We start from the raw sequence: 288,358 nt of genomic DNA, 5'->3' as shown, positions 1-288,358 counted from the left end.
CTGAAATGAGAAGAAAAAAAAACACAAAAAATAGTTTAGTACATTTTAGTTTAGTACAGTGTTAAAAACTTTTAATAAACACAGAGGAAAGGAGGTGGTGTTTGCCAGTGGTGTTCTGAAGTCATTTATTGGTTTTTGCTTATGTAAGCTAAAAAATAATTGCATTCTAAAGTAATTTATTGTTTTTTGTTTATGTAAGCCAAATTTATCAACCCCCTTTGATAGTATAGTAAATATGTCATACATAAGCAAAACCAAAGCAAAAAAAAAAATGCCTGTACTGTAGCACAGTATAACTGTCAGTACTACACTGACATTCAGCCTGTGTGATCCAGCCTATGGCTGGACCTCACAAGCTGCTGTACTAGACAAAAAGGAGGCAATCAGCTGGCCTCCTACTGTCATGGCAACCAAAGGGATAACACAATCACATTGAGGGATTGCCGCTGATGAACAGGACTGATCTATGTCAGCCCCATAGATTCTGTGAACAGGACTGATCACTGCATCTATGGGGATCGCACAGGTCTTGGCAGCTGCAGCGGGACCCCGGCTGTAATTGACAGTTTGGTCCCACTGGCGATCTCCTACAGCACGTCGTGCTGAGCAGGATATCGCCAGGACGTATGCATACGTCCACTTCCAACTAGCTGGCAACTGGGATGTATGCATATATCCTATGGGGGGAAGGGGTTAAGTAGTAACCTGCAATTTGCTGTGACCCAGAAGTCACCAATAAACCATCCACAATGTGGCACAGTTACCAATATGCAATGCAGCTAGCTCAATATGGTGATGTTGGTTAATGAAATATGTTGCCTAACGTGCATATATATCTGTAATGCATTGAAGGGGTACTCCACTGGAAAAATCAATTGGTGCCAGAAGGTTAAACAGATTTGTAAATTACTTCTCTTAAAAAATCTTAATTTTTCCAGTACTTATCAGCTGTTGTATGATCCACAGGAAGTTCTTTTCTTTTTGAATTTCCTTTCAGCCTGACCACAGTGCTCTCTGCTGACACCACTGTCCATTTTAGGAACTGTCCAGAGCAGGATAAGTTTGCTATGCGAATTTGATTGGACTGTGGACAGTTCCTAAGATTTTTTATAGAAGTAATTTACAAATCTGTTTAACTTTCTGGCACCAGTTGATTTAGAATTTTTTTTTTCCAGTGGAGTACCTATTTAAGTGTCAAGTTAAAGTTTGCTAAATCTGTATCGCAAAACTACACTGCTCAAAAAAATAAAGGAAACACTTAAACAACCCAATGTAACTCCAAGACAATCTTCTGTGAAATCATACTGTCCACTCTGGAAGCAGCACTGATTGACAATCAATTTCACATGCTGTTGTGCAAATGGAACAGACAACAGGTGGAAATTATAGGCAATTAGGAAGACACCCTCAATTAAAGGAGTACTCCGGCACGCACTTTTCTTATTTTATCCGGTCCGGGCTGCAAAAAAGAAGAAAACAAACTTTCTCTTGCCTGCCTACGCACCCCCGGAGCTCCGGTACAGGTGTTCGGTCGCCAGGCTGTTTGCTTCTTACTTCCTGTTAGCCAGGCACGTCACACGGAGCTTCAGCCTATCCCCGGCCGAGGCGGGACATCGCTGCCCGGACAGGATAAAATAAGAAAAGTACATACTGGACTACTCCTTTAAGGAGTGGTTCTGCAGATGGTGACCACAGACCACTTCTCAGTTCCTATGCTTTCTGGCTGATGTTTTGGTCACTTTTGAATGCTGGCGGTGTTTTCACTCTAGTGGTAGCATGAGACGGAGTCTACAACCCACAAAAGTGGCTCAGGTAGTGCAGCTCATCCAGGATGGTACATCAATGCGAGCTGTGGCAATAAAGTTTGCTGTGTCTGTCAGCGTAGTGTCCAGAGCATGGAGGCACTACCAGGAGACAGGCCAGTACATCAGGAGACGCGGAGGAGGCCGTAGGAGGGAAACAACCCAGTAGGACGTTTGGCAATTGCCAGAGAACACCAAGATTGGCAAATTCGCCACTGGCGCCCTGTGCTCTTCACAGATGAAAGCAGGTTCAAACTGAGCACATGTAACATACGTAACAGTCTGGAGACACCGTGGAGAATGTTCTGCTGCCTGCAACATCCTCCAGCATGAACGGTTTGACGGTGGGTCAGTAATGGTGTGGGGTGGCATTTCTTTGGGGGGGGGGGCACACAATGTGCTTGCCAGAGGTAGCCTGACTGCCATTAGGTACCGAGATGAGATCCTCAGACCCCTTATGAGACCATATGCTGGTGCGGTTGGCCCTGGGTTCCTCCTAATGCAAGACAATGCTAGACCTAATGTAGCTGGAATGTGTCAGCAATTCCTGCAAGAGGAAAGCATTGATGCTATGGACCTGCCCGCCCTTTCCCCAGATCTGAATCCGATTGAGCACATCTGGGACATCATGTCTCGCTCCATCCACCGTCACGTTGCACCATAGACCGTCCAGGAGTTGGTGGATACTTTAGTCCAGGTCTGGGAGGACATCCCTCAGGAGACCATCCGCCACCTCATCAGGAGCATGCCCAGGCATTGGAGGAAGGTCATATGGGGATGTGGAGGCCTCACACACTACTGAGCCTCATTTTGACTTGTTTAAAGGACATTACATCAAAGTTTGATCAGCCTGTGGTGTGGTTTTCCACTTTGATTTTCAATGTTACGCCATATCCAGACCTCCATGGGTTGATACATTTATTTTCCATTGATAATTTTGGTGTGATTTTGTTGTCAGCACATTCAACTATGTAAAGACGAAATTATTTCATACAATGAGTTCATTCACTCAGATCTAGGATGTGTTATCTTAGTGTTCCCTTTATTATTTTTGAGCAGTATAATTTATTAAAAAGAATGACATGCCTGCAAAAAAAAAAAAAAAAAGCTCACATACGTCAAAATCAATAGAAAAGTAAAAGAGTCATGGCTATTGAAATGTGGTGGCACAAATTTTTTTTTTAGAATAAAATAGTGCCATTTAATATACAACCTATCCTGCAAAAAACAAGCCTTTATAAAGCAATATACCGTGGCTAAGATAAAGGAATACAATAAGCTTATAGTTATGAGTCTTCTGATTTTTTGGTTTAGTTGAAAGATATTTTTATAATAAAGATATAAGAATATTTCTTAAACTAGCAACTAAAACTCAACCTGTCAACTGAGCAGACAGACAGTGAGAAATGAATCTGAATCTGGGTAAGATAAAGTTCAGTGCTATAATGTTAACAGATGTACACTAAAGGTATTATGTTTCCCAAGTGACTATGGATCATATCATATTCATTTAATTTTAGTAGATTTAAAGGACAAAATAAAAATTTATACTTAAGATTAAAGATAAATCAATGCAGAATACAAAGTTACTTTATTTGCAGACCCTAGCAAAGCCCTGCACATGAATTCCAATTGTAATCATTTAAATGGGTATTCCAGGCAAAACCTTTTTTTATATATATCAACTGGCTCCGGAAAGTTGAACAGATTTGTAAATTACTTCTATTAAAAAAATCTTAATCCTTACAATAGTTATAAGCTTCTGAAGTTTTCTGTCTAACTGCTCAATGATGATGTCACGTCCCGGGAGCTGTGCATGATGGGAGAATATCCCCATAGGAACTGCACAGCTCCCGGAACGTGAGTCATCAGAGAGCAGTTAGACAGAAAACAACTCAACTTCAGAAGCTAATAACTATTGGAAGGATTAAGATTTTTTTAATAGAAGTAATTTACAAATCTGTTTAACTTTCCGGAGCCAGTTGATATATAAAAAAAAGTTTTGGCCTGGAATACCCCTTTAAAGGGGTACTCCGCCCCTAGACATCTTATCCCCTATCCAAAGGATAGGGGATAAGATGTCAGATCGCCGGAGTCCCGCTGCTGGGGACCCCGGGGATCGCTGCTGCAGCACCCCGCTATCATTACTGCGCAGAGCGAGATCGCTCTGCACGTAATGACGGGCAATACAGGGGCCGGAGCATCGTTACGTCACGGCTCCGCCCCTCCTGACGTCACAGCCCGCCCCCGTCAATACAAGTCTATGGGAGGGGGCGTGGCGGTCGTCAAGCCCCCTGCCATAGACTTGCATTAAGGGGACGGGACATGATTTCATGAGGGGCGGAGCCATGACGTCACGCTGCTCCGGCCCCTGTATCACCCGTCATTACGCACAGAACGAACTCTCTCTGTGCAGTAATGATGGTGGGGTGCCGCAGCGGCGATCCCCGGGGTCCCCAGCAGCGGGACCACGGCGATCTAACATCTTATCCCCTATCCTTTGGATAGGGGATAAGATGCCAGGGGCAGAGTACCCCTTTAAAGCAAATCTTTCCTTCAATTCATCCCATGCCTTTTAAAGGGGTACTCCGATGGAAAACCTTTTTTTGTAAATGAAATGGTGCCAGAAAGTTAAACAGATTTGTAAATGACTTAATTTAAAAAATCTTAATCCTTTCAGTACTTTTTAGCAGCTGTTTGCTACAGAGGAAAATCTTTACTTTTTGAGTTTCTATTTTGTGTTGTCTACAGTGCTCTCTGCTGACACCTGATGCCTGTATCAGGAACTGTCCAGAGCAGGAGAAAATCCCCATAGCAAACCTATTCTACTCTGGACAGTTCCTGACATGGAGGTGTCAGCAGAGAGCACTGTGGACAACACAAAAAAGAAATTCAAAAAGTAAAGAATTTCCTCTGTAGCATGCAGCTGCTAAAAAGTACTAAAAGGATTAAGATTTTTTAATAGAAGTAATTTACAAATCTGTGAATTCGGGTAGAAAACAGACATGGTGCACATCTACAATCTTGTATAATGATCTGATTGCTTCTCAGCATAATATCAAAAACTAACAGGTTGTTAGTATACATTTTTGATCAAAAAGTACAAGCCCACTCGCCACGTCAAGGCCACCTATTTAGAGTGGGTCCCTAACGTCCCTAGCATAAAATGGCGTAGCACTGGGCGGCGACCACCACCGCTGCGACACCAGTGCCCACGGGGGGGAAAACGACCCACTGGCAGAGCGGCCCCAATGCCACTCAAACCAGTTTATGGGTCACACCTCCCCGCAGACACGGCAGCATGGCAGCAACGGACGCCGCACAGCACCACACCAGTGTGAACAAGGTGTAATAGCTCACCTACCATGCTCTCCCAGTCAGACTGGGAGGCTGCTAGGAAAGAAATGGCCCTTGTGTAGCTAACTACTACTTATATAGGGTTGGGCTGGTGTGGTGCTGTGCGGCATCCGTTGCTGCCGTGGCGCCGTGTCTGCGGGGAGGTGCGACCCATAGACTGGTTTGAGTGGCATTGGGGCCGCTCTGCCAGTGGGTCGTTTCCCCCCCATGGGCACTGGTGTCGCGGCGGTGGTGGTCGCCGCCCAGTGCTACGCCATTTTATGCTAGGGACGTTAGGGACCCACTCTAAATAGGTGGCCTTGACGTGGCGAGTGGGCTTGTACTTTTTGTTCAAAAATGTATACTAACAACCTGTTAGTTTTTGATATTATGCTGAGAAGCAATCAGATCACTGTACAAGATTGTAGATGTGCGCCATGTCTGTTTTCTACCCGAATTCACACTGTAATTTACAAATCTGTTTAACTTTCTGGCACCAGTTCATTTAAAAATAAAAGTTTCCCACCGGAGTACCCCTTTAATATCAATGTCAGTTTGTTAGCAGAAATGCCCATAGACCCAAGTGTTCATCCCAAACAGTGGTGACTTCCACAGTCTAGGCCATCAACAGAATATTGAGTGCAGAAACAGAGCAATAGCTAGTGAATAGATGCCGATATAAATAAAAATAGCTTGAATCTGTGGCGCAGAGGTTCCACAAGGACAACAACAGTGCTTGTTTTTTTATATAGGCCAATAGTCCTCTTTCAAGTGTCACTGTCATTATACAAGGCTTTTGACATGTCAAAAGTTTTCATCGATCCCAGTGCTCAGACCCCTAATGGTGACTGGATATAGCTGCAATCTCCATCCAGCTGTAGCAGACAGATCCACTGTCTACGGGGTCACCATCTCTTGCAACTGAATGAGGATGGTGGTCAGCTGGAAAGTGAAGCATGCCCGGCTGTATCTAGACATCAGTATGGGTCTGAACACTCAGAACCTGTTCGATTAAAATTTTTGACCTGTCTCTGCGACATATCAAAAGTTTTGAATAAAGACAGGGACACTAAAGGGGTGGTCCGGGACCTAAACTGAGCGAGATGTTACTCCAGCTCGTCTCTGAGGGTAGGGGGAGTGCTGAGGAATTTGATAAGTTCTGCTTGAGAGCCAGGCGACATAAAGGAGATCACTGTGGTTCCCATTGGTAGGGATCAGACACTTATCTCCCTATCCTGTTGATAGGGGGCAAGTTGGGTCCCCAGAATGTTTTGATGGTTTAATGTAATGATAGGGCCATTTATTAATGAATATAAGAATTAAGTTCACTCAAATGTAGATTCAATTAATTACTGTGTTTATTGACAGATCTGCCTTTTCGTTTAACCTTGACCAACTTTATCCTTATGTATATCTGTATAAAAAGCATGATGTGGCTTCAGAAATAAAACCAGTGTGCAATTACTATTGACTACTATAGAATGTGTGTATATATATATATATATATATATATATATATATATATATATATTTGTGCTCGGTGCTACAAATAGCGAGCCTACCTACTTAAAACTAACTCAACTATGGCTTGGCAGTCTGAACTGTGCCATATACTGCCGCGTAAGGGTACACCTTGGAAAATAAGAGGGCATACCTTGGAAGAAGTAAAATTAAAAAAAGGGAGGGCAGGGTGGGACAACGCGAAAGCTGTGGCGCACTGAACACAGGGAGCCGCGGCTTTTAAGCGCAAGTACCGCCCCTCCCACAAACACAGGTTAAGTGACTCAGTCAATTAACCTTCGCACTTGTGCTCGGTGCTACAAATAGCGAGCCTACCTACTTAAAACTAACTCAACTATGGCTAGGCAGTCTGAACTGTGCCATATACTGCCGCGTAAGGGTACACCTTGGAAAATAAGAGGGCAAAACTCAAAACCAAACAGGCAACTCAGAAATCAAAATACAAGCTTTATTAGTAATTACAACACAAGCGATTCAAAAGCACATTGCATCTCCAATTTCGGGTTTGGAACATAACGTATGTACGCACTGGACTTCCAGCGACCTAACTTCCTGATAACATGAGCAGGAAAACCATGACGAAAGGCAGATGCAGCTGCCCCTATCCGTAGAGAATGACCGGATATGACTGAAGCATCATGGCCTAAGGATTTAACTAAAACACGTAAATAACGAACAAAAACTGAGGAAGTAAGAGCAATGTTATTAAACAACAACAAAGGGCATTCTGGACTGTCATGAACACGAAGAGCAAGTAACAAGTTAAAGACCAAGACCGGACACCATTTGTGAGATGTTTTAAAATATTTGACGTGCACCTCCTGACCGGGAAGTGATGTCTTAGTGTCGTGCAGAATGAGAGTGAAATGATCTGTGGCTCGCTGCAATTGTCTCAACTTGAGAAATGGTGTGGTACTAGTTCTACTCGTGAACTCGCCCGGCCTCAGAAAGCCATAGAAACCTAAGAAGAGGGCTGCTTTTAGCGTTAAAATATTACCTAGACCAAACGGGGAGTGATCCAGAGCATCTGCCAGCTCCCTAAACAGCGACCCCGAGATGGGCTGCCTGCCTGGAGGCTTTGGTACTCTACTTTTGGCAACCCCCTTAAGGGCAGCCTTAACTGCATGTGATGTAAACAATGATGCCCGATCCGGGAACTTCAAAGTAACAAAGTGTTGTATGCCTGCCAAATAAATCTTTATGGTGTTATATGCTAGCCGTAAGGAGGAGTGGCAAAACCCTATAAAGGCTAAAATAAAAGATACTGAAAGGACATCGTCATGCGGGTGAGACTGACAGAACTTAGTAAACAGATTAAAGGCCGTACGGTAAACTTTCTGAGTGTTACGGGAAAGTGAACTATTAATCAAGTCCTGACCTACAGACAAATAGGCATTTAGTTCAGAATCAAATCGTGGAACGCTGGAACCATGCATCCTGATGGATCGGCCTCTGGCATTACCTGGAAGAAAAGTGGAAAATTGAGCCTAGACAGTGCATCAGCAGCCGTGTTCCTAACACCATCTATATGAGCACTAGAAAAGTGAAAATTATGTGACAATGATAACCATACTAGTTTACGCATCAAAGACATGACCTGTGGGGACGAGGATCTACCTTTAAGTAGAATATACACCGTAGCTTCATTATCAGAAACGAACAGTACTGACTTCCTAAACCATAGGTGACCCCATACACTGGCAGCTGCAACTATAGGGTACAACTCAAACAATGCTGAGGACCTGCTAAAACCCGGAGACTGAAATACCTCAATTGGCCAAGCACTAGCTAACCAATGATTCTCCCAAATGGCTTCAAAACCCACTGAGGAGGAAGCATCGGAAAAAACTAAAGGAGAGGCATTATCGATACCAGGGGTGAAAAAGGATACCCCATTCCAGTTAGTCAAAAACGTATGCCACATAGCAAAATCGGCAATCGCTTGTCTATCAAATATGACTACGTCGCTTTGGCCAGGCACAGAATTCATAGCGTCTAACAACCTGGAAACAAAACTCCTACCCTGTGGAATTACACGCATGGCAAAGTTCAGCATGCCGAGAATGGATTGCAGCTGCACCTTGGTCACCCGGGGTGAATTGACAAGATCATGCATGGTCTGTCTAATACGTGAGAGCTTGTCGAGCGGTAATCGGGCTTCCATGACCTGTGTGTCTAGAACAATACCTAAGAAAGTCAGTGACTTGCAAGGGCCCTCAACTTTTTTATCTGACACCGGAACCGCCATTTGCTGGAACACTGCTAACAAGGTTGTCAAGTCCCTGGGGCACACGTTACCTGGCTCAATAAACAAAAAGTCATCCAAGTAGTGGATGACATGGGAACAGTCGAACCTGTTTTCCAGGAGCCAGTGTAGGGATTGCGCAAATTAATCAAATAACCAAGGACTACTCCTGGAACCAAAAGTTAACTTAACAGCAAAATAATACTTGTCGCGCCATTTAATACCATGCCACTTCCATAGCTGAGGCATAAAGGGCAGGAGCTTAAAGGCATCGGAAATATCGATCTTGGACAGCCACGTGTTACCGCCCATGCTCAGGATGACCGCTATTGCCTCGTCTATAGAAGCATATTTCAGGGAGAACTCTTCTGCAGGAATAAGAGAGTTTAAACTAGGTGTGTGTGCAGAGTAAGGGGTGGACAAATCATAAATTAAACGAAGTTTATTACTGAATTTCCCAGCCACCAACCCCAATGGGCTTACTCTCCAAACATCAAAGGGGGGGCTCATCAAACGGACCAATAACAAAACCCTTGTCTATTTCAGCTTGTATCAGGGTATCTACAGCCCTAGGGTCCCTTAGAGCAGAACGTAAATTGTCACACTCATACGTAGCAGAGGGTAAAGTAATGAAACCTGTGTGGAAACCTGACCGGAATCCATTAATCAAAAACTGAACAAAACACCTATCTGGATGATCAGCAAGAAAATTTTCTAAACACAACACGTCTATCACTGCTAGTCAGCTTTCGACTTCTGTGGACAACTGGACTTAGGATGGGCCCTGAAACAGACTGCGCAGACATGTAAAAGTCTACACTGGTTATAATTGCAAGACCCAAAATTGAAATTATTGCAAATTTGAGATTTACCAAGATACTTGATGGGTCTACCTAACTTGTCAATCAAGCCCGGGTGTTTCCTAGGCTGAAATGTGGGTGAGGACGTGCCGGGATTTACCTCGGATGGGGAATTAACAGTATTGCACCATTCAGTGGTATGGGCAATGGACTGACACCGAGAGCAAACAGGGGCTTTAAGACCTGCAAAATGATTGCAGAAAATCTCGGTGTCAACCAACGCCCAATTAACTGTATAGTTGTACTGCACTAGAGCTGCCGCCGCCTTAGCTGAAAACGATTTATGATAATCATAAAACGTGAACCCACCATATTTATGAGCTAACTCTGTGACTTTGTACAGATACATGTCAAGCTCTTCACGTCTTTCTGGCTTGACTGAGCATAAAACGTCACGATAAATGGCGAACGCCATACTGAATTCAGCTAGTGTAAGCTTGCGACTTAACCTTACATCTTTAGCTTTCAGAATAACCGACACCTCACCGCAAGCAATAGTCTTGTTCTCGGAAACATCATGAGATGCAATAAGCAAGGAAGCGAGATTAACATCCTTACCATCAAGAATGTCCTTCTTCAGATTAGCCGGGATAAAATGAGCTGGCGCGATATTTGGCACGAGCATATTAAGTCCAATACTGAAGCCTGCGGGGTAGCAGAAACCTGAGGGGGAACGGAAGTGTGCGGAACGGCCGAAGCCGAACCCACCACTGGGGCCGGGGCGGGAGCCTCCGAACTCTTACACTCCAAGGTATCAACTCTAGAGCACAGCGAGTTAATTAACGTATGCAACTGCAAGATGGACGTATTAAGTGTCTGCATGGACACTTCTTCACTGCTAGGGCCTGCTTGATCACATGGTCCCGACTGCTCAGAGACCAATAAGCGATAAAGTTCCGCCTTGCGGGCAGTAGCCGGGAACGGGATGCCTTTGCGGACGAGTTCAGCCGTCAGTTTAGGAATGGTCCAGTTACGAAGAGATGGGACGCTACCCAGATCCGATGTTCTAGCGACATTGTCCAGAACATAAGCTGCATCTTCAATGTCTGAAGCGTGAGACATTTCTGAAAATTAGATATACAACAATCAAATCCTGACCCAAGGAACAAACCAAAACGAAATACACCTGTCAGAGCAAGACTAACCCGGAAACCAAAACCACTGCCACCACAGAATCAGACTAGAAAGTGAAGAGTACCGAGTGGTGACTAAACACATGCTAACAGCGTGACACGTAAAGTTACTCGTGACAAACGAACTCCTTGGCCCAAAGACGTGATGAGCAGGGGATAAAGAGTATACCCAAGGACGTGATGGGTAACGAACTAAGACATGAATACCTGGGCTTCCTGAAGCCTAAAACAGACCGCACCTTGACATCTGGGTTATGACGGTCAATCTCGACACGAACAGGCGCTGGATCAACGTAGAAGCTGAAGCGAGGCGAGACCACCAGGATGAACACTGCGAGCCAAAGGAGAACCGTATGAAGAGAATGTTTACTATAACTAACCCAAAAATAGACTGCACATACCTGTACCGAGGGTGGTAAGCCAACACGACGTTCACGACAGCAGATGTTTAAGCCACAAGAGCGTGCGTGGACAACTGCTGAATAAAACACACAGGCATATAACTTAACTTAAAAGCGACCGGGCCGAGGACAGCGAACTTGCGTAAAGATGAACTTCGAGCCTAGACAGCTACACAGCGTTATTGAGCTAGTAAGACGATGGTCTAATGCAGGAGGTAGATTTCTTGCGAATAAACTGAAAATACGAAAACCAACGTAAATACACCGTTTGACCGAAAATGACAAACGATTGTAAGGCACAATACTACGTAAGGACAAGGAGAAAAAACTAAAATGTAAAAAACAAGAATAATGGCAAAGGTAAACACACCACATAACTGAGTAGGTACAGGCGTGGATCAACACCTACAAGGCGCTTAGTGAGGCTACGACGAAGAATTAGCCAGCAACATAACATAAACACCTGCCATGCGCATCGCAGGAAAGACAGCGGGAGCTTAGGGAGTTAAATGCATGGCTTAAGTCGTGGTGTGAGGGGGAAGGGTTTGTGTTTTTAGAGCACTGGGCTGACTTTTCATTGGGGTACAAACTCTATTCTACGGATAGTTTGCACCTGAATGGAAGGGGGTCTGCTGTGCTGGGGGAGAGAATCCTGGAAGGGGTGGCTGAGTATTTAAACTAGGTGAGTGGGGGGAGGATAATAAAGCAAAGAAAGCAGACAGTGGGATGGATAGGTTAGAGAGGGGTCAGGACATAATGGCGGGTGGAGAGGAGTCCTGTGGGGGGAGGTTAAGAACAGTGGATAAGGAGATTCATGCGTTACAAACCAGCTGTAAAAATAAATGTAGCCCGAAAAATTGTAATCCCAATAATTCAAAAAATTCCATTAGCCCCAATAACTCAATAACTACAATAAGCCCCATTAACTCAAAAAATACCATTAGCCCCAATAACTTAAATAACAACGTTAGACGCAATAACGCAAAAAATCCCATTAGCCCCAATAACTTAAATAATAACGTTAGACCCAATAACTCAAAAAATCCCATTAGCCCCAATAACTTAAATAGTACAATTAGCCCTTATAACTCAAAAAATGACATTAACCCCAATAACTCTGAAAATCCCATTAGTGAGACTATATGTGTAAAACTTAATGGAAATGTAAAGTGTATGTTCACAAATGCCAGAAGCCTAGCAAATAAAATGGGGGAGCTTGAGGCCTTGATACTGGAGGAACATATTGATATAGTTGGGGTCACTGAGACATGGCTGGACTCCTCGCATGACTGGGCTGTTAATCTGCAGGGGTTTACATTGTTTCGCAAGGATAGAATGAACAGAAAAGGTGGTGGAGTCTGTCTGTATGTAAGAAGTGGTATGAAAGTCAATGTGAACGATGCCATAGTGTGTGATGATTCTGAGGAGGTGGAATCACTGTGGGTAGAATTACAAAAGGAGGGAAATACTGAAAAAATAATATTTGGTGTAATTTACAGACCCCCTAATATCACTGAAGAGATAGAAGGTCGGCTGCATAAACAAATAGAGAGGGCCGCCCGGGCAGGTACAGTGGTAATAATGGGAGATTTTAACTATCCAGATATAGATTGGGGCCGGGGGTTGGCTAAAACTACAAAGGGGAGAAAATTCCTAAATTTATTGCAGGATAATTTTATGGGCCAGTTTGTGGAGGACCCAACAAGAAGTGATGCCTTGTTGGATCTGATCATTTCCAACAACGCAGAGCTGGTTGGTAATGTAACTGTGCGGGAAAACCTTGGTAATAGCGACCACAATATAGTTACTTTTGACTTAAAATGTAGAAAACAAAGACAGACGGGGAAAGCAAAAACATATAACTTTAAAAAGGCAAATTTCCCTGGGCTGAGGGCTGCACTACAGGACATAGACTGGGGGGAGGTGTTCTCAAATACTGATACAGAAGGTAAATGGGACATCTTTAAATCAACTCTAAATAACTATACAGCTAAATATATACCAAAGGGGAACAAATATAAACGATTAAAACTAAATCCTACATGGCTGACAAATGAGGTTAAAAGAGCAATAAACAACAAAAAAATAGCCTTCAAAAAATACAAATCTGATGGGTCAGCTATAACATTTAAACAGTACAAGGAGCTTAATAAAATCTGTAAAAATGTAATAAAAACAGCAAAAATTCAAAATGAGAGACAGGTGGCCGAAGAAAGCAAAACTAATCCTAAATATTTTTTTAGATATATAAATACAAAAAAACCAAGGACAGAGCATGTAGGACCCCTTAATAATGATAATGGGGAGGTTGTCACGGGCGATCAAGAGAAGGCGGAGCTACTGAATGGGTTCTTTAGTTCTGTATATACTATGGAAGAAGGAGCTGACATTGGTCAGGTCAGTGCTGGTAACACATCATATAATGTATTGAACTGGCTTAATGTAGAGATGGTACAAGGTAAGTTAAGTAAAGTAAATGTAAGCAAATCTCCAGGGCCGGATGGACTACACCCAAGAGTTCTTAGAGAGGTAAGTTCAGTAATATCTGTACCCTTGTTCATGATATTTAGAGATTCTCTGGTGTCTGGTATTGTGCCAAGGGACTGGCGCAAGGCTAATGTGGTACCAATCTTCAAGAAGGGCTCTAGGTCTTCGCCAGGCAATTATAGACCGGTAAGTCTAACGTGCATTGTGGGTAAATTGTTTGAAGGACTTATAAGGGATTACATACAGGAATACATAGGGGATAATAGTATTATAAGTGATAGCCAGCATGGGTTTACTAAGGATAGAAGTTGTCAAACCAATCTAATTTGCTTTTATGAAGAGGTGAGTAGAAGCCTTGACAGAGGAATGGCTGTGGATATAGTGTTTCTGGATTTTGCCAAAGCATTTGATACTGTCCCTCACAGACATCTGACAGGTAAGTTAAGGTCCTTGGGCTTGGAAACTTTAGTTTGTAACTGGATTGAACACTGGCTCATAGATCGTACCCAGAGAGTGGTGGTAAATGATTCGTACTCTGATTGGTCCCCGGTTATTAGTGGTGTACCCCAAGGTTCAGTACTGGGCCCGCTGCTGTTTAATTTATTTATCAATGATATAGAGGATGGTATTAACAGCTCTGTTTCTATCTTTGCAGATGACACCAAGCTTTGTAGCACAGTACAGTCTATAGAGGATGTGCATAAGTTACAAGATGACTTGGATAGACTAAGTGTCTGGGCATCCACTTGGCAAATGAGGTTCAATGTGGATAAATGTAAAGTTATGCATCTGGGTACTAATAACCTGCATGCGTCGTATGTCTTAGGGGGGATTAAACTGGCAGAGTCACTGGTAGAGAAGGATCTGGGTGTACTTGTAGATCACAGACTACAAAATAGCATGCAATGTCAGGCTGCTGCTTCCAAAGCCGGCAGGATATTGTCATGTATCAAAAGAGGCATGGACTCGAGGGGCAGGGACATAATACTCCCCCTTTATAAAGCATTGGTACGGCCTCACCTGGAATATGCTGTTCAGTTTTGGTCGCCTGTTCATAAAAGGGACACTGCGGAGTTGGAAAGGGTGCAGAGACGCGCGACTAAACTAATATGGGGCATGGAACATCTTAGCTATGAGGAGCGATTAAAGGAGTTACAATTGTTTAGTCTTGAGAAGAGACGTTTAAGGGGGGATATGATAAACGTATATAAGTATATAAATGGCCCATACAAAAAATATGGAGAAAAACTGTTCCAGGTTAAACCCCCCCAAAGGACGAGGGGGCACTCCCTCCGTCTGGAGAAGAAAAGGTTTAGTCTAAAGGGGCGGCACGCCTTCTTTACCGTGAGGACTGTGAATTTATGGAACGGTCTACCTCAATTAACAGCTTTAAAGCAGGGTTAGATACATTCCTGGAACAAAATAACATTAATGCTTATGCAGAATTATAAAACTACATCCCTTTCCCTTATCCCCTTACATCCTTCCCTTCAATCCCCTGGTTGGACTTGATGGACGTATGTCTTTTTTCAACCATACTAACTATGTAACCTAGCCAGCTAATAGAGTAACCATAGGAGCACAGGAACAATAAAACAGCAGCGCACATCGAAGACCATGCTGCTAGCCAGGAAAACTAATTTAGGAACAACCGCCTTATTCACTACCACAACAAGTTAGAGTAAAACAGTACCAAACAACGAGCAAAGTAAATAACTACGACTAGCAATAAATACCATGAAGACAGAGGCGAAACAGCGGAAGGCAAATCGACCATGTGAGAACAGAATTATAGTACCAGACAAATAGCGGAGCATATAGTAGCAGTGTATCAGCAGCATATGCAGAAGGAATGTGAGTTTGGGAAGCTGAGCATACAGTGATCTGTATAGCATGTAACTGGTTAAGCAACGAAGAGAACTAGCAGTAAGTGAAGTAAAGTAGTAGGGAAAAGAAATACCGCATATAGCCAAACACGAAGTGCCCTTATACATATATACATGTATATCTAAACATAGTAAAAAAATGTTTTTCCTTTTTTTTTTCATTTATTTTAATTAATTAATTAATTATATTTATTTTTATTTTTAAATTTTAAAAACAACAACTAATGAACTAACAGACTCATGAGTTAAAACATGACTAATACGGACCAATGTATGCGGCCGAAGTGTAGAAGTGATACGAGGAGCAACAGTGTAAAATACATGGAACATGAAACAGATTAGGTATATGAGAAGCAACTGCGGAATAAACGCGTCAACCAGTGAAATACACAGCAGGAACAGCTGTGACATACTAACGAAGCATCCTGACCAGTAGTCAACGTGTACTGACACTATGACTAACACCTAGAACTACAAGACTACAATACCTACAGTATGGAAACAAGCACCCAGCATGCAGAGCTGAGCAGCAGGAGCTGTGTAACGAACTGGCTGCCGGCTGAGGCTGGTGACCAAATAAGAAAGCCGCCATGCGTAAGGCAGCGGAACGGGACGGGAGAATACCGCGGAGCTCCAAAGGACATATGCTCTGAAGGTAACTCCCGCTGTCACCTCCCCAATCCAGCACCAAACATCTCAAAACAAAAACCCCCGACATGCAGAGCCGAGCAGCCGGAAGCGAGCAACGTTGCTTAGCAGCCCGCTACAGCTGCTGAACCACAACAACACCAACATGCGAAAGGCAGGGCACGGGAGACAACCACAGGGTTCACTAAGACACGAGCCCCCAGACTCCTGCAGTCACCCCCCGGACCCGCTCCGCCGTCGCCCCCTACCTAGCGTCTGAACTAACCTGAAAATGACGTTCAGCACAACCCGGCACAGCAGAGCACAGGAACGAACATGAGGCTGGAGAGACTTCCCCCGGCGTCTGATGTCACGGACTCCAAACAACGCGAAAGCCGTGGTGCACTGAACACAGGGAGCCGCGGCTTTTAAGCGCAAGTACCGCCCCTCCCACAAACACAGGTTAAGTGACTCAGTCAATTAACCTTCGCACACATATTATACCGTGATCGGGTTGTGGACGTTGGCAACCAGTGATATTTATTAAATGGCTTGAGTAGTGCTGCAAAATAAACTTTGGACATACAGGGGTAACAAAAATAATCAGTAGATTGTATTCCATGAACAGGCAAGTGCGACATTTCAGTGTTCTCACAACACCATTCTCAAGCCCCTCGGGGCCTCGAGAATGGTGTTGTGTAAAACACCGAAACGTCGCACTTGTCCGTTCATGGAAATAAATCTACTGATTATTTTTGTTAACCCTGTATGTCCAAAGTTTATTTTGCAGCACTACTCAAGCCGTTTAATAAATATCACTGGTTGCCGACGTCCACAACCCGATCATGGTATATATATATATATATATATATATATATATATATATATACACACACATTCTATAGTATAGGGCCGGAGTATCGTGACATCACGACTCCACCCCCGTTTGACGTCACCCCCCACCCCCGCTATTCAAGTCTATGGGAGGGGACATGACGGCCCCGTGGTCGCCACCAGGCTGTTTGTGAGCTGGCACCGCGGCATGCAGCTCAAACAGGTGGGTGGCGAATACAAGATTGCGGGCGTCACCGGCGGCAGGACCCCCGCAATGAGACCTCTTATCCCCATTCTTTGGATAGGGGATAAGATGTCTCAGGGCCGGAGTACCCCTTTAAATAATGTTCCTACTACATTCTTGCATTAAAGTCATAAAGTAGAAGAAAAATCTGAAAAAGGTAATAATATATTTTTGTTCCTTTTTTTTCTTGAAACTACAGAAAGCCCCAAGACAATGATAAATATGACAAGCTGATGTGAACCTAATTTACAATGCAATACGGACATAGCTATTAATTAAACTCGTGTACATGTAGAATGCTAATGTGGATCCACAGACCTGTTCCTATATTTAACCATCATTTGTAAAATGTAACACGATACAAATGTGAGAAAACCGCTCAGTGATTGACTTGACACTTCTGACCTGTGAGATATCAGTGCTAAACTAGTAAAGGAATGTAGCACCGATATGTCATGTTATTATCATCCCTATTATGAAGGAGACAGTTTTGTGTCAATTCAGATCAGAGAAGAAACTTTCACTTGGCACCTTACCAGCCTTACAAGTGGAACTGTCACAATTCATTATGGTATTATTTATACAATGCAGATTTAATGCATTTATTTCAAAGATCCAAAGATAAATACTGTATTCGAAAATAGAGAAAAAGAGTAAATGGAAGCATAATATTTATTCTCTTTTTTGTATCCAGTACTATTTTTGACCGCAAGGAAATCTTCATTGATACTGCACTATGTGAAACTGACATGTGATAACAAATGCTATCTCTTAAAAGGACAGTACAGTCTTAGAGCAGAAAATACAGCAAGCTTCAGTTTCTAAGGGTGCACACCATGTCAGACTCTGCCCCCTAGCCTCTCCAACATGCACAGTCATCTAGAGATTCCACATTAAGCCTGTTCATCTGGGTTGGCAGAAATGGTGTGGAAGGCCATGTTATCACAATGGAATTTCCGAGCAGAATCCAGCAGAAGAACTCTGATTAGAAATTCCATTGTTTTCAATGTTGTTCTGCTGCACCATGCACCATGGAAATTCCAGTGAAGTCGAAAGAATGAACCAGTTCATTCTTTTCTCAGAATCTGCTCAGAAATGTACAGCCACCAAGAACAGCATTTTCAATCGGTCCTAGTGTCGCAATTGGCAGAATGTCCGCCCATGTTTTCTGGGTGTACATTTCACAAACTTTTTTGCCATGTTATCATATCCTTACATATTTAGAAAGCGCAGAATAAGCAGATGGGGGACACCTTTGGTGCAGCATTTCTTGACAACAGGATAGCGCTTTTTGAAATGTAATATGTTTGATCCCTCTAAATAAGATAAACAATTCTATCATAGCGATAACAAAAACGTTAGCATTAGCCAACAACAATTAAATTAATTCTAAAAAAGAAAGAAAGCAACTGTAACATCATCGCTCCGGCCAGACATGCTGGCCGTGAGCGCTCTCTTCACATGTCCCCGCTGCCAGCGGGGTTGGGATTCGCATCGCGGGACGCGCCCGCATGTGAATCCCAGCCCATCACTCACCTCCCGGGTCTTCCTGTTCTAGTAGCCCTGGTGCGCGTGGCCCAGCCTCTCAGGGCACGTGCGCGCGCGCGCGCACTGGAGCTCTTTCATTTAAAGGGCCAGTCCTTCCCTAATTGGTGTATTCATCTGCCCTGGCACACGTGCATCTGCCTCCAAGGGCGCGCACGCACCGGAGCTCTTTCATTTAAAGAGCCAGAACTTCCCTAATTGGTGTATTCACCTGTGCTCTTGTTCTAAGAGCTCCTCCCTTATATCCCTGCCGGATCTTTGTTGCCTTGTGCCCTAGTGAAAGCATACTGTGTTCCTTTCTTCCTGATATCCATGTTCCTGATCCCTCTTCCATTACCTGACCCTGCACCAGTGCCGCCTTTCCTGACCTACTGCTACCTTGACCTCGTCTTGCCAGTTTCCTATTGTGCCATGTCATATCGCAGCAACCTGTGTGGACGAGTCGTGCCAGGGGTAGCGACCTGGGTGCCGCCTGCCGCAGCAAGACTATCCCACTTTGCAGCGGGCTCTGGTGAAAACCAGCGTCACCTTAGACTCCGCTCCCTGTCTTTAGCAGCGGAATACAGGAAGTGGGGCAGGGCTTAGACAGGGCGCTGTGCAGGGTTTGGACTGTGTAAATGCAAACTGAGCCTGTTTTCCCCCTCCCAAAGGGTTCACACTGTGCCCTAAAGGTAAAGGTGGCAGTTGTTCCCTTTTGAAGCTTGCCATCATTAGCAATAGTTCACTGCTTCAACCAGGGTTGCATTTGTAATATAATTCCTTTCCTGCTGTGATTCTTTCTGCTCACATAGCACTTTGCAGTGCATTGATATCCCCCTCCCATATGGCATCTAGTGTACTGTGTAAATCACCATCATCCCCCAGCACCCCCCACCCAGCACAGTGCCAGCCTGTTCCCTGCAGTACACTTTCTCCAGCTCTATGTGTTCTGGAACAAGGAGCAGTAGAAGCTGTCCTGTAATTGGCCAGAGAAGTATGGAAAATGAAGTCATTGTGTGAGAACTGCTGACAAACAGCCCAGTTCAAGTCCCGTCCCTAGAATTGGAGAGAATGAGAAATATATGTGCACCATGAAGGGAACTTTTAGGGGCTTAATAAAAGCAAAGCAAGACCCAAAATCACTTTGTCACTACACTGAAGGGGTACTAAGACAAATTCATGCAGATTTTTTGGAAAGTACAGGCATTCTTTAATTATGCATAGGTGCCACAATTTATTGTAATCCTGTCTGTGACCTCTACAGAACAGGAAGTTTTAGTCTATTGTCAGTGGCCATTGGGAAAACTGTAGGATTTCAGGATGTGTTTATTTTTTTTAATATATAGATTGTGATATAAAAATTATGGAAACATCAATTTTGTGACAATAAATTCCCTTAACCCCTTAAGGACCGAGGGTTTTTCCGTTTTTGCATTTTCGTTTTTTGCTCCTTGCCTTTAAAAAATCGTAACTCTTTCAATTTTGACCCTAAAAATCCATATGATGGCTTATTTTTTGCGCCACCAATTCTACTTTGTAATGACATCAGTCATTTTGCCCAAAAATCTATGGTGAAACGGAAAAAATAATCATTGTGCGACAAAATTGAAAAAAAACCTCAGTTTTGTAAATTTTGGGGGCCTCCGTTTCTACGTAGTACATTTTTCGGTAAAAATGACACCTTATCTTTATTCTGTAGGTCCATACAATAAAATGATACCCTACTTATATAGGTTTGATTTTGTCGTACTTCTGGAAAAAATCCTAACTACATGCAGGAAAATTAATATGTTTAAAATTGTCATCTTCTGACCCCTATAACTTTTTTATTTTTCCGTGCATGGGGCGGTATGAGGGCTAATTTTTTGCGCCGTGATCTGAAGTTTTCAACGGTACCATTGCATTGCATTGAAAGGACTTATTGATCGCTTTTTATTCATTTTTAAATTATATAAAAAGTGACCAAAAATGAACTATTTTGGACTTTGGAATTTTTTTGCGCGCACACCATTGACCGAGCGGTTTAATTAATGATATATTTTTATAATTCGGACATTTCTGCACGCGGTGATACCATATATGTTTATTTTTATTTACACTGTGTTTTTTTATTGGAAAAGGGGGGTGATTCAAACTTTTAATAGGGGAGGAGTTAAATGATCTTTATTCACTTTTTTTTCACTTTTTTTTTGCAGTGTTATAGGTCCCATAGGGACCTATAACACTGCACACACTGATCTTCATCATTGATCACTGGTTTCTCATAAGAAACCAGTGATCAACGATTTTGCCGCATGACTGCTCATGCCTGGATCTCAGGCACCGAGCAGTCATTCGGCGATCGGACAGCGAGGAGGCAGGTAGGGGCCCTCCCGCTGTCCTGTCAGCTGTTCGGGATGCCGTGATTAGCCGCGGCTATCCTGAACAGCCCGACTTAGCTAGCCGGCAACTTTCACTTTCACTTTTAGCCACGCAGCTCAGCTCTGAGCGTGCGGCTAAAGGGTTAATAGCGTGCGGCGCCACGATCGGCACTGCGCGCTATTAGAGGCGGGCCCGCCGTGATATGACGCGAGGTTACTGTGTAACCCTGCGTCATATCAGGAGAGCAGGACCAAGGACGTACCGGTACGTCCTTGGTCCTTAAGGGGTTAAATGGGCACTCTCATTAAAACTAATTATTGCTATTGCACTCCTTTTGGTAAATAAAAAAAATCTTTCTATTGCACTTTGTTTAAAAAAATGTTTAAAAGTTTTCTATGATTTATTTGTGTTTAAAAAAAGCTGCCACTAGGTGTCTCCTTACTTGTCCAGAGCACATTTCCCCCTATATCTTGCACAGTCTAAAATAAGGAATTGCAGTCTGGAGTGCTGAGGGGTGTGTGTGCAGCCATAGCCAATCATAGCTCATCTCACACATTGAACTGCACTAGGCTGTGTGTAGCAGAGGAAGGGAGGAAGTTCTCCCCTGTATGGCTTCAGATGATGTCACACCTGCTGGGGAATTCCCCTACCCAGTCTGTGAATCTGACTGAGACTGAGCAGAAAATACAGAGCAATATCAAGGTAGAAAACTTAAAAATAATAACAATAAAGGCAGGGGGTAGATTATCATGATGAGGGCAGTGAACTGGGAGGATTATAAAATTTAAGAAGATCATGAGAGGTACTCTTTAACTCCTTAATGACCACGGACATAAATGTACGTCCTGGTGTGGTGGTACTTAGCGCACCAGGATGTACATTTACGTCCTGTATATGACCGCAAGCATCGGAGCGGTGCTCGCGTCATACACTGCTCTGCACTGATAGAAGCCAGGGACCCGCCGGTAATGGCCGACATCCGCGATCGCGCGGATGTACGCCATTAACCCCTCAGATGCCATGATCAATACAGATCACAGCATCTACTGCAATGCGCATGTTAAAATAGATGATCGGATTGCCCGCAGAGCTGCTGTGGGGATCCGATCATCTGTAACGGTTGCTGTAGGTCCCCTCACCTGCCTCCGGCCGTCTCCCGGCATCTTCTGCTCTTGTCTGAGATCGAGCAGACCAGAGCAGAAGATAGCCGATAATACTGATCAGTGCTATGCCCTATGCATAGCACTGAACAGTATTAGCACTCAACTGATTGCTATTGATAGTCCCCTATGGGGACATAAAAAGTGTAAAAAAAAAAAAAGTTGAAAAAGGTAGTAAAATTGAAAAAGGTAAAAAAATAAAAAAAGCAAAAAATCCCCTCCCCCAATAAAAACAAAAACTGTCCCTTTTTCCCATTTTACCCCCAAAAAGCGTAATTTTTTATAAACATATTTAGTATCGCCGCATGTGTAAATGTACAAACTATCAAAATATAATGTTAATGAACCTGTACAGTGAACAGCGTAAACGTAAAAAATAAATAAAAAAGGCCAAAAATGCAGCTTTTTTGTAACATTTTATTCCAAAAAAATTAAGAAAAACTGATCTCAAAGTTTTATATATACAAATGTGGTATCAATAAAAAGTACAGATGATGGCACAAAAAAGGAGCCCTCATAGCACCCCATATACAGAAACATGAAAAAAAGTTATAGGTGGTCAAAATAGGGCGATTTTATATTACTGATTCTGTACAAAAAGTTTGAGATTTTTTTAAGCGGTACAAAAATAGAAAATTATTCTCCGGAATAGGAAAATTGTCGTCCATACTGCCGGCAGTAAAAATAAACAGGTACATACCTTTCTTCGCTCCCCCGGTGCCTCTGGTAACCGGCTCCAGTCTCTGCCGCGGTCGGGGACTCATCCTGCACTCAGCCAATCACCAGCCGCAGTGAAGTCAGTGATGGGCTGAGCGGCAGGGTGACGTGGTCCGAAAACGTCACACTGGCGCTCAGCCTATCACCGGCCAACTCGGGACTTTGCTGTGGCTGGTGAGTGGCTGAGTGCAGTATGAGTCGCCGACCACCGGCAACCAGGAAGAGGACCATGGCGGAGACAGAAACCGGTTACCGGAGGCATCGGGGGAGCGAAGGAAGGTATGTAACTGTTTATTTTTACTGCCGGCAGTATGGACGATAATTTTCCTATTCCGGAGTTCTCCTTTAACGTCAAAATGGGATTGATCCTTAAGGGGTTAAAGCATGGGTTTACACTGGTTATTTTGGTCACAGTTTTGCTGGAAACCGCAGAGACCAGATGTTACTTGTTAGACTTCTTTCTTTTCACAGAACCAGACATATGGAAGAAAGATTATTCTACTAGAATTCAGAGGCCTAATCTGTACGGAAAGTAGGAGTAACCTAATAAACTCTCAAGAATACGAACTTCGAACACAAAATCTCATTCGTGACCAAGCAAGAGCATGACAAGATCCCATATTTCCTTCTAAGAACTCTGTACATGTCCTGAGTCTATTTTTACATTTCCTAATAACATTTGATTATTATCCGGTTAACAAAATGTTACTTTCTTTGTTGTGTAAACATTTTGTCCAATTGAAAATCCTTTGGGACCTAAAATGTGTGGTTCCTGCTGTCCTCAGATATTTTACATGATGAAAAAATGAAACAGCCTGTGCTATTTGCTTCCAACGGAAGTTGTGACTGAAGATATTGCATGGGAACTGCACTTGAAAGTGGAAATGGTCCCAGAGGAAAGATACAGACTGCGTGTAGGTTTAACAGTCTGTTTACATGGATTGTATTATTCTCAAGAAGCCTCTTTGGATGAAGGTGATATTGAATAAATGGGCTCAATTATTCAACACCACAAATAGTCCTCCTGCTTATGCTTCTAAACACAGATGCATGCACGTCCCGTGGTTTACAGATCTCACAGAAATTTTATGGCGCATGAAGTTTTATAAAGGAAAGGCTTGTAAAATAAACAACCACTTAATCTATAATTCTGAAGGCATGTACGGTGTTTATTGCCATTCACCTAGGACACGTTTTAGAAACAATAAAAAGAAGCCCGCTCCATCTTCAGTAATGAGAGCAAACATTTATTTTACACTTGCATTTGTTTTTATTACCAGCTCTCTAGATCCATGATGTACTTCAAGTGGTATTCTTCATGTTTCCAACTAGTGAAGGTGCCTCTAGAAAAAGCATGCCATGTTACATGAAGTTACTGCTACTATCTGAGGTTCAGCTCCACTCAAGTTTATAACTGAGAATTCATCTTAAAGAATCAAGATATAAGGTACAAAACGATGGGGAAATCTTATCAAAAAGTTGTCCCTGGACCCCCAGAGCTGTCAAGTGGGTCACTGATGAAACTCACTGTCTCAACTGGCAGAACTAGAGTAAGGCCCAGCTATGCACGCAGTTGTATTATTATCCAAATGTATCTAAATATGAAAAGAAAGCAGCATTGAAAATAATTTAGGACATTATTTTACAAAGTCCAAATCGGGCTAGCTTTAAGTCATGCGTAAACATTAGCCGGCATATATTAAAAGGTGCGGGCATATCGATAAATGACGACCAGTGTGCTACACGGTCAGAAAAAAAAAGTCCCACATGTTAATAAATTACCCTCTTAGTCTTTACAGCTACTTTAGATATCTACATGTTTCTAATTTAATCAACTACAAACTCTGTATAGTCTTATAATTTATACTCACATGTTCTTAGGTATTAGTATAATTATACTGGTCTTTTTTGAATTGCTTCAACTATTTACCCCAGATGTTTTAGTTAAAATGTTTCTCCTTTTCAGTTATCCATTAGCTGGTGGGTAGAGACTAGCCCCTGTGATGTCTCCCATACACTGCACACACATACAGAAGAGGTAATCCTGCTCCGCTATATCTATATAGGACATCTTCAGTATCAGCAGCAGCATGGAGGACATAATATGGGCAAGTTATAATAGTCACTACAAGCTGCTAGAGATTCTTCCTGTGTGTATTTCCTTTTTGTCCTTGTTTCTCTCCAGCCACTCCCCATCCTTATATGGGCAGCTGCAACCTAATACAAGCTAATCCATCTTGAAATAGATTTGAGCAGTTGTTACAGAGTCATGAGCTTAGGAAGGGTGGAATGTAGAAAAAGAGCCTGATAAGTGCAGAAGCAATTTTTACTGATAAGATGTGTCACAATATAAAGTTTATAAAATTATTTGTGCTATGAATTTATGTATAGTTTAAAGTGTAGTGCCTATTGAGACTCTACTGTGTATATAAATACATTGTTTACCATTATTGAAAACCATTGACCTACAATGTATACAGACCGTTTCACATTTTTTCACATTTTGTTATATTCTGGATTTGAGATAAAATTCTACACTCAATACCTCATAATGGCAAAGTGAAAACAGAATATTAGAAATTTTTGCAAATTCATAACAAAATAAAATACTAAAATTTTGCATGAGTATTCAGCCTTTTTCCTTTGACACTTAAAATTTTGCTCTGGGGGTGTTACGCCGAGCGCTCCGGGTCCCCGCTCCTCCCCGGAGCGCTCGCTTCTCTCTCGCTACCGCAGCGCTCCGGGCAGCTCCACTGACCCGGTGCGCTGCGATACCGTCTCCAGCCGGGATGCGATTCGCGATGCGGGTAGCGCCCGCTCGCGATGCGCATCCCGGCTCCCGTACCTGACTCGCTCTCCGTCTGTCCTGTCCCGGCGCGCGCGGCCCCGCTCCCTAGGGCGCGCGCGCGCCGGGTCTCTGCGATTTAAAGGGCCACTGCGCCGCTGATTGGCGCAGTGGTTCCAATTAGTGTGTTCACCTCACTTCCCCTTCACTCCCTCACCGGATCTTGTTGCCATTGTGCCAGTGAAAGCGTTTCCTTGTGTGTTCCTAGCCTGTGTTCCAGACCTCCTGCCGTTGCCCCCGACTACGATCCTTGCTGCCTGCCCCGACCTTCTGCTACGTCCGACCTTGTTTCTGTCTACTCCCTTGTACCGCGCCTATCTTCAGCAGTCAGAGAGGTTGAGCCGTTGCTAGTGGATACGACCTGGTCACTACCGCCGCAGCAAGACCATCCCGCTTTGCGGCGGGCTCTGGTGAAAACCAGTAGTGACTTAGAACCGATCCACTAGCACGGTCCACGCCAATCCCTCTCTGGCACAGAGGATCCACTACCTGCCAGCCGGCATCGTGACAGTAGATCCGGCCATGGATCCCGCTGAAGTTCCTCTGCCAGTTGTCGCCGACCTCACCACGGTGGTCGCCCAGCAGTCACAACAGATAGCGCAACAAGGCCAACAGCTGTCTCAACTGACCGTGATGCTACAGCAGCTACTACCACAGCTTCAGCAATCATCTCCTCCGCCAGCTCCTGCACCTCCTCTGCAGCGAGTGGCCGCTTCTGGTCTACGACTATCCTTGCCGGATAAATTTGATGGGGACTCTAAATTCTGCCGTGGCTTTCTTTCCCAATGTTCCCTGCACTTGGAGATGATGTCGGACCAGTTTCCTACTGAAAGGTCTAAGGTGGCTTTCGTAGTCAGCCTTCTGTCTGGAAAAGCTCTGTCATGGGCCACACCGCTCTGGGACCGCAATGACCCCGTCACTGCCTCTATACACTCCTTCTTCTCGGAAATTCGAAGTGTCTTTGAGGAACCTGCCCGAGCCTCTTCTGCTGAGACTGCCCTGTTGAACCTGGTCCAGGGTAATTCTTCCGTTGGCGAGTACGCCGTACAATTCCGTACTCTTGCTTCAGAATTATCCTGGAATAATGAGGCCCTCTGCGCGACCTTTAAAAAAGGCCTATCCAGCAACATTAAAGATGTTCTGGCCGCACGAGAAATCCCTGCTAACCTACATGAACTCATCCATCTTGCCACTCGCATTGACATGCGTTTTTCCGAAAGGCGTCAGGAGCTCCGCCAGGATATGGACTTTGTTCGCACAAGGCGTTTTTTCTCCCCGGCTCCTCTCTCCTCTGGTCCCCTGCAATCCGTTCCTGTGCCTCCCGCCGTGGAGGCTATGCAGGTCGACCGGTCTCGCCTGACACCTCAAGAGAGGACACGACGCCGCATGGAGAATCTCTGCCTGTACTGTGCCAGTACCGAACACTTCCTGAAGGATTGTCCTATCCGTCCTCCCCGCCTGGAAAGACGTACGCTGACTCCGCACAAAGGTGAGACAGTCCTTGATGTCTACTCTGCTTCTCCACGTCTTACTGTGCCTGTGCGGATATCTGCCTCTGCCTTCTCCTTCTCTACTATGGCCTTCTTGGATTCCGGATCTGCAGGAAATTTTATTTTGGCCTCCCTCGTCAACAGGTTCAACATCCCAGTGACCAGTCTCGCCAGACCCCTCTACATCAATTGTGTAAACAATGAAAGATTGGACTGTACCATACGTTTCCGCACGGAGCCCCTTCTAATGTGCATCGGACCTCATCACGAGAAGATTGAATTTTTGGTCCTCCCCAATTGCACTTCCGAAATCCTCCTTGGACTACCCTGGCTTCAACTCCATTCCCCAACCCTGGATTGGTCCACTGGGGAGATCAAGAGTTGGGGGCCCTCTTGTTTCAAGGACTGCCTAAAACCGGTTCCCAGTACCCCTTGCCGTGACTCTGTGGTTCCCCCTGTAACCGGTCTCCCTAAGGCCTATATGGACTTTGCGGATGTTTTTTGCAAAAAACAAGCTGAGACTCTACCTCCTCACAGGCCTTATGATTGTCCTATTGACCTCCTCCCGGGCACTACTCCACCCCGGGGCAGAATCTATCCTCTGTCCGCCCCAGAGACTCTTGCTATGTCGGAGTACATCCAGGAAAATTTTAAAAAAGGCTTTATCCGTAAATCCTCCTCTCCTGCCGGAGCCGGATTTTTCTTTGTGTCCAAAAAAGATGGCTCTCTACGTCCTTGCATTGACTACCGCGGTCTTAATAAAATCACGGTAAAGAACCGCTACCCCCTACCCCTCATCTCTGAACTCTTTGATCGCCTCCAAGGTGCCCACATCTTTACCAAACTGGACTTAAGAGGTGCTTATAATCTCATCCGCATCAGAGAGGGGGATGAATGGAAAACGGCATTTAACACTAGAGATGGACACTTTGAGTATCTGGTCATGCCCTTTGGCCTGTGCAACGCCCCTGCCGTCTTCCAAGACTTTGTTAATGAAATTTTTCGTGATCTCTTATACTCCTGTGTTGTTGTATATCTGGACGATATCCTGATTTTTTCTGCCAATCTAGAAGAACACCGCCAGCATGTCCGTATGGTTCTTCAGAGACTTCGTGACAATCAACTTTATGCCAAGATAGAGAAATGTCTGTTTGAATGCCAATCTCTTCCTTTCCTAGGATACTTGGTCTCTGGCCAGGGACTACAAATGGATCCAGACAAACTCTCTGCCGTCTTAGATTGGCCACGCCCCTCCGGACTCCGTGCTATCCAACGTTTTTTGGGGTTCGCCAATTATTACAGGCAATTTATTCCACATTTTTCTACCGTTGTGGCCCCTATCGTGGCTTTAACCAAAAAAAATGCCAATCCCAAGTCTTGGCCTCCTCAAGCGGAAGACGCCTTTAAACGGCTCAAGTCTGCCTTTTCTTCGGCTCCCGTGCTCTCCAGACCTGACCCATCTAAACCCTTCCTATTGGAGGTTGATGCCTCCTCTGTAGGAGCTGGAGCGGTCCTTCTACAAAAAAATTCTTCCGGGCATGCTGTTACTTGTGGTTTTTTTTCTAGGACCTTCTCTCCGGCGGAGAGGAACTACTCCATCGGGGATCGAGAGCTTCTAGCCATTAAATTAGCATTTGAGGAATGGAGGCATCTGCTGGAGGGATCAAGATTTCCAGTTATTATTTACACCGATCACAAGAACCTCTCCTATCTCCAGTCTGCCCAACGGCTGAATCCTCGCCAGGCCAGGTGGTCTCTGTTCTTTGCCCGATTTAATTTTGAAATTCACTTTCGGCCTGCCGATAAGAACATTAGGGCCGATGCTCTCTCTCGTTCCTCGGATGCCTCGGAAGTTGAACTCTCTCCGCAACACATCATTCCTCCTGACTGCCTGATTTCCACTTCTCCAGCCTCCATCAGGCAAACTCCTCCAGGAAAGACCTTCGTCTCTCCACGCCAACGCCTCGGAATCCTCAAATGGGGTCACTCCTCCCATCTCGCAGGTCATGCAGGCATCAAGAAATCTGTGCAACTCATCTCTCGCTTCTATTGGTGGCCGACTCTGGAGACGGATGTCGTGGACTTTGTGCGAGCCTGCACTGTCTGTGCCCGGGATAAGACTCCTCGCCAGAAGCCCGCTGGTTTTCTTCATCCTCTGCCTGTCCCCGAACAGCCTTGGTCTCTGATTGGTATGGATTTTATTACAGACCTACCCCCATCCCGTGGCAACACTGTTGTTTGGGTGGTCGTTGATCGATTCTCCAAGATGGCACATTTCATCCCTCTTCCTGGTCTTCCTTCAGCGCCTCAGTTGGCTAAACAATTTTTTGTACACATTTTTCGTCTTCACGGGTTGCCCACACAGATAGTCTCGGATAGAGGCGTCCAATTCGTGTCAAAATTCTGGAGGGCTCTCTGTAAACAACTCAAGATTAAATTAAACTTTTCTTCTGCATATCATCCTCAATCCAATGGACAAGTAGAAAGAATTAACCAGGTCTTGGGTGATTATTTACGACATTTTGTTTCCTCCCGCCAGGATGATTGGGCAGATCTTCTACCATGGGCCGAATTCTCGTATAACTTTAGAGTCTCTGAATCTTCCTCCAAATCCCCATTTTTCGTGGTGTACGGCCGTCACCCTCTTCCCCCCCTCCCTACTCCCTTGCCCTCTGGTTTGCCCGCTGTAGATGAAGTGACTCGTGATCTTTCCACCATATGGAAAGAGACCCAAGATTCTCTTTTACAGGCTTCATCTCGCATGAAAAAGTTTGCCGATAAGAAAAGAAGAGCTCCCCCCATTTTTGCTCCCGGAGACAAGGTATGGCTCTCCGCTAAATATGTCCGCTTTCGTGTCCCCAGTTACAAACTGGGTCCACGCTATCTTGGTCCTTTCAAAGTCTTGTGCCAAATTAATCCTGTCTCTTACAAACTTCTTCTTCCTCCTTCTCTCCGTATTCCTAATGCCTTTCATGTCTCTCTTCTTAAACCACTCATCATCAACCGTTTCTCTCCCAAATTAGTTTCTCCCACTCCTGTCTCCGGTTCTTCTGACGTCTTCTCAGTGAAAGAGATACTGGCCTCCAAGACGGTCAGAGGAAAAAGGTTCTTTTTGGTGGATTGGGAGGGCTGTGGACCTGAAGAGAGATCCTGGGAACCTGAGGACAACATCCTAGACAAAAGTCTGCTCCTCAGGTTCTCAGGCTCTAAGAAGAGGGGGAGACCCAAGGGGGGGGGGTACTGTTACGTCGAGCGCTCCGGGTCCCCGCTCCTCCCCGGAGCGCTCGCTTCTCTCTCGCTACCGCAGCGCTCCGGGCAGCTCCACTGACCCGGTGCGCTGCGATACCGTCTCCAGCCGGGATGCGATTCGCGATGCGGGTAGCGCCCGCTCGCGATGCGCATCCCGGCTCCCGTACCTGACTCGCTCTCCGTCTGTCCTGTCCCGGCGCGCGCGGCCCCGCTCCCTAGGGCGCGCGCGCGCCGGGTCTCTGCGATTTAAAGGGCCACTGCGCCGCTGATTGGCGCAGTGGTTCCAATTAGTGTGTTCACCTGTGCACTCCCTATTTATACCTCACTTCCCCTTCACTCCCTCGCCGGATCTTGTTGCCATTGTGCCAGTGAAAGCGTTTCCTTGTGTGTTCCTAGCCTGTGTTCCAGACCTCCTGCCGTTGCCCCCGACTACGATCCTTGCTGCCTGCCCCGACCTTCTGCTACGTCCGACCTTGCTTCTGTCTACTCCCTTGTACCGCGCCTATCTTCAGCAGTCAGAGAGGTTGAGCCGTTGCTAGTGGATACGACCTGGTCACTACCGCCGCAGCAAGACCATCCCGCTTTGCGGCGGGCTCTGGTGAAAACCAGTAGTGACTTAGAACCGATCCACTAGCACGGTCCACGCCAATCCCTCTCTGGCACAGAGGATCCACTACCTGCCAGCCGGCATCGTGACAGGGGGGCTCCCACTTATCTTTGAGATTAGAGTCCCGTGTGGTAAATTCGGTTGATCCATTTAGCCAACCTTGTCGAATTAGTGGGACTACAAGGCTTGAATCCTGTTCACTTTTTTTAAAGTCTTTGGACAAACTTTGGAAAGACAATTTGGAAAGACACAGCTCTGTCTATACAAGGTCTCACAGATGGCAAAGAGTATTAGGGCAAAAACCAAGCCATGAGTAGAAAATAACTTCCTGTAGAGGAGAGGATTTTGTAGATCTGAAAAGGGTAAACTGAATGTACCCAAGAGCACAGTGGCCTCCATCATTCTTAAATGGAGGAAGTTTGTAACAAGTAGGACTCTTCCAAGGGCTGGCCCCCACCAAACAAAGTCCAAGGCCCTTCTCCTTCAAGGGAGAAGGAAGGGCTGTCACGATGCCGGCTGGCAGGTAGTGGATCCTCTGTGCCAGAGAGGGATTGGCGTGGACCGTGCTAGTGGACCGGTTCTAAGTCACTACTGGTTTTCACCAGAGCCCGCCTCAAAGCGGGATGGTCTTGTTGCGGCGGTAGTGACCAGGTCGTATCCACTAGCAACGGCTCACCTCTCTGACTGCTGATGATAGGCGAGGTACAAGGGAGTAGACAGAAGCAAGGTCGGACGTAGCAGAAGGTCGGGGGCAGGCGGCAAGGTTCGTAGTCAGGGTGGATAGCAGAAGTTCTGGTACACAGGCTTTAGACACACAAAACGCTTTCACTAGGCACAAGGGCAACAAGATCCGGCAAGGGAGTGCATGGGAGGAGGTCAGATATAGTCAGGGACCAGGTGGAAGCCAATTAAGCTAATTGGGCCAGGCACCAATCATTGGTGCACTGGCCCTTTAAGTCTCAGGGAGCTGGCGCGCGCGCGCCCTAGAGAGCGGAGCCGCGCGCGCCAGCACATGACAGCAGGGGACGGGAACGGGTAAGTGACCTGGGATGCGATTCGCGAGCGGGCGCGTCCCACTGTGCGAATCGCATCCCCAACGGCCATGACAGTGCAGCGCTCCCGGTCAGCGGGACTGACCGGGGAGCTGCAGGGAGAAAGACGCCGTGAGCGCTCCGGGGAGGAGCGGGGACCCGGAGCGCTAGGCGTAACAGTACCCCCCCCCTTAGGTCTCCCCTTTTTTTTGTCCGGTGACTGCCTCCCCTGGGATGAGGACACCGGGAAGGAATGGATGGTTTCCTCAATGGCAGGCAGTACAGCAGGAGTGGGAATGGGGAGGGAGGGCAGAGGGCGAGGCCTGGCACGGGGCAGTGTGACACCAGGACGAGGGCCATGAGGAGGCACCGAGGCTTGCCTGAGTGGACTGGGAGGGGGGGAGAGGCATTTTCTGTGGCAGGCAGAGTCTCTAACGACCTTAGGGGGACCGGATACAGGAGGAACCACAGGGTCACGGCAGGGAGTACTGGGAACCGGTTTAAGGCAGTCCTTGGAACAAGAGGGACCCCAACTCTTGATCTCCCCAGTGGACCAGTCCAGGGTTGGGGAATGGTGTAGAAGCCAGGGTAGTCCAAGGAGAATTTCGGAAGTGCAATTGGGAAGGACCAAAAATTCAATTTTCTCGTGATGAGGTCCGATGCACATTAGGAGGGGCTCCGTGCGGTAACGCACGGTGCAATCCAACCTGGCTCCGTTGACCGCGGAAATGTGGAGTGGCTTGACAAGACGGGTCACCGGAATGCGGAATTTATTCACCAAGGACTCCCGAATAAAATTCCCAGAGGCACCAGAGTCCAGGCAGGCCACGGCTGAGAGGGAAGAGCTGGCTGAAGTAGAAATCCGTACAGGCACCGTGAGACGTGGAGAAGCCGACTTATCATCAAGAGACGCCACACCCACGAGAGCTGGGTGCGAGCGTGCGTTTCCCAGACGTGGAGGACGGATAGGGCAATCCACCAAAAAATGTTCGGTACTGGCACAGTACAGACAAAGATTCTCTTCCTTACGGCGATTCCTCTCTTCCAGGGTCAGGCGAGACCGATCCACTTGCATGGCTTCCTCGGCGGGAGGCCTAGGCGCAGATTGCAGTGGAGACTGTGGGAGAGGTGTCCAGAGATCTAAGTCTTTTTCCTGGCGGAGCTCTTGATGTCTCTCAGAAAAACGCATGTCAATGCGAGTGGCTAGATGAATGAGTTCATGCAGGTTAGCAGGAGTTTCTCGTGCGGCCAGAACATCTTTAATGTTGCTGGATAGGCCTTTTTTAAAGGTCGCGCAGAGGGCCTCATTATTCCAGGATAGTTCAGAAGCAAGAGTACGGAATTGTATGGCGTACTCGCCAACGGAAGAAATACCCTGGACCAGGTTCAGCAGGGCAGTCTCAGCAGAAGAGGCTCGGGCAGGTTCCTCAAAGACACTTCGAATTTCCGAGAAGAAGGAGTGTACAGAGGCAGTGACGGGGTCATTGCGGTCCCAGAGCGGTGTGGCCCATGACAGGGCTTTTCCAGACAGAAGGCTGACTACGAAAGCCACCTTAGACCTTTCAGTAGGAAACTGGTCCGACATCATCTCCATGTGCAGGGAACATTGCGAAAGAAAGCCACGGCAAAACTTAGAGTCCCCATTAAATTTGTCCGGCAAGGACAGGCGGAGGCTAGGAGTGGCCACTCGCTGCGGAAGGGGTGCAGGAGCTGGCGGAGGAGATGATTGCTGCTGAAGTTGCGACTGAAGTTGCTGCACAATGGTGGATACTTCCGACAGCTGGTGGGTTAGATGGGCGATCTGTCGGGATTGCTGGGCGACCACCGTGGTGATATCAGAGATATAAGGCAGAGGGACCTCAGCGGGATCCATGGCCGGATCTACTGTCACGATGCCGGCTGGCAGGTAGTGGATCCTCTGTGCCAGAGAGGGATTGGCGTGGACCGTGCTAGTGGACCGGTTCTAAGTCACTACTGGTTTTCACCAGAGCCCGCCGCAAAGCGGGATGGTCTTGCTGCGGCGGTAGTGACCAGGTCGTATCCACTAGCAACGGCTCACCTCTCTGACTGCTGATGATAGGCGAGGTACAAGGGAGTAGACAGAAGCAAGGTCGGACGTAGCAGAAGGTCGGGGGCAGGCGGCAAGGTTCGTAGTCAGGGTGGATAGCAGAAGTTCTGGTACACAGGCTTTAGACACACAAAACGCTTTCACTAGGCACAAGGGCAACAAGATCCGGCAAGGGAGTGCATGGGAGGAGGTCAGATATAGTCAGGGACCAGGTGGAAGCCAATTAAGCTAATTGGGCCAGGCACCAATCATTGGTGCACTGGCCCTTTAAGTCTCAGGGAGCTGGCGCGCGCGCGCCCTAGAGAGCGGAGCCGCGCGCGCCAGCACATGACAGCAGGGGACGGGAACGGGTAAGTGACCTGGGATGCGATTCGCGAGCGGGCGCGTCCCGCTGTGCGAATCGCATCCCCAACGGCCATGACAGTGCAGCGCTCCCGGTCAGCGGGACTGACCGGGGAGCTGCAGGGAGAAAGACGCCGTGAGCGCTCCGGGGAGGAGCGGGGACCCGGAGCGCTAGGCGTAACAAGGGCTTTGGAAGAGAGGTGACCAAGAAGCCCGTGTTCACTTTGGCTGAACTCCAAAGATCCAGTATGCAGATGGGAGAAACTTCCAGAAGGTCAGTCATCACTGCAACACTGCAAGATATGAATATTCAAATGAAGAGAGAAAAGAGAACCAGGGCAACTCACCATGTACGTATACTTCAAGCTTCTTTATTAATCCATGAAGGGTATAAACAATGCAAGACTCGGGTGGACATAACACAGGGGGACGTTCGTTCGGGGCTACGGTGCCGTTTCGCAAGATATGCTTCAACTGGCCCACCAATTGGACTTTGCTATTACCAGTGAGCACCATCAGACGTGGTTGAGCCAGCAGAGGCAGTGGATGACAGGTGCTAGTGATTAGGCGAGCTGTGCCGAGTTTTTCTCTACTATTGAATACTGCAAGATATGAGCTTTATGGCAAAGTAGCCAGGAAAAAACGCTTCTTAGTAAAAGACATATGGAAATGTACTTGGAGTTTTCAATAAAAGCACCTAAAGGTATTTCAGTCTGTGAGAACAAAGATTCTCTGGTTTGATAAAACCACAACTGAACTTTTTGGCCTTAATTCTAAGTTTCATATCTCGAGGAAACCAGACACTGCTCATCACCTGAATGCAAACAGAAACCACTGAAATTGTTTCTCAAATCCTTAAAGTCCAACCCTAGATACCCAGTTCTATCATACTCAGTCTGCAGCATATAAAATCCACAGATTAGAGCAGGAACTTGTTTTAAGGCAAATTACTACAGAAATGTCTCTATGGTAACATTTACACACCACATGATAAGTCCTTCTTCCATTTATTTTAATATTTTTATTCAAATTAAGGACTATTCCCTGCATATTCCCATCACTGGCTGCAAATAACTGTAATTTCACAACAATCTGTTTGGGCTTAAACCTGGATGGCAGACATTATTTGCCTCTCTGTGACATATACTGTGACATTCTCTTGACTTTGTAAACTGCATATTCCTGTTAGACAAGTTTTTGTATTCTTGATTTAAACATATGGAAGTACAGTGCATAAATCCCCTTTGTGTCAAAACATTCCCAATACATGCTGCCGGAAACCTTTCTGTTGAGAGACTGCAGACCACTGTATTGCTGTGACCAGCTACATGTTGCATATATTGTACAAATAATAGTTAAAATGATTTTTTGTGGCAGGTGCACCTTAGTTTGGCCATGCACTTGTCATTACATATTCTAGATCTAGAACTCATATACAAATAGGTGCCCTGCTCACTGTTTGACTTTCAGGACAATTTGTGAGCAGAGTATTAATTCCTCAGTTTCTTAGGAAATGTAACCACAAGCTATGACTCCGCTCATTAAACTACTGATATTTTACACTGCCATGTTATTTTCTCCATATACAGGAATGTAACAAATACAGTATATTGTAAATTGCTACAGTATCTGTCGTAAGTATCTAGTTCTACTGAAAATCATAGAAGTTTTTGAAAAAAAAAACAGGAGAAACAGATGGTGGTACATAGGAGTATTATGTTCCAAGCAATAATTCAAGCTACAGAAATGGGTATGAGGGGGGTTAAAAAATGCTCACCTTTTACTGTTGTGTTGAAATATGCACGATATTTCAATAGAATACTTTTGTTATTTTCCTTAAATTGTTAGGTGCCAGCTTTGTCAAGAACCAAACATGTTACATAAATGCACAAAGACTAACTCTGAAGTCCAAAATAAACAAACACAAAACTCTTTGCGTGCAGACAGCTACTGTAGGTGAAAGAATAGGTTAGGTTTAAGTAAAAGTATGTCTTGAAAAGTAAAACAAGTTTTGGGGAACCAGGTCATCTTTAGGCATGGTTCCCTAGGCGCTGATTTATGACGTGCGACTTTTAAATACGTTGTACAGTTTTGACCACTCCAGCTAGGACCATGCACTAGCAGCCGAGTCGAGCTGACCGACAAGTGTGCCGACCGGAGTCCCCATTTGACTCTGGTCAGATCATTAAAGTAAATGGAGTCACGGACTGATCCGCCCGGGGTACGGGAGCGCCTGGTTTGCCGTTCCCCCCGCCGAACCGGAACCCGTATGTACAAAATGTGGTGTGAATGCACCCTAACTCTCCATTTTGCTAAGAAACCCCGAAAAAGGGGCGTGGCTGCCGGGAAAAGGGGGCGTGGTCCTGACATTTTCACAGAAACCCAACATATTTACTAAGGTTTCCACATAAAATGTGGTGGATTTCAGCTGAGGAAAACCCTACAGATCAGGACATGTGTAAAAAGCATGTGGAATTAAAACCCACAAAGGAACCTTCACTCCACTCTTAGTAAATAAGGGCCAATGAGTAGGATTCGAACCTTGTAGTCCTAATATGTCTACTAAACTGATTAGTATAGAACTACAGGTGCCACAAACCAAAGTATGTCATATCATACAAAAAACATCTGCTTTGTAAGCCACACAGATTATATGTTTTCAGGATCTGTAATGACTATTCAGAACACCATGGGCCCAGATTTATCAAACTGTGTGAGAGAAAAAGTGTAGTGATGTTCCCACAACAACCAATCACAGCTCAGCTAACGAGCTCTGGTAAAATGAAAGCTGAGCTGTGATTGGTTGTTGTGGGAAAATATCTCCAGTTTTTCTCTCACACAGTTTGATAAATCTGGGCCCATGACTTTTGTGTTTATTTGCAGGGCCAGCCTGAAGAGGATGAATTTGCTGACAGGCAAATTAAGCAATTATGTTAATTTGCCACAACAATAAAATCTGGGGCTCAGAAAAACAATGGGGAGGTATTCAAAAACTCCTGTAATTTCTTTTCCAGCGATATTAATAACTCTTTTTTTTCTCCTCACATTTTCAAAGGTCTTTTGTGCTGCTTTGAAAATATGAAAATATATGAGAGTTCATTTTTGTGCCAAAAAATGCCAAATTTGGTGCCAATTATTTTATTTGTTGTTACGCCGAGCGCTCCGGGTCCCTGCTCCTCCCCGGAGCGCTCACGGCGTCTCTCTCCCTGCAGCGCCCCGGTCGGTCCCACTGACCGGGAGCGCTGCACTGACATGGCCGTCGGGGATGCGATTCGCACAGCGGGACGCGCCCGCTCGCGAATCGCATCCCAAGTCACTTACCCGTCCCGGTCCCCTGCTGTCATGTGCTGGCGCGCGCGGCTCCGCTCTCTAGGGCGCGCGCGCGCCAGCTCTCTGAGACTTAAAGGGCCAGTGCACCAATGATTGGTGCCTGGCCCAATTAGCTTAATTGGCTTCCACCTGCTCCCTGGCTATATCTGCTCACTGCCCCTGCACTCCCTTGCCGGATCTTGTTGCCTTGTGCCAGTGATAGCGTTTAGTGTTGTCCAAAGCCTGTGTTACCTGAACTCCTGCTATCCATCTTGACTACGAACCTTGCCGCCTGCCCCGACCTTCTGCAACGGCTCAACCTCGCTGACTGCTGAGAAGGCGTGGGACAGAAGGACTAGGCAGAGGCAAGGTCAGACGTAGCAGAAGGTCAGCGAGACTTGGCAGCGGCACCTCAGCGGGATCCATGGCCGGATCTACTGTCACGATTCGGCTTACAGGTAGTGGATACAACCTGGTTGCTACTGCCGCAGCAAGATCATCCCGCTTTGCGGCGGGCTCTGGTGAACACCAGTAGCCTCTTAGAACCGGTCCACCAGCACGGTCCACGCCAATCCCTCGCTGACATAGTGGATCCACTACCTGTAAGCCGAATCGTGACATTTGTTACCGCCATCTTGGATTTTGTTGCTCCAAAATTGCTGAGTTTTGTTGCTAAAATTGGCAGTTTTGGTGCAGAAATAGCAGATTTTGGTGCCAAATTTTACATCCCGGAAAATTTTAGTGGAAGCTTCTTATGTAATATTCCATGATTACTAGTGCCCAAATAAGCTATAACTGTATAAATAAAACATTTCTAGGGCTTAAATGAGAAAAGAAAAAAAAAAAATTTTTTATAACATTTTCCAATAATAATTATTTATTTTTCAATAATTGATTAAATAACACATTTTTAAAAATTGACACCCTCCGCCCACTTTAGTCTATGAAGCGTGCTCAGGAGCTGAGTGAGCTTCATAATCAGAGGGATCTGGCTGTTATTTTATATATATATATATATATCAACAGGAGAATACAGCAGCACACTGCTAGCACAAAGATATAGATAAAACATGAGTATATAGATACAACATGAGAAGCTATTCAGCTATGGTGCAGTAATGAAATAGTGAGATACTTAGCTTGCAATTTGGCGGCCAAATAGCTTGGACCATCCCACCACGGTAAGGTGATCTCATTCTGGGACGGACCCTACACTATGAATATGCCTCTGTGTGAATAAATCAGCAGGCATAGCAGGATCTGGAACATCCAAATCACCTTATATACACCTGATAGAGGTGGGTGGGGTGCATATATATATATATATATATATATATATATGGCTAATGCTATGGGTGATGTCCAGCAATAAGTTGATTGCAGCAGTTGAAAGTGGCAAAAATCATTGTTGGTAGCTTAGTGGAGCTGATCAAAATCACTGCAGTGAAATTATGGGTTTCCAATCAGCTGAGAGAACGGGCAGAGGGTCCTTCCCTGCTTCCCTCCCATCCATTCGGTGCTCTATTCAGTGCAAGCGCATTGTTCAGTGTATGCAACTGAAAGATTGCACGTAATAGTCCCCTATGGGATCTAAAAAATAGTGAATCAAAAGTTAATAAAGGTGAATAAACTCCTTTCCTAAAAAAAAAGTTTGAATCACCCCCCCCCTTTTCCCATTTTTCAAATAAAATAATGTAAAGCTGAGTAAATATAAATATATGTGGTATCGCCCATGTAAAAATGTCTATACTAATAAAATATCATGTTAATGAAACCAGGGGGGCAATGGCCTAATTGTAATAAAAAATACTGATGTTCAGAATTGCTAATTGTGGTCACTTCATATACCAGAAAAAAAGTGATCAAAAGATCCCATCAAAACAAAAATGGCACTGTTAAAAACATTAGATCAAAGTGCAAAAAATGAGACCTCATACAGCCAGTGTACAGAAAGATAAAAGTGTTATAGGGCTCAGAAGAGGACCATTTTAAAGAAATGTATCCCTTATCTACAGAATTGGGATGAGTGTCTGATCAAGGGAAGGCCGACCACTGGGACACCCTGCGATCTTCTGTATGGCACTCCGGCTCTCCTCGTACAACGTCTACTGACAATCTAATGTTCATGGGCCTATAAGTTATTCTCTATAGAGTTTGCACTGCAAGCTGCAGATGCTGAAGAAACAAATGGAACATTTTTAATAAATACCTATGGATGTATTTATTTTTGCACCATAATAAGCACAATGCAAGTACAGAAATCCTTTTCCATGGTATTTAGGAGGAGGACTAGTCTAGTAACTAAATAACACAATTTTTATAGACTGATGGAGATGTGCACCATTTTTCATTTGGGTAATAACATAATTCCAAGTGAGAATCAGAAATGTGAGAAATGAAACAAGAATGCTCATCCAATCTCTCGGCTTCTCAGTGTTTCACTCCCAAAACATCTTAATCCTTCCCTATTTCTTGCTGGATAAATCTGCTACCATGAATGGAGATTGTTTCTTTTATCTCCTTGAGAATAGTTTTAATCACAAGATGACGTTCTATTCATTTATTACTCTGCCGTCATTAGTTAATGTGTCTCAGAGGATGCAGCACCTGCTTACTGGAGGTCATTTTCTGAACAATTTAGTAAGGATATGTTCACATCAAGTATAAGTGGATGTCATGGTGACATCCACGTTATGTAGGTTAACTAAACATAAAATTCTGACAGTTTCCTAAAGCAGTTGTATGTAATTTATAGTGGGGTGCAAAAAATGAATATTAGAAATGATGTATTTAAAATAAAATGTATCAGTGGAATTTCTCCTGGCAGCCTATGAGAAGCCTGTCAGTGCTTTCGTACATTATTACACTGTAAATGACCTCTGATGCATTAAGACTGTTCCTAATAGCACTGTTTTTACACTTTAGTCTTTTTTGTTTAATGGACTTTGATGGAATATTTAAAGTGTCCTCAGGGTCGTGGGAATTTCTTCACATATTCAGAAACTAGAGAGACCATTTAAAATGTGAACCGGACATTTAGTAATTGTAGGCAACTACTCTTAGTGGTTAGTGATGAAAGGAAAGAAAAATTATTTTCAACAGTTTTATATTTCCTTTAAAACAAATTGTACCAGGCCTGGGCTGTATTCTGTTAAAAGCTGCAAAAAGCATCTCTATGCATACTTTTATTCACAGGAAGTGAAAAAGATCCTGGTTGCACCCAGTGAAGACTTGCCCCCTTCCTGATTAGTTCTATCAGAAGCGATGCACACCAGTGCTGAAGTCCTGCAGGAACTCATGGGAACGGAGTTCCTGCACTTTTTTCACAGCAGCAATGCAGTTCCCATTAGCAGGAGTCCTGCAGGACCACCCCTTAAAGGGTTACTCCGCCGCTAGACATGTTGTCTGGTCGCGGGGGTCCCGCTGCTGGGGACCCCCACAATCTCAACTGCAGCACCCCAGACATCCGGTGCACGGAGTGAACTTTGCTCCCTGCTGGATGACTGGTGATGCAGGGCAGAGGCTTGTGACATCACAGTAATGCCCCTTGCAGTAATCATGCATTGAGGGGCTGTGACATCATGAGCCTCTGGCGCTTCACCCAATGCTCTAAACAAATTCCGGGAGCAGCAGGGAGAACGTGGGGGTCCCCAGCAGTGGGACCCCCAGGATCAGACATCTTGTCCCCTATCCTTTGAATAGGGTATAAGATGTTTAGTACCCCTTTAAGTGGAAATCTAGGGTGAGTTCCCAAATTTTTTTTTCCAGGACTTGACCCCTGGTACACACACTAGGAAAGAGCACCCAAACAACTGTTAGCTAAGATGATACTTTCTTTATTAAACCAGGAAGAGACTACCGGGGTTTTTTTTATATGGTTATACAATGCTGTGTGCAGGAGGTTACGTGAATTGGGTTTGAAAAACAGCTAATTGGTTAAAACTCCTTCTACGTATTTCTTATCTCTGCCACATTCCAATCCAGGACGCCATCTTCGATACTCGATGGAGAAAGGGAGCAAACAGGTGGAGGAGGAGGAAGCAGTTCAGTGCAGCAAGGACATACAATTCAATTTAGGAAAGTAGACATTATAGTAAGTATATATATATATATATATATATATATATATATACATATACATATAAATATATATATATATATAGATATGTGTTAGTACATATCAATTGTTACACCGAGCGCTCCGGGTCCCTGCTCCTCCCCGGAGCGCTCGCGGCGTTCTCCTCTCTGCAGCGCCCCGGTCAGATCCGCTGACCGGGAGCGCTGCACTGTCTCTGCCGGCGGGGATGCGATCCGCGTAGCGGGACGCGCCCGCCCGCCCGCGGGTCGCATCCCAATCTACTCACCTGTCCCGTTCCCCGGCTGTCACGTCCTGACGCACGCGGCTCCGCTCTAGGGCGCGCACGCGCCGTCTCTCTAAGATTTAAAGGGCCAGTGCACCACTAATTGGTGCCTGGCCCAATCAGTGTCAATTAGCTTCCCTGCTCCATGTGTATAAAAACCCACTTTCCCTTCCTGTCCTGGCCGGATCTTGTTGCCTTAGTGCCTAGTGAAAGAGTTTTGTGAGTGCCTTTACCAGTGTTTCCAGACCTTCTGCCATTGCTCTTGACTACGAACCTTGCCGCCTGCCCTGACCTTCTGCTACGTCTGACCTCGCCTCTGTCTAGTCCTCCTGTACCACACCAGTCTCAACAGTCAGTGAGGTTGAGCCGCTACCGGTGGATACGACCTGGTTGCTACCGTCGCAGCAAGACCATCCCGCTTTGCGGCGGGCTCTGGTGAAAACCAGTAGCAACTTAGAACCGGTCCTCCGGTACGGTCCACGCCAATCCCTCTCTGACACAGAGGATCCACCACCAGTGTCTTCGCTGCATACCAGTCCAGATCCTGACAGTAGATCCGGCCATGGATCCCGGTGAGGTGCCGCTGCCAAGTCTCGCTGACCTCGCCACCGTGGTCGCCCAAAAAGGACAACAGCTGTCGCAGTTGACCGCCATGCTACAGCAGCTTCTGCCTCTACAGCAGCAACCATCTCCTCCCCCAGCTCCTGCTTCTCCTCCGCAGCAAGTTGCCACTTCCAGACTCCGCTTGTCCATACCTGACAAGTTCGATGGGAACTCTAAATTGTGCCGTGGGTTCCTGTCCCAGTGTTCCTTGCACTTGGAGATGATGTCGGACCAATTCCCCACTGAACGGTCTAAGGTGGCTTTTGTGGTCAGTCTCCTGTCTGGAAAGGCCTTGTCATGGGCCACACCGCTCTGGGACCGCAACGATCCTGCCACTGCTACAATCCAGTCCTTCTTCTCAGAAGTACGTAGTGTCTTTGAGGAGCCAGCTCGGGCTTCTTCAGCCGAGACAGCCCTACTGAACCTCGTCCAAGGGAGTTCTTCTGTGGGCGAGTACGCTATCCAGTTCCGCACCCTCGCTTCTGAGCTATCCTGGAATAACGAGGCCCTCTGCGCGACCTTCAAGAAAGGCTTATCCAGTCAAATCAAAGATGTGCTGGCCGCACGAGAAATTCCTGCTACCCTATCTGAACTTATCCAGTTGGCCATCCGCATTGATATGTGTTTTTCTGAAAGACGCCAGGAGCTCCGCCAGGAAAAGGACCTTGATCTCTGGGTACCTCTCTCCCAGAATACTCTGCAATCTACTTCTGTGCCTCCCGCCGAGGAGGCTATGCAAGTGGATCGGTCTCGCCTGACTCAAGAAGAGAGGTCTCGTCGCAGAGATGAAAATTTATGCCTGTACTGCGCTAGTACCGAACATTTCCTAGTGGACTGCCCTATTCATCCTCCGCGTCTGGGAAACGCACGCACGCACCCTGTTCACGTGGGAGTGGCGTCTCTTGGCATAAATTATGCCTCTCTACGTCTGACTGTACCTGTGCGGATTTCTCCTTCCGCCAACTCCTCATTCTCAGCAGTGGCCTTCTTGGACTCTGGTTCTGCAGGAAACTTTATTTTGGCCTCTTTCGTTAATAGGTTCAGTATCCCAGTAACCCGTCTCGTCAAACCACTCTCTATCTCTTCTGTTAACGGAGAAAAATTGGACTGCACTGTGCGCTACCGCACTCAACCCCTGCCCATGAGCATTGGACTTCACCGTGAAAAAATAGAATTTTTCGTTCTGCCTAACTGCACCTCTGAAGTTCTTCTCGGCCTGCCGTGGCTCCAACGTCATGCTCCTACCCTCGACTGGATCACTGGGGAGATCAAAAATTGGGGTCCTTCTTGTCACAAACGATGCCTCACATCTGCTCCCACTTGTCTAACTCCTGAGGTTCCACCTTTACCGGGCCCTCCCAAGGCTTACCAGGACTTTTCTGATGTTTTCTGCAAAAAGCAAGCAGAGATCTTACCTCCTCATAGCCTCCTTCCTGGTACCACTCTGCCCCGTGGCAAGATTCACCCTCTGCCCCCCCTCCCCATTCCCACTTCTTCTGGAGTTCCTGCCGGAGAGGAAGTAACCCGGGAAGGAGACTCAAGAGTCGCTCCCACTGGCCTCATTTCGCATGAAGGGACATGCAGATAAAAAGAGGGGGAGACCTAAGGGGGGGGTACTGTTACGCCGAGCGCTCCGGCCCCCTGCTCCTCCCTGGAGCACTCGCGCCGTTCTCCTCTCTGCAGCGCCCCGGTCAGACCCGCTGACCGGGAGCGCTGCACTGTCTCTGCCGGCGGGGATGCGATCCGCGTAGCGGGACGCGCCCGCCCACGGGTCGCATCCCAATCTACTCACCTGTCCCGTTCCCCGGCTGTCACGTCCTGACGCGCGCGGCTCCGCTCTCTAGGGCGCGCGCGCGCCGTCTCTCTAAGATTTAAAGGGCCAGTGCTACCGCCGCAGCAAGACCATCCCGCTTTGTGGCGGGCTCTGGTGAAAACCAGTAGCAACTTAGAACCGGTCCTCTGGTACGGTCCACGCCAATCCCTCTCTGACACAGAGGATCCACCACCAGTGTCCTCGCTGCATACCAGTCCGGATCCTGACATCAATCAACTACAGTTTATATTAGAAAATAAGAAAAAAATTAAAAAATGCAACTCAGCTCACTCTCCACATGGACCACAGGTTAGAGGAGGTTGCTTTGTATTCTGTAGCGCTGGAGCTCGGACGAAGCGGGCCACCTGCCCGTGTAGACGAACAATGGAAAAATGATATGTCCAGCTTCTCAGCAAATACTGTTTAAATCCAAAACTTTAATAAAAGTCAATAAAACATGGAAAAATAATGTTAACAGACACGCCGACACGTTTCGGGCTGTTAGAAAGGGCCATGATTAAGGGCTTCTAACAGCCCGAAACGCGTTGGCGTGTCTGTTTTAAACATTATTTTTCCATGTTTTATTGACCTTTATTACATTTTTGGATTTTTAACAGTATTTGCTGAGAAGCTGGACATACCATTTTTCCATTGTTAGTTTATATTAGTACATATGAGTCCACTACAGTAGCATTGTCTGAAAAGAAGTCTCCATACACCAACTAGGTCTCTGTAATAAAAAAAAGATTACCCCCCCCCCCTAAAATGCATCAATGAATGCCGATGGTTGGTGGTGGATTAGCAGACGTATTGAGTTCAATGTCTGACTAGGGCAACAAATGGATTGCATTTGCATGTTCTTATCGTGTTTATGTAGATTTTTTTCCAGGTAGTCCTTACTATTTTACTGTAATGTTTAGTTTTTTGGTGGCACTGAATGCACAGACAGATATTTCCACAAATAACAGATTATTGTTGAGTATCTCAACAGGGGGACAGTTTCTGGACAGTTTATGGTCAAGAAATCCTTCTAATAAGCTGGAATTTTCCAAAATAGCGAACTGTATTATGTACCATATATGACTAATTTAAAGAATAATACTGAACATGTGCATTGCTATAATGGGGGAGTGGACTGAATGTAGAATAGCCACAGGGAACAATAATTCATCCTGGCTGCAGTTTGAAGAATAATGCACATATGTGTCAAGCAAAAATAAGATCCAGACTATGTTTTACTCCTAGTGTCACAAATAAGCCATACAACAGATAATCCTCTTTAGGTAATTAAACTGAAAAATGTACTTCTATAGCTTAACAGGAACAAAACTGTACATCACTTAGATGTACGTATGTGGTATGCAATTATGAGCGGAGGACAGTGAGGACAATGCGCTCCAGTATGCTTAAAAAAGTATTTGTCTACAACACCAGCAGTACACACCAGTGCTGCAGCACACAGGTGCTGTGTACTACTCCCAAAATTGCACTCTCTCTCTCAATCTCACTCCCTTCCCTATCAGTGCTTCTAGGCAGGATTTGTGCTTGCGCTGCTCTTCTGTGCAACACACTGTGCAACACACAGCTCTCTGTCCCTCTCTAATTGAACGCTGTAGTGACTGGGAGGTGAATCTCTGCAGTAAGAATGCTTTTCTGTGCACCACACACTGCTCTCTGTCCCTCTATCTGTGAAACAGAACGCTGGTGTGACTAGGAGGTGAATCGCTGCTGGAAAAAAGCTTTTCTGGCCAACACACAGTGCTGTCTGTCCCTCTCTTTCTCTGCAATGAAAGGCTGAAGTGACTGGCCGCAATATGGCTGCCGATTTTATAGGGCTGTGACATCACAGGGGTGACTGGCTGCTGATAGGCTGCATGCGATTCAGAGTCATCCCGCCTACCCTTGTTCCCGCCTTCCCAGGATTCCTTGCCCCATGTCCTCACATGTGGATCCGCCATTACCGGAGTTTAATGAAGCGATTTGCGCAAACGAATCACACCAATATTCACATTCGTTGCTAATTGAATTTTTCCTGAAATTCGTAACAAATTCGGATTCGGCAAATTTGATTCGCTCATCCCTAGTCCCTATTAATACCCTATTAATATCCATTATTAGAAAAACGTTATGTATATAGTACCTTAAAGCATACCTATCATCTCCCGCAAATAATAAAAAACTGTTATGTGTTACTCAGTACCTCACCCTGATCATATCATCTAAGTTTTATGTGTTTAGCCCCTTTATTCCTAATAAAAACAGCTTACATCAGTTGCAGTCTGGATTCTCATCTTCTCTCAGGCAGGAGGCGTGTCCCTCTTCTGCCCTCACTCTACATGACTGAACTTCCTCCCTCACTGTGTGTCACTGAGTCTGGGAGGGAGCCTGGCAGTCAGCCAATCACTGCAGGCTGATATGTAACCCTTTCCTCTCTGGATCTCTTCATCCTCTGATCCTCTTACATATTGCAGGACTAGCTGGGATTTATAGTCCCCTACACACAATGTCTTATGCAATATGAAAGGGGAGCAGATAATTATATATATAGATATATATATATATATATATATATATATATATATATATATATACACCGCTATCCCAGTCTGAGTCAATGTACGACTGGCTGGGATTTGTAGTCCCCAACACACATTATCTTATGCAATATGTAAGGGGATAGAGGATAATATATATAATCTTCTGCTCCTCTTTCATATTGCATAAGATAATGGGTGTTGGGGACTACAAATCCCAGCCAATCGTACATTGACTCTGACTGGGATAGAGGTGTATATATATATATGTGTGTATATATACAGTGACCCCCCGACCTACGATGGCCCCGACATATGATGAAATCGACATACGATGGCCTCTTAGAGGCCATCGCATGTCGATGTCAGCATCGACATACGATGCTTTTTTATGTCGGGGCCATCGCATTAAGTGCTATCCGGCAGCGCCAAATGCTTAAGCTGCTGCCGGATAGCAGCTTAATGTTCCCCGTGTGGTGCGGTATTACTTACCCCTCTACGATGCTGCGGCGTGCCCTCCGGGTCCAGCGGTGTCTTCTCGGCCCTCTCCGATGACGTCAATACGCTGCTGCGCACGTCATCCAATAGGAATGGTGTACGCAGCGGCATAATGACATCGCTACGCCGGCCCAGTAAGGCCTTGCGGAAGAAAGCAGAGGACCGGAGAAGACAGCAGAGGACCGGAGAAGACAGCGGAGGACAGGAGAAGACAGCGGAGAGCCCAGCGGAGGCCCGGGGACACCATCTCGAGCGGCGGGGACAGGTGAGTAAAGCTTCCTATACTTTACATTGCACGAATCCCTCAACATACGATGGATTCGACAAACGATGGCTCGTTTGGAACGAATTACCATCGTATGTTGAGGGACCACTGTATATAATTCTCTGCTCCCCTTTCATATTGCATAAGATATTGTGTGTAGGAGACTATAAATCAAAGCCAGTCGTGCATTATGTAGGAGGAGCTGAGGATAAATATATATATATATATATATATATATATATATATATATATATATATATATAGCAGCAAACAAAATATAGAGCAGCGCCCAAGTAGATAGTAGATGGTGCAAGCAGCGATGAAAGATCCTAGGTCAAGGCAGGTAACGCATCCAAGAAGAAGCTGCAGCACTCAAAGTTATGAGTGTAGAAAAGGTGTTTATTCCATATCAATACAAAAAGCGCTTTATGAGTGTAGAAAAGATGTTTATTCCATATCAATACAAAAAGCGCAAAGTTTCTGCTGCCAGTGCAGCCTTTTTCAAGCAACAAACAGTGATCACATGGGTGCTATATATATGTAAATACACAAACAAATCAACAAAGTAACCAATCCAAAAATTAAGAGGTATATACCATGTAAAGTGCTATAAGATATAGGGTATAAATTGCCACTATAATGATAAAGTGCATGGTGGACAGTGTATGGTAAAAACACAATAAAACTTTACAAAGGCTACGTTTTACAGCCGAAAATATCATAATACAGTAATTACATCATTAAGTTCAAACATGTGTTGCATAATTAATGACAATACGGGAGGCGGGATGGTTCAGTTGCACTCACCCTATATGTTATATTCAAATCATACGTACAGTGTAACCAGCGATGCAGCATGGGCGTCCGCGCGCGCGGCCACATGACACGCCAAGTCACATGATCCTCCTCCATCGCGTCACGTGTCCGCGCGCACTTCCGGCCATGCGCACCGACACATAAACAATGAACAGCCCTATTGGAACAAATGCGCATGTGCGCATGTCCAACGATGTGACTCTAGATGCGGTTCGCAACGGCCGCAAAAGGGGTCAGAATAGAGTCTGAGAAATAGCAAGTATAAGAGAAAAATATAAATAAAGTGAAATAAGATAAATTAAACAGAGAAAGATGAGTAGAGTAATAGAACGAAGAATGAAAATAAAATATAAGTGGAATAAAATAAAATAAATAAAATAAAATAAAAGAATAAAAATATAAATAAATATAAATAAAAATAAATGAAAAAAATAATAATAATAAATAAAAATAAAAAAATAAAAAAATTAAAATGAATAATAAAAATAAAAATAAAAAATAAAAATCAAATAGAAATAAATAAGAATAAATAAAGATATTAAACAAAATGGACAAAGATGCACATTTCTGTCTGTTAACCAGGCATGTATATCAATCACTCAGGGCCAATTTTTTATATTGTTATACCTCTGTGCCTATTATAGGGCCACCCAGGAAGGTGGTGTATCCTCACCCAGGTGAGCCCTACCACAGGAGACGCGAAGGCGTAATTAAACGCCATCTAGCCAACTATGGAAGGCCAAATCATGAGGTTGGGTCACCCCCTTTAATGGCCACTGCATCCATAGAGTCATCCGTACTTTATCAGACTAGTGCTCTATATGTCCAAAAGAAAATATAAATAAATGAATAAAATGAAAAAATAAAGAATATTTATATATAAATAAATAAATGAAATAAAATAAAAATGAGAAAAAAATCGAGAAATAAAATAAACCAGAAAAAGAAGATAAAATGAAGAATCATTTATTGAAAGAAAGAGTCACCATGATAATGGCATAATGAAATTAAATATAGGTCACACTGAACTAAATAATAATGTGGCAAGATAACAAAATTTATAGGGTGGCTGCAACGTCCTCCTCTCGCCAACCTGAAAAACATAAGAGAAAAATTGAGATCAATACAAAGTATTATAATATTTGGTAAGTGATCACATTTCTTATACATTTGTGATGTTTATGTCCTCAGTGAAGTGGGGTTTATGCACTATATATTTGGGGTGTTAAAGTAAAATCAACGTTGAGACCCTTTGGGCGAAGTGACTGTAGCTCAAAGATCCATTTCAGTTCTAATTTTTTCAATTTACTAATCCGGTCACCTCACCTGCGCTTTTTGTATTGATATGGAATAAACACCTTTTCTACACTCATAACTTTGAGTGCTGCAGCTTCTTCTTGGATATATATATTGCAATACACAACTGACTGGGATTTGTAGTCTCATTATGCATTATGAAAGAGGAGCAGAGGATATATATATATATATAATCCTCTGCTCCTCCTTCATATTGCATAAGGAGACTACAAATCCCAGCCAGTCGTGTACTCTGACTTGGATAGAGCTATAGCCCCAGGTAGTACCTATGATGGATGGACGCGCAGCTGCAGCGCGGCGTGCGAATAAATGCCTCCTTCTGTTTCTCCTTGTGCTGAGTGACTGGCCGGGAATGCGCACAGAGCCTTCCAAAGCCAGCCCTCACTTCCTGTATTCCGACAGGCCAGAGTGTTGCCACCGTTGGTTTATACATAGCGACCGGCAGAGATCGGCGTGGGACTCTATTGTGAAGACCCCTAGTGGGCAGTTTTATACAGAAGATTTTTAAGTTAAGTCAATGAAAAAAATGAATGTATTTACAAATAATCATATTTTATAGTGCTCTATTGGATTTAACAAAAAAACATTTTGTGATAGTGGCCATTTAAGGAGAATATGTGACAAAAAATAAGTAAGTGACAAAAGTACAGGAGTATGTAACAGAAATAGTATTATAAGTCATAATCAGCATTATTTTACTAAGAACAAAAGTTGTCAAACCAATCTGATTTGTTCATGAAGAGATGAGTAGAAGCCTGGACAGCTATGGAACTAAGTATGCCAGTGTTTTGCTATCAAAAAGTCAGCTATGTTTTGCTCAAAAATTTTGAAAGTGTTCCCAGCTCTGCATCACACCTCTTAATAAATCTGACAAATAGGGATAAGCGTTATAGGCCATATTCGAATTTGCGAAATTTCGAGAATATACGGATGAATATTTATCCTATATTCCTGAATTTTGCATATTCGTTAATTTTTTTTCCATGCACAATTTGTAATGAAATTTGCAACATGCGCATTTTCCCATTGGTTGCTAGGGATGTTGCTAACCTCTGACAACTGTATTTGCATCCTTGGCCCACAAGCTAAAAGAAGGAAGGGATCAGTGTCCTCTGGAAGTGCCGATATTTGCAAATTTTTGCATATTCTCATATTCCCCATCTTTATACCAGAAGCTTGAAGCAGGGAGGGATGATCACTTTTTATTTACACAGTACACATCATTGTGAACTGTACTGTGAAAAAAAATGAATATTCATCATTAGGAATATAATGAGCTATATTCTAAATATTCGCGAAATCACGAAGTGCGGATATTCGCAAAAAGAATTCACTATTTGAATATTCGCGATCAGCACTACTGACATATCTAAAGCCAATTGGATTTTTAAGACTGGTGAACAAATAGTGTTTTTGGATTTAGTGTTTGACACTGTCCCTCAGTGCCGCCTCATGGTAAAATAAGGTCTATAGGTTTAAGAAGTTTTACCTTTAGTTTTTTTTTTAAACTGGGTCAAGAACCAAGTGAGGTTTGGCCAATGGTTCAGTCTCAAAATGGTCCCAGGTTATTGGTGGTCTTTTTCTATCTTAGTAGATGACACCAGTAGATTCTATGGAAGATAGGCATAAGTTACAAGCTGACTTGGATACATTGGGGGAGATTTATTAAAACCTGCCCAGTGGAAAAGTTGCTGAGTTTCCCATAGCAACCAATTAGATCACTTCTTTCATTTTTCAGAGGCCTTTCCAAAAATTAAAGAAGAGATCTGATTGGTTGCTATGGGCAACTCAGCAACTTTTCCTCTGGACAGGTTTTGATAAATTTCCCTTATTGAGTGTTTGGACATCCACTTGGCAAATGAGGTTCAATGCAAACAATATAAATTTGTGGTATGATGTTATGGTATTAATAACCTGCATCCATCATATGTCCTAGTGCGAGAGAAACTGGGGGGGTTCTTGTAAAGAAGGATCTTGGTGTACTTGTAGATCATCCAATAAATAAATAAATAACAGCATGCAATGTCAAGCAGCTGCTTCTAAGACCAGCAGGATACGGTCTTGTATTAAAAGAGGCATGGACTCGCGGGACATAATATTATTATTGCTTTACAAAGCATTATCTACTTCAGTTGAAATATGCAGTTCAGTTCCGGGCACCAGTTCATAGAAATGAAGCCCTGGAGTTATATAAAATACAAAGAAGAAGGAAAACTTAGTTATAAAGATTGATTAAAAGAATTACATTTATATAGTCTTCAATAAAGACATCTAAGGGCATGATTAAATTGTAAAAGTAAATAAATGGCCCATATAAACAATAAGACAAAAAAAATGGTAAATACCCTCTAAAAGCTAATCAAAAGTTTAGTCTCCAGATAAAACAAGCTCTAGTTACAGAAGTTTTACAGAAAAAAAAAATATTCCCCAGATTTATCAAAAATGTGTCTTCTTTACCCATAGCAACTAATCACAGCTCAGCTTGCCCAGGCTGCCTGTCAAAAGGTTGAAAAATACTGTTACTTACAGACGTGGACAAAATCATTGGTACTTTTCCATTTAAGACAGAAAAACACACAATTCTCCCTGAATTAACTTAAAAACTTACAAAAGTAATAAAAACTACTGATGAATCTGACATTGAATCATTTTGAAAAATGAAATAATGAAAGTGGCCTGGACAAACATGATGGTCACCCTGGAAGATGTATAATAAATCCACGGACTAACCTCTTCTTTTGCAGAGTGGAGTTGCACTCTGCAGAGGCTTAGCATTAAAAGTAATGTCTGATTTTCATCAGTTAATTTTCAGTAAATAAGGAAAAAAAGGGGCGGTACCAAATGCCTCTAGACTAATACCATAAAATGGTACATGATGATGGAATTACAGAAAAAATAAATAAATCGGACTGTGCTTCACTTTAAACCGTGACCGGTGACTTCTCTTCGGCCTGCGGCAACCGGGCCCGTCACCGCAAGCGCATGCCAGCGCTGGACACAGCCTCCACTACATCTGCCATCGAGCCTGCAATTACTCCGTGACCGGTGACCTTTTTGGCCTGTGGCATCCGGGCCCGTCACCGTATGCGCACGCTAGCGCTGGACACAGCCCTCACATATCCATCTCTCGGACGTCCAGCCACAACTACCCTTAGGAGTTGGTAACTATATCACTTTGTGAACTGTTCTAAATCACATGAGAACGGAGTGTACCGCACAAAAGTACACTATGTCGGTTTGCAATATATTGGGATAGCGGTAGAACTTAATTCACATGCTATATTTTAAAAATTTTTAATATATGCTTTGTATTCAAATATCATACCTCCCCACAAGGGCCCTGTGGTAGGAGGCATTTATGTATTAGATTTGCATTATTTATTTTATGTCTTATTTGTAATATTTTTTATATTAAATTTGTACATCATTTAAAGTGAAGCACAGTCCGATTTATTTATTTTTTCTGTAATTCCATCATCATGTACCATTTTATGGTATAAGTCTAGAGGCATTTGGTACCCCCCCCTTTTTTTCCTTATATATTATTTTGTACTAGTATTTTTTTGGGTGTAAATACTTTCCATTTAGCCTCGATTAATTTATATTGTGAGCTGCACATACCCCAATTTTTTTCGATTTAATTTTCAGTAAATACTTATCCATTATTACTTTTGTCAGTTTTAAGTTATTTCAGGGAGCATCATGAGTTTTTCTGTCTGTAACAGAATGGTTACAATTTTGGTTACAATGGTTACAATTTTGTCCACGTCTGTATCGCCTTCGATTCCCGCAGCCTCATCATGGCCCCATTCTCTGCTGTGCTTCACCTTTTGGTGATGGGGTCAGCAAGACATTGCCATTCTGTGGTTGAGGTTAAAGGGGAGTGAGGGAGGTAAGTACATTTTTATGTCTTTTTGTATACAGTCTGGATATATATATATAAATATAATTTTGCTGAACAATTCCTTTAAACAATGTATTCAGTACGGCACTGCATAGTGTGACTTCGCGAGCCGTACATTTACAGCGTGGCTGTGCCGCGAGGGCAGGAGCTGCACTTGCTTCATTCACGGTGGGTCCCGGTGGCTGTCAGGGTAATAGCCGGTAATAGCAGACATCAGCGATCGCGCTGATGTCTGCCATTAACCCCTGTGGCACTGTGGCAAGGAAAGGGAGTATTTCCCTTGCTAACTCTGGAGAATGATCCACCTGTGGCCTGATTAATGAGGTATCAGGAAGGGGAAGTGTGTTTAAAAGGAGAGGAAACACAATAGTTGGGGCTCTCCCTGGGAAACAGCATGTCGCTGTAGGGGGAGACACTCGGACCCTGTTGAGGAAGCACACAGCTGGAGTTGTGAGTGGTCCAAGAAGTGGTGTGAACTGTGAGTAGCAGTTTGCAGGCGTTTTAACTGGCTTTGGGTAGCTCACCAGTTAGTACCGTATTTTTCGCCGTATAAGACGCACTTTTTCTTCCCCAAAACTGGGGGGAAAAAGTCGGTGCGTCTTATACGGCGAATACACCCCTATCGCGGCAGTCCCTGCGGCCATCAACGGCCGGGACCCGCGGCTAATACAGGACATCACCGATCGCGGTGATGCCCTGTATTAACCCTTCAGACGCGGCGATCAAAGCTGACCGCCGCGTCTGAAGGGAAAGTGACACTAACCCGGCTGTTCAGTCGGGCTGTTCGGGACCGCCGCGATTTCACCGCGGCGGTCCCGAACAGCCCGACTGAATAGCCGGGTTAGTGCTTACAGGACACCGGGGGGGACCTTACCTGCCTCCTCGGTGTCTTCTCCATTCAGGGATCCCCTGCATGGCCAGCACTCTCCTTCCTCGTCATCACGTCGTCGCGTACATGCGTCGGCGTGCGTAACGACGTGATGACGGCGACGGAAGCGAGGATACCCGGCCGGCAGCAGAGACGTTCTGGAGCGACAGGGACACGGCGACAGCGATGGAGTGACATCCAGGGCAGCGGTGACGGGTCCGGAGCGGCGGGGACACGTGAGTATTACCTCCTCCTGCAGTGGTCTTCAATCTGCGGACCTCCAGATGTTGCAAAACTACAACTCCCAGCATGCCCGGACAGCCAACGGCTGTCCGGGCATGCTGGGAGTTGTAGTTTTGCAACATCTGGAGGTCCGCAGGTTGAAGACCACTATTGGGTTCAAAATCTTAATTTTGTTAGATTTTGCCCCTAAAAAATGGGTGCGTCTTATACGCCGGTGCGTCATATAGGACGAAAAATACGGTAGTCAGGGCATGCTAATATGTCTAGTCAGTGACCAGACGGTCTAGGTTCCTGCGTTATGCTTGTTTTTCCCCTGCAATCTGTCTAAATAAAGCTGGCAAGGTGGCAGACTTGCATGAATAGCCATTGTCTGCGGATTTATTGAGAGGAAACGTGTCCCGTGGCAAGTGACCAGGACGATCCCAGAGCTAATCCCTGAGACGGAATGTCAGATGTGGTGGAGAATGCAGGCACACGTTGATAAGGATAGCACATTGACAAGGAGCAACCCCCTGCAAGATTGCAAGTCGAATGAGCCCAGCAGAGGAGTTCAAGCACAGGATGATATCTGTGGAGGAGCGTGGCTAGGGGCAATGGATCAAGATTTTTTTTTTTGGGGGGGGGGGAAAGGACGACACCGGCAGGCTGTTGCTGGGGGCAACTGGCGTGGGCCACAACCGGTTTGCACCAGGATGAAGCCAAGGTCCCGTGAGTTGTTGGTGGCCGGAATCTCACTGTGGGTGGACTAGGATTGTTGCCAGAGTGAATCTCGGATTATGCCGGAAATAATTCTCTTTGTGACGTCCCACCCGGAGCCCAGTAAGACTGTTCAGATTACCTTTGACACATGTTTTGGGGCAGTAAGCCATGTGATGGAGGTATGTGCGGAACTTACTGTTGAAATAGTACTGGGCTGAGGCTTTCCGTATTTCTGGCAGCTGTGGGATGCCGAGAGTGAACCTTAGAGTTCGCACACAAAGGTTCCGGAAGTAGTGAGGACTGGGGGGGGTCTCTACTGGACTGTGTGAATTGTGCTGTATATTGTGAACCCATGCAGGCTGATAATGTTTTTCTTGAAACACTTATGTTAATGTGTTCTAATGTAAAGAGTACTGTTGCCACCTCTCGCAGGACAAAAGAAAACCTGTGTGAGCTGGAAATAGAAGGTAAAAAGATGATGGTTTTGCTAGATCCAAAATGTGTAATAAGTCTGGTAAAGACCAGCTGCAGAAAGCCAGACCCTGCTGTAATGTCTATACAAGCCTGTATTTGGGGTTATAAAACAGTTAATATGTGTATTTCTACTCCCTATGGTACCATAAGTCATAAGGTTGCAATAGAGCCTACATTAGAATATGAAGTAGTGCTGGGGAAGGATTTTCCGTTTTTTCAGCAGTTGTGGGAAGATAGTCAGGTGAATAGAGCAAGAACACCTGATAGGCTCACAACACTTGGTTTTCCCCACATAGCAGGGGACAGTAACTCAGCAGAGGCTGAGGACGGGGAGTGTCAGCAGACCCTAGGTATATCTCAGGTGGGAGTGTGTCAGACCACTAGGGGAGCTGAAGAACAGTCCGCGAGTCAAGTTAAAGAGGTGACCGGAATAGAAGCTACGGAGATGGCTGTGAAAAAAACAAAACTCTGGAAGAGAGTACCGGTGAAGCTCGGGGCTGCGCTTACGGTCACAAACAGAGTCCTAAGTGAAGGAGATGTGGTGTCTGGACCAGAGAGAGGTCGTAACCAGGAAGGTCGAACTGCTGGACCAGATACTGTTGCAGACTCAGGTGCCCTAGTCATTTTTGCCAGACCATGGAGAGGCTGTGACAAAACAAAAGAAAAGTCTGCCAAGGAGCCGAGAGACAATTCGGAGGAAGTGGTCGGGAATCACCCGGATTTACTGGTGCCAAGAGCCATTGAAATTGTTGATGGAGGCAACGAACTTGCCACCAAGGGATTGCCGGTCCGACGGGGGTGTTTAGCTAGAGGCTCCAGAGTTGCCAACGTGGTGGGAAAGCAAGAGTGCCAGGTGTCTGTGACACCTGTTATTGATGATAATGACGAGGCTCAAGTGGCCACAACCCCGAAAAAGGGGGAGTCTTCATCTAGAGATGGAGAAGAGCTGGGTCGAGTGCCTGACAGAGGACCAGAGGAGGTCTCAAGGTCTAACAGCGAGAGTGAGGAGACCACTGTCAGTAAACAGTCTCAGAAAAGACAAACTGGCCTTGGAAAAAAACTGAAGCAGATCCAAAATCTGGAAGAAACCCTGCAGTTGGTTTCTGTGAAGTTGACGGAGAAAGAAAAAGAGGTACATCGCTTGACAGAGGAGAGGGACAAATGGTTTGCTGACTTTAAGAAAGAGCAAGAAGCGGGGCTTCAGCTGGAAAAAGTCATGGAGCACCACAGAAGTGAGTTTGTGGCTCTGCAGGATGAACTGTCCCGCTTCCAGAATCTGGTGACCTGCCAGAAGAATGAAGTCGAGAGACTGGCCAAGCAGGTTACCTTTCTGACGGAAGAAGTGGGACTTCTGCATAGTGCATATCATACTCTACTGTGTGACTACAAGGCACGGCTGGTTGCCATAGAGGATCTGGAGCGAAAGAAAGTGCTGTTAGTGCACAACGTGCAGAGTCTGGAAGCGCAGAACGAAACGCGCAGAAGGTCCCACGTAGCTGCCTTGGTTTTGCTGGGAGCGCCACTCTACGAGCAGGAGGCTGTGCTGGCAGACAATGAACAGTTGAGGAAACAATTGCTGTCTTCGGAAGATACTGTCAGGGACTTGACAGAGTTGCTTGACGCGACAATACTTCAATATGATCTTTTACTGTATTTATTTATAGGTATATCATATTTTCACTTTTTTCTGCACTGGGGGGCCCCCCATTTTAATTGCACATGCACTTCATTATTTTTTCACGAGTTGTATATATATATATTCTTTATTACTTTATTACATTATTATGAATTGTTAATATATTTTTTTATGTACTTTTTGGTTTTTTGTATATGTTGCATAATCATTCTTTACAACTATTATGAATTTATAATATATATATATATATATTTTCTTTATGTATTGGTTGTATTTCTCATAACACTTTTCTTTTTTATCGTCACATTATTACTATATATTTAATACTATATCAATTTTTTAATACAACAATCGGATATTTCAATCATTCACTTATTCACTCCAACTTTTCACACCACACTTACCAGTACACACTTCTAAGACTCATACGTATTTGTACATATATGCATGTATGTGCATACCCATATCTGTATATCTAATCACTTTTTTCACTTATTTATTTTTTATTATTATTTTTTCTGTACACTTATCATTGATTGCACATGTATTATATTTATGCACACTGTTGTACAGAATAATTTCTTATAATTTAATAATCCCTTATTCATTTACTATTCACTCCATTATTAACCTCTCATTAATTATTTATTATTCGTATATTAATATATATTGTTCTTTATTTTTATAAATACATTGGTATGGAGTTTTTCCCTATGTGGTTTTTACATGTGTGTATATAGACTTTTGTATTTACTGTATTTTTTATGCCTATTATATGCACTCCTGCACCTTAGTCTTCCTTACAAGTACCGCTGGTATTTTCCGTCTATATGGTAATTATATCAGTGCACCTTTATGGATGCGTCCATATTTATGTGGCCCCTTCCTGTTGCATGGGTGCGGCCATGTTTTTGTGGCCCACTTTATAGATACGGAATCTTACTTCTGCCCATGCGCGGCGGCCATATTTCTGGAGCCGCCGAGCATTATGCTCTGTTGCTCTAGGGTCTACAACCGGCCATTTTACCTTAGCCTTTTCAACACATTACATAATATGCCCGGAAGTGGCGCAGTGCGGCGGCGCTGGAGGATAGCAATGGCGCCGGAGTGTATAATGGCGTTTAGGTGAGATCTTTTTACAAATGACTGTGATTGGCCGGCCGTCTGCATATAATGTACCCCACCCCAGTTGCCCACCACTCCTGGATAAAGCCCCGTTTGGTGAAACACGTCGGAGGTTTGGTGGGTAACTGGGGAGTGTGGGGGGGGGGGGGGGTTTACTGTTGTGTACCATCATTGCATGTGGTTCTTTCTTTAGTCCGGTTAGCATGTTTTTCACTTCCTATGGCATTTCAGTTAAATTTTTATATGTTGGTACTCTTGATATGAGACCTGTATAAATATTTACCCTTTTCATTGAGGCGCTTTCTGCCTTTGTACATATCTCATGTTTATACATCTATATAATTACCCTGTGACTTACTTGTTCTTACATGCCATAGGCCAGTGCACCCGGATTATTTCTTTATTTCTGGTCTCCCCCTGCTCCCTAGTTCCCACGTATGTTTGTCCACGCTGTATTTGTTTTATGTATTATTGGAACTTTCCATAAATAAAATGTATTCTTTTTTACAAATGGTCCATCCTTAAGTGGGTTATTTTCTTTTCGGTTCTAGAGTTGCTTGACAGTGAGAGGATGAAGTCCGCTAAGCTCCAGTGTAAGCAGCAGAAATATGGAAAAAAGGAAGAGGACCGGGAAATCCTAAAAGAGAGCAGAGACCAAGCTATGGTGGAATTGGCTCAAGAAAGGCTTCTGGGGCAGAAGTTATGGGATACCGGGATGCTTTCTCTGAATGCCAAAAAGTCTTATAAGGTTGAGGTGAAGCCCGGTGAAAAGTCCCCTGAAGCTGAGACTGAGGTGAAACCATATGGTAAGTTGTTACGCCGAGCGCTCCGGGTCCCTGCTCCTCCCCGGAGCGCTCGCGGCGTTCCTCTCTCTGCAGCTCCCCGGTCAGACCCGCTGACCGGGAGCGCTGCACTGACTCTGCCGGCGGGGATGCGATTCGCATAGCGGGACGCGCCCGCTCGCGAATCGCATCCCAAGTCACTCACCTGTCCCGGTCCCCGGCTGTCATGTTCTGGCGCGCGCGGCTCCGCTCTCTAGGGCGCGCGTGCACCAGCTCTCTGAGATTTAAAGGGCCAGTGCACCAATGATTGGTGCCTGGCCCAATCAGCCTAATTAGCTTCCACCTGCTTCCTGGCTATATTACCTCACTTCCCCTGCACTTCCTTGCCGGATCTTGTTGCCCTTGTGCCAGTGAAAGCCTTCCTTGTGTGTTCCTAGCTTGTGTTCCAGACCTCCTGCCGTTGCCCCTGACTACGATCCTTGCTGCCTGCCCTGACCTTCTGCTACGTCCGACCTTGCTCTTGCCTTATCCCTTGTACCATGCCTATCTCAGCAGTCAGAGAGGTTGAGCCGTTGCTGGTGGATACGACCTGGTTGCTACCGCCGCTGCAAGACCATCCCGCTTTGCGGCGGGCTCTGGTGAAAACCAGTAGCAACTTACAACCGGTCCACCGACACGGTCCACGCAAATCCCTCTCTGACACAGAGGATCAACCTCCAGCCAGCCGAATCCTAACATAAGTCCTCTGAAGCTGCAGAGATATTGACATTGGATGGTGAAAATGCTGAGGCAGAGAAGTTCTCTGAGGCAGAAGTTAAACCAGAGATAAATGCAGAAGCTGCAAATAAAGTAAGTGACACATGTGAAGGTGCAGGTGAAAAAAGGAATAAAGGAGCCAAGAGTTCTCAGCCTAAAGATGAGCCTGTGAAGATTGGTGTCCCTAAAGAAAGGGCTAATACGAAAGCAGAGTCATTAAAAAGAGGTCACTGTGATAGAAGACTGGGTCATGGTAGAAACCCTGAGAGGCGCTGGATTAGTTCCAGAAAACACCGGAAGAAAGTCCGCAGAAGTAAAATTTGGATAAATCCTGAAAATGGGTTATACAGGCTCGGTTGGCCACTAGCAAAGTTCGGGCGATGGTCATACCGTTGACAGAAGACAAAGGCCTGGAGCATCTGCCTTGTCCACACCTAGTGTCCAGAACACTGCATAGACCAAGATTAAGAACCTGGTGTTGGAAAGGTGTGACCTGAATGGAGCTTTTTACAAGGAATTTGTCAAAGGTGACCAAAAGTCTTGTGCTCGGTGGCTGAGGAAAGTGCGAATTGAAGTGGTGCAGAGTGGTGCAGATAAAATCTGCTGATGAAGGAAGCAAAGTGCCTCAAAACCTGTTGGACGGAGTTGTTCAAGGAAAAGGAAAGACAGTTGGCTCCTTCCCGGTGGTCTGAGCAGAGGGGGGGGGATATGTGGCACTGTGGTAAGGAAAGGGTGCATTTCCCTTGCTAACTCTGGAGAATGCTCCACCTGTGGCCTGATTAATGAGGTATCAGGAAGGGGAAGTGTGTTTAAAAGGAAAGGAAACACAATAGTTGGGGCTCTACCTGGAAAACAGCATGTCACTGTAGGGGGAGACACTCGGACCCTGTTCAGGAAGCACACAGCTGGAGTTGAGAGTGGTCAAAGAAGTGGTGTGAACTGTGAGCAGCAGGTTGCAGGAGTCACATGTTTAGCTGGCTGAGGGTAGCTCACCAGTTAGTAGTAAGGGCATGCTGATATGTGTAATCAGTGACCAGACGGTCTAGGATTTTATTTTGTTCCTGCGTTATGTTTGTTTTTCCCCTGCAACCTGTCTAAATAAAGCTGGCAATGTGCCAGACTTGTATGAATAACCGTTGTCTGAGGGTTTATTGAGAGGAAACGTGTCCCGTGGCAAGTGACCAGGACGATCCCAGAGCTAATCCCTGAGACGGAATGTCACACCCCTCAGATGCCGTGATCAATATAGATCACGGCATCTGCGGCAGTTCCGCACTTAAAATGGTTGATCTGATCGCCCGTGGCGGACGGAGGTTCCCTCACCTGCCTCTGTACGTCTCCCGGGGTCTTCTGCACTGATCTGCCTTCCAGAAGAGCGCCGATAATACTGATCAGAGCTATGCCTTATGCATATCACTGAAAAGTATTAGCAATCTAATAATTGCTATAAATAGTGCCCTATGGGGACTAAAAAAGTGTAAAATAAATGTAAAAAAAAGTTTTTAGAAAAGTGAAAAATTTTTTGAAAAAGCCCTTCCCCCAATAAAGTTTTAAATCACCCCTTTTCCCCATATTAATGCAAAAAAGCGTAAAAAAAAGATAAATAATGAACATATTTGATATTGTCATGTGCATAAATGTCCAAACTATGAAAATATAATAATAATGATCACCTACAGTGAAAACGTAAAAAAAAAGTCCAAAAAGTCCAAAATTGAATAAAAAGCTATCAAAAAGTCGCATATGCGCAATTGTGGGACTAAAACAAACTACAGATCATAGAGCAAAAAATTAGCCCTCGCACATCCCTGAATACAGAAAAATAAGAAAATTAGAGATGGTCAAAATAGGGCAATATTAAACGTACTGATTTTGTTAAAAAAAAATGAGATTGTTTAACCCCTTAAGCACCAGGCCAATTTTCACTGTAGGATCAGAGCGTTTTTTGCACATCTGACCACTTTCACTTTAAGCATTAATAACTCTGGGGTGCTTTTACCTTTCATTCTGATTCCGAGATAGTTTTGTGATGTTAGTGGTAAAATTTTGTCGATACTTGCATCATTTCTTGGTGAAAAATTCCAAAATTTTATGAAAAAATTTAAAATTTTGCATTTTTCTAACTTTGAAGCTCTCTGCTTGTAAGGAAAATAGATATTCCAAATAAATTATATTTTGATTCACAAACACAATATGTCTTCTTTATTTTTGCATAATAAAGTTGACATGTTTTTACTTTTGGAAGACATCAGAGGGCTTCAAAGTATAGCAGCAATTTTCCAATTTTTCACAAAATTTTCAAAATCAGGACCAGTTCAGGTTTGAAGTGGATTTGAAGGGCATTCTTATTAGAAATACCCCATAAATGACCCCATTATAAAAACTGCACCCCTCAAAGTATTCAAAATGACATTCAGTAAGTGTGTTAACCCTTTAGGTGTTTCACAGGAATAGCAGCAAAGTGAAGGAGAAAATTCAAAATCTAATTTTTTTTACACTCGCATGTTTTTGTAGACCCAGTTTTTGAATATTTACAAGGGATAAAAGGAAAAAATTGTCACAAAATTTGTAACCCAATTTCTCTCGGATAAGGAAATACCTCATATGTGTATGTCAAGTGCTCGGCGGGCGCAGTAGAGGGCTCAGAAGGGAAGGAGCAACAATGGGATTTTGGAGAGTGAGTTTTTCTGAATTGGTTTTTGGGGGGCATGTCACATTTAGGAAGCCCCCTATGGTGCCAGGGCAGCAAAAACCTCCCCACATGGCATACTATTTTGGAAACTACACCCCTTAAGGAACGGAACAAGGGGTCCAGTGAGCCTTAACACCCCACAGGTGTTTGACGACTTTTCGTTAAAGTTGGATGTGTAAATTAAAAAATTTTTGCCTAAAATGCTGGTTTTCCCCCAAATTTAATTTTTTTACAAGGGGTAATAGGTGAAAATGCCCCCCAATATTTGTAACCCCATCTCTTCTGAGTATGGAAATACCCCATATGTGGACATCAAATGCACTGCGGGCGCACTACAGGGCTCAGAAAAGAAGGAGTCACATTTGGATTTTGGAAAGCAAATTTTGCTGAAATGGTTTTTGGGGGGCATGTCACATTTAGGAAGCCCCTATGGTGCCAGGACAGCAACCACCCCCCCCCCCCCACATGGCATACTATTTTGGAAACTACACCCCTTAAGTAACGTAACAAGGGGTACAGTGAGCTTTAACGCCCCACAGGTGTTTAATGACTTTCGTTAAAGTTGGATGTGTAAATGATATTTTTTCCCACTAAAATGCTGGTTTTCCCCCAAATTTTACATCTTTACAAGAGGTAATAGGAGAAAATGCCCCCCAAAATGTGTAACCCCATCTCTTCTGAGTATGGAAATACCCCATGTGTGGACCTCAAGTGCACTGCGTGCGCACTACGGGGCTCAGAAGAGAAGGAGTCACATTTGGATTTTGGAAAGCAAATTTTGCTGAAATGGTTTTTGGGGGGCATGTCACATTTAGGAAGCCCCTATGGTGCGAGGACAGCAAAAAAAAAACAACAACATGGCATACTATTTTGGAAACTACACACCTTAAGGAACATAACAAGGGGTACAGTGAGCTTTAACGCCCCACAGGTGGTTGACGACTTTTCGTTAAAGTTGGATGTGTAAATTTATTTATTTTTTCACTAAAATGCTGGTTTGCCTCCAAATTTTACTTTTTTACAAGGTGTAATAGGAGAAAATGCCCCCCAAAATTTGTAACCCCATCTCTTCTGAGTATGGAAATACCCCATGTGTGGACGTCAAGTGCACAGCGGGCGCACTACAATGCTCAGAAGAGAAGGAGTCACATTTGCAAATGTTGCTGAAATGGGGGGGGGCATGTCGCATTTAGGAAGCCCCTATGGTGCCAGAACAGCAAAAAAAAACACATGGCATACTATTTTGGAACCTACACCCCTCAAGGAACATAACAAGGGGTACAGTGAGTCTTAACACCCCACAGGTGTTTGATAAATGTTTATTGACCTCTTCAGGACGCCGGGTGTATGCATATGCCCTGCATCCCGAGTCCTTAAGGACGTGGGGCATATGCATACACCTGTGGGAATCCCGGTCCCCACCGCTAGCCGGTTGGGGACCGGGCCGTGATGCCTGCTGAAATCATTCCCCCCATGTCGGCGATCGCAGAAAATCGCATGTCAATTCAGACATGCAATTTTCTGCTATTCCGGGCTTATCGGGTCTCTGGTGACCCAATCACCCGGAAAATAGGGATGATTGGAGCTGTCAGTGACAGCCCCGATCATCCTAAGGGCTAGGAGCGAGGTCGCAGTGCTGCGATCTCCTCCTATCCCCTGCCATTGGTCAAAACTGACACTTGCGATTTTCTGCGATCGCCAACATGGGGGGGTCTGATGACCCCCCCTGGGCATTTGCGTGGGATGACTGCTGATCGATATCAGCAGTCACCCCCGTTCGGTCCCCGCCCGGCGCGCTGCAGGGACCGAAATTCCCACAGACATATGCATGCGTCCTTGGTCCTTAACTACCGAGATGCTTAGACGTACGCGAACGTCCATGGTACATAAGGGGTTAAAAGCAGTACAATAATAGAGATGTCTGTAACCATGGGTATCATTTTAATTGTATAATTGTATTGAGCCAGAGAATAAGGAAAATGTAATTTTTATGTGTACAGCGTCAAAACGAACCCCCCCCCCCCCCCCCAAATTTGCTAAATTATGATTGTTGTTAAAATTTCCTAACACAAAAAAATGTGGTGTTTACCATACATTTGATGAGTAATGTCATTACAAAGTGCAACTGGCCATGCAAAAAACAAGCCCTCAAATGGGTCTGTGAATGGAAATATAAAAGAGTTATGGATTTTAAAAGGCGAGGAGGAAAAAACGAAAATGCAAAAATAAAATTGGCTGTGTCCTTAAGGTCAAAATGGGCTGTGTCCTTAAGCGGTTAAAGGGGTACTCTGGAGGGAATTTTTTTTTTCAAATAAATGCATTCTCCACAGGTAAGTGTGTAGTTCTTTCCAGTCTGACCACAGTGCTCTCTGCCGCCACCTCTGTCTGTGCCAGGAACTGTCCAAAGCATGAAGAAATACCCATAGCAAACCACTCTTGCTCCGGACAGTTCCTGATATGGACAGAGGTGGCAGCAGAGAGCACAGTGGTCAGATGGAAAGAACTACACAATTACCTGTGGAGAATACAACAGCTGATACAAGTACTGGAAGGCTTAAGATTTTTTAAATAGAAGTAATTTACAAATATCTGGCCCCAGTTAATTTGAAAACATTTTTTTTTCAGGGCATATCTGCAAAAAAAACAAAAAAAAAACATAAAAAGCAGCCCTTAATTGGACTGCTTAAAATAAGCATTGACAATATTAAGGTTATTATACAGTTTATACAATTTACACAAATCAGACAATGTAACTTGTATATGACATTGTTAGCAGTTGCACAGATTGTCGAAGATTACGTCTCCAGTTCAAATATATAGTAAATTACATTTTGGTGAAATGTGGCCATATTGTAGAAAAAGTAATTAGCAATCATACTGAATAGTCGCACAATGTGGCAGATTGCGGAGCTCCACACAGCAGATTGTGCGTAAGATCAGAATACGAAGTTTCACTCTGTATTGTGTTCAATAAGTGCAATAGAGTGTGGAAGCAAGAAAAGGATAATATTATATATAGTGAACCTATTTATGAGGATATCATACAGCAAGAAGGAACAAAGGGATATGTTTAGAAAGTACTGTTGATGCTTAACACTTTTATAAGACAAGATATGAATGTGGTGACCTAGGAGCCCTAATAATTCTGGGACTGCATAGGTTACCATTATATATTCTCAGGGTCTATTGTAGTCCCAGCTGTCACAACGTCTCTGTAGTGACGCAGATAACAAATTTAAATATCATGTCAGATGTGTTCTTTTCAGAGTTGCTCTTAAAAAAAAGCAATGAATTTCGGTTCAGTTTTTTTTTTATTTAACAAGCAAATCTTTCTGCCGCTTTGCAACTTGAAAAGTAACTTGTGGCTGTACCTTTTGTAGGCAAAAAAAAAAATTATAATAAAAAACCTTTAAATTATGATTTATTTATTTAATAATACTTTATGGTGCCCCACTATAATACAATACTTGTTATGGTTCCGGCAGGTGGTGGATCCTCTGGGCCTGTGTGGATGATGATTTGAGCCGTGCCAGGTAGCGGAGTCTAAGGTGCTGCTGGTTTTCACCCAGGTCACTACCCCTGGCACGACTCGTCCACACAGTTAGCTGGGAGGCGGCATGGCACAGAAGGAGACTGGCAGGACGTGGCAAGATGGCAGTAGGTAAGGGCAGGAACACAGGTGCTAGGTGGGAAGGTAGCAAGGAACAGGTACACAGTAACAGAGACTTTCACTATGGCAATAGACAACCAAAGATCCGGCAGGGAACCAAGGGAGGAGCTGATATTTAAGGACCAGGGTGCAGGTGTAGACACTTGACTAAATGAGCACTGCCCCTTAAAGAGTGAGAGCTCCAGCGCGTGTGCCATAGGAGGCGGCATCACGCGCAACGGGGCTGCGAGGACAGGGAGGTGAGAGATGGGCTGGGATTCGCATGCAGGCGTGTCCCGCGATGCAAATCCCAGCCCCGCCGGCATCCGGGGACATGACAGAGCGTTCACGGCCAGCGTCGCGGATGTTACAATACTACAATACTGCTGTTATTATATTCTGACATTTTGAGAATTTCCTAACCAGACTTTTCTATTTTATGTGCCTCAAAGTTTGTTGCTATACAGAAAGACATATTTAGCAACTCTCACTATGTCAGCTCTATTAGTTTCCTATATGTTGCAGTCTGGATTCTAATGTGTTATAAGAAAAACAACCTTTAGAGCATATATTTTTATTGTTTTAGTTTGTCATTTCACCCATATTAGCACGATTTTTGTTTGAAGTGTAAAATTTACCAAAAATTTGGTATAATTCAATATTACAAGTAAGTATAGGAAAGACTGTAATATATTTTCTAAAAGGAAAATGCTTAATTTACAACATATCTGACTCTTCCCTTTTAGTCTGTTTACTCACTCAGAAATCATTTGGTGAATGTGTAGAGCAGAGAGTATTCTGAATATTAGCTTTACTGAGAGATTGGTTATACTACCTGTAGAAGTCTAGAGAGTGGAGGGAGTAAGGAAAGAGTAAGGACGTGAAGTGAAAAGGGAACTGCTGTCTTACAATCCCACCACAGTGCTGGATTCACAAATTACACTGCTCAGTACTTCTCTAGAATGCCCTACATGATGCTGCTATTCTGTGAGTTTGATACATAGAGGTAGGGAAGCAGGATCTCCTGTTATTTGTGTATTCTGTCTATGGAAAAGATTTTAGTCTCCACCCACTCTGGAGCTGAGCACAGGGAAAGCTGACAGAGATGGTATGTGCGAGGGGGTAAAACTACAAAAAAAAAAATAATACAAAATACTTAATATAGAGCCAGAAATAGTGTTACTACTCATGTACACACAAGATGAAGTAGGTGTATGTCTATTTGACTGCCTGACATTGCATTTCACTTCCTGCAGCCTGGAATGAGGCCCCTGACATTTTTAAAATTGGGAAGAATACAATTAATATGACAATTTAAAGAATCAGGGGGCTCAACCATGCAAATATTATAGAGAAATGGTGCATCCAAGTGTTTAGTACAACATACTATAGCAAAAGAAAAAGAAAAAACACACATCCACAGTACAAAAGTATCTTTAATACAATTTAAAAACACTTACACACATATTGAAGGAGGCTCACCCTCAAATAGTCACATGCCCAAACAATACATATATCCTGCTAAACCACAAAATACATCTCCTTTGTGTAGATAGAACACTTAACATGCTTACATATTACTTACTTTAGCAGACTACTCCATATTCAGGGAGTGTCTTTAGCTACATATACCACTTATATATACACTTATGTTGTATCTACACAGAGGATATGTATTGTGCAGTTTAGTAGGATATATGTATTGTTTGGCCATGCGACTCCTTGAGGTTGAGGCTCTTTGTGCTCCCTCAATATGGGGGGAGGTTTATCAAAACCTGTGCAAAGGAAAAGTTGCCCAGTTGCCCATAGCAACCAATCAGATTGCTTCTTTCATTTTGCAGAGGTCTTGTTAAAAATGAAAGATGCAAGCTGATTGGTTGCTGTGGGCAACTGGGCAACTTTTCCCCTGGACAGGATTTGATAAATCTCCCCCTATGTTAAGTGTTTTTTTTTTTTTTTTTATTGACATCAGCCTCGTAGGGGGTTTTGGCCTTCCTCTAGATCAACACACTAGGGATTCAGGTTGAACTTGATGGTCTCTTGTCTTTTATCAACTTTATAAACTAGATATGTCACTTAGATATTTATTTTACATTTTACCCAAAGATAACACAGCAAGTCCACAGCCATTGACTGCTACTATTAAATTGGTGCTGTTCAATATTGCTGTGGGATCAATGCCCACAGCTTACCCGCCCTACTCACTAGCTAAAAAGGCTTTAAACAGTTGTCTCAAACTGTGGCCCTCCAGATGTAGCAAAACTTCAACTCTGAGCTTGCTCGGACAGCCGTTGGCTCGTTGGCTTGTATCATGCTTGTATTATATGAATCTATGATAAGGATATATGTTTAAAGCCATTGCTTGTTTTTGCTTCCGTTTGATAGAGGAAGTATCTTGCTACTTGAAATTTAGTATGACATCATTCTTCCTGACCCCACTACCCAAGAGACTGTGCTTACAATAAGTAAAAGAGTGAGGGAGATTAGACATTGATGGATGGGTCCTTTAAAAGCAACACACAATATTCTGCATTCAAAAATTGTGTTAAAAGATGTTGAACCCCAGGTCCTGACATTGTACACTGCTTTATAGTCAATTCCTATGTTTCTGTATCAAGCACATTGCATGAACCGATTCAGTGTTAGACTGGATTCATACAGTGTAAAATGAAAATAAAAAATGGCAGTACATTAGGCATTAAAAGTAGCAGTGTTTTTATGTAATAATTTTGTGTTTCATTAAACATGTACTCCAGTTTGGTAAAATGTATCCCCTAGTCAAAAAAACACAGAGCTGTCGAACAAAGTGCGAAGTAGTGGCCGAGACGCCCCCTACATACATTTCTATGGGAGAGCTGGAGATATAACGTATATATGTATCTCTAGCTTTCCTATAGAGATGAATAGAAGTGGTGTTTTGGCCACCACTTTGTGCTGTGGTCAACACAGCTCCTTTCATGTATAGAGCTGTGCCCTAGACAGGAGAGCGTGGGAGGTCCTTTGGATCGGGGATACATTTTACTAAACTGGAGTACTCCTTTAATGTGCAATCGGGACATTTTGTTCTGAATACTTGGAGTGGGTGTCAAGGTCGTGACATCACGGCCATGCCCCTCGTGGCCATCATGGCCCCTCCCATAGACTTGCATTGATGGAGCATGGCTGACATCACGAGGGGATGAGGCAGTGACGTCAAAACCCCCACTGCCCGCACCCAGTGTTCTAAACAAATGCTGGGTGCTGCACAGAGGTCTCAGGGGTCCCTTTGGATAGAGGATAAGATGTCTAGGGGCAGAGGATCCCTTTAAAGTCTATAGAAAAGTGCACTAATTTTGTAAAAAAATAAAAAAAAGCTGTAATTGGAATAGAACACATTGTTAGAGTTAAAAAAATAAATACCTATTATACAGTTTTTTTTTTTCATTTTCTACTATTATTTTCTACTATTTTCTACTATGTGAACCCAGCTTTAGAAACCATCAGTTAAACTTATCAGCAAAATGCAATAACTGGTTTTCACATTGAACAGAGAGAGTTCAAACTTAAATTAGACAGTATGAAAAATGCGTCAAATTTGTCACTATGGCCCAGGCTGTTTGATAAATCTTGATAACTATGTAAATAGAAATTAGACAGCACTCACAGTACTTGCAATCCATTTATTTAATATTGCAGGTCTTTAGGATACAGGTATGGACAACGGGCCATTTCACGCTAAGACATGCTTCCTCATGACCTCTTCACTTTCCCCACCACTTAAATAATACCCATTATCATAGTAAATTACACATACATGATTTTCAAAAACAGTTTAAAAACAATACAAAAATGCAAAACAGGATAGTAAGTATTGCACAGATATACACAAAGCACTACTACAGAAGTAATAGTTGGAATACACTTATGCTAGATGTACTTCTGCTGATTACTGACATATATTAAGAGAACTACTATTAAAAGGGTTATCCACCATAAGGGGATTTTAGTACGTACCTGCCAGACAGTAATGTAATGCTTAGGAAGGATCTGCACTTGTCTTGGGGCTAAATGGCTATGTTGTGAGATTACCATAATACTGTGGCTAGCTTTTTGGGAACTGGTATTTCCTTTTTGAGTGTTATTCTTTGCCTACAAATCCCAAAATCCCATAATTCCATTTTCCTCCCTCCCACACATCAGCCACCCCACCCTATTGCATTAGTGGCAGATTGATCTCTCTCCCACCAAGCGATCCCTCCACCCATTGAAGCAGACAGGCTCCCTGCCATCAGCTGACTAGTGAGTCAGGTCTCGGCCACATTGCAACCTGGGAAAAATCTGAGACATAGTGAAAAAAAATATTCCTGGAATACCCCTTTAATAAATAATATCAAGAATACTCTATTTTTCTATGGGAAATACACTTATGTCTCCACGTTTATTCATGCCCAAAGGGCCCAGCGCTTCTGTTTTAAGGATAACTTCTGTTTCTTTCTGCAGCAGCAATATTTGCCTATCGCCTCCTTTTTCTGGGGTATTTACTATCATCAATCCCAAAAACTTTAATTCATCCTCATTATTATTGTCACGATGCCGGCTGGCAGGTAGTGGATCCTCTGTGCCAGAGAGGGATTGGCGTGGACCGTGCTAGTGGATCGGTTCTAAGTCACTACTGGTTTTCACCAGAGCCCGCCGCAAAGCGGGATGGACTTGCTGCGGCGGTAGTGACCAGGTCGTATCCACTAGCAACGGCTCACCTCTCTGGCTGCTGAAGATAGGCGCGGTACAAGGGAGTAGACAGAAGCAAGGTCGGACGTAGCAGAAGGTCGGGGCAGGCAGCAAGGATCGTAGTCAGGGGCAACGGCAGGAGGTCTGGAACACAGGCTAGGAACACACAAGGAAACGCTTTCACTGGCACGATGGCAACAAGATCCGGCAAGGGAGTGCAGGGGAAGTGAGGTGATATAGGGAAGTGCACAGGTGAACACACTAATTGGAATCACTGCGCCAATCAGCGGCGCAGTGGCCCTTTAAATCGCAAAGACCCGGCGCGCGCGCGCCCTAGGGAGCGGGGCCGCGCGCGCCGGGACAGGACCGAGGGAGAGCGAGTCAGGTACGGGAGCCGGGGTGCGCATCGCGAGCGGGCGCTACCCGCATCGCGAATCGCATCCCGGCTGGAAGCGGAATCGCAGCGCCCCGGGTCAGTGGATCTGACCGGAGCGCTGCAGTGGGGAGAGTGTAGCAAGCGCTCCGGGGAGGAGCGGGGACCCGGAGCGCTCGGCGTAACAGTACCCCCCCCCCTTGGGTCTCCCCCTCTTCTTAGAGCCTGAGAACCTGAGGAGCAGACTTTTGTCTAGGATGTTGTCCTCAGGTTCCCAGGATCTCTCTTCTGGACCACAACCCTCCCAATCCACTAAAAAAAAAGTTTTCCCTCTGACCTTTTTAGAAGCTAAGATCTCTTTGACGGAGAAGATGTCCGAGGAGCCGGAAACAGGAGTGGGAGGAACAGATTTGGGAGAAAAACGGTTGAGGATGAGTGGTTTAAGAAGAGAAACGTGAAAGGCATTAGGGATACGAAGAGAAGGAGGAAGAAGAAGTTTGTAAGAGACAGGATTAATCTGACACAAAATTTTGAAAGGACCAAGATAGCGTGGTCCCAACTTGTAGCTAGGGACACGGAAGCGGACATATTTAGCGGAGAGCCATACCTTGTCTCCAGGGGAAAAAATGGGAGGAGCTCTTCTTTTCTTATCCGCGAACTTCTTCATGCGTGATGAAGCCTGTAAGAGAGAATTTTGGGTCTCTCTCCATATGATGGAAAGGTCACGAGAAATTTCATCCACAGCGGGCAGACCAGAGGGCAAGGGGGTAGGGAGGGGGGGAAGAGGGTGACGGCCGTACACCACGAAAAATGGGGATTTGGAGGAAGATTCCGAGACTCTGAAGTTATACGAAAATTCGGCCCATGGAAGGAGATCTGCCCAGTCATCCTGGCGGGAGGAAACAAAATGTCGTAAATAATCACCCAGGACCTGGTTAATTCTTTCTACTTGTCCATTGGACTGGGGATGATATGCAGAAGAAAAATTTAATTTAATCTTGAGTTGTTTACAGAGAGCCCTCCAGAATTTAGACACGAATTGGACGCCTCTATCCGAGACGATCTGCGTGGGCAACCCGTGAAGACGAAAAATGTGTACAAAAAATTGTTTAGCCAACTGAGGCGCTGAAGGAAGACCAGGAAGAGGGATGAAATGTGCCATTTTGGAGAATCGATCAACGACCACCCAAATAACAGTGTTGCCACGGGAAGGGGGTAAATCAGTAATAAAATCCATACCAATCAGAGACCAAGGCTGTTCGGGGACAGGCAGGGGATGAAGAAAACCAGCGGGCTTCTGGCGAGGAGTCTTATCCCGGGCACAGATAGTGCAGGCTCGCACAAAGTCCACAACATCCGTCTCCAGAGTCGGCCACCAATAGAAGCGGGAGATGAGTTGCACAGATTTCTTGATGCCCACATGACCTGCGAGATGGGAGGAGTGACCCCATTTGAGGATTCCGAGGCGTTGGCGTGGAGAAACAAATGTCTTTCCTGGAGGAGTTTGCCTGATGGAGGCTGGAGAAGTGGAGATCAGGCAGTCAGGTGGAATGATGTGTTGCGGAGAGAGTTCAACTTCTGAGGCATCCGAGGAACGAGAGAGAGCATCGGCCCTAATGTTCTTATCGGCAGGCCGAAAGTGAATCTCAAAATTAAATCGGGCAAAGAACAGAGACCACCGGGCCTGGCGAGGATTCAGCCGTTGGGCAGACTGGAGGTAGGAGAGGTTCTTGTGGTCGGTGTAAATAATAACTGGAAATCTTGATCCCTCCAGCAGATGCCTCCATTCCTCAAGTGCTAATTTGATGGCTAGAAGCTCTCGATCCCCGATGGAGTAGTTCCTCTCCGCCGGAGAGAAGGTCCTAGAAAAAAAACCACAAGTGACAGCATGCCCGGAAGAATTTTTTTGTAGAAGAACAGCTCCAGCTCCCACTGAGGAGGCATCAACCTCCAATAGGAAGGGTTTGGAAGGGTCAGGTCTGGAGAGCACGGGAGCCGAAGAAAAGGCAGACTTGAGTCGTTTAAAGGCGTCTTCCGCTTGAGGAGGCCAAGACTTGGGATCGGCATTTTTTTTGGTTAAAGCCACGATAGGAGCCACAACGGTAGAAAAATGTGGAATAAATTGCCTGTAATAATTGGCGAACCCCAAAAAGCGTTGGATAGCACGGAGTCCGGAGGGGCGTGGCCAATCTAAGACGGCAGAGAGTTTGTCTGGATCCATTTGTAGTCCCTGGCCAGAGACCAAGTATCCTAGAAAAGGAAGAGATTGGCATTCAAACAGACATTTCTCAATTTTGGCATAGAGTTGATTGTCACGAAGTCTCTGAAGAACCATACGGACATGCTGGCGGTGTTCTTCTAGATTGGCAGAAAAAATTAGGATATCGTCCAGATATACAACAACACAGGAGTATAACAGATCACGAAAAATTTCATTAACAAAGTCTTGGAAGACAGCAGGGGCGTTGCACAGGCCAAAGGGCATGACCAGATACTCAAAGTGTCCATCTCTGGTGTTAAATGCCGTTTTCCACTCATCCCCCTCTCTGATGCGGATGAGGTTATAGGCACCTCTTAAGTCCAGTTTAGTAAAGATGTGGGCACCTTGGAGGCGATCAAAGAGTTCAGAGATGAGGGGTAGGGGGTAGCGGTTCTTAACCGTGATTTTATTAAGACCGCGGTAGTCAATGCAAGGACGTAGGGAGCCATCTTTTTTGGACACAAAGAAAAATCCGGCTCCGGCAGGAGAGGAGGATTTACGGATAAAGCCCTTTTTTAAATTTTCCTGGACGTATTCAGACATGGCAAGAGTCTCTGGGGCAGAGAGAGGATAAATTCTGCCCCGGGGTGGAGTAGTGCCCGGGAGGAGGTCGATAGGACAATCATAAGGCCTGTGAGGAGGTAGAGTCTCAGCTTGTTTTTTGCAGAAAACATCCGCGAAGTCCATATAGGCCTTAGGGAGACCGGTTACTGGAGGAACCACAGAGTCACGGCACGGGTTACTGGGAACCGGTTTTAGACAGTCCTTGGAACAAGAGGGCCCCCAACTCTTGATCTCCCCAGTGGACCAATCCAGGGTTGGGGAATGAAGTTGAAGCCAGGGAAGTCCAAGGAGAATTTCCGAGGTGCAATTGGGGAGGACCAAAAGTTCAATCCTCTCGTGATGAGATCCGATGCTCATTAGAAGGGGCTCCGTGCGGAAACGTATGGTACAGTCCAATCTTTCATTGTTTACACAATTGATGTAAAGGGGTCTGGCGAGACTGGTCACTGGGATGTTGAACCTGTTGACGAGAGAGGCCAAAATAAAATTTCCTGCAGATCCAGAGTCCAAGAAGGCCACAGTAGAGAAGGAGAAGGCAGAGGCAGACATCCGCACAGGCACAGTAAGACGTGGAGAAGCAGAGTAGACATCAAGGACTGTCTCACCTTTGTGCGGAGTCAGCGTACGTCTTTCCAGGCGGGGAGGACGGATAGGACAATCCCTCAGGAAGTGTTCGGTACTAGCACAGTACAGGCAGAGGTTCTCCATGCGGCGTTCGTGTCCTCTCTTGAGGTGTCAGGCGAGACCGGTCGACCTGCATAGCCTCCACGGCGGGAGGCACAGGAACGGATTGCAGGGGACCAGAGGAGAGAGGAGCCGAGGAGAAGAAACGCCTCGTGCGAACAGAGTCCATATCTTGGCGGAGCTCCTGACGCCTTTCGGAAAAACGCATGTCAATGCGAGTGGCTAGGTGAATGAGTTCATGTAGATTAGCAGGAATTTCTCGTGCGGCCAGAACATCTTTAATGTTGCTGGATAGGCCTTTTTTAAAGGTCGCGCAGAGGGCCTCATTATTCCAGGATAATTCTGAAGCAAGAGTACGGAATTGTACGGCATACTCGCCAACGGAAGAATTACCCTGGACCAGGTTCAACAGGGCAGTCTCAGCAGAAGAGGCTCGGGCAGGTTCCTCAAAGACACTTCGGATTTCCGAGAAGAAGGAGTGTACAGAGGCAGTGACGGGGTCATTGCGGTCCCAGAGCGGTGTGGCCCAAGACAGGGCTTTTCCAGACAGAAGGCTGACTACGAAAGCCACCTTAGACCTTTCAGTGGGAAACTGGTCCGACATCATCTCCAGATGCAGGGAACATTGGGAAAGAAAGCCACGGCAAAACTTAGAGTCCCCATCAAATTTATCCGTCAAGGATAGGCGTAGACCAGGAGCGGCCACTCGCTGCGGAGGAGGTGCAGGAGCTGGCGGAGGAGATGACTGCTGAAGCTGTGGTAGTAACTGCTGTAGCATAACGGTCAGTTGAGACAGCTGTTGGCCTTGTTGCGCTATCTGTTGTGACTGCTGGGCGACCACCGTGGTAAGGTCAGCGACAACTGGCAGAGGAACTTCAGCGGGATCCATGGCCGGATCTACTGTCACGATGCCGGCTGGCAGGTAGTGGATCCTCTGTGCCAGAGAGGGATTGGCGTGGACCGTGCTAGTGGATCGGTTCTAAGTCACTACTGGTTTTCACCAGAGCCCGCCGCAAAGCGGGATGGACTTGCTGTGGCGGTAGTGACCAGGTCGTATCCACTAGCAACGGCTCACCTCTCTGGCTGCTGAAGATAGGCGCGGTACAAGGGAGTAGACAGAAGCAAGGTCGGACGTAGCAGAAGGTCGGGGCAGGCAGCAAGGATCGTAGTCAGGGGCAACGGCAGGAGGTCTGGAACACAGGCTAGGAACACACAAGGAAACGCTTTCACTGGCACGATGGCAACAAGATCCGGCAAGGGAGTGCAGGGGAAGTGAGGTGATATAGGGAAGTGCACAGGTGAACACACTAATTGGAATCACTGCGCCAATCAGCGGCGCAGTGGCCCTTTAAATCGCAAAGACCCGGCGCGCGCGCGCCCTAGGGAGCGGGGCCGCGCGCGCCGGGACAGGACCGAGGGAGAGCGAGTCAGGTACGGGAGCCGGGGTGCGCATCGCGAGCGGGCGCTACCCGCATCGCGAATCGCATCCCGGCTGGAAGCGGAATCGCAGCGCCCCGGGTCAGTGGATCTGACCGGAGCGCTGCAGTGGGGAGAGTGTAGCGAGCGCTCCGGGGAGGAGCGGGGACCCGGAGCGCTCGGCGTAACAATTATTGTGTACCTCCAACATATGTCTGATCACTTTTGGACATCCTATACCAGTTTTCAACAATCTTTCTCTAACCCTAACATATGGTGACCTAATAGTTTTCAATATATAATACATGCCACAACTGCACACCAAAGCATATACAACAAATTTTGATCTACAAGTATTGAAATCATGAATTTTGATTTTTTTTTCTTTTGAGCCCAACTAAATTTATATGTCCACAAAAATTACAGTAACCACATTTATGGTTGCCCACTGGTAACGCTTGTTCTAGTAAATTTTTTTATCTTGTTTTATTTTCCATTCTATTTTTAATCAGCATATCTCTCAGGTCCTTGCTTCTTTTAAAGGAAACCAACGTATTTTTGTTAGTTACTTCTCTCAATACTTCATCTGCCTGAATGATGTGCCAGTTATTCAGAATGGAAGATTTTATCAATTTATTCATACAATTATAATCAAAAGAAAAAGGAAAAAAAAATCTCTATTTTCCAGTAAATGGGTGAATTTCTTCTTCTTATCAACTAGCAGTGGATTCAAACAAAACCGAAACAGATTGTATGAGTGTGCAATTAGATGAACAGCTATACCTGAGTTCGGCTACAATTATGATAGGTCGGGAGGATGCAGAGACGTTCTTTGCACAGTTTAACTCAAAATATGAGTTGCTAGTGTTAACCTCCCTGGCGGTATGATTCTGTCTGGAAATGTGTACCAAAAGCGGTACAAATTTTTTTAACTGAATTTCACATCTCCCTCCGCCCATTTCACATCTCCCCCGTCACATTCCCCTCTCCCTTGTCACATCCCCCGTCACATTCTCCCCCCTCCTTGTCACATTCTCCCCCCTCCTTGTCACATTCTCCCCCCTCCTTGTCACATTCTCCCCCCTCCTTGTCACATTCTTCCCCCTTGTCACATTCCCCCCCTTGTCACATTCTCCCCCTTCATGTTACATTCCCCTCCCCCTGTCACATCCCCCCCTTGTCACATCCCCCCTTCATGTCACATTCCCCTCCCCCCCTGTCACATCCCCCCTTCATGTCACATTCCCCTCCCCCCCTGTCACATTCCCCCCCAGTCACATTCCCCCCCTTGTCACATTCCCCCCTTGTCACATTCCCCCCTTGTCACATTCCCCCCCAGTCACATTCCCCCCCTGTCACATTCCCCCCTTGTCACATCCCCCCCTGTCACATTCCCCCCCTTGTCACATTCCCCCCTTGTCACATTCCCCCCCCCAGTCACATTCCCCCCCTGTCACATTCCCCCCCTGTCACATTCCCCCCTTGTCCCATTCCCCCCTTTGTCACATTCTTCCACCCCCCCCCCCCCCCCCCCCCCTTCTCACCTTGTCCTGCAGTAACATACACTAGGTTTGCCGGGCAGATTTCAAACCTAGTGTATTTGCTGCAGAACAAGCCCTTTCCCCTTCAGCCAATCACAGGCTTTACACCACTGCGGCCTGTGATTGGCTGAAAAGTGAAAGGTCCTAGAAGATGAATAGTGAAGAGAGGACACCCCGGACCGCACGGAGGGGAACGGCATCTGCAGGGACCGGGACTAGGTGAGCAAAAGGTTTTTTTATTTTACTACTTCTTCCTTTTACACTTAGCTCAGTGTTTTTCTACCAGGGGGCCTCCAGCTGTTGTGAAACTACTACTCCCAGCATGCCCAGACAGCCTTTGGCTTTTCGGGCATGCTGAGAGTTGTAGTTTTGCAACAGCTGGAGGCCCCCTGGTAGGGAAACACTGACTTTTAGTATTTTTCTTTATCTGCTCTGGCCGGCCCCCGCAACGGGAGCCGACCAGAGCAGATAATCGCATGTTTTCCCGGGGGGCCGCATCGCTATATCGCATTGCTTTTGCGATATATCGTGCAGCCCGGCCGGGAACTCTGCAATTCTACCCCGAGCGTGACTCGGGGTTACCGATCCTGGCAGGGAAAATTAACCCCGAGTCACGCTCGGGATTACCGCTCAGGAGGTTAAGCACTAAGATATTAGAATTCAGAATTAGTAATTTAGCTGAGAAGGAAGTAAAATTATTCTGGACAGTCAATTCATTACAATCTTATTGCCAATGTGAACGGGTGCCTAGAGGACTACAGGTGTTTAAAGAGATATCACAATTCCTAAAGGATTCAACCTTCACAGCTGAGTGGGAAAGACTACATCAGGAGCATAGTCTGAAAACAAGAAGACTAATGCTATAGCCACCGAACAGAAGTATGCCATGGTTACGTCTCATTTATTAAAAGCCAAAGTGGAGTACAAAACCAGAGTGTTACACACAATGGTCCTCATTTACTAAAGTCCAACCGACTCTTTTTCTCGGTTATTGCGCCTAAATTTTAGTCGCAACGTCTGTGCAACTATTTATGCGACCAAATTTTAGTCGCACAGCCAACACTTTAGAAACCACTCAGAGTGTTTTTTTTCACTCTGAAATGGTCGTGTTTTATGCAAAAATGGGCGTTTTACCGACAAAAACAAAAAAATACTCGGAGTACTTCCAAAATCACTCGAGAAAAAGTGTGAGTTGGCCTCACACAATAACCCACAGCCAAGAGGCTGAGTGAAATTCCAAAAATGGAGAGATTTCTAACAAGGGACTGTTTGCCATTGTGATTTGTGTGAAAGTAACTTGTTTTATAACCTGAAAACATTTTGTACAGTTAAACACTTTCATGAATAAAATATTGAATGCTTTTGTGATAGATAATGTTTATATATTTTTTTTAACACATTTACAATATTAGGTTTAAATCAATATAACACCCAAGCTGATAAACAAGGATAATTGTTGTAATGTTTGAAAAATTATAATACATGAATACTTTTTATTCATGAAAACATTTTTAAACAAACAAGTCTAAACCATTTTGACTCACTCAACTAATTTATTTAGCTCTGAGTTTGTGCGACACAATTGACTAGTGCGAAACAAAAAAACGTGTGACAGAAAAATAACCGACATGTGCGATAGAATAGTAGATAAGCCTGAAAAAAAAGACGAGTGATAGGTAAATCACTCCAGAATAAACACTCCACTCTTAGTAAATCAGGGCCAATATGCGGCATTTGGGAAAAAACTGGAAGAGAAGTTACTACCAGTACAGTCTGATACAAAAGAAAGAAAGAACAAGTTCCTACGTGACAAGCAGGACTATGATACAAATCATATTTTTTATTGGAATACAAGTCCAGAATAGAACACATACAAGAAATGTGAATAGAGCCCAAGAATATTGGACCACTGATTCAGGATCTGACTCAAGAGTGAATATGGACTCATTACCACCTGTGCGTCCCATCAGTCCAGTGGCTGAAGGAAACGATCTGATGCCCCTTTAGGTCCAAGACCAGAAGGGACAGGTGAAGGAAGCTACAAAAAGAAACCAGGTATCAAGAGAAAGCAGGTCACTTGGAGGTAGGTGGACTTGTGCACAAGAAAAATTTTCGTTTCGTTTTGTTTCGTATTTTCAGTTCGGTAATATTTTGGGTTTAGATTTTTCGGATACATTCGGTATTCGGGTGTTCGGTTAGATTTTTTGGATACATTCGGTATTCAGGTTTTTATTTTCTTTCGGATACATTTGGTATTCGGGTACATTCGGGTAAATCTTTTTTTAAGCAGGGGACCATTATCGGGAGCGTGTGTGTGCAGGAAAAGAGGGCAGCCGCAGAGATTGGAACATTGGAAGACAGGTAAGATAATATAATTTTATGTGATTTATTATTAATACATACTGTAATGTTGAATGAATGAGTAAATGAATGAATGAATGCTGCATGAATGATTGATGTGTTTGATCGATGTGTTTGATTGTCGGGTGATTTATGTATAACATGTCATGTCCCTTGCGCTAACACACTGCTTCTGTTACTGTTACCAGGGTGCCTCCAGCTGTTGCAAAACTACAACACCCACCCAGCATGCCCTGACAGCCAAAGGCTGTCTGGGCATGCTGGGGGTTGCAGTTTTGCAACAGCTGGAGGCACACTTTGGCAAACATGCGCAAAGCTTTTTAATTCATTTTCAAATTCTGCTCGTTTTTTTCAGAAATGGGTTAGTAGGTCAATGACATGCATAGTAATTGCCGTGGGAACATTTTTAATTCATAAAACCGCAGGCTTAATTGGATAATTGCCGTTTAGAACGTTGGGACCCCAAGTCTGCGGTTTTATGAATGAAAAATGTTCCCACGGCAATCACTATGCATGTTATTGACCTACTATAACCCATTTCTGAAAAAAGCTAGCGTAAGTTAAAAATGAAAGAAAAAGCTTAGCGCATGTTTGCCAACATACCAAGTGTTCCTCCAGCTGTTGCAAAACTGCAACTTCCAGCATGCCCAGACAGCCTTTGGCTGTCAGGGCATGCTGGGTGGGTGTTGTAGTTTTGCAACAGCTGGAGGCACCCTGGTAACAGTAACAGAAACAATGCATAGCGCAACAGTGTTAGCACAAAGACCAATAAAAAAATTTGAATGAATTCTTTACTTTCGTTTACAGATAACGAATGCATTCGTTATTTACCGCATGCATTCGGTAAATAACGAATGCATTCTTTATTTTGCTATTCGTATTATCGTGGCTATTCGGGAATGTTTAAAATATGTTTTCGTGCATTTGGATCAGTCCGAATGCCCGAAAACGGTAAAATTCGGTAAATTAGACATTCGTGCCAAAACGAATTGCACAAGTCTAGGTGACAATGCCTCTTTTAATTCCACAAAAGGTATCATAGTCAATCTAACAAAACTCATATTATTTGAAGATTGTTTATCTGTTTTGGGGGAAAGGATTGAATTTTTGTATGCAAACAGAGCTTAATTATGCTAATTTTGTGATTGATCTACATAGGTCAGTGAGAAAGATCAATTTGCATAGATTCTTTATGTCTAAAGCAGAACATACTAACGCAGAATGTAGTAATGATTTGTTGGGTGAACATCCGTTGCAAGTGAGCCCTTTTGGGCTTTATTATCAATCCTAATTTTACAGAACATGATAGAGATGTATGAAAGTTGCTGTTGGATATGCCGGATCTAGAAGTAACTACACTAAATGATGATTTGATACCTTTTACAGGAGGTGTTCCCTCCAGTTTCAATCCCCCTATATATTCATGGTAAAATATCCATATGTTCATGGAATGCATACAACGGGACGTAAAAGCACTAATTTATCCCAAGGAAGCCTCTAACCTCACTATCGGTGAGCAGAAGGTACTAAAATGGCTTTCAACCCAGGATATGTTATAGTACGCCCGCAGATAAAGGGGGAAACATATGTTACTGAGTAAAGAATATTATTTGCGAGAAGCAGAACGACAATTATCTGACATCGCTGTTTATCAAAAACTAAAAGATGACCCCACTAAACATTATCAGGATTTAATGTTGAACTGAACATCTTTTCTAAAAGATTTTCAGAGAAGTTGCTAATAATGTACCCCAAAAAACCTTATTGGTTTCTGATCCTCAAAATACATAATAGGTTAGATTCCCCTACAGGACTTCCGATTGTTGCGCGGAGGCTCAGTCAATGAGCTTCTATTGCAATACTTGCACTGAATTCTACATCCGTTGTTTAAAATGAATCTATCACATTTAAAGGACCCTAAACACCTTCTGAACATTTTACAAGGTTTTGATTGGCAGTCACACTTTGCGTTAGCGAGCGTCGACGTTGAGAACCTGTACACCCGCATCCCTCAGGATGCGGGTGTGCAGGCTGTCCGACGGCGCTTGATGGCACTTCAGAAGTACAATAGCAGTTTTATTGATTACATTTGTGTAATGTTACATTTTGTTTTGATCCAAAATTCTTTTCAGTTTGGGGAGCAGTGGTATAGCCAGTCCGACGGGACAGCGATGGGGACAACAGTCGCCCCAACTTTTGTAAACATTGTTTTGATAGTGTTAGAGGAAGATTTGATTTTTTTCAGGAAATAATCCATATGTTAGATATTTATCTCTATATGTAAGATACAGTATGTGGATGACATTCTAATATCCTGGTCTGGTTCACAACAACAGTTTAATCAGTTTATAACATACATGAATAATAACAACTGTAATATAAAATTTACTTTCACATACAATACTCAACAAATAGAATTTCTAGTTGTCAGATTAAAAGTGAACAACAATGAGTTAACAAATGAGGGTTATAGAAAACCTACAGCTACAAATTACCATTGGCTTTCGACAGCTATCACTAGAGATGAGCAAATTTACAGTAAATTCGATTCGTCCCAAACTTTTCGGCTCGGCAGTTGATGACTTATCCTGCATAAATTAGTTCAGCTTTCAGGAGCTCCGGTGGGCTGGAAAAGATGGATACAGTCCTAGGAAAGAGTCTACTAGGACTGTATCCACCTTTTCCACGGGAGCACCTAAAAGCTGAACTAATTTATGCAGGATAAGTCATCAATTACTGCGCCGAGAAGTTCGTGACGAATCGAATTTACTGTAAGTTCGCTCATCTCTAGCTATCACCCACATCATATCAAAAAATCATTACCATATGGGCAAATGATACTCTTAAGATGAATTAATACTGTTACTGAAATATTTAAATAACAAGCTGCAGAATTATGCATAAGACTAAAAGAGAGGGGATACTTCGATCAACTTTTGAAGGAGGGGTTTGATAGAGCCCTGTTCACACCACGAGAAACACTGCTAGTTGATAAGAAGAAAACTCCACCCATATACAGGAAAATAGAGAATAAAACATTTCTTTTAATTATAATTGTATGAATAAAGTGATAAAATCTTCCATTCTGAATAACTGGCACATCAATCAGGCAGATGAAGTAATGAACTGTTGGTTTCCTTTAACCCCTTAAGGACTCAGCCCATTTGGGCTTTATGGACTCAATTTTATTCTTACGTTTTCGCTTTTTCCTCCTCGCCTTCAAAAAATCATAACTTTTATATTTTTATTTTTGTGCGACCAGTTGTCCGTTGTAATGCCATCACTCACTTTACCATAAAATGTATGGCGCAACCAAAAAAATACTATTTGTGTGGGGAAATTAAAAAGAAAACTGCAATTTTGCAAATTTTGGAAGGTTTCGTTTTCACATCGTACAACGTAAGATAGGAATGACATGTGTTCTTTATTATTTGGGTCAATACGATTAAAATGATACCCCTGATAATATACTTTTCTATTACTGTTGCGCTTAAAAAAAATCGCAAACTGTTTAACCAAAATAGTACGTTTAAAATCCCCCTATTTTGAAGACCTATAACTTTTTTATTTTTCGTATAAGCGGCGGTATGAAGTCTCATTTTTTGCGCTGTGATCTGTACTTTTTATTGATACCATATTTGCTTATATAAAACTTTTAATACTTTTTTTACTCATATTTTTGGAATAAAATGTTATAAAAAAAAGCAGCTATTATGGACTTTTTTTTACATTCACGCCCTTCACCGTACGGTATCATTAACATTTTATTTTAATAGTTGGGATATTTACGCACGTGGCGATACCAAATATGTATATAAAATATTTTTTACACTTTTTGGGGGTGAAATAGGGAAAAGGGGACAATTTACGTTTTTATTGGGGAGGGTTTTTTCAAATTTTTTTACTTTTTTTTTATCATTCGATTGCTAATACTGTTCAGTGCTATGCATAGGACATAGCACTGATCAGTATTATCGCTCATCTTCTGCTCTGGTCTGCTCGATCGCAGACCAGAGCAGAAGACCCATGGAAGGCAGCGGAGGCAGGTGAGGGGACCTCAGTCTGCCGTTCTGGATGATCGGATCGCCACGGCAGCGCTGCGTGTGATCCGATCATCCATTCAAAGTACCGCGATGCTGCAGATGCCGTGATCTGTATTGATCACGGAATCTGAGGGGTTAATGGCGGACATTCGGGTGATCGCGGATGTCCGCCATTACGGGCGGGTCCTTGGCTGCTATCAGCATCCGGGACCTGCCGAGGTTATGCATAGGAGGTAAATGTAAGTCCTGGTGCGTTAAGTACCAGCTCACCAGGACGTACATTTACGTCCTGCGTCGTTAAGGGGTTAAAAGAAACATGGCTGGTTAAAAATAGAATGGAAAATAAAACAAGATTAAAAAAAAATGTCTAGAACAAGCATTACCAGTTTGCAACCATAGATGTGGTCACTGTAATTTTTGTGGATATATAAAGAAATTAAGTTGGGCTCAAAAATAATCCTTATTCATGATTTCATTACTTGTAGTTCTAAATTTGTTGATCAGACATATGTTGGAGGTACACAATAATAATAATAAGGATGAATTCAAGTTTTTGGGATTGATGATAGTAAATACCCCAGAAAAAGGAGGCGATAGGCAAAGATTGCTGCTGCAGAAAGAAACAAAAGTTGTCCTTAATACAGAAGCGCTGGGCCCTTTGGGCATGAATGAACATGGAGACATAAGTGTATTTCCCATCGAAAAATTGAGTATTCTTGATATTATTTATTAATAGTAGTTCTCTTAATAGATAACAGTAATCAGCAGAAGTTCCAACAGTACGTATAGAATAAGTGTATTCCAACTATTACTTCTGCAGAAGTGCTTTGTATATATCTGTGCAATACTTACTATATCCCGTTTTGCATTATTTTTTATTTATTTTTTTAAACTGTTTTTGAAAATCATGTATGTGTAATTTACTATGATAATGAGTATAATTTAAGCGGTGGGGGAAGTGAAGAGGTCATAGGCCATAAGGAAGCACGTCTTAGTGTGAAACGGCTTGTTGGCCATACCTGTATCCTAAAGACTTGCAAGATAAAATAAATGGATTGCAAGTACCGTGAGTGCTGTCTAATTTCTACCTACATCGTTACCAAGCTGTCCGCTATTGACAGAGCCCCATGGGAGCACCAGGGAGCTATTTAAGTACCCATGTTAAGCTGCAGTGCACACTAAGCGTCATCTACGGGCTAGCAGTGTCAGCGTTTTCTACTCTGTTTCTATTGGTTCATGTTTGATAAATCTGTTGCATACTTAGACTGTCAAGAAATAGTTGGCTTAAACTATACCAGGATTTTGCGCCAGAACTTTGGCACATAATTAGTGAACATTGTTGCACCTTAAAGGAAAAATGCGGCAGAAATCTTTTAAGTTCCCCTCTGCACTGGCTGCAAAAACAAAAAAAACAAAGACTCGAAACGTCACACTGCGGTCAGCATATCACTGGTCGCAGCGATGTCCCACCTCGACTGGTGATAGGCTGAGCGCACTGTCATGTAAGGAGCTGGCCCGAGCAGCGCTGGAGAAACGGGATGCCGATACTGGACCAACGGGAGAACGTAGGAAGGTGAGCTAAAGTTTGTTTTTTTAGTTTTTGCAGCCCGGGCACAGGGGAACTTAAAAGATTTTGGCCGCATTTCTCCTTTAAGCCATACCCCTGTTAAGTTAAGAAACACTTCCTTTCACCGGGGCCAAGCCCTTTTTTCAGGCACAGTAAAAGAGTGTTTAGGCACGGTGAAGAAGTAGTGGAATATTGGCCAGAATTCTAATGCATTTGCTATAGTACAGTATATTTGGACCAGTGCATTTTTTTTTACTGCATTTTTATGGCCTTTTATGCACAAAACTACCAAAATCTGCCTGGTGTTCCATGAAAGTGAATATATATTGTGTTTACTGTCATGTAAGGAGCCTAGGCAGCAGGGAGAAGGTGGGGCTTGGGCTCCTCACATGACAGTGCGCTCAGCCTATCACCGGCCGAGGCGGGACATCACTGCGGCTGGTGATACGCTGAGGGCAGTATGAGTCATTGAGCCCAAGAAGCAGAAAGCAGACCAGCCTCGGAGGAACGGGATGCCGATATTGGCGCAACGGTGGAAAGTAGGAAGGTGAGCTAAAGTTTGTTTTTTAGTTTTTGCAGCCCAGGCACGTGAAAAGTGTTGTACCACAGTTCTCCTTTAAAGTATGGATTTTTTTTCCCCACAGACTTTCCTACAGGACTTAAAAAAACAAGAAAAAAAAGCGCATGTAGCAAATGTAATCAACTGAAAAACATGACCAAAAATGTTTGTGAAAAATACAATAAAAACATTGTCACACACAGGTCCCAGCTGTACAAAGTCAGGATGTTTATTTAGCTGTTAGTAATGTCTGATCTGTTTTGCACAATATCTGACCTTTTTGGGGGATTTATCTGTATATTTATTATTGTACAACAAACCTTTGCCTTTTTCTACACAGACCTCACTTTGAAAATTCCAGTTGTGTGATGCCAGGATATGGACAGAAGCAATATTCTCTATAGAGGCCAAACATTTGTTTTAATCCTACTAGTTTAAATAATTCAGTGTTCTCGACAGTAGGTTCCACTTTTATCTTTGTACGTACATTTTATTGCCCTGAGGTAGGACTTTGTGCTTTGATATATGTCAGATATAATGGGTATTGATTCACTATACAAAACAAGAAATGCTAAATTGTGTTACAATGCTGACCATTGCAATGAAAAAAGGCAATGTCTTATTGTCTCTGCTTAACCACAGAATATGGTTTGTGGTATTATTATTAAAGGGGTATTATTACATAAGGGGTTGCCTCATCTTAACCCCTTTTTAAGTGATGCTGGCATGACATCTGTTATCCCTGCAGGGGAAATGTAGTATGACATATCAGTTTCAATAAATAGCGTACCTGTCAGCGTAATACATGGATGTGCCAAGTCTGCAGGATTGAGAGTTGCAGATTACTAGAATCCCTCTATGCCAAACTAACTTTTGCATGTAGACTAGATGGTAGCATAGGTTAGGAATACTTTGTCACAGTATTAGGTTGGGTTCACATGTTGAATATATGAAGTTGTGCTGTGCAGCTGAGAACCACTGGCTAAACTTCACTTGGTTCACCTTAAATCATCTCAGTTTCACCTGCACTTACCAGTGGTAAATCTCATACTATTTGCCGTGTGGCACAATACCGACCGGTGGCCACAACGTGCGAACCTAGTTAGAGGCTTCTTTTACACAGCAGCATTTTAGACAGCCTTTTCCTGAATTCTTCATGAATTCAAATGTGGTATAAAACCCTCCAGCTCAAGCGAACATATAATCCACCATAAAGGGGTATTTCTGGAATTGTTTTTATTTGACTATGCTAAAGGAGCTGCTAAATAAGTGTAGCTCATAATACAGTGTTTGTACTTGTGGTTGATGGTGGTCTCACATTTTTTTGTGATCTTTGCCCCAATGTTTATTTTTAACAGCATACAAAATTAGTGCAGTCTCAGGTTTTCCAAGGTTGCTGTGCATCCAGAGACATTACATCACTAGTCAGGAGATGAAAGGAGTCTGTCTGCTTCAATGAGTGGAGTGACCACTGGGTGGGAGGGAGTTCAATCTGCAGGGAATTGCAGTTTTGCATCTGCTGGAGGCACCCTGGTTAGTAAATACTGATCTATTGCATGGAATGCAGCTCATTTGTGCTTCAATGGGTGGGGCGGCTGATGTGTGGGAGGGAGAAAAGTTACCTCATACTTACAAACAAGGAATCATAGGACTTGCAGTTGAAGGAAGGAAACTACAACAGGAAATAGCCATTTCACAGAAATATAGCCACAGCATTATGGTAATCTCATAATATAGCCATTTAGCCCCAAAACAAGCACAGATCCTTCCTAAGTATATACATTACTGTCTGGCAGGTACGTACTAGAATCACCTTATGCAGGATAACCCCTTTAAGCTTCAGATGAGTATCATCCTGCTGATCTGTAAGGTATCCGTCAATGTGTATATGTGGTGACCCAGTACGGGAGGTGTTACCCCATGCTCCTGCTGTTCTGTCAGGCAGCCTCCTTCAGTATCCCCAAGGCCCCCTGTATTTGTTTCCCCATTGTAAATATGTCCCACTGTATAATGTGTGTTTATCACTTAAAGAGTTGTTGTCACAGGCGATAAAGAGAAAGCGGAGCTACTGAATGGGTTCTTTAGTTCTGTATATACTAGGGAAGAAGGAGGAGCTGACATTGGACAGGTCAGTGCTGGTAACACATCATGTAATGTACTGAACTGGCTTAATGTAGAGATGGTACAAGGTAAGTTAAGTAATATAAATGTAAGCAAATCTCCAGGGCCAGATGGATTGCACCCAAGAGTTCTTAGAGAAGTAAGTTCAGTAATATCTGTACCCCTGTTCATGATATTTAGAGATTCACTGGTGTCTGGTATTGTGCCAAGGGACTGGCGCAAGGCGAATGTGGTGCCAATCTTCAAAAAGGGCTCTAGGTCTTCCCCAGGAAACTATAGACCGGTAAGTTTAACGTGCATTGTGGGTAAATTGTTTAAAGGACTTATAAGGGATTACATACAGGAATACATAGGGGATAATTGTATTATAAGTGATAACCAGCATGGGTTTACTAAGGATAGAAGTTGTCAAACCAATCTAATTTGCTTTTATGAAGAGGTGAGTAGAAGCCTTGACAGAAGAATGGCTGTGGATATAGTGTTTCTGGATTTTGCTAAAGCATTTGATACTGTCCCTCATAGACGTTTGACGGGTAAGTTAAGGTCTTTGGGTTTGGAAATTTTAGTTTGTAACTGGATTGAACACTGGCTCATGGATCGTACCCAGAGAGTGGTGGTCAATGATTCGTACTCTGATTGGTCCCTGGTAATTAGTGGTGTACCCCAAGGTTCTGTACTGGGACTGCTGTTGTTTAATTTATTTATCAATGATATAGAGGATGGCATTAACAACTCTGTTTCTATCTTTGCAGATGACACCAAGCTTTGTAGAATGGTACAGTCTATAGAGGATGTGCATAAGTTACAAGATGACTTGGATAGACTAAGTGTCTGGGCATCCACTTGGCAAATGAGGTTCAATGTGGATAAATGTAAAGTTATGCATCTGGGCACTAATAACCTGCATGCATCGTATGTCTTAGGGGGGATTAAACTGGCAGAGTCACTGGTAGAGAAGGATCTGGGTGTACTTGTAGATGACAGACTTCAGAATAGCATGCAATGTCAGGCTGCTGCTTCCAAAGCCAGCAGGATATTGTCATGTATCAAAAGAGGCATGGACTCAAGGGACAGGGACATAATACTCCCCCTTTATAAAGCATTGGTACGGCCTCACCTGGAATATGCTGTTCAGTTTTGGTCACCTGTCCATAAAAGGGACACTGTGGAGCTGGAAAGGGTGCAGAGACGCACGACTAAACTAATATGGGGCATTGGAACATCTTAGCTATGAGGAGCGATTAAAGGAGTTACAATTGTTTAGTCTTGAGAAGAGAAGTTTAAGAGGGGATATGATAAACGTATATAAGTATATTAATGGCCCATACAAAAAATATGGAGAAAAACTGTTCCAGGTTAAACCCCCCCAAAGGACGAGGGGGCACTCCCTCCGTCTGGAGAAGAAAAAGTTTAGTCTCAAGGGGAGACAGGCCTTCTTTTCCATGAGAACTGTGAACTTATGGAACAGTCTAACTCAGGAACTGGTCACAGCAGGAAAAATTAACAGCTTTAAAACAGGATTAGATACATTCCTGGAACAAAATAACATTAATGCTTATGAAGAAATATAAAATCCCATCCCTTCCCCAATATCGCGCCATACCCCTACCCTTCAATTCCCTGGTTGAACTTGATGGACATATGTCTTTTTTCGACCGTACTAACTATGTAACTAACTATGTAACTATGTAATATGTCATGTGATTGTTACCCAGGAGGTACCAGTGACCAGGTGATCCCAAGAGTGACCTATGGGTTCCCTGCTAGTCTCCCCCATATAAGCCCAGTCGTGCCTAGTATGTGTGTCCAGAGAATTGGAGGCCTCAAGTCAAGTCCTGAAGCCACAGTCAAGTGCAAGTAAGCTAAACCTGCAGCATTGTCCGTCATCAGTCAAGTCAGTCTCTGTCAAATTGTCAAGCAACGTGGCCTGCACCAAACTGTATACACTTTACCAACTGTCTACCCTCAGTAAAGCTACCGTTGTCCGTAACTTGGCGTCAGAGTCTTTATTGCCCCCCCCCCCCCCCGTGCCTAGCCCAGGATCCAGCGTTATATCTTCGGGTGGTTATAGGCTAAACCACGCACTGGCATCGCGAATACAAGGGGTTAACAGTAACACCATCTGTCCCTAGGGTAACAACATCTGCCCTGCACCTCACACCCCGCCATACCACATATATATTCCCAATACAACAGTTCAGATTTTTGTAAATCTATATTTTACCAATAATAAATTTTGCATGGTTAAATCCCCCTTCAAAAATAAAAAGCCAATGGCAGAATTATAAATGTAACCTCACGTTACAGAAAACGTAGGATTAAAAGTGTTCAAATAGTCCCATCTACCCCAAAATGCTACCAATAAAGCTCACCTAACAAAAACAAGCTCTCATACAGATACAGCCCAAGAGGGAAAAATAAATCACCCAGCAATTATTTTTTCTAACTATTTTTTTTTTACATTGCGCATTACATTTCATGGTAAAATTAAGAATGTCATGTCTGTGGTCCAACAGAAACAAATCTTCATATGGTTCTATTAATGAAAAATAAAATGAGTTATTGCTTTTAGAAACTGAGGATTTAAATTAAAGGTTGCTTGATCATTTACAGAGTAAATAGTAACAATTTATAATGTCTATTATTATATATGCTGAGATACAATGTAAGAGATGGTAATGATATCATTCCACAAGTCTGATGGCCAACTGCTTTTATACAGGTCACTGAACTCCTTTGTAAGGTCTAATTTCCTTTTAGATGGGTTTTACAGGGATGTGAGCACCTATTGTTTTAGGTTACTTCTTAAGTTATCTAGGTGCTGGATAGTTTATGCAGGTTTGTCTACCTGTAGAAAACTGCTAGAAGTTGAAAGGACAGCGGGAGGATGTATAAGCATTTGCTTTGTCCACTGTTGATACAATTTATATTAACTGTTCAGATTGTGGTCTTGAAGTGTCACAATGAAAATATATATATGATAAACATGCCGTCTAAATGATATATAAGCTAATCAATAGAACCATCTATGTATAGGTTATTACCAACAGTGTGTGACAATCAATTGCAATAAAGAGAACTGAATATATTGACTAAATGAAAAGTTACCTTTAATAAAGAAACTGTACCAGATATATGTTAAATAGTCACATTTAACATATGTTGCTTTCTGCAAAAACTTTGCAGAAATCAATAGTAAAAGTGGATAAAAAAAAAACTTTATATTAAATCATATGAGAGACAAAAGCTTATTTTCCCTCACCACTGCTAAATGTGCATTCACTCTTTTATATAGCTTCATTCTGTCCTGGATTTACAAGACAGATTAGCAGCTCACCGACAAATCATATTACATGCTGCCAATTCAAGTCTATGGAGAGGGAAGGGGTGAGCAGAGGGGTGGGAGGGGATGTGAGTTGATAAAGCAGAGGCAAGACAGAGAAACACACAGAGATTGAAAAAAGACAACTTTAAATATTAGACCTCACCCCAGGGCTTCATTCACAGCTTAAACTGTTCACTACTGTTTTATAATGTCCTCCATGCTTATACTTCTTCTTAGGGTGTGTATGGAGACAAAGGACAGCAGGCCCCTTCGTCTGTGTTTTTGCAGTGTAAGCAAAGCATTATAGAGATTAGGTTTCCCTCACTAGCCCAGGGACAACTGAAAGTTAGAGATGGGACCTGCAGAGGGTTCTAAAGAAAAAAATTATATACATGTTATTTAGTAGCCAGAAATATTACTACTCCTCATGTATGTACACACACACACACATACACACATGACAGCTTATCCTGAAAAGGTTACATTAAAAAACAACTATGGCTTAGCTTTCTTAAACATGGCATTAAAATTTAGGAGGAAATGAACCTATGTATGACAGCGTTAAAAAAGTTGCAGAAAATTTTCGGCAGTACCTTGTCAAGCTCACTACTTTAAAAAAAAAAAAAAAAAAGTGGTAGGGCTTAGCATAGTGTATAATTCTGACCTATGAATGGTTTGCATAGATTGTCACATAGTTTGTATAGACTTCCAGTTTATTATAGGTACTAATCCAAGAATGCACATAAGAATAACAGGAGGAAGAGGAGGATGGGAAGGTTAGTGACGGGAGTGATTCTCTATATGTCAATCCATGGTCTCCAAAATGTCTATTGTTATTACTTCCTATCGCTAGTTATGGTAAAAAGAGCAGCTCTTTAGCACAAACAGCCAATGAAATAATGGTCAAACAAAGAGTACAGAAACATTCAAGAGTACATGTAAATGTTATTATTTGGGCAAGGATGTGTTTTAATCTGGAAAACTGTGTTTGGATTGTAGGAGAAAAATTGCTTTGAGGTAACAGCAGGAACCCAGCACTTTACAGCTGATAATAACCGTTTTGCCCAACATTTGAGTTACAGAGTTCTGAAATTTTCCGCATTCCTAGTTGTTTAAGTGCACCTACAAAGTTATACAAAAAACTAGTGCTGTGACACAGGGCACAATAGTCATTTTTCTAAATGACATGCATTTGATGGAGCTTCCTTTTCGGACTCATAGGTAAACAAAGCCAGCATGAGACCCAAAACAGTAGAATGTAATGCTGGGGATCGCTGGAAATGACTGCTTTGTCAGTTATTTAGAAGCCGAACTAAAAATGCCTGTAACTTAGAAAAATAGCTATTGTGCACAGTGCCCCAGTTTTCAATTATCTTTGTAGGTACACCTTAAAGTTGCATTTGTTGTAAAGCAGATCTTCAGTTTTACCTTGATAACTTTTAATAAAAGTACTCTTTATTTCAGTTTTCCAGTATTTTCATTACTTTTGTTAGATGTCGGTAAATATTTCTTTACAGCCCAGTGCTTGCTACAGCTGCATCAAGTGTAGGACCAATGTAGACTCTTCACTGATACTGTTCTTCACTGACACAAAGTTACAAACTTTCACTAAAAGATAAGCTTGCAATCTCCAATCTAGTTAATCCCAACGGTGTTGGATGGGGTTGGGGTCAGGGCTTTGTGTAGCCAGTCAGGTTGATCTACACTAACCTAACCCAACCCAACCATGCCTTTATGGACCTTACTTTGTGTGCTGGGGCATAGACATGCTAGAACTGAAAAGGGCCTTCCCCAATCAGTTTCCACAAAGTTAAAAGTAAACAATTGTCAAGAATGATAAATATATACTGTATATATAAAAATATAATGTCTTGGTATACTAAAGCAATAGGATGTCTTTTCACTGGAACTAAGGGGCCTAGACCAATCCCCAAGCATCCTTATAGTGTTAACCAAATTTCACAGTTGGCACAATGCAATCAGGCTGGTGTGTGCATCAGACAGAGAAATAATGTGTGCTCTGTCACTTCACAGAACACGTTTCCACTGCTCTAGAGTCTAGTGGTGGTGTTCCCCACTACATCTGATGCTTTGCATAGTGTTTGGTGAAGCTTTTATGTACTATGTGCCCCAACCCTAGTTAAAGGGGTACTCCACCCATAGACATCTTATCCCCTATCCATAGGATAAGGGATAAGATGTCTGATCGCGGGGCACCCATCATTCGTTTAGAGTGTCGGGTGCAGATGCAATGCAAGTCCATAGGAGGGGGAATGACGGTTGTCACGCCCCCTCCCATAGACTTGCATTGAGGGGGCATGGCTGTGAGGTCATGAGTGGGGCGTGGCCATGATGTTTTGAGCCTCCACCCGGCATCGCCAGTAATCCGGCATGGAGCGAAGTTCTCTCCATGCACCGGATGTCTGGGGAGGCCAAGCCCAGTGGTGGGACCCCCGGGATCAGACATCTTATCCCCTATCCTTTGGATAGGGGATAAGATGTCTAGGGGCAAAGTACCCCTTTATTCCTGCTCTTTAACTTTACATGGCCTCCACTTCTTGGCTCAGTTGCTGTGGTTTCAAAATGATTCCACATTTCAATAATATCACTCACATTTGATCAAGGAAGATGTAGGAGGGAATACATTTCATGAACTGACTTGTTGCAGTGGTGGCATCCTATTACAGTACCATGCTGAAATTTGGTGAGCTCTTTAGAATAACCCATTCTTTCATGAATGTTTGTGCAGGATAACTGCATTGGTAGCTGCTTGATTTTATAGACCTGTGGCAATAGAACTTATTGGAACATTGAATTCAATGATAAAGAGGTGTGTCCAGATACTTTTATCCATATAGTATATTCATATTTACTTCGCAGAGAATTGTCTTGACTTTCTACAATTGTAACAAACGCTTGGTTTTCTAATCTTTAAATATTGCTATTCACTTAATTTAAAAGCTGGATGAGTATAGTGAATATGTTTATCCTATAATTACTGCTTCTTTGTTTATATTGGATTAAAAGAGATGTTAGATTAGAAAAAGCCAAACTCTGCAATTTTAGAAGAATTTAAATGTTATCACCTTGGTCTTAGCTGTACGTGTTAAAATTTGTTCAGCTAATTGCCACCGCTTAGTAGAAACAATTTAGTGCCTACTCGCTGACAGCTACTTGGGAGGTTAAGGGGATTATACAAAAGAATGCTGAGTATTCTGGTAGCACCTGCATATGAGGGTCATGGAACTTGGTGGCAGTCTCAGCACGGATGCTTCTCTGTACTGTAACCACTATGCAGTGTTTGCAGCTTTCACTTCCACTTGCTTGTATTGATGTAAGTCGCATCCCCTGCAAAACTAACCTTGATCCAAATTGTAGAAATGCCAGTTCAGTACTGAATATGTTCTAACATAGAATGCATTGGATCATGCCCCAATTTTATTCTTGTGGATTCTCAAGCAATAAAGCTATGTGACTAATATATTAGAGATCTGTACCGTAGTGGTAATATGGGAATCATAATGTTATGAAATAGAATATCAGTGATAATACCATTACACAAGGGACATATAATTCTGCCACACTGTGACTATTACCATTACATAATGACTGGATAATACCACCAACTGATACAAAAACCAGAATATTCCTCATACAGTGATCAAATAATGGTGATCCCAGCACTACACACACTCTGCAGATTGTGTAAGTGTTTACAGTACAGTTACTGAACAGTACATCTAGTGACATCTTCTTGGAGCTCAAATCTTTCCTTTTCTTCTTTAGTAGTGCCATGAGAACTTCTTCCAAACGTGGCTCATCTACACAGAATTCTTCCACAGATTCCCTTCACCCTCCCCCCCCCCTCTTTTCCTAACCACAGTGCCAAAATAATCGTCCATTAGTGACCTCCATAGTAAACGTGAGTAGGTAAGAAAGGTGGATGGGGGGGGGATAAGGGACACAAAAGAACTACACAAAAGTGGTACCGTTAAAAACAAGAGCTCATGGCGCAAAAAAACTAACTCTAAAACAGCTCCGTAGGTGGAAAAATAAGTTATAGGGGTGAGAACATGGTAATTAACAAAGTTTTTTTTATATATTTTTCAAATTTAAAATTTTTTTAAACCATAAAACTAAACAAAAATTATTAAAGTTTGGTATCATTAGAATCATACTGACCAATAAAATAAAGATGGCATGTTAGATTTACCGTATTGTGAACTCCCCAAAAATTATTGCCCTAAAAAAATGTTTGCAATTCCATATTATTTTTCAATTTTGACCTACATATAATTTTTTTCTGGCTTTGTAATACATTGTATGATAAAAAAAAAAAAAATGGTTATCAGTGGAAAGTACAACTCGCAACGCAGAAAATAAGCCCTAATACAACTTTGTCATTCGAAATATAAAAAAGTTATGGGTCTTGGAAGGTAAGGAGGAAAAAAACGTTAGCCAGAAAACAAAAATTAGCTGGGACATGAAGGGGTTAATAGCAGCAATAATCCAGAGTAATTGCCTATTTACATTGCTGTATAAGAAATCTGTTTTACGCAAATTTATAATAAAGTGCCCACTGACTGCTATATGTAGTTACATAGTTGAAAATGGTGAAAAAAGACCATCAAGGCCAGCCAATAACCCTACTGTGTTAATCCAGAGGAGGGCAAAAAAACTTTTCTGAGACAAATTACTCCATGCCAGAGGGAAAAATTCCTTCCCGACTCCAAATAAATTTCTGGATCAATGTTCTATCCCTATAAATCTATTATCCATAACTAAATAGTACAGTATTATCTTTTTAAGAAAGACATCCTGTCTCTTGGACTTGTTTAAAAAAATTCTCCATCATACCTATGTACGGCAGAGGGTTCCATAGTCTCACTGCTCTTATAGTAAAGAATCCCTGTCTGTGGTAAAACCTACTTTCCTTTAGATTTAGACGATGCCCCCTTATCATAGTTACAGGCCTAGGTTTAAAACGATCACTAGAAAGATCAATGTACTTTCTATTGGCCAATACCGCCTGTTTATTGGATGTGACTGGCTTCTCTGTGTAATATGATGTGCCTGTATGCGTCTAGTTAAGTTCACTAGCAGGATCTCTTAGGCTGCTTTCACACTATGAAGTTCACCCGTTAATAAACGAACATTTATTAATTATTAACGTCCGTTAAACAACCAATGTTTTTTTTTTTGTCTGCCTGTTATCACCTGTTATAGCCCATCATGACTAACGGACGTTAGTTGTGATGGGAGAAATAACGGGACATGCACAAATTTTTCGCCCGTCACAAGAAACGGGTAAATTAACGGACATTATTTTTAACATTGAAGTCTATGACCGAGGGACGTTAGTAAATACACCCGTTAATGCCTGTTATTATAATGGATGTTATTTTTACTTAGCATGCTCAGAAGAGGTGACATCAGCAGACTCCTGCAGTGCTGAGGGACTACTACTACTCCCATCATGGAACAGACTTGTTTCCATGATGGGAGTAGTAATTCCCCACTGCAGGAGTCTGCCGGTGGCTGGGGAGGTTACATTAGTGTTTGTACTACTACCTCCATCATGGAACAGAGTCTGTTCCATGATGGGGTTGCAGTACAGGGGCTGAGGGATTTATCACACCGGGTCTCTCTTCTGACACCCGATGCGATCAGAAGTTATTAAGTAGGGCAGCGGGCGGCATGCTCCGCAACCCTGCGATCACAATGTGTTTTTTACTTTTGTTTTAAAATTCCCCGCTGGGTGCCCTGAATGGCCAGTACTGAGGAGCCAATCAGGGATCCCAGCGGGGTTTTTTAAATGAACATTGTGAGGGGACATATGTATATTAAAAGTGTTGTTGGGGGGGCAAGATATATAGCGCTGCAGGAGGGGGGGCATAGAGCGCTATATATATCTAACCCCCCCCCCCCAGCGCATTTATAATATGCCTCCCACCAGCGCATTTATAAAAATATATACCCCTGTCAGCACATTAATAAAAACATGACTCCTGCCAGCGCATTAATAAAAATATGACCCCCGCCAGCGCATTTATATGTACCCACCAAAACCCCCCGCCAGCGCATAATGTGACCCCGCCGGCGCATTTGTCTTAATTTTTCCATTACAGAGCTATATGTGAATGGTATATCTATTAGGACGCATCCAGCAGCCAGATGATCCTGATAGATATACTATTCATTCATAGCGCTTGGGGCTGTATATCTTTATAGATATGCTGGGGGGGGGCAGACATATAGGATTATCTGCCCCCCACAGCGCTTCTATATACATATGCAGCTGCTGCGCTATAAATGAATAGTATATCTGTCAGCATCATCGGCCGGGCGGCTGCTGGATGCGCTGCTGACAGATATCACATATAGCGCTGCACAAATGCACTATATGTGACAAGTTTATCTGTCAGCAGCGCATCCAGCAGCTGCCAGTCAGATGATCCTGATAGATATACTATTCATTCATAGTGCCATGAATAGCAAACATATAGCGTTAGCTGCCCCCCACAGAGCAACTATATACATATGCAGCCGCCGCGCTATGAATGCATAGTATTTCTATCAGGATCATCTGGCTGGTGGTTATTGGATGCGTTCTGATAGATATACGATTCACATATAGCGCTGCAATGGAAAAGTAAGACAAATGGAAAAGTAAGACAAACACATTATGCACTGCCGGGGGGTATAGATTTATACATATAAATGTGCTGGAGGGGGTCCTATTTTTATTAATGCGCTGGCGGGGGTCATAATTTTATTAATACGCTGGGGGGCTAGATATAGAGCGCTCTATGCCCCCCCCCCACAACACTTTTAATATACATATGTCCCCTCACATTGTCCATTTTAAAAACCCCGCAGGGAGCCCTGAATGGCTCCTCAGTACGAGCCATTCAGGGCTCGCAGCAGGGAATTTAAAAATGAAAGTAAAAAATACATTGTGTACATTGCAGGGTTGCGGAGCATGCCGCCTACTCCCCTTCTTAATAACCTCTGATCGGATCGTGTGTCAGAAGTGAGACCCGGTGCGATGAATCCCTCAGCCCCTGTACTACAACCCCCATCATGGAACATACTCTGTTCCATGATGGGGGTAGTAGCACAAACACTAATGTAACCTCCCCAGCCACCAGCAGACTCTCGCAGCCGGGGAACTACTACTCCCATCATGGAAACAAGTATGTTCCATGATGGGAGTAGCAGTAGTCCTGGCTGTGAGAGTCTGTAGGCAGAGGTGTTAAAATGTCCGTACATGAGGATGTTATAACGGGTCTTAAGAGATCAATATGCCCGTTATTTGGACACACATTATTCAGCCGTTAGCATCCATTAATTCACCCGTTATTAAACGTCCGTTAACAATACATTATAACGCCCATTTATTAACGGGTGAACTTCATAGTGTGAAAGCAGCCTTATAAGATCCTGGTGCCCGAGCCTCACACATGTCCCCACACTGTACAGCCCACCCTCTCTATGTAAATCACATCCCTGCTCTACCCAAACATTATTATAATTAAAGGAGTAGTCTACTGAACAATATATACAGTCCGTTGTACCCGGGCTGCAATAAAAAAAGAAAATAAACTTTAACTCACCTTCCTCTGTTCCCCCGTTGCGCCGCTACAGCTGATTGGTCCTCTGGTCCGGTCTTCTTCCACGGATCGTAACACTGCGCTCAGCCTATCACCGGCCGCAGCCATGTCCCGCCTCAGCCAGTGATAGGCTGAACGCAGTATGATGATCTGTGCACACGGAAGAAGACCAGAGCAGAGGACCGAACAGCTGTAGCGGCGCTACGTGGGAAAAGAGGAAGGTGAGTTAAAGTTTATTTTCAGCACAGCCATCACACCCCTCCCATAGACTTCCATTGAGGGAGCGGGGCGTGACATCATGAGGGGGTGGGGCTATGATGTCACGAGCTCCCGGCGCCGGCTTCAGCGTTTGGAACAGTTTGTTCCAAACGCTGAGCGGCTGAGTACCCCTTTAAGTATCCACCCCTTTAGACAAGCATTAAAACCCTAATATCAAAAAAAGAGGGGAAGGGAGTGTACAAATTAGCATTTTTTAAAATAAACTTCCTGCATTAATTCCTCACATATTTCAAGATCCTTGGGTTCATTCATCAAACATTTTATTTGCTTAGGCTGCTTTCACACTATGAGCATTCATCCGTTATTAAAGGTCCGTTTTCTGTGTAAAAACGTACGTTAAATAACGGATGAAATAAAGGGTGCTGAATAAAAATTAATCCGTTACCGTTATCCCTCATGTATGGCCAAACACCTCTGTCTACAGACTCCCACAGCCGGGACTACTGCTCCCATCATGGAACAGACTTGTTTCCATGATGGGAGTAGAAATTCCCTGGCTGCAGGAGTCTGCAGACAGCTGGGGAGGCTACATTAGTGCTTGTACTACTACCCCCATCATAAAACAGACTCTGTTCCATGATTGGGGTTGTAGTACAGGGGCTGAGGGATTGATCGCACCGGGTTTCACTTCTGAGACCCGATGCGATCAAAAGTTATTAAGCAGGGGAGCGGGTGGTATGCTCTGCAACCCTGCAATGTATCAGTGTGTTTTAACTTTCATTTTTGAATCCCCCGTGGGAAGCCCTGAATGGCCGATCAGGGCTCTCAGCGAGAGATTGAATGAAAAGTATTTCTGTTAGCAGTGCATAGTGTCGGCTCCCGGCTCTATGCGCTGCTAATAGAAATACCTTTCAATCATATGGCAGCAGAGGTATATGTATGTAGAAGCACAGCTCTTCTATATACACATGCCCCTACCGCTGTATGGATGAAAAGTAATTCTATTAGCAGCGCATAGAGCCGGGAGCCGACACTATGCACTGCTAATAGAAATACTTTTCATTCATACGGCGGTAGGGGCATGTGTATATAGAAGAGCTGTGGGGGGCAGACATATAGCGTTATCTGCCCCCCCGCCCCCAGTGCTTCTATATACATATACACCTGCTGCCATATGAAAGAAAGGTATTTCTATTAGCAGCGCATAGTGTCGGTTCCCGGCTCTTTGCACTGCTAATAGAGATACTTTTCATTCATACGGTGGCAGGGGTATATGTATATAGAAGAGCTGTGGGTTGCAGACATATAGGGTTATCTGCCCCCCCCCCAGTGCTTCTACATACATATACCTCTGCTGCCATATGAATGAAAGGTATTTCTATTAGCAGCGCATAGTGCCGGGAGCCGGCACTATGCACTACTAATAGAAATACTTTTCATTCATACGGCGGTAAGAGCTGCGAGGGCACATATACATGAGCTGCGGGGGTATATATTTAATGCGCCGGCGGTGGTATATATTTAATGAGCCAGCGGGTATATATTTAATGTGCCCCCCACAGTGCTCTTTGGCCCCTGCTACTCTCAAAGTTCATTTTTCAATCTCTCGCTGAGAGCCCTGATTGGCCATTCAGGGCTCCCCACAGGGGATTCAAAAATGATAGTTAAAACACACTGATACATCGCAGGGTTGCGGACCATGCCGCTTGCTCCCCTGCTTAATAACTTTTGATCGCATCGGGTCTCAGAAGTGAAACCCGGTGCGATCAATCCCTCAGCCCCTGTACTACAACCCCTATCATGGAACATACTCTGTTCCATGATGGGGGTTGTAGTACAAACACTAATCTAGCCTCCCCAGCTGTCTGCAGACTCCCGCAGCCAGGGAATTACTACTCCCATCATGGAAACAAGTCTGTTCCATGATGTGATAGTAGTCCACCCTCAGCACTGCAGGAGTCTGCTGATGTCACATCTTCTGAGCATGCTCAGAAGTAATAACGGATATAATAAACTGTGTGCAAACAGATGACATAAAGGCTCATCCGTCAGCCATAGACTTCAATGTTAATTTATCCGTTTCTTGTGACGGAAGAAAAATTTGTGCATGTGCCGTTATTTCTTTCGTCACAACTAACGGCCGTTATTCATGATGGACTATAACGGGTCATAAAGGATAATCAAAAAATCCCATAGACTTTAATGGGATTCTTTAACGGCCGTTTACCAGGGCTTTTCTAACGGACATTTGTAAGGGATGAATTTTTATAGTGTGAAAGCAGCCTTACTTCTGGAAAGATACAAATCTGTCCTAGCTATGGACACACTTATAAGACACAGCTCTGATAACTGCACTGTAACCAGCCATGTAACCGATTTGTATATTATGTAAACAATGAAGGTCCCCACTGAATGGATGCAAGCATATAGGAAAAATGGAAGGGATTGATGCAGAAAGCATATCAGAAAATTGTACAACTTTTTATTTTGATTACACTGGTGACAAACTTTTGAGGTACTGTAAAAGGGCAGTTTTAGTCGCTAACCTGTAGATGTTCCTAAAAATGGCTGAAATTTATTAGGAAGAAGAGGACAAGGCTCTGTAATGTAAGACTCTGGGACCTGGATATTTGGCTTAACTGCATAATGGTCAAACATTTCTACGAAGCAGGAAAGATGTCTCTTACAGAAACTATTAACATTGATCTCCTCTCCTAATAACCTTGCTGAAAACCATAAATTCAATTAGATTTAAATTGACAAATGAAAATATGTAAATCTATTAATGGCTTATTTAGCAACATGAACAATTGCATTTATTGGATTTTAACATATATAGTGAATGGCAAATCTTTACTTATCTTTTTTGTACCTTTTGACTTTAACCCTTAACATCCAGCCAAAATCTGGCCTATATGGCCAAGCTCCATTTTTTTTTTTTTGTAACACATTGGGGTAGAGAAAGAGTTGTTGAATTGTCAACGGCAACCAGATTGCTTTATTTTTATGAGGTATATTTAACAATTAAAGAAGCGATCTGGTTGGTTGCTATGTGCAACTGGTGAACTTTTCCTCTGCACAGGTTTAAAAAAAAATCTTCCCTTTTGTACGTTATGTTGGTGATACATTTTGGTTGATACATTCAGCATTGTTGTGAAAAACTTTTGTAAAAAACTATGGTAAAATGTTCCCTTTTTTATTTGCAATGTTTCTAAGTTATGAAGGTCATTAGTATGTTTAAAAGTTTAACGCTGAAGGACATTGGATGTAAATGTACGTCCTGATCCACTGGTACTTAGCGCACCAGGACATACATTTACGCCCTGGACATGACGTGAGCACTGGAATGGTGCTCGCATCAGGCATGGAAGGTCCTGGCTGCTATCAGCAATTAGGGACCCACCAGTAATGGCGGGCATCAGTGATTGCACTGATCTCCACATTAACCAATTGGATGCCGTGATCCATACAGATCACAGCATCTGCAGCAATGCAGTACTTTGATTAGATTATCGGATTGCCCGTGGCTCGGCCGCTGGCATCCGATCATCCAAGATGGTGGACGGAGGTCCCCTCACCTGCCTTCGCTGCTCTTCAGGAGTCTTCTTCTCTGGTCTGACTTCGAGCAGAAAAGTAAAAAACTGTTTAAAAAAATGCGAAAAAGCCCCTCCCCCAATAAAAATGTAAATCACCCCTTTTTCCCATTTTACCCCCAAAAAGTGTAAATATTTTTTTTTTATAAACATATTTGGTATCACCGCATGAGTAAATGTCAGAACAATAAAAATATAATGTTAATGATCCTGTATGGTAAACGGTGTAAACGAAAAAAAAAGTAAGTCCAAAACTGCTATGTTTTGATCACATTACATTCCCCCCAAAAAATTTAGTCTAATAGTCACATATACCCAAAACTTCAGATCACTGAACAAAAAATTAGCCATCATACAGCCCCGTATATGAAAAAATTTGAAATTTAAAGGTAGTCAAAAAAGGGCAATTTGGAACATACTTACTTGACCCACAGAATAAATAAAATGTGTCATTTCTACTGTAAAGTAAACGAAACCCTACAAAATTTGCAAACAGTTTTCTTTCCAATTTCCTCAAACAAATAATAGTTTTTGGGATTTGCAATACATTTTATGGTAAAATGAGTGCTGTCATTACAAAGTACAATTGGTTTGGCAAAAAACAAGCCCTAACATGGGTCTGTGGAAAAAAATATATAAAAGAGTTATGCATTTTAGAAGGCAAGGAGGAAAAAATGAAAAACGCAAAGAAAATTGGCTGTATCCTTAAAGGGGAACATTTTGTATGACTGGAGAATGACTGGAGCGGGTGGTGGGGGTCATGATGCCACAGCCATGCATCCTTGTGTTGTCAGGCCACGTCCCCTCAATGCAAGTCTATGGGAGGGGGCATGACATTCTAGAAAAAGCACTGCTTTAGGTTTTTCACAGAAACTAAAGCATAGCAGAAATAAAAATTATATTTTGGTGTTATTCCACTTTAATCCATTATTTGGTAACACAGCAGATGTTACCAAAGCAATGCAACTCTAGAGCCCCGCCAGAAAACGCATCAGGCGGGGCAGAAAAAGGAAGAACACAAAGACCCAGAAGACAAGTGACCTGGAACAAGAAAACATGAGGACCTCCACAGTACTAAATCTTTCCGACATCCCTTTGGATGATGACTGTTTGACTAAATTACTGTATCCCCGCCCCCTTCAATCCTGTTTCTTTTGAAGTGGACCTGTTCAAAGGAATCAGGAGAATAAATCTATACAAATTCTTTGAGACAGCCACCAATAAAACAAGTAAACCCAATGTTGTAAAAGAAGGAGAAGTACAAGCCAGCATTGGCCCTTTAGGATTTTTCGCACCAGGAACCTTTTCACCATTTGAGCAAGAATGCCTTCTTGATCTGGTGAATATGGACAGAGACAGCAATCCCATATCGCAGGAGGAAATTATAACCCCACCTGACATATTTAAAGGAGGGGTACAGTCCACTTTTACCCCCCAAATACAACCAGGGAGTAGCCTTGATATATTTTCTGCTCAGGTGATGAAGGATGTCAAATCACTCATCTACCCCAGTACTATAAGTAATCTATCCCTGAAAGAACAAAAAGCACTCAAATGGCTCCGCACCAGACAAGACCTGGTCATCAAAAAAGCTGACAAAGGTGGGAGTGTAGTGGTGATGTCTAAAGAGTATTACCTGAAGGAAGCGCACCGTCAACTAAAGAACCAGGAGGTATACCTGCCCCCTGCCGTGGATCCTACAAATAAAATAATTTCCAGGCTGAGAACATATTTGCACAAAAATGTGGAGAAAGGACTTCTAGACAAGAAGAAGGCTGAAAAGCTTATACCAGAATGCGCAAAAAAAACGCACTGGTATTTTTTACCTAAGGTTCACAAAAGCCTGGAATCTCCCTCGGGGAGACCCACTGTAGCAGGAATTGGGGCACCCTTGAAATTCCTCTCCCAGTATCTAGACTGGCTACTGAGACCTTTACTGGAGAGTGTACCTTCTTACCTGAAGGACACAGACAGCTTCCTCAAAACTCTAGTCAGCACCCAATGGTCTAACTCCTACAGACTGGCTACCATTGATGTGGAGAGCCTTTATACCCGGATCCCATAAGAAATGGGGATCCGGGTAATAGGTGAATTCCTGATCATCGCCGGAAAAAGTGAAGCTTACACTAACTTTGTGAAGGAAGGATTGGAGTTAATTCTCACCAACAATTGCTTCACATTTGATGGGGTATGGTACTCCCAGCGTACAGGTACGGCGATGGGAACTCCCTTTGCATGTACCTTCGCAAACCTTTTCTTGGCAGCACTTGAGCAGAGGATTATCTACAGTACACAAAATCCTTATATCAGGCATATAAAATTGTACAGTTGATTTGTGGATGATGTGTTTATTGCATGGGAAGGCGAAGAATCCGAATTCAATGAGTTTGTGCAGTACTTAAATAATCATAACAGGATGAACATGTTCTTCACCAGTAAATTTTCAGCTGAAAAAATTGAATTTCTGGACGTAGAGATCCTCATTGGAGATGGCAACATAACTACTACAGGATACAGAAAAGAAACTCATATCTCCACTACCAAAGTTATCATCCCCAGCACACAAAAAATGCACTACCATACAGCCAATATCTTCGGATAAAAAAGATTAACAGTACAGAAGAAGGCTTCATAAAACAAGCTGATGAACTTACCAGCAGATTCCAGGAGCGAGGATATCCTCCTAGGTTACTAAAAGAAGCTCTGGAGAGAGTGAAAAAGATCCCCCGCAGTGACTTGATCAACAAAAAATACAAGAAAAATAAAAAACATGCCACTTCTGCAAAAACGGATAAAGACATTCAAGAGCAAAGATTTGTTTTTTCCTTTCAATACAACCCTCTTGCCAATATCATCAGAAAAGCTCTTCTCAATAATTGGCACATTCTCGAAAGAGATCCTGTCCTACAAAAAGCTGCAATGAAAAAACCGCTGGTCACCTTCCGCAGGAGCGAAAGTCTGAAAAACCAATTAGTCTCCTCCTCTTTCTCCAGCAAAAAACCTGGTGAGAACTGGATGACGAAAAATGAATTAAAAGGAAACTACAAGTGTGAAACATGTATTCACTGCCCCCAGATGTACAGAGGCGCCTACATCAAATTGGGAAACTGTGACATCTCTATACATGATTTTATTTTCTGCAGATCGGAATGGGTCATATATGCGATCCTATGTCCCTGTAAAAGGTATTACATAGGGTCCACTAAACGCTGCCTTTTTTCTAGATTAAGGGAACACAAACGGTCCCTAAAAACAGGGATCGGCTCAGCCAGACTGATCGAGCATATAAAGGTTCACCACAACAGTGACGAAAAAACACTGATTTTCTGCGGCTTAGAAAAAATAGCCACCGGGGGTACAGCCGGAGAGAAAGTCCTCCGACAGCGAGAGGCACATTGGATCATTAAGACCGATGCTATGGGCATTTTGGGGCTTAATGATCGCAATGAGCTTACAGTATTTCTGTGAGCTCCAGTGTATGATGCCCCGTACACTGACATGAACTGATTCTGCAATCCCCATGTACATAAAATTTCCCCTTTTGTTTGAATTTATCTCACTCCCCCCTTATACACTGCTATATTCATATTGCATCTTCATTGTTTTTATTCACTTAAAAAAAAAAAAAAAAAACTTTTGTGAATGTCAATCACGTACCTGAACAGGTAACACTAGTCTCCTCCTACCGAGGATGACGTCATAGGAGCGCCCAGATAAAGGATGCGCTCGTACAGACACGAGGTGAGGCCCGAAGAAGCGGTTTTAACCGCGAAACGAGCTCGTAGGTGTCACCGCTCAGCTCCGGCTGTAGCGATCTCTCCGAATCCTCTCCCGTACAGCAGCCGGCCGTACATGGACTAACTCAGAGACACAGTGAAGCAGCGCAAGAAGGGTGAGTGCAAAAGCAACCTTTTTCTCCTTTTGCTATTTTGGACATTGTTTATTCCTGCTTTTTTGCACCACCCCGCACCATACCACTGAAATCCCCTGTCACAGTGAACACACTCCCGGACATAGTGGGTGGCCGCGGTGCGGTCCTATCTCTCTATCTACTCTCCGCAACTCTATTTTTGTTCCCCTAAGTTGAAGTTTTTAGAAAAATTCCATATGTTGCCATTGGTTGCTACATGACTCCTACATAGGCATAAGACAAGAAGGAGCATCTAGTCAATTATGGGACCTCCTTTCAGTTAGAATCTTTTTTAGCTATCATATAAAGTTGCAGAAGCCATAAAGGAGTACTCCGCACCTTGACATCTTATCCCCTATCCAAAGGATAAGGGATAAGATGTCTGATCGGGGGGGTCCCGCCGCTGAGGACCCCCGCGATCTCTCCTGCAGTTCATGAGCTGCACGGAGCGAAGATCGCGCTGTTGCTGGTGACAGCCGATACAGGCGCCAGGGTATCGTGACGTCACGGCTCCGCCCCCTCGTAACATCATGCCCCGCCCCCTCAATGCAAGCCTATGATTGACAAGTTAATTCTAATCTGTAGGGCTGTATGATTATGGTGATACCTGATCTATGTTCTTTTTTAAATGGTTTATTACATTTACACTACAGAAACAATTTTTTGTAAGAAAAAAAAAATTCTGTTTGTGCATTGCCATATTCTAAGGGCTGCTTTTTTCGGATTGTTCAATGAGATGATGTTTTCAGTGGTACTGTTTTTGGATACATTTTGAACACATTTTATTTAGTTTTTATGGAGGTAAGATTAACAAAAAACAAAAGTTTGATGAGTTTTCACATACCGTATTTATCGGGGTATACCATGCACCGGCCTATAACACGCACCCTCATTTTACCAAGGATATTTGGGTAAAAAAAGTTTTTTACCCAAATATCCATGGTAAAATGAGGGTGCGTGTGTGCGCGTGTATATCCCGATACATTCCCAGGAAAGGCAGAGAGGCCGTCGCTGCCCGCTTCTCTCCCCCTGCCTTTCCTGGGGTCTAGAGCCCTGCTGCCGGCCCTTCTCTCCCCCTGGCTATCGGCGCCGCTGCCCGTTCTGTCCCCCTGACTATTGGTACCGGCGCCCCATTGCCGGCGCCGATAGCCAGGGGGAGAGAAGCGGCGCCGACAGCCAGGGGGAGAGAAGGGGCAGCGGCACCCATTGCCGGCGCCGCTGCCCCGTTGCCTCCCCCCATCCCCGGTGGCATAATTACCTGGGTCGGGTCCACGCTGCTCCAGGCCTCCAGCGTGCGTCCCCTGCGTCATTGCTATGCACGGCGCGGCGCACTGACGTCATGCGCCGCGCCGTGCAGCGCATAGCAACGACGAAGGGGACGCACGCCGGAGGCCTACAGCAGCGCGGACCCGACCCAGGTAATTATGCCACCGGGGAGGGGGGAGGCAACGGGGCAGCGGCGCCGGCAATGGGTGCCGCTGCCCCTTCTCTCCCCCTGGCTATCGGCACCGGTACCAATAGTCAGGGGGACATAGAACGGGCAGCGGCGCCGATAGCCAGGGGGTGAGAAGGGCCGGCAGCAGGGCTCTAGACCCCAGGGAAGGCAGGGGGAGAGAAGCGGGCAGCGACGGCCTCTCTCCCCCTGCCTTTCCTGGGGCGGTATCGGCGTATAACACGCACATAGACTTTAGGCTAAAAATTTTTGCCTAAAAAGTGTGTGTTATACGCCGATAAATACGGTAATTTTTGTTACTGTGAGCATTACATTTTTTCCCCGTTTTATGGTGCGGATTGGTATAAATGTGATGTCAAATATGTATATATATCTTTTTTTTCTAAAACATCAAGTATAATGGGGGAATAAGGACTTTGTATTATTTAATGTGTTTCTTTGATTTCTACATCATTTTAATTCTTATTTTTTTGTCCCACCTGAGGAGAGTGTGTGATCTCCTGATCATGTATACTGGATAATATACCACAGTACAAATCTGTACTACAGTGTATTATGTCATTAAAGGGGTTCTCCGGTGCTTACACATCTTTTCCCCTATCCAAAGGATAGGGGATAAAATGCCTGATCACTGGAGTCCCGCCGCTGGGGACCCCCGGGATCATGCACGCGGCACCCCGTTTGTAATCAGTCCCTGGAGTGTGTTCGCTCCGGGACTGATTACAGGCGACCACCGGGCCGGCGGCGTCTGACGTCATGCCTCCGCCCCCATGTGACTTCACGCTCCGCCCCTCAATGCAAGGCTACAGGAGGGGGCGTGAGAGCTGTCACGCCCCATCCCGTAGGCTTGCATTGAGGGGCAGAGCGTGACATCACACGAGGGTGGAGGCGTGACGTCACACGCCGACGGCCCGGTGGTCGCCTGTAATCAGTCCCAGAGCGAACACGCTCCGGGGACTGATTACAAACGGGGTGCCGCGTGCAAGATCCCAGGGGTCCACAGCGGCAGGACTCCTGCGATCAGGCATCTTATCAGGGAAAGGATGTGTAAGCACCAGAGAACACCTTTAAAGAGGTTATCCAGGAATAGAAAAACACAGCTAATTTCTTTCAAAAACAGCTCCATATCTGTCTTGGCTGTGGTTTTAAAACTTGGCTTCATTCACTTCAATGGAACTGAGCTGTAGAACTATGCCCAACCTGGAGACAGACAGGGAGTGTTTTTTTTTTAAAGAAAGTAGCTCTGTTTTTCTATTACTGGATAACCCCTTTAAAACACTGACAGACATAGCCAATAAGACTCTGCCTCGGGCACAGCTTGATCGGCCTCTGTAACAGGCAGGATGCTCTCAGGCCCCTGGTTGCCTTGGCTACCATCTGCACCCAAAGCTATTACAGGGTGCAGATGGAGGATTGAGGGAGCTCTTTCTCTCTGTCACCCTGTTGGATGCTGCAGTCTCAGTGACTGAGCATCTAAAGGGTTCTCTGCCAAGATCAGAGCATAGTTTTGTGGTAGGAGCCTGACAATATATGGCAGCCACCTCCCACTACGGATAACTACGGCGCAGGAGCCACTTTCAGTTCAACAGAATGTTGTACATGGACATCATACTCCACCATACTTGTATGAAATTTTGCATTAAACGATTAAAATAACAACTGTAATCTACTAGTGATTATGCTTTTCACATATACTTATTATTTGCTGGATTCAAAAATATAGACTACTATTGAAGTCAATGGGGGAGATTTATCAGAATCTGTTCAGAGAAAAACATACTAGTTGCTCATAGCAACCGTTCAGATTGCTTCTTTTATTTTACAGAGGTCTTTTTTATTTAAATTAAAGAAGTGATCTGATGGGTTGCTATGGGCAACTGGTATATTTTTTCTCTGTACAGCTTCTGATAAATCTCCCCCAATGAGCTCTGCCGGTACACTGCAATATATGTCAGCATATATTTTTGATGGCTTTACAACATATACCAGTGTTATAAATAGCAGGAATCTTTCAGCTTTTTGAGGCAGTTGCTATACATGTGTCTCATTGTCTGTTCCAGAGCAATGGATAAGGCAATCTTGATTAGTATGGCATGGATAATTTAGGTAAAGTTTCATCAGTTTGGCTTTAAGAGGTCCAGGGTCTGTTTACTGTCTGCGGATTATAGCGTATGTTATGTTTAGGTCTGTCTCTGGAATATGTCTAGCTCTATGTTCTTGTCCTAGCCCCTTGTCTAATTGATGATTCCTGTTTGTGTTATTCTGATTTTTGTATTTGACAGTGATTGGATGTGGTTCAGTTTGTTTTCTTGAAAATGTCTATTTTGCTCAAGTTTGTGTTTTTCTGAGTCTTAGTGCCTTCTTATTGTTGATTTGAGCATAGTTTATAGTCTAGGCGTATCAAGGAAGTAAGGTGTTAGTGTAGATCTAGGGAAGATTAAGGCTAGGTTTCCACTTGTTTTTTTTTTCTGGCAGTTTTTGGAATACCGCCACTGCAGTTTTTGAGCCAAATTCAGAAGTGGATCCATAAGGGAGGAGAAGTGTAAGTCATTCCTTTATATGTCCTGTTCCTTTTGAATACATTTCTGGCTTTGGCTCAAAAACTGCCAGAAATAAAAAAACAAGTGGAAACCTAGCCTTAGGGAGAGTTTTTGCCTTTGTTTTGGCACATTCTGTTTCATTTCTGGCTGCCATCTTTAGCTATCATCTAGTCATGAAATGGTAAATTGCCATCTTGTTCTTTTTACCTTCCAATATTGATACATGCTGAGTCCCTGTGACTACCTTCTGGTCCTTCTATTATGCTCTACTGTAAATCCTGGGGGTATCTGAGTACTAGGAGCCACAATTAGGACCCAGGAAAGGCAAGTGATAAACGTAAAGCCTAGTTCAGAAGTCTACATCAGCGATGTGCTCTATAAGCATTATGTGACTGGGGCTTTAGTAAAATCATAATGACAAATAGCAAGCTTTCAAGAATATTTGGTCTCAACATCAGGCAATGATGCAAAATCTTTAAAGGAAATGTAATCAGAAACTGACCTACTGTTGAAATAAGGTTAAAGCATCAGTTGGAAAACTCTTTTGACATTATCCAAGCAGTCTAGACCGCAAGTCTAGACTGCATTTGGTCTTAGGCTAGGTTCACATTACAGAATTTCCACCTGCAATTCCACTTTGAAATTGAAGGCAAAAATTCTGCTTACTAAAATGTATAGTGAAGGGATTTCCATTCACAAATTCACACTTCGCAATTTGTGAAGCAGAATTTGTGAATGGAAAATCCGCTTGAAAATTTCTGCCTGAATAATGGCATTGCTCATTCTTCAGGCGGAAATACTCGCGGAACACATTGAAGTCTATTGGAGACTGCAGTGTCCGCGCAGTCCTAGCGTACTCGGAATCTCGGGGCGGAAATGTTCTGCCCGGAGATTCCGCAGTGTGAACCTAGCCTTAGTCCTGAGGCCCACTGCTATCGTGAATTATAACCTTTTGAAGTGTGTGGCAGGGCTGTTTACTCCCCGGGCCATATAAAGTCTAAGGTAAATGGTGCGAGTGACAGCCAGAGAGTAAGGTGCCTGCTGCGCACACTTCACCCTGCTGTGACTCAGGACTGAGACCCGATGCAATCAAAATTTTTTACATGTTTGAACAGCATAACAATTATAATTTAATGTAAGTATTTATATTTGTTAAGTTGAAGCATATGTTGAGTTCTAATACAAAAAGTCATAAACTAACACCAGTGGGATAGCGTAGGAGTAAAGCCAGAAAGTAATTTTTCATTGAAATAATTAAATGTGATATATCTATATTGAAACAAACAATGATGAAAAAAATATTTTGAAACAATCACTAAAAAAAACCTCAAACATTTAACCCCTTAACGACCATGGATGTGTATACACGTCCATGTGCCATTAAACAGGTATGGCGCGATCAAAAAGTCCCATCAAAACAAAAATGGTACAGATGTAAACTTCAGATTATGGCACGAAAAATGAGCCCTCACACATACCTGTATACAGTAAAATAAAAAAAAGTTATAGGGGTCAGAATAAGACATTTTTAACCTACTAATTTTCATGCATAATGTTGAAAAATTTTAACAGAAGTAAAACAAAATCAAACCTATATAAGTTGGGTATCGTATGGACCTACATAATAAAGATAATGTGTCATTTTTACTGAAAAGTACACTGCATTTTAGCCCCAGTTCCTTTTAGCTTCACAAGTATTTTTTTTCTGGTTTAGACATAGATTTTGTGGTGAAATTATTGATGTCTTAAAAAATAAAGTTGGTGGTGCAAAAAACAAGCCCTCATATGGGTCTGTAGGTGGAAAATTGAAAGCGTTATGATTATTAGAACGGGAGGGGGGGGGGAATGAAAGTGCAAAAACAAAAAAACTGTGGTCCTTAAGGGGTTAACAAAAAATAAAGACTGTGCAAACAGCTTAGTTCTAATAGACATTGAGAGTCTATGTCTACAAAGCCAGGTTACCAAATATTGAAAATCCCTATTGAAAAAGCAAATATATTAAACAAATGCCAGGTGAAATACAGTGAGATAAGGTAAACTACCCAGTACAGGTCACCTGTCTAACCCAGGAAGAAGTACAGTGCCACCTACAAAAAATCTAAATAGACAAATCGCCATGTCCAGATGGCATTCACCCCCGTGTTCTAAAGGATTAAGTCATGAAATAGACAGACCCCTATTTTTAATATTCAGGGACTCTATAGTGACAGGGACTGTTCCTCAGGACTGGCGCATGGCAAATGTGGTGCCAATATTTAAAAAGAGGTCAAAAGGTGACCCTGAGAATTATAGACCTGTTAGTTTAACCTCTGTTGTATAAAAATTGTTTGAGGATTTTCTAAGGGATGCTATTTTGGAATATCTTGATAAAAATAAATGTATGACTCCATATCAGCATGGCTTTATGAGGGATCGGTCCTGTCAAACTAACCTGATGAGCTTTTATGAGGAGGTGAGCTCCAGACTGGACCAGGGGCAATCGCTGGATGTTGTATATCTGGATTTTTCCAAAGCATTTGATGCCAAATGCACCTCCTCATAAAATATGCACCAAACGAAAGGTTAGTACATAAAATGAGAAGGATTGTGCTGGGGGAGAATGTGTGTAAGTAGGTAAGTAACTGGCTCAGTGATAGTAAACTGAGGTTGGTTATTAATGGTACTTTTTCTGATTGGGTGACTGTTTCTAGTGGGGTACCACAGGGGTCCGTCTTGGGTCCTGTCCTATTTAATATATTCATTAATGACCTTGAAAAGGGGTTGTGTAGTAAAGTAACAATCTTTGCAGATGATACTAAACTCTGTATAGTGGTAAACACTATAGAGGACAGTGCACTGTTACAAATGGATCTGGATAGGTTGGAGGTTTGGGCTGAGAAGGGGCAGATGAGGTTCAACACTGATAAATGTAAGGTAATGCACATGGGGAAGAAAAATCCGGGCTGGGATTATGTATTAAATGGAAGAACACTTGGGACGACTGAGGTGGAAAAGGACTTAGGAGTCTTAGTTAATAGTAAATTTAGCTGTAGTGACCAGTGTCGGGCAGCTGCTGCCAAGGCAAATAAAATCATGGGGTGCATCAATAGGGGCATAGATGCCCACGACAAGGAAATAATTCTACCACTGTACAAATCACTAGTCAGACCACACATAGAATACTGTGTACAGTACTGGGCACCAGTGTACAAGAAAGATATAGTGGAGCTGGAGAGGGTTTAAAGACGGGCAACCAGAGTAATACGGGGAATGGGAGGACTACAGTATCCAGAAAGATTATCAGAATTAGGGTTATTTAGTTTAGAAAAAAGAAGGCTTAGGGGAGACCTAATTACTATGTATAAATATATCAGGGGACCTTACAGAAATCTCTCCCATGATCTATTTATACCCAGGACTGTATCTATAACAAAGGGGCATCCTATACGTTTAGAGGAAAGGTTTCTACACCAGCACAGATGGGGGTTGTTTACTGTAAGAGCAGTGAGACTGTGGAATTCTCTGCCTGAGGAGGTGGTCATGGGGAACTCTGTAAAAGAGTTCAAAATGGGTCTGGATGCATTTTTGGAGACTAAGAACATTGCTGGTTATGTATACTAGATTTTTAGGGACAGAACGTTGATCCAGGGATTTATTCTGATGCCATATTTGGAGTCGGGAAGGACTTTTTACCTCTAATATGAGGGTTTTTTGCCTTCCTCTGGATCAGCTCAGTAGGGACTCGTTAGGGATATAGGTTGAACTTGATGGACTCTGGTCTTTTTCAACCTTATGAACTATGTTACTATGACCAACGCATGGCATAGCTAGGTGTTTTGAAGGAAGTTTATAAAGTTCAAAAACACTGTATTGTTTAGCTGTAGAGTAGCTCTATGCTATAGGTATAATAAAGTTGCTTTTTTCTGAATGTTGCTTTTATTCTGCATTTTTAACTAGCATTTAGATAATCTTGACTAGAGACTTTGAATCGTGTAGACACAGGCTAAAAATAAAAATAAATAAAATACTGCCCATAGGACAAATCATCAACAATAATTAACATAAAAAAGCTTAAACGCTATGCTGAAACAGTTGTTTTTCTATATATTTTATGAGTAGTACGGATGTACACCTCAAGCCTTTAAGCTATAACTGTATAAATGGTATAAAAATTTGTGGGTGTTTCCATGCCAAGAAAGCATTAAAATTACATAGGGTGTGGTGTGACTGTAAGCTGCAAAAAGAATCTTGGCTCCAGCAGACACTCTTTCAATGTCTTTGCCAGAAAGGATAGCATTACCTTGGTTGTGGATTTCCATTCAACTTCAAAATAATGTATCATATTAAAATTTGATATTTCTTCAAAGCCCTCCATTACATCTACATAGAGAAAAATCCTAGACATAACAATTAACAGGAAGAATATGTATCCTGATCCAAAATCTTTTCTGCTTGAAGCACCTTCCCTAAATTCTAAAATAATACAATTCAAAAAAATCTTAGGATATAATAAACAGAATTATTATAAAAATGAAGATTCATTGATTTGTCTTTGTATCTTTTTCTATTATTATAACATTCTCATAATATTCTTAGTACAATTTTCATTCGTTGTATAGTTAAGTAATTTCTCAGCCATTAAGGCAAATTACTTTTCATAGTAATAGGACTTGGGGATCATCATGAACACAGTTGTGTCATTGATTCCTGTTGTATGGCATTAATAGTAGGCTGTAGGCTCTCATTGTACCTTTGTATGCCTACAATTTTTTTTACAAAGGTCTACAGAATCTATGAGCAAAAAAAAAAAAAAATTCACATGCTCTTTCATGTGCCATAATACAGAACATACAGTCATGGACGTAAATCTTTGTACCCCTGAAATTTTTCAAGAAAATGAAGTATTTCTCACAGAAAAGGATTGCAATAACACATGTTTTGCTATACACATGTTTATTCCCTTTGGGTGTATTGGAACAAAAGAAAAAAAGGAGGAAAAAAACAAACAAATTGAACATAATGTCACACCAAACTCCAAAAATGGGCTGGACAAAATTGCACACCCTTTAGAAAAAAATAACTGAAATCAGTCGCTTCCTGTAACCATCAATAAGCTTCTTATTCCTCTCAGCCGGAATATTGGACCACTCTTCCTTTGCAACCTGCTCCAGGTCTCTCTTATTGGAAGGGCGCCTTTTCCCAACAGCAATTTTAAGATCTCTCCACATGTGTACAATGGGATTTAGATCTGGACTCATTGCTAACAACTTCAGAACTCTCCAGCGCTTTGTTGCCATCCATTTCTGGGTGTTTTTTCACATGTTTGGGGTCATTGTCCTGCTGTAAGACCCAAGATCTCGATGCAAACCTAGCTTTTTGACACTGGGCTGTACAGTGCGACCCAAAATCAGTTGGTAATCCTCAGATTTCATGATGACTTGCACACATTCAAGACACCCAGTGCCAGAGGCAGCAAAACAACCCCAAAACATCATTGAACCTCCACCATATTTCACTGTAGGTACTGTGTTCTTTTCTTTGTAGGCCTCATTCCATAAACAGTAGAATGATGTGCTTTACCAAAAATCTCTATCTTGGTCTCATCTGTCCACAAGATGTTTTCCCAGAAGGATTTTGGCTTACTCAAGTTCATTTTGGCAAAATGTAGTCTTGCTTTTTTATGTCTCTGTGTCAGCAGTGGGGTCCTCCTGGGTCTCCTGCCATAGCGTTTCATTTCAATCAAATGTCGACGGATAGTTCGCACTGACATTGATGCTCCCTGAGCCTGCAGGACTGTTACGCCGAGCGCTCCGGGTCCCCGCTCCTCCCCGGAGCGCTCGCTACACTCTCTCCGCTGCAGCGCTCCGGTCAGATCCACTGACCCGGGGCGCTGCGATTCTGCTTCCAGCCGGGATGCGATTCGCGATGCGGGTAGCGCCCGCTCGCGATGCGCACCCCGGCTCCCGTACCTGACTCGCTCTCCCTCGGTCCTGTCCCGGCGCGCGCGGCCCCGCTCCCTAGGGCGCGCGCGCGCCGGGTCTTTGCGATTTAAAGGGCCACTGCGCCGCTGATTGGCGCAGTGATTCCAATTAGTGTCTTCACCTGTGCACTTCCCTATATCACCTCACTTCCCCTGCACTTCCCTGCCGGATCTTGTTGCCATTGTGCCAGTGAAAGCGTTCCTTGTATGTTCCTAGCCTGTGTTCCAGACCTCCTGCCGTTGCCCCTGACTACGATCCTTGCTGCCTGCCCCGACCTTCTGCTACGTCCGACCTTGCTTCTGTCTACTCCCTTGTACCGCGCCTATCTTCAGCAGCCAGAGAGGTTGAGCCGTTGCTAGTGGATACGACCTGGTCACTACCGCCGCAGCAAGACCATCCCGCTTTGCGGCGGGCTCTGGTGAAAACCAGTAGTGACTTAGAACCGATCCACTAGCACGGTCCACGCCAATCCCTCTCTGGCACAGAGGATCCACTACCCGCCAGCCGGCATCGCGACAGTAGATCCGGCCATGGATCCCGCTGAAGTTCCTCTGCCAGTTGTCGCTGACCTCACCACGGTGGTCGCCCAGCAGTCACAACAGATAGCGCAACAAGGCCAACAGCTGTCTCAACTGACCGTTATGCTACAACAGTTACTACCACAGCTTCAGCAGTCATCTCCTCCGCCAGCTCCTGCACCTCCTCCGCAGCGAGTGGCCGCTCCTGGGCTACGCCTATCCTTGCCGGATAAATTTGATGGGGACTCTAAGTTTTGCCGTGGCTTTCTTTCCCAATGTTCCCTGCATCTGGAGATGATGTCGGACCTGTTTCCCACTGAAAGGTCTAAGGTGGCTTTCGTAGTCAGCCTTCTGTCCGGAAAAGCCCTGTCATGGGCCACACCGCTCTGGGACCGCAATGACCCCGTCACTGCCTCTGTACACTCCTTCTTCTCGGAAATCCGAAGTGTCTTTGAGGAACCTGCCCGAGCCTCTTCTGCTGAGACTGCCCTGTTGAACCTGGTCCAGGGTAATTCTTCCGTTGGCGAGTATGCCGTACAATTCCGTACTCTTGCTTCAGAATTGTCCTGGAATAATGAGGCCCTCTGCGCGACCTTTAAAAAAGGCCTATCCAGCAACATTAAAGATGTTCTGGCCGCACGAGAAATTCCTGCTAATCTACATGAACTTATTCACCTAGCCACTCGCATTGACATGCGTTTTTCCGAAAGGCGTCAGGAGCTCCGCCAAGATATGGACTCTGTTCGCACGAGGCGTTTCTTCTCCTCGGCTCCTCTCTCCTCTGGTCCCCTGCAATCTGTTCCTGTGCCTCCCGCCGTGGAGGCTATGCAGGTCGACCGGTCTCGCCTGACACCTCAAGAGAGGACACGACGCCGCATGGAGAACCTCTGCCTGTACTGTGCTAGTACCGAACACTTCCTGAGGGATTGTCCTATCCGTCCTCCCCGCCTGGAAAGACGTACGCTGACTCCGCACAAAGGTGAGACAGTCCTTGATGTCTACTCTGCTTCTCCACGTCTTACTGTGCCTGTGCGGATGTCTGCCTCTGCCTTCTCCTTCTCTACCGTGGCCTTCTTGGACTCTGGATCTGCAGGAAATTTTATTTTGGCCTCTCTCGTCAACAGGTTCAACATCCCAGTGACCAGTCTCGCCAGACCCCTTTACATCAATTGTGTAAACAATGAAAGATTGGACTGTACCATACGCTTCCGCACGGAGCCCCTTCTAATGAGCATCGGATCTCATCACGAGAGGATTGAACTTTTGGTCCTCCCCAATTGCACCTCGGAAATTCTCCTTGGACTTCCCTGGCTTCAACTTCATTCCCCAACCCTGGATTGGTCCACTGGGGAGATCAAGAGTTGGGGGCCCTCTTGTTCCAAGGACTGTCTAAGACCGGTTCCCAGTAACCCTTGCCGTGACTCTGTGGTTCCCTCAGTAACCGGTCTCCCTAAGGCCTATATGGACTTCGCGGATGTTTTCTGCAAAAAACAAGCTGAGACTCTACCTCCTCACAGGCCTTATGATTGCCCTATCGACCTCCTCCCGGGTACTACTCCACCCCGGGGCAGAATTTATCCTCTCTCTGCCCCAGAGACTCTTGCCATGTCTGAGTATGTCCAGGAAAATTTAAAAAAGGGCTTTATCCGTAAATCCTCCTCTCCTGCCGGAGCTGGATTTTTCTTTGTGTCCAAAAAAGATGGCTCCCTACGTCCTTGCATTGACTACCGCGGTCTTAATAAAATCACGGTTAAGAACCGCTACCCCCTACCCCTCATCTCTGAACTCTTTGATCGCCTCCAAGGTGCCCACATCTTTACTAAATTGGACTTAAGAGGCGCCTATAACCTCATCCGCATCAGAGAGGGGGATGAGTGGAAAACGGCGTTTAACACCAGAGATGGACACTTTGAGTATCTGGTCATGCCCTTTGGCCTGTGCAACGCCCCTGCTGTCTTCCAAGACTTTGTCAATGAAATTTTTCGTGATCTGCTATACTCCTGTGTTGTTGTATATCTGGACGATATCCTAATTTTTTCTGCCAATCTAGAAGAACACCGCCAGCATGTCCGTATGGTTCTTCAGAGACTTCGTGACAATCAACTCTATGCCAAAATTGAGAAATGTCTGTTTGAATGCCAATCTCTTCCTTTTCTAGGATATTTGGTCTCTGGCCAGGGACTACAAATGGATCCAGACAAACTCTCTGCCGTCTTAGATTGGCCACGCCCCTCCGGACTCCGTGCTATCCAACGCTTTTTGGGGTTCGCCAATTATTACAGGCAATTTATTCCACATTTTTCTACCGTTGTGGCTCCTATCGTGGCTTTAACCAAAAAAAATGCCGATCCCAAGTCGTGGCCTCCTCAAGCGGAAGACGCCTTTAAACGACTCAAGTCTGCCTTTTCTTCGGCTCCCGTGCTCTCCAGACCTGACCCTTCCAAACCCTTCCTATTGGAGGTTGATGCCTCCTCAGTGGGAGCTGGAGCTGTTCTTTTACAAAAAAATTCTTCCGGGCATGCTGTCACTTGTGGTTTTTTTTCTAGGACCTTCTCTCCGGCGGAGAGGAACTACTCCATCGGGGATCGAGAGCTTCTAGCCATTAAATTAGCACTTGAGGAATGGAGGCATCTGCTGGAGGGATCAAGATTTCCAGTTATTATTTACACCGACCACAAGAACCTCTCCTACCTCCAGTCTGCCCAACGGCTGAATCCTCGCCAGGCCCGGTGGTCTCTGTTCTTTGCCCGATTTAATTTTGAGATTCACTTTCGTCCTGCCGATAAGAACATTAGGGCCGATGCTCTCTCTCGTTCCTCGGATGCCTCAGAAGTTGAACTCTCTCCGCAACACATCATTCCACCTGACTGCCTGATCTCCACTTCTCCAGCCTCCATCAGGCAAACTCCTCCAGGAAAGACCTTTGTTTCTCCACGCCAACGCCTCGGAATCCTCAAATGGGGTCACTCCTCCCATCTCGCTGGTCATGTGGGCATCAAGAAATCTGTGCAACTCATCTCCCGCTTCTATTGGTGGCCGACTCTGGAGACGGATGTTGTGGACTTTGTGCGAGCCTGCACTATCTGTGCCCGGGATAAGACTCCTCGCCAGAAGCCCGCTGGTTTTCTTCATCCCCTGCCTGTCCCCGAACAGCCTTGGTCTCTGATTGGTATGGATTTTATTACTGATTTACCCCCTTCCCGTGGCAACACTGTTATTTGGGTGGTCGTTGATCGATTCTCCAAAATGGCACATTTCATCCCTCTTCCTGGTCTTCCTTCAGCGCCTCAGTTGGCTAAACAATTTTTTGTACACATTTTTCGTCTTCACGGATTGCCTACGCAGATCGTCTCGGATAGAGGCGTCCAATTCGTGTCTAAATTCTGGAGGGCTCTCTGTAAACAACTCAAGATTAAATTAAATTTTTCTTCTGCATATCATCCCCAGTCCAATGGACAAGTAGAAAGAATTAACCAAGTCTTGGGTGATTATTTGCGACATTTTGTTTCCTCCCGCCAGGATGACTGGGCAGATCTCCTTCCATGGGCCGAATTCTCGTATAACTTCAGAGTCTCTGAATCTTCCTCCAAATCCCCATTTTTCGTGGTGTACGGCCGTCACCCTCTTCCCCCCCTCCCTACCCCCTTGCCCTCTGGTCTGCCCGCTGTGGATGAAATTTCTCGTGACCTTTCCATTATATGGAGAGAGACCCAAAATTCTCTCCTACAGGCTTCATCACGCATGAAGAGGTTCGCGGATAAGAAAAGAAGAGCTCCTCCCGTTTTTTCCCCTGGAGACAAGGTATGGCTCTCCGCTAAATATGTCCGCTTCCGTGTCCCTAGCTACAAGTTGGGACCACGCTATCTTGGTCCTTTCAAAATTTTGTGTCAAATTAATCCTGTCTCTTACAAACTTCTTCTTCCTCCTTCTCTTCGTATCCCTAATGCCTTTCACGTCTCTCTTCTTAAACCACTCATCCTCAACCGTTTTTCTCCCAAATCTGTTCCTCCCACTCCTGTTTCCGGCTCCTCGGACATCTTCTCTGTCAAAGAGATCTTAGCCTCTAAAAAGGTCAGAGGGAAAACTTTTTTTCTAGTGGACTGGGAGGGTTGTGGTCCTGAAGAGAGATCCTGGGAACCTGAGGACAACATCCTAGATAAAAGTCTGCTCCTCAGGTTCTCAGGCCCTAAAAAGAGGGGGAGACCCAAGGGGGGGGGTACTGTTACGCCGAGCGCTCCGGGTCCCCGCTCCTCCCCGGAGCGCTCGCTACACTCTCTCCGCTGCAGCGCTCCGGTCAGATCCACTGACCCGGGGCGCTGCGATTCTGCTTCCAGCCGGGATGCGATTCGCGATGCGGGTAGCGCCCGCTCGCGATGCGCACCCCGGCTCCCGTACCTGACTCGCTCTCCCTCGGTCCTGTCCCGGCGCGCGCGGCCCCGCTCCCTAGGGCGCGCGCGCGCCGGGTCTTTGCGATTTAAAGGGCCACTGCGCCGCTGATTGGCGCAGTGATTCCAATTAGTGTCTTCACCTGTGCACTTCCCTATATCACCTCACTTCCCCTGCACTTCCCTGCCGGATCTTGTTGCCATTGTGCCAGTGAAAGCGTTCCTTGTATGTTCCTAGCCTGTGTTCCAGACCTCCTGCCGTTGCCCCTGACTACGATCCTTGCTGCCTGCCCCGACCTTCTGCTACGTCCGACCTTGCTTCTGTCTACTCCCTTGTACCGCGCCTATCTTCAGCAGCCAGAGAGGTTGAGCCGTTGCTAGTGGATACGACCTGGTCACTACCGCCGCAGCAAGACCATCCCGCTTTGCGGCGGGCTCTGGTGAAAACCAGTAGTGACTTAGAACCGATCCACTAGCACGGTCCACGCCAATCCCTCTCTGGCACAGAGGATCCACTACCCGCCAGCCGGCATCGTGACAAGGACAGCTTGATTATCTTTGGAACTTGTTTGGGGCTGCTTATCCATCATCCGGACTATCCTTGTTGACACCTTTTTATAAATTTTTCTCTTCTGTCCATGTGCAGGGAGATTAGCTACAGTGCCATGGGTTGCAAACTTCATGATAATGTTTCGCACTGTGGACAAAGGCAAATCTAGATCTCTAAAGATGGACTTGTAACCTTGAGATTGTTGATATTTTTCCACAATTTTGGTTCTCAAGTCCTCAGACAGTTCCCTTCTCCTCTTTCTGTTGTCCATGCTTAGTGTGGCACACACACAGACACACAATGCAAAGACTAAGTGAACTTTTCTCCTTTTATCTTCTTTCAGGTGTGATTTTGATATTGTCCACACCTGTTACTTTCCCCAGGTGAGTTTAAAGGAGCATCACATGCCTGAAACAATATTATTTATTCAACATTTTGAAAGGGTGTCAATAATTTTGTCCAGCCTATTTTTGGAGTTTGGTCCAATTTGCTTTTTTTCCTCCCTTTTTTGGTTTAGTTCCAATACACACAAAGGGGGGGGGGGGGGGATTCATCAATCTTTATAGAGTAATTTTAGGTGTATTTTCTTGCGTAAAATCTTGCGCAAGGATATTTCCTGCGTTCTTTTTATGCGTATTTTTTGGTGGAAGTTTATCTAAAGATATCACCGTTCAGGTGTACCGTAGAGCCGTTTTTCCTGTAGACATGAATTTACTAACTGCGTCTTTTTTTTTTTTCCGCACAAAAAGAACGCAAATATACACCAGCTCCGAGCACACGTACAAGTCTGCCTTATATTTTTTTCAAGAGCTGAGATGGGCTAGATTCTATTACTGCACGATTCACAGAGACCCGTGCGCAAGTTTAGTAAATTTTGCGCAGCTAAATGACAAATACACGCAGCAGAAAGGGGTAAAAAAAGCTCTACCATACACTGATGTTGATGAGTCCCCCCCCCCCCCAAAAGGGAATAAACATGTGTATAGCCAAACATGTGTTACTGCAATCCTTTTCTGTGAGAAATACTTCATTTTCTTGAAAAATTTCAGGGGTATCAATATTTACTGACATGACTTTATGTGGATTAAAGAGTATAGGGCAGTGATGACGAACCTTTTTGAGCCTGAGTGCCCAAACCGTAATGCACCCCAACTTTTTTTTCCCTCAAAGTGCCAGCACAATTAAATCAGAATACTGAGGTTTAAGTTTAGAAAAAACAACTCATACAGTTGCAATAACTAATTAACATCTTTTGTTTTAACTAATTAACATCTTTTGTTGTGTGTGTGTTTGGGGTGCTGTGTGTGTCTGAGGGGTGCTGTGAGTGTCTAAAGGTGCTGTGTGTTTATTTGAGGGGTGCTGTGTGTGTGTGAGGTGCTGTGTGTTTGAGGAGTGCTGTGTGTGGGGGTGATGTATGTGTGTGTATTTGAGGGGTGCTGTGTGTGGGGGGTTCTATGGGTGCTGTGTGGGGGTCTGCTGTGTTTATGTGGGTGTGCAACACAAAAAGAGAAACACAGCCGCACATCCACCATATGTAATTTGATCTAATTGCTTCTCAGCATAATTTCAAAAACGAACAGGTTGTTAGTATACATTTTGATCAAAAAGTACAAGCCCACTCGCCACGTCGAGGCCACCTCGTTACAGTGGGTCCCTAACCTGACACTGGCGTAGCCCCCGGTGGCGACCACTGCCTCCGAGACCCCATGCCCAATGGGGGGAGTGACCCAGTGGCCAGGCAGCCCCACTACTGCCCGACCAAGCCCCTGGCTCTGGGCCACTCCACCCCACAGACAAAGCATCACAGAAACAATGGCCGCCAAGGAGAACCACACCAGTATGAAACCTACCATGTGCTCACTGCCAGAGGGTTTATGTGGGTGTGTGGGGGATGGAGTGCTATGTGGGGTAAGTGCTATGTGTGTGGAGGTAGGGGTGCTGTGTGTGTGTGTGTGTGTGTGGGGGGGGGGGGGTTAGGGGTGCTGCAGATTATTTATTTTTAATACACTTAGAAATGCTCATTTATTTACTTTAAACAGTTACCCCCCCCCCCTCCTCCCTTCTTACCTTTGGAGAAGGAGGGGGGAGGACACAGTCAGCCCTGGAGGTCCAGTGGTATGTATGGTTTCTTTCAGGAGGACAGATCCTTTCCAATTCCTCCTCCAGTCTTCCGGGTAGCATAGCGGGAGTCCGATGCTGGTGTGAGGTGGAAACTTGCACGGGCTGGGGAAAGGGGGGGGGGGGGGGTTGGGACATCACAGACTGGGGATGATTTCTATGTGTGAAGGGGGACATACTGCAGGGGCTGGGGAAAAGGGGGGGGGGGGACATCACAGACTGGGGATGATTTCTATGTGTGAAGGGGAACATACTGCACGGGAAGGGCATAAGGGGGAGCGTGGTGGGGGGGACATCACAGACTGGGGATGATTTCCGCCTGTGCAGTATGACCCCCTTCACACATAGAAATGATCCCCAGTCTGTGATGTTCCCCCCCCCCCCCTTATCCCCAGCCCGTGCAGTATGTCCCCCTTCACACATAGAAATCATTAGGGAGGGTAGATGAGGAGCCGTATACGTCCTCTCTCCCCTGCTCTGCCTTCTTTCTCCCATGCAGACCTGCGTCCTCCGGGAGGGGGATATGAGGGGTGTGTGGCTTCTTTCCCCCGTGCAGACCTGCGTCCTCTGCTCTGCCTTCGCTCCACCCAGATTTAGCTTCGGAAACCTTCGGAGAGCTGAGGGAAGTAGCGGTCACAAGTCTGCACAGGTCGCAAATTTCCACCTCACACTGGCGGAGCGTATCAAAAGGCATCCATGGCGAACTATGGCCGCATGCCCACAGAGGGGGCTCGGCATGCCCCCTGTGGCACACTTGCCATAGGTTCGCCATCACTGGAATAGGGGATAGCTAGCTGATCGATGGGGGCTAAATGCTGAGAGTCCCAATGTGAATAAAGCTGCAGTGTGCTCAACAACCCCTCCATTCACTGTCTATATGACTTCCGAACATGGCAAGTTCATCAGCAATGTTTGCAAGTCCCATAGAGAGACAATGGAATGGTGGCTCAACACGTATGATGCACTCCATTCACCTAGGGAACATTTGACTTCAGTTTCTGATGTTCATGATGATGTTGATGTTGATGTTTTGGTCCCAAGCCCGCTTCATACCTAAAGGCTCCCAGCTGTTTTTAGCAGCTGAGGGCCGTTAAAAGCAGCCCGGGTATTTAACAGTTTAAATGCCCCTGTCAAAGCTGACAGTGGCATTTAACCCCTTAAGGACCCAGGACGTACTAGAACGTCCTGGCACCCTGGGCTTTAAGGACCCAGGACGTACTAGTACGTCCTGGTGTTTCTCCGGTCTCTGCCGCGCCCCGGGCAGAGATCGGAAGTGGATGCCTGCTGAAAAGCTTCAGCAGGCATCCAGGGCAAACGCCCCTGCGATCTGCGGCGATACCAGGCTGATCGGATCTCTGGGACCCGACCGCCCGGTAATTTTGCATGATCCCGGCTGTCACAGACAGCCAGGACCATGCTAAAGAATAGGAGCGAGGTGGCAAGCCTGCCACCTCCTCCTATCCCCTTTGATCCGTCGGTTACTTAACCGACCAATCGCAGGGGGGGGGGGGGCGGTTACTTCCTGCCCGGCCCCTGGATGTCCGGAGAGGACTGGAGGAAGACCGGAAGACGAGGCAGGGGACGGGGGAGTGCTGTGGACAGGCCCCGGTACTTACCTCGTCCCTGAAGACCCGGATCCCGGCGATGAAGACGGCGGCAGCGGCGACAGGTGAGTTCCACTTCAGCCGCGGTCGGGCCCTTTACAGCAATGCACGTCGCCGTAAAGCGACATGCATTGCTGTAATGGGACCCTGTATACTACAACTCCCAGCATGCCCAGACAGCCCTTGGCGTCTGGGCATGCTGGGAGTTGCAGTTTTGCAAAATCTGGAGGTCCACAGTTTGGAGACCACTGTGCCCTTCCAGATGTTGCAAAACTACACATCCTCAGCATGCCCTTACTGTCCAGGCATGCTGGAAGATGTTGCAGAACTACAACTCCCAGCATGCCTGGACAATTTTGGCATATTGGGAGTTGTAGTTTTGCAACATCTGGAGGGCTACAGCTTGAACACCACTACACAGTGGTCCCCAAACTGTTCTGCTCCAGCTGTTGCGTAACCACTACTCCCAATATGCCCTTTGGATGCCTGGGCATGCTGGGAGTTGTGGTTTTGCAACAACTGGAGGCACACTGGTTGGGAAACATTGTCTGTTTTTCAAACTCAGTGTTTCCCAACCCGTGTGCCTCCAGCTGTTGCAAAACTATAACTGCCAGCATGCACTGATAGACCGTGCATGCTGGGAGTTGTAGTTTTGCAACAGCTGGAGGTCCCCCTCCCCCCCTGTGAATGTACAGGGTACATTCACATGGGCAGGGGGCTTACAGTGAGTATCAAGCTGCAAGTTTGTGATGCAGCAAATTTTGCGTGGCAGCTCAAACTCGCAGCGGAAAACTCGGCTGTAATCCCCGCCCGTGTGACTGTACCCTAAAAACACTACACTAACACAAAATAAAATAAGTAAAAAACACTACATATACACATACCCCTACACAGCCCCCCTCCCCAATAAAAATGAAAAACGTCTGGTACGCCACTGTTTCCAAAATGGAGCCTCCAGCTGTTGCAAAACAACAACTCCCAGTATTGCTGGACAGCCGTTGACTGTCCAAGCATGCTGGGAGTTTTGCAACAGCTGGAGGCACCCTGTTTGGGAATCGCTGGCGTAGAATACCCCTATGTCCACCCCTATGCAAATCCCTAATTCAGGCCTCAAATGCACTTGGCGCGCTCACTTCGGAGCCCTGTCGTATTTCAAGGCAACAGTTTAGGGCCACATATGGGGATCGCCGTACTCGGGAGAAATTGCCTAACAAATTTTGGGGGGCTTTTTCTCCTTTCACCCCTTATGAAAAGGGGAAGTTGGGGTCTACACCAGCATGTTAGTGTAAAAAAAAAAAATTTACACTAACATGCTGGTGTTGCCCAATAATTTTCATTTTGACAAGAGGTAAAAGGGAAAAAAGCCCCCCAAAATTTGTAATGCAATTTCTCCCGACTACGGAGATGCCCCATATGTGGGCGCAAAGTGCCCTGGGGGCGCACAACAAGGCCCAGAAGGGAGAGTGCACCATTTACATTTGAGGTGATTTGCACAGGGGTGGCTGATTGTTACAGCGGTTTTGACAAACGCAAAAAAAACAAAACCCCACATGTGACCCCATTTTGGAAACTACACCCCTCATGGAATGTAATGAGGGGTGCAGTGAGAATTAACACCCCACTGGTGTCTGACAGATCTTTGGAACAGTGGGCTGTGCAAATTAAAAATTTTGTACAGCCCACTGTTTCAAAGATCTAACAGACACCAGTGGGGGTAAATGCTCACTGTACCCCTTGTTACGTTCCTCAAGGGGTCTAGTTTCCAAAATGGTATGCCATGTGTTTTTTTGCTGTCCTGGCACCATAGGGGCTTCCTAAATGCGACATGCCCCGAGCAAAATTTGCTATCAAAAAGCCAAATATGACTCCTTCTCTTCTGAGCATTGTAGTTCGGCCGTAGTGCACTTCAGGTCAACTTATGGGGTACCTCCATACTCAGAAGAGATGGGGTTACAGATTAGATTTTGGGGGGTATTTTCTGCTATTAACTCTTGCAAAAATGTGAAATTTGGGGGGAAACACACATTTTAGTGAAAAAATTTTTTTTTCTACATATGCAAAAGTCGTGAAACACCTGTGGGGTATTAAGGCTCACTTAATTCCTTGTTACGTTCCTCAAGGGGTCTAGTTTCCAAAATGGTATGCCATGTGTTTTTTTTTTTTTTTTTTTGCTGTTCTGGCACCATAGGGGCTTCCTAAATGCAACATGCCCCCCAAAAACCATTTCTGAAAAACGTACTCTCCAAAATCCCTTTGTCGCTCCTTCCCTTCTGAGCCCTCTACTGCGCCCGCCGAACACTTTACATAGACATATGAGATATGTGCTTACTCGAGAGAAATTGGGCTACAAATAAAAGTATAAATTTTCTCCTTTTACCCCTTGTAAAAATTCAAAAATTGGGACTACAAGAAAATGTGAGTGTAAAAAATGAAGATTGTGAATTTTCTCCTTCACTTTGCTGCTATTCCTGTGAAACACCTAAAGGGTTAAAATGCTGACTGAATGTCATTTTGAATACTCTGGGGGGTGCAGTTTTTATAATGGGGTCTTTTATGGGGTATTTCTAATATGAAGACCCTTCAAATCGACTTCAAACCTGAACTGGTCCCTGAAAAATAGTGAGTTTGAAAATGTTGTGAAAAATTGGAAAATTGCTGCTGAACTTTGAAGCCCTCTGGTGTCTTCCAAAAGTAAAAACACGTCAATTTTATGATTCAAACATAAAGTAGACATATTGTATATGTGAATAAAATAAAAAAATATTTGGAATATCCATTTTCCTTACAATCAGAGAGCTTCAAAGTTAGAAAAATGCTAAATTTTTCATAAAATTTTGGGATTTTTCACCAAGAAACGATGCAAGTTACCACAAAATTTTACCACTATGTTAAAGTAGATTATGTCACGAAAAAAACAATCTCGGAATCAGAATGATAACTAAAAGCATTCCAGAGTTATTAATGTTTAAAGTGACAGTGGTCAGATGTTCAAAAAATGGCCGGGTCCTAAGGTGTAAAATGGCTGGGTCCTTAAGGGGTTAAAGGGGTAATCTGCTGGAAAACTTTTTTTTTTTTTAAATCAACTTTTGCCAGGAAGTTAAACAGATTAGTAAATTACTTCTATTTAAAAATCTCAAACCTTCCAGTACTTATGAGCTGCTGTATGCTCCACAGGAAGTTCTTTTCCTTTTGGATGTCCTTTCTGTTTGACCACAATGCTCCCTGCTGACACCTCTGTCCATTTTAGGAACTGTCCAGAGTAGGAGCAAATCCCCATAGCAAACATATGCTGCTCTGGACAGTTCCTGACATGGACAGAGGTGTCAGCAGCGAGCACTGTGGTCAGACAGAAAAGACATATAAAAAGAAAATAACTTCCTGTGGAGCACACAGCAGCTGATAAGTACTGGAAGGATTAAGATTTTTTTGAATAGAAGTAATTTACAAATCTGTTTAACTTTCTGGCACCAGTTGATTTAAGGAAATTTTTTCCAGCAGAGTATCCCTTTAAGCTGCCTTTATTTTGCGCCATTAACATTCCGTTGTTCGGATGGCAGTATGTCGATCCATTGTCATGGCAGCCCGAGGCTTTTGCTAGGCCTCTGTGGCTGCCAGAACTCTGCTGTTGATACAGCCTACCTATGGCAGGCTGAACCATCAGACCTTTGATCTAATAGATCAATGCAGTACATATGTAATGCATTCATCCGAACAAGCGATCAAATTATTCAAGTCCTCTAAATGGATGTAAAATGGTAAAAAAATAATTTAAATAACATTTTTTTTAAATATATATAAACCTTCCCATAATACAAATTTTAATCACCCGCCAATAAAAAAGTAAACAACAAAATAAACATATTTGGTATCACCACATCCAGAATTGTCCAAACTATAAAAATGTTATGTTATTAATCCCTTAAAGGGGTAGGTACTCCTAGATATCTTATCTCCTATCCAAAAGATAAGACGTCTGACCGCTGGGACCCCGCAATCTCTGGCCTGGCACATTTATCTTTAGAACACTGGCTGTGCTAGGCTTCGGGCAGCCGCGGTCGTCACGTCTCCTCCATTCATGTCTATGGGTGAGATGGAGATACAGTTTTTGCGTATCTATCAGAGATAAATGGAGGGGGTATTTCCCTTTTTTTTTTTTTTTTTTTTTTTTTTGCTTCTTGAATAACTTTTTCCATACACAAACCCATATGAGGGCTTGTTTTGTGTGCGACCAATTGCACAGTGTAAAGACGCGTTTCATTTTACCATGAAACGAAAAGAATACCGTAACTTTGCAACGTTTGTTTTTTTGTTTTTTATTCCTTTTTTTTTCAAAAATCTGATTATTTTGCATTTGGTTTTTATTTATGTTTATGTAGTCAACTGTGGGGAATCACAAACATTATATTTTAATATTTTAGACAATTACGCACTAGGTGATACCAAATGTTTAATATTTTTATGATTTTTTTTTTTGGAGGGGGTTATTTTATTACTATGGGAGGGACTTTATATAATTGGAAAACTATTTTTTATTTTACACTTTTTAAGTCCCCATAGGAGACTTTTATATGCAATCATTAGATTGCATTCAGTGTATAAAGCTATGCTTAGTACTCTGCCCCTAAACATCTTATCCCCTAGCCAAAGTCTTCAGCGTTGCACCCCATAATCCGATCCACGGAGCAAACTAAGCTCCATGCCGGATGACGAGCAACCACCGCCGTCACACCCCCTCCATTCATGTCTATGGGAGGGGACGCGACCGCTGTGTACTAGCCGTCACGTCCCCTCCCATAGACATGAATGGAGGGGGCGTGGCATGAGGTTACGAACACAGAAGCCCCAAGCTTCCATGTTCAGTAAATCCGCTGTGCTGGCCAGACCCCCGCGATCAGACATTTTATCCCCTATCCTTTGGATAGGGGATAAGATGTTTAGGGGCAGAGGACCCCTTTAATGCTTTAGACACCTTGATCAGCATTGTTCACAGTATCTAAAGGGATCACTGCTTCCGATAATTAGTCGTGAGTGTCTGGCTACTGATAGTAACTGACACTTACTGTTTAAAGTCATTTAGCGCTCCAGGGTGTACATGTATGCCCGGGTGTGTTAAGTCTTGGGTAAGACCTGTTGGTCTCATTCATGAGCTGTGGAAGTGGTGTGACCAGGAGTTTGAAATGTCCCGGTGCTGCCGCGCCTCTCTCCCCCGTGTCACTCCATCGCAGCTGTATGATTGACACACGGGTCTGCTGTCGATCAGTATTAGGCTAGGATTCCACTTGGGTTTTTTTCTGGCAGTTTTTGGAAAACTGCCACTGAAGTTTTTGAGCCAAAGTCAGAAGTGGATCCATTAGGCTAGGTTTTCACTTGGTTTTTTTTCTGGCAGTTTTTGGAGATCTGCCACTGCAGTTTTTGAGCCAAAGCCAGAAGTGTATTCAAAAGGAATAGGACATATAAAGGAATTACTTATACTTCTCCTCCCTTATGGATCCACTTCTGACTTTGGCTCAAAAACTGCAGTGGCAGATCTCCAAAAACTGCCAGAAAAAAACCAAGTGGAATTCTAGCCTTACAGTGCTAACTCCCTGCAGGGGTTTATATCTGCTAAATAAAGTCTTTTTTATGGAGATACAGGCATGGATTAAACAGGCTAGGTTCACACTGCGGAAACTCCGGGCAGAAAGTTTCCGCCCGGAGATTGTGAGTGCGGCCATCGCTGACTGATTCAGGACCGTGCGGACACTGCAGTCTCCAATAGACTGCAATGTGTTACGTGAGTATTTCCGTCTGAAGAATGTGCAATGCCATTCTTCATACGGAAATTGCCAAGCGGATTTTCCGGTCACAAATTCCGAAGTGTGAATTTGTGAACGGAAACCCATTCACTATGGGTCTTCAACCTGCGGACCTCCAGATGTTGCAAAACTACAACTCCCAGCATGCACGGACAGCCGTTGGCTGTCCGTGCATGCTGGGAGTTGTAGTTTTGCAACATCTGAAGATCCGCAGGTTGAAGACCACTGCTGACTATACAGTACATTTTAGCAAGCAGAATTTCTGCCTGCAATTTCAAAGCGGAATCGCAAGCAGAAAATCTGTAGTGTGAACCTAGCCTTAAGGGTGCATTCCCACCTGGTGTATTTTGCTGCGTATTTGCTGCTGCTTATTTTCCTACCCATTGACTTCAATGGGAAAATAAAATACGCAGCAGCAAATACGCCAGGTGGGAACGTACACTAAAGGTACAAATGCTGTATACATGATCACAGCTTTTCAGGTGCACATTGTGAAAATTCTGCCACCAAAATTCCAATTCCGAAATCAAAGAGTGCGTTGCAGTCAATGGGGATGGCACATGTCCGCGAAATCATAGCACCAGTCGATAGGGTGGTGCACGCTGCACATGGAAACTCCGCCTGGAATCTCTATGGACAATAATTCTGTAGTGTGCACAGGCTCTTATACTGAGTGAAAATATCCTGATGGAAAGATTGGGCATCTTTTTTTCTTTGTTTCACTCTGGGTTTTGGTAAAAAAAAAACAATAGCGACCAAACTCAGGATGAAAATACACTGTGTGAACATAGCCTTGAACTTTCCCACCATTAGAAACATTTGAGTGACGATGAGAAGTGTCAGTGGAGGCTCGTGCTGCCCGGCTGCGGTACCGCGGTGGGGTGTGACCTGATGAGGAAGATGCGGTTGTCTCAGAGAAGCGCCCAGTGACGTCACCGGCGCCCGGACAGGCTCGTAACCCAAGGTGCCGGTAGCTCGGGGCGGCGTGTTACTGGTGGAACGCATGCGCCTCCCATCCACATCAGACCGGGAGAGAGGCGGCTGCTGAGTGAGGACCGGAGGCTGCTGTACGGCTCCTCCTCTGTGCACAGCATCACACCGGAACCAGCATAGCCTGCTCCGAGCTGCGGACACCGGCGAGCAGGTAAACACGGCGGTGGGAGGAGGAGGAGGATGGGCGGAGGGGCCGAGGCGGTACACGGTGGAGAGGAGAGCGCGGCTCTTCCCTCATCATGGTGCCGGGGATGCGGCCATGTGTGTGTGCAGGAGCCAGAGCTCACATGGCATGTGCCGGGCTGGGGGCGGTGGTCACCCCGGGGGAGAGGAGGGGGGCGACTGCGTTATCTCTGGACGGAACTTCTATGAGGTGCGGGGAGCAGGAAGTTACATGGCGGCAGCGGCTGGACCGCAGTGTGGTGCTGAGACCGTGCCAGCTGTGCCAGTGCGGGGACAGTGCACATGGATGGGGCGGCACCGCATGGACGATACTACAGTACACAATACTGCACATGGACGATGCTACAGTACACAATACCGCATGGACGATGCTACAGTACACAATACCGCACATGGACGATGCTACAGTACACAATACCGCACATGGACGATGCTACAGTACACAATACCGCACATGGACGATGCTACAGTACACAATACCGCACATGGACGATGCTACAGTACACAATACCGCACATGGACGATGCTACAGTACACAATACCGCACATGGACGATGCTACAGTACACAATACCGCACATGGACGATACTACAGTACACAATACCGCACATGGACAATACTACAGTACACAATACCGCACATGGACAATACTACAGTACACAATACCGCACATGGACAATACTACAGTACACAATACCGCACATGGACAATACTACAGTACACAATACCGCACATGGACGATGCTACAGTACACAATACCGCACATGGACGATGCTACAGTACACAATACCGCACATGGACGATGCTACAGTACACAATACCGCACATGGACGATGCTACAGTACACAATACCGCACATGGACGATACTACAGTACACAATACCGCACATGGACGATACTACAGTACACAATACCGCACATGGACGATGCTACAGTACACAATACCGCACATGGACGATGCTACAGTACACAATACCGCACATGGACGATGCTACAGTACACAATACCGCACATGGACGATGCTACAGTACACAATACCGCACATGGACGATGCTACAGTACACAATACCGCACATGGACGATGCTACAGTACACAATACCGCACATGGACGATGCTACAGTACACAATACCGCACATGGACGATGCTACAGTACACAATACCGCACATGGACGATGCTACAGTACACAATACCGCACATGGACGATGCTACAGTACACAATACCGCACATGGACGATGCTACAGTACACAATACCGCACATGGACGATGCTACAGTACACAATACCGCACATGGACGATGCTACAGTACACAATACCGCACATGGACGATGCTACAGTACACAATACCGCACATGGACGATGCTACAGTACACAATACCGCACATGGACGATGCTACAGTACACAATACCGCACATGGACGATGCTACAGTACACAATACCGCACATGGACGATGCTACAGTACACAATACCGCACATGGACGATGCTACAGTACACAATACCGCACATGGACGATGCTACAGTACACAATACCGCACATGGACGATGCTACAGTACACAATACCGCACATGGACGATGCTACAGTACACAATACCGCACATGGACGATGCTACAGTACACAATACCGCACATGGACGATGCTACAGTACACAATACCGCACATGGACGATGCTACAGTACACAATACCGCACATGGACGATGCTACAGTACACAATACCGCACATGGACGATGCTACAGTACACAATACCGCACATGGACGATGCTACAGTACACAATACCGCACATGGACGATGCTACAGTACACAATACCGCACATGGACGATGCTACAGTACACAATACCGCACATGGACGATGCTACAGTACACAATACCGCACATGGACGATGCTACAGTACACAATACCGCACATGGACGATGCTACAGTACACAATACCGCACATGGACGATGCTACAGTACACAATACCGCACATGGACGATGCTGCACTATACAGGCTTCTCTACACAGTGCTGCTATACAGTGCCGTATGGGTCATAGTGTGCTATACCTTGCACTATGGGACATAGATTGGGCTACACCATATTTTACTACACTACATGGGCAGTGCTGCTGTGCAATTCACACAGTACAGTATATAACAGTGCTGCTATATAGGCTACAATACACACAGTATAGTATATAACAGTGCTGCTATATAGGCTACAATACACACAGTGCAGTATATAACAGTGCTGCTGTATAGGCTACAATACACACAGTGCAGTATTATATACAGTGCTCTATAGATGCAGCATTTACGGGGCGGTCACACAGTGCAGTATTATATACAGTGCTCTATAGATGCATCATGTACGGGACGGTCACACAGTGCAGTATTATATACAGTGATCTATAGATGCATCATGTACGGGGCGGTCACACAGTGCAGTATTATATACAGTGATCTATAGATGCATCATGTACGGGGCGGTCACACAGTGCAGTATTATATACAGTGATCTATAGATGCATCATGTACGGGGCGGTCACACAGTGCAGTATTATATACAGTGCTCTATAGATGCATCATGTACGGGGCGGTCACACAGTGCAGTATTATATACAGTGCTCTATAGATGCATCATGTACGGGGCGGTCACACAGTGCAGTATTATATACAGTGCTCTATTGGTTGTCATGTACGGGGTGGTCACACAGTGCAGTATTATATACAGTGCTCTATAGATGCAGCATGTACGGGGCGGTCACACAGTGCAGTATTATATACAGTGCTCTATAGATGCATCATGTACGGGGCGGTCACACAGTGCAGTATTATATACAGTGCTCTATAGATGCATCATGTACGGGGCGGTCACACAGTGCAGTATTATATACAGTGCTCTATAGATGCATCATGTACGGGGCGGTCACACAGTGCAGTATTATATACAGTGCTCTATTGGTTGTCATGTACGGGGTGGTCACACAGTGCAGTATTATATACAGTGCTCTATAGATGCAGCATGTACGGGGCGGTCACACAGTGCAGTATTATAAACAGTGCTCTATAGATGCAGCATGTACGGGGCGGTCACACAGTGCAGTATTATATACAGTGCTCTATAGATGCATCATGTACGGGGCGGTCACACAGTGCAGTATTATATACAGTGCTCTATAGATGCATCATGTACGGGGTGGTCACACAGTGCAGTATTATATACAGTGCTCTATTGGTTGTCATGTACGGGGTGGTCACACAGTGCAGTATTATATACAGTGCTCTATAGATGCATCATGTATGGGGTGGTCACACAGTGCAGTATTATATACAGTGCTCTATTGGTTGTCATGTATGGGGCGGTCACACAGTGCAGTATTATATACAGTGCTCTATAGATGCAGCATGTACGGGGCGGTCACACAGTGCAGTATTATATACAGTGCTCTATTGGTTGTCATGTACGGGGTGGTCACACAGTGCAGTATTATATACAGTGCTCTATAGATGCATCATGTATGGGGTGGTCACACAGTGCAGTATTATATACAGTGCTCTATTGGTTGTCATGTATGGGGCGGTCACACAGTGCAGTATTATATACAGTGCTCTATAGATGCATCATGTACGGGGTGGTCACACAGTGCAGTATTATATACAGTGCCCTATTGGTTGTCATGTATGGGGTGGTCACACAGTGCAGTATTATATACAGTGCTCTATAGATGCATCATGTACGGGGTGGTCACACAGTGCAGTATTATATACAGTGCTCTATTGGTTGTCATGTATGGGGCGGTCACACAGTGCAGTATTATATACAGTGCTCTATAGATGCATCATGTACGGGGTGGTCATACAGTGCAGTATTATATACAGTGCTCTATAGATGCATCATGTACGGGGTGGTCATACAGTGCAGTATTATATACAGTGCTCTATTGGTTGTCATATATGGGGTGATCAGACAGTAAAGTATAGATTGTATATTGAGCTGCCCAGGCTGCAGTCTTACACATGCAGTGACTGAAGCTTCGGGACCGATCCTCACATCCCAAGGTCACACTGATGCCCCTTGTGCCAGCCAGTGATGGGAGCTGCTGAAGATAATACGCGATTGCTATGAGTCACCTATAGTAACATGTATATAGATCAGTAGAGTGCAGGGTTGTAGGATGTGTACTGGGGGCTGCTGCACACACACAGCGTCTACTTGTCCCTTCATGGAAATGAGAGGCGTCTTTCCACGCCCGCTCTCCTCCCATGTCCTCTCACAATAGTCACATTCATCATTCCTCAGCACAGGAGTGGTGGTCGGGGACGGCTGGGTGTGCGCTTACACTTTGTTAGGTGTATTTTGGATGATGAGGAGGTGGAACATCAGTGACAAAACATAGCAGCCTGGGCTGAGCAGTGTTATCAGAGCCTTGTAGAGCAGGGGAGTGCTGACATAGTAGATCATACTTGATGACCGATCTCTCCTCTATCTATGTGATTCCATTGGCAGATCTTCCCATCATCTAAAGTGTAGCTGAGCTGCAGAGAAATAACAACACATGGAAAAGAAGACAAAGTTATCACCAGCCCTGGCTGAGCCAGGGAAATCCTCAGCATCCTCTCCGCCATCTGTTCAGGACGAAGAAGGACTACAAATCGATGATGCCCAGGCGGGCAGGCCCCTGGGTCCCACTCCAAGTCAAAGCCGCTTCCAAGTGGATCCGGTCAGTGAAGGATCCCGGGAAGCAGCTACCGGGGATCAAGAGCCTGCTGTAACTCATAGAGGAAGAGGGGGTTCAGGCGGAGAGGAAGCCAAAGGTCGATTTAGGGTAAACTTTGTGGACCCGGCTGATACAGATGGGAGCTCTCCTGAGATGCCAAGTGGTGAAGGTGGAGGTGGGGTGAGCTTTCAGAATGGAGACACAGTGTTAAGTGAAGGGAGCCTGCATTCTGGTGGAACTAGTCATCACTACCACTATGATACTCACACCAATACCTATTACCTGCGGACCTTTGGGCACAACACCATTGATGCTGTGCCCAGGATTGATCACTATCGGCACACAGCGGCAGATCTTGGGGAGAAGTTACTGAGACCCAGCTTGGCAGAGCTGCATGATGAACTGGACAAGGTAAGAGTGCTTTGTCCTGTTAAGTATAATGCTGTGAACTTGTGCGACCTGTATAATATATTGGTTTAATCTTCAAAGATCCACTTGCTTGTGTAATTTATATTGATCAGGTTATGTACAGCAAGCTAGAGAGATGGTTGAATCTCTGTATCCAGTTAGGCTATGTTCACACCAGCATCTGAGGCTTTATTGGGGCATTGCAAGTTCTGATCATAGTAAGGGTTGGTTCACACCACGATTTTTCTATACAGTTTTTGGATACGTTTAAAAAAAAAAAAAAAAAAAAAAAAAAAAAGCGTATGCAACCGTACAGCAAACCGTGGCCATAGACTTTCCATTCAAAACCATATGCACCATATTGTATACAGTTGTCTGTTTTCCACACCACACGGTTTTTTACTTTTTTTTTCTGGACAGAAAACCGTGGCCTACCACGGTTTTTGGTCCGGGTGAAAAACCGTATTGACCCGTATACGTTTTTTTTAACATGGGAGTCAATGGGAACCGTACAGAACCATATGTGCGTACGTTCCATCAAGTTTTTACCATATGGTTTTTGACTTTGCACAGTTTTTTTTCTTGGAATTTCAATCAAACAAGTGAAACTTTATTCATAATGGAGTGAAAATTCAAAACGTATACGTTTTTTTTCTTAAAAAACGGATGCAACCGTACATCATTTTTCAAACCGTATACAGATAAACAAACTTTGTCCACATGTTTTGATACAGGTTAGTCAGGTTTTGAGGAATCTGGGTTTTTTTAAAATCAAAAACCTGATAAAAAAAACTGTATTGCAAAAAAGTGGTGTGAACCTACCCCGATGGACAAAAAAATGTAGCAAGCAGTATTTATTTTTATTTTATTTGTTTATTTATTGGTAAAGGTCAGTAAAATGGCCAGAAACCCAACTGATCCCATTAAAGTTAATGGGCTCTGTTGTTTTATTTTTCCATCCCCCCCCCCCCCCCCCCGCTCCGGTGACCGAACAGATGAATGCAAAAACAACAGAGCCTCTGATGCAGGTTTGAACATACCCTTACAGGTATAAAAACCTTTTCCAAATGTGCATATCCTTTACTAAAAAATAAAATAAAAAATAAAAAAAATAGCATTCTGGTAATTTCAGTGCCATCATTTATAACCCAGGAGCCATGGCTACCTGGCCCCTGAGATTTTCTGAACCTGTAATGAATCCCCACGTGGCCGGGCCGTTCTCAGGAAAACACTTGATGAATCCTTTTCTTGGCCCGCTGTACGTTTATTTTTATACTTAATAAGCGTCTTCTGAATGGGGAATTTTTGTCAATGTCTCCGACGAAACTGTGAGGGGAGAGGTTACAATCCTATCTGGCCCTTTTCCCTAAAGAGACCTGAATTATGACCTTACTATAAAGCAGTGTTTCCCAATTAGGGTACCTCAAGCTGTTGCAAAACTACAACTCCCAGCATGCCCGGACAGCCTTCGGCTGTCCGGGTATGCTGGGAGTTGTAGTTTTGCAACAGCTTCAGGTACCCTAATTGGAAAACGGTGGTATAAATTGAATGGGAATGGGGTAGAGAATACATATTGGTCCTGGAAGCTTTCTTTCCTGGTGGACAGTGGCATTATATTCCACTATTCAGCACATGCAAGCTAACATCTGCTGGTGGGGGGGATATAAGCCATCTTTGTAGTGCAGATTGCTTGCTGCGGCCCGGATTATTACACACATAGGTGGCATCTATCCCTGGCTCCAGACCAGCCCAATCTTATCCTCTAATCAAGTCAGGAATCTGGAGCGTCAGGCCTGTCACTACAGACAAGATAAGAACGGAAGGTCACAGAAAACTGCAGGCCTGCCAGTTCTGAAGCATGCTGGACACGATGTGTATAATTACATGCAAAGCATCATGAGCAGTGAAGAATGTGCCAGGAGCAGAGATCCTTTGGCTGTAGTTGTACACTGGGGGTCATACCTTTTTTGTGCGGTGTTTTATGCAAAATCTTAGCCAAAAATGGGATAAGGCTAAAACAAAAATACTCTAAGGCCCCTTTCTTTCACACTATAAAATTCATCCGTTTAAAGTTCCGTTCGGGAAAACCCTTAAAATTGGCCTTTAAACGGCCGTTACAAAATCCCATTATAGACTATTGGATTTTACATTACCCGTTTTAACCTGTCATAACACATTATTAATAACAAACGTTATTTTATGACGGGAAAAAGAACGGAAGAAATAGTGCATGCACTATTTCTCCCGTTATTTTCTCCCGTCACAAAATAACGTCCGTTATTAATAACGGGCTATGACTGGTTAAAACGGGTAATGTAAAAATCCTATAGACTATAATGGGATTTTGTAACGGCCGTTTAAAGGGGTACTCCGCCCCTAGACATCTTATCCCCTATCCGAAGGATAGGGGATAAGATGTCAGATCGCCGGGGTCCCGCTGCTGGATCGCTGCTGCGGCACCCCGCTATCATTACTGCGCAGAGCGAGATCGCTCTGCACGCAATGACGGGCAATACAGGGGCCGGAGCATCGTTACGTCACGGCTCCGCCCCTCGTGACGTCACGGCCCGCCCCATCAATACAAGTCTATGGGACGGGGGCGTGGCGGTCGTCACGCCCCCTGCCATAGACTTGCATTAAGGGGACGGGCCGTGATGTCACGAGGGGCGGAGCCATGACGTCACGCTGCTTCGGCTCCTGTATCGCCCGTCATTACGCACATAGCGAACTCGCTCTGCACAGTAATGATGGCGGGATGCCACAGCGACGATCCCCGGGGTCCCCAGCAGCGGGACCGCGGCGATCTAACATCTTATCCCCTATCCTTTGGATAGGGGATAAGATGCCAGGGGCGGAGTAACCCTTTAATGACTGATTTTAAGAGTTTTCCAAACGGAATATTAAACAGATCTTTAAAACGGATGAATTTTATAGTGTGAAAGGGGCCTTATCTGGTTCAGATCCTGAAGATTTAGGGTATGTTTACACTGATGGCAATGCAGTCCGTGCATAATTCCGGTAAAATAATGAACCTGTTCCTCCTTTCAGTGGATCAATTCTGTAATGTAAACATACCCTTAAAGGGGTACTCCACTGGAAAAAACATTTTTTTTAAATCAACTGGTGCCAGAAAGTTAAGCAAATTTGTAAATTACTTCTATTAAAAAATCTTATCAGCTGCTGTTATGATCCACAGGACTTTCTGTTCTTTTTGAATTGCCTTTCTGCCAGACCACAGTGCTCTCTCCTCACACCTTTGTCCATGTCAGGAACTATCCAGAGCAGGAGGGGTTTGCTATGGAGATTTGCTCCTACTCTGGATTGTTCCTAAAATGGACAGAGGTGTCAGCAGAGAGCACTGTGGTAAGACAGAAAGGAAATTCAAAAAGAAAAAACCTCCTCTGGAGCACACAGCAGCTGATAAATACTGGAAGGATTAAGATTTTTAAATAGAAATAATTTACAAATCTGTTAAACTTTCTGGTACCAGTCGATTTAAAAAAAAAAGTTCTAGTGGAGTACCCCTTTTAAGGCTATGTCCACACGGCTGAATGTCCTAGCGGAATCTGCTGGGAAATTCCGGAAAATGTACTGCACATTGTGTTGACTGGGGATTCTGCTGTGCCATTCACATAAACAGAAAAACACTAAACATGTCTTTAAATTTTGCAGAATTCCTGGCGCAGTCCCATTGAAGTCACTGGGCCTTTGAATTTCTGCAGAATTCTGTGTTTTGAGCACACAGAAATTCCATCCAAATTCTGCCAAACTGCAAAAAATACAGCATCAAGCTTTGCTTAGGGAATTTGAGTGGAATTTCTGTTGTGTGACCATAGTCTTAAAGGGGTTATCCACCATAAGGTTATTTTAGTACGTACCTGGCAGACAGTAATGGACATGCTTAGAAGGATCTGCGCTTGTCTTGAGGCTAAATGGCTATGTTGTGAGATGACCATAACACACTGGCTAGCTTTTTGTGAGCTGGTATTTCCTTTTTGATTTTTTATTTTTATTTTTTTTTACTACAAATCCCACAATTCCATTTTCCTCCCTCCCACACATCAGCCACCCCACCCATTGAAACATAAATGAGCTGCATCCATTCAAAAGACCTGTGGTTTTCAATCAGGGTGCCTACAGCTGTTGCAGATTGATCTCTCTCCCACCAAGCGATCGCTCCACCCATTGAAGCAGACTGGCTCCCTGTCATCAGCTAACTATTGAGTCAGGTCTCGTCCGCATTGCAACCTGGGAAAAATCTGAAACAGTCATTTTGTATACTGGTAAAAATAAATATCACAGAAGAATTGTGAAAAAACCATCACACACAGGTACAGACACTATATTATGAACTACACTAACTTTACAGCCCCTGTAGCATAGTTAAATAAAAAAATTCCTGGAATACCCCTTTAAAGGGGTTCTCCACTGCCCTGCCTTGCGGCGCTCCGCTCCGCTCGCAGTGTCCGGAAGTTTATTACTCCGAACGCTGTGTGCGGGCTTCCGTGTTCGAGGCCGCCCCCTCGTGACATCACGCCCGCCCCATCGTGATGTCACGCCCGACCCCTCAACGAAAGTCTATGGGATAGGGGCGTGCCCCCTTCCCATAGACTTTCGTTGAGGGGGCGGGCGTGATGTCACAAGGGGGTGGCCTCGAACACGGAAGCCCGCACACCGCGTTCGGAGTAATAAACTTCCGTACGCTGCGAGCGGAGCTCCGGAAGGCAGGGCAGTGGAGAACCCCTTTTAGGTGGAAAAGCCATGCATGTCACTAGTATATAAGTAATATCTGCATATGAGTAGAGTCACACACTGTATTTTTCTGCGTATTTGCTGCTATGTATTTTCCTACCCATTGACTTGAATGGGTAGGAAGATGCACTTGCATGAAAGTCTAATTTTACATGTGCAGAAACTGGAATTGTACTACTATGAAAAAAATCTGTGTATAGTTCTGTAATTGGCACCGGTCATGTGGGTGATAGCCGTACAGGCCCTGATGTCTGGATTTTAGCATGCTCAGTCCTTTCCCACTTTGGAGAGAAGACCCCGCTAATTTATTTAAGACCCCTCTTATCTATTTGCATGATTGAGACAGGGACGTACAGACCTGTTATCATATGATGTCCTGTTGCATGCCACATTGCAATCCAGCATTATACAGAATTATCTGTAGCTCTAGGGTTGCCTTATTACTAACCTGTGTATGTATAAACACGGCAGTTTTCTTCCAAAAACAGGGTTGTGTTTGGTATTGCAGCTTGGCTCTATACAAGTGAACAGCGCCGAGCTGTAATTCCACAGACAACCTGTGGACAGGTGTGACGCTGTGTTTTAAAGAAACAAACATGTTTTTCTAATTCTGCACAACCCCTTGTTGTGCTTGGGCAGCCAGTATGTTTTTGCCAAAAGTATGTGCAGTATGTGGCGGAAGTAGGAAAACTTTTGATTACATTTTTATAAAAAAAATAATAATAAACTATGATTGCTGGTGCACTATACACATCTTAGTTTACTGTAGATATTGCAGAGCTAAGCCTCTAGCACCATGGTCTCTAAGTGTGGCCCTCCAGCTGTTGCAAAACTTCAACTCCCAGCATGCTATACTAAAGCCTCTAGCAGTAGTCTTCAACCTGCAGACATCCAGATGTTGCAAAACTACAACTCCCAGCATGCCCGGACAGCCGTTGGCTGTCCGGGCATGCTGGAAGTTGTAGTTTTGCAACATCTGGAGGTCCGCAGGTTGAAGACCACTGCTGTATAGTATGGTGCCTATTGATGGTTCTGTAGTACAGAGAGATTCTCACTTTCCGAAGCAATGTTTCTATGGGAAATTATACCTAATATATATCAATTCATAGAGCGGATTCCATATGAATGTACGGATATAGTATTGGTCTTTAGATTTCAGTTGGTGCAATATTTGGGCTTCATACTGCCCTGACATATAGCAGAAGAGAAGAATGCCCAGATAATGGGCATTGTGCCAAAGTGGTGATCATACATTATAAGTGCGGGCGTTTATAGAACAATTTCTAACTTGCTATTGCATTTCTATATTATACCTGAGTGCCTGTTGCTCATGGCTTTGTAATGTAGCTCCTAATCTTGCCTGACTGCCTTTTTACTCCACCCCTCCCTTAGGTTGTATGCAGAGAACTTGTCTCATTTGGCTTACACATGCATCTGAGCGTTCATATTCGTTCACTTCTCAAAACAAATCTGCCATCTCTCAGTGCCCACCCTGTTTATATGTCTTATTTCTTTGGGTTATTTATTTTGTCTTAACTTTCTTAAGCCTACATTATTGTTAAATGAACCCAACAATTTTGAGTATATCAGCTGCCCATCCAGTGTGTATGGGGGGTTGCCAACCTACGGTTGCATTTAAAGGGGTATTCTGGGCAAAAACATCTTATCCCCTATCCAAAGGATAGGGAATAAGATGTCTGATCCTGGGGGGCCTGCTGCTGGGTCCCCCCGCAATCTCCCTGCAGCACCCGCATTCTCTGCAGACCTGCGTCTCCAGTTTCGGAAACACATAACACGTTACGCCCCCTCCCATAGATATGAATGGAGGGGCGTGACCATGACATCACAAGGGCCTGATGACTAGCTATGTGGCGCCGGAGGCTCGTGACATCACTGCCATTCCTGCCTTGTGACGTCATGCCTTCCCTCTCAACGCAAGTCTATGGGAGGGGGCGTGACGGTCCCCACGTCCCCTCCCATAGACTTGCATTGATGGGGCGTGGCGTGACGTCATGAGGGGGCATGACCGTGACATCACGAGCCTCTGGGGCCGCAGCCGGGTGTGCAGCAGTGAGACCTCTGATCAGACATCCTTTCCCCTATACTTTGTATAGGGGATAAGATGTTTAGGGGTGGAGTATCCCTTTAAGGGTCTATTCACATTAACAATATCCTGCACAGGATTTGATGCTTCAGATTTGAAGCTGTGTTCAGTCATTAAGTACATATTGGAATCTGCAGCATAAAATCTGGAGCTCTAAATCCTGCACATCACTTATGTGCAGAATACTGTACGAGTAAATCCACCCTAAGGGTAGGGTCACACGTGCCATATTTTGATGTGTATTTTCTGCAGCTGATTTTGCTAGCTATTTACTTCAGTGAGTAATAAAATGTGCAGCAGAAAATATGCAGCAAAATATGGCACTTCTTCCTACCCTGAGGGTGTTTTTAACTTCTCCACTTGCTCCCGGGTCAGTACCACAGGCTGCCTGGTGCTACAATGATGTCCCCATAGCTTCAGCGCAGGATGCTACAGCCAATCACTGGCCTTAGTGGTCAAGGGTATTTGCCCCTGTGTTTAACCACTGAGGCCTGTGATTGGCTGCAGTCCTGTGCCAACATATGGGAACATATCGGGACCAGTCTGCTGGGTAGTCCTGACTGGTGGCCGCACTAAACTGGGAGCAGAAACAAGGGCAAGGAGAAATAGTCTCACATAGGGAGATCTCAGACTGTGGCCTGTATATTGGACACACACATACAAATAATGCACCATATATATATTTTTTTTAAATGAATATCTTAATCTATCAAGGGAATGAAAATGTGTGATTATGTGAATTCAGCAGTTTTCTGATTTTTTTTTTTTTTTTTTACACGAACCTTCATTTCCAGCAATGGACAATGATGAATTCACAGTTTCTGCTGGTATATAGCTGTAGGATCACTCTTTAGATCTTCCCTTTTATTGTTTAGTCACTTCAAATTCTTTCTGAAGGAAAATACAGCAAATGGACTGTTTCCAGAGGCTATGACCTAATTGACCATTTGGTTGCACTAAGCCTGTGTATAGAGAACAGTGTGGGCCTATTTTGTTTCAGGCCATGTGGGTGAGATGATATCTTTTGTTTGTAATGCACAAGAACGGACAGGACATTGTCGTTCTCACTCTAGGTGTAGATTCCTCCTGTGGCTCTTTTTAAGCCTTTCCTTTTGGTTAGGTTGCGTTTATCTTGCAAAGCGTGACTGGGGTAAATCTTTTGAAAAGGTGATCTGTCTGAGCAGGTGGCAGAGAGTGGTGTAGTTTAAGGAGGCCTTGAATTTCTTAGGATACTTTGGTAGAAACAAAATCCTTATACATTATTAAAATGAAAAATAAATATTTGTTGTTCTAGATGAGGAAAGGCGCATCCCAACAAGATAAAAACTGCATCTAGAGCAGTGTTTTCCCAACATTGTGCCTCCAGCTGTTGCAAAACTACAACTCCCAGCATGCCCGGACAGCCAAAGGCTGTCCGGGCATGCTGGGAGTTGTAGTTTTGTAACAGCTGAAGACACTCTTGGGAAAATACTAATCTAGAGAAACATTGAATGAAAAAAATCTAGGAAACTAAAGTCCTCATATATGGGGGTGATCGTCCTGTGACAACAGTTTTCTGCTTGAAGATATATTCTATAGAATCTCTCTGTGCCATTCCGGGTGGTTGTTGTGCCATCTGCCATCTCATACCCAGTGTTGCTGGAATTGGTATGTTTGGCATAGTCCTTCATTCTTAGCCATTAAAGGGGTACTCCCGTGGAAAAGTTATTTTTTTTTAAATCATCTGGTGCCAGAAAGTTAAACAGATTTCTAAATTACTTCTGTTAAAAAAAATCATCCTTCCAGTACTTTTTAGGGGCTGTATACTACATAAGAAATGCTTTTCTTTTTTGATTTCTCTGATGTAATGACCACAGTGCTCTCTGCTGACCTCTGCTGTCCATTTTAGGAACTGTCGAGAGTAGCATATGTTCGCTATTGGGATTTTCTCCTACTCTGGACAGTTCCAAAAATTGACAGCAGAGGTCAGCAGAGAGCACTGTGGTCGTGACTAGAGATGAGCGAACTTACAGTAAATTCGATTCGTCACGAACTTCTCGGCTCGGCAGTTGATGACTTATCCTGCGTAAATTAGTTCAGCCTTCAGGTGCTCCGGTGGGCAGGAAAAGGTTGATACAGTCCTAGGAAAGAGTCTCCTAGGACGGTATCCACCTTTTCCAGCCCACGGGAGCACCTGAAAGCTGAACTCATTTATGCAGGAAAAGTCATCAACTGCCAAGCCGAGAAGTTTGTGACGAATCGAATTTACTGTAAGTTCGCTCATCTCTAGTCGTGACATCAGAGAAATCCAAAAAGAAAAGAATTTCCTCTGTTGTATTAAGTAGCTAATAAGTACTGGAAGGATTAAGATTTATTAATAGAAGTAATTTACAAATCTGTTTAACTTTCTGGCACCAGTTGCTTTAAAAAAAAAAAAAAGTTTCCCACGGGAGTACCCCTTTAATAAAGTAATTTTTTTCTTATATAAAAATGTCTCCTCTGCTAAACAATATGCACAGAAGTAGAGTCGCCCAAATTTGTAGAAATATAAAAATTGACTCTTAGTTATGATTTTTATCTTTTATAAAAGTGTCGGCTTCTACATCCATCTGCTTAAAAAGTCTTTGCGTTCTGTAGATTTACACATTGGTTCCACACTTTGAGATACATTGATAAAACTTGGATTTATTTATTATACGAAGTACAGAATACCTTTGTAGAGGTGTGGAGGAGGGGTGGGGATGTTACTCATAGCAGTCAGTGTTTCCTTTGTTTTTCATAAGCCTTTTTAAAGATAGATGAGGCGGTGTGATTGGTTCCTTTGGCGGCTGCACTGCTTTTTCGCTGCGCAGGTTTTGATAAATGTCCCCCATGAAGACTCTCTGCGTTTTACCCTAGTCCCCCAACAGGTAAGGCCCCCTTCACACTACAGGTATCCTCCTGCTTTTTTACTGCCATTATTTTACAATAACTAATGAAAAAAGCTGGATGCAATAACTGGTATTAACGGATGATAACTGATGACAATCATCCGCTATTTTAATTTTTTTTTTCTTTAAAAGCCTCGTGATGTTCATCCGTTATCATCTGTTATTACCATTTACATCCATTTTTTGTAACGCTGTACTGAGCATGCTCAGTACAAGAAAACTGATGTAAAAAAAAGGACAATAACGGATGTTTGTTTTTCCCCCCATAGACTTCAAAGTAAAATTTTAACGCCCATTTTTTCACCGTTATTTTTGACGGACCAAAAATTTTGTGCGGGCAAAAATAACAGATTTTAGTAAAAATGGACATACCTGATATAAAAGGATGGTCAAAAAATCCCATTGACATGAATGGGATTTTTTTTATGGCTGTTTTCAGGACTTTTTGCCAGGAGTAAAAACTGAGGCTTTTACAGGATGATACCTGTAGTGTGAAAGGGGCCTTAGGGGGTTAAACATAGCTGCAGAAGAATCTCCAGGCAGCAATCTCTGGAATAGTGAGGGAGAAATTAAATATAGGTCAGAGGTTGCATATCCAGCAATGAAAAAATTGTGTGAACAAAAGCTTTAAAGAGGCACTGTCATTGTCAAAAACTTTTCATATATTGCAGGACTCATTATAATATGACATTTCACAATATACACCTGTTAAAAAAAAAAATATGTAAATTTTCACCTGAAATTCAAGCTCAAAATAGCCGCCACTAGGGGTCGCCTGTCTTTTAGCCAGACAGACTAGTCTAGATTTTACAGCATACTGGATACCGGCCGTAAAGCATACCGGTATCCAGTATAGGAGATTTCTATTGTGTATACAAAACTACAGATAAAGGATGTGTGGACATGCTGGGAGCTGTAGTTTTACAACAGCTGGAGGCAACACTGCTCTAACAGTTATTTACAAACATTGCAGCTTCAGTTGTTACTAAACTACAACTCCCAGCTGAAATAGTCAAAGCTTTCTCGGACTCCTGAATGACAAAGAAGTTGATCAGACATTCAGGAGTCTGTGAAAGATGAATGACACACATAGTGATAGCTATGCTGATTAGCATCCAGCTTTACTAGGAGAATATAAAACAGATAGAACATGTATTCATAAAAATGCTGTACTTTTATCTAAAAAATCCTTGCACTAATTTTATAAAGATCTATTCTTATATTTATAAATGTTATGCTGTTATGAATTCACCATAATGTTTTCTGATTACTGCAGGCAAGCTCCAAGTATCTTTCTATGACACATGACACAGCATAAAACCAGAGAGGAAAGGGTTACAGAGTAGAGAGTACTGATTGGCTGACTGCACAGGCTTGCTCCTGTGAGGGAGACAGACTGACACGCCCCCTCCAGCCTGCACAATGAAAAAGTAACTCACCAGCAAATAAATGCTTATATCTCTGGATATATAGGTCAGAGACACATAAAAATATTTGCACATGATCCGGATTGGACCCTGAGTAACATTGCACTTTTTTCTTTTTTTTTTTTTTGCACTATGACAGGCACACTTTAAGTATTTCAACCTGGCAAGGTCTTAGTCATAAGCTAAAGTATTGACATGTCTGTTTAAATCCTGTCATGTCAAGTTTCTGTCAGAAACGGAGGGGTTAAAGACTTGTCAAAAGTTTAGAATGGTTGGGGTGTCAGTGCTGAGACCCCACAGAATCTCTAGATATAAGGAAGAAAAGCGGTAGCAGTGCACTTCAGTTCCTGGGTTGGCACTGCCAGATGCTGCCACACACTTCTCCTGGATATATCCAGAGATTGGTGGGGGGTCTCTGTTATGTGGTATGTGATTTATATATAGTGTCAATGTATGTGTTATTGTAAATATTTGTGCAGCGATTGATTTAGAATCCTGATCCATGTTTCCCTCTTCTGTTGATTATTATGCCTTGTTGTGTTATTTTCCTCCCTGACTCTATTTTTGTAAAACAGTTGATTGATCTGAAGAAAAAAAAGAAAAAACCTTTTTTAGAGGAAAAGCTGACCAGTTGCCCATAGCAACCATTCAGATTTGTTTCTTTTAATATTTAAATAGACCTCTGAAAATATGAAATCAATTTGGTTGCTATTGGCAACTGGTCAGCTGTTTCTCTACACCCCAAATCTATCCAGACATGACTCCTATTAGTGTCCATCTCCCGTAGGATACAGAATGCAGCATCTTACATTGACCGCATGCAATAGACCTGCTTCTCTGGGAGCAATACAACAACTGATTCCATAGAAAATAAAGAGCTTATTCAATTTAGATATATACGAGGACTATTACACCCTTTATTGGCTTTCTATCACCTATTGTGTGCAATTATCTGGTATTGGCTTGTGCAATGCTTTTGAAAGCCTTTGCCCTTACTACACATATCAGGTTGAGCTCACGATTACTATTATCTCCAATGCTCCTTGTCATTAGTCTTTCAGATTTCCTTGAGATTAGGAGAGGAATGTTTCTGAACAGTGTGAATGAAAGTCTGGATTTCGTCATTCTGAGTCACCCTGGCGAGAAGGAACTCCACAAAAGGAAAGAGGAGTTTGGTCTTCATAGTTATATTATCTTCTCTGGTCATTTAAACCTGTGCATATTTTGCTACAGGTTTTGCTTTGCATACAAGTCAAAGAGTAGAAAAATATGCACCTGTGAACGCACCCTAAAAAAAAAAAAAAAAAGGGGGGGGGGGGGTGGAGGATTTATCAAAACCTGTGCAGAGGTAAAGTTGACCAGTTGCAACCAATCATATTTCTTGTTTAAAGGGGTATTCCAGTTTTAGACATTTTATCCCCTATCCAAAGGCAGGACCCCCACGATCAGACATCTTATCCCCTATCCTTTGGATAGGGGATAATATGTCTAAAGCCGGAATACCCCTTTTAAGATTTCAGAGGCATTTTTTTTTTTTTAAATGGTTCTATGGGCAATTGATCAATGTATCCTCTGCACAGGTTTTGCTTGTTCACCCCTAAGGTATTGCCCTATAACTGTACATCTAAAGCTATAAGTGGTAAGCGATATAGACATAAGGCAGCTACATCCTGTTTTCCATATGTGGGTTAAGGCTTTGCTTTAAAGGGGTACTACCATGCTGACAACTTATCCCCTATCTAAAGGATAGGGGATAAGTTGCCTGATCGCGCAGGGTCACTCCGCTGGGGACCCCCACGATCTTGCATGCAGCACCCCGCTCTCATCAGGCCCCAGAGCGAACATCCGCTCCGGGTCTGATGACTGGGCTGGTGATCGTGACGTCACAGCTCTGCCGCCGTGTGACTTCACGCTCCGCCCCCTCAATGCAAGTCTATGGCAGTGGGAGAGACTGCTGTCTCGCCCCCTGCCTTAGAATTACAGTGAGGGGGCAGAGCATGATGTCACATGGGGGCGGAGCCGTGACGTTGCGATACTCCGGCCCCATGATCGGCAGTCATCAGACCCGGAGCGATGTTCGCTCCGGGACCTGATGAGAGCGGGGTGCTGCATGCGAGATCGCGGGGATAAGTTGTCAGCACGGTAGTACACCTTTAATAGGGTGATTTCAGAGACTTAAAGGGGTACTCCGCTGGAAAACATATATATATTTTTTTTTTTAATCCACTGATGCCAGAAAGTTACAGATTTGTAAATTACTTCTATTTAAAAAAAATCTTAATCCTTCCAGTCCTTATCAGCTGCTGTATACTACAGAGAAAGTTGAGTTGTTCTTTTCTGTCTGACCACAGTGCTCTCTGCTGACACCTCTGTCCATGTCAGGAACTGTCCAGAGTAGGAGCAAATTCCCATAGCAAACCTTTACTTCTCAGGACAGTTCCTAATATGGACAGAGGTGCCAACAGAGAGCACTGTGGTCAGGCAGAAAGGAAGTTCAAAAAGGAAAGAACTTCCCGTGGCGCATACAGCAGCTAAGTATTGGAAGGATTAAGATTTTGAAATAGAAGTAATTTACAAATCTGTTTGATTTTCTGGCACCAGTTAATAATAAAAAATTTTTATAAAAATATTTTTTTTTTCCAGTGGAGTACCCCTTAACGACGGATCCCGCAAATTTCCTCCATTAACCCCTCAGATGCCGTGATCAATACAGATCATGGCATCTGCTGCATCGCGGTCACTAAAATGACCGCAGACCAGAGCAGAAGATGACCGATAATGCTGATCAGTGCTGTGTCCTATACATAGCACTGAACAGCATTAGCAATCGAGTGATTGCTATAAAAAGTCCCCTATGGGGACTATTAAAGTGTAAAAATAAAAGTAAAAAAAGTAAAAGAAATTTGAAAAACCCCCTCCCCCTATAAAAAACGTAAATTGTCCCATTTTCCCTATTTCACCCCCAAAAAGTGTTAAAAATATTTATATACACATTTGGTATTGCCGCGTGCGTAAATATCTGAACTATTAAAATAAAATGTTAATGATGCTGTACTGTGAACGTAAAAATAAAAAGTCCAAAATAGATGCTTTTTTATAAAATGTTATTCCCCAAAAATTTAGAAAAAATGGATTACAATTAATAAATAAATATATATATATATATGGTATCAATATAAAGTACAGATCACGGCGCAAAAAATGAGCCCTTATACCGCCGCTTATACGGAAAAATGAAAAAGTTATAGTTCTTCAAAATAAGAATTGGCCAGTCTTTTGGTGTCTTGCTGTGTAATTGTGTAATGCCTCTGAAGAAGACAGCGTTCTGGTATATGCAGTTATCATGCTACTGTGCATTGGAAATCCTATACAAAGCAGCCAGTATTGACAGATGAGTGATTTATGGCTGCTTGCCTCCCTTTAGTGGCTTTAGAGCGCACATTGCATCACTGAGCTTACTTCGGGGTTACTGCTCATGACATATATCTACCAAGTGATGCATTCCTAATTTCTTTCAACATTTAGTGATGACATCTATTTCCTGACCTGCCGACTCTCACAGTCCTTCCTGTATGAGAGTGAGGAAGTATTTCATCTATTTTTGACACATTAGATAAACACTGGTCACTCACTAAAAGTTCTGTTACCTGTAAGGAAGAAGATATGCATTCTTGGTATTGTGTGAATACCATCATCCATGAAAAGGCAAAAAACCAACCACAATCTATTGTTCTGTGGAATCAGCCACTTCAGGCTGGGTAGAGCCTGGCTAGTGTTCTTCAATTGGACTACTTACAGGAAGTCCATAGCAACCCTACCTCCATAACCAATCTCCGTGAACACTGCGGCCCTTCTTATAAACTTTACTTTTATATTCTGCAAACTTGAGGCTTTTTGGTTTTCCTTTTAATTTAGCTGTTCTTCTTTCCAGACTAACCCCCATATCATGTAACTATGCAAATAGCACAAAGCCACAATCAATGCAAAGTGCATGATAGAAAATGCAAATCCATTCCAGTCCTGTATTGCATAGTCAGCCATTTTTTCACAATTTAGATGGCGCACACCTGGTGACAGTTTTCTCTAGGTTAACCATCACAAATAGAGATGAGCGAACTTACAGTAAATTCGATTCGTCACAAACTTCTCGGCTCGGCAGTTGATGGCTTTTCCTGCATGAATTTGTTCAGCTTTCAGGTGCTCCGGTGGGCTGGAAAAGGTGGATACAGTCCTAGGAAAGAGTCTACTAGGACTGTATCCACCTTTTCCAGCCCACCGGAGCATCGGAAAGCTGAATTCATTTATGCAGGATAAGTCATCAACTGCCGAGCCGAGAAGTTTGTGACGAATCGAATTTACTGTAAATTCGCTCATCTCTAATCACAAACATAGGCTGCCCAGTCTTCTAGAGAAGGCATACTTTGTTAGATCTGTATCAGCAGTTACTTCAGGAAGTAGTTTGGGCAACACTTAGTTTCCTGCTGTTGTAGATTGTTGCCAGTTTAGCAAAATACAGATAGGTTTGAGTAGAAAAGGCATTGGAGGTGAAAATGTGACAATTTTTTGGGGGGGGTTTCATTTTTTATTTTATTTTTTCTAGCTTTACCCGTACATACATTATCCATACATGCATACAAGCTTTTTCTACCCTATTAAAAATCTATTTTTTTTTTGTTTAATTTCTTAATTGTTATTGGTATATTTTGATATCCATAATTATTTGTTTTTCAGGAGACACTATCTGTAATAGCATTGTTTCTTGAAAACTCTTGTATTTTATTTTTTTAATAATTGTTAACCACAAATCTTGCATTGCTTTAATCACTTGAGATTAGGTGAATGAGTCAATTAACAGTGACCCCCTCGACTTACGATGGCCCCGACATACAATCATTTCAACATATGATGGCTTCTCAGAGGCCATCGCGTGGTGAAGGCAGCATCAACATACGATGCTTTTGTATGTCGGGGCCATCGCATAAACGGCTATCCAACAGCGCAGACTGCTTCAGCTGCCACCGGATAGCTGTTTACGGTGCCCTGTGTGGTCCGCTGATGATCACTTACCTGTCCTCGGGGCTCCGGCGCGTCCTCTTCGGGATCCCCTGCATCGTCGGTGCTCTCCATCGACGTCATCATGTCGCTGTGCACGCCATCCCGTCATCCAATAGGAGCGGCGTGCGTAGCGACGTGATGGCGGCGACGGAGAGCGAGGATGCCGGGGAAGCAGAGGCCTTGCCGGAGCGTCGGGGACGCGGTGACAGCGATGGACGGCGACATCCCGGGCAGCGGTGACGGTCCGGAGCGGCGGGGACAGGTGAGTACAACTTCCTCTAACAGTGGTCTACAACCTGCGGACCTCCAGATGTTGCAAAACTACAACACCCAGCATGCCCGGACAGCCAACGGCTGTCTGGGCATGCTGGGTGTTGTAGTTTTGCAACATCTGGAGGTCCGCAGGTTGTAGACCACTGTCCTATACTTTACATTGCACGGATCCCTCAACATGCGATGGTTTTAACAAACGATGGTCCATTTGGAACGGATTACCATCGTATGTTGAGGGACCACTGTATATTACTACAGATCTAGTCTATGCGACGTAAGACTCCGCCCACCAACGTCACAAAATGCGGGCTCAAAATTAAACAAAAAGTCTCCAGAGTACAGATATTCATAGTGCGGCATAGTATGTTTTTAATATTTTTTTTTATTTTTTTTTTTTCTGAGGAGGGTGGATGGGTTGGTGCGGGATAGTTGGAGTGCAGCTATTTAGTGCCAGGCAGGCCAGTCAGGGTGTCACCCGATGTGGTACGCCCCCCCTCCCCGTCACTCTCTAGCAACGCTACTGGTAATAAAGGGTAGATAAGGAACTTCAGCTATTAACAGAAGGGAAAACTTTTCTGCTTTAAAATATACTTTTGTAAACGGGTTTCCGAGGTTTTGCTTACGTGCGGTTTATTTATCAAGGTCGTGCGACTATTTGATGAATAGGTCGCATGTAAGCAAAAGTAAGTAAAAAAAAAAAAAAGTCATATAAAAGCCATACGTTTGAAAAGAATGATAAATCTCCTTCTATGTTGTAGTAACCAAGTGGGGAATGAATATGTGTATTATAGCCGCAGTACGTGATCACATTAACCCTGATTGTATCAGAACTTTCTAAAAATGTTTGCTCTAGCTGAAGTATCCAGTTATGTATACCCAGTGGATGAAAACATTTGCCAGTTCATCTGTTTTTTTGCATTTAACTTATTGATGTGTTTTATCAGATCTTCTACTCTATAAGCCTGAAGAGAACAAAAACCCCTAAAAGCTGATATGTCTGCCTTCTGCAGCCCACTGGCATATGGCCTTTTAATGTGTATGAGTGTAATTGATAGTTCACCTCTGTGGATCAAATTTCTCTTAGCCAGAAGGCTACACGCAGCAGGTATTCACTAGAAATGTATGATATGTCTTGCAGACCTCTTCACTTCTGATAACAACTACCCTGACAGTGTTAACAAAGGTTGTGCAAAGAGGCTAGCCTAAATTGTTGTAGGCTATTCTGACCATGCAAGGTTACAGAATGCCCACATAGGGATTGTGATCCCAGAGTATTTTATTCTTACAACCTTCTGGTATATCTCTCGGAGTCAGCAGGTAGACTTGTACCAAAAAGCTCAGCCATCTGATGACTTATAAGGTTTATTTAAGAGTTCAAGGCCACTACAAGAAGTTTATTTTTCCATCATGCTGGAGTTTCACCTCTTGCATATTAAGATATACACTGCTCAAAAAAATAAAGGGAACACTTAAACAACACAATGTAACTCCAAGTCAATCGCACTTCTGTGAAATCACACTGTCCACTCAGGAAGCAACACTGATTGACAATCAATTTCGCATGCTGTTGTGCAAATGGAACAGACAACAGGTGGAAATTCTAGGCAATTAGCAAGACACCCCCAATAAGGGAGTGGTTCTGCAGGTGGTGACCACAGACCACTTCTCAGTTCCTATGCTTCCTGGCTGATGTTTTGGTCACTTTTGAATGCTGGCAGTGCTTTCTTTCTAGTGGTTCGGGTAGTGCAGCTCATCCAGGATGGCACATCAATGCGAGCTGTGGCAAGAAGGTTTGCTTTGTCTGTCGGCGTAGTGTCCAGAGCATGGAGGCACTACCAGGAGACAGGCCAGTATATCAGGAGATGTGGAGGAGACCGTAGGAGGGCAACAACCCAGCAGCAGGACGACTACCTCTACCTTTGTGCTAGGAGGAGCACTGCCAGAGCCCATGAAAATGACCTCCAGCAGGCCACAAATGTGCATGTGTCCACTCAAACTGTCAGAAACAGACTCCATGAGGGTGGTATGAGGGCCCGACATCCACAGGTGGGGGTTGTGCTTACAGCCCAACACCATGCAGGATGTTTGGCATTTGCCAGAGAACACAGAGATTGGAAAATTCGCCAAGATGAAAGCAGGTTCACACTGAGCACACGTGACAGTCTGGAGATGCCGTGGAGAACGTTTTGCTGCCTGCAACATCCTCCAGCATGACAGGTTTGACAGTGGGTCAGTAATGGTGTGGGGTGGCATTTCTTTGGGGGGCCGCACAGCCCCCCCATGTGCTTGCCAGAGAGAGCCTGACTGCCATTAGGTACCGAGATGAGATCCTCTGACCCCTTGTGAGACCATATGCTGGTGCCGTTGGCCCTGAGTTCCTCCTAATGGAAGACAATGCTAGACTTCATGTGGCTGGAGTGTGTCAGCAGTTCCTGCAAGAGGAAGACATTGATGCTATGGAGTGGCCCACCCGTTCTCCAGACCTTAATCCGATTGAGGACTTCATGTGTCGCTCCATCCACCAACGCCACATTGCACCACAGACTGTCCAGGAGTTGGTATCCAGACATCCATGGGCTGATAAATTTGATTTCCATTGATAATTTTTGTGTGATTTTTGTTGTCAGCACATTCAACGATGTAAAGACGAAAGTATTTCATACAATTAGTTCATTCATTCAGATCTAGGATGTGTTATCTTAGTGTTCCCTTTATTTTTTTGGAGCAATGTAATTTTGGCATCATAGTACACTGCTCAAAAAAATTAAGAGAACACAAACTGGCGTTGGTGAACGGAGCTACACATGATGACCCAGATGTGCTCAATCAGATTCAGGTCTGGGGAACAGGTGGGCCAGTCCACAGCATCAATGCCTTCCTCTTGCAGGAACTGCTGGCACACTCCAGCCACATGAGGTCTAGCATTTCCTTTCATTAGAAGGGACCCAGGGCCAACCGCACCAGCATATGGTCTCACAAGGGGTCTGATGATCTCATCTCAGTACCTAATGGCAGTCAGGCTACCTCTGGCAAGCACATGGAGGGCTGTGCGGCCCCCAATGAAATGCCACCCCACGCCATTACTGACCCACCGCCAAACCGGTCGTGCTGGAGGATGTTGGAGGCAGCCGAACACTCTGCACAGCGTCTCCAGACACATCTGTGTCACATTTGTTCAGTGTAAACCTGCTTTCATCTGAAGAGCACAGGGCGCTAGTGGCGAATTTACCAATCTAGGTGTTTCCTGGCAAATGCTAACTGTCCCGCACGGTGTTTGGTTGTAAGGACAACCCCCACCTGTGGACGTCAGGCCCTCATACCCTCATGGAGTCTGTTTCTGACCATTTGAGTTGACACATGCACATCTGTGGCCTGCTGGAGGTCATTTTGCAGTGTTCCTCCTTGCACAAAGGCGGAGGTAGCCGTCCTGCTGCTGGGTTGTTGCCCTCCTACGGCCTTCTCCATGTCTCCTGATGTATTGGCCTGTCTCCTGGTAGCGCCTCCATGCTCTGGACACAATGCTGACAGGCAAAGCAAACCTTCTTGCCACAGCTCGCATTGATGTACCCCAAGGTTCAGTACTGGGCCCGCTGCTGTTTAATTTATTTATCAATGATATAGAGGATGGTATTAACAGCTCTGTTTCTATCTTTGCAGATGACACCAAGCTTTGTAGCACGGTACAGTCTATAGAGGATGTGCATAAGTTACAAGATGACTTGGATAGACTAAGTGTCTGGACATCCACTTGGCAAATGAGGTTCAATGTGGATAAATGTAAAGTTATGCATCTGGGTACTAAGAACATGCATGCATCGTATGTCTTAGGGGGGATTAAACTGGCAGAGTCACTGGTAGAGAGGGATCTGGGTGTACTTGTAGATCACAGACTACAGAATAGCATGTAATGTCAGGCTGCTGCTTCCAAAGCCGGCAGGATATCGTCATGTATAAAAAGAGGCATGGACTCGAGGGACAGGGACATAATACTCCCCCTTTATAAAGCATTGGTACAGCCTCACCTGGAATATGCTGTTCAGTTTTGGTCACCTGTTCATAAAAGGGACACTGCGGAGTTGGAAAGGGTGCAGAGACGCGCGACTAAACTAATATGGGGCATGGAACATCTTAGCTATGAGGAGCGATTAAAGGAGTTACAATTGTTTAGTCTTGAGAAGAGACGTTTAAGGGGGGATATGATAAACGTATAGAAGTATATAAATGGCCCATACTAAAAATATGGAGAAAAACTGTTCCAGGTTAAACCCCCCCCCCCCCCCCCAAAGGACGGGGGTGCACTCCCTCCGTCTGGAGAAGAAAATGTTTAGTCTAAAGGGGCGACACGCCTTCTTTACCGTGAGGACTGTGAATTTATGGAACGGTCTACCTCAGGAACTGGTCACAGCAGGAACAATTAACAGCTTTAAAACAGGGTTAGATACATTCCTGGAACAAAATAACATTAATGCTTATGCAGAATTATAAAACTACATCCCTTTCCCTTATCCCCTTACACCCTTCACTTCAATTCCCTGGTTGGACTTGATGGACGGATGTCTTTTTTCAACCATACTAACTATGTAACTATGTGCCATCCTGGATGAGCTGCACTACCCGTGCCACTTGTGTGGGTTGTATACTCCCTCTCATGCTACCACTAGAGTGAAAGCACCGCCAGCATAGGAACTGAGAAGGGGTCACTCCTTTATTGGAGGTGTCTTGCTAATTGCCTATAATCTCCACCTGTTGTCCAATTTGCACAACAGCATGTGAAATTGATTGTCAATCAGTGTTGCTTCCTGAGTGGACAGTGTGATTTCACAGAAGTGTGATTGATTGACTTGGAGTTACATTGTGTTATTTAAGTATTCCCTTTATTTTTTTGAGCAGTGTGCTGCTGTTCCTGTCTGCAGTGGGATGTACTGCGCCGTTGTTGTTACTGACACGTCTACAGAGCAACAACATTTCGACACATAAGTGGTGTATTCTTCGTACCTGCCACATATGCAGGGGGATACATTGCATAGTGGTTGGTACTGACGCATCTTCACTGCAACAACATCATGACACACAGGTGGTGGTTTATCCTTTGTACTGACACCTCTGCAGGGGGATGCACTGCGCAATTGTTGTCACTGACACGTCTTCAGAGCGACAACATCACAACACATAGGCGGTGGTATACCCAACATAACTGCCACATCTGCAGGGGGATACATTGCATAGTTGTTGTTACTGACTCGTCTTCAGAGCGACAACATTACAACACATAGGTGGCGGTATACCCATTATACCTGCCACGTCTGCAAGGGGACCCATTGCATAGTTGTTGTTACTGATACGTTTTCAGAGCGACAACCTCACCAAACACAGGCGGTTCTATACCTATCATACGCGATATGTCTGCTTGGGAATTCGATGAGCACTTTTTGTTATGGTCAAGCCTTCAGTACAATGACATCACGACACGTGGGCAGTGTTATACCCATCATACCTGCCACGTCTGCAGGGGGATACATTGAATAGTTGTTGTTACTGACATGTTTTCAGAGCAATGACATCAACGCACATAGGCGGTTATATACCGATCATAAGCGACTCGGCTGCAGGGGAATTCACAGAGCACTTGTTGTTGTGGTCACGTCTCAGAACAGTAACATCACGACACACAGGTGGTGGTATGCCCATCTTACCTGCCACGTCTGCAGGGGATACAATGCTTAGTCGTTGGTACCGATACATTTTCAGAGCGACAATATCACGACTCCTAGGCGGTAAACATAGATGGTATAGACATCAAACCTGCCTCATTTGCAGAGGAATACACTGCGCAGTTGTTGTCACTGACACGTCTTCAGGGCAACAACATCACGACATACAGGTGGCTGTATACTCTTTATACCTAACACGGCTGGAGGAGGATGCACTGCGGAGTTGTTGTTAATGACATGCTTTCTGAGTTATAGTTTCATGATGCATAGTTAAATAAAAAATAAATGAAACGATGGTTATGCCAGACCTGTCACGTGTACAAGCACAAGGGTTACTCAAAGAACGGTCACACCTACAGGTACAATGATTACGAAAAGACTTGTCACGTCTACAGGCAAGACGGCTACAAAAAGACCTGTTAAACGTTCAGGCATGGTGGTTCTCGAATAGAACTACAGGTTCGAGGGTTACGCAAAGCACTGTCACGGTTACAGGCACGATGGATATGAAGTCATCTGTCAATCGCGGCAGGACGTCAACCCGGGGTTCAGTTTTGAGGCAGAAGTTCGACGGTTTAAGGTTAGGTCAGTGTCCAGGTTGGGGTTATTTGAGTGTAGTCGATGGCACGTAAGACCTCTTAGGTAGTCCTGGCCTGTCTACAGGTACGATGGCGATGCAAGGTTCTATTACCCGCAACAGGCAAATGCTTCGGAGTACAGTTGGTCGGTAGTTCATGAAATGGTGCAGTTTGGGTAGTCTTAAGGTAAGTTTCTCAAGCTTAGTTCTGGTTACAGGTAAATATGCACATCATGGTCAAGGTCTGTCATGGGGTCAGGTTACTTGTGTGTCAATTGGATAAGTTTCTGTTTTTGGCCTCTAAAATAGGGATCGGATAGTATAGTTAGGCCTGACAGGCAAGTATTAGTTTCTCTTGGTTTATTGACACACGTCAGTATATTTAGCTTGTATGCTAGCATGGTCTAGAGTCAGTAGGTATAGTGGTCATAGCCATCCATCACTAGGTAGAGCCTTCGTTCATAATTAGTTTGTTGATTCTACTGTCATAGGGGCTGTATTAGGTTTTTTAGGTTCAGTGAAGTTAGGGGGTGGTGCTGTTTATGAGGTTTATGCATTCTACTACTTGATCTACCAGGTCAGGAGTTTTGCCCTCTAAAGGCCTGCCCCCGATTGCGGCGATGGGCACAGTTCAGCCATTGTTGTTGTTAGGTTTAACCTTCCATGCAGGTACGGAGAACGTTTGTGATGTGAACACGATGGGAAGTTTGCTCTGACCACGTCACAGTTCTTTTCTCACATATGGTCATTGATCACCACTTTGGGAGGTAATCATCGGGATTTCTCAGGCCACTCTTTTCGCATTGGGGCAGCATCTGCAGCATCACGACACAAGGTTCTTCTGCACATTTTACAGAAGTTAGGAGGTGGAAGCCAGGCTGCTATGCTTCTTATGTCCCAAATCCCCACAACAAAATGGCTGATGTCTTCAGATATTTGGTATTGTAATTCCAATAAATTATTTTATTCCTGTTCGGTTTCAGGTTTTTGCTCTCTAAAGGCTAACCCTCAGTGGCGGTTTTTGGGCACAGTTCGATCGCTTTACTTTAAAGTGTTATACATATGTGTTATTAGTTTCCTTACAGAAACCACTGAAGAAGTATTATCTACTGGTGTAGGTAAGTCTTGCCGGTCATGTGTGGAGCCCCGACCACAAATGTAAATTTTTGGAAATGATTAAGATGGCGATTCCTAGAGTAACCTCATTCTTTTAGTGCCCCTACACACTACCGAAATTCTGCTCAGAATTCAGCTTGAAGTTGCCACAGTTTCAATGGGTGACATTTATTGCTTAAAATTGTCCCAAAAAAGTCGCATGTGTGACTACTCTATTTTTTGTGCGACTTTTAGATGAGGGTGCAGTGCTCTCAGCAAAAAAAAAAAAAAAATCTTGCTTACCAAAGCAAAAAGTGATTTTTGACTTGCAGGGGTCAGATATTTATTAAGTGCGAAAATCGCAAAAAAGTCACATCGCATGAAAAAAAAAAAAAACTACTAAATTTACTCCAGCTCAGACATGGAGCAGAAAGCCACTACCAAAGCAAAAAAACAAAACAAAAAAATTGTAAGGAAAAAATTACTAAAAAAAGGAATACATAAGCAAACATTGATAAATGTCCCCCAAGAAGATTTTGCCTATGTTCACTACGGAATTTCTACCACAGAAATACCAGATTTCTGGCTCGTGTTTATCCTTTAAGTGGCATTTTGTCCAGAAATGCATTGCTGTCAATGGAGATGGCACAACAGATGATGTTTCCTATGATCTTGGTGCTGCCTTTTGTAGGATGGCATTTTATGTGGGCCGCGGCACAGTTGTTGCCGGCTAGGACACAATTTACTATAAAACGCTATATGATTTTGGGCAGTAATGAATTGCGGATTGGCTGCCTCCTTCCTCTTTCTCTTGTACCATAATACTTTTTATAAATGTGCGGTTTCCAGTTTTACATTTTACCTTTAATAAGTTGAAATTATGTGCAACAAACACATTTCCTTAAATCTTTCAGTGCCTTTCAGAAAAATGCCAAAGCAGCGCAGGTGTTACTTTTAACAAATAAATTGTATTTGGTCCCAACTGAAAAGATCAACAAGTACTTTGTACCTTTTTATGGAAAGTAGTTATCCCTTAATTTATCTGTTTGTTTAGTGGCTTAAATGTTATTACTAAGCACACAAAGAATATTACTAACAGGAGTTAGAGGTTATAACATCTTTAAGATGACCGGGGAAAGTGCTGAGAAACAAAATCTATTATTTATGTGTTCTCTATACTGTATTCTCTACAATATATTTTAAAATTGACAAGCTTTTCAAATAAGGCCGAATATAGATGGAAGAAATGGCTATTCACATTTCCCTTCCTGTGCCTTCCAGTGAATTGCTGTAACCTGCCGGTAAAGATGATGTACTGAAGATGAAGTCCGGCAGGCTGTGTAATGGAGTTCATCAATGACGTTTAAATGTGTAGACGTCCCCTATTTAATAAATCTTATATCAGTTACTTACTTCTATACGTCTCTGGTCACATTCAGCTGCTTATGTATAAGCATGCATGATACTTTTGTGACCCTATTATATACAGCATGAGCAGATGGATCAAGCTATATGTCCAAATTAAAATAAAATATTAAGGGTGATTCCAAAAGGACAGTGCAAAATAATAGCTTCAGTATTCAGAACAGATTTATTAATATGAAAGGATGCACTATATTTCCAAATTTTATCTATACACTACAAATGTTCAAAGTGATTTCCATTGGTAACATGGCAGGTATCTAAGATATGACATATCCTTGGATATCCTCCACCTATTATATTAATGGGGTGTCTCATAGGGCTGGGCGGTATACCGGTTCAAACCGAATACCGAATTTTTGGGCTGCACGATATGAATTTTCCCCCATACCGCAATACCGGCTGCCCCCCCCCCCCCCTCGGGAATGTATTATCAGCCCAGCGCAGCGCTGTCCCCCTAATCCTATGCTACCCGCCAGCACTGTTCTGCCCCCCCCCCCTAATTAATTAATCAGCCCAGCGGGGTACTACTCACAGATGTCAAGCACTGCGCTCCTGCTCTTTGTTGCGAGCCGACACCGGCGCTGGAACTCTATACTGTACGCCAGTGGTCTCCAACCCTACAGCCCTCCAGATGTTGCAAAACTACAACTCCCAGCATGCCAGGACAACTAACGGCTGTCCTGGCATGCTGGGAGTAGTAGTTTTGCAACAGCTGGAGGTCCGCAGGTTTGAGACCACTGCTGTACGCTGTATCCCTATGCCCTGGTTGCAAAAGAGAAAGAAAATAAACTAACTCCCCTACGTCGGCAACACACTGGGGACGGGAACGTCGGACAGCTGTCAGCCTATCACTGGCCGCAGCGATATCCCGCCCTGGCCAGTGATAGGCTGTGCCCACTGTCATGTAAGAAGCTCTGGCCGGCTTCTTACATGACAGTGCGCTCAGCCTATCACTGGCCGGGGCAAGACATCGCTGCGGCCGGTGATAGGCTGGCGGCTGTCCGACGTTCCAGTCCCCAGCGTAAGGCTGACGTAGGTAAGTTAAAGTTTATTTTCTGTATCTTTTGCAGCCGGGCATAGGGATACAGCGTACAGCAGTGGTCTCCAACCTGTGGACCTCCAGCTGTTGCAAAACTACAACTCCCAGCATGCCCGGACACTGCGCGTGGGTGACATGATTGGGGCGGGGTTGAAAATACCGTTATATACCGTGAAACCGCCTTAAGTTAAAAAAATACCGTGATACACATATTTGGTCATACCGCCCAGCCCTAGTGTCTCAGATCATTCAGATCCTGTGGCTGGGGGGGCAGGTTAATCGAGTCCTTGATCTATCCTCACAGATAGAAGTCGCAGGGTGTTAGATCTGGCAAACGTCGAGGCTAGCAACATGTTGGTGAAACCTTGTTTTTTGGGGCCCATCCAGCGTTCTGGTAGAGTTTCATTCAGGTATTTGCAAAAATCGAAATAGAAATCTAAACATATTTTAAGTTTTGCTTTTGTAATTGAAAGCTGTGCTGTGATTGGTTGCTATGGACTACAAAGCCAGTTTTACTTTGATTTCCATTCACTGACTGTTTACCACTGATGTTACTTTTAACTTTGCTTTGCTTTTGTGCCATCCTTTTTGAATCCCACTGTATTATAGAAGTAGCAGTCGGATCTGTTGGAAGACTTCATTCGGCAGCTGTACCCCATTCACTTCAAAGAGCCGGACGGAGTCAGATAGTGAATCTGGTTGGTTCATTTTTGAACCGGTACATGTTTGGTTGCCGGACTGTAACCACAACAAACTAAGGTTTTCAGTCTGACAAGAAAAATGACCAAACCAGTGTCATTTACTAACTCCATGGGATGCGGAAGGGGATATGGCAGCAGTCGTTTTTTAAATCCTCGTACCCCTAAATTGTGTCGTGAACGAAGCCTTATTTTGTTGTGAATGACTTTAATGGATTGGAATTTTTTTATCCTAATGTATTAAATAGTACCTGTCATCAAACCATATTTAACTAAATCAGATTATATTCCCTAACTACTCTGAACACCCCTCCTGCCCTTAAAGGGGTTCTCCGGTGCTTAGACATCTTATCCCCTATCCAAAGGATAGAGGATAAGATGCCTGACCACAGGAGTCCCGCCGCTGGGGACCCCCAGGATCTTGCGCGCGGCACCCCGTTTGTAATCAGTCCCCGGGTCTGATTACGGACGACCACAGGGCGGGCGGCGTGTGACGTCACGCCTGCGCCCCCGTGTGACTTCATGCTCCGCCCCTCAATGCATGCGTACGGGAGGGGAGCCTGATGTCACACGGGGGCACAGGCGTGACGTCACACGCCGCCCGCCCTGTGGTCATCCGTAATCAAACCCGGAGCGTGTTCGCTTACAAACAAGGTGCCGCGTGCAGGATCAAGGGGGTCCCCAGTGGCGGGACTCCCGCGGTCAGGCATCTTATCCCCTATCCTTTGGATAGAGGATAAGATGTCTAAGCACTGGAGTACTCCTTTAAAACAAATTTCTGAGTTTTAAAAAGCTCTGTATTATACCTTTCCCCTTGCTCACATTGTCTGAATTCCCGGCAGGAAAAAGTGGGTGTTCCCCAGCAGGCGCAATGTTATTGAAGCTTGCGAGAGTTGTGCCTCGCCATGCCCTGCAGGCACTTCCTGAGTTTGGATAGAGACCAAACTAACTGTTTGACTTGCATCAGGGAACAGAACAGAGCCACCTAGTGGCCATTTTTTCAATCACATTGAAAACATATAAAGGTTGAGAATTTTAACAGCAAGTAAATAGCCAAGTGTCTCATAATAACATAAGGAGCACTATATTAAAAGTTTAGTTTGGTGAAAGGTACTCTTTATCGAAATAATGATAGAGCTGAGACATTGTCAGTCTGCCTGTGGCTGAGTAAGTTTTCTTTGTGTCTGTCCTTGTGCCACTTGTGTGAGCTTTACTGCTCCTCTCCAGTGACGTACCTGTGGCAGGACATCTGTCATCACCTTTATATTTCAGTGCAGATTTTTTTGCCAGGTTTTAGTGGAGGGTTACAGAAGGTCAGAATTCTGTTTTTGTGAGGAACAAAGAGTGTTATGTGCAGAGAGACATCAGGAACTGTAAGCAAGCTTTCCACATCTCATTGCATGTGGGTTCATACATCACACTCTGCCTCCACAGTGTTTTCATGCTCCTGGATCTGCTGTGTGCTCACAGGGGTGCTTACATTTCTTTTCTTTATTGGTTTAGCATTCACTTTGCTAGTGATAATCAGATGTATAAACTGTGTATTTAATGACGTATGATGATATATTCACATCTGTCTGATTTTCATAAATTTCAGCAAATCTGTTAAAGGGGTGCTCCACTAATTTAAAACTTTTCCCCTATGGTGGGGCGTATGGTCGCTTAGACCCCCCCCCCCGCCTTAGATACTGAGTGCAATGCCCCTGCTGATAGGGGATCTGTTTTAAAGTACTGGAGGACCCCTTTAACAGTATTGTTTCTTCAGCAAACATGGTTTTCTGCAAGCACTGTCCAGATGAATGAGACAGTCCCAGACATGTCTGCCACAAATCTATTGCTTGTAGAATTAGGAAAGCCTTTTAAAAATAAATCCTAAATATTCACTGGTAAAATGAGAAAAGCTGGAGGCTTCATCATTGTGGACTGAAGTCCATGTTCATACAGCTTTTAATAGTAAACCAGGCAAACTAACAGGCCTGGCCAGTCTAGCCGGCTATCCAAACCACAAAAATGTACTTGACTATGACCATTAGATAGGAATGTATATGCGAGGCATAATGTTATCCATTGAATTATGAGAAGGCAATCTGAAATCTGAGGAATTGGCATCTGCTCCAGGAAAGGTATAGAATACCCTGATCCACATCAGGTTTTTTAAGACAACTATATAATGCTGTATTATGTGGATTATTTCATGGACATGCTGTAATATGTAGGCTGCTACATTTGTTTTTCAATAATTGCTAAGACATTTTGTTCACCCACCCACAGCATTTTCCACAGACCATTGATCCTGGCTTCATAAGCATTCACTCTGGGAAGCCTCTTGTGTCTTACTCTATCACCAAGCATATATTTTTCAGATTTCTATTAAAGTTCTCCTCTTCCATATGTGTCTCTGGATGTATGACATTTACCTGACATATGTAAACAGACAGTAAGAAAAACCATCCATTGTGTCATTAGAACTTGTTTTTTGATATTTTCTCCTCCTACCTACATACACCTTCAACTTACAGTGAAATGGACTATAAACAATGATCAAAGAGGGGTTGTAAACCAGGTGTGTTTTAGCCCTATATAAGCAGTCATTTATGTAGATGCATTAAAGCAAATCTGTCATTTTAGGTAATTGTACAGGATGAGCTGCCATGTGTTTCCAAGACATGTAGCACTGTCTGGCCATTGTGTATGTATTTTTTTCTTTCTTTCTTTCTTTCTCTTTCTTTCTTTCTTTAGGCTTTATTTCTAATTTTCAGTTGTCCCTCAGCTATGATGTTTTCCATATACTACACAAATACAAATGATCCTGCTTTTCTATATTTCTATAGCATTTCCTCAGAAGCAGCAGCATAATGACATTTATAGAGCAGTACTGAGCAGTGTAAGATACAATGTAAACTTCAGTATCTTATATAATTCTTACTATGAACTCCTGCAGAGTCTCTCTGTTTTGCTCTGTCTGCCCCTCTCTCCAACCACGTCATAGACTGGTATGGGTTTAGGCGGATTCTTTGCCTGGTCAGCGCCATGATTCCTGTACTTACAAAGTCCTATTTTACTTTGCAACAATAATCCAGGAAGGCCAGGAGAGTGTGCGGACTACACTATACCAGGCGAGGAGAGTGTGCGGACTACACTATACTAGGCCAGGAGAGTGTGCGGACTACACTATACCAGGCCAAGAGAGTACGCGGACTACACTATACCAGGCCAAGAGAGTACGTGGACTACACTATACCAGGCCAAGAGAGTACGCGGACTACACTATACCAGGCCAGGAGAGTGTGCGGACTACACTATACCAGGCCAAGAGAGTACGCGGACTACACTATACCAGGCCAGGAGAGTGTGCGGACTACACTATACCAGGCCAGGAGAATACGCGGACTACACTATACCAGGCCAGGAGAGTACGCGGACTACACTATACCAGGCCAGGAGAGTACGCGGACTACACTATACCAGGCCAGGAGAATACGCGGACTACACTATACCAGGCCAGGAGAATACGCGGACTACACTATACCAGGCCAGGAGAGTACGCGGACTACACTATACCAGGCCAGGAGAGTACGCGGACTACACTATACCATGCCAGGAGAGTACGCAGACTACACTATACCAGGCCAGGAGAGTACGCAGACTACACTATACCAGGCCAGGAGAGTACGCAGACTACACTATACCAGGCCAGGAGAGTACGCGGACTACACTATACCAGGCCAGGAGAATACGCGGACTACACTATACCAGGCCAAGAGAATACGCGGACTACACTATACCAGGCCAGGCACAAAAAATGGAGGAATTAAGCTAATTTCCCCCCATTACATATCCAATCCCCTCTATTTTATGTTCAGTCAATGAACATGAAATTGGGCGAGTTGGCTTTATTAAATAGAGGGATTGGACATTAAATAGGGGGGATTTCACAATTTGTTTATTATATCGCAATTGCATATCGAAATCGTAATATTTACCTCCATAATCGCAATCGCACATTTTTCCCATTATCATGCAGCACCATCTAAGGTATTAAAAAGTTACAAAGTTTCATATATTCACTTGTACTCTTGAATCACTTGTGGAACTAAAGTGACAAATTAAGCATCAGAAAAATGAAGTGGTTGCCCTATCTGGACTGCTAGTGCATATGGGTGCCAAAAAGGGACCTATTCTGCTCAGGATTTTATTTTATTTTAAATTATTATTTTTTTTTTTATCTCTATCATGTATTTAACCTGTTGGTATTAATAGGGGTGGCATTATGGGTCTTACCCTGTTTATTTCCCTTAGAGCAAATAAATATGGGGAGTTGAGCCATGCAAAAAGACATGCAATATTTTCTTCTAAGCTCAAATCCTGTGCTTATAATGGACTGATCGAACAGAGCTCCCCTGGATTGAGCTGAATGTTGGTGTGAACTTAGCCTTAGAGAAGGGTAAAAAAAATTGGAACAGGACAAAAAAAATGTGCAGAGACGTAAGGCTAAGTTCACACCACCGTTCAGCTCTATACAGCTGAGCTCCGTTCTCTTAGTCCATACGCAATTTAAACACTAAAGAAAATACTTCAGTTCCATTTTGTTCTCCACTCAACTACCGTACCCCCAAAACAATGGAAACCAGTCTGACACTGTACAAGTCAATGGAATTTTTCAGGACCTATTGGTGTCCGTTGTGCACAGGACCTGATCGGCTTAGTTTTGTGGCCCCGAACCCGAATGGACCATTTGATGAAGCTGAACGGTGGTGTGAGCTTAGCCTAAAATGTTATTCATTTGGGTGTTGAGGCTCAGGGAAGTCTCTGAGTAACATTACACATCTTTACCTTCATAGAGAGCTTACATCTACTTATTTTTATTGTGTGTGTCCCTGTACTGGACAAAGCTGGGTTCTTTACGTCAGCAGCAATGGCAGGAAATGGGTGAATACCAAGAACTCTATTACAAGTGTTTATGTAAGAAACACCTATAATAACTGTTTTCAGAGGTTTTTTTTGTTTGTTTTTTAATGTCCCAAAGTGGTTTAAATTTGTTTTTTACAGTTTGTGAATTGTATGCTAATTAGCTCCTTGCCGGATGGAAGCAAATGTCTGTAAGGTAATGTCTGATCCATAAAAGAGCATTTATGTGATGAGGAATATCCGTCGAACCAGAGACTCTCTATCTGTAAACATCTGTTTAATGGGTCTTGGCTCATATCTGTAAAAAATTGGCTACTGTCTGGCTGGATAATATGTCTTTAATGGAAGTTAGGTGTCTGTTGTGACGGATATCCATAATCCTGTTTCAAGACTACTTGATGGGTCAGACATTAATTTACATGATGTTGCCTATAGGTGACACTGGAGAGACATTTATTTCTTCTAGAGAAGAGCTCATTTGTATAACATTCCCATGATGCATTGCCTTTCCTGCAGCTAGCTCTCCTCCTCAAAAGAGTACTCCGGTGGAATTTTTTTTTTTTTTAAATCAACTGGTGCCAGAAAGTTAAACAGATTTGTAAATTACTTCTATTAAAAAAAAATCTTTACCCTTCCAGTGCTTTTTAGCAACTGTATGCTACAGAGGAAATTCTTTTCTTTTTGTCTTGTCGACACTGCTCTCTGCCGACACCTCTGTCAGTGTCGGGAACTGTCCAGAGCAGCATAGGTTTGCAATAAGGATTTTCTCCTGCTCTGGACAGTTCCTGATAGGGGCATCATGTGTCAGCAGAGAGCACTGTGGACAAGACAAATAAATTCAAAAAGAAAAGAATTTCCTCTGTAGCATAAAACTGCTAAAAAGTACTGGAAGGGTAAAGATTTTTAAATAGAAGTAATTTACAAATCTGTTGAACTTTGTGGCACCAGTTGATAAAAAAAAAACACCTCCCCAAATTTATATAAAAAATAAATAAATAAAAAAAAGCTTCTATTATTTACATAGTTCCTACAGTCTAGATGTGGTTACATTGTAGTTTGTTTTCTCTCATGTAACCTCATTTTTGGAGACTGGTTATTTCACTCTGTGAGGGTGAGTGAAGAACATGATACCCCAGGTATACAATGCTGAATGATCCTCTTTTCACTGTGATCAGCAGTTGTGACTGGCTACATTGTAAATCACAAGGGCCGTCCGTCCCATTTTATTTGTAGCTCTGGTGAATTGAGCTTTGCATTAATGCTGTGGATATTAATAGAGCATTGTTAACCAGAGAGAGATCAGATTCATGTAAGACAATACTGTGTTTTGAAAGCTTAGTCTGCTATGGAGGGACCTGTAAAGAATACAGCAATCCCTCGTGGCATAGATAGGAAGTGTATAGGGCAACAGTTGTTTACATGATTAAAAGCCATGCCCCGGTATATACACTTTCTACAGTATATTCAGCTTTACCAATAGTCTAATTATATATGTGAAAGCTCACCCATGTAGAGTTATCGCCTGCATGTGGCATGTTATTTGTTTAAACCCTTCAGGGCTGGGCCCATTTTGTCCTTAAAGATTTAGTGTCTCAGAGACCCCTACAATTTCATGAGTAGTAGCTGGATGAAGTGCACAGCAGCTAGCTCCTCACTCCTTGGCTGTCAATGAAATCCAAATTTTCCACTACATTAGTCTATGGAGTAAAAGTCAGATCGGGTAGCCTGCAGTAAAACCCACGATCGAAGCAGGTCTCGTATTTTTTTACAGCCTTAAAGCGGTTGTGCGCTGCCCTGCCTTTCGGAGCTCTACTCGCAGTGTCCGGAAGTTCATTACTCCGAACGCTGTGTGCGGGCTTCCGTGTTCGCAGCCGCCCCCTTGTGATGTCATGCTCGGCCCCTCAACGAAAGTCTATGGAAAGGGGGCACGACCGCTGTCACGCCCCTTTCCCATAGACTTTGGTTGAGGGGGCGGGCATGACGTCACAAGGGGCCGGGCATGGCGTCACGAGGGGGCGGCCGCGAACACGGAAGCCCACACATAGCGTTCGGAGTAATGAACTTCCGGACGTTGCGAGCGGAGCTCCGAAAGGCAGGGCAGCGCACAACCCCTTTAATTTTATTGTGTAGGTCGGTACGATTATAGCGATACCTAATTCATATACTTTTTTTTTAATGGTTTGGAACGCATGTTTGTACATCACCATGTTCTGTGAGCCATTCCAGGAAATCAAGCAGAATGTGAGAAGCCAGAGGATAACCAGGAACATAGTCAGTAGCAGGGCAGGAGTCAAAACCAGGCAAACAGGCCAAATGACAAATCGGGAATCTAATCAGGATCAATACACAGTCAATAGCAACATAAACACACATGAACAGAGCTCGGTAGAAATGTACTTTAATTACCAGGGAGTGTCCAGCAGCCCAGCTCCACTTCATAAAGGTTGCCTGGCCTGACCTCACACAGGAGCCCTAATCATCATGGCAACCCGACATAGGTGGCCCGAGACAGAAAGAGAGCTGCTTGGCTACCTGACCTGGCTGACAGCTTGATCTGTGGCCTCTAGTGAATACCAACATTGAATGAATTACAATGTGCAAAATTCATTACTTTTTTCATGTTATTATAACAGTTCTAAAGTACCGGTCACCAAATAAACTTTTCTTAACTCATGCTATGTTCCCTAACTACTCCTAACGCCACTCCTGCCCTTAAAAAAAGCTCTGTATCCTATCTTTCTTCTTGCTCACACTGTGCAATTTCCCAGCAGGAGAAAGTGGGCATTTCCCAGCAGGCATGACATCACTGAAGCCTGCTGAAGGACCACTTCCACCTTCACATGGTTGCAGTGCTTTGATGAATAGAAGACCTCTATGAGGCTCTATGCATGTTTCAATGAGGCCCTGTGCAGCTTTCAGTGAGGCTCTGTGCAGCTGTCAATCAAGCTCAGTGCAGAGAAACACATTCTAAATTTTGGTCTCCTGCAAGGCCGGGAGGAGACTAAACTCACTGTATTAATTGTGGCAAGGAACAGAACAGAGCCACCTAGTGGCTGTTTTTTCTATTACTTTTTAAACATATTTATGTTGATAATTTTAACAGCAAATGAATGGGAAAGTGTCTGCTAATTACACAAAGGACACTATATTAAAAGTTTAATTGGTGAAAGGTACTCTTTAAATTGTATATTAGAATATTTCCTTATAAACAAAACTGTTCCAGGTTGTATGTACAGGCTCCCGAAAAATGCATAAAGGCTATGGGTTTTTATTTAATTTTTTCCATTGTTTATTTCCGGATTAAATGTAAGTCAGTGTTCTCAACCAGGGTGCCTCCAGAAGTTGCAAAACTGCAACTCCTAGAATGCCCTTTGATTCACACTGCGGAATTTCGCTTGGAGTTATTCCGGACTGGCTTGATGCTTATTTCATGCAGAATTTAACCGTTCCGTTGAACTAATGATATTCTGCCGAAAGAATGAACATGTTCATTCTTTTGAAGGAATCCGGATTGCGACTCAGAAATTCTGCAGTGTGAACTGTGAAGCAGAATCCAATTGAAATCAATGAGCGGCTGCTGAAAGCTGAATCCACACCGAATTTCTTAGAATTTCCGTAGTATGAACAGGCCCTAAGAGATAACAGCAGAGGGAGGTTATAAACCAGGTCAGGTAGTAGACAGGGAGGGTACAAACAAGGAGAAAAAGCGGGAAAGGAAGGGGAGAGCAGATAAACTGTTTACTAGAGATCATATATGTTGTGTACAAGTATATATACACAATAGGGTTGGGCGGTATACCTGTTCATACCGAAATTTTTGTCCTGCACAATATGAATTTTTCCCCATACAGCAATACCGGTTTGGCCCCTCCCCCTTGGGAATGAATAAGTTATCAGCCCAGTGCTGTGCTGTCCCCACCGGGGTAAATACTCACATATCACCCGCAAGCGCTGCCCTCCTCGTCCTCCTGTTTTTGTGGGCCACTGGAAATCTATACTGTACGCTAAATCCCTATGCCCGGGCTGCAAAAGATAAACAAAATAAACTTTAACTCGCCTTCCCCCTCAGTCCGGACCTGCTTCCTGGGGACGGGAACGTCTGACCGCTGCGGCCGGTGATAGGCTGATGGCTATGTTCCGCCACGGCCGGTGATAGGCTGAGCACACTGCCGTGGAACAGCCATTAGTTACAAAAATACCGTGATACACATATTTGATCATACCGCCCAGCCCCAATACACAATACAGCTCATGCAGAACAGTGTAATGATGTTCAAGTTAAAGTATACAGAATTTTTTATGAAGACCTTTAGAAAAAAAAATTCTGCTCCATAGTAACTAGAAAAAAAAAAAAAAAAAAAAAAAAAAAAAAAATATATATATATATATATATATATATATATATATATATATATATATATATATTTATTTACTTTCAAGGTGTCCATAGCCTTTAAAATCCAGTGCATGTATATATTATTCTAATACTCTGTATAAAGTCTATATGCTTTACTGATTCTCCATTCCAAACTATGATGGTATTGAGAGTTGGAGATGCTCTCCACAATTGTTACCTGTACTCTAGAAAAAGAACAAAGCAAAACCAAAATGGCTGACATCCAGGTTTTATTTCTCCAGACCAATAGGAAGCGGCATGTTATCAGAGCATGACACTTAAACTTCCTATTGGATGACCCCTGCTGCCAGCATCCTCTACAGTGTAGAGTGTGCACCTGACTAGCTCCTGTGCATTTATAGTCAGTGTCATGTGTGTGCATTACTTTTGTATACTGTAGACCAGTGTGCCTCCAGCTGTTACAAAACTACAACTACCAGCATGCCCGGACAGCTGTTGGTGAAGGCACACTGGTTGGGGAAACCCCCGCTATAGACCATGAGCAACTTTCAATGATGAAGCAGTTTCCATGACATGTTTTATTAACATGACTACAGTGTTAGGTTATGGTGAATTTTGAACTAAAGCCTATATGGAGGATTGATTTAGATATGGTTTCTCTCCATTCTGGTTCAATGTCATTTTGTGTTACTGTAACAAATAGAACATTTACAGCCTGAGGATAGTTAGAATCGCAGTGGTATTCTGTGAACATATGAAGGCACAGTGCAAGCCAGGTATATTTTTATTAAAGGAAAACGGTCAGCCTGTTCACCCACACTAAACCCAATACACTGAGTTATAGTGTAGGTGAACAGGAGTCCAACGAGGTGTCACTTACTAAAATATGTCCAGTAGGTCCTGAGGTATGTCCCCCAGAAGATCCTCTGCTAAATTATGTAAATTTTGCGCTAGAGGCGGGGCCCCGCCGGCTCAGTTTACATATTCATGTCTGTGAGTCCGTTTCCTAGCGACGTGGAGTCGCTGGTCATGTGAGCGCTCAGTAGACACATGCGCTCTATGCAGAGAGAAGAGTGCTCATATGACCAGCGACTCCATGTCATAATGTTGAGTCTCAGACCATGAATATGCAAATTGAGCTGGTGGGGCCCTGCTTCTAGCACGCAATTCAAGGGGGCATATTTCAGGATCTACTGGACGTATTTTAGTAAGTGACCTCTCATTGGACTCCTGTTTGCCAACACTATAACCCACTGTATAGGGTTTAGTGTGGGTCAACAGGCTGAAAGCTTTTCTCTAAAGGGGTTAGTGGAAAACAATTTTTTTTTTCAAATGAACTGGTGCCAGAAAGTTAAACACATTTGTAAATTACTTCTATAAAAAATCTTAACTATTCCAGTTCTTATCAGCTGCTGTATACTACAAAGGAAGTTGAGTTGTTCTATTCTGTCTGACCACAGTGCTCTCTGGTGACACTTCTGTCCATGTCAGGAGCTGTCCAGAGCAGGAGAGGTTTGCTATGGGAATTTGCTCCTACTCTGGACAGTTCCTGACATGGACAGAGGTGTCAGCAGAGAACACTGTGATCATACTGAAAAGAACAACTTCCTCTGGAGCATACAGCAGGTGATAAGTACTAGAAGGATTCATATTTTTTTAATAGAAGTAATTGACAAATCTGTTTAACTTTCTGGCACCAGTTGTTAAAAAATAAAAAAATAAAATAAAATGTACGTCCTGGTGAGGTGGTACTTAACGCACCAGGACGTACATTTACGTCCTATACATAACCGCGAACATCGGAGCGATGCTCGGGTCATGTTTGGCCGGTCCCGGCTGCTGATAGCAGCTAGGGACCCGGCGGAAATGGCCAACATCCCCGATCGCGCTGATGTCCTCCTTTAACCCCTCAGATTCCGTGATCAATCCAGTTCACGGCATCTGCCGCGCAGTGGTCACTAAAATGGATGATCGTATCACCAGCAGCGCTCATCCAGAACGGCAGATGGAGGTCCCCTCACCTGCCTCAGCTGCCTTCCACGGGTCTTCTGCTCTGGTCTGAGATCGAGCAGACCAGATCAGAAGGTGTGCCCATAGCACTGAACAGTATTAGCAATCGAATGATTGCTATAAATAGTCCCCTATGGGGGACTATTAAAGTGTAAAAATAAAAGTAAAAAGAAATAATAAAAAAAAAAAAAATTAAAATCCCCCTCCCCCAATAAAAATGTAAATTGTTCCATTTTCCGCATTTCACCCCCCAAAAGTATAAAATAAATAAAAACATTTTTTATAAACATATTTGGTATCGCCGAGTACGTAACATATAATATTAATGATACCGTACGGTGAACGGCATGAACGTAAAAAAAAGGTTAAAAATTGCTGGTTTTTTATAACATTTTATCCCCAAAAAAATTTATAAAAAATGTATTAAAAGTTTTATGTATGCAAATATGGTATCAATAAAAAGTACAGATCATGGCGCAAAAAATTAGCCCTCATACCGCCGTTGATACAGAAAAATGAATGTTATAGGTCTTCAAAATAGAGGGATTTTAAACTTACTAATTTGGTTAATAAGTTTGCGAATATATATATATATATATATATATATATATATTAATATATATATAAAAACATTTTTTTTTTTTTTTTAGCGCAACAGTAATAGAAAAGTATGATATCGTGGGTATAATATTAATTGTATTGACCCAAAGAATAAAGAACACATGACAGTTTTACCGTAAATTGTACGGCCTGAAAACAAAACCTTCCAAAATTAATTTTCCCACACAAATAGTATTTTTTTGGTTGTGCCATACATTTTATGGTAAAGTGAGTGATTGCATTATAACGGACAACTGGTTGCACAATCTACTAGTTGCCTTCATACTAGTCTGTGGATGAAAATATAAGAGTTATGACTTTTTGAAGGCGAGCAGGCCAAAATGGGTTAAAGGAAAATACATTGAATAGCCTCCTTTTTTTAACTCTTTTTTGTGTTTTGTGCTTCGGTGTACTTTTTGTCCCTTTTTTTTTAAGGCGACCCCTATAAATCTGGCCTACCTGGTTATATGTACGCCATTGGAGGTTGGTGGGGGAGGGGGGGAAGGTCACCTCTGGACTCTCCACAACAATGAGCCAGAAAGGAGTGTATACATTTTTTCTTATTCTGGCTTACTTTGATAATGTTGACAGTGTATCCCACTAACTCTGACAGTGTATATCATGTGTGGAGTACTGTAGATATTTTGTGCCCTACATGAGAAATTTTTTTGGTCTAAGCATTTTAAGTCCATACTTTTTAGGAATACATTTTGCTTAAAGGGGTTATCCAGGAAAAAACTTTTTTTCATATATCAACTGGCTCCAGAAAGTTAAACAAACTTGTAAATTACTTCTATTAAAAAATCTTAATCCTTTCATTACTTATGAGCTTCTGAAATTAAGGTTGTTCTTTTCTGTCTAAGTGCTCTCTGATGACACGTGTCTCGGGAACCGCCCAGTTTAGAAGCAAATCCCCATAGCAAACCTCTTCTAAACTGGGCGGTTCCCGAGACATGTGTCATCAGAGAGCAGTTGATATATAAAAAAAAGTTTTTTTTCCTGGATAACCCCTTTAATAAAGCAAAGTAGTAAAAAATCAAAAAACAAAACAAAAAAACTAAACTTTACACAACAGTTTCTGTGTTTCCCTACAGGGGGCTTTTTGATTAAGGTGAATGTTTACTTGTCTTACTAGGGCATATTAGCCTGACAGGGACATTAAAGGGGTAATCCACCATAAGGTGATTTAGTATGTTCCTGGCAGACAGAAATGGACATTCTTAGGGAGGATCTGCACTTGTCTTGGGGCTAAATGGCTATGTTGTGAGATTACCATAATACTGTGGCTAACTGTTTGTGAACTGGTATTTCCTGTCTGACTTTTCTTTTTTTGACTACAAATCCCACAATTCCATTTTCCTCTCTCCCACACATCAGCCACCCCACCCATTGAAACATAAATGAGCTGCATCCATTCATAAAGACCTGCGGTTTTCAATCAGGGTGCCTACAGCTGTTGCATTAGTTGCAGATTCATCTCTCTCCCCCCAAGCGATCCCTCCACCCATTGAAGCAGACAGGCTCCCTGTCATCAGCTGACTAGTGAGTCAGGTCTCGGCCGCATTTCAACCTGGGAAAAATCTGAGACAGCAGTCATTTTGTATTCTGTTAAAAACAAATATTGGAGTGAAAATCACATAAGAATTGTGAGAAAACCGTCACACACAGGTACAGACACTATATTATGAACTACACTAACTTTACAGCCCCTGTAGCATAATCAAATAAATCAAAATCCTGGAGTACCCCTTTTAAATGTTTTATGTTGTTAACTGTTCATTTCCTTTCTTTCTCCCTGATCAGCACAATGTTGGGGAATTAAAGCATAAAATTTTGAATTATATTTCATAATCCTCTAAAACTGTTTAATCTTTATTTCAATTCCTGTGCTTGCCTGGATGAGATTTTGTCATTTACTACCAATGAAATGATCTGGAGGAGAGCCCATTTTCAGAATTATTTGTTTTCTAAGCAAACTTGCTCTGGGGACTGATTATAACGGGGTGCGGAGTGCAAGATCACAGGGGTCTCCAGCGGCGGGACCCCCCGATCAGGCATCTTATACCCTATCCTTTGTTTAGGGGATAAGATGTGTAAGCACCGGAGAACCCCTTTAAACAATAAATCTATTTTTATCTAAATTCTGAACTTTAGGGATCATTCACATGTCAGTATCTCTGCCCAGATATGCCAGGTTATATACCACAGCAGGCCCACTGACTTTATTGGGCTGACCAATAGTGACTAAAACCTTTGCATTATAAATTGTAGGGAAGACCAACAGGACCTTCCTGGTCTTCTAAGATCATTATGGCCTTGGGATGTCTCTGTTTTAACTTGAAGGTATTTCTATTATCCTCATGGTTCTGAATGTCTCATAAGGAATCCTGTATAAACTAGCTGCATTGGAAAGGCTTTGTGCGCTATATCTTGGTTACCATCATTCTGTTATTGGGAAGGATTCCTCTTCCTGGAGTTTAATATGGTTATACTAAAGCAGGATGTCTGGGGGCTTTATATCTTAGATATGTATCCTTATATTAGTAGCAATGTGCTTTCATGCTGCTCCATTTCTCATATTTCATTGTACGTGGTCTGTTTTCCCTTTTTATTTATTTATTGTTTTTAACCTAATTTAATTTCCAGAAACATAGTGGGAACCATTTCAATGATCCTTGTATAATTATCAGACTGTCCAGAAAATTCTCAACAGTTTACCCTGCGATTTAGGATACAAATTGGATGGTTATTGTTCCTTCCTGTAGAAGACAGCTGTTTTCTCAGCCATGTCATAGTCAGTCTCTTGACATCCAAAGTAAATAATGTTGTTTTTGCTAGAGGATATGCAATTCATTTCAGTTCTGGTTCGCTGGCTGCTTGTATTTTATATATCTGCTCAGGCAGGGTGTAATAAAAAAATGACTAAGGGGGGCAATGATGCGGCCAGAGAATGACCACATGGACACCATGGTTATACTGAAGCCTAAATTAAAGTTTTTCATTGATTAGTTTATAGCAGAGCTTGACAAATCCCAGACATCAGGTCGCCTAGGTTTTTGTCAGCCCTGTGTATGCTCGCAGTTAAACACAAAAATATATGGAAGCCAGCGGCATGGCCAACAGCCCGGATGACAGCAGGCGCTCCTCCTCCATCCAATATGGACGTTTTCACCTTTCCTCTATTCTTCCTTCTAGTGTCATGTGATCCAGACACCGCACCTACATCATGTGTAAAAGGACAAGAGCCCAGAGAACTGCTTGCGTTTCCATTGGATTTCCGAGGAGTAGATTAAACGGCAGAGGCTGCAGCAAGGGCAGAATGTTGCAGGGAGCCACCGTTTTTTGCCCAGACAAGGGCCTGGTACCAGAGCCTTTCCCGTTGTCAGTATGACGGAATCACAGCATACTGCTGGCTAGGAAAATCCCCCATTCCTGACCCATTATGTACATAATGCACCATACCAGACAGGTAGCAGCAGCCATATGCAACTGACTCCAGCCAGTTATGACAGACATTGGAGATCACTCCAATGTCAAAGACTTAACCCCTTAAGGACCAAGCCCATTTTCACCTTCAGGACCAGGCTAATTTCTTTTTTTTTTTTTTTTTCGCCTTCTAAAATCGATAACTTTTTTTATATTTCCATCTACAGACCCATATAAGGGTTTGTTCTTTGCGCGAGCAATTGTACTTTGTAATGACACCTCTAATTTTTCCATAAAATGTACGGCGAACCCCCAAAAAAATTTTTAGGGAGGAAGTTTAAATGAAATCCTCAATTTTGCTAATTTTGGAGGGTTTCATTTTCACACTGTACACTTTATGGTAAAAATTACGTTTTCTTTATTCTGTGGGTCAGTGTGATTAAAGTGATACCCATGGTTACATACTGCTTTAAAAAAAATCTCAAACTTTTTGTACAAAATCAGTGTTTAAAATCGCCCTATTTTGACCACCTATAACTTTTTTCATTTTTCCCTTTATGAGGCAGTATGAGGGCTAATTTTTTGCGCCGTGATCTGTACTTTTTTTTTTTTTTTATAACACACTGATCAGTATTATCGGCTATCTTCTGTTCTGGTCTGCTCAATCTCAGACCAGAGCAGAAGACCCCAGGAGACAGTGCGCATTGCCGCGATCGCTGATGTCAGCCATTACAGGTGGGTCCCAGGCTGCTGATAGCAGCCAGGACCTGCAGTGCATAACGCGAGCACCGCTCCGATGCTTGCGGTCATGTACACAACGTAAATTTAAGTCCTGGTGCGCGAAGTACTTCCCCCACCAGGATGTACATTTACGTTTGTGGTCGTGAAGGGGTTAAAGGGTTCTCCAGTGGAATTTTTTTTTTATTTTTTAAATCAACTGGTGCCAGAAAGTTAAACATATTTTGTAAATTAATTCATTTAAAGAACTTCCTGTGGAGCATACAGTGGCTGATAAGTACTGGAAGGATTAAAATTTTTAAATAGATGTAATTTACAAATCTGTTTATCTTTCTGGCACCAGTTGATTTAAAAAAATTAAAATAAAAATCTCTTCCACCGGAGTACCCCTTTAACAGTTATGGCACTCATACTTAGTGATCTCATCAGGTCCCCAACCACCCAACCTTTCTCTACAATGTTGATACATCCTACGGCAGACTGTAGCAATAGTGTGCCAATCTCCTAGATCAATGTAATACAATAGCATTACATTGATCGATATTAGCATCTGAACTATGGTTTATAAAAGTGGGCAAAAAAGTGTAATAACAAAAAAATGGTTTTAAAAATATCCATATCACCCCATAAAAAAAAAAACGTAAAAATATAGTTTACATATTTGTCATGTGCGGAATAGTCCAAACTATTAAATTATCACCTTCCTGATCCCTAATGGTCAATTCCAAATACCAAAGTCGCAGATTTTTGTTTTTGATCCTATCACAGAAAAAAAGGTCATGAAAAGTGATCACAAAGTCAGTACTACATATATGTGGTACTGGTAAAAATTACATTGCTCTGTGCAAGAACTGAAAAATCCATCTGGTTGTTTAAAAAAAAATCCTAGCTTTTTCTTTACTTTCCTGGCTCCTAGATCCAATTTAGCTTTTTTGGGATTGCCTGGGAAATACACCTCCTTAAAAGGGTACTCCGGTGGAAAACTATTAAAAAATTATTTTTATTTTATTAACTGGTCCCAGAAAGTTGAACAGATTTGTAAATTACTTCACATAAAGAACTTCCTGTAGAGCATACAGCAGCTGATAAGTACTGGAAGAATTAAGATTTTTAAATAGAAGTAACTTACAAATCTGTTTAACTTTATTGCACCAGTTGGAGTACCCCTTTAAGGTTTTTTCACACACACCAGATTCAAAATTGCACATCGATAGTTGTAAAATCCGAAGTTGCAGGCATTATAAAGCAGTCAAAAATGAATTGCGGATTTTCTAACTTTAAATCTGCAGCGTATCCGGTGTGTGTGAATATGATCTAGCAGTGGTTTTGTAGTATGGAATCACACGTTCATTCAGAAAGGATAGCCTTATACTGGTAATTGAGAGCTGATGGAATTTAATACCGTGTGCTTGTACCTATAAAGTAGCACATGTATGTGTGAGCAATGATGGCTACTATTCACTGAGTCCTGAATAGCAGTAATAATGCCAAAGGAAGAATTAGGAGATATTTGGCCAGAATTTAGGTCAAGTTTCTTGTTAATCTGGTGATTCAGGGTCATGCTTTCAGTTATAAATGACACGACAAACTCTTTATTATTATAGCGTCATGAATGCTATAAATACTTTGTACCAAAGAGGGTTAGATGAAGACATTACAGCAAACAGTAAATCATCAGTACATTGCATAAATATCTTAGGTATGTTTCCGTTTATGGATTCAGCATTTTGTAGTATTAGCATATGCTGACTGTGCAGAACATTGTTTATGAATGGTCTTAGTTCCCGTCAGCACTAGTGCCTTTAGGCCCAAGCTCTTCTCCTGGCACTTGCTTGACAAGTTTTGGAAGTTTACTTTAATGGAGAGTTATTAGTCTAGAAGTTTCTTTAAAAAGGCAGTGTGTTATGTTGCATTTTTCTTGGTTTTTGGCCTTTTTTTTCCTCCCTAACCATGCTCCTTCTTTGTGTTGTTTTTTTTCAGGTTTTTTCATTAAATTTCTTTGTGTGCAGTTTTTTTTTAAAGCACATCATGCTGTGTGTGTGTGTGTGTGTGTATGTATATGTGTGTGTGTGTGTGTGTGTATATGTGTATATGTATGTGTATATATATATATATATATATATATATATATATATATATATATATACACACACAAATTTATTTATAAAAAAAAAAATATATATATACTACAGCACTACTCATCCAAATCCATGTAGTGTCCAAGCGTCCCAGACCTGATCTAAGCCTATCCAATATAGAAAAAGCGATGGCGCAGCACTCCAAAAATTGGGGGAAAAAATTGTAAACTTATTAGCTCACATCACAACAACACCTCTGTCCATATATATATATACACACACACACACCACTAAAAAAAGCTGGTGCCAGAAAGTTAAACAGATTTGTAAATCACTTCTATTAAAAAATGTTAATCCTTCCAGTACTTATCAGGTGCTGAATACTACAGAGGAAATTCTTTTCTTTTTGGAACACATGGCTCTCTGCTGACATCACGACCACAGTGCTCTCTGCTGACATCCCTGTCCATTTTAAGAACTGTCCAGAGTAGGGGAAAATCCCCACAGCAAACATATGATGCTCTGGACAGTTCCTAAAATGGACAGAACTGTGCTCATGATATCAGCAGCGAGCACTGTGCTCATGATATCAGCAGAGAGCACTGTGTTCCAAAAAGAAAAGAAGTTCCTCATAAAGAAACAGCCAGCAGACACTTGGAGGGTAATTTCTATACAGGCCTTGTATACCTTATTACTACTACTGTACAGGGTATGTTCTGGTATATTTAGCTCCTATATTGCAGTTTAGGGTCCTTATAAACCGGATGTTGGCAGCATGTCTAGCTATAAATCGCTTTGCACTTAAGTGAGCAAATGATATAAATAACACTGATATACTGTCCAACTGTTGTTCCAAGGACCTGTGATGGGACAAATGGGTGATCTGAGTCATCTCATCCGCTACAGAATGATTGATGAAATCACTCCAAAGAATGAATGAAACATAGGAGAGGCTCGCTACATAAATATCTGGAAGAGCTAGATGGGAGCAGATAAGCCAAAAATACCCTTTGGCTGGCGTTTGTTCTGTAATTTAGTATAAACACAGGGTCTTCTTGATCAGTCTGTCTATATAACAGAAAGTAGTGAAGTCAATGAAAAACTTGGACACTGAAACCTGTTTTCTCTATAGCCCAATACCTAACCTAACTATTTTGCTACATGTTTCAATCCTTTCATATGTCTGATAGAAGAAGTGGTAACAAATTGCTGATCCCTGAAAGTGATGAATCTCCAGACCTTCCACAACTCGAGAGAACTTGGGAACACTGACATGAATGGATTCTCATGTATACTGCAGCACACCCAGTGACTTTAAAGGGTACTCCGGTGGAAAACTTTTTTTTTTTTTTTAAATCAACTGGTGCCAGAAAGTTAAACAGATTTGAAAATTACTTCTACTAAAAAAATCTTAATCCTTCCAGTACTTATTAGCTGCTGAATACTTCAGAGGAAATTATTTTCTTTTTGGAACACAGAGCTCTCTGCTGACAACACGAGCACAGTGCTCTCTGCTGACATTTCTGTCCATTTTAAGAACTGTCCATAGTAGGAAAAAATCCCCATATCAAACATATGCTGCTCAGGACAATTAGTAAAATGGACAGAGATGTCAGCAGAGAGCACTGTGCTTGTGATGTCAGCAGAGAGCACGGTGTTCCAAAAAGAAAATAATTTACTCTTTAGTATTCAGCAGCTAATAAGTACTAGAAGGATTAAGATTTTAGACGTAATTTACAAATGTGTTTAACTTTCTGGCACCAGTTGATTAAAAAAAAAGTGTTTCCCACCGGAGTACCCCTTTAAGGCCACGTTCACATCGGAATTTTCGTGCTGAATTTGGCACGGAGATTCTGTTGCAGCAGAGTCCCCTTGAATTCAACGGGATTCTGCTGCGCTGTGCACACAGCAAAATTTCCATGCCAGATGTTTCCAGCATGGAAATCCCATTTCCTGTGTCCTCAGAAAAAGTGAACATGTTCATTCTTTCTGCCCACTCTGCACTGAATGCATAGCCATCAATGAGATGGCGAATTCCTGTGCGGTCCTAGTGCCGGCATGTTTTTGCAAAGGACCGCAATATGCGTAATGTAGGCACTGAAACTTTCCGTGCGGACATTCCGAAGTGTGAACATAGCCTTACAGGCTGTGGAGTCTACTAATGACTGTTATGTCTCTTCCACAAAAGTATTATTATTAATATATAAATAAGTTTTTTTATTTTTTTTAGTGGTTCAAATGTTTAGCAAATAACACCTTTTTGCAGATCTGGTGGACACGATACCCAGACAGCATCATGTTAGGAGGAACCTTAAAATACAGCTGGCACCTTTTTGTCTTTTCTTGCTAATTTCTGTGAAGGTTTTTTTTTACCGCGCTGTAAATTAAGTCACGTGGGCTCGTGGAGTAGTAAATCGACCTCTAGTTGGGTATACTTGGAGTATCATATTCTGTATATTATACATAATTGATGTATTTGCGTGTTTACATAGAAAAGCATGCAAAGCATTGGTTCTTTAGTTAGCTCAATGAAATGCTGTACAGGTAGAAAGGCAAGTATACGTTCTTTTGTTTTTGTACCAGTAGTACCAGTAGTTTTCCATTGCATTGTTCATACCAAACATTCAAGATATTCTTGTATGGTATGGTAATAATCTATGGTTCAGCTAGCTTTCAGTGACAAGAGTGGATACACCAGCTGTTAGGAGAGTTAGTAGACCAAAAAGCTCCGCAGTCCAAACACCTACATCTTACATCTTACTTTGAGGATAGGACTACATATCAATATTGTTCATAAGTCATTATGACAGCAATCTTGCATTGAAATGAGATCAATAATAAAGGCATTGTTAAATCTAATGATTGTGGGCGTTCCGACCCCTGACCTGATACAACAGAAAGCTCGTTGGACTTTGCCAGCATTCTGCAACTGAGATCTACCAGCAATTTTTTATTTTTATTTTGCAGCCAAGGCATGACTAACAATGTCATTCAAGTGTAGCGTGGCTGCATTTTTGTCTGTGTTATGGCTGCAAGTCCTGGGTCTAATGACCAGACCTTACAGCATCAGAAGGATCTATGAGTCTTCTATTCTTGGGCGTAAGACTCTTAATTAGGAATAAGGGCCATTATAAAGATGCAAAAATAATTTTCACTTCTCTAAAACTGACCTTAGGGTAAGTCCACAGTGATTGGATTTTTTTTGCAGACATTTTCCACCAGAATAACTAGAAAACACATCTACCGTATATACTCGAGTATAAACCGAGTTTTCCAGATGTTGCAAAACTACAACTCCCAGCATGCCCGGACAGCCATTTGCTTTCCAGGCATGCTGGGAGTTGTAGTTTTGAAACCTCTGGAGGGCCGCAGGTTGAGGACCACTGCGGCCTTCGTCATCATCCAGCCCCCACCTTTAGTTTTTTACTCATCTCCCCTCGGTGGGAAGGAAGGGTGAGCTGGTCCGGGCCATCTATGCTGCAGGGACCGTCCGGTGGAGAGGGTTAGTCATTCCGGGCTGTCCATTTTCACCGGGGGGGGGGGGGGCTCTCTTCTCCACGCTCCGGGCCTGCCCCGGACTAGTAGCGTTGCCTTGACGACGACGCACAGGGACGCGCATGAACGTCCCTGTGCGTTGTTGTCAAGGCAACGTCACTAGTCCGGGGCCAGCCCGGAGAAGAGGCCCCCCCGGTGAAAATGGACAGCCCGGAATTACTAACCCTCCCCACCGGACGGTCCCTGCAGCATAGGTGGCCCGGACCAGCTCACCCTTCCTTCCCACCTAGGGGAGGTGAGTAGAGAACTAAAGGGGGGGTCTGGATGATGACGAAGGCCGCAGTGGTCTTCAACTTGCGGACCTCCAGTGGTTTCAAAACTACAACATCTGGAGGGCTGCAGGTTGAAGACCACTGCGGCCTTCGTCATCATCCAGACCCCCCTTTAGTTTTCTACTCGCCTCCCCTCGGTGGGAAGGAAGGGTGAGCTGGTCCCGTCCATCTATGCTGCAGGGACCGTCCGTGGGGAGGGTTAGTCGTTCTGGGCTGTCTATCTTCACCGGGAGGCCCTCTTCTCTGCTCCGGGCCAGCCCCGGACTAGTGACGTTGCCTTGACGATGACGCACAGGGACGTCCGTGCACATCGTCCATGCGCATCGTCCCTGCTGGAAGTTGTAGTTTTGCAACATCTGGAGGTCCGCAGGTGGAATACCACTGATGAAGGGATTGACAGACTGTGATGATGACGGGGGGGGGGGTCTGGATGATGACGGGGGGGGGGGGGGGTCTGGATGATGACTGGGTCTGGATAATGTATTTCCCGCCCTAGGCTTATAGTCGAGTCAATAACTTTTCCTGGGTTTTTGGGGTGAAATTAGGGGCCTCGGCTTATATTCGGGTCAGCTTATATTCGAGTTTTTTCGGTACAAATAATTGTGTAGAGTTTGGTGCGAATTTGCTTGTGAAAATTTTCACAAAAAGTAGAAAGGATGACTTGGCCATTCATTGTGTATATCTCTGGTATATATTTACTGTTGTAATCTTGCTGTTTATTTTTGATGTTGAGAAGTTTTTTGAGATACATGTACTATTTTACAGTGGCAGAATGAAAGGAACTGTATTCACAGAAAAATAGATATTTATTAATATATTTTTCTTTTTAGACTTCTGTATTTAAAAGGCTTTAGGACAATAAGAATGGCTGCAGGAGTAAATGTCATGTACACCTTTGTGGAAGGGCAAAGACCTGGTTAGATCATTTATGAAATGGGAAGCCGGGTTTTATTTTAGATTTTTCTTTTCAGAAAAAAAAAAACCACACCAATCTACATTTACCTTTGTGTGCAATTTTAGGAAAGTGTGTGAGCTATGTTTTTTCACTAATATATTTCCATATCATTCTTATTTCTTTAGGAACCATTTGAAGATGGTTTTGCCAATGGAGAAGAAGGAACCCCAACAGGAGATGCTGTGACCAACCATGTGGCTGATAGCAAGGGAGTAGTAAAATTTGGATGGATTAAAGGAGTATTGGTAAATAATTTTGCTTGAATCTTTTAACCCTTCCATTCATTTACAAAGTTATTTTTCTCCCCTTTGGCAGTTTAAATTAGTTAAATCAGTTCTGCTAACTTTCTTGCTGGTGGCTTTACCAGCACCACCACTACTTCTCAGTGTCATCTGTGTGGACCAAAAGACTATCTCCTGTAAGGTGCTTAGTATCAGTCTTACAGACATGTATGAGAGACTGACTTCTGGTGCACACAGTGGATGTTGTGGGTTTTGGACAGTCTTAGTGGTGGTCAGGTAGGTTGTCAGAATTACTGGAACAGGGATTATAATTGAAAAATAAAGACGGTGGTAAGAACATTGTTGTCGCTTCAGTTTAACTAATCTCTTACTAGCAGGAAAGAAAATAATTTCTTAGCTACTTTAACAGTGAATGAAGCTACTGAGTTACTGTTCTCATATATATATATATATATATATATATATATATATATATAATATAATATAATTTTTTAATTTTTTTTTGTGCATGAACAAGATTTTATTGCTAGGAGAACTTATTTGGACAGCTAAGGGACTGTGAAGCTTAGGGCTGGGGCAGGAAGATAGTGGGGCAGCTATGGCGATCAGGCCTGTCCCGTGGACACTTACAGCTCATTAGTATGTTGCAATTTGTATCAACTCTCATGCATAGCACTCGCTGGGTTCCTTATGTTTGCTTGGACACTGTACCACCCAGCATGGGCTGCATCTTCCTACACTGTAGCTAAGGATCGCAAGAGACAGAATATTTGGAATTATGCTTTTAAGCAACTCTAGCTGTTTCAAAACTACAACTCCCAGCATGCCCTGTGAGGGAATGCAAGCAGTTGTAGTTCTGCCACAATCCAGTAGGTTGGCAATCACTGCTCTAAATTACTGTCTTATTATACAACCCCTGTCAGAATACTATAGGGCAGTGTTTTCCAACCTGCGGACCTGCAGATGTTGCAAAACTACAACTTCCAGCATGCCCGGACAGCCGTTGGCTGTCCGGGCATGCTGAGAGTTGTAGTTTTGCAACATCTAGAGGTCCGCAGGTTGGAGATCACTGCTATAGGGCATATGCACATCACTGATTAAATGGAATAAAATGGCATGGATATTTATAGAAAAGGGTTATATAAAATATTGGGATGCCATCATTTATTAGAACTGCTTGTGATTGTCGGTGTGATCTCATTGATCGTGCAGTTTATTACTTATATTGTGGGGACACAGCTGATTTCCCAGTTGCTGCAATAGGAAATCTCACTGTTCAGGAAACTGAAGAGTCGGGGAGAGGAGTAGGTCATGAGAATACAGTCCTCTGCAGCAAGGGATTGTGGGTAAAGTGCAATGAATAAATAGCACTTCCTTTCCAAGGAATGACTAAAGAAATGAGCACTGAAGACAGAGAGGAACCCTCGCTGTATACTGTTATGGTTTCTGAAATATAAATGAAACTGTGTAGTACTGAAAAATAACTTGCATGTTTATAGCAGAAGGTAGAAGTAACATGGTAGCATACTGCGTGTAAACATTTTTTTTTTCTTCCTAAAGGACCTCTGCTCTTACAGTTCAGGTTTATATAGCATTCTAGAACTGTCCAATAATCCAGGGATTTGCTCTATATTTGTATGTTTAACCCCCTACATTAAAGGACATCTGCAGCAGAATTACACTTATCCCCTATCCACAGGATAGGGGATAAAGGTTTGATCGCAGGGGTCCGACCGCTGGGACCCCCCCTCGATCTCCCTAACGGGGCGCCGGCATTAGCGCACATGGTGACGTAGCGTCGACCTAGAGGTCGACGGTGACGCCCAGTCTCCTCCGTGTCCCCATACAGTTCTATGGGGGATGCGGGGAGGCACGAATGCTGCCTCCCCGCCTTTCCCATAGAGATGTATGGAGTAGGCGTGCCGGCCGCAACATCATGCTGCGGCTGGCACGCCCCCTGTATGGGAGAGCCGCGGCCCCGTGCAGGAGATCGCCGGGGGCCCCAGCGTTCGGACCCCCCGCGATCAAACACTTATCCCCTATCTTGAGGATAGGGGATAAGTGTTTGTAACGCTGCAGATGTCCTTTAAGATACAGAAAATATAGCAGCAAAATTCAGCAAATTTGTCCATGATATTTATGGACAAATGTCATTATAGGGTTAGCGGTTGTGTATTACTAAATTGCCTTAATTTACAGCATTAGCTGTATTTACTTGTAATGTCGTATAACCTTAAGAACAATTACCCACAGGTATTAAATACTCTGAGAAATTGTATTTGTATCTATGCACATCAGAGTATACTGGCAGAATGGACTGTGAACCCTGGGACTCTTTAAGTGCTGTATTGGGCAAAAAGAATAATACAATGGTCTCTCAAGTTACAATATTAGTTAGTTCCAGGACCTATATTGTAAATTGAAAGCATTGTATCTTGAGACCATAACTTTATGGATAAATAGCAACTGGTTCCAAAGTGTCTACAATGTCAACCCAAAACAAGTTTGAAAAAATAACGAATAAAGAAAATTGACAAGATAAAGAATACAGATAAAGCAATTCCTTACATAAAAAAGTGAAAAATAGCTGCTAGAAGATATAAATCACTTTATACATAGAGGACAGATGCTTCTTTATGACCCTTCACAGTACACAGTGTAGCAGAGAAAAAGTGCTGCTGCCCTCACCTGATGTGCACAGGAGCTGCTATTCCTGGCACAGGTAAAGAGCAGTACCACACTATACTGTAGGGAGGCGCTACTAGACAGCAAATCAGTGCATACACCAGTAAAAGATCCACTTTGATTGATCTGGTCAAATCTTTCAGCCATTTACTTGAGCCATGGATCTGGACAGTTGTTAGCATTATATATTGAATATGGTTTTGAGTAAGAATGGTCCATGAAAGATCATTGTATGTTGAAAATATTGTAACCTGTGGTCATTATAACTTAAAGGGGTATTCCGGGCAAAAACATCTTATCCCCTATCGAAAGGATAGGGGCCCCCGTGATCTCCCTGCAGCAGCCCACATTCTATGCTTAGCTGCTTCTGCAGTTTCGGAAACCGCCAGGCTTCAGAGACGGGGACGTGATGTCACGCCACCCCCCCTCCATTCATGTCTATGGGAGGGGGCTGGAGGCCGTTATGCCTCCTCCCATTGAAATGAATGGAGGGGGCGTGGCGTGATGTTACGTCCCCGTCTCGGAAGCCCAAAGATTTCAGAAACTGCAGAAGCAGCTACGCATAGAATGCGGGCTGCTGCAGGGAGATCGCGGGGGGTCCCAGCAGGGGGTCCCAGCAGGGGGCCCCCCGCGATCAGACATCTTATCACCTATCCTTTCGATAGGGGATAAGATGTTTTTGCCTGGAGTACCCCTTTAAGGGATCACTTTGTACACTCAAAAATTGACCAAACTCAATGGACCAGCATAGGTATGCATCGACATACCATTCTGTCAATATCTTGACACATAGTCTGATAGTAGGCTACCTATCAGCTGTAAATGTAGCCTTAGTTTGGGGTCTAAAGTGAAATGATGTCATAAAATTGGACAAAGTCTGTAGAAAATTGTACAGCCCAATTAAGATGATTATGGAATAAGTTTGTTGGGTTTGTGTTTTTTGTCATATGTTGTTTTTATGCTTAAATCCTAGGTACGATGCATGCTAAATATTTGGGGAGTGATGCTATTCATCCGGTTGTCATGGATTGTCGGCCATGCTGGAATTGGTAAAAAAAAAAAATTCAATTTATGTGTTTGCTGTAAGGGATAATTTCCTGCTTTTAGATGGAACATTTTTTTTCTAATAATAAGACATAAATGTATGTCACAGCATGAGAGTATATGATTTGCTTTAGTGGCGCAGAAGATAGTCAGATCTGAAGACTAATGTATACTCTGCCTGTGAAATTCCAGACAAGTAAGAGAGATGTAAAAGTAATTTTCGCTGAAGTGTCAGAGGCAGCTTTTGATGTTTTCCCCTGAGCTCGGAGACTATCTTAGTAATACGACAGATACTTAGTTCACATGCCATTCAGCTATATTTCCTTGTTTCATGCTTGAAGTGGACAATTTTCATAACTTGTATAAATCTGTCTTTTTAGCCAAGTTCTGCAAACACAAGCAAGCTTCTTTTTTTTTTCTCTACCTTTCACATAGTAATATGTGACAAAATCAAAATAAATGCTAGGAATATAATGCTGTAAATTGTGAAAGTCAATAAAAAAAATGTTCTGTTTATGTTGCCTAAAAATGTCAATAGTGATGAGTTCAGCAGAGATAATTTGCTTGGTTCCTTTCTATGCAAAAATATAATTCTAAAAGACTATTTTGGAGCCTTATAGGTGTTATGTCAGCACAACTATTTTTCATATACCCATATTTACTTTTCTGCTACTCATTGAACACAGTCATTATAGAACACATTTATTATATAATGCTCTGAGATTTTTTTAAGCTTATATAGTGCAGGATAGGAGACTTTAGAGAATAATGTTGAGGCTCTTGTTTATACCTATTTTAGGTGACGTGCCATTTATGGGTTGTCTGCTCTTTTCCCCTCTGATGTGGCTCTCTAAATGCAGCCCACATATCCCATTTTGACCCTGGCTTTGCAGGGGGAGTGGAGTCTCATCACTGCACTTGCTCTGAGTCCTAAATTTGTATATTTTTGGATATAAAAAGTTATATAAAAAGTTTTTGTTGACGACAGGCACACTTTAAATATACAAACATTTGGTTTTGAATAATTGGGCAATTAAATGTATAAAAGTTTTTTCTTTATTTTCCCAGGCTTAACTATTGTTGTCATTGGCATGGCTACTGTGGTGACGACTATCACTGGATTGTCTACTTCGGCCATTGCTACAAATGGATTTGTGAGAGGAGGTAAATATGTTTATTGTGACCTTGTGCTGCTGATACTTTGTCTCCAAAGGGCAAGATGAATTTTGTTTTGGCTTAATTGATTATCAACAGTAATCTTGTCCTCTGCGTCGGCTTTTAACATGGTCATCTAAAACTGACATTAACCCCTCAACGACTCAGGACATAAGTGTACATCCTGGTACTTAACGCACGAAGACATACATTTATGTCTTGTACATGACATAAGCACCGGAGTGGTGCTCATCATACACTGCAGGTCCCGACTGCTACCAGCCAGGGAACCGCCGGTAATGGCGGACATGAGCGATCGCACTGATGTCCACCATTAACCCCTGATCACTGCAAAGCAGGCATATGAATGGATGATCGGATGCCCACGGCTCGGCCGCGGTGGGATCTGATCATCCAACATTGCAGCCGGAGGTCCCCTCACCTGCTCCCTGCTGTCGTCCCGGGGTTGTCTTCTCTGGTCTGCCTCCAGGAGTTACATTTTACAGGGTGTACACACCAGGTGTATTTGTCTCAGTAGTAGTCCATTCCAGCTCTGGAAATTATATATAACATTTACAGAAATCACAGCTTGTGTTCTGGCTCAGTTTAGTCGATATCATATTTTGTGACTCTTTGTACCTGTTATGCTATCACAGTCAGGATGGCCTCATACATTATATATTTGTATCTTAAGAATAGCTTATCTCAGCAGCATTTGAGACTTCCTACATTGTGAAAAGCACTTACCCTGACTAGAGTAATACAGTTAACTTTCTTCTAAATTTACGACTGCATTATACATCAACCTATAAGAAATACATTTCACGTTTAATACATTTTTTTTATAATTAAAAATAATTTTTAAAATGTATATAAATTTTTCGATTGTCTTGGAATTTCAGCTGATTTAGTCCTTACAGTGTCCAAGCACAATGGTTACGGATGTAGTATTGTCATGGATGGTCACAGATGATGAATTTTGTGAGCTTCCCTATGGACGGGTGTGCCCATGTTTATATAAATAAATATATATATACACACTCCACAAAGAAGGGTTCTCTGGTGTCAGGACTTGTGTGCCTTGACATGCAGAGATACTAAGTACTGCATTTGTTTTGCCATTCTAACCTTGCTTTATGGAATGGTGCTATCTATAGTTTTTTTTTTTTTTCAAATGTTTCTTTCACTTGTTTATAAATTATCATTTCTGCAATAATGGGGAAAAATATCAAAACTTGTGTAAAGGAAGAGGGGTACAGTTTTCCATAGCAACCAATCAGATTGCTTCTTTCTTTAATAAAGATGCTGTTTTAAAAAAAAAAAAAAAGAGAGAAGCAATCTGGTTGCTATTGGCAACGGCACCACAGTTACTTTGTGTTACTGTAGCTGGAAAAATTCTTCTGAAAAACCTCTAACAATTTGTTTCCTTGCATTCTCCGTAATTCTGACATAACCACATGTGATATTTGTGGATACCGCGAGCTAGACATTGATAATCGTTTCCAGCAATAGAAATTGCTGCCAGAAAAGCCTTTGTGTGAAGCTGTTTATTTCCTTGCAAGCAGAAGTATGAATCTTGTGTAAATCTTGGCTGTGTGTATTCATGAGAGAAGCGTGGCTGACATTATAAAAATGTCAATTATTGTTGTTTGGATTAATTTCTTATGTTTTGCTCACTTTATCACATTGATATTTAGTTGTCCTCCTTCTATCACATTACATTTTACTACCCCCTGAGCACAAGTGTCTAGTTAGTTTGTGACTGCTGCAAAATATTTTTAAGCAAAAACATTCTTTATTTGTGAAAATACAATGAAAGGGCAAACAATGTAATATTATAGTTCAATTATTCATTTGAAAATGGACCAATAAGCCCATATACAATAAAACCTATTTAAGTAGACCACCTCCTTATCAGAATTGCTGGGTCAGATTTTCAGCTCCTCCAGATAGAACTACTGGCCACCTGTTTTTGGAGGCCTGTTCTAGATCACTTTTCAACATCATCAGGATTCAATAGAGTTAAATTGATCCTTATAAATAGGCCATCAATATCAGACCATACCCAGCAACCCCACTGAGCAATTGATTGAAGGAAGGAGCTGTGCTGCTCTATAGAAAGCTGTCGCCTCTTTGTTGTTTGCCACAAGTTTCATCCATACATCTTGTAGTGGCTGTGCTCTGTACTGCCGCTCAGTTGAGCTACAATGCCTTGCTCTGCGTCTACGCACTGAAAGAAGCAATGGCTGTTAACATAGAAGAAGCCAGAGCACTGCAGCTGATCGCTGGAGGTTTCAGGTGTGAACCCCCACTAATCTGAATATTAATGTCCCAGAAAACCAAGCATATATATTTGCCCAGGAGGGGAAAAATTAAAAAAGGAGCACACACTTGCCTTCCTCACTCCCACGGTCATTAGACCACTAGTACTTCTACAATGAATCCATAAGCAGGTTAACCCAACGTCACTAAGGCTTCATTCGCACTGCTCTTCTAATATGTATGTCAGATGTAAGCTGTCAATCAATTGCATACATCTGCCTTCCACACCCTTTTTTTTTCGGAAAGGGCAGATAAATATTCTTTGCTATACAGCTAAAGACATCCTGGCCAAAATGGCACCTGCCTGTACCTGCCTGCTGCATTGACCTAGACTGTGGTGGGCTTCTATTTCAAGTGTCATTACCGTCTTATCCAACTGAACCCAGCAACATATATGGTATTTTATATTTTTATTTTTCACGTTTACTAAAGCTGTCCAAAATAAACTGGATGAATGAAGCATATCCTTTTCTTTATTTCTTTAAATGTTCCTTAAAGGGGTACTCCGCTGGAAATATGAGATTTTAGATTGCGGTTGTCCCGCCGTTGGGGACCTCAGGTCTCTGCTGCAGCACACTGTCATTTGATGCACAGAGGGAACTCTGCTCCATGCCCGATGACTTGCGATGCATTCCGCTATGCCCCCCCATTCACGTCTTTAGGAGGAGGCATGACGGCTATGTACTAGCAGTCATGCCTCCTCCCATAGATATGGATGGAGTGGCGTGACGTCACGAACGTGGAAGCTGCAGGCTTCTGTGTTGTGGACGCTGCTGCTGCTAACCAGATCACGGGGAACCCCGCGATCTAACATCTTATCCCCTATCATTTGGATAGGGGATAAGATGTTACCAACCTAGTACCCCTTTAAGGTTACATTTACACAGGATCTGCTGCATTTTTTTCCTGCATATTTTGTAAAGCTGATTTTGCTACCCATTGAAGTTAAAGGGTAGCGAAATCGCCTGCAAAAATATAAAGCAGATCCTGTACTTGTGAACATACCCTAAAAGTGAATTAACACCTACAGTATCCTGATTTAATGCTGCAGATTTCAATGTAGACTAAATAGCTGAACACAGCTTCAAATTCTTTGCATCAAATATGCCCAGGATACTGTACGTGTGAATACATCCTAAGGGTATGTTCACACGTATGGGATCTGCTGCATATTTTCTGCAGCTTATTTTGCTACCCATTGAAGTTAATGGGTAGCGCAATCAACTGCGTAAAACATGCAGCAGATCGTGTACACGTGAACGTACCCTAAGGGTGTATTCACACATACAGTATTCTACGCAGATTTGATGCGCAGGATTTCAAGCTGTGTTCAGTTTACATTTAAATCTGCAGCAGAAAATCCTGCGCATCAAATCTGCGCGTCAAATCTGAACATAATACTCTACGTGTGAATAGACCATAAAGGGGTATTCCAGTCTCCTAAAGCAATGACATAGTCAGTTTGTGCTTGTTTGGAGTCCAGCCTCTTGGACTTCTACAAATCCTAAAAAAGCAGACCCTTCACTGGTTTAATACTTCATCATTTTTCATTGCACAGTGGCACTTCTGGCTGTGCAGGAAACTAGCTGACCCCATCACTTTTTGAGATGGCAACACCCCTTAAAAGTTTGGGAAAAGTTGGGCTAAAGAAATATTGGTAGTACACAACACTTCCAGGCCCTTCCACTCCCCATCTAGTCTTCTTTTTAAGTGCAGAAACTAAATGTGTTTCTCCTTTAAATTTTCAGCAGTCAGTAATTTATCAACAAATGTAAACCACAAAAAGCAGATTACACAAATGCTGTACAAACATTCCTTACAGCTCTTTTCCTAAAATAATATGCTTTACAACTGAGCTTATGTTACTATTTAGTGCTCGGTGAGCCCTAAAGCGCATGCTGCTTTAGAAGGAAATATTCAAAAATAACAATACAAATTCCATCAGTTTTCTTACTTGATAATGGCATGAGAAGGGAAGTAATAAGGTAACAATGTACCCACATTTTATCCTTTTATTTTACTCTGTTTTTGCTTGATTCTGTAGATCTTCCAGCTAGTGAAAAAAAATGCAATGGTGAACTACACTAACTTGTCTTTGACAAGCCCCTAAAATGCCCCTGTCATAATGCAAAACTCTTGACACATCGTAGAGACACGTCAAAAGTTTTGATCAGTCAAAATATGAGTGTTCAGACCTCACTGATGTCTTGCTATTGCTAGGGAAGTGCACGATAGAGTGCTTCACTCCCTGACTTGCTGTGATCTCAGTCTAGGAGACTGCTCCTTTATGACTCTATAGAGCCTATCTTCTGCATCGATTTGGGGAATAAAGCTTTATTTATGGTATATATAATGACAGGGCTGCTGTATGAACACATTTACAGTCATGGCCGTAAATGTTGGCACCCCTGAAATTTTTCAAGAAATTTTTTTCTCACAGAAAAAGATTGCAGTAACACATGTTTTGCTATACTCTTGCTTATTCCCTTTGTGTGTGTATTGGAACTAAACCAAAAAAGGGAGAAAAAAAGCAAATTGGACAGAATGTCACACCAAACTCCAAAAATGGGCTGGACAAAATTATTGGCACCCTTTCTAAATTGTGGAAAAATAAGATTGTTTCAAGCGTGTGATGCTCCTTTAAACTCACCTGGGGCAAGTAACAGGTTTGGGCAATATAAAAATCACACCTGAATGCTGATAAAAAGGAGAGAAGTTCACTTAGTCTTTGCATTGTGTGTCTGTGTGTGCGCCACACTAAGCATGGACAACAAAGAGAGAACTGTCTGAGGACTTGAAAACCAAAATTGTGGAAAAATATCAACAATCTCAAGGTTACAAGTCCATCTCCAGAGATCTAGATTTGCCTTTGTCCACAGTGCGCAGCATTATCAAGTTTGCAACCCATGGCACTGTAGCTAATCTCCCTGGGCGTGGACGGAAGAGAAAAATTGATGAAAGGTGTCAACGCAGGATAGTCCAGATGGTGAATAAGCAGCCCCAAACAAGTTCCAAAGATATTCAAGGCTCAGAGAGCGTCAGTGCGAACTGTAGACATTTAAAAGAAATGAAACGCTATGACAGGAGACCCAGGAGGACCCCACTGCTGACACAGAGACATAGAAAAGCAAGACTACATTTTGCCAAAATGAACTTGAGTAAGCTAAAATCCTTCTTAGAAAACGTCTTGTGGACAGATGAGACCACGATAGAGCTTTTTGGTAAAGCACATCATTCTACTGTTTACCGAAAACAGAATGAGGCCTACCAAGAAAATAACACAGTACCTACACTGAAATATGGTGGAGGTTCAATTATGTTTTGGGGTTGTTTTGCTGCCTCTGGGTCCCTTGAATGTGTGCAAGGCATCATGAAATCTGAGGATTACCAACGGATTTTGGGTTGCACTGTACAGCCCAGTTTCAGGAAAGCTGGGTTTGCGTCCAAGATCTTGGGTCTTCCAGCAGGACAATGACCCCAAACATGTTAAAAAGCACCCAGAAATGGATGGCAACAAAGCGCTGGAGAGTTCTGAAGTAACCAGCAATGAGTCAAGATCTAAATTCCATTGAACAACTGTGGAGAGATCTTTAAATTGCTATAGGTAGCGACTAATTTCAGTTATTTTTTCCAAAGGGTGTGCAACAAAATATTAAGTTAAGGGCGTCAATAATTTTGTCCAGCCCTTTTTTGGAGTTTGGTGTGACATTATGTCCAATTAGCTTTTTTTCCCTCCCTTTTTTTGCTTTAATTCCAATGCACACAAAGGGAATAAACATGTGTATAGCAAAACATGTGTTACTGCAATCCTTTTCTGTGAGAAATAAATTATTTTCTCGAAAAATGTTAGTGGTGCCAACATTTACGACCATGACTGTACATGTAAGGGCATGTTCACACAAAAACCACACCACTTAAAAAAAAATAAAAATTTTTTGTTTATTTAAATGAGAGATGGAGAATCACATTAAAAAAGAAGTGACATGTCACCTTTTTCATCTCTCACATTAAAGCTTCCATTGAAATCATGACCACTGATGGTTTTCAACATTATTTCCCAGCACATATAATGCCTTGGTTGCCTAGCTGTGCCATCAGTGAAGGATAGAGACCAGGCCAAGGCAATATTGCTGGCTTGGAATAAGTCACTTATTAAGGTGCTAGCAGCAATTCATGAAATCAACTTTCAGTAGGGAGAAGATAATGCAATTTACTTGGTCTCTATTGTGCCATCATCTGGTGGATCTCCGTTCACAGGCCACTGCTGGTATTGCGCATCTGAAACGCTGTAAAAAATCTTTGCCAAAGTTGTGCCGTTTAATAGGAATGTTCTGGTGTTGACAGATATTTCTTCTAGTGGTCAGACCAGCTTTTCACATGACAATCAATTAAACAACTGCCAATTTTTCCATGTACCCCTGTTTTTCCCCCACTTAGTATCTTGAAGGAAATAATAAAAAGAGAATGATCCAATCCAAGAAGTGTTTTCTGTCTGTTACCAGCTTGCAACAAATTGTTAGAATTTAGCCAAAAACTGAATACCAGTGCCCATCTTTCTGCTATGGTCAATGAATTCTCATATTTTGGATGCAAAATGATTTAATATACATTCCAATTTTAATGTTATTTCACTGCTTGTTTGTAATAATGTTCTTTTACATTTTTAGGAGGTGCGTACTACCTAATTTCCCGAAGTTTGGGACCTGAATTCGGAGGTGCAATTGGGCTAATTTTTGCATTTGCCAATGCTGTAGCAGTTTCCATGTATGTTGTAGGCTTTGCTGAAACTGTTGTGGAATTACTACAGGTATTTAATATTGTACTTATATACAATATATGAATATTTCCTCTACTTTTGGTAACTTTATTGGTGCATTATAGTTGAATAGTTTATTGAAAATATTCAAACATAACCAAATATGTGGAAAAGACTATCATCAACAGATACAAGAGGCACTTAGAGGTCAACTGCATTAATATTACTGGTACATAGTAAAAAAAGATTAACTGCAAAATAAGTCTAAACGCACTGGTGCTCTGAGTGGTCTCTCTTTGTTACAGTGTGGTGGTTAATGCATTAGCACTTATGCTATGTATCCTTAAATATTCATACAATTCTTCTGTGTGAAAACTTCCAAATGCCTCTTGTATCTGTTGCTGATATAGATTCTTGCACATAATTATATATTTTTTTCAATAAAATAACCCCAGCAAACATCTTTAGGATAAATTAGAATAGAGATTGGGAATCTGGCCCTCACATCCAGCATCTGTGTCTGACCTAACAAATACTCTTCTGGGTGGATGGGCAAAAATGTCCCACAGGCAAACTGTAAAATCTTGTAGAAAGTCTTCCCAGAAGAGTAGAAGCTGGTATAATTGCTAAGGGGACCAGTTTTTCAGTTTTTGCACTTTTCTTTTTTTCCTCCTTACATTTAAAAAATCATAACACTTTCAATTTTCCACCTAAAAATCCATATGATGGCTTATTTTTTGCACCACCATTTCTACTTTGTAATGACATCAGTCATTTTACCCAAAAATCTACAGGGAAACAGGAAAAAAAAAACATTGTGCGACAAAATCGAAAAAATAAAATGCCATTTTGTAACTTTTGGGAGCTTCTGTTTCTACACAGTACATTTTTCGGTAAAAATTACACCTTATCTTTATTCTGTAGGTCCATACGATTAAAATGATACCCTACTTATATAGGTTTGATTTTGTCGTACTTCTGGAAAAAATCATAATTACATGCAGGGAAATTCATACGTTAAAAAATGTCCTCTTCTGTCCCCTATAACTATTTTAATTTTTCTGCGTATTGGGTGGTATGACGGCAAATGTTTGTGCGCCATTATCTGAAGTTTTTATCGGTACCATGTTTGTTTTGATCTGACTTTTTGGTCGCTTTTTATTAATTTTTTTTATGGTGTAAAAAGTGACCAAAAATACACTATTTCGGACTTTGGGCTTTTTACGTGTACGCCATTGCCCGTGCGGTTTAATAAACTGTATTTTTATGGTTCGGACATTTACGCACGCGGCGATACCACATATGTTTATATGTATTTTCATTTACATCGTTTTTTTTTTTTTTATGGGAAAATGGGGGTGATTCAGGTTTTTATTATGGAAGGGGTTATTAACACTAATGTTCACTTTTTTTCTTATGTTCACTTTTTTTTTTGCAATGTTATAGCTCCCATAGGGGACTATAACATTGCACACACTGATTTCCTACACTGATCACCGCCATGCAAAAACATGGTGTTGATCAGTGTTATCGCTGCTCAACTGCTCCTGCCTGGACCTCGGGCACGTAGCAGTCATTTGGCAATCGGACGTGCAGGAGGCAGGTATGGACCCTCCTCATGTCCTGCAAGCTGTTCGGGATGCCGCGATTTCACCGCGGTGGTTCCGAACAGCACCACTGAGCTGCCGGGAAGCTTTCACTTCAGATGTAGCTTTGATCGCCTCATCTGAAGGGTTAATACCGGCATCAATGCGATCTGTGATGTCGGGTGTTAGCCGCGGGTCCCGGCCGTTGATGGCCGCTGGGGCTGACCCGATATGACGCGGAGTCACTGCGTGACCCAGTGTTATATCGCAGGTGCAGGACATAAATATGCATCCTATGTCGTTAAGGAGTTAAGGTGTAATGTGTAGGTGTCCCAATAAGCATAGATATTTTTCATATCACATATACACATTTGTCAATACCTTATAGTATTATAGCATACTTTAACAACTCTTTAAGTTGCATTTTTCCTCATTTTAGTATGCTAAACAGTAAGACTGTGACTTCAATTTGGTTTAGCATAGCTGAGAGCGTATTTGTCTTAGACGTTATCCATAAAGTCATTTTTCCAATACCCTTCTAAAGAGTTAGTCAAGTTTTCCTGCACCTCTTTCTACAAACATAAGTGCCAGGCACAAGGGAAGTGTGCTCGAAGAAGATTCTGAACACAGAGCAATGATGTTGTCATCGGCTCCACTCACTGGCTGTGCTCCAAGAATGTGATTTAATAGGAATGCTATACAAATCAAGTATACCTAGAACTTCAGTGTATTTTCTTCTCTTAGATACACTACATGACTGTTTTATGCTGAATGCATGCAGACAATATTCTGTATACTGTCTATGTTGTCACTAAGTGAACCTGGTCAGGCATAGAACAGTGTAGTCTAATGAGCCGGTATGGCAACTGTCTTGGATGAAGTTGTTATATAATGTTTGCTATATATGTTTATATGGACTATGAATAATCTGTTACTCTTTTATGTAGGAAAACAACGCTATAATGGTGGATGAATTGAATGACATCCGAATCATAGGTGCAATTACGATTGTTCTGCTGCTGGGTATCTCTGTGGCAGGAATGGAGTGGGAAGCAAAAGTAAGTTAATAATGGATCGCTAAAGCAGATTGTCAATATTGTACATGTTTGGTCATAGGTTGTCCAGTTCTTTAACCCCTTATCAACCAAGGACGTAAATGTACGTCCTGGTGCGGTTGTACTTAGCGCACCAGGACGTACATTTACGTCCTGTTCATTACCTTGAGCATCGGACTGATGCTCGGGGTCATAAGCGGCTGGTCCTGGCTGCTGATCGCAGCCAGGGACCCGCCGGTAATGGCTAACATCCGCGATCGTGCGGATGTCTGCCATTAACCCTCCAATACTGAGATCAACACAGATCACTGCATCTGCGGGAGTGCAGTCAGAAATATGGATGATCAGATCGCCTGCAATGCTGCCGCAGGGATTTGAACATCCATCCGCCGCCTTCTACGAATCTTCTGCTCTGGTCTGAGATCGAGCAGACCAGAGCAGAAGATGACAGATAACACTGATCAGTGCTTTGCCCTATCTATAGCACTGAACAGTATTAGCAATCAAAGGGTTGCTGTAAATAGTCTTCTATGGGGACTATTAAAGTGTAAAAATAGTAAAAAAAAAAATAATAATAATAAATACATTTTGAAAAATCCCCTCCCCAATAAAAATGTAAAATGTCCTTTTTTCTTTATAAACAAATTTGGCATCGCTGCGTGCGTATAATGTTATTGATCCCGTATGGTGAACGTAAAAAAAAAGTGCAGAATTGCTGCGTTTTTGTCACATTTTATAAAAAAAAAATTATAAAAATAAAAAGTACAGATCACGGAGCAAACAATAAGCCCTCATACAGCTGCTTATATGGAAAAATGAAAAAGTTATAGGTCGTCAAAATAGATTGATTTAAAACATACTAATTTGGTTAAAAAGTTAGCGATTTTTTTTTTTTTAAGCGCAACAATAATAGAAAAGTATGTAATTATGGGTATCAATTTAATCGTATTGACCCACAGAATACAGAACACATGTCCATTTTACCGTAAATTGCATGGCGTGAAAACGAAACCTTCCAAACGAAACCTTTTTAATTTTCCCACACAAATAGTATTTTTTGGGTTGCGCCATACACTTTATGGTAAAATTAGTGATGTAATTACAAAGGACAGCTGGTCGCGCAAAAAAAGCACTCATACTAGTCTGGATATAAATATAAAAGAGTTACGATTTTTTGAATATGAGGAGGAAAAAATGTAAATGGTAAAATAAAATTGGCCCGGTCCTTAAGGTCAAAATGGGCTTGGCCCTTAAGGAGTTAAAAATAAATAAAATAAAAATAGCAGAGCAATACAGTTGGAGTATTCCCCAATATAAACTTAAAGTATGCCACTTTATACCCATGAAGTGGTGTCTGCCTTCGCTTTCCTATACAAAAAAGTATGCCCTAATGGAATCCAATCGATAATTCCTGTTTGCTACATCCCCATATTGTTTAATAATAATATAGTTACATTATTTTTGTTTTTACAGGCCCAGATCGTGCTGTTAGTGATTTTATTACTTGCGATAGTTGACTTCTTTATAGGAGCCTTTATTCCCATGGAAGACAAGAAGTCCAAGGGATTCTTTAGTTATAAAGGTATTTGTTGTTAAACAAAGAGCTACAAAAATTAGTTACATTTGTTGCTCTAGTTGCCTCAGATTCGGTTCATAGAAATAGATGTAAAAGCAGCTTGTATAATAAAGGAGGCAGCTGTGCAATGACAATGCTAAACAAACCAAAGTCCTTTGTGAAAGGAAGTTTTGTTTATCTAGTGGACTTTTTGTCAGTTATTTATTATTTTGTTCACAAGATTCAGAAATATAAATTTTTGTAGTTTCTGATCCTTGACCTCATCTGCAGTGACAGTGGTACCTGTCAGGGTCGTACTTGCTTTTGTTTGAAACCGGTAGTGGACTTTGCTTCATAAAAGAAATAAAAAACATTAATAAAATACATTTTAAATCATAGCTTTTATAGGTATGCTGTGACCCACCTCTTCATATAAACAACTTGTTTTTACTTTCACACAGCTGATATCTTCAACGAAAACTTTGGACCCGACTTTCGGGAAGGAGAAACCTTCTTTAGTGTCTTTGCTATTTTCTTCCCTGCTGCGACTGGTATCTTAGCAGGAGCAAATATCTCAGGTGATCTTGCTGTGAGTATCCATAATAAAACTAGCAGAGTACCCAATGTTGTCTGGTCTTCCTACCTAAACCTTGTGGGAGAGGAAAAGCAACATATGAGGACACTGTTGTCCTCATATCCCATCCTCATATCTGATCCCTAGGTGCGCCTGAGCTGTGATGAACAGATTGTAGACTGAAAATAGAAGGGGGCCTGGCTTCTAAGCTGTACAGACAACCCAAAACAGTGTTGGGAATTAAAAAGGCTGTGGCTTGCTGGCAGGGCTTGGTTTGTTGATGGGGCATGGCTTGCAAGCCGGACCTACACATTTACCCTGAGGTGCAGAGCAGAGCTCTTGGAGTAAGATGGAGCTGAGCTGGGATGAAGAGATTGTGGTTGAACGACCCTGTGATGTGGGTGTATCAGGCAAAAATAGAAGGGTTGTTACTTGTTGGAGGCTTAGCTTGCAAGCCGGACTGATGCACTCATGCAGCGCTTATGGAGTAAAGTATCCGAAAGTCCCATAGACTTAAATGGGACTTCAGACAAAAAACCCACCCTCGCAAATGCGGGTGGGTTAGGGTTAAAGGGGTTATCCAGTGGGAGGGGCCTTTTCCCATTGAACTGTATAGAATAAAAAAAATCTTTACTTACATTCGGGCAAAAAAGTATTCAGTCATCCACCAATTGTGCAAGTTCTCCCACTTAAAAAGATGAGAGTAGCGTGTAATTTTCATCATAGGTACCCTTCAACTATGAGAGACATAATGGAGGAAAGAATACAGGAAATCACATTGTAGGATTTCTAATGAATTAATTTGTAAATTCCTCGGTAAAATAAGTATTTGATCACCTACAAACAAGCAAGATTTCTGGCTCTCACAGACCTGTAACTTCTTCAAGAGTCTCCTCTGTCCTCCACTCGTTACCTGTATTAATGGTTCCTGTTTGAACTTATCAGTATGAAAGACACCTGTCCACAACCTCAAACAGTCACACTCCAAATTCCACTATGGCCAAGACCAGAAACAAAATTGTAGACCTGCACCAGGGTTTGGAAGACTGAATCTGCAATAGACAAGTAGCTTAGGGTGAAGAAATCAACTGTGGGAGCAATTATTAGAAAATGGAAGACCTACAAGGCCACTTATAATCTCCCTCGATCTGGGGCTCCAAGCAAGATCTCACCCAGTGGTGTCAAAATGATCACAAGAACTATTGTGAAGCATGGGGGTGGAAACATCATGCTTTGGGGCTGTTTTTCAGCAAAGGGACCAGAACGACTGATCCATGTAAAGGAAGGAAAGAATGAATGGGGCCATGTATTGTGAGATTTTGAGTGAAAACCTCCTTCCATCAGCAAGGGCATTGAAGATGAAACGTGGCTGGGTCTTTCAGCATGACAATGATCCCAAACACACTGCCCGTGCAATGAAAGAGTGGCTCTGTAAGAAGCATTTCAAGGTCCTGGAGTGGCCTAGCCAGTCTCCAGATCTCAACCCCCATGGAAAACCTTTTGAGGGAGTTAAAAGTCTGTGTTGCCCAGCGACAGCCCCAAAACATCACTGTACTAGAGGAGATCTGCATGGAGGAATGTGCCAAAATACCAGCAACAATGTGTGAAAACCTTGTGAAGACTTACAGAAAACGTTTGACCTCTGTCATAGTCAACAAAGGATATGTAACAAAGTATTAAGATTAACTTTTGTTTTTGACCAAATGCTTATTTTCCACCATAATTTGCAAATAAATTCTTTAAAAATCAGACAATGTGATTTTATGGATTTTTTTCTCATTCTGTCTCATAGTTGAGGTATACCTATGAAGAAAATGACAGGCCTCTCTCATCTTTTTAAGTGGGAAAACTTTCACAATTGGTAGCTGACTAAATACTTATTTTTCCCCCATTGTACTTCCACCTTTCCCATGGTGTCTCAAGTGTCTCGCTTTTAAACTTACATTTTTTTAAAATAAATAAATAAATAAAAAGAACCTCTTCGTTTCAGACCTTATAACTTTACATACTCATGGCTGTAATACACAATACAATAATAATACCTTCATAGTGGGCTCTAAATTTCTTTTTACATTCACCCTATTAGAGCCATAGGTAGCTACTTGATTTAATTCTAAAATGCATTGTTTTTTTGCCTTTTTTTTTTCCCCTCTCACACGAGAATGTTTTTAACATGAAGATAAATTTTATTTAATATTTTTTTATTTTATTTGGATACAAACACTGGTGCCAGTGTCACAGATTCCTGTCTTTCTGCAGTCAGTATTGTCTGTGGGAATAGTCAAATTATGTGTTGTTGTTGTTCTGGAGCTATTAACCCCCTTTTTTTTTTTTTTTGTATATTCTCCAGGACCCTCAACTAGCCATACCAAAAGGCACATTGTTGGCCATTCTTGTAACAACTATTGTCTACATGGGTGTCGCAGTGTCTGTAGGTAAGAAACAAGAAATTTAATGTTTATCAATACACTAAAAATGTTGTTGATTCCAGTTGTAATGTCTTACAACAGAGTTCAGTCACCCACAATGATTCTGATGAACCTGACTGCGCTCAGTCACACATTTCAGTTGAGTTGCAGTTTTGCACTAAAAAGAAATTCAGGAGACACATTTTTTTTTTTTCTTTTTCTCAGTGTAATAAATATGATAAAGAGCCGGGAAATGAAAAATGCTAAATTTTATTTACCATTCCTGCAGTAAAAGAAGCAAACAACAAAAACAAAGATGCCAAATCACCACACAACAGCTCTTGTCCTAACTCTGTTTTCCTTTTATCTATTCTTTTCTCCGCCAGGCTCATGTGTTGTACGAGATGCATCCGGTAATGTCAATGATACCCTTTCCTCTACTGTGACAAACTGCACTCAAGCTGCTTGTAAATTAGATTATGACTTTTCATACTGTATACCAGACTGTAAATATGGACTTATGAACAACTTTCAGGTAATTTGCCCTTTCTTCAGAACTGTCATTTTTAGATGTGTTGCAACAAAACTTGGTGACAAGTTTTCTGTAGTTTGTCAAGGGTTACAATACCATGTGAATTGTCATATACACAAGTCTATGGATTGCTTTTCTTCTCTCTTTCCCCTTTCCCCTCTTCCTATCCTTAACCTCATGATACAAGAGGTGTGGCACATTCACAGAACTCTTCAGTGGGCTTTAGTTCACTCAATTACAAAAAAAATTTATAACGCTCCAAGAAAGAATTGTTGGTATTGAATGAAACTTTCTATGTATCAATGTAATTGTGATATATCAAAGTAATTTTAAGTTTTAGAATGAAAGGATGTGTTTATTTGGGAAAACTGTACACTTGAAAGGAGACTCTAGTACCATAATGGGCCACCTCCAACCTGGATACAAAATGAGCTGCTGTATTTTTGTACCATTGTGGTATACAGTTATCCAGCTATAGCATACATGGATATAAGATCTTGGGTAAAAAGCCAGGATTGGATTTAAGTATGTATAAGTTTACTGTTACTAATAGTCCATTGTGGGGGAATCATCTAGATTTTTCAGTCCCTGCCATGTGTTTAGCGTGTGGGCATTCTCCGTGTGGTAGCACACACTAATGTATAGTTGGAGTGACATCACTGCAAAAAGATGGGTGCCAGAGAAGGCCAAAGTCATTGGCACATTTTAGATATCAGGGAGATCCTGCATGTCTTCTTTTCTTTCTACTTTTTCTTATTCTCCTCCACAGTGAAATATTCCTATATCCTAGTATGTTATACTATTCATCTTTATTTGCATCTAAATGCCTATCCCAGTATATTTTTATTCTCCGTAAAGTAGATAGATAGACATATATATCTACCAGCACAGATTTACTAAAACTATATAAAATATATTTATTTACATTTAGTGATACATATTAATGAATTATGTCGTTTGTGGAAGATGTTAATGGATTTTTGTATTTATAAATGCATCAATGAAAGTATCATACATTTATAAAGCACTGCTTATATTAGTGATCTGACCTAGTACCATGTATTTATCTTTAGTTTGTTAGTGAAATATTTAGCCTGCTCCTCGATTGATTTGTCATTAGTTCAAGACCAAGAAATCTTGACCAGTGAAACGTGGTAGCTAGGTTTAAATGCTCAATACTGATGTGTATCAAGGAAAAAAAGGACCATATTGATATATAGGATCTACCCTCTGTAAAACATTATAAAACCCTACAGCTGTGTCCTTCAGAATGTCATGAAATGGAACCCAGCTAGTCTAAAAAAAACAATTTGAAGTCGTGGTCCTATAGGAAACAAAATATGTGTTTGCATTTATTGTCACTACTATATATATTAAGGCTGCAACTAATGATTATTAGTCAAATCGATGAATTTTAGATATATAATCTCCTATTCCTTGATAATGCTGGTGTGTATAAAAGTTATTGTGATGAGATCACTTTATTACCTGTTTTGTCTGATGTCGTCCCTCAGCTCTTATTGCATTCATAAGCCATGCAATCTCTCCCCTTATAGGTCATGAGCATGGTGTCTGGATTTGCACCACTCATTACAGCAGGAATTTTCTCAGCCACTCTTTCATCAGCACTTGCCTCCTTAGTGAGTGCACCCAAGATTTTCCAGGTGAGATCTTTGTAAACTTGTCGGTTTGTGGTCCAGTCATATTCTAGTATGCCGTTGTGCAGATACTATCAGCAGTATGTAGGTGCCCATATGAATGGACTTCTCACAGAAGCTTTCACAATAAGCTGAAAAAGGCATACAGACAGCCCTTGGGAAGCGGGCCATACGGTTTATACCATTTTCACAGGGACCAACCAACCATCTGATGTGTACAGTGGCCTCCTGGCTCTGCACCATCAGTTGATATTGGGGGAAAGAAGAATTGGAATGCTGGATATTAAACTGTCCAGTCCTATTGTTGTCTGGGAGATAAGTTAACACCAAAAGAATCTGGATGCAGCTTTCTTCACTTTTCTCATTTAGAACACATGAATGTTTAGCCAAGCATAAATGTATATGAAGGGATTGGTAGATATAGCTGCAGAGATGGCTTGTAGAAGAAATGGTTTCAAAAACTAAACTAAGGCATTGATCATGCTGCAATGTTGAATGCATTGTTTTAAATTTTGCTTTTGTGTTTTTATGGGAATAAATGTTTTCTTTATTTAAAAAAAGGGGTGCTCTTTCTGTTCTGTGGACTTCAAATGGCTCCAAGCTGTAGCTTCACTTTAAAATGCAATAGTTATACAACAGATAGTAGTTGAGTAACTGGATGTTGTGCTTTATTTGGGTCTGTATGTACTAATAGCACTTTTGTAGATGATAGTGTATCATAGAAGACAGACAGATGTAAAAAGTTCCTTTTAATCCTTCTGTATATTACCAGATATACTTTGTCCTTGCTGGTTGGAGAGATTATGTTTTGGCTTTGTTTATGCAGATTATGTATCTTCCTAAATGAAATCTTATTTCTTCCAAGGCCCTATGCAAGGACAATATTTATCCTGGTCTTCAGCTATTTGCTAAAGGATATGGCAAAAACAACGAACCACTTCGAGGATATCTGCTTACTTTCATAATTGCATTGGGATTCATATTAATTGGTTGGTGTGTTTTTTGTTTTTCTTTTGGGAGGAGGGGGTATAGGTTTTTTCAAGTATATGATACCTTTCCCTGTAAAAAGCTAAATGAAACATGACAGCATAGACTTTTTATACCAACAAGCTTTGATTTACTCTAAAACGCTGCAGCATTTCAGAGATATTATAGTTTTTAAGGAAGAGCTGGGAACTGGACACACGGTCAGTGCAACAATGCAATGGTGGTGGTGGGGCATTTGCAGCGGACACCACCACTATGTAAGCTGCTGTCCCTGAAGGAGTCCAATATGCTACCAACCGCAAAGACAAAGAGACAATAGTTCCTTTATATATGAGGAGGCTCTCTATGATATGAATAGGATAGGAATAAAACTCTGTGCCCCACATTCTGCCATGGGGACATGGCTTCCTCAGGCGGAGCACAGGTCTCGGGGACAGCCAGCCAGTACCTATATTTTTACCGATATTTTTTCTTACAGACCATGTTTACAACATGAACATGTTTCCACTGATGTTACACTTTAATCAACTTTTTGTCTTGGTTTACACTTTATGCTTTTTATTGTATTTAAGGTACTGTAAGAGAGGCTTGCATTACATTCTATTCATAGGGCCACTTGCAGAAAACAGACTGTATTGGTTCTGAAGCCATGTCTTTGCAGATAGTATTAAGTTTAAAGGGTACCTCTCATCAAATAAACTTTTTGATATATTTTAGACTAATGAATGTTGAATAACTTTCCAATAGCATGTTAATGAAAAATATGCTTCTTTCTATTGTATGTTTCCCAATTAGTCCTGTCAGCAAGCATTTCTGACTCATGCTGGAGTCCTAAACACTCAGAGCTGCCAGCCTGCTTTGTTCACAGACAAACAGGCTGTGAACAAAGCAGGCTGGCAGATCTGAGTGTTCTCCTTTGGGAACAAAGCAGACTGGCAGCTCGTAGTGTTTAGGACTCCAGCATGAGTCTGAAATGCTTGCTGTCAGGACTGGTAGGGAGACCCCTAGTGGTCATTTCTTCAAAGTGGAAAATTAAATAGAAAGAAGCATATTTTTTTAATAACATGCAATTGTAAAGTTATTCTGCATACATTAATCTATAATATATCAAAACATTTTTTTGATGAGAGGTACCCTTTAATAGTTTTTTAATGTGTTTTGGATGATAGGGGTTTGATGAATCATATGAGCAACAATAACATTTTATATTTTAATGCTACATCTACCTATATATAATAGGTCTGATCTGTTTTAGAAAGTGTTATATAATCTGATTTAAATATTTAGAAATGGTTAAAAGCCAAAGGCAAATCATTTTCAGAGCTTTAAATAAAATGAGACCTGTAGTTTTACTGTGAACAAAAGATAAAACTCTGCATGTCTACATGTTGGAGAGACATGGAGTTATGAGAGATGCAGTTACTTTAGCTGTAGGCAGTATATAATTGCACCTATATAACTCCAGTATTAAATAATGCTTTGCACAAACATCACAATTAATATGTTGACTATTTCCTTTACCAGCTGAACTTAATTTGATCGCTCCGATCATTTCAAACTTCTTCCTGGCATCATACGCCTTAATAAACTTCTCAGTGTTTCATGCTTCACTTGCAAAGTCTCCAGGTAAGACACATATGTTTTTATACCTGTATGTAGGGGTCAAGTCCTGGGGAAAAAAGTGTGGGAACTCGCCCAAGATTTCCACTCGGGGGCTGGTCCTGCAGGACTCTTGCTAATGGGAATGATGTTCCTGCTGTGGAAAAAGTGTGGAACTCGGTACTCACGTGTTCCTGCAGGACTTGAGCCCTGCCTGTATGTAGGAATACATACAACTGTGTGAGGAATATTGGTATAGCTATTGAATTGTTTTGAGCAAATAGAGTTGAAATGCCCACCAATCCCTAAAACAAGCTGGTAGAATCGCTTAGCTGAGCTCTGTACACTTTGTTTCTGCAGTGCATGTGGCATACTGACTGAAAGAAAGGCTGTAGCCTTACCATGAATCTGTTTATTGCCCTACAGCCACTGCCCAGTCAATATGGAAGGGTGTAGCACTCACTATGAAATGTCAGAGGTTTTTTAAACTCATAGATTTAGTTTAAAGGGAAACTCCAGCTGGAATGACCTTTTTATACAGCTGCACATTATAAAAATGTACAAGTGTAATCTTTGCGAGGTACATACCATGTTACTCTCAGCTTTTCCTCCAGGCAGAAAGTAAAGTAATTCTTAGCATACATAACTTTCAAGCACCATTTTGCTGGGGCCGGTGGCCAATTTGGACACAACACTAAACTTTGTAACATCCCGATTCCTTATCCTTAGGTCTCAGAGAGCCCAGAGCACTTCAGTGTGTGATAAGCTGTGGCTGGTTGAGTCCGCACACACCTCCCTTATTTATATTCACTGCTTCCCTATCCATGTGACCTGCTCAGCTCTCATGTGATCTGCTCAGCTCTAATGTGATCTGCTCAGCTCTTAATTATTCGCTAACAAAGCGAATAATTAATGTATGAATTAGGGATCGACCGATTATCGGTGTGGCTGATATTGTCAGCAGATATTCACGAATTTGGACGTTATCAGTATCGGCAATTACCTTGCCGATAATCCCCCCGCACTGCACCACCGCACCCCCCCACCGCACCGGCCCTGCCAGAGACCGCAGCCACCGCTGCCCCATTGCCTCCCCCATCGCCGGTTTTATAATTACCTGTTCTCAAAGCCCGCGCTACTTCTGGCTCCTGCGCCGTCCTGCGTTACGCTGTGTGCTGCGCAATGACGAGTGACGTCCTCAGCGCGACGTCACCGTCAGTGCGCACAGTGACAGCTCAGGACGCCACCGGAGCCAGAAGTAGCGCGGACCCCGGGCCCTGGGAACAGGTAATTATAAAACCGGGAATGGGGGGGGGGGGGCAATGGGGCAGCGGCGGTGGTTGGACTAAGGACCGGCTGGGGAGAGAAGCGGGCGGCGGCGGTCTCTGGGCAGAGGATAGTTGGGGGGGCAGCAGCGGTGGTAGGACTCGGACCCCAGGACAGGCAGGTGGAGAGAAGCGGGCGGCGGTCTCTGGCACCGCAAAAGCCCCTACAGTTCATTGATTTATAGCGCCCACTTTAAATCAATGATCTGCAGCGGCATCGCCAGGGGGGGCGATGGGGGGGGGGAAATAGCCGATAACTTATACCGGAATATCTATATAAATTATCGGCTATCGGCCTTAACCTCCACAGATTATCGGTATCGGCCCTAACAAATCGATATTGGTCGATCCCTAGTATGAATACATTGTACTTTATAATGACATCGCTCATTTTAACACAAAATCTAGGTGAAACAAAAAAATATATATATTTTTGGGACAAGATTGAAAAAAACAAAACAAAAAGCCATTTTGTAAATTTTGGGCTTTCCATTTCTACACAGCACACTTTTCCGTAAGGTCCATACAACTAAAATGATACCAATTCCGTAAGGGCCATACAACTAAAATGATAACAAATCTATATGGGTTTTGTTTTACTTAACTACTTTTAAACAAATTATAACTTTTTGTACAACTATGAGTATGGTTAAAATTGTCCTCTTCTGTGGGAATATGAGTGATAATTTTTTGCACCATGATCTGTATTTTTTAACCGTACCATTTTTGTGCATTTTTTGTGTGTATACTACTGACAGTACGGTTTAATTAAGCTTATATTTAAATAGTTTGAACATTTACACATGCAGCAAAATCACAAATGTTTATTTTTAATTACATTGTTTTATTTACAAAATAGAGAAAAGCCTTTACTAGGGAAGGGGCTTATTCACATTTACAGTCATGCTCGTAAATGTTGGCACCCCTGAAATTTTTATGTTTATTCCCTTTGTGTGTATTGGAACTAAACAAAAAAAGGGAGGGAAAAAAAGCAATTTGGACATAATGTCACACCAAACTCCAAAAATGGGCTGGACAAAGTTATTGGCACCCTTAACTTAATATTTGGATGCACACCCTTTGGAAAAAATAACTGAAATCAGTCGCTTCCTATAACCAAACTGAAATCAGTCGCTTCCTATAACCATCAATATGTTTCTTACACCTCTCAGCCGGAATCTTGGATCACTCTTCCTTTGTAAACTGCTCTAGGTCTCTCTTATTGGAAGGGCGCCTTTTCCCAACAGCAATTTCAAGATCTGCCCACAGGTGTTCAATGGGATTTAGATCTGGACTCATTGCTGACCACATCAGAACTCTCCAGCCCTTTGTTGCCATCCATTTCTGTGTGCTTTTTGACATATCTTTGTCCTGCTGGAAGACCCAAGATCTCGGACACATCCCCAGCTTTCTGACACTGGGCTGTACAGTGCGACCCAAAATCCGTTGGTAATCCTCAGATTTCATGATGCCTTGCACACATTCAGGGCACCCAGTGCCAGAGGCAGCAAAGCAACCCCAAAAACATCATTGAACCTCCATCACATTTCACTGTAGGTACTGTGTTCTTTTCTTTGTAGGCCTCATTCCGTTTTCAGTAAACAGTAGAAGGATGTACTTTACCAAAAAGCTCTATCTTGGTCTCATCTGTCCACAAGATGTTTTCTCAGAAGGATTTTGTTTTGGCTTACTCTAGTTCATTTTGGTAAAATGTAGTCTTTCCTTTTTATGTCTGGGTCATCAATGGGATCCTCCTGGGTCTCCTGCCATAGCGTTTCATTACAATTAAATGTCCACAGATAGTTCACTCTGACACTGATGATCCCTGAGCCTGCAGGACAGCTTTAATATCTTTGGAACTTGTTTGGGGCTGCTTATCCACCATCCGGACTGTCCTGCGTTGACACCTTTCATCAATCTTTCTCTTTTGTCCACTCCCAGGAAGATTAGCTACAGTGCCATGGGTTGCAAACTTATTGATAATGTTGTGCACTGTAGACAAAGGCATATCTCTGGAGATGGACTTGTAACTTTGTGATTGTTGATATTTTTCCACAATTTTTGGTTCTCAAGTACTCAGAAGACAGTTCTCTTCTCCTCTTTCTGTTGTCTATGCTTAGTGTGGCGTACACATTCACACAATGCATAGACTAAGTGAACTTCTCTCCTTTTTATCTGCCTTCAGGTGTGATTTTTATATTGCCGACACCTGTTACTTGCCCCAGGTTAGTTTAAAGGAGCATCACGTGCTTGAAACAATCTTATTTTTCCACAATTTTGAAAGGGTGCCAATCATTTTGTCCAGCCCATTTCTGGAGTTTGGTGTGACATTATGTCCAATTTGCTTTTTTTCCCTCCCTTTTTTGGTTTAGTTCCAATACACACACAAAGGGAATAAACGTGTATAGCAAAACATGTGTTACTGCAATCCTTTTCTGTGAGAAATACTTCATTTTCTTGAAAAATTTCAGGGGTGCCAACATTTATGGCCAATACTGTGTGTGTGTGTATACGAACATTACATGCAATCTTTAGACTACAAACACTAAACAATGTTGTGCCATAGAACAATATTGATCATTGTTATCAGTGATCCATTACTACAGGCTACCATGGCTTCCTGCAGTAAGGGTGCGCCAATTGGACAGACTGTAGTCCGGTAAGAGACCTCCATCCGTCTTCTCAGCTGATATGGACCCTGTGATTTTGTTTCAGTGGTCCCGATCAGCCCATTGAAATAGCCGGGATGAGTTTTTCTTCCCATTTTAGATTTAAAGGGTTAATGCTAGACATCGGTCTGGTCGGTGATGTCCAGCATTAGCCGTAGATCCCAGCTGCTAACAGCAAGCAACCAGGTATAAAGCGTGCTCAGCTCCTGAGCATGTTTCATATAACAGGAGCGAGACTAGATAGGGCAAACAGGTACCCCGGATGTCCTTAAGGAGTTAAACAATTCAGCTGGAATACCTTGTGGAGATATATATATATATATATATATATATATATATATATATATATATATATATATATATATATATATATCTCTATCGTATTTATCGGCATATAACACACACTTTTTAGGCTAAAATTTTTAGCCTAAAGTCTGTGTGCGTGTTATACGCCGATAACACCCCCAGGAAAGGCAGGGGGAGAGAGGCCGTCGCTGCCCGCTTCTCTCCCCCTGCCTTTCCTGGGGTCTAGAGCGCTGCTGTCGGCCCTTTTCACCCCCTGGTTATCGGCGCCGCTGCCCGTTCTGTCCCCCTGACTATCGGTGTCGGCGCCGATAGCCAGGGAGAGAGAAGCGGCGCCGACAGCCAGAGGGAGAGAAGGGGCAGCGGCACCCATTGCCGGCGCCGCTGCCCCGTTGCCTCCCCCCATCCCCGGTGGCATAATTACCTGAGTCGGGTCCGCGCTGCTCCAGGCCTCCGTCGTGCGTCCCCGGCGTCGTTGCTATGCGCTGAACGGCGCGGCGCATGATGTCAGAGCGCCGCGCCGTGCATAGCAACGACGCTGGGGACGCACGACGGAGGCCTGGAGCAGCGCGGACCCGACTCAGGTAATTATGCCACCGGGGATGGGGGGAGGCAACGGGGCAGCGGCGCCGGCAATGGGTGCCGCTGCCCCTTCTCTCCCCCTGGCTATCGGTGCCGCTTCTCTCCCACTGGCTATCGGCGCCGGCACCGATAGTCAGGGGGACAGAACGGACAGCGGCTCCGATAACCAGGGGGTGAAAAGGGCCAACAGCAGCGCTCTAGACCCCAGGAAAGGCAGGGGGAGAGAAGCGGGCAGCGACGGCCTCTCTCCCCCTGGCTTTCCTGGGGGTATATCGGGGTATACACGCGCACACACGCACCCTCATTTTATCATGGATATTTGGGTAAAAAACTTTTTTTACCCAAATATCCTTGGTAAAATGAGGGTGCGTGGTATACCCCGATAAATACGGTAATCACATTTTTATTATAACAACTTTTGGCAGGGTATGTCCTTTAAGATGGATTTACTGTTGTGTTAATACACATTTATTTTTCTTTTTTTTGAAGGTTTATGATAAATTATTGTATGGCAATTTCATATATTTTTCTTGTATGTTTATTTGCGGACAGGTTGGCGTCCAGCCTTCAAGTACTACAACATGTGGGTGTCCCTTCTTGGAGCCCTCCTTTGTTGTGGAGTCATGTTCGTTATTAACTGGCAAGCTGCTCTTCTAACATATGTCATAGTCATTGGCTTATATATATACGTAACCTACAAGAAGCCTGGTAAGTTTGTCTATTGTACGATTACAGTCCACTGATATTGACTATTCAACAATTGACAATTCTTTCTTCGTGAATAAACTTGGCACTCAAATTTAAGATGCTTAATTAGATTTTATTGTGCAGTCCTTTTTATATACAATTTGTTAACATTTCGGTCCTACCTGGACCTTCATCAGAATACACCGGACTGCTGAGAAGGAATGAGAAGAAGTGAAAGTGAACGGGCAAGGAGAATGTGGTGGGGACCTAGGTCACTGAAGCAATCCGGGTTGCTGGATTTCTTTAGTGAACTAGGTCGCCACCACATTCTTCTACAGCACGACACTCGGCCATTTTTGCTAAAATTCTCCAGATAAAAATTGACCTGCAGTGCAAATTTAAAACTCAATCATTTTGAATTCTTTTGCAAATTTTAGATTTAACCCATTTCAGTGTAGCACGGGGTAAAATCCACTGTGAACCTGCCACCAAATTAAATTTAATTCCGCGTTGACTTCAGTTCCTGTATTGGTTTTCAACACATAAAAAAAAAATTGCAATGGTTTTCTTTCTAATTATGTACAGGTTATCAACCAGGGTCTCTGGGTCATCACTGTTACATATTGACCCTAAGTGTAAGGAAAAGGGATTTCAGTGGGTGGATTAGCTAGGATCTCATTTACAAAGGGCCTGACTATGCAGGAGATTTAACACGAAGGTCACTGTGGTCTTTGTTAAACTGTTAAATTGTTTGCAGAGCATCACACTCATCTGCTGCTTTATATCTTTAGAAAATAATTTCAGTCTATGGAAAATATGTGATATTATGAGAAGTAACAGTATTCACACATTTATTTATAGATCCAATGTGCAGTTAATTTGTGGCTGTGATGATGTGTCTGCCTATAGCTGTAGTTTGTGCCTGGTAACAAATGTCTTTGTGATGAGAGGAAGGCAGCAGTACATTCTCTAGGTCGGTGGTCTCAAACTGTGGCCCTCCAGATGTTGCAAAACTTCGACTCCCAGCATGCCCGGACAGCCAACGGCTGTCCGGGCATGCTGGGAGTTGGAAGTTTTGCAACATCTGGAGGGTCACAGTTTGAGACCACTGCTCTAGGTGAACACAATAGTGGCAGGCTTCCTTCCAGTCCTGTGGAATATCACAGTGAAGTGCAGTTTACAGAAAGTTCCATTAGTTTGTGTTCTTTTCCTGACTCTATCGTTCTTGCATTTTTTTTTTTTAACTAAGAAAAAAGTACTAGATACAAAGTCATGATCTAAAATAACATTGTTTTTAAATATCACAATGCAGAAACTGGCTCCAGAAAGTTAAACATTTGTAAATTACTTCTATTAAAAAATCTTAATCCTTTCAGTACTTATGAGCTTCTGAAGTTAAGGTTGTTCTTTTCTGTCTAAATCCTTATAAAGCTTATACTTGCGTATTGAGAAGTTATACAGTTTTATAATATGCTTTGTTTTTCAAGTGGATCGGTCAGCTGAATATCCTGCCCTATATGTCAGCATTTTACAGCTACAGGCTGACACTCCTATAAGCTTAAAAGGCTTGACACTATTTCAAACTGTTTGGCTAAAGGTCCCCATACACATTAGACAAAAGTTGTCAAAACTTGCAGCCTTCTGACCCTTCCCCCAACATATGTTCTGAACACGTTAAAAGCTGCCACCAGAACTGTCTGGCTGCAGCTTACCCCTTCTCTCTCCATAGTGAACACATGAACGTTAACCTGTGCAGAACGTTCATGTGTATGGAGAGATCGGGAGAAATATCTGTTGGCCAAACATTTGGTGGCTTATGAGATGGGTGTATGGCCACCCTAGAAGAACTGCTGAAAGAATACAGTGGACTCCAAGTTCTGAGTCCATGTATTCGTGAAAAGAGCTCTCCCCTCTTCAAGGAGATCTGCAGCAAAAGACAACTTATCCCCTATCCACAGGATAAGGGATACGTGTCTGATCACGGGGGGTGGGTCCAACCGCTGGGACCCCCCACGATCTCCCAAACAGGGCCCTGCATAGCGTCGACCTCTCTGAGGTTGATGGTACTCCCTCTCCACGCCCCTTCCCCATACAGCTCTATTGTAGAGGCAGGGATGCAGGAACGCTGCCCCTCCCATAAAGATACATTGAGGAGGCGTGTCGGCCACAGCAGCACGCCTCCTGAACGGGAGAGCCGTGGCCCCGTGCAGGAGATTGAGGGGGGGGGGAGGGGTGTCCCAGCTTTAGGACCCCCCCCCCCCCCCCCCATGATCAGACACTTATCCCCTATCCTGTGGATGGGGGATAAGTTGTATTTTGCTGCAAATCTCCTTTAACAGGAACCTGAGGGACTGGGAGAGGACTCTTCCTCTGAATACATTGGATCCATTTCTATAATCCACTGTATTTTATTTTATTAATCTGTTACTAAAACAGTTTTCTTTGTGTGCAGTTTTGGTTACTAAGAATACAGACCTGTAGCTTTAATATGCTACCTCTACGTAGAGCCACATATTCAGTTGACAGGTCCACATATAATTCCTGATTATTTTAAAGATCCCTACTTTCAGTCATTGAAAGGGATCCTTCCTTGTTTACTTCCAAAGGAATAAAGGTAACTTGTCAGGTGAATTATGCTTCCCTATCAGCATATGATAAAGAGCAGATGAGCTCTGGCATATAAGTTTATATGATTGGGAAAGGATTTCTGAGTAAAAATGCAGAGTAAAGACTTGTAGCAGAGAGAGTGTGAGAATCCTGCTTACGCTGCTCACACAGGCTGTTTGACAACCTTCTATGTACACATACTGATAGATGGAAAACTGTCACTCAGCATGTGTAAGAGGGATAAGCAGAACTTGCTGGCCCTGATTTACTATTGTAAACCTGACCTTTTGTCGTATTGTGTGCTACAAATTGTATCTGCTCCTGTATTTGTGGTAAAATGCACCAGAATAAACCGACAAACTCGAAAAGGTTGTGGTTGGCTGGAAAACAGCGTGTTTTCGCAATCCGACCTATTTCCTATTAAATTCATGAAAAATCCTGTGAATAAGTGGCTGGAAATTCTCACCAAGTAAAAGCTGTTCAGAACTTTCCTGACCTGTGTGTCCTCATACTAAATGGAGAGGAATCCTGCAAGTCTGAAACATTCCACACGAATAAAAACCCAGCACTCTTAGGGTGCGTTCACACGGAGTAATTACTCGAGTAATTCCTCTTGAATTCTTTGCTCCAAATGAATGCACATCTCCTCTTCCCATTGACTTTAATGTTATTTCCGCTGTCCTGTTCACACTGCAGAAATTCTGCTAGCAGAATTCCGACGCTGAATTCCGTTCTGCTTGAAGAAAGAACATGTTCATTCTTAAAGCGGAATCCGCTAGCAGAAATCAATTGAAGTCAATGGTAAAAAAAAAATCCGCCCAACATCGTTTTCGTGCGGAATTTGCTCGCAATTTGCACGGAATTTGAGCAGAAATGGCTGAAAAACACTTCACTTCTTTCTCCCCCATGTCCGTGCGCAATTCCGCGCAAATTTCCCGTGAATTTCGCACACATTTTTTTAAAATTTTTCTGCCCCTAAATTTTTCAGTGTGAATTACTCTTCATTTACTCTGTGTGAACGCACCCTTAGTAAATCAGGATCTATATGCCTCACCTAAAAGTCCTGTCAGGATTTACTCTGCTCCCTACCCAAAAATACTGCTCCAAATGTTGTACAGTTCATTGCAGCTTAGCATCTTCCCTCTATCCTATCCTGTTCTCAGTTAAGGCAGTATAAATCTCCTGATAAGTTCTCTTTAAAGGGGTGTTCCAACTTAAAACACTTATCCTCTGCCCACAGAAGAGGTAAGAAGTGTCAGATCGCAGGGGAGTCTAACAGCTTGAACCTCCCATGATCTTGAAAACTAGGACTGGAGTGCTGGTCATGCTTACATAAAGGCTGCTTTATTTATGATCTATGGGAGCAGTAAAAATAGCAGAGAACAGTGCTTAGAGATGAATCTGTAACATTAAAAAGCAGTCCAATCTGAAAGCATCATGTTATAGCGCAGGAGGAGCTGAGCACAATGATATACAGTGACCCCCCCCCCCCCCCCGACGGCCCCGACATACGATCATTTCAACATGCGATGGCCTCTCAGAGGCCATCGCATGTTGAAGGCAGCATCAACATACGATGCATTTTTATGTCGGGGCCATCGCATAAACGGCTATCCGGCAGCACTGACTGCTTCAGCTGCCAACGGATAGCCGTTTACGGTGCCCCGTGTGCTCCGGTAATGGTCTCTTACCTATCCTCGGGGCTCCGGCACGTCCTCTTCGGGATCCCCTGCATCGTCAGCGCTCTCCATCAACGTCATCACATCGCTGCACACGCCGTCCCGTCATCCAATAGGAGCGGCGTGCGTAGCGACATGATGGCGGCGACGGAGAGCGCGGATGCCGGGGAAGCAGATGCCTTGCTGGAGCGTCGGGGACACCTCGGGGACGCGGCGACAGCGATGGAAGGCGACATCCAGGGCAGCTGTGACGGTCCGGACGGTACAACTTCCTCTAACAGTGGTCTACAACCTGCGGACATCCAGATGTTGCAAAACTACAACACCCAGCATGCCCGGACAGCCAACGGCTGTCGGGGCATGCTGGGTGTTGTAGTTTTGCAACATCTGGAGGTCCGCAGGTTGTAGACCACTGTCCTATACTTTACATTGCACGGATCCCTCAACATACGATGGTTTCAACAAACGATGGTCCATTTGGAACGGATTACCATGGTATGTTGAGGGACCGCTGTATAGTTTTGTTATTCATGTAGGTGGTCCTACTCTGTAACTGACCACTATCTCTGTATAAGTGTGCATTTTAAGAGATCGGTCAATCACAAGCTAGGACCGTCCCCATGACTGCTTAGCCCAGAATGAATAAAGGACAAGCGATCCTTGAACTTTTCCTACAAACTATACATTAATCTGCTCCACTCTTCCTGCTCTTTAATTTGCTGCCTACAGACTCGACTACTTTTTCAAAGGGACAGGTTCCCTTTTAAATGTTGTTCCTCCATATTATCACATGTTAATCCTTTACCAATCATGAATCTTCAACTAGTGTCCTTCTATATAAAAACATGCAATGAATTACATTCTTTCAGATGTAAATTGGGGCTCCTCAACACAAGCCTTGACCTATCTGAATGCACTGCAGCACACAATTCGGCTGGCGGGTGTAGAAGACCATGTGAAAAACTTTAGGTAATTTCTAAAAGATAATTTGTTTTACCACCTCAATTGTATATAGAATGGTTTAATTTAACTCTAAAAATAATCCCTCCATTTATTCTTCTAACCTTCTATCAACATCCTAGAATTGTCCTCTTTAAATTATCCTAAAAAGAGTATCTAACCTTACTCAACCATAACCTATTAGATTTCTAGTAGCAAAGTGGCTGTAAAACAAAATTCACAGTCTGGTAGTTTGACATCTTTTTGTATACACTTTTCTAGGTATAATCACTTGGGGGGATCATACGAACTGTGTAGACCAAGTATACTCTTGGGCTTTGTAAAGCCCTGCAGTTATCTTTTTATGAATTCTACTTAAAATTGTACCTACCTCTTCCAAATATTTTGCTTAAACTAATTATTAAAGGGGTATTCCAGGCCAAAACTTTTTTTTTTATATATCAACTGGCTCCGGAAAGTTAAACAGATCTGTAAATTACTTCTATTAAAAAAATCTTAATCCTTCCAATAGTTATTAGCTTCTGAAGTTGAGTTGTTGTTTTCTGTCTAACTGCTCTCTGGTGACTCACGTCCCGGGAGCTGTGCAGCTCCTATGGGGATATTCTCCCATCATGCACAGCTCCCGGTACATGACATCATCATTGAGCAGTTAGACAGAAAACTTCAGAAGCTAATAACTATTGGAAGGATTAAGATTTTTTTAATAGAAGTAATTTACAAATCTGTTTAACTTTCCAGAGCCACTTGATATATATATATATATATATATATATATATATATATATATATATATATATATATATATATATATATATATAAAAAAGGTTTTGCCTGGAATACCCCTTTAATGAATTATTATGTAATATTAGTGTACCTCTTTAGCTCCAGTGTGGAGAGACACTCTGCACTGTATAAGGCTGGGTTCACACTACGTTTTCTCCCATACGGGAGCGCATACGGCAGGGGGGAGCTAAAACCTCGCGCTCCCGTATGCCTTCATATGTGCTCCCGTATGTCATTCATTTCAATGAGCCGGCCGGAGTGAAACGTTCGGTCCGGTCGGCTCATTTTTGCGCCGTATGTGCTTTTACAACCGGACCTAAAACTGTGGTCAACCACGGTTTGAGGTCCGGTTGTAAAAGCGCATACGGTGCAAAAATGAGCCGACCGGACCGAACGTTTCACTCCGGCCGGCTCATTGAAATGAATGACACACGGGAGCGCATATGAAGGCATACGGGAGCGCGAGGTTTTAGCTCCCCCCTGCCGTATGCGCTCCCGTATGGGAGAAAACGTAGTGTGAACCCAGCCTTATACAGTTGCTGAGGGCGCCATACAATGCCTAGTGAGTTGCAAGCACTAGCCCTATTCTAATTAATAAGACTTGTGCACAGAATTGGCTGTGAAACTGTACCACTTAGTGTGTATTGCGGCCCTTCATGCTTGAGCAGAACATTTCGCAAGACATAAAATATTCAATAGTTTGAAGGGTACCTCAACATTTTATGTTTTCCTTTTTTTCGGTCATTTCAGGCCTCAGTGTCTTGTCCTAATTGGTGCTCCAAATTCACGTCCAGCTCTTCTTCACTTAGTGCACGCCTTTACTAAAAATGTTGGTTTGATGATCTGTGGTCATGTGCACATGGTAAGCTTTTTTTATGTTTCCGTTTACGTTCTGTCTCGTGCTGTACATATATGTCCTGAGCTTGTGTTCAATATTTTTATTGGTGTTTTTGATAGTAAAGAGAACATGAGTTTCACACTGCCTGAACCATATGTGATTCATGCTGTGGCATTTCAAAAGGAATCACACTTGTAAAGCTGGGAATGGGGTTTCAAGTCATTAAGGCAGTTACCTTCTCTCATCTCAACCAGCTCTAATCAGTCTCTCCCAATACTCAAATTAGGGGAAGATTCATTAATCACCACTAGCTTAGCAGGGAGAAGCCAATGGGTACTCTTCCCTAGTGACTCGGAGCCCCATTCCAAGCTGGATTTATATCTCGAATTCCTCTGAAAAGCTGCAGCATTTTAGACTGAACCCTATATCATTCTCTAAAATGCCACAGCATTATCATTTTACATCATGAAAATGACAGGTTTCCATTAAGTATAAAATGAGTAAGTGGACCCATAGTAAAGGTTTTCCACTTATTAAAACAAGCAGGAATACCATTGACTCCAAACCCCCCCCCCCCCCCAAAAAAAAAAAAAAATACTGAAATGAAATAGATCTTGTCAGAAACTGGCTTGTGGGCAGCCCCTTTTAGATGAAATGCATGCGTATTGGCACAGGACAGGTTCGGAGTCTGGATTGCAAAGCCTCAGTAACAGCATCTCTCTGGATGTGGACAACATCAGGTACAGTGTCTAGGATGGTGGCACTGCTCAATAGGTTGGATGGGCACTGATCTAGCTCCTGTAGCCAGGAATTGCAAAGGTGCTAGGCCCTGCCATGTGGCTTCTCTTGTATGTTTGCCTTTTCAGTATCAGTACTGTGTATATATAATACAAATAATGCATTACATGTAAAGTGATTTTATATCCCAATAGGGCCCTCGAAGACAAGCTTTAAAAGAGCTGCTTACAGACCAGGCTAGATATCAGAGGTGGCTTATTAAAAACAAAAACAAAGCCTTCTACTCACCAGTACATGCAGAAGACCTGAGGGATGGAGCGCAGTATCTTATGCAGGTAAAATCTTTATATGTGTTCTGGTTTGCAAAGTGCAAAAGCCCCCATATTGATTAAAATTACACAGTAACATCCGAGTCAGAGGAGACAAAGACTCTTGAACCTCAGTCCATCCTTTTAATCTGCTTTTATTCTTTCCTTGTAAGGCTGCAGGTTTGGGGAGAATGAGACCAAATACTCTGGTGGTCGGCTTTAAGAATAATTGGATTCAGTCAGATATGAAAGATGTTGAGACCTACATTAACTTATTACAGTAAGTATGGAAAAATGTGGAAAAAAAAAATCAGAGAAACCTCTGGTGGGTTTTCCCCATTACTCCACAACCCTCTCGAAATTTTTTTTTTTTTTTTTTTTTTTTTTTTTTACTAATTAAATTAAATGTACCTCAAAATGGTACCATTCAAAACTACCACTACTCAAGCAAAAAAGATATATTTAAAACATAAATCAAGCAGAAAAAACTGAACAAAAAAAATGATATACTGCTACCGTACTTATTTTGTAGAATGTGTAGAAAGAAGTTAAATAGCTTTTTATCATATGAACAGCATAACATGCAAAAAACAAAAAGGCAGTTTCTTTTTTATTTTTCACTTTTATTACTATAATGAATGCTGTACAATAAACGATATGTTTTCCCAACTGTTGCCATTAAAAATACAAATACAAGAAGCCCACATATGGCTACTTTAGCAAAACACTTTTTACAGTTGCGTACATTTATGAGAAACCAGCCACAAACCGCCTATCATGAATTTCAATAGAAAATTCTGCCACTGTGCTGTTGCAGGTAATGCCCCTGAGTGTTTACAGCCCCACTCATTTCAAGATATAGCTGGGGAAAGTGCCCAGCCATGCACTTCTCTCCCCGGCTTCCTGTCTTGCTGCACGGGACAAGCTCCAGTAAGTCTATTGCATGGAGCCTGGGAATACAGTTATGTTACCTTTGCTCTGTTTTCATGTTTATGATTCTAAAGCCCTGCATCTCTATCCTAAGTATGATGTTTTTACACAACTCCCAGTGGTGCATACCTGGGCTTATGTATGTGCTCTTGGCTGTTTTCACTGGTACAACAAGCACACGATTTATGAAAAACATAGGGACAAGCAACATTTAACATTTTTAGCAAAATGATTACAGGGATTCACTGGGAGAAAATATTTACCTGCTTTAAATTGGGCTGGAGTTTCTCAACTTCTCATGATGCATTGAGTCTTGCACAATGCTCAGCTTTAACATCGACCTTCATGTACAAATTAGATTTAGTTTCTTTAGTTGAATGTTCAAATAAACAGATGTCTTACATGGGGTGTAATGTTTTTTATTTTTATTTTATTTTATTTTTTAAGCTGTATGCTTTAACTCTGAAATGAAAAGAAAAAAATGTAAAACCTTTACAGGACATATATAAACCTAAAGCGGAAGTTGTTCCGGTCATTCATTCTGACCTGTCAGTCCCACTTATCCGGTAATATTTTGTTGCCTGCACTCAATGGTGCATACAGCCAGATTCTTTAAAGGGATTTGTGCCTTCAGCAATCTGTAAGCAAAATATAGCATTAGGTCCATCCTTTAAAGCCCCTGGTCATGAGTATGTGGCACTGTGGCAATAAAAAGGTAACACGTGCATTTTACTCACTCTATAGGTAATTTTAAACTTTGCTTTTTTCTTTATTCTAGTGATGCTTTTGACTTTCAATATGGCATAGTTGTGATTCGTCTGAGAGAAGGCCTAGATATTTCACATCTCCAGGGCCAAGGTATGTGATGAACCAAATAATAGTACAGTAGTAGTAAACAGATCACTATGCATTTTGTCTGCTAGTGATTCAATACATACACACATTCTGTACAGTGGAAGTACGTTAGAGGTATTCACCAAGATTACCCAACCTATTCCTCTGATGTGTCCATATGCCTATACAGTGGGATACTTCAAAGCCTTCTGTTAGAGATGTACATCTAGTGAGCCACAAAACAAGAATTAGAGGCTTACTAGTGTTCTCAGATCGGTTTTGTTTCACGATGAATGATGAATCTTAACTTCTCTGTAATAATTTCTACAATAAAAACAGATGCAGAAGTAAAAAATAAAAGCACAAATATGAGCTCTACTGAATGTGTATTTCTATAGACATTTCTCAATTCCTGCACCAACACAGACTTGAAAAATTGTGCACAAACACTGTTTTTACTTAAATGTTTTTGTAATTTTTGTAATAGTGACAGTTTGTGCAGTATCTTTAGCACAAAGACTGGTTTGTGCAATTTTGCCACTGCGCTGATGCAGGGAATGATACCCCCCACCATAGTATTAGCATACATTTGTCATTTATAAGTGCTCTGGGTGTCTGAAACACATGTTCAGTCTCCCCAACCCTAATATAATACATTCATGACTTGATCAAATAGCTTATGGAAAGTACTTAATAATCTAATAGGGACAAATATAACTTTCCAGCTACTTGAATGACATAACGTGTAGAGACGAGAATATCATGAAGGTCATGATGAGGATGCCAGAAGAAGGTGTGACAGGACATGCTATTATTGAAGGCTTTTCACCCCTCCCTTTTGGCAATGGTCTTTGTAACTGCAGTTGTATGATAGGAAACAGAGACCAGCAGCGCTGAGAGGTCCTCATTACATGGGCAGGGTTAAGTTGGTTGACAATAACTTTGCTGACAGATAGCACAATTGTGAATGTTGCCTTCTCTCTCATGAGCAGTGAGAATTTTTTAGACAATGGAAGGAATGTATGGCGTAGCACAGATGTTCATTTACCATTTCACTACCACATGTGCTCGTCTGATATATACGTTGATAAACTGAAGCTTTTTGTATCTTGCTAGTACATATTTGTATATATTTGTACAAATTTCCAAAGTTCTGACCTCAAAAATACTGTGAGCATTTGAATATCAGCACTGTATCACAAATGGCATGTATCATATGTTCTAAATGTATTGTATATTTAGTCTATACACATTGTAAGGCTGCATTCACACCACGGGTGCCGGATCCGGCGGGGGAAGGGGCAAACCGGGTGCTCCCGTACCCCAGCCGGATCAGCCCGTGACTCCATTTACTTTAATGAGCCGACCGGAGTCAAATGGTGACTCCGGTCGGCTCAGTTTTGACTCGTATGCGGTTTTGTGACCGGACCTAAAACCGTAATATACTATGGTTTTAGGTCCGGTCCAAAACCGCATACGGGTCAAAACTGAGCCGACCGGAGTCACCGTTTGACTCCGGTCGGCTCATTAAAGTAAATGAAGTCACAGGCTGATTTGACTGGGGTACGGGAGCGCCCGGTTTGCTCCTCCCCCTGCCGGATCAGACACCTGTATGTACAAAACTTGGTGTGAATGCAGCCTAAGACATGCTTAAAGAGGTTTTCCCATAAAATACACATCACCTCTCTACCGCTGCTCCTCCATTCATGAAGGTAGCTGAGCACTGTACTTGGCTGTCTTTGCTAGCCTTGTAGACTTTAATGGAGCCGCAGTGCACATGTCTGTCACCTACTCCATTTAGCTAAAAGTAATAAGAAATAAAGCGCTCCATGGTATAATAAAAGAGAGACCTGTATGGTGAATGTGCAATAGGCAAGGAGCTCACCTGGTTATGTTGTGTAACCTCATACACAACAATGGTGAGCGCGTATAGTATCCGCAGCCAGCCGGGCTGATCAATGGAGAGTGTGGGGAAAGGCTTCGATGGAATACCGGCTTTCGGGTGGCGCAGGACACAGATAGGAGCATAAGGTAAGATGCAAAGGTAGTTTATTTATTGCATGTTGGGAGAATAAACTACCTTTGCATCTTACCTTATGCTCCTATCTGTGTCCTGCGCCACCCGAAAGCCGGTATTCCATCGAAGCCTTTCCCCACCTACTCCATTTAAACAGGGAAGACGTGGGAACCAGCGGTCAGACCCCCACTGATCAGACACATATTAACTATCCTGCAGATAAAGCAGAAACTGGTTAGTTCCCAAGGAACAGTAACCGCCTCCAGACTAGTGGGAATACAAACCTATTAATGGGATATCCTGTAATTGTGGCAATGTTGTTTCTAACTAAGGCTAGATTTCTACTTGTTCTTGTGGGGTATAAAATGCCCAAGAAATGCTTCACTACTTACCTCCTTACACTCTGTATGCTAAGTGCTCTGCATCCGGCCCACGGATTCGTACCCCTGAAGGCAGTGAAAAACAAAATATAAAAAAAGCCAGAAAAACCTCAGAAATGATGTAAAAAAAAAAGTGGAAGTTTTCAGGTCAAAAAAACGCAAAAAAATTTAAACCTAGCCTTAGTAAGTTATGGTTTTGTTTTATTTTTCTTTATTCCCACACTAAAGTGGGAATTCCACCATGGCAAAATAAAATTGTCTCCTGTTTACAAGATAATAAAAACTGATTGCATGTTTGGAGGAATCTGGACAAGCAGCTGCCTTAATGTGTAGATCTTATTAAGAAACACAACTTTACACATTCTAGCTTTATATTACAGGGCTCTGTGGCATTTTATTCCTGGCAAATGGTTCTCCGCTGGGAATTCTTTACGAGCAGCTGCACCAGTGACTTATTTATAGATGAATGAAATACCACAGGAAAGACTCGTTTCCGTCAAGAATAGCTATTGTGTTTGTTTTATGAAAAAACAGCAATGACTGTTTTATGGGTGTAATATGATGTAGAAAACATGTAAGGTTTTCCCTATCGCTTTCATTGTCTGATGTAGACTCTGCCTGCTTTTCCAGGAAGACGAATAAGGGTTCATTTATTATTCTGGTGCTTATTTGTTTCTAAAATTGGTACCTAATCTAAGATAAGATTAAATGTTCAGATATTTCTACACTGCTCAAATTACCCTCTTTATTGTTACACTGTTCTGTAGTTTTGGTGCCTGTCCTACTCCACAAATGGCTGGGAAGGCTATTTAGGGCATATCTAATAATTTATGTATAGCTGGCTCATCACTTTTCATTGCAGCACAGTCATCTAAGTGTGTGCGTCTTGGCAGTAAGATCTCCACATGTGCACTATAAGCTGATAGTAGTGTTCCCCAACCAGTGTGCACCCAGCTGTTGCAAAACTACAACTCACAGCTTTTATTTTCAGATGCCTTTTTAATAATAAAAGAGGCAATCAGATTGGTTCTCATGAGCAACTGTTCCAATACTGCTGTCCCCCTCTTAGTTTTAGGCAGTAATGAGTATAGCTGCAGGAATGATTAGAAACCTTAGGGTATTGACACATAACATATTTTTTCCATACATTAAAATGAAATACATTTCAGAGATTAGCTTTAGATCCCCCCCCCCCCCCCCCCAATGATTGGTATCTCACAATGGCAAGTCATGTAGTAAAATTTAAAGGGGTTGTCCAGCGAAAAGCAACCTATAAGTATAGGAATAAGTTTCTGATCACGGGGGTCCGACCTCAAAGATAGGGCCCTGGCTCGCAGAGAGAGTGTTTGCTGCAGATTGCACGTGCTCCATCCGTTTGATACTACGTACAGCACCCGGCCATCTCTAATTCTACCATAGAAATTAACTGAATTCGGCACGTCTGCATTCTCTATTTTCTTCTGCTGTATCTATTTGCTCTTTATATGGATTTATTTATTTTATTTTATTTTTTTTATGAAGAATCAAACAGTGATTTTATGCAGTGGTTTATGCTTTAGTGATTTTTATCTTGGTATACAAAGAATAGGGAATACGTTTTTTTTCCCTGGACAACCCAACAATGCAGGTCACTGGGCTGTGTTCATCAGATACTTATTCCCCCCCCCCCCCCTTCAACTCTGTACCAAGGAAATGTTATATTCTCCTTCAATCCTAAAATCCATGTGCCTTCACATTTTGACAATACATGAAAATAATGTAGAAAGGATGATGGATTATTCTCTGTGTTCTTTGCACAGCTTTTAGTGTAGATGAACATGTCATGTAGATCGGGAGCAGAATTCTGCTAGTTTTTCCTGCAGACATTTCATGATGTTGCCTGCTTTGTCCTGGAAGCATTTTTAATTGGAATCTTAATTACTACAAATCTCTTTAGCTTGTCTGAGCGGAAATCAAAAGATCAATAGTATCGGATCAATAGTTGCCTGAGTCTATGGATGTCAGAGTGGCGTCAGAACACATTGGCCCAGATTTTTTTCTAAACCCTCACCAAGTTTGAAATTTCATGATCTCTTTCTGCATGTGATGTGGCAGTAGTGTACAACTAGTTAATGGCAGTTAGTACAAAAAGAAAGCGTAACACATGCGTATATTGCAAGTGAAGTATGTAGCTTTTCAGACTAAAAAAATATCTAAAAATAATTCTGTAAGTTTCAGTACTTCTATTGTCTTTTTGTAGGCACTTAGTTTACTTCTTGTTTAACTTTGTTGGGGGGGTCACTTGACCTTTTCAGGAAGTGATAAAATCTTTTGTGTTCTTCAAGCTCATGTTTTGTATCTTTTCTTTTTGCAGAGGAATTGCTATCATCACAAGAGAAGTCTCCTGGCACCAAAGACGTGGTAGTAAATGTAGACTATAGTAAAAAGACAGAGGCAGAGTCTTCAAGGCCTTTCTCCAGTGACACCAGTCCAATGATGAGGAAAGGTATACACAGAAGTGGAGTTAGTTTACACTTTATTTCCTTCACGTTTTTTCCAAATTCTAGGGCCTAAAATGTGGAAAATAAGTGGGTATCCAACTAGTATTCTAAGTGGTAGGGACAGAAAACAGGAAATAAGGAATTTGGAAAATTAAAGGGGTACTCCAGTGAAAACCTCTTTTCTTTTAAATCAACTGGTGGCAGAAAGTTAAACAGATTTGTAAATTACTTCTATTAAAAAAAATCTTAATCCTTCCAGTACTTATTAGCTGCTGAATGCTACAGAGGAAATTCCTTTCTTTTTGCAACACTGAGGACATCACGAGCACAGTGCTCTCTGCTGACATCTCTGTCCATTTTAGCGACCATGCATAGCAGACGTATGCTAAGGGCAGCATGGTGGCTCAGTGGTTAACACTGCTGCCTTGCAGTGCTGGGGACTTGGGTTCAAATCCCACTAAGGACAAAAATAAATAGAGTTATTATTATTATTATTATTATTATAACATCAGCAGAGAGAACTGTGCTCGTGATGTCATCAGAGAGCATTCCAAAAAGAAAATAATTTCCTCTGTAGTATTCAGCAGCTAATAAGTACAGGAAGGATTAAGATTTTTTAATAGAATTATTTTACAAATATGTTAAACTTTCTGCCACCAGTTGATTTAAAAGAAAAAAGGTTTTCACCGGACTACCCCTTTAAGTGTTTATTTTTCATAAATCTACAGACAGTTATACTATATCTAGCTTAATAAGTAATGTTTATGAATGCTCTTCCTTCTCATTGGGTTCAGTCCTGTTTCATGCTGGTTTGATACAGTAAAGACTACTTTGTATCAAACACTAGCGGAGTACCCGGCGCTGCCCAGTTTTTCTTAACTTATCTTTGTGGGCGAGGAAAAGCAACAATGGAGGAAACTTTTGTCCTCATATCCAGTCCCTAAATCCCGACCACAAATCCCCTCCCCACACCAGTCTTCATATTTTATTTGCATGTCCCGACCCCATATCCCGTCCCCATAACTAATCCTCATATCCCGTCCTCAGGTGGGGCTGCGTTGCGGTAAAGATATTGTAAGCTGAAAATAAAAGGGGTGTGGCTTAAAATGTGGGTGTGTCTTTGTGATATGGGACATGGCATGCAGGAAGGGTGTGGCTTGCCAACCAGACTGACGCATTCACAAGGAGATGCAGAGCGGAACTTGTGGAGTAAGTCATCAGAAGTCCTATACACTTGCATGGGACTTGAAACAAGCACCCAATCCTTCACATATGGGGGCAGGTTAGGGGTTAATTTAACTATTATTATATATTTTTATTTGACATATAAGTATCACGTGACCAAGTATTATCGAAATATTGACAGCTCTTGGAAGTTATGCTGGAACATACATTTCCCATAGACTTGTATGGGACTTTAAATAAAAAACCTGACTCATGCAAATGGGAGGGGTTTAAGGGTTAAATTACCTATCCTGTGTTTTGTTGAAATATAAGTAACATGTGTGCCAAGTTTCATGTTAATATCTTTAGCGGTTTGAAAGTGATGCTGGAACATACACACACGTTGAGTGTATAATAAATATATATATATATATATATATATATATATATATATATATATATATATATATATTATACATATATATATACATACACACACACCGTATTTATCGGGGTATACCACGCACCGGCCTATAACACGCACCCTCATTTTACCAACGATATTTGGGTAAATATTCGTGTGTGCGCGTGTATACCCCGATACACCCCCAGGAAAGGCAGGGGGAGAGAGGCCGTCGCTGCCCGCTTCTCTCCCCCTGCCTTTCCTGGGGTCTAGAGCGCTGCTGCCGGCCCTTCTCTCCCCCTAGCTATCGGCGCCGCTGCCCGTTCTGTCCCCCTGACTATCGGTGCCGGCGCCCCATTGCCGGCACCGATAGCCAGGGGGAGAGAAGGGGCAGCGGCACCCATTGCAGGCGCCGCTGCCCCGTTGCCTCCCCCCATCCCCGGTGGCATAATTACCTGGTTCGGGTCCGCGCTGCTGCAGGCCTCCGGCGTGCGTCCCCGGCGTCGTTGCTATGCGCTGCACGGCGCGGCGCATGACGACAGTGTGCTGTGCATAGCAACGACGCAGGGGACGCACGCCGGAGGCCTGCAGCAGCGCGGCAGCAATGGGGCGCCGGTACCGATAGTCAGGGGGATAGAACGGGCAGCGGCGCCGATAGCTAGAGGGAGAGAAGGGCCGGCAGCAGCGCTCTAGACCCCAGGGAAGGCAGGGGGAGAGAAGCGGGCAGCGACGGCCTCTCCCCCCCTGCCTTTCCTGGGAGTGTATCGGCGTATAACACGCACATAGACTTTAGGCTAAAAATTTTAGCCTAAAAAGTGCGTGTTATACGCCGATAAATACGATATATATAAAAGGGCTGCACGATATATCGCAAAAGCAATCACATTGCAAATTTTCATTTTGCGATATGGCGATATCCCCCCCCCCCCCCCCCCCCCCCCCGGGAAAACTTGCGATTATCTGCTCGGGCTGCCTCCCGTGGTGGGGGCCGGCCAGAGCAGGTAAAAACGAATTTAAATGCTAAAAGTCAGTGTTTCCCAACCAGGGGGCCTCCAGTTGTTGCAAAACTACAACTCTTAGCATGCCCGGACCGGCAAAGGCTGTCCCGGCATGCTGGGAGTAGTAGTTTCACAACAACTGGAGGCACCCTGCTAGAAAAACACTGAGCTAAGGGCGCAGGGAGAAAAATAAAAATAAACCTTCTGCTCACCTTGTCCCGGTCCTGCAGATTCGTCTCCATGCACTCCGTAGTTTCCTCTCTTCCTAAGAGAAGGGGGCGGGGGGGGGGGGGGGGGGGGGGCGAAAATGGGACAAGGGTGGTGGGGGAGGGGGGAAATGACAAGGGTGGTGGGGGAGGGGGGAGGTGAGACAAGGGGGGTGGGGGGGAATGTGACAAGGGAAGGGTGGGGAATGTGACAAGGGGAGATGTGAAATGGGCAGTGGGCATAAAATGGGTGGATAATGTGAAATGGAGGCGATTGGACATGAAATGGGGGGATTTCACAATTTTTTTATTATATCACATTGCATATTGCACATTTTCCCCATATCGTGCAGCCCTAATATATATAGATTTGCTTTGGACTTGATAAAGGGAGGAATCCCGAAAGCTTGTCTCTACAAAATGGTGTTAATCCAATAAAAAAGGTATTACAAGATACTGCAACATTTTATGATTTGCATCTATATGTATATATATATATATATATATATATATATAATATATATACACACACGCTAGCTGAGTACCCGGACGATTTTTCCTTCCTAATCCTTGTTGGGGAGGAAAATAAACAATGGAGGAAGCTTTTGACTTCTTATTGCGTCCTCATATATTGTTGTCATATCCCGTCCTGCCATCCCGTCCTCCCATCCCGACCCGTAATATGTGTACCGGGTATTAAAATATCTCCAGCCGTACGGAAGTTATGTGGGAACATACATTTCCCATTGATTTGCATTGGACTTTAAACAAAAACTCGATCCTCACAAATGGGGGTAGTTAAGGGTTAAATTAACTATCCTATATTTTAAGTGGACATATGAGTAACATGTGACCAAGTATTATCAAAATATCTCCAGCCGTTTGGAAGTTATGCAGTAACGTATATTTCCCATAGACTTGTGTGGGACTTAAAACAAAAACCCCGCCCCTGGCAAATGGGGGTGAGTAAGGGTTAAATCACCTATCCTATGTTTGTTGACACATAAGTAACGTGTGTGCCAAGTTTCATGTTAATACCTTTAGCTGTTTGGACGTGATGCTGGAACATACATACACGCACACACACACACATTGAGTTTTATATACGTTATATAGATATATCTATAGATATATATATCTCAATGTGTGTGTGTGTATGTTCCAGCATCACGTCCAAACAGCTAAGGATATTAACATGAAACTTGGCACACGTTACTTATGTGTCAACAACAAACATAGGATAGGTGATTTAACCCTTACTCGCCCCCATTTGCCAGGGGCGGGGTTTTTGTTTAAAGTCCCACACAAGTCTATGGGAAATATGTTACTGCATAACTTCCAAACGGCTGGAGATATTTCAATAATACTTGGTCACATGTTACTTATATGTCCACTTAAAATATAGGATAGTTAATTTAACCCTTAACTATACCCATTTGTGAGGGTCAGGTTTTTGTTTATAGTCCCATGCAAATCAATGGGAAATGTATGTACACATATTATGGGTCGGGATATGGCAACAATATATGAGGACGGGTTATGAAGTCAAAAGCTTCCTCTGTTGATTTTCCTCCACAACAAGGATTAGGAAGGAAAAAAAGGGCAACGTCGGGTACTCAGCTAGTATGTGTGTACATTATCTGGGCCATAAATGGCACCCATAATATTTTTCAAGAAAATGAAGTATTTCTCACAGAAAAGGATTGCAGTAACACGTTTTGCTATACACATGTTTATTCCCTTTGTATGTATTAGAACTAAACCAAAAAAGGGAGGGAAAAAAGCAAATTGGACATAATGTCACACCAAACTCCAAAAATGGTCTGGACAAAATTATTGGCACCCTTTCAAAATTGTGGCTGAATAAGATTGTTTCGAGCATGTGATGCTCCCTTTAGCTCACCTGGGGCAAGTAACTGGTGTAGTCAATATAACAGTCACACCCACCTGAAAGCAGATAAAAAGGAGAGAAGTTCACTTAGTCTTTGCATTGTATGTCGGTGTGTGACACACTAAGCATGGACAACAGAAAGAGAAGAGAACTGCCCGAGGACATGAGATCTAAAATTGTGGAAAAATATCAACAATCTCAAGGTTACAAGTCCATCTCAAAAGATCTAGATTTGCCTTTGTCCACAGTGCTCAACATTATCAAGAAGTTTGCAACCCATGGCACTGTAGCTAATCTCCCTGGGCCTGGACGGAAGAGAAAAATTGATGAAAGGTGTCAACGCAGGATAGTCCGGATGTTGGATAAGCAGCCCCAAACAAGTTCCAAAGATATTCAAGCTGTCCTGCAGGCTCAGGGAGCATCAGTGTCAGCGTGAACTATCCGTCAACATTTAAATGAAATGAAACGCTATGGCAGGAGACCGAGGAGGATCCCACTGCTGACACAGCGACATAAAAAAGCAACACTACATTTTGCCAAAATGAACTTGAGTAAGCCAAAATGCTTCTGGGAAAACGTCTTGTGGACAGATGAGACCAAGATAGAGCTTTTTGGTTAAGCACATCATTTTACTGTTTACAGAAAAGGGAATGAAGCCAACAAAGAAAATAACACAGTAACTACAGTGAAATATGTTGGAGGTTCAATGATGTTTTGGGGTTGTTTTGCTGCGTCTGGGTCCCTTGAATGTGTGCAAGGCATCATGAGATCTGAGGATTAGCAACGGATTTTGGGTCGCACTGTACAGCCCAGTGTCAGAAAGCTGGGTTTCCGTCCGAGATCTTGGGTCTTCCAGCAGGACAATGACCCCCCAAACATACCTCAAAAAGCACCCATAAATGGATGGCAAAAAAAAGCGATGGAGAGTTCTGAAGTGACCAGCAATGAGTCCAGATCTAAATCCCATTCAACACCTGTGGAGAGATCTTAAAATTGCTGTTGGGAAAAGGCGCCCTTCCAATAAGAGAGACCTGGAGCAGTTTGCAAAGGAAGAGTGGTCCAATATTCCGGCTGAGAGGTGTAAGAAGCTTATTGATGGTTATAGGAAGTGACTGATTTCAGTTATTTTTTCCAAAGGGTGTGCAACCAAATATTAAGTTAAGGGTGCCAATAACTTTGTCCAGCCCATTTTTGGAGTTTGGTGGGACATTATGTCCAATTAGCTTTTTTTCCTCCCTTTTTTGGTTTAGTTCCAATACACACAAAGGGAATAAACATGTGTATAGCAAAACATGTGTTACTGCAATCCTTTTCTGTGAGAAATACTTCATTTTCTTGAAAAACTTCAGGGGTGCAAACATTTACGTTCATGACTAAATTACTAGAGTTGCTCTATAATGACTAGTTTTATGCATGTTTTGTTTTTCTTTCACACTGTTTGAAATGTATGTATAAATTGCTGTGTAACTTATATAATAATTTTGGGTGGTGTGAATGTTGAAACAAACTACTTTTCTATTTAAATTTTTTGATACGGTTGATTCATACCTAGTTTAACCCCATGTGGGCCTTTAAAGGTTATTACGGTGGAAATCATTTTTATTTATTTATTTATTTTTTTTGTTAATGAACAGGTGCCAGAAAGTTAAACAGATCTGTAAATTACTTCTATTAAAAAATCTTAATCATTTTAGTACTTTTTAGCAGCTGTTTGCTACAGAGGAATTTCTTTTTTGTGTTGTCCACAGTGCTCTCTGCTGACACACAGGTGTCAGCAGAGAGCACTGTGGACAACACAAAAAATAAAAAATAAAGATTTTCCTCTGTAGCAAACAAGTACTGAAAGGATTAAGTTTTTTTTTTTTTTTTTATAGAAGTAATTTATAAATCTGTTTAACTTTCTGGCACCAGTTCATTTAAAAAAAAAAATAAAATCCACCGGAGTACCTTTTAAGGACTCCAACAATTTTATTTTAACGTTTTTTCGTTTTTTACTTTTACTTTTTTAGTTACTTCATAACTTTTATATTTGCATCCACAAACTAGTATGAGGGCTAGTTTTTTGCGCAACCAGTTGTCCTTTGTAATGCCATCACTCATTTTATCATAAAATGTTTGGCGCAACCAAAAAAAATACTATTTGTGTGGGGAAATTGAAAAGAAAACCGCAATTTTGGAAGGTTTTGTTTTCATGCTGTACACTTTACGGGGGGAAAATAGACCTGTTTTCTTTATTCCGTACGGTGAACGGAAAAAAAAAACGTCCAAAATAGCTGCTTTTTTATAACATTTTATTCCCAAATTGTTTTAAAAAAAAAATGGTAATGGTAAAAATGTTATATAAGCAAATATGGTATCAATAAAAAGTACAGATCACGGCGCAAAAAATGAGCCCTCATACCGCCGCTTATACGGAAAAATGAAAAAGTTATAGGTCTTCAAAATAGGGGGATTTTAAACGTACTAATTTGGTTGAAAAGTTTTTTGTTTTTTTTAAGCACAACAGTAATAGAAAAGTGTGTTATCATGGGTATCATTTTAATAGTATTGACCCAAAGAATAAAGAACACATGTCATTTTTACCGTAAATTGTACAGCGTGAAATCAAAACCATCCAAAATTAGCAAAATTGCGGTTTTCTTTTTAATTTCACCACACAAATAGTATTTTTTTGATTGCGCCATACATTTTATGGTAAAGTGAGTGATGGCATTACAACGGACAACTGGTCACGCAAAAAACAAGCCCTCATACTAGTCTGTGGATGAAAATATAAAAGAGTAATGATTTTTTTAAGGCAAGGAGGAAAAACGAAAACTTAAAAATAAAATTGTCTTAGTCCTTAACCTCTTCAGGACACAGGGCATATGGATATGCCATGCATCCGAGTCCTTAACCCCTTAAGGACGCAGCCCTTTTTCACCTTAAAGAGTACCTGTCATCAACAAAAACTTTTAATATGTTGTTCATAATCATTAACCCCTTCAGGACCAAGCCCATTTTGGCCTTAAGGACCAGAGCGTTTTTTGCACATCTGACCACTGTCACTTTAAACATTAATAACTCTGGAATGCTTTTAGTTATCATTCTGATTCTGAGATTGTTTTTTCGTGACATATTCTACTTTAACATGGTGGTAAATTTTTGTGGTAACTTGCATCCTTTCCTTGTGAAAAATCCTAAAATTTGATGAAAAATTTGAAAATTTTGCATTTTTCTAACTTTGAAGCTCTCTGTTTGTAAGGAAAATGTATATTACAAATAAAAAAAAATTTTATTCACATATACAATATGTCTACTTTATGTTTGCATCATAAAATTGACGAGTTTTTACTTTTGGAATACACCAGAGGGCTTCAAAGTTCAGCAGCAATTTTCCAATTTTTCACAAAATTTTCAAACTCACTATTTTTCAGGGACCAGTTCAGGTTTGAAGTGGATTTGAAGGGTCTTCTTATTAGAAATACCCCACAAAAGACCCCATTATAAAAACTGCACCCCCCAAAGTATTCAAAATGACATTCAGTCATCATTTTAACCCTTTAGGTGTTTCACAGGAATAGAAGCAAAGTGAAGGAGAAAATTCACAATCTTCATTTTTTACACTCGCATGTTCTTGTAGACCCAATTTTTAAATTTTTACAAGGGGTAAAAGGAGAAAATGTATACTTATATTTGTAGCCCAATTTCTCTCGAGTAAGCACATACCTCATATGTCTATGTAAAGTGTTCGGCGGGCGCAGTAGAGGGCTCAGAAGGGAAAGAGCGATAAGGGGATTTTAGAGAGTACGTTTTTCTGAAATGGTTTTTGGGGGCATGTTGCATTTAGGAAGCCCTTATGGTGCCAGAACAGCAAAAAACCCTCACATGGCATACCATTTTGGAAACTAGACCCCTTGAGGTACGTAACAAGGAATAAAGTGAGCCTTAATACCCCACAGGTGTTTCACGACTTTTGCATATGTAAAAAAAAATTTTTTTTTTCACTAAAATGTGTGTTTCCCCCCAAATTTCACATTTTTCCAAGGGTCAATAGCAGGAAATACCCCCCAATATTTGTAACCCCTTCTCTTCTGAGTATGGAGGTACCCCATAAGTTGACCTGAAGTGCACCATGAGTGAACTACAATGCTCAGAAGAGAAGGAGTCATATTTGGCTTTTTGAGAGCAAATTTTGCTCGGGGGGCATGTCGCATTTAGGAAGCCCCTATGGTGCCAGAACAGCAAAAAATACCCACATGGCATACCATTTTGGAAACTAGACCCCTTGAGGAATGTAATAAGGAATAAAGTGAGCCTTATTACCCCACAGGTGTTTCATGACTTTTGCATATGTAAAAAAAAAAAAAAAATTTCCACTAAAATGTGTGTTTCTCCCCTAATTTCACCTTTTTGCAAGGGTTAATAGCAGGAAATACCCCCCAATATTTGTAACCCCTTCTCTTCTGAGTATAGAGGTACCCCATAAGTTGACCTGAAGTGCACTATGGGCGAACTACAATGCTCAGAAGAGAAGGAGTCATATTTGGCTTTTTGAGAGCAAATTTTGCTCGGGGGGCATGTCGCATTTAGGAAGACCCTAAGGTGCCAGAACAGCAAAAAAAAACCCACATGGCATACCATTTTGGAAACTAGACCCCTTGAGGAACGTAACAAGGGGTACAGTGAGCATTTGCCCTCCACTGGTGTCTGACAGATCTTTGGAACAGTGGGCTGTACAAGTTTTCATTTTCATGGACCACTGTTCCAAAGATCCGTCAGACACCTGTGGGGGGTAAATTCTCACTGCACCCCTCATTACATTCCGTGAGGGGTGTAGTTTCCGAAATGGGGTCACATGTGGGGTTTTGTTTTTTTTGCGTTTGTCAAAACCGCTGTAACAATCAGCCACCCCTGTGCAAATCACCTCAAATGTACATGGTGCGCTCTCCCTTCTGGGCCTTGTTGTGTGCCCCCAGAGCACTTTGCGCTCACATATGGGGTATCTCTGTAGTCGGGAGAAATTGCGTTACAAATTTTGGGGGGCTTTTTTCCCTTTTACCTCTTGTGAAAATGTAAAGTATAGGGCAACATCAGCATGTTAGTGTAAAAAATAAAAAATGTTTACACTAACATTCTGGTGTAGACCCCAACATTTCCTTTTCATGAAGGGTTAAAGAAGAAAAAGCCCCCCAAACCTTGTAACGCAATTTCTCCCGAGTACGGCGATACCCCATATGTCGCCCTAAACTGTTGCCTTGAAATACGACAGGGCTCCAAAGTGAGAGCGCCATGTGCATTTGAGGCCTAAATTAGGGATTTGCATAGGGGTGGACATAGGGGTATTCTACGCCAGTGATTCCCAAACAGGGTGCCTCCAGCTGTTGCAAAACTCCCAGCATGCCTGGACAGTCAACGGCTGTCCGACAATACTGGGAGTTGTTGTTTTTCAACAGCTGGAGGCTCTGCTTTGGAAACAGTGGTGTACCGGACGTTCTTATTGGGGGAGGGGGGCTGTGTAAGGGTATGTGTATATGTAGTGTTTTTAACTTTTTATTTTATTTTGTGTTAGTGTAGTGTAGTGTAGTGTAGTGTTTTTAGGGTACAGTCACACGGGCGGGGGATTACAGCGAGTTTCCCAGCGCAAAATTTGCTGCATCTCAAGATGCGAGAAACCCACTGTAAAAGCCTCGCCCATGTGAATGTACCCTGTACATTCACAGGGGGGGGGGGTGCATCAGCTGTTGCAAAACCACAACTCCCAGCATGCATCGTCTGTTAGTGCATGCTGGGAGTTATAGTTTTGCAACAGCTGGAGGCACACAGGTTAGGGAACACTGAGTTAGAAACAGACAATGTTTCCCAACCAGTGTGTCTCCAGTTGTTGCAAAACTACAACTCCCAGCATGCCCAGACAGCTGAAGGGCATGCTGGGAGTTGTAGTTCGGCAACATCTGAAGGGCCAGATGTTGCTGAACTAAAACTCCCAGCATGCCTGGACAGTCAGTGCATACTGGGAGTTGTAGTTTTGCAACAGCTGGAAGAGCACAGATTGGAGACCATTATACAATGGTCTCCAAACTGGGGCCCTCCAGATGTTGCAAAACTACAACTCCCAGCATGCATGGTCTTTTAGTGCATGCTGGGAGTTCTAGTTTTGCAACAGCTGGAGGCACACAGGTTAGGAAACACTGAGTTAGAAACAATGTTTCCCAACCAGTGTGTCTCCAGCTGTTGCAAAACTACAACTCCCAGCATGCCCAGACAGCTGAAGGGCATGCTGGGAGTTGTAGTTCGGCAACATCTGAAGGGCCAGATGTTGCTGAACTAAAACTCCCAGCATGCCTGGACAGTCAGTGCATGCTGGGAGTTGTAGTTTTGCAACAGCTGGAAGAGCACAGATTGGAGACCATTATACAATGGTCTCCAAACTGAGGCCCTCCAGATGTTGCAAAACTACAACTCCCAGCATGCCCAGACAGCCAAAGGCTGTCTAGGCATGCTGGGAGTTGTAGTTTTCAGACTCCTAGAAGCAGCAGTGAAGATCTTCACTGCTGCCTCTGAGGACCACATACTTACCCGTCGCTGCTCGTCCACGTGGCCGGTCCCGCGCTGCTCCTCGGTCCCGCCGCTGGATCAGGTAAGTCCGCCGGTCCCCTCCTGTTCCCCCCCGTGTGCCGCAGGTCCCCGCGAGCCCCCGCAGCCTTCGTCCCCCGTTCTGCCCGACTTCCAGGGGCGGGCAGTGCGGGGGATCTGAACTTTCACCCCAGATCACTGTGATTGGTCCACAGGGACCAATCACAGTGATCGCTGACCAGGACCATCAATTGATGGTCCTGGGGGTGAAGCAGAAGTTGTCCCCTGCTGGAAACAGCGGGACTTCTGCCAGTTAACCCGTGCGATGCTGCGCATCGCCGGGTTAACTGAATGTCATTTATAAACGCCGGGATGCGCGAACGCACTGCACAACCCGGCGTTTATATATGCCATTCTGCGGGAAGGGGTTAATGAAGAGATATTGTAATATATCTTCATTAAAAAATATTAATATTTATACCAGTTTTTTCATTTTATAATTTTGGCCACTAGGGGTCACTCTTCTATGCCTGGTCTGCAGGCAGCTTCCTATGCTTTTCATAGTAAGTGTACAGCTTTTAGGACTAATGCTGAAAGGGTTCTGGTCCTTCCACCGGAATTTCAGTACTCTCAGCTCAGGACTCGCTCCCAGCCTGTGAGCTGAGAGTACTGAACTTCCGGTGGAAGGACCAGAACCCTTTCAGCATTAGTCCTAAAAGCTGTACACTTACTATGAAAAGCATAGGAAGCTGCCTGCAGACCAGGCATAGAAGAGTGACCCCTAGTGGCCAAAATTATAAAATGAAAAAACTGGTATAAATATTAATATTTTTTAATGAAGATATATTACAATATCTCTTTTTTAATGATTATGAACAACATATTAAAAGTTTTTGTTGATGACAGGTACTCTTTAAGGACTGAGCCCTTTTTCGCAATTCTGACCACCGTCACTTTATGAATTAATAACGCGAAAACACTTTTACCGAATATACTGATTCTGAGAGAGTTTTTTCGTGACATATTCTACTTTATTTTGGTGCTAAATTTTCGGCGTCAATTGCATCCTTTTTTGGTGAAAAATCCCAAAATGTCATGAAATTTTTTAAATGTTGCATTTTTCTAACTTTGAAGCTCTCTACTTGTAAGGAAAATGGATATTCCAAATACATTTTATTTTTCTTCACAAATACAATATGTCCACTTTATGTTGGCATCATAAAATGGACATATTTTTGCTTTTTGAAAAAATTAGAGGGCTTCAAAGTAGAGCAGCAATTTTCAAAAATGTCATGAAAATTGCTAAATCTGAAGGGACAGATGTTACAGAACTACAACTCCCAGCATGCCTGGGCAGTCGAGGCATGCTGAGAGTTGTAGTTTGACAACATCTGGAGGGCTACTGTTTGGGCACCACTGTAACAGTGGTCTCCAAACTGTGACCCTCCCTTGGCTGTCTGGGCATGCTGGGAGTTGCAGTTTGGCCTTCCTAGTGGTTGCCACAGTAAAGATCGTTTTACTTTCACTTTCAGTTCCCCACCCACTGTCGATTCCCTACCTGATCCAGCAGGCTCCAGCGAAGATCCCAGGTCCCCAGGCATCTTCTCCTGCAGGTACGGCCTCCATCTTCTTCCCAGATCCCCTCGACATCCAGGGGCGGCAACCCCCCGTCCTGCGCTGCCATTGGTCAGAACTCCGTTCTGACTAATGGCAGGGGATAGGAGGAGATTGCAGCTTTGCGACCTCACTCCTATCCCTTAGGCTGATCGGGGCTGTTGCTGACAGCTCCGATCAGCCCTATTTTCCGGGTGATCGGGTCACCAGAGACCCGATCAGCCCGGAATTGGAGAAAATCGCATGTCTAAATTGACATGCGATTTTCTCCGATCGCCGACATGGGGGGGGGGGGGGGGTCTCAGGACTCCCCAGGGCGATGTGCCGGGGTGCCTGTTGAATGATTTCAGCAGGCATCCGGCTCCGGTCCCCAACCGGCTAGCGGTGGGGACCGGATTTCCCACGGGCGTATGGATACGCCCTCGGTCCTTAAGGACTCGGAATGCAGGGCGTATCCATACGCCCTCTGTCCTGAAGAGGTTAAGGACCGAGAGCGTATCCATACGCCCGTGGGAAATCCGGTCCACACCGCTAGCCGGTTGGGGACTGGAGCCAGATGCCTGCTGAAATCATTCAGCATGCACCCCGGCACATCGCCCAGGGGGGTCCTGAGACCCCCCCCCCCATGTCGGCGATCGGAGAAAACCGCATGTCAATTCAGAAATGCGATTTTCTCCAATTCCGGGCTGATCGGGTCTCTGGTGACCCGATCACCCGGAAAATAGGGCTGATCGGAGTTGTCAGCAACAGCCCTGATCAGCCTAAGGGATAGGAGTGAGGTCGCAGAGCTGCGATCGCCTCCTATCCCCTGCCATTAGTTAGAATGGAGTTCTGACCAATGGCAGCGCAGGACAGGTGGTTGCCATGGCAACCCTCCGTTCTGCCCGCCCCTGGATGTCGAGGGGATCTGTGAAGAAGATGGAGGCCGTACCTGCAGGAGAAGATGCCTGGGGACCCGGGATCTTCGCTGGAGCCTGCTGGATACTTGCTCAGGTAGGGAATCGACGGTGGGAGGGGGAATTGAAAGTGAGAGTAAAGCCACTAGGAAGGCACTGGCAACCACTAGGAAGGCCAAACTGCAACTCCCAGCATGCCCAGACAGCCAAAGGCTGTCTGGGCATGCTGGGAGTTGTAGTTTTGCAACATCTGGAGGGTCACAGTTTGGAGACCACTGTTACAGTGGTGCCCAAACGGTAGCCCTCCAGATGTTGCCAAACTACAACTCTCAGCATGCCTCGACTGCCCAGGCATGCTGGGAGTTGTAGTTCTGTAACATCTGTCCCTTCAGATTTAGCAATTTTCATGACATTTTTGAAAATTGCTGCTCTACTTTGAAGCCCTCTAATTTTTTCAAAAAGTAAAAATATGTCCATTTTATGAAAGTGGACATATTGTATTTGTGAAGAAAAATAAAATTTATTGTGAATATCCATTTTCCTTGTAGAGAGCTTCAAAGTTAGAAAAATGCTAAATTTTCAAAATTTTCATGAAATTTTGGGATTTTTCACCAAAAAAGGATGCAAGTAACGCCGAAAATTTACCACCAAAATAAAGTAGAATATGTCACGAATAAACTATCTCATTTTTCCATATAAGTGGTGGTGTGAGGGCATATTTTTTGCGCTGTGATCTGTACTTTTTTTTTATTCCACATTTGCATATATAAAACTTTTTGATAATCTTTTTATCAATTTTATTTCGAATAAAAGGTTATAAAAAAGCAGCAAGTTTGGATTTGTTTTTTTACGTTCACGTCGTTCACCGTACGGGATAATTAACATTATATTTTGATAGTTTGGATATTTATGCATGCGGCGATACCAAATATGTTTATTAAAAATAAAATTTTACACTTTTTTGGGGGAAAATGGGCAATTTACATTTTTATTGGGGGAGGGAATTTTTACAAATGTTTTACTTTTTTTTACTTTAACTTTTTACACTTAAATAGTCCCCATAGGGAACTATTTATAGCAATCATTTGATTGCTAATACTGTTCAGTTCTATGCATAGGGCATAGCACTGATCAGTGTTATCGGTCATCTTCTGCTCTGGTCTGCTTGATCTCAGACCAAAGCAGAAGACCCGTGGAAGGCAGCGGAGGCAGTTGAGGAGACCTCACTCTGCCGTTCTGGATTATTGGATCTCCGCGGATCTGTATTGATCATGGCATCTGAGGGGTTAATGGCGGACATCCGCACGATTGCGGATGTCGCTCATTACCGGTGGGTTCCTGGCTGCTATCAGCAGCCGGGACCTGCAGCGCATGACCAGAGCATCGCGGTCATGTATAGGATGTAAATGTATGTCCTGGTGCGTTAAGTACCACCGCACCAGGTTGTACATTTAAGTCCTGCGTCGTTAGAATTTTTGTTTTGTATGTAACACCCAATGTTCTGTAACATCGGACTAAATGAACAGATAGCAGTGGGGTCCTTTCTAGATCCCCTGGGCTGACTGCACTGGGGTCCCCAGACACTGATCGTTTTACCTGGAAACCTCCTGTGATCATGCCAAAGTCATTTTGGCCACGGTGTTGGAAAGCATAAGCAGCTCTGATCCCAGCCATTACAGCAGAAGCTTGGCTGTCCATAGCCTGCAAACACCTGCTCCAGGGCTGCAGTTGAGGAAATATGTGCTGGGCTTCTGCAGATTATTCTCTAGGGCAAATCACCTTAGTGTACCAGTCCTTTTTAATTAAAAAATAAAGTAAACTTTTTACATTTCATAGTAGCATGTCAGAAGTTTTGATCACTGAGGGGGCCTGGTGCAAGTTTGTTTCTGATCATCTATACTTTCTTTCTGTGAATCTATACCCTGCTCCGAACAAAAATGAATAGGCGCAGCTGAGCGTTGATGCCCGATCATTCTAGCGTTCAGTGGGAGTCTCGGATCTTGGCACTCTATTGATCAAAACATCTCATGTGTCAATATAACGTGTCAAGTTTTTTAAAAGTATTGTTATCCTTTAACGGCTATTGTAAAAAGGTGTATTGTGAGGTGTTTAGTGGTTAAACCCCCTTACTAGTGGTTGCTTTAAGATCAGTATTTGTTCACGTTTTTCAGAGCATTTTGTAACCATACAAGAATAATACAGACCCTGTAGCATCAGTCTTCTTCAGAAGTGTGGAAAATATCTTAGGCTTCATAGAGCACGCAACAGAGTCCAGTTTCCATTAGTGCATTCTTAGAAAGCTAAGCACCGAGCAATGTGATTCAGACATGCTACCTGTATTTTGCATGGTTTTGTAGCTTGCAGTTTGTGTCTATGGTTTAGTGTTGTCTGTCAGTAGAGGATTACGACTTTGGTGTCTTTTATGTTCTGTGCTTCATTTTTATTCATTTTATGTTGGCAGTTTTTGTTTTTGTATTTTTATATAATTATTTCCATTGCCTGTTATCATAATTAACATTGCCTTTCATGTTTCTTTCTGAACAATGTCCAGATGAGGAAGACGATGGAAAGACACAACCTACACAGCCTCTGTTGAAAAAAGGCAGGCATTATCACTTTTGTTTTAGTTACATCATTTTTGTCCTTGGTTCTTTTCCAGCTTCCTTCTTTTTGTACTGTCTTGTTTCTTTCATCTTTTCTTTCCTTTCCTGTCTATAAAATCCTTTAGAGGCTAAAACATATTTAGTATAAAAATAAAGATGTTTTCTTACAGATGTAATTTGTAATGTATCCAAACAATAACTGACCCATGTGATCAGACTCTTAAAATTTGATCCCCCCCCCCCCAACTGCTCCACTTAACTGGGGTCCCCCCCCCCCCCCAAGCTTTTTTCTTCGTTCCCATGCTTGATTGCTGTTCCAATTCCCCTTTTTTAATTCCTCTTCACCATGGTTATGTGCTGAAGAAGAAAAAGGGACCCTGTTCTATCAATTGTGGGGATCACAGTGGATAAATGATGCATGATATTTGTGGGAAAACACCTATAACTACAAATAGATTTATAGAAATATTAAGAAAAAATCTTTAGTCAATGGTAAATCTTACTCATTCACTGCTCTTCTTTTTCCAGGCGATCACTTTTTTCCACTCTTATAACTGTTGTGTAATTTTCAATTTGAGAATGCTTATCTTAAGGCTTTCTCATGGTATTTGCTTTGTGTCATTTATACTGCAAACAAGTTGAACTTGATATCCTTTCTATAATCTGTACTTGTTGAAACTAGATTGGAAATTCTTTACATATAGGTCATTTCAAAAAGACAATGTACCTACAGCTATGATGACTTATGTGGGATGTTATCATAAAAGCTCTGCAGCCATTTTATATGAAAACATTGTCTCTCACTGGATAACGTCAGGCACAATACAAGTGTGTGTTAGAAATGTTTTTAGGGTAGGGTCACCCATAGCGTATTTGGTGCTGTTACATATTTTCCTACTCGTTTAAGTCAATGGGTAGCAAAATACACAGCAGCATTAAATAGGCAGGTGCATCAAATAAACTACATGTGACCCTACCCTTAAGGAGATTATTATTATTATTGACATTTTTTTTTTATTTCTGAAACAGAGTTTTGTTTGTAACCACTATCAACCTATTCTAGGTAATGGATTTTGTTGCATTCATAGACGTATTAAGTTCTAAGTTAATGCTCATCTCATGGCCACTGTGCTATGAAGACTTAGAAAGTCCATTTTATAAATGCTTTGGCACCATTTTCTACAGCTGCGCTCCAGTAGAAGTGAATGCGCTACATGAATCACACAAAAGTGGTATGATGTCATATGACAAGCCCCTTTCCTCTTCTTTGTATTTGGAGCTTAAATTGTAGTCTCTCTGTTTTTAAAGGGGTTGTACAGAATTTGAAAAAAAGTTTGTTTTTTTCCTAAATGGCACCACACCTGTGAACAACTCGTGCATAGTATTGCAGCTGAACTGCAATACCAGAAACATCCCATGGGCAGGCTTGGTTCTGCGTCTGAAAGAAGGCTACCATGTTTCTTTACTGCTTTATGCATTATAAATTACGGTAGAAAAGGTTTAAATATGTTAGTAATAAAGGCAGTTCTTTTAACTTCCGCTGTATGTGAGCGGCTAATTCGCGTAGCGTCGACCTCTCTGAGGTTGACGGTACACCCCCACCCCGCACAATTCTATGGGAGAGGCCTCTCCCATAGAACTACATGGAGGAGGCGTGTCGGGCGTGACGTCATGCTGCAGCTGGCACGCCTCCTGTACGGGAGAACCACGGCCGTGTCCCCGTGCAGGGGGGGGCCCAGCATTCGGACCCCCTGCGATCAAACACTTATCCCCTATCCAGTGGATAGGGGATACATTTTTTTATTTGCTGCAGATGGCCTTTAACCTCCCTTTCAGTATGAATTCCAGGTGGTAAGAAACGAGCCTTGTTGTGTAATAGAGGGTCAAAAGATTTTTGGTGAACAGAAAGTTTATTTAAAAATCATAGATATGTTAACTAGTTTCCAGTTTCTAAACAAAATCTAAAATATTGTCATTAAATATGTTTTCTCTCTTTTTGTAGACTCCAGAGGTCAAGGTGTGGCTCTGAACAGTTCAGACCAGAGACTTCTGGATGCCAGCTTACAATTTCAGAAGAAGCAAGGAAAAAGCACAGTTGATGTGTGGTGGCTCTTTGATGATGGAGGTAGGACCACTCGTACAGAGTAAGGCTGGGTTCACACCACGTTTTTGCAATACAGTTCCTTTATCAGGTTTTTGATTTTTAAAAAAATGGATTCCTCAAAACCTGACTAAACTGTATCAAAAGGTGTGTACAAATTTTTCTGTATACGGTTGAAAACCGTATATGGTTTGAAAAATTATGGCCAGTTGAAACGTTGAAAGGCTTTCTTGGTACTAACAACCTAGTTTTATGCTCTAGCGTTTCAGAGAAAACCTAATATAAAGCCACCGGATAAAGTTTCTAGGAGATGTTCTTGTTTTCCATGTCTAATTTAAATGAGCACTGTCAGATATAAAAACTTTTTTAAACAATAGTTTTTCTAATATACTTCTTCAAAATAAAAATACATAATTCACATTTCAATAAAGAAAATTGCCTTCGAACATCCCATCACTAGGGATCCCCATACCTCCCGGGACACTGAGTCCCACAGCAGCATTAGCTCCAAGGGTCATGGACACAAGATGGCTGATTGAAAAAGCCGCAGGAGGGGCACAGCTTGCAGCAACACTGCTGTAACACATAGTTTTACCAAACATGTGCCTCCAGCTGTAGCTAAACTATAACTTCAAGCATGGACAGCCATAGGATGTCTGGACATGTTGGGAGTTGTAGTTTTGCAAAATCTGTAGGCACACAGCTGCAAAAAAGAGTTGTCCAAAAACTTTACCTCTAACTATTCCAAAACTACAAGTCCCAGCATTACAGGACTGACAAAGGATGACACAAGAATGACATAGGAACATATAGAACAGATAGAAAATGTATGCTTTTAGCACAAAATTTTTTGCCCTAATTTAGGAAAAGTTATACACTCACTATATTTTCTTTAGTAGAGTAAAGCCAGTCTCCAATAATCATTCCACCTCTCTGTATAATATGTACAGCATTAAACAAGAGAGAAAAGGGGTACAGAGCAGGGCTGCCAGACTCTCTCAGAGCAGTGAGTCAGCAGAGTGAGGGAGAAAGATGAGTCGGCACAGTGCAGGCAAGAGAGGGACACGCCTCCTCCCTTTGAGATGATTGAAAAGACAGTGAGCAACTTTATTATGCTATTTTTAGAGACATAAAGGTGATGGACATAACAATTACGTGTACATGATTAGGATTAGGTACTAACATTTTTAACAGTTTTTTTTTTTTGTGAGATCTGACAGGTACACGTTAACTTGATTGACAAGGTCGCTTATTATGCACAAATAGGAAAAGATTTATCAGTCAAGCTGGACTGGGTGGGAAGAAGCCGGAAAAGCTATCTCTGATGCCATTGCTTGCTTTAAACTATATTTTCTCTAAAGCTCCAGATCTTTTCAGCATACTACAGTTGATGTAGGATGTTGGGATTTCATACTGCCTCTGGTTCTGTCAGCATAAATTCCCTACCAGGCTCCCTTTCAGTTAAGAAGAGGCTGGGAGATGTGGGCAAGAGAGAAGGCATGCCAGACTGTGGCATTTGAGCAGCTCAGCCCCACCTCCTTGACATTTGACTGAGAAATAAAAAGGAAGTTTTGTAATGTTAGCAACCACCATCAGCTCCAGGAAAAGTACAGTTTGCTTTTATACCCTAACAGCTGTCCTACGATGGCTGCAGATTTTAGCAGGAAATACAGCTGACAGATTCCCTTTAATGTGATTTATGCACCTGGCATTGAGGGCTCAGGTAGCATTCCTTGCTGTTCATAATGTTATATATTTATTTTTTATATAACGTTTTCTGTTCTCTACAATAACAGTATTGTGCCAGCTGGGGGCTTGGACTACTCTTTTGTCTTTAACTCTCAGCAGGCTTTGTAGATCTTGGCCTTGGAACAGGAGTTCAAAGACTGTCCAGTTGGGAAGTAATCTGCTGCTGACACTGTGTGCTTCATATAGAGCTTCAGCTGCTTTGCAGTTTTGACCTTATTCACAATGTTACTCCCCCGAGGATAAATTCAGCTGTGTTTGCCAATCGATTGAAGCTGCAGACTTTCTGTGCTCCCTAGTGTAGGCTCTGAAGCTTGTGCATAGAATTGATTATTTTTTTTATTTTTTTATTATGCAATCTCTTTGGTCATTGCTTGGAAGTTAATGTTGGCTTCAGTCGTGTCAGTTTTATAATTATGTTAGGAAAATGTTGGTATCCAGTAGTTACAATCCAGTGAATAATGATGGCACTATGGATACATGCCTAGGGCCCACGTGTCTAGAAGTCTTGACCTTTGTTATGCACAAATATATGTAGTAGGACACCATATTACAACATAAATGCATACTTGTAAATTTCATTTATACGCTTCTGAAAAGAATGAAAGACAAAATTATTAAACCAATGGAAGAAAATTCTCAAATATTAAAATATCACTTTACAAAAATAGCATGTAAGCCAAAAGAGAGTGGCGTATCCATCAATGTGTATGGAATGTTGAACATGATGGTCACACAATGTACCTTGTGTTTTTTTAATATGGAACAAATGCCAAACTTTCCTTTTTTTATTCTCCTTTTGTTAGGGATCTGTACAGATGCACTCAATAACTGATTCTAGTTGACTACATTAACATTTATCCTGTCTACATTTTGACTCTGTTCAGCTCTTGTAAAGGATGGTATTAGATTTAGTAACACTTGCATTATCTTCATGCTCAGGTTTGACGTTGTTAATCCCATACTTACTTACAACCAAAAAGAAGTGGAGCGACTGCAAGATCAGAGTGTTTATTGGTGGAAAGATTAACAGGATAGATCATGACCGCAGAGCGTAAGTTCAATCTTTTTAATGCACCTTTTTAAAGGGGTTGCCCTATCAGGATTTACAGGACATATGGATATCACAGAAACTCCCCTCTTGGAACACCTTATACTAAATTTCCTAAACTTCAGCAAATATTTCTGTCTTACTGCTACAAAATTACCAGTCTTGGAAGCCAGAAGATACCATATTATAGGACACATGTTTGTTTAAACGAGAACTTTCTCGGTCACCTCATTGGGGAACACAGGAGACCATGGGTATATGCTGCTGCCACTATGAGGCTGACACTAGGCAAAAAAAGTCTGCTCATCCCAGCGGGATATACCCGCCCATAGGCCAGGTACAGAGCTAATCATTTTTAGCTTAGTGTCGGCAGGAGGTATGGCTGGGCGGTATGACCAAATATGGGTATAATGGTATTTTTTTAACTTACGCCGGTTCCACGGTATATAATGGTATTTTCACCCCCCGCCCCAATCATGTGGCCTGCGCGCGGTGCTCTGCTCCCCCCCCAATCATGTGACCCGCCAGCACTGTTCTGCTCCCCCCAATTAATGATCAGCCCAGCGGGGTACTACTCACATATGTCAAGCACTGCTCTCCTCCTCTTTGTTGGGGGCCGCCGGCGATGGAACTCACTGTACGCCAGTGGTCTCCAACCTGCGGACCTCCAGTTGTTGCAAAACTACAACTCCCAACATGCCCGGACACCCAATGGCTGTCCGGGCATGCTGGGAGTCGTAGTTTTGCCCGGGCTGCAAAAGATACAGAAAATACATTTTAACTTACCTACGTCAGCCTTACGCTGGGGACTGGAACGTTGGCCAGCCGTCTGGCCAGAGCTTCTTACATGACAGTGGGCTCAGCCTTTCACTGGCCGGGGTGGGACATTGCTCCGGCCGGTGATAGGCTGACGGCTGCCCGACGTTCCCGTCCCCAGTGTGTGGCCGACATAGGTGAGTTACAGTTTATTTTCTTTATCTTTTGCAACCCGGGCATAGGGATACAGCGTACAGAAGTGGTCTCAAACCTACGGACCTCCAGCTGTTGCAAAACTACAACTCCCAGCATGCCCGGACAGCCGTTAGTTGTCCGGGCATGCTGGGAGTTGTAGTTTTGCAACTTCTGGAGGTCTGCAGGTTGGAGACCACTGGCATACAGTATAGAGTTCCAGCGCCCGGCGGACCCCAACAAAGAGGGGGAGGAGGGCAGTGCTTGTGGGTGACATATGTGAGTAGTACCCCGCTGGGTTGATCATTAATTGGGGTGGGGGGTTTCGGACAGTGCTGGCGGGTCACGTAGAATTAGTTTCCCGATGTCAGGACAGCGCTGCGCTGGGCTGATAATACATTCCCGAGGGGGAGGGGCTCAACCGGTATTGCGGTATGGGGGAAAATTCATATCGTGCATTTAAACCTGTCTGTCCCTTTTCAAGATGGAAGGTTTGGCCTTGAGTCCGGGTGTTTGTGGTGTATAACTTCCGTACTGTACCACTTTGATTTCATAGTCCACGGGCCTAGAGTCCGCACTATGTACTTTCTAGCCCCTGTTTCCTGAGCAACTGCTTCGGGTCTTGGTCCGTTTTCCACAGCCACCTGTGGGTCGGCTTCATGGGGGTGTCGGGTTTTTACAGAGGTACAGACTTAGGATTGACTCGCCACACTGCCCTTACCTTCCCTTGTGGTAAACCAAGTTACCGGGCAGTAGCTTGCCCTTTTTCTTCTCCATCTGTCACCCATACCATTTCCAGCTGAATCTCCATCTCCCCTCTACCTGTGCCAGGTGGCTCGAAGTGGTGCCCCGGCTTGTGCAACGGACTCTTTGCAGTTACCATGGGGCATGTCATCTGCTGCAGGCAGCTGCAGTTATGGTACTCCACTGCGAGTGGGAGTTGACCAATGTGCAATGGACCCTCTATGTCTCCTGCAGGGAGCGTGATGCCTGCCGAATCCGCGGCTGTGGTTCCGGTACCTTTTGGTTCCTCTCCTTTTTGGAGGGGCAGGTTTGAGAAGTACCTGCACTATACATTTACTTTTCTTCCTTCACTTTCTCCCTTCCATGCAGTGGTCTTGTGACCTGCTACTATTTTGCCGGTAGGATGTCTAAGATTACTCATGCGGCCATTTTTGTTGGTTGCCTCCATTTCTCATGTGGTCACTGCATTTCTCCTCTCTATGGGAGGTATTGTTAGCCTTCTCTGACCCCTGCTATGGCGGGTCCAGCTGCCGGACGCGGGTTAGCTTGGTTGGCTGACGGCTATCGGGTTTTCAGCCCTTCCGTTTGTCCTTCCTAGAGGGTGTTATGCAGGTCTTGTTCGTTTTCTGTCTTTGCCTTTGCAGCCATTGTTCTTTGGCCTCCTATTATTGGATGATTTTTTGCTTTTGGTTTCTATTCATCTTCTCCCTGCCATCACCCTCACCTTTTGGCAGAGTGCTGCAGGATTGGCGTAGTTACAGCTGTTACTGTCCTAGTCCTCTAGGTGCCTTTCCTTAGGGGCTCTTGGCACTGCTAGGGCAGTTCCTGCCTCGCAACCCCAGAATCATGGCAGTCCTGGTGCGGTTCTGTCTGGATTGGTCTCATGTCTTCCTTTCTTTTTGCAGTGTGGGTGCCCTTGGTTTGACCTCAGCTCTTCTCTCCAGCAGTCTCTGCTTGGGGTGTCTCAGGTCCTTCCTCCTGTGGTTCTTCTGTTTTGGCTTCTGCGGCATGTCAATCCTCCTGCTTGTTGACTGTCAGTTGTTCCGTGCTTGGATGGCGGTCTTTGAGGGCAACCTTCCACATCCAGACCGTGCCATCTGTTCCATTGCATTCTAACTTCAGCCTGACTGGCACCTCAGCTAGGTCCTCTTTGCCTCCCTCTTTTTCACTTTTTTTTTTTTTTTTCTTCTGGGATGTTTCCTCCTAGAGTATTCCGGTCACTTCTGACTGTTGGGAACCAGTGCTGGTTTGGACTTGTCTGGCCTCTTGTGTCTACTAGTGCTGGGTGGCGCAGTGCTTCCAGTGGTAGGAGGGCCTGTTCCTCTGCCTGCCTTTTTCTTCTAGGGTATAGGACTCCTTCCTTTTGTGGTTCTAGACACGTTCGGGACCCTCTCCCTCATGATTCTACATTTTTTCAGGGCCTTCTTGCTTTGACCTGCCTTCCAGGTGACTGTTCCTAGTCTCTTCCTCCGGGATGGTTTCCCTGATACTTCAACCTTGGCTAGGGTTTTTTGTCTCTGGCCTTGACGGCTTCCTGTTCCGGTTTTCTCCGCTAGTCCTTCAGGGGTAGTCCCCCTCCACCCCTCCGCCTGGGCACATGTCACCTAAGGTGTTTTGCTCCGACTGGGGTTTGCTCGATCTCAGCTGGTGTGGGACTCAGAGATCCCTCATCTTGTTTCCGGATCTGGGAAACTCTGGTGCTGATGGTGGCTGCTCCGGTGTTGCTGGAAAGATCTTGCCTTCTCACCGGCCGGTTTGCATCCCATCGCCTCCCTTGTGGCCTTGGGACTTTAGGTCATCCAAATTACCCCTGTCTGTCCAATACATGCTTCCTAGACAGGCATAGTCCTTCCTGTCGTACACTTTTACCCCCCTTCCGGCAGACTATTGAGTTTTCCGGGTCGGGTGGTTGGCAATGTGGTCCATGCTTTAGCCTTCTTCCTGGCCGGCTCGTCCTTGTGCCAGAGTCTGAACATGAGTCTTGTGTTGTATTTCCTTTAAACTATTCCAGCGGCTTCTGGTTTCTGCCTTTTGGCCTCTCGCTGAACGTGCTCCTGTTCTTGAGGCTGGCCTCCTCAATGGGTTTTCCCTTCGAGCCTCTCCAGCTCATTTCTCTTATGGCGGTTGTCCTTTCCTCGCCATGTTCGCTTGGCTTTGATGCATTTTTGCATGGGTTTCTCTTGTCGCTCTATTCCGTTCTCCTGCCAGGACATTGCTTGTCCCAGCAGACCTCCTGGGTGACCATTCTCCTCCCATTTGGTCGGCTGTCGGATCCCAGTCTCTGCAAGGTTTCCTCCTTCGAGTCCTAGCTCCCCTCATGTTTTGTGGGGCCTCCAGGTGGTTGGGTTCTGGATTCTGGTTCCTCTGGGACTCGTTCACCTTCCTCTGCAGATGGATGTGTTCAGTCTCTGGACTGACCTTCCTTTCTCTGGCGGTTGTTTTTCCCACCCCAGGGACTGCTTTAATACGCCCCATGGTCTCCTGTGTTCCCAAATGAAGCGACTGAGAAAAGGTGATTTTTTTTTTTTTTTTAACTCACCGTGAAAGCTTTCTCATAGCCTTCATTGTGGAACACAGCACCCACTCATTTATGGTTCCTGGTCAGGTTGTTTGCTGCCTGTTGTTGCTTTCTGGTGTCCTTAGGATGCATCTCCTTTTGTTGTTTGGCTTCTCCTACTGCTTTGTGATACAGCTGATTAGCTCTGTGCCTTTGGGCGGGTATATCCTGCTGGGAGGAGCCGACTTCTTCTTTTGCCTAGTGTCAGCCTCCTAGTGGCAGTAGCATATACCCATGGCCTCCTGTGTTCACCAATGAAGGCAACAAGAAAGGATATTATTTTTTGTACTCACCTTAACCCCTTAAGGATGCAGCCCTTTTCCGCAAATCTAACCACCGTCACTTTAAGCATTAATAACTCTAAGATGCTTTTACCGATTATTCTGATTCTGAGATTTGTTTTTTTCGTGACATATTCTACTTTATTTTAGTGGTAAATTTTTGTCATTACTTGCATCCTTTTTTGGTGAAAAATCCGAAAATTTTGAAAATTTAGCATTTTTCTAACTTTGAAACTCTCTGCTTGTAAGGAAAATTGATATTCCAAATAAATGTTATATTGATTAACAAATACAATATGTCTACTTTATGTTGGCATCATAAAATACAGATACAGAAAGACATATTTTTACTTTTTGAAAAAATTTGAGGGCTTCAAAGTATAGCAGCAATTTTCAAAATTTTCATGAAAATTGCAAAATCAGAAGTGACAGATGGTACAGAACTGCAACTCCCAGCATGCCTGGGCAGTCTAGGCATGCTGAGAGTTGTTGTTTGGCAACATCTGGAGGGCCACCGTTTGGGCACCACTGTAATAGTGGTCTCCAAACTGTGACCCTCCAGATGTTGCAAAACTACAACTCCCAGCATGCCCAGACTGTCTGGGCATGCTGGGAGTTGCAGTATGGCAACCACTATAAAGGCAGCAGTGAATATCGCTTTAATGCCCCCTTACTGCACCCCCCGACCCCCCCCCCCCCCCCCCCCCCGGTCGTCTCCCTACCTGCGCTGTGATCTCAGTAGTCTCCAACGATGATCGGCGGTCCCCACGCATCTTCTCCACCAGGTACCGTACTCAATCTTCTCCCCCCGTTCTGCCCGACATCCAGGGGTGGGCAGAGCGGGGGGTTTCCATGGCAACCCCCTGTCGTGCGCTGCCATTGGTCAGAATTTTTTCTGACCAATGGCAGGGGATAGGAGGAGATCGCTGCACTGTGACCTTGCTCCTCTCCCTCAGGATGAACGAGGCTGTCACTGAAAGCTCCGATCATCCCTATTTTCCGGGCAATTGGGTCACCAGAGACCCGATCAGCCCGGAATAGCAGAAAATTGCATGTCTCAATTGACACGCGTTTTTCTGCGATCGCCGACATGTGGGGGTGGGGTTCTCGGGACCCCCCTCAGCGATGTGCCGGGATGCCTGCTGAATGATTTCGGCTAGCGGCGGGGACCGGAATTCCCACGGGCATATGCCCTACGTCCTGAACAGGTTAAAATCTCTTATGTGCATTTTGTGGTGCCATTGGCTAATTATTGCCTATTTTATTTTAATGTAACCATCCCCTAATCACTTAGTCATTTAGTTGTACCTGGTTAATAAAGGTCTAGTCACATGCACAGATGAGATTTTGTTCAGTATAAAATCAGCACTGTAATCCAATTTGTCACTTGCCACCATCACTATTTATAATGATTGATTGATTATAATGATCCATTACATGATAATACTCTTTTGAGAAGTGTGGGAAAAGCTACTGTTCAAAGGGGCATCCCCCACAGCTTAAAGCAAATCTAAATCTATTTATCACCACATGATCATCTGATGAAAGGGAGAATGACAAAAGCATTGCGTAATAAACCCTAAGCCACCAAAACAATTTGTACCGTGACATTATGGTCTGTACACATGCATTTATATTACAGTATTACATATTACAGTCTTACAAACAAAACAGAAGTAATGGCCATTTAATATGCTTAAGAAGAGCAAACTAAAGTTCCGGGCACAATAAGGACTGCTCTAACAGACTACATTAGCTCCGGGGGGGGGGGGGGGGGGGCGGGGGAAGAGGGGGATCAGGCAAATTTGCTGCACTCAGTTTTTGCTTATAAAATTTCATTTTCTGTAATGCTTACCTTTGCCTTGCTGTGTTTATTTTATTTTTATTTTCTTTTCAGGATGGCAACGCTACTCAGCAAGTTCAGAATTGACTTCTCCGACATCATGGTTCTTGGTGATATCAACACAAAGCCAAAGAAAGAAAAGTATGTAATGTTTTTGGTTTATGACAAGTGCATAGGGGGAAGATGGCGTGCATTTGTACATTGTAATACCTCTTTTAAGTACTGTAAAGACATAGAAGCTTTATTTGGCCTCTGTTTCCAAAAAGTTATACATCTTCGGGAAAGTATAACCTAGGGGTGGGTAACCTCTTGTGTACTGCAGGTTGTTATAAATTAAAGAACACTGTCAAACACAGTGATATTGAATGGACGGAGTTTTACTATCGATTAGCATAGACAATTTAGATTGCTGCAAAGGCTTTGACTCATTTATAGGCCATTCATTTCCATTTTATTTAAAAGTTGATTACGGCATCTCAATGCAGGAAATAGCTGTGCTGGTTAGCTTAGGGTGCTGTATGGGACCACTGTGATGAAATCACGGAGTCCCGATCAGCTGTTAGGAAAGGCGGAAGTCTCCTACAAGGCTCCATCCTGTTCAATCGGTGCTCCATCTGTGCAGAAAGCCATGACAGCCTGCACTAATGGAGTGCCAATAACACTGATCAGTGCTGTGCTACGGCAAGATTGGATGTAATGGTCCCCTGAGAAGACTAAAAAAAATAGTGAAAAAAAAGTTAATCAAATGTGAAAATAAGTTTGAATCCCCCCTTTTTTAACCCTTAGAGGACACACAATGTACTTCTCTTTCCCCTGGCACTGTATTTATAGTAAAGTCTAAAATAACATTCCACACTAATAAAAACCAACAGTCTTAGTAAATGAGGACCGATATGTTTCCATGTTGCAGGTATAATTGGCACACTGTTTTACAGGCTGTACACTTTCATGTTAGCTCTAGATGTAAGACACTAATAAAGAAAAAAAAACATCAAAGCCGAAAGTGGAACCTTTCATTTCTTACTGTAAAGAAGCATGGTGCTTGCCAAGTATCCGGATTCTTGTTTCTGAACAGTGTTTATTATCTGGCATTACTTTGTCATGATCACCTGTGGCAAATCCTGGATTTGGCTCTCGTTTTACTGTATCACACTCAATTTTACTTTGTTTGTTTTGTTGAGCCGATCTGTATGGAAATGATCTGATTTCCATAGATCTTTGCAAACTTGTCTGTTTTTGTTTGATTGCGGAATAATGATTTACACTTTTTTTAATTAACGTAATAATAACTTATTTTTTATAATGTCAAATGGATTGATGTTAAAGCTATGACTTTTGTTTGAGTTGGTAATTCTAAAAAACCTTATTGTGACATTGACTCTTATTTCCACTACAAGAATGAAATCCGATTGCAGCTTACAGTGTGTCTATATTTTTCTGTTCTCTTCAGTGTGGCAGCCTTTGAAGAGATGATTGAACCATTCAGGTTGCACGAAGACGAAATGGAACAGGATGTAGCTGACAAAATGAAAGAGGAAGAACCGTGGAGAATAACTGATAATGAGTTAGAACTTTATAAGACAAAGGTATCTCTTATGTCTTCAATTATCATTCTAAGAAGCAATGGGGTTATTAAGATCTCTACCACACACTACATGGACAAGTGTCTTTAGAGGAGTTATCTAAAAAGACAACCATTGTTAATATGTTCGCTGTTAAGGACCGCTTTTTATTATCCAGAACAGGGAGCATCTTCTCCATTCATTACCTGGTGTGCTAGTTATTCCAAGTCCATTCATGGCTTCCCTCAAGAATAACAAGGGGGTTAGAGAAGCTGTGTTCTAATTTAACCCCTTAATGACACAGCCCATTTTGACCTTAAGGACCAGGCCATTTTTCCTCTTCCCCTAAATCATAACGCTTAAAATGTTTTTATACCTATGGCAAAACCAAAAAAACATTTTGTGGGGTGAAATTGAAAAGAAAAAAAAAACACGCCATTTTGTAACTTATGCGGGCTGTCGTTTCTACACAGTGCAATTTTCAGAAAAAATGACACCTTATGTTCTATAGGTAGATATGGTTACAAGGTTACCCAATTTATATAGGTTTTATTTTATTTTACTACTTAAAATAACTACATGCACCAAAATTAGTATGTTTAAAATTGTCCTATTCTTTCCCCTATAACTTTTTAATTTTTCCGCATACGGGGCTATATGAGGGCTTATATTTTGCGCCGTGATCTGTAGTTTTTATTGGTACCATTTTTATGGGACTTTTCAATAACTCTATTCTTCTTTTTTTTGTAAATGAAGTGATCAGAAATGCACAGTTTTGAGCTTTGTTTTTACTTGTACACCATTGAACATGCGGTTTAACTAACATTATATTTTAATAGTATTTGGGACATTTGTGCATGCGGCGGTACCACATATGATTAGGTTTATTTTTGATTACATTAGTTTATTTAAAAAAAGGGGGTGATTCAAAATTTTATTAGGGAAGGTTACAGTAATTCCCCTTCCAGAGAACAAAGTAATTAACTATGTTAAAATCTTAAAGGAGAAGTATCATGGGGGAAAAACATATCCATTATCAAAAGGATGGGGGATAAGTTTTAGATCACGGGGGGATCCGACCGCAAGGACCACCAACACTCCCCCGATCTCCTGTACGGGCCCTGGCACAAAACGGTGGCCGACACGCCCCCTCCCTATATCTCTATGGGAGAGCAGAAGATAGCTGAACGGCTATCGCTGTAGGCTAAAGCTGTGGCAATGTAGCATTGAAGGTAAATTAAATTGGTGCCCTGTAGTGTTATTTCTTTTCTTTCTGACAGTAATACAGTATAGGGTTTCTATACTGTACCAGGCTCTTTTCATCAGGATCATTCATTTATAAAGAAAAGGAGGCTAATACAGCCTATAAATATGTTGTAGTATTACATCTGATGTAATTTTAATAAAGAGAACTAAAGACCTGTTTAAAATGGTTATTGGATTATATGAGAATCCAGCAGCAACGGAAAATCTCCATATTGGAAAGTAGTGAAGTTGTTGATAACACTGTGATTTCAGGGAGTAAAGGGAGTAAAAGTGCACATATTCGAAGTCTGGGGGCTCCTTTCTGTACATGTCATGAGCCAGGTGTTAGTCTTAGCACTCTACCTGTAATACAGATAAGTTAAATACCAGAAATATTCTACTGTGATCGTAACAGGTTCCTACACAAAATACATAACACAAGAAAGATACGTATAAAGATCCAGTATTTTTTATTGAACTCAAATAGCAAATCATTAGAATACATTTAAAAACAAATAAAATGCCATAGCTGAAATCCACATAAACAACTCCGGAGTACAAAAGAGCTTTAACCCCTTAAGGACTCAGCCCCTTTGGACCTTAAGGACTAAGACAATTTTATTTTTACGTTTTCGTTTTTTCTTCCCCTTCAAAAAAAATCATAACTCTTTTATATTTTCATCCACAGACTAGTATGAGGGCTTGTTTTTTGCGTGACCAGTTGTCCGTTGTAATGCAATCACTCTCTTTACCATAAAATGTATGGCGCAACCAAAAAAATTCCATTTGTGTGGGGAAATTAAAAAGAAAACCGCAATTTTGCAAATTTTAGAAGGTTTTGTTTTCACGCCGTACAATTTATGGTAAAAATGACATGTGTTTTTTATTCTCTGTTACAATACGATTAAAATGATACCCATGATTATACACTTTTCTATTACTGTTGCGCTTAAATCGCAAACTCTTTAACCAAATTAGTACGTTTAAAATCCCCCTATTTTGAAGACCTATAACTTTTTCATTTTTCCGTATAAGCGGCGGAATGAGGGCTAATTTTTTTGGGCGCCGTGATCTGTACTTTTTATTAATACCATATTTGCTTATACAAAACTTTTATTACATTTTTTATTAATTTTTTGGGGAATAAAATGTTATAAAAAAGCAGCTATTTTGGACTTTTTTTTTTTTTTTTTAACGTTCACGCCGTTCACCGTACGGGATCATTTACATTTTATTTTAATAGTTCGGATATTTACGCACACGGCGATACCAAATATGTATATAAAATAATTTTTTTACACTTTTTGGGGGTAAAATAGGGAAAATGGGACAATTTACGTTTTTATTGGGGGGAGGGGTTTTTTCACATTTTTTTTACTTTATTTTTGAACTTTTATTTTTACACTCTTATAGTCCCCATATGGGACTATTTAGAGCAACCATTCGATTCCTAATGCTGTTCAGTGCTATGTATAGGACACAGCACTGATCAGCATTATCGGTCATCTTCTGCTCTGGTCTGCGGGAAGGCAGATCAGAGCAGAAGACTCCCGGAAGGCAGCGGAGCCAGGTGAGGGGACCTCCGGCTGCCATGCTGGATGATCCGATCATCCTGTTAAGTGACCGCGATGCTGCAGATGCCGTGATCTGTATTGATCACGGCATCTGAGGGGTTAATGGCGGACATCCGCGGGATCGCGGGTGTCCGTCATTACCGGCGGGTCCCTGGCTGCGATCCACAGCTGGGACTTGCCGTTGTATGATGCCGGCATCGCTCCGATGCCCGCGGTTATGCTGAGGACGTAAATGTACGTCCTGGTGCGTTAAGTACCACATCACCAGGACGTACATTTACGTCCTGCATCGTTAAGGGGTTAAAGTGGGGGCTCTATTAGTGCAATACAAGGATGCCTATAGCAGCCAATGTAAGTAAACATAGATTTTACGCCCCGGATGAAGCCTTAAAGGGGTGCTGTCATGCCCCCTCCCATAGACTTTGAATTGAGGAGGTTGAGTGTGATGTCATGAAGGGGTGGGGCTATGACATCACGAGCTCCCGATGCCGGCTCCAGCATTCAGAACAGTTCCAAACGCTGAGCAGCAGAGTACCCATTTAATTGTGCAAAACTTTGGGTGATGATGGCTCCTACTCTGTCTCAAACCCCTTGGTGATATGATAGTTATACTTGTATTCTAATGTTATGTGTGGGTGCTCTGGTATTGTCTTATGGGATTTTATCCCTTCTGTTACTCTGCGGCAATTTTTATTAAGCACTTTGCATAGAATCTGAGTTTACTTACTATTGGCTGCTATAGGCATCCTTGTATTGCACTAATAGAGCCCCCACTTTTAAGCTCTGTTGTACTCCCAAGTTGTTTCTGTGGATTACAGCTATGGCATTTTATGTGCTTTTAAATGTATTGTAATGATTTGCTATTTGTGTTCAATAAAAATGTTGGATCTTTAGTCATATCTATCTTCTGTCATACAAATAGTAAAATCCCAACACATGTCAAGTAGAGTTTAAACATCTTGAAGTGTCTGCCTACATTACTTTTATATTGACAGGTCCAGGCCATTTCCATCTTATTGGATATATTTTTATATAAAATCAGTTGAGCAACAACATTGTAAAGTGTAACTGTTCTCACCACTGATAATTCTTGGGGAGAAAAATAGGACAAGTCATCCTTTAAAAGCCACACTAAGCATAAACTTTTGCACATGGTTATTAGAATATATTTTCTGATCCATTATTATGATATATCTTCTGAAAACGTCCGTTCAGTTTGCAGATTTGTATTGTCTACTGTAGATTCCTGACTATGTACAATATCTTCTCCTCTGGTTTACAGACTCACCGTCAGATTCGGTTAAATGAATTGTTGAAGGAGCACTCAAGTACAGCCAATGTTATTGTCATGTAAGTTGAAATATAATTTAGACTTTTATGTACCATGCTACATAGAATTGCATGAATAGTTTTTAGGCTCCTTTATATTAATATATGTGAAATATTTTAACAATTATTTGTGGGGATGCAAAAGTATATATAGTATAGTTCTTAGAAAATCGGAAAACATATTTATTTGCAAAACTGCTGCTAAACCAAAATGTTATCCAACCTTAAAGCGGTACTGCAAAAAAAAAACTTATCCCCATTCTCAGGATAGAGGATAAGTGTCTGGTCGCAACCACTGGGACCTCCTCGATCTCCTGCATGGGCCCCTTCTCTCTGAAAGGAGTACGTGCTGGGTTTGGCACGTGCTCCATTCATTCTCTATGGGAACGCCGAAGAGACCCAAATACTGTACTCGGGCATCTCCTGCACTCCCTAAGAAATTAATGGAGCATGTGCCGACCCCAGCACATACTCCTCTAACAGAGCCTGGGCCCATGCAGAATATCACGGGGGGTCCCAGTGGTCGGACCCCCTGCAATCAGACACTTATCCCCTATCCTGTGGACTTACTTTTTGCTGCAGTACTCATTGATTGCCTTAAACATAACATTTGATATATCATTATTTTCAGTTCAGGTTATTTATAGGCATGTACTCCTGAGAATTAAAGGTGTTATCTGAGACTTTAACATTAATATCCAATATTAGGTTGTTGGGTGCCTGTATCTTGGCTCACACTCTGATCAGAATTTAAAGGGGGCAAGGTACTCTAGTGAATGCTATTCCCTCTGTTTACCAGACTTGGCTCTGCACTTTTAGTAACATTAACTACAACTTTGTCTTATTTGTGTGATTGGGAATGAGCTGTAATATCAGGCACACTCGCTGCTAAAATTATGGAGCTGTGCTTAGCGAACTGTGAAAGTACATGACACTCATCAAGCCATCACCACAACAGCTGATCAGTGGGGGTGGTAAAAGTGACCCCATGATCTAATATAGATGGGCCATCAGTTTTAAAGTCCCAGTTATCCAATTTAAAGCGCAACTGTCATGGATATTGTACCCCCCAGACTAATACCATGATGGCATAGATGATGACACTTGTAATGCAGCTATACCTTTTGGCTGCTCTTAATCACACTTTATCAGCAGGAAAATAGTTTTATTGTGCGGTCAGCAACAGTCGGATAGTCGTGGCTGGGGATCGTAATGCCCCACCTCCGCCACGCCTATCCCCTGTAAGTGAGCGCTGGGATCACTGTGTGATTGTCACACACAGGTCCCCACTCCCGATGTCCATGATGTGCGGGCCGGAGTGACTCCACTGAGCCTATACATATTATGTGCACCTTTTATGTATAGGCTACCTATTATATGATCGTATTGTACTCTACTTGTATTTTTAACTAAATCTTTACTGCTTAACTCTTTTCTGATAGGAGTCTGCCAGTTGCAAGAAAAGGTGCTGTGTCCAGCGCACTTTACATGGCTTGGCTAGAGGTACTTTCTAAAGATCTCCCACCCATCCTGCTTGTCCGTGGAAATCACCAGAGCGTCCTTACTTTCTACTCCTAAATGCTGCCAGCTGCAAAGCCCCAGAGAAATGGTACTTCAGTGGCTGGAGTGCAGGCATCATCACATTCTATAAACCCCCAGAACTTCTTAATTCTTGATTTTACAGACTTGAAAGCACACGGAAGAAAGTAACTTTTTCCACACTTGAGAATCTATAGCAGTTTTTCTGCTCTGTTACATTACCGGTGGAACCTGGCTACATAAGGGAGATTCCTATGTATGGGACTCAAATACATGGAAGTTTGTTTCTTTGCTACTTGAAAAGCAGCAATAAAAGCGTGTTTGTTTTTACTTTGACCAGTGAAAGGATTCTAGATTTGTAAAAGCCTTTAGCCTTGAGGTGCCTTTTTGAAAATTAACCAAACTTCATCCATACCCCCTTTTTTACAAACTTGTATAGAATGTACAATCTGCCTTTCAGCTAGGACTTTAGATCAAAAACCTTTAGTTTCTAGTTTCTTCCATCTTGACGATAACTTATGCTGCTTCTCCGTCTTCCACCAAGCTACTCACACTATTGTCATAAATGTTATTTTTTTATATATTATTTTTTTCTTTTAAATGTCTGTTAGAAAAAATGCACAGGGTTTGAACAAGACAGCTATTCCAACAATAAAATAAAAAAAATTGACCATATTGGTGTATTGAAACAAATGAGCAGATTATACGGACCTTACTGTACAGTTATAGTAATGTCAAAAGCATTAAAGGTGAGTGTTGCACACAATGGTAGAACACTACTTTGAATGAACTCTATCTTTATGCATAAAGTTGCACCAATATGATATAGTCGTATCTTTCTTATGGTTCATTGGTTGTGTGTTTGTTTGGGGATTTTGGATGATTGTTACTGGCCCTTCAGAGACCTGTTGTACGTGAATAATAAAACAAATTAGTTATGATAGATTTTCTCAGGTTAATTCTTTAGTGATATTCAATTGGTAATCTAAATTCATTCATAGCATCCATATACAAGGGAGGCAGCCATATTTGCCTTTACCCACTATTCATTTTACGAATATGACGAACAATATCAAATAGTCATTTGACAATGGTGCCATTAGCTCCAGTGAACAAGTAGACTTATTTCGATAGGAATGCAAATATAGTCAGGTAAGGATGACCTCTACCATTGATACTTGATTGAATAATAATAGTAGAACAATACTCTTAAGCATTTCTTAAGCTGAGTTTCCATATTACATAGTGGGATGTTGAAGCTTATGCCAAGAATCCTTAATGCAATGGCTTATAAGTGCAATAACATTATTTGGGGATATTGTCTTGATACTGAATGATTTTCTTGAGAGATACCTTACTCAGTCTACATTACTATTTACTTACACCCATAGGTTTATTTTACAAATACCTAGAGAAAAAAAAAAACATTTTGTCAATTTATGTCTTTCATTTTTTTGGGTTAGCGTCGAATGTCTTTCTATATATAGTTTTTAATTAATTTTTCAGATGACATAACATAAGCTTTGCGTTCTAAAACAGTTTAATTACTGTATGTGTATACTCTCTTTTATGTATAACGGACAGTAGCTTCTTTTATGTCCTAGTAGGACATTTTCTAAAACAGTTTATGAAGAGGACTAGTCTGTGACTATTAGAACTCTGAAGACGATAATCTATGAGAAGTATCATCATAATTTGAAAATTATAAGTGCATTCCAAGCCTTTCTAGTTATAAAATGTGGTTCTATTTTAATATGTTATATTGCACAAAGCCTTGTAGACTGAAATTCTATATAGCCAATGTTGAACCCAGTGACTGGGCTCTTCTTAAAGGGTACTTCATCATTGTATAGAAAAACCCATTGAACAGAGCACAGGATATTAGGACAGTCTTATTTTACTGCTCCAGCTGTTTGTTCTCTGGGAGTAGTAATCTATGGCCGTGACTAACACTATTGATGTGCATTCTCCAGCAAGTTATTATGTACATTATTGTATGCATAAACATCCTGTGCTCTGTTTAGTTAAATTTGTCTTTACTATGCCAGGAGGTCATGAAGATATTGAAGGAAGTGCATGGATAGGTTACCAACCAAATGTATGCTGGTTTTATTTGATAACTTATATTAAATGAATTTGTGTCTTACAAGTTAAAATAAAAAAGTCCCTGGTGTGTCAGATTATGTTCGGAACTGGGCAAAGGAAAGCTTGTTTGTGTTTTGCTATCTAGAAAGAGTCTTGGGCATTTAATTTATCTAAGAACATCATCTCTACTCACTACTTCTGATTGTACTTCATTGGTAGAAAGCCCATAGGAGATGTTCATGAAGATTGCTGTATTGGTATTACAGGTTTTATGTGTAATATAGAATTATTTTTGAAAACATATAATACCCTCTTGATACGTTTTACCTGGGAAACAAGAATTGTCACGTGTAACTAATGTAGTAAACTGTATAAAGTAATAGTAACGTTTTGTATTCAGAGCATGTATGTCTTAATGTACTGATCTGTTGTATCGCTGCTTGGTTGAACACCTCACAGCTATATTTGTACATAGCTTGTTTGGAAATAGTACCCTGACGTACATGAAAATGCCTGAGAACCTATTAGAACAATTACTTTCAAGGACTTGACAAGTTTGCAGTTGGAATGGAAGGAGGGGAATATATCAATTTTTTTTTTTTTTTTTTTTTTTTAAGTAAAAAGCAAGAAAAATACAAAAGTACTCTAAACCCACATAAATTTACATTTCTAGGACCCAACAATTATCCTATTGGCACAACCTCTATGTAGGGCATATAGGCGTCATAGTAGACAAGACTCCTAGCTCAGGACCCCTATTTGAACCAGAGCAAATAGCTGCCAGCAATTTAATCTGTTTCCTGGGGGGCTTAGGAATGGCAGTCTCATATTAATCATGAGACCTCCTGAAAAGATATGTGCAGAAAACATAGTTCTACATCTATGGGTTTTGTTATATCCTTAAAGGGGTTATCTAACATTAGAGAAAAAGAGCTGATTTCTTCAAAGCTGCACCACATTTGTCTCCAGGTTGGGTGTGGTTTTGCAGTTCAGTTTCATTGAAGTAAATGGAGCCAAGTTATAATACCAAACACAACCTGCGGGCAGTTGTGGTGCTGTTTTTGGAAGAAATTAGCTTTGGTTTTTTTCTTACTGCATAACCCCTCTAACTTAGCCCTCAGTATAGCTATCATTTTATTGTTCATTTCAGTGCCTTTGGTGTGATCTAATAAATAATATTGAAAAAGATGACAGCTGTTTCAGAAGAAGTCTGTTGATGTTGGCAAATCAGACGTAATATTTAAACATATTTGTTTCTATGCCCATCCTTAATAAATATATTGGTTACTTGGTTTTTGCATGTATATATTGTCAGAGTATATAGAATGCGTGACTAGGGATAGAACTCATTAAAATTTTTAGAACATCAATAGCTACATGCTGAGTGAGAGTTTAACTTCCACATCCATTAAATCCCCAACGCATACCCATAGTCGTACAAGACGTGATGCTTGGAAAATTCATAGAGAAGATGTGGTCTTTTCTACTATTTTTGCAAAAGGATTAATAAAGAGTACCCATGGGTTCAGCGGTTTGTACAACCAGAAATTACTTGCTAGGTGCATGTATGTTGGGAACAGGCAGTAATAGTTTTGCTGTGAAGCATTACTTAATGAAACATGATCCACTCTTAAACTTTAAAACACAATTTACTAAATAAATATACAATAAGTACACAGACATTTGTAGAACATCTATATGTATCTATTTTTTATTCCATTCTAGCTATTGAGTCCCTATTCACTTCTTTTTCACCTACCTTCTTTCTACTGAACCCATCTCTGCACTTAGTCAATTCGGTATGTGGGACCTCGACTAATTTATTATAAAGGTGATATTGAATGAACTGCTGACTTGTTTTAGTGCTGCTACCTTGTGTTTGTTACCAGGTACTTTTGCCGTATGCTTTCTAACTGTATTCTGGAAAGGTTGCTAACAGTGGGAGTATTAATGCAGTGTAGTAAGTACAATTCATGGATGAGCTCTCACTGACCTTTCCGGGACATAGTTGTGTGACGCACTGCATTGCAGTGACCTCTATCAATGTCTGTCTATGTATTCAGGAAATGTGCTGGTAATATTTAAAGAAGAAACCAAATTAAGTTTGTGTGTACATATTGAGATAAGATACTACTTATATATGAACGGTTGTCTAAAAATGCAAACTTCGGGATGTGGGTCGGTCAAATATATGCTTCTAATTACTCGGTGCACTTTCGCTCAGTACAATTTTCTGACACCTTACCATTTTAAAATCCACCTCTTTGATAACATTCAGTAGTGTTGCATATGTTTCATCATGTACCTATGTGTTAACATAACACAATTAACACTGCGTCTTTCTAGTACAAAGATTGTTATATATGCATTTTGCCTCATTTAATGACATCTAAGTATACTAGAAAGTGTAACAGATAGCTTATTATTTATGATTTATATTTAAACGCTGTGCTCTTTTATGTTTGAGATTTTTAGAACTTTTCCTTAATTGCGTTTTTAAAACTTATTTTTATATGCATTCCGGACATTGGACAGTAATAAAAATGTTGAAATAATGAAATGCAACAATGCTGTGTTTTCTGGTTATTCCTTTAGAACCTCACCTGCTTCCTATTCTATTCCTATCCTGTTCCTATCCTGAATGGACATATGTGATATGGTCCTCAGCTAGTCCGACAATAAAAAGCTGAAAACCTAAAAATGTTTTAGCTATGCAAAGCTTAATAGTATACGAATTTAAAGGGGTATTCCAAGTTAAATGTACCTATCCACAAGATTGGCATAAGTGTCATATCGTGGGGAATTGAACCACTCCCCTTCGTTCACACCCCTCCCCTTGGTTTACCAATACCCCCTGCCTTCAGCTCCTTGGTTGAACTTGATGGCCCTATGTCTGTTTTTTCAACCATACTATGCGACCTCCCACAATCTCCATCCTGGGGCCCTGACACTTTATGAAATGGGCTGTAAGCCATGCATGTGCACCGCCAAGCTATTCATCGTCTATAGAGCAACAGAAAATAGATGTGTACATCAATGTTTCTCAAGCGCGGTCCTCAAGTACCCCCAACAGGTCATGTTTTCTGGATTTCCTTTAGAAAGTTTTGGTAATCAAGTCAATGAACTTTTGTCAATAATGGCATCTGAGAATGTAGTTTTAGTGGCTGTTACTGAGACATGGTTTAAAAGTAATGACTTGGACGTATCCAAGCAGGGTACTCTTTATACAGAAGAGACAGAGAAGGCAAGAAAGGAGGAGTGGCCCTATATGTGAAAGATAGTATAAAATCTAACCTATTACAAGTTAGTGATGCCAACAGAGTCAGTTTGGGTTACGTTGCAGTTTGGTAATCAGACAGTAACTCGTGTAGGTGTGATATATAGACCACCTGGCCAAGTTAAAGAATTAGATGATCTACTAGTTGAAGAAATAGCTAAAATGAAAGGAGAAGTTATCATTATATCCGGTAGATTGAAGTCTCCCATAAACTGTAAAAATAGCTAGTTCTGCCAGGAGTACAGATATTCTAAATTACTTACTGGGATTATCTCTACAACAAGTGGTTGAGGAGCCAATCTGGAGGGAAGCCATTTTGGATTTGGTATTCACAAATGGGGATTTGGCATATGATGTTATTGTAGGCAAAAGCTTGGGATCTAGTGATCACCAGTCAGTGTGGTTTAATATAAGAACAGTAAAGGAGTCACACCACACAAACAAAAGTTTTAGATTTTAGAAAAACAGACTTTTCAAAAATGAGTTTAGTCATAAATGAGTCCCTATCAGACTAAGACTGATTACATGGAGTCCAGGAGAAATGGGACTACTTAAAAGAAGCATTATTGAAGGCAACAGAAAATTACAATAGACTTGTCAGTAAAAGCAGAAAAAGGAAGAGACCACTGTGGTACTCAGCAGAAGTGGCCAAAATCATAAAAAAACAAAGTTACCATTTAGTAATTATAAAACAACCCAGAGCAATGAAGATATGGAAATCTACAAGACTAGGCAGAAAGAAACCAAGCAAGTTATAAGAACTTCTAAAGCGCAGGCAAAAGAAAAACTAGCTCAGTTTGTGAAAAAAGGGATTAGCCATTCTTCAGATATATAAAACAAGGAATAACTAAATTAAAAACAAAGGAAGGAAGGTATGTAGAAGAGAATAAAGGGCTAGCCGACTGCCTTAATGAATACTTCTGTTCAGTTTTTACAGAAGAAAAAGAAGGAAAAGGACCTCCATTAGGGAGGAAAACTAATGAATCGTTTGATGCATGTGTCTTTACAGAGGAAGAGGTTCTACTTTTGCTGTCTAAAGTGAAGACAAATAAGTCACAGGGTCCTGATGGGATACACCCTAAATTATTAAGAGCTTAGTGGTGAGCTAGCAAAACCGTTAACAGATTTATTTAACCAATCACTGGTAACAGGAGTCGTCCCGGAAGATTGGAAATTAGCAAATGTTGTGGCCATTCACAAGAAAGGTAGTAGGGAGGAATCCAGCAACTATAGGCCAGTAAGTCTGACATCAATTGTGGGGAAACTAATTGAAACCCTACTAAAGGATAGGATTGTCGAACAGCTAAAATCCCAAGGATTGCAAGGGAGATCATGTCAAACATCTTATTGATTTTTTTGACTGGGTGACCAAAATAATAGATGGTGGAGGGGCAGTAGACATCGCATATCTAGATTTAAGTGCTTTTGACACTCTCACATGGAAGACTTATCAATAAACTATAGTCATTGAGTTTGGACTCCCATATTGTTGAGTGGATTAGGCAGTGGCTGAGTGACAGACAAGAGGGTTGTAGTCAATGGAGTATACAGAGCAAGGTCTCGTTACCAGTGGGGTACCTCAGGGATCTGTACTGGGACCAATTTTGTTTAATATCTTCGTTAGTGATATTGCAAAAGGTCTCGATGGTAAGGTGTGTCCTTTTGCTGATGATACAAAGATATGTAACAGGGTTGATGTTCCTTGAGGGATACACCAAATAGAAAAGGATTTAGATAATCTAGAAGAATGGTCAGAACTCTGGCAAATTAAATTTAATGTGGATAAGTGCAAGATAATGCACCTGGGACGTAAAAACCCTTGAGCAGAATATAGATTATTTGACACAGTCCTGACCTCAGTATCTGAGGAAAGGGATTTAGGAGTAATTATTTCAGAAGACTTAAAAGTAGGAAGACTATGTAATAGAGCAGTAGGAAACGCTAGCAGAATGCTTGGATGTATAGGGAGAGGTATAAGCAGTAGAAAGAAGGAAGTGCTCATACCGCTGTACAGAACACTGGTGAGGCCTCACTTGGAGTATTGTGTACAGTACTGGAGGTCATATCTCCAGAAGGATATAGATACTCTAGAGAGAGTTCAGAGAAGAGCTACTAAACTACTACATGGATTGCAGGATAAAACTTACCAGGAAAGGTTAAAGGACCTTAACATGTATTGGGCTCACCTGGCAATCTAATTTTCACAGGTGTCCGAGATTGTTTTCAATAATCAAGAGCCCTGAGACACAATGCCATCCATGAGTTAAACTGAAAAAACTAAATATTTTATCTTTGTGACACTTCAATATTATTTGCATAATAATTTGGAACAGGAATTTGGACTTATGGGTCCTCCCAGAATTGCAAGACCTACTGTCTCAGCGCCTGGTCTATCATCCAGATGCACCCTGTCTGGCAAAGGGGTTGCCTGATGCTGTTGTTTAAATACTGTAGGCCAGCATAAAGCTAGTTACATCCAACATTTTATTTGGGCATTTTTAGTAATACACCTCCACAGCACAGGCTTTAACAGACCAAATATTGCATCCATCCTTGAATTTTTTACAGAAGGCTTTAGAGAAGGATTTGAAAGCAGCAACTCTAACAGGAGCCCTGTTTTTTCAGAATAAGAGATGAGCAAACTTTTGAAAAGTTTGATTTACCAGGCTTTCTGAACTTACGCAAAATGTTCGGCTAGTTTGTTGTAAGCCTGCAATGAAAACTGGCACCTAAAGGGGTACTCTTGGCCTAAGACATCTTATCCCCTATCCAAAGATAGGGGATAAGATGCTTGTTCGTGGGGGTCCTGTCGCTGGGGACCCCCACAATCTTTCATGCAGCACCCCTCTATCCCCTGTTATCTATTGGGAAATCTATATCAAACAGACAGTATTTGTCCAGTCACCCTGGTGTAGTGCGCCTTAAGTTGGGCAACCTGGGCAAGTTGTTGGTGGCGCAGGCACTCCTGTACCATCTTGTTGACTGCACAGCCTTTAGGCGACTGGTGCATACCTAGTCGCTATTATTTTGCCAAAAAAAAAGTCCCCGCTTTACACAATCATGTGTCGAAGACGGTGGGTCATTCCATGCAGTTGTGGGAGTGCAGAAACGTGCATGCCATGGTAGATACTTGTAGTAGTATTTCACAGATAGATGCAGCACGCCAAACTGAATTAAGTGTATCGCAGCGGGTCTGATGAATCACGGGGCCAGAGCATCCTGAAATCACGGCTTCGCCCCAGTGTGACATCACGCTCCACCCCCTAAATGCAAGCCTATGGGAAGGGGTGTGAAAGCCACCACGCTCCCTCCCATAGGCTTGCATTGAGGGGAAGGAGTGTGACATCACACGGGGGCGGAGCTGTGACGACATGATACTCTGTCCCCATGATCGTGATTCATCAGACCCGGAGTGATGCACTTAATTCATTTTGGTGTGCTGCATCTATCTGTGGAATACTACTACAAGTATCTACCATGGCATGCACGTTTCTGCACTCCCGCAACTGCTTGGCGGAGATTTATCAAAACCTGTCTAGAGGAAAAGTTGTTCAGTTGCCCATAGCAACCAATCAGATCGCATCTGTCATTTTGCAGAGGCCTTGTTAAAAATGAAAGAAGCAATCTGGTTGCTATGGGTAACTCATCTACTTTTCCTCGGGACAGGTTTTGATAAACCTCCCCCCATATACGCCTACGTACAGATGTAGTTCCTATACTGGTACCCTGGCCATGGCTTACTTTCTGTTTGCGGAGATTGCATAGTGCCACATTTTCTGCATATGATAATATAGAAAAGAATTTCCACACAGAGGAATGCCTGACATTGAGTGCACCACCTGACTGTGTCACTCCTCTGGAAGGTTTTATTTTTCTGAACCTACAGATGCAGCTGCGTCGCCATCCCCTGAGCTGATCAGACCAGCAGGCCTACGTGTGTTACATTTTACAGGTGTTCTTCCCCTACCTCGGCTACGCTCTTCTTCGCTGACACTACCGCTACCCTCCTGCTCTGAACATGTCACCTCCTCCTTACCTGGTTTCCACATCCTGTCTAACACTACATCATCGTCATTTAAGTTCAGTGTACACACTTTTTATTTTGCTGTAATCTTACAACCAGGTAAGTATACTGTGTGTGCAATTAGACCAAGAATATATACATTCATGCACTTTAGATGGCTAATGCCTGTTCAACAAACACACTTTAACCCCTTAATCACACAAGATGTAAATGTACGTCCTGATGCAGTGGTACTTAACGCACCAGGATGTACATTTATGTCCTGTACATAACGCGAGCGCCGAACAGGTGCTTGCATTATGCACAGCAGGTCCCGTCTGCTATCAGCAGCCAGGGACCCACCGGTAATGGAGGAGCGTGGTTAAATATGTTAGTAGACATAGTATAATTAACTCTTTCAGCATTAAAACATTTAATGCAATATATAGTGTTGGGCGCAAATATTCGCATTTCGAGTTTTTATTACGGATATATTGCAAATCTATACGATATATATTCAAAATTACGAATATGCACTTTTTTCCGCATATGCGCATATTCAAATATGTGAATATTTGCATATGTTAATATTTGCATATGTGAATATTTGCATATTCCTTCTTTTCACTTGTGGGCCAATTAGAATGATGCAAATACACTTGTCAGAGGTTATCAACAACATCCCTAGCAACCAATAGTAAAGTTGCTAAACCCCCTCACTGTTTTCTTCCTCGAATATGCGAATATTCGCATATGCAAATATGCGAATATTCGCATATGCAAATATGCGAATATTCACATATGCGAATATTCATCTATATATTCGTGAATTATCGCGAATTTAAATATGGGCAATGCCGCTCATCACTATAAATATATATGTATCGCTACATATTTTATATAACCACAGCCACTATAAAAATGCCTTGTAACTGCACACTTCATTAAGTCCTCTCAGTAATGCTTTTCTATTCTCTTCCTTGTTTTTTCTCTTTTCCACTTCTTCTACCACTTGCCATCTAAAAAGGTAAAACAATTGGTGACAGATTAATAAGAAGCGATGTAAAACCTAAAAAAATAAAAAAACAAGAATTTTTAGCTACAAAAAAGAAAGGAACATATCCTTGTTTATCTTGCTCCCAATGTCACAGTATTCTAAAAAGCGATTGTATTCATCATTCTACAAAAGGTACAAAAATAAAAAAGAAAGGTTACTTTTCCTGTCTAAAGTTCCAATGTGATTTACCTTCTAAAGTGCCCTTGAGGCAAAGCCTATGTGGGCCAAACATGTAGACAAATAAAAATAAGACTTGATGAACATAAATCTATGATAAGAAGGTATTCACACTTGGAACAAGAAGGAACATCAGAAACGCAATATAGTGAAACAAGTGTAGCGCGTCATTTTAAATTACTTGGACACACAGTAGCAGACCTTAAATGGCAAGTTGTAGAAGAAGTGGAAAAGAGAAAAAAACAAGGAAGAAAATAGAAAAGTATTACTGAGACAAGAGGCATTTTGGATAACAGAATTAGGAACGATCGAACTGAAAGGACTTAAAGGGTACCTCTCATCAAAATACTTTTGATATATTATAGATTAATGTATGCAGAATAACTTTATAATTGCATGTTATTAAAAAATATGCTTCTTTCTATTTAATTTTCCACTTTGAAGAAATGACCACTAGGGGTCTCCCTACCAGTCCTGGCAGCAAGCATTTCAGACTCATGCTGGAGTCCTAAACACTACAAGCTGCCAGTCTGCTTTGTTCACAAAGGAGAACACTCAGAGCTGCCAGCCTGCTTTGTTCACAGCCTGTTTGGCTGTGAACAAAGCAGGCTGGCAGCTCTGAGTGTTTAGGACTCCAGCATGAGTCAGAAATGCTTGCTGACAGGACTGATCGGGAAAAATACAATAGAAAGAAGCATATTTTTCATTAGCATGCTATTGGAAAGTTATTCAACATTCATTAATCTAAAATATATCAAAAGTTTATTTGATGAGAGGTACCCTTTAATGAAGTGTGTAGTTACAAGGCATTTCTATAGTGGCTGTGGTTATATAAAATATGTTGCAACATATATACAGCATTAAATGTATTAGTGCTGAAAGAGTTAATTATACTATGTTTACTAACATATTTAACCACCCTCTACCTCCACACCTGTGCACATGATTAAGGAGTTGTTCCCCGCAACGTAGCGCGGCAGGCTGGAGTTGAGGTATTTGTCATCTTACCCGCCTGGGATGTATATCACCGTACCCCAATTACAGATATTATGTACCCATCGTATGTGAACGAATTGAATGAAAAATCATGCAAATAAAGCAAAGATTCTGCAAGAAGACCTGAACGTAGTGGTCGTGAGTAATCCTATGTGAATACATACTTATCTGGTGTTACACGGTCGCCTAATACAGCACAGGTATATCTCATTAAGTTGCTATATATGGTGTACGATAGCACCATTTACCTGGAGTATATATATTTGAATAGATATTTCAAATCAACACAAATGTTATCTGAAGTAACCATTTGCTATTGAATGGTCTGAGATCGAGCAGACCAAAGCAGAAGATCACCGATAACCCTGATCAGTGCTATGCATATGCATAGCACTGAACAGTATTAGCAATAAAATTTTGCAATAAATAGTCCCCTATGGGGACATGAAAAGCGAAAAAAAAAATTTGAAAAATCCCCTCTCCCAAAAAAAACTATTTCAATTGTCCCTTTTTCCCATTTTACCCCCAAAAAGTGTAAAAAAAAAAAAAAATGTTTGGTATCACCACGTGTGTAAATGTCCGAATCATCAAAATATAACGTTAATGACCCCGTACGGTGAACGGCGTAAACGTTAAAAAAAAAAAGGCCAAAATTGCTGCTTTTTGGTCACATTTTTATTAACATTTTTTTTATAAAAAGCAAATTAAAAAGTTTCAGTACAGATCATGGAGCAAATAAACTAGCCCTCATACGGCCCCGTGTATGGAAAAATTTGAAAGTTATAGTTCGTCAAAATAGAGGAATTTTAAACATACTAATTTGGTGAAAAAGTTGTTTTTTTTTTTAAGAGGTACAATAATAGAAATGTATGTTAGTCACGGGTATCATTTTAATTGTATTGACCTACAGAATAAAGAAAACATATTTTACCATAGTGAGTACAAAGTGAAAACAAAACCTTCCAAAATTGCTAAATTGCTGTTTTCTTTTAAATTTCCCTATACAAATAATATTTTTTGCGTTGCGTCATACATTTCATGGTAAAATGAGTGCTGTCGTTACAAAGGACAACTGGTCACACAGAAAACAAGCCCTCATATTGATCTGTGGATGAAAATTTAAAAGAGTTATGATTTTTAGAAGGCGAGCAGGAAAAAATAAAAATGCAAAAATAAAATTGTCTGTGTCCTTAAGGGGTTAAACTGTGAGATCTTACAACCAGGTAGGTGTACTGTATGTGCAAGTAAAACAAGAATATATACATAAAGGTGCTTTAAACGGCTAATGCCTCTTCAATGTGCATGCTTTAACCCCTTGGGGATGGAGGGTTTTCCAGTTTTTGCACTTTCGTTTTTTCCTCCTTACCTTTCAAAAATCCTAATACTTTCAATTTTGCAGTTAAAAATCCATATGAGGGCTTATTTTTTGCGCCACCAATTCTACTTTGTAATGACCTCAGACATTTTACCCAAAAATCTACGGCGAAACAGAAAATAAATCATTGTGCGGCAAAAGAAAGAAAAGAAAAAACTCCATTTTGTAACTTTTGGGGGCTTCCGTTTCTATGCAGTAAATTTTTCAGTAAAAATGATACCTTATCTTTATTCTGTAGATCCATATGATTAAAATGATACCCTACTTATATAGGTTTGATTTTGTCGTACTTCTGGAAAAAATCATAACTACATGCAGGAAAATGTAGACGTTTAAAATTTTTATGTTCTGACCCCTATAAACTTTTTATTTTTCTGCGTATGGGGTGGTATAAGGGCTAATTTTTTTGTGCCGTGATCAAAAATACACTATTTTGGACTTTGGAATTTTTTTGCGCGTACGCTATTGACCGTGCGGTTTAATTCACGATATATTTTTATAATTCGGACATTTCCACACACGGCGATACCACATATGTTTATTTTTATTTACACTGTTTTTTTTTATTAGGAAAAGGGGGTGATTCAAAGTTTTATTAGGGAAGGGGTTAAATGATCTTCCCTTTTTTTCCACTTTTTTTTTTTTTTTTGTAGTATTATAGCTCCCATAGGGGGCTATAACACTGCACACACTGATATTTTACATTGATCATTGGTTTCTCATAGGAAACCACTGGTCAATGATTCTGCCACTTGACTGCCCATGCTTGGATCTCAGGCACTGAGCAGTCATTCGGCGATCGGACAGCATGAAGGCAGGTAGGGACCATCCGGCTGTCCTGTTAGCTGTTTAGGATGCCGTGATTTCGCCGCAGCGATCCCGAACAGCTCCCTGAGTTAACCGGCAGTGCTTTACTTCCACTTTAGACGCGGTGTTCAACTTTGAACACCGCGTCTAAAGGGTTAATAGCACGCGGCACCGCGATCAGTGGCGCGTGCTATTAGCCACGGGTCCCGGCCAGGCCCGACCCGCTGTGACCCTGGGGCCACAGCGTGGCCCCATGTTACAAAAAGGGAGTGGGCTGAGGGCATATAGGTACACCCTCTGTCCCCAAGGAGTTAATATTTTACCACCAGGTAGGTATACTGTGTGTGCGATTAAACCAAGAATAAATACATGCAGACGCTTTATGATGCCTAATGCATATTCAATGTACACACTTTTTCATTGTGCTTTTATCTTACAACCAGGTAGGTATACTGTGTGTGCGATTAAACAAGAAAAATAAAAGTGAAGGTATTTTAGATGGCTATGCATGTTAAATGTACATGCTTTAAACTGCATTATCTTACAACTGGGTAGGTATACTCTGTGTGCAATTAACCTAACAAGGCCATCCTGGGGTGGTGAAGTTCTTCAGATCAGTTAAGAGGCTTAAGGTAGGTAATCAAAACTCCTCCATGAAATATAACTGTGGTCCTCAACTCAGTATGTAAATAAAACATTTGAGCCAGTTTCTACCACTTCACTAAAAAATTTGGTACGAAACACTGCCCTTCTAGTCATCTCAATAGGACCAAGAATTTTAGAAAGTCGGATAGACTTTTTGTGCAGATTTCTGGTCCTAATAAAGGAGATCGGGACAGAGAAGATTCTATCTCTAGATGAATAAAGCAGGCTATAGCTTTAGTGTATGTTTCCGAGAGCCTTTCTCCTTTCTCCACCTCCTAGTTTAAGGGCTCACTCAACCTGTGCTATTACATCTTTTGACTCAATTGACTATATTTGCTGGGCGGCCACTTAGTCATCACCACATGCTTTTTTTAAAATCACTATAGAATTGATGTTAAAGGGGTTCTCAGGTGCTTAAACATCTTATCCCCTATCCAAAGGATAGGGCATAAGATGCCTGATCGCGGGAGTCCCGCCGCTGGGGACCCCCAGGGATCATGCATGCGGCACCCCATTTGTAATCAGTGCCCGGAGCGTGTTCGCTCCGGGACTGATTACCAGCGACCACAGGGCAGGCGGTGTGTGATGTCACGCTCCGCCCCTCAATGCAAGCCTACGGGAGGAGGCGTGATAGCTACGGGGTGCCGCGTGCATGATCCCGGGGGTCCCCAGCGGCGGGACTCCCGCGATCAGGCATCTTATCACCTATCCTTTGGATAGGGGATAAGATGTTTAAGCACCGGAGAACCCCTTTAACACATCTTCTATGTCTTTCGGCCATGAGCTTCTGCAGGCATTTCTCCCATCCTAAGTTTGTCTCTGGTGTTCTCTCTGGTCATGCTGTAATGACCAGGAAGAATGTTGGTAATTACTCACCAGTAATTCTGTTTACTGGAAGTCACTAAAGCATTGTGGCACCAAATATGTTTAACTATTATGTACTAACCCACACCAAGAAATAATCATAAAGGGGAACTACAGATATACTACAGAGACATTTGTGAAGTTCTTTCCATTTTGTCCACAGTGCTCTCTGCTGACATCTCTGTCCGTGTCAGGAACTGTCCAAATTAGAAGCAAATCCCCATAGAAAACCTCTCCTGCTCTGGACAGTTCCTGACTTGGTACCAGCAGAGAGCACTGTTGTCAGACTGGAAAGAACTTCACACATTTCTCTGTAGTATATCTGTAGTATACAGCAGCTGATAAGTACTAAAGTACTAAAGATTTTTTAATAGAAGTAATTTACAAACCTGTTAAAAATAAATGGGGCTCAAGGGTCAAAGATATCTGGTTTAAAATAATTGGTATTTATTACTATAGAATGAAAATGGATTAAATAGGGAATGTACAGGGCCCTTGTACTCCCCTATTTAATTTAATACACAATAATAAAATATAATAATCCTAATATAAAAATAACTAAAAATAACAACTATAAAATTAATATGCGATTTGAGCCTGTGATATCAATATGGCGATCTACTAATCCTGTGGAACAACACAGAGCAAATGTTCATTTAATTGTTCTTGTTCCCAGAGATCTTCAATATAAAGCAGATACAATGTAGCAGCTACATTCTATCACTGTATCGGTGGGATTGAGTTGCCACTGTCTGGACAGATACAATACCACTGCATCAATTGACTAACTGTTATCTGTAGCTGCTACATTGTATCTGCTTTATATTGAAGATCTCTGGGAACAAGAACAATTGAATGAACATTTGCACTGTGTTGTTCCACAGGATTAGTAGATCGCCATATTGATATCACAGGCTCAAAACGCATATTCATTTTATAGTTGTTATTTTTAGTTATTTTTATGTTAGGATTATTATATTTTATTATTGTGTATTAAATTAATTAGGGGAGTACAAGGGCCCTGTACATTCCCTATTTAATCCTTTTTCATTCTATATTAATAAATACCAATTATTTTAAAACAGATATCTTTGACCCTTGAGCCCCATTTATTTTTAACATATTGTTCCTATTTTTATACACCGTGGGTATAGGTGTTTGTTGGGTTGCTCGGGTCCTTAGTGACGGTCAGACAGACAGGAGCCTCTCCATTGTGTTTATATAGTTTACAAACCTGTTTAGTTTTCTGGCACCAGTTGATTTGAATTTTTTTTCCCACTGGAGTTCCCCTTTAAATTATAGATTGTTGTCTACTTACAGGTGGAAAGGCTTTTAAGAGGTCTCCGTAACTCACTGAGGCTTTTCTACTCTAGCTTTCCTGTCCATAGGGGAAGACTCCAGCTCTCTTTCTCTGATGGAGCTATTATGACCTCGAGTAGTTACTGTTTTTCTGTGAAGAAACATGTTACATGCACATTTAACTAGAGTCCTTGTTGTTCTGACATTTCATCTAAGTATATCAAATGTAGATAAATACCAGTTTGATGGGGCACAGTGACAGCTAAGATAACTGAATAACAAGGTGGAAGAGATGCAAAGGTAGATTGAGCACAGTATGTTACATATCCAGTGCAGTCTTCATACTATCTTTAATAATGCAAGTGCTCTATTTGTGCTCATCTACCTAGTATGCGGACTGCAGTGTAGTGAAGAAATAAACAGACTATTCTCAGTGTTGGTTAAGATTCTGCAGGTAACACATGGATTTTACTGTGTGCCCATCACAACTGTAAGACAAAGGAAAAAGTGATATTTACACTGCTCAAAAAAACAAAGGGGGGCATTTATCAATGTTTGCTTATGTATTCCTTTTTTTAGTAATTTTTTTCTTACAATTTTTTTTTGCTTATGTGCGACGTATTTATCAACTGGTTTCAGCCTGTTGATAAATTTCTTTCACTTAAGCAATTTTTTTTTTCTTTTTTTACTTTGGTATTGGTTTTGTCTGCTCCATGTCTGAGCTGGAGTAAATTTAGTAGGTTTTTTTTCATGCCCTGCGACTTTTTTGCGATTGTCGCACTTCATAAATTTCTGACCACTGCAAGTCAAAATCGTTTTTCTAGAAAAAAAAAAAGCGGGCAAAAAATTTGCTTTTCTCGCTGTCAGAACAAAAAGTCGCACGGAAAATCGTGCAGGCGCAACTGCGACAATTTAGCGACAAAATTAGAAGAAAAAAATTGACTAAAGCTGTTGATAAATGCCCCCCAAAGTGAACACTAAGATAACACATCCTAGATCTGAATGAATGAACTAATCGTATGAAATACTTTCGTCTTTACATAGCTGAATGTGCTGACAACAAAATCACACAACGATTATCAATGGAAATCAAATTTATCAACCCCTAGAGGTCAGGATATGGAGTCACACTCAAAATCAAAGTGGGAAAAGCATACTACAGGCTGATTCAACTTTGATGCAATGTCCTTAAAACAAGTCAAAATGAGGCTCAGTAGTGTGTGTGGCCTCCACGTGCCCGTATGACCTCCCTACAACACCTGAGCATGCTCCTGATGAGGTGGTCCTGAGGGATGTCCTACCAGACCTGGACTAAAGCATCCACCAACTCCTGTCTGTGGTGCAACGTGGTGTTGGTGGATGGAGCGAGACATGATGTCCCAGATGTGCTCTATCCGATTCATGTCTGGGGAACAGGCGGGCCAGTCCATAGCATCAATGTCGTCCTCTTGCAGGAACTGCTGACACACTCCAGCCACATGAGGTCTAGCATTGTCTTGCATTAAAAGGAACCCAGGGCCAACCGCACCAGCATATGGTCTCACAAGGGGTCTGAAGATCTCATCTCGGTACCTAATGGCAGCCAGGCTACCCCTGGCAAGCACATGGAGGGTTATGTGGCCCCCCAAAGAAATGCCACCCCACACCATTACCAACCCACCGCCAAACTGATCATGCTGGAGGATGTTGCAGGCAGCAGAACGTTCTCCACGGCATCTCCAGACTCTGTCACATGTGCTCAGTGTGAACCTGCTTTCATCTGTGAAGAACTCAGGGTGCTAGTGGTAAATTTGCCAATCTTGGTGTTTGGAAAATGCCAAACATCCTGCATGGTGTTGGGCTGTAAGCACAACCCCCACCTGTGGATGTCGGGCCCTCATATCACCCTCATGAAGTCTGTTTCTGACCATATGAGTGAACACATGCACATTTGTGGCCTGCTGGAGTTCATTTTGCAGGCTCTGGCAGTGCTCCTCCTGCTCCTCCTTGCACAAAGGCGGAGGTAGCGGTCCTGCTGCTGGGTTGTTGCCCTCCTACGGCCTCCTCCATATCTCCTGATGTACTTGCCTGTTTCCTGATAGCGCCTCCATGCTCTGGACACTATGCTGACAGACACAGCAAACCTTCTTGCCACAGCTCGCATTGATGTGCCATCTTGGATGAGCTGCACTACCTGAGCCACTTGTGTGGGTTGTAGACTCTGTCTCATGCTACCACTACAGTGAAAGCACTGCCAGCATTCAAAAGTGACCAGAACATCAGCCAGGAAGCATAGGAACTGAGAAGCGGTCTGTGGTCACCACCTGCAGAACCACTCCTTTATTGGGGGTGTCTTGCTAATTGTCTATAATTTCCACCTGTTCTCTGTTCCATTTGCACCCTAGCATGTGAAATTGATTGTCAATCAGTGTTGCTTCCTGAGTGGACAGTGTGATTTCACAGAAGTGTGATTGACTTGGAGTTACATTATGTTGTTTAAGTGTTCCCTTTATTTTTTGGAGCAGTGTATATGTCAGTTGTCTTACCTTTCTTATGTGATAAAGGAATCAGTGGTATACAACATTTTCGGACCCAAAATTGTCTACAATCCAATGCCTTTGAACATATCACAGTGCCCATATTCTTACCTTAGAACAAACACTATGAGGGACATTTATCAATGTTCGCTTATGTATCCTTTTTTTAGTACTTTTTTTCTTTACTTTTTTTTTTGCTTATGTGTGACTTATTTATCAACTGGTTTCAGCCTGTTGATAATTTTCTTTCACGTAAGCAATTTCTTCTTTTTTACTTTGGTAGTAGCTTTTTCTGCTCCATGTTTGAGTTGGAGTAAATTTTGTCAATTTTTAACATTGTTGCGACTTTTTTTTGCGACTGTCGCAGTTAATAAATACCTGACTACCCGTAGTCCATTTTAAAATTATTACTACGTAGTTAAGTTTTGGAAAACTTGCTTTTCTTGCTTTCCAGTCAAAATGTCGCACGAAAAATCGCGTAGTCGCAGGTGCGACATTTGTGCGACATTTTTTGTTAAAAAAAATTAACTAAATCGCTTGATAAATGTCTGTCTATGTGCTCAGGTTTGTATACAATATGATGCAGGCAGTTGTGACAGGTGCTGTTCCCTACTACCATCAACCCAGAAGAAAAGCCAATTCTTTTGTGAGTCTTCCATTCTATTTTTCTTTAAATCCCCCACTTTTCCCCAACACATTCCAGATGAGCAGGCATCTATGGTTCTGTTTTGTCTGGGAAATATCAGTGTTTTCTACGTTATGTACCCTGAGTTTCCTCCACTTATAAGATAAAGATTTAGGCTTTAAGATATATTCACACATAAATTTCATTCGGGGGGGGGGGGGGGGGGGGGATTAACTAAAATAACAGATTTACAGCTATCATAATCCGATTCCCCATTCCCAGATGTATCTTCTGGTCAGGGAATAGCATATCTATGCATGTCCAGGGTAGAAAAGATACTATAAACTAAGGTCCCAGTT

The 288,358-nt window shown here is 42.7% G+C and overlaps 1 protein-coding gene across 2 annotated transcripts; it reads left to right on the top strand.

Annotated features, from left to right (window-relative positions):
* The first annotated feature begins 133,796 nt into the window (after nt 1-133,796).
* Nucleotides 133,797-271,650, top strand: SLC12A2 (solute carrier family 12 member 2). 2 transcript variants are annotated; one of them, XM_056537297.1, is made up of 28 exons: nt 133,797-134,037; nt 138,563-139,184; nt 189,271-189,390; nt 193,046-193,121; nt 194,185-194,280; nt 201,261-201,400; nt 203,883-203,993; nt 205,464-205,572; nt 206,007-206,134; nt 208,470-208,554; nt 208,914-209,062; nt 210,616-210,723; nt 211,583-211,706; nt 213,229-213,330; nt 218,735-218,890; nt 224,025-224,124; nt 225,649-225,760; nt 226,669-226,809; nt 226,956-227,062; nt 228,491-228,570; nt 233,297-233,428; nt 249,702-249,752; nt 251,756-251,878; nt 254,543-254,654; nt 261,079-261,165; nt 262,475-262,610; nt 266,688-266,755; nt 268,177-271,650. In XM_056537297.1, exons 2-28 carry the CDS (start codon nt 138,612-138,614, stop codon nt 268,310-268,312), a joined length of 3,462 nt encoding a protein of 1,153 aa, XP_056393272.1. In that variant the 5' UTR covers nt 133,797-134,037; nt 138,563-138,611; the 3' UTR covers nt 268,313-271,650. The 2 variants fall into 2 exon arrangements, with proteins under 2 accessions (XP_056393272.1, XP_056393273.1); XM_056537298.1 differs by lacking the exons at nt 133,797-134,037; nt 249,702-249,752 and having other exon boundaries at nt 138,354-139,184.
* Nucleotides 271,651-288,358: the final 16,708 nt, after the last annotated feature.

The sequence above is a fragment of the Hyla sarda genome, chromosome 1, assembly GCF_029499605.1.
Source record: "Hyla sarda isolate aHylSar1 chromosome 1, aHylSar1.hap1, whole genome shotgun sequence".
Lineage (NCBI taxonomy): Eukaryota > Metazoa > Chordata > Amphibia > Anura > Hylidae > Hyla > Hyla sarda.
The sequence above is the reverse complement of the archived record's forward strand: the minus strand, read 5'-3'. Positions and strand labels throughout refer to the sequence as shown.

Excerpts from the sequence above, each read along its gene's own strand:
- SLC12A2 (XM_056537297.1), top strand. The coding sequence starts at position 138,612 with ATGGAAAAGAAGACAAAGTTATCACCAGCCCTGGCTGAGCCAGGGAAA. Across the intron at positions 201,401-203,882 it reads CTGTTGTGGAATTACTACAG|GAAAACAACGCTATAATGGT; the intron begins GTATTTAATATT and ends TCTTTTATGTAG. Across the intron at positions 209,063-210,615 it reads GACTTATGAACAACTTTCAG|GTCATGAGCATGGTGTCTGG; the intron begins GTAATTTGCCCT and ends CTCCCCTTATAG.